The following is a 288,358-nucleotide window of genomic DNA, read 5'->3' on the forward strand; positions in this document are numbered from 1 at the left end:
AAATGTGAGATGGCTACTATATTAGGAAACATCGGTGATTTTGATGAAAATGGGGAGCAATGGAGCACATATACGGAACGTTTTGACTATTTTGTATTGGCGAATGCGGTGGCAAATGAAAAGGTCGTGCCTACCTTTTTGAGTGTAATCGGACCAAAGACTCTCAATTTACTTCGCAGCCTCGTGCAACCAGATAAGCCAGGAACTAAAACATATAAGCAACTAGTGGAAATTCTTGGAGCACATTTTTCACCAAAACCTCTGGTTATTGCTGAGAGATTTAGATTTCACAAACGGAATCAAGAGGAGGGGGAATCAGTGACGATGTTTATTGCTGCTTTAAAAAGGTTGTCGGAACATTGCCAGTTCAAGGAGGTGCTGAATGACACCATTAGAGACAGACTTGTGTGTGGTCTGCAAAATGCAGCCACACAGAAGCGCCTTCTTACTGAGGACAACCTTACTCTTGAAAAGGCCATTGAAGTTAGTGTCTCCATGGAGATGGCGGAAAAGGAGGCTCACCAGTTGAGTTCAACAGGGAGAGTTCACAAGGTGTCGTCTGAGCCTAAAGGTGCGCGGAACGGCACATGTTACCGTTGTGGGAAAACGGGCCATCACGCTAATGACTGCTGGTGTACGGAGCTGGAATGCCGAAATTGTGGCAAAAAGGGTCACATTGAACGCGCCTGTAGAGGTAAAAAAAGAACAGACAGAGCTGGGAAGCATGGAAGCAAAATGTCTGTATTTGGACAAGAGAGGAAAAAGAGTGTTCATTCAGTGCAGTATGATGGAACAAGCAAAACAGAGGGGAGCGACAACTCTGAGGAGGAAGAGGTGCACATACTGACGGTTGCAGGTGGTTCAAATGGCTACTGGGTGTCACCACTGGTGGAGGGACAATCAGTGCAGATGGAGGTGGACACAGGCGCGGCTGTGTCCCTTGTTTCAGACACTGTCTACAACAAAATGCTAAAGCATCTTACCCTTCAGCCAACAAACATTGTGCTAAAGACGTATACCGGCGAACCTGTGGCCATGAGAGGCGTCATTGAGGTGACAGTTAAATTGAACGGACAGACTGCAAAACTGCCACTATATGTGGTAAAGGGAAATTACCCATCGCTACTGGGACGTGCGTGGCTAGAGAAAATCACGCTGGACTGGCCTGCAGTCCGCATGATGTCAAAAGGGGAGTCAGGTCTGACTGCAGTGTTAAACAAACATGCAGAACTCTTCAATGGGGAACTTGGGAGCATGAAAAAGATCAGCGTGAGACTGGACATTAAACCTGACAGCAAGCCGAAGTTTCACAAAGCCCGACCTGTACCCTATGCAATTAGGCCAAAAGTTGAGGCTAACTTGGAGGCCTTAGTCGAGAATGGAGTCCTGGAGCCTGTGAGCGTGAGCAAATGGGCCACACCCATTGTTCCTGTCCTGAAAAAGGATGGATCTGTTCGAATCTGCGGGGATTTTAAAGTGACTATTAACCCGGTGCTGTCTGTGGAACAGTACCCTCTTCCCCTCATTGATGATCTTTTTACGGGCCTGGCTGGAGGGCAAAAGTTCAGCAAAATAGACTTATGCCAGGCTTATCTACAAATGCATGTCGATGACAAATCAAAGGAGCTGCTGACAATTGTGACACACAAGGGGCTATACAGGTACTGCCGCCTTCCGTTTGGAATTACGTCAGCCCCTGCTCTATTCCAAAGGGCAATGGATCAGATTTTGAGTGGACTGCCAGGAGTCCAGTGCTACCTGGTCGACATCCTTGTCACTGGGACAAATGAGGAGGATCATCTTCTGAACTTGGATGTGACACTACAACGACTGAAAGAGTACAGACTCAGAGTTCGTAAAGACAAATGTGAATTCTTTCAGTCTTCAGTTGAGTACCTGGGGCATGTGATTGACGCTACTGGCCTGCATAAGGCGCCGCCAAAGGTCAAGGTGATCGTGGAGGCCCCAGCACCCCAGAATGTGAGCCAGTTACGTTCATTTCTGGGGCTACTTAACTACTATGGGAAGTTTATTCCAGACTTAGCAACATTGCTGAAGCTGTTACATCAGTTGCTATGTCAAGGCAAAACATGGAAATGGACTGAACTGTGCAACGAAGCTTTTGCCCAAGCAAAGAAAGCATTGCTGAATTCGGAGGTCCTGACACACTTCGACCCAAAGCTACCCGTGCAGCTAGCATGTGATGCATCACCATATGGTGTGGGAGCAGTCATATCCCACATCATGCCTTCGGGTGAAGAGAAACCTATCGCCTTCGCATCACGCACCTTGAACAAGGCCGAGAGTAACTATGCGCAGATCGAGCGCGAGGCCTTGGGAATCGTTTTTGGAATTCGAAAATTTCATCAGTACCTGTTTGGGAGAAGGTTCACACTCCTGATGGACCACCGTCCATTGACTTCAATCTTCGGGCCCCAATTCCGTCTCTCGCTGCAAGCAGGATGCAAAGGTGGGCTTTACTGTTGTCAGGACACACATACGACATCAAAGATCGCAAATCAGGCTTGCACGGCAACGCAGACGGTCTCTCGAGGCTACCCTTGCCTGTTACTCCCCCAGAGCCTCGTCAGATAGACATCTTCTACTTTAGACAAGTGAAGGGAGCACCTGTCACTGCAGTTCAGGTGCGAAGGTACACCCGCAACGATCCAGTCCTGTCTGAGGTAATGGACGATGTCATTCAAGGGAGAGCGATAGGAGATTCTCCTAGTTTGAAACCTTACGTTTCAAAAAGAAATGAGCTCTCCGTCCAGGCAGGTTGTCTTCTTTGGGGATGCCGTGTCATCATTCCGCCACCTCTGAGGGAACCTATACTGCAACAACTTCATACAGGCCACAGTGGGATGGTTCGGATGAAGGAAATGGCAAGAAGCTACTTCTGGTGGCCAGGTCTCGATGGGAATATTGAGGAGAAAGCCAAAACATGTTCCCCATGTCAAAGGGTCCGGAATGTTCCACAGCTGGCAACCCTACACCCCTGGGATTGGCCTGCAGAAGTGTGGCAGCGAGTACATGTGGACTTCGCCGGTCCTTTCAAAGGGAAGATGTTTATGATGGCTGTGGACGCTCGTAGCAAGTGGCCGGAGGTCGCTGTGATGAGGTCTACCACGGCAGAGAAAACAAGTGAGAAACTTGGTGAGATGTTCAGCCGTTATGGCTCACCAGAACAACTCGTAAGTGACAACGGTCCCCAATTTGTATCACAGGAGTTTGCAACCTTCCTGCATGTGAATGGTGTCCAACACATCAGGTCTGCGCCCTATCATCCCTCTACTAACGGCCAGGCAGAAAGGTTTGTGCAAACTTTGAAGCACGCCTTGAAGGCATCGCAAGGTCAGGGCTCAATCCACAAACGTCTGAAAAGCTTCCTGTTGTCCTACAGGAACGAGCCGCATGCCACAACCAAAACTTCCCCCGCTTCGCTCATGATGAAGAGGCAGTTGCGGACAAGTTTTGACTTACTCAAACCTCCAAGGGCAGAACAGGTTGTCCATTGTCAACAACAAGCTCAAGTTGAAAAGAGAGAGAAAAGAGCCAAGGAGAGACGGTTTCATCCGGGAGAGCACGTCCTAGCTCGAAACTACAACCCTGGACCGAAATGGGTTCCTGCTACGGTGATCGCGCAGATGGGCCCTGTGTCTTACACGGTTGAGACTGCTGAGGACGTCGTCTGGAGAAGACACACAGATCAACTGTTGCTAGGAGCAGAGACAGCCACAGAGGCTCCAACAGCTGGTTGGCCTGAACTGTTTCCGGATGATACCGCAAACCAGCATCCTTTGCCACCGTGCTCTTCTCCAACACAGGAAGTCAAAGAGATGGTTCCACCTGTGCAAACTCCTAACTTTCGACTGACAAAGGCACCTTCTCCATCCAGGCCTGTGTCAATGCCTACTGCTGTGGAAGCCAGTGATGACCGCCGGTATCCTGTCAGAGAGCGGTGGCCTCCAAGACGCTTGGATCTGTAGACTTAGTGACTTACCCACAAGACTGGGGCAGAATAAACCCCAGGGTAAAGTCAGGGTTTGAGGCAGTCTACCTCTGCCCTAGGTTCGTTGAGTGCATTGAAAGTAACTTACCTGTTGAGGAATAATGTGGACCTTCCATTTAAGAGGGGAGGAAATGTTATGTATTGTGTGTTCTCCTCCCACCTGTGGTGGCGCTGTCACAGGAGATAAATGGTTGGGTGTTCTCTGTTAAGTTTTAGCTCTCTTTGTTCGGAACTTTCCAGAACTTCCTTTCCTTCCAATAAAGCACTTCATGTTTGAATCTCTGAGTTCTGAGTCCTAAATTGTGTCTAGGTAGAAAGGTACCGACACAACAAAACCCTCATCCATACCTTTGTTACCTCTAGACTTGACTATTCTAACGCACTCCTGGCTGGCCTCCCACATTCTACCCTACGTAAACTTGAGGTCATCCAAAACTCGGCTGCCCGTGTCCTAATTCGCACCAAGTCCCGTTCGCCCATCACCCCTGTGCTTGCTGACCCTCATTGGCTCCCGGTTAAGCAGCGCCGCGATTTCAAAATTCTCATCCTTGTTTTCAAATCCCTCCATGGCCTCGCCCCTCCCTATCTCTGTAATCTCCTCCAGCCCCACAACCCCTCGAGATATCTGCGCTCCTCTAATTCTGCGCTCTTGAGCATCCCTGATTATAATCGCTCCACCATTGTTGGCCGTGCCTTCTGTTGCCTAGGCCCTAAGCTCTGGAATTCCCTGCCTAAACCTCTCCGCCTCTCTTTCCTCCTTTAAGACGCTCCTTAAAACCTACCTGTTTGGCCAAGCTTTTGGTCACCTGCCCTAATTTCTCCTTATGTGGCTCGGTGTCAAATTTTTTGTCTTTTAATACTCCTGTGCAGCGCCATGGGACATTTTACTATGTTAAAGGCGCTATATAATTACAAGTTGTTGTTGTTGTTGTTAGTTGTGTGCGAGTGTGTGTTACTTGTGTGCAGGTGCGTGTGTTAGTTGTGTGAGAGTGCATATGTGCTAGTTGTGTGCGAGTGTGTGTAGGTGCATCAGTTGTGTGCAGGTGTGTGTGTTAGTTGTGTGAGAGTGCATGTGTGCTAGTTGTGTGCGAGTGCATGTGTGCTAGTTGTGTGCGAGTGTGTGTAGGTGCATCAGTTGTGTGCGAGTGCATGTGTGTTAGTTGTGTGCGAGTGTGTGTGTGCTAGTTGTGTGTGAGTGTGTGTGTGCTAGTTGTGTGCGAGTGCGTGTGTGCTAGTTGTGTGCGAGTGTGTGTGTGTTAGTTGTGTGCGAGTGTGTGTGTGTTAGTTGTGTGCGAGTGCGTGTATGTGCGGGGACGGGGTACTGAACTGGTAAGATCAGCTAAGATCTCAGACGAAGATCAGCCATGATCTCATTGAATGGCGGAGCAGGCTCGAAGGGCCGAATGGCCTACTCCTGTTCCTATCTCTATGTTTCTATGTTTCTATGTGCGTCAGTTGTGTGCGAGTGTGTGTGTGCTAGTTGTGTGCGAGTGCGTGTATGTGCGTCAGTTGTGTGCGAGTGTGTGTGTGCTAGTTGTGTGCGAGTGTGTGTCTGTTAGTTGTGTGCGAGTGTGTGTGTGCTAGTTGTGTGCGAGTGCGTGTGTGTTAGTTGTGTGCGAGTGTGTGTGTGTTAGTTGTGTGCGAGTGCGTGTGTGTTAGTTGTGTGCGAGTGTATGTGTGTTAGTTGTGTGCGCATGTATGTGTGCTAGTTGTGTGCGAGTGCGTGTGTGTTAGTTGTGTGTGAGTGTGTGTGTGTTAGTTGTGTGCGAGTGTGTGTCTGTTAGCTGTGTGCGAGTGTGTGTGTGCTAGTTGTGTGCGAGTGTGTGTCTGTTAGTTGTGTGCGAGTGTGTGTGTGTTAGTTGTGTGTGAGTGTGTGTGTGCTAGTTGTGTGCGAGTGCGTGTATGTTAGTTGTGTGCGAGTGTGTGTGTGCTAGTTGTGTGCGAGTGTGTGTCTGTTAGTTGTGTGCGAGTGTGTGTGTGCTAGTTGTGTGCGAGTGCATGTGTGCTAGTTGTGTGCGAGTGCATGTGTGCTAGTTGTGTGCGAGTGCGTGTGTGCTAGTTGTGTGCGAGTGCATGTGTGCTAGTTGTGTGCGAGTGCGTGTGTGCTAGTTGTGTGCGAGTGCGTGTGTGCTAGTTGTGTGCAAGTGCGTGTGTGCTAGTTGTGTGCGAGTGTGTGTGTGCTAGTTGTGTGCGAGTGCATGTGTGCTAGTTGTGTGCGAGTGCATGTGTGCTAGTTGTGTGCGAGTGCGTGTGTGCTAGTTGTGTGCGAGTGCATGTGTGCTAGTTGTGTGCGAGTGCGTGTGTGTCAGTTGTGTGCGCGTGTGTGTGTGCTAGTTGTGTGCGAGTGCGTGTATGTTAGTTGTGTGCGAGTGTGTGTGTGCGAGTGCGTGTATGTGCGTCAGTTGTGTGCGAGTGTGTGTGCTAGTTGTGTGCGAGTGTGTGTGTGTCAGTTGTGTGCGCGTGTGTGTGTGTCAGTTGTGTGCGAGTGTGTGTGCATCAGTTGTGTGCGCGTGTGTGTGTGTCAGTTGTGTGCGAGTGTGTGTATGTGCATCAGTTGTGTGCGCGTGTGTGTGTGTCAGTTGTGTGCGAGTGCATGTCCATGCGTGTGTGCCTTTTTTTTCAACAATTTTGAGTATTTAAAATAATTTAGCAGTTGTTATTGTCAGGATCAAGTTCACATGACAGAGTGAAGTTTGCTGTCATGGGCACTCCCAGGAGCTGGCTGTTGGGAACATGAGCCATCTTGATGCTATTTTCTGTGCCGGAGGTCCTGGCAAACAGGATTTCATTTCCTGGTGTTGGAAGCTTGTTTTATCTTGTAGAAAGAATTTGCTCGTGGGTGAAAATTAATGAAATTGCGACTGGCTAACAAAAAGCACATTCTACTACCCCTGGTCGTACCTCTTGGAGAGAAGGGTTAGTGAGGTCGGGGCACATCTGTGTTGCATCTTTGTGCGAGCTTATGGACCAGAGTGGGAAGGGGTTCTGAGAGGGAAGTCAAAATGTTATTGAAAGTAAAGGTTAAAATTACTTCTACTTAAAATAAATAAATAGTTATGATTAGTTTTGCCAGTGTTCAGACTGCCGCTAGATGGAGTCCTACACAAAGGTGGAAAGTTGCATAGGGCGGAGCAGAGGAATTAACCAAATTGGTTAATTAAAGGGGAATGTTAGTCTTGGGGCAATGTAAGGAATTGCGTGGACTTCTTGCAACAGGAGGCTAATTTCAATGAGAACGTGGAGTTTGGTGCCGTAGATCACCGAGAATAAAAATCTCTGTTTCGTACCTGGCTCCGATCAGTGGGGGGTCACTTTGAGTTTTGGCGACAGTGTTAAATGGGCTATATCGGATTGGCCGTCCGTTATACATCTCTCTCGATTTTCATTTTCTTTGAAGTCCATCGGGAGAGATGTACAAGGGAACGGCTGATCTGATATCGCCTGCTTTGCTCCAGTGCCCAAAGTTAAAATTACCCCCAGTGTCTCCCCCCAAACAATTCAGATGTTGCCCAAAGTACAGCAGAAATGAAAACGCCTGTGAATGTTTTAGAATAATCTGAAGTTGAGGGCGGTGGTTAGAAAAATTCTCCTGTATCAAAAGTTTAGCTTGAATAGTGAGGGAGTCACATTCAGCCCCACTAACACTGGAAGAGGTGCAGCCCTTATTATTGTTTGTGCCGGGACTGGTTCAAGAAGGCGGCAGTTCAAGAAGGCGGCTCACCACCACCTTCTCAAGGGCAATTAGGGATGGGCAATAAATGCTGGTCTTGCCAGCGACGCCCACATCCCACTCCGGACCAATCCCCACTGATCTCTCAATGTGGGAATAATGGTGCTCAAATGAAGGTTTCATTGCTCAACCATCAAAGCCAACTTCATCCTGGCTGAGCTGGTCCGATAGTGGGCCGGAGATCTTTAAGGGGAGTAGTAGTCCTGACGAAAGCAAATCGGCAGCCCATGAAAGTCACTGGGAAAGAAAACTGGCTGGAGTGTAAACGGATTTGCCGATTCGCTATCGCCCGTTCTGCCCAAGGTGAATTTCACCCCTTGTGTGCTTTGCTCCAACTTTGGAAGGTCCGCGGTGCTGACCTCATGCCAAAGGTCCATGCACTGAAACGCCAGGGGCAGCAAGGGCATGTCTCAGGTGTAAATGCACTACAGACCCCGGAAGGTCTCAATTAGCTGATGTGAGTTAGTTAGAGTGAAAGGCCATGACGATTAGCTTCAGTGCGTTTGGCTTAAAGAGGGGAAAATACACGAGAGCCCCGTCTCCTGATTGTCACCCAGTGACCCCTGGCTGGAAGGCACACTCGTGTGGATCTTGGGTCAGGACAAGGTTGGGATCAGCGTCAATGTCCTCCCTGGTTAACCAGCCTGTCTAGCTTCGCATGTGAAAAATGGCCACTAGGGTTTGGCATTGAGGATCAGCTAGTGCCTGTGGAACTGCACCCCAGTCAGAATCACGGAGTTCAGGAGAGGAGGGGAGAAAAGAGGAGGGGAAATGTTCTGAGGGGAAAGTGGGGAACAAAAACATATGGGCTGGGCATTCATGGCAAGGAGAGAGAAGGAAACAGTCTGAGGAGATCTGGCCTTTCGGTCTAAGAAGGTAAAATTCACTTCTATGTACCAATGGGGTAGGTTTGTCCCGGGTGTAGAAGGAGCACCTGGGTCAGAGTCAGTGTGCCTGATTTGCTCTCACCCCAGGTTCCCAATGAGCGTAGGACGGGGCGCATTGTGCAGCCTTATTATAGCATTCATTTGGTGCATGTATGAATCTAGACAGACTTGTTAACCAGGGAGGACATTGACGCTGATTCCAATCTTATCCTGACCCAAGATCCACACGAGTGTGCCTTCCAGCAAGGGGTCACTGGGTGACAATCAGGAGACGGGGCTCTCGTGTATTTTCCCCTCTTGAACCCAAACGCACTGAAGCCAATCGTCACGGCCTTTCACTCTAACTAGCTCACATCAGCTAATTGAGTACAGACCTGCAATTCAACTCCAGACCTTCCGGGGTCTGTGGTGCATTTACGCCTGAGTGATCAGGAAAGGTCTCTGATTAACCAGGAATCACTGGGCTTCCTTCAACCGAGTCAGCGTGAGTTGTGTTGGGAGCCACTGCGTTCCTGAAATTAAATCCAAGGGTAAAGAAGTTACTCCCTGAGTTGCAATTGGGGTAATTTTAACCTATCCCGGCCGGCAGGAAGCTGACTTCATCAGATTGACCGACCGTTTTACACTCCGACCGACTACAACGGAGAGTAAAATGGGGTGAGGTGTAAAAGGGGCGATCGACCTGCACTCATCCCTCTCCCACCTGGTGGGAGAGGTTCAAATCAGCCCCAATAAGTTCGGGACCCCCTTGGAGTATCATCACATCACCCAGCTTCCTCGGCCCTCGGCTTCAAATGATGAAAGGTTACTGGTCGAGGCATAGAATATAAGAGCAGGGTGTTTATGCTTGGACTGTATAAAACACTCGTTAAGCCACAGCTAGAGTACTGCGTGCAGTTCTGGTCACCACACTACAGGAAAGATGTGATTGCACTAGAGAGGGTACAGAGGAGATTTGCGAGGATGTTGCCAGGAGTGGAGAATTTTAGGTGTGAGGAAAGATTGGATAGGCTGGGGTTGTTTTGTTTGGAACAGAGGAGACTTAATTGAGGTGTATAAAATTATGAGGGGCCTGGATAGCGTGGATAGGAAGGACCTATTTCCCTTAGCAGAGAGGTCAATAACCAGGGGGCACAGATTTAAAGTAATTGGTAGAAGGTTTAGAGGGGAGTTGAGGAGAACTTTTTTCACCCAGAGGGTGGCGGGGGTCTGGAACTCACTGCCTGAAAGGGGGAGTAGAAGCAGAAACCCTCCACGCATTTAAAAAGTACTTGGATGTGCACTTGAAGTGCCGTAACCTGCAGGGCTACGGACCAAGAGCTGGAAAGTGGGAGTAGGCTGGATAGCTCTTTTTCGGCCGGCACAGACATGATGGGCCGAATGGCCTTCTTCAGTGCGGTAAATTTCTATGATTCTATGAATGGTTCTTCGTTGGCCTCACTTCACTTGGGGATAATTCTAACTCTCATCACTGGCCGGAAAACGGGAGATAGTGAATCGGGAGCCCGTGTTACATCTTGTCCGAAATTCCACTCTATCGACGTCAGTGGAAAAGAAAAGCGGGCAACTTGTAAAACCGGCTGCCGGCTCCTGGCCTCTCATTTCTCGCCCAGCGATAAGAGTTAAAATGACTCATCTGGTCTTCGGGATTTGGCCCTTTTTACTTATTTTATCTTCTCTTCGAGCAGGATATAATTTAGAGGAGATGGAGTGAAGGACTTGGGGGAGATGTTCGTGTCAAAAAGCAGGCAAGAGACGCCCACATTAAAATCACTTTGAGAAAATTGGAGCTGGTTCAAACCTTGAGGTTCTGTTGGAACAATCTAGTGTTTGTCCCTCGATGCAGTACGGTGCCAAGCAAGAGCAATGACAAAGTGCAGTCCCAAGGCAAAATAAGTACCTTGGCATTCAGAACGCTGCCTGATTAATGTCAGATGTTTTTCTTTTAATGGGTTATGGTTAAGGGAACATAAAGATTTGCTAATCGCGAACGAGGGCAGACATTGTGATTCACTGAGTCTGATGGTAAAAATTGGCGCGGACCACAGGGTCGACTGCAGTGAATTACAGCTCCTTTAATGAAAAGACTGCATGGAAAAATCAGTGCAACGCAACTGTGGGTCAGACTGGTGATTCTAATAATGCACAGAAATAATATAGGACACAATTCCCTGGGCTTGGACATGCTCTGGACGTATGTGGCAAATGACAGTTAATGTTGGGATTAGGTGACAGGGGAGGAACTGAGGTTTTCTCCGTGAGCAGTTAACACAATAATGTGCCGCACAGTCATCTTAGCTTACTATAATTTTCTACCAGTATAATTATGGTGCAGTTTTAACACTAACGTTCCACAGTTATGGGTGCAAGAGAAGCATTGTCTGGTTGTCTGATTAACAATTACGTTGATATTTATTTTTAGCTTCTTACAGGATTCATACTACACAGGCTTTTAAAAAATTCATTTATGGGATGTGGGCGTCGCTGCCAAGGCCAACATTTATTGTCCATCCCTAGTTGCCCTTGCGAAGGTGGTGGTGAGCCGCCGTCTTGAACCGCTGCAGTCCGTGTGGTGAAGGTACTCCCACAGTGCTGTTAGGGAGGGAGTTCCAGGATTCTGACCCAGCAACGATGAAGGATCGGCGATATACTTCTAAGTCAGGATGGTGTGTGACTTGGAGGGGAACTTGGAGGTGGTGGTGTTCCCATGAGCCTGCTGCCCTTGTCCTTCTAGGTGGAAGAGGTCGCGGGTTTGGGAGGTGCTGCCGAAGAAGCCTTGGCGAGTTGCTGCAGTGCATCTTGTAGATGGTACACACTGCAGCCATGGTGCGCCAGTGGTGGAGGGAGTGAATGTTTAAGGTGGTGGATGAGGTGCCAATCAAGTGGGCTGCTTTGTCCTGGATGGTGTCGAGCTTCTTGAGTGTTGTTGGAGCTGCACTCATCCAGGCAAGTGGAGAGTATTCCGTCACACTCATTACTTGTACCTTATAGATGGTGGAAAGGCTTTGGGGAGTCAGGAGGTGAGACACTCACTGCAAAATGCCTAGGGGGAAAAATTCAGTTGGTAGCGCCTCCCATTAGCACCTTAAGAGGGCGCTAAGTGGGGCGCAAAGCAACTAGCGCCTGGGCACGGCGATATCTGCGCCTCTCGTGAAATTGACCGGACATTTTGCGGCGGCGCTAAACAATACCGCCCAATCTCCTGCGCACGCAGATCTTGACATCATTCGAAAGTGCAACATCCTTGTGACGCCCCGGACCGGAAATTGAGTGGCGCCCCCCTCCTTTCCACCTGGCGCAACCAACGACAGGTTGACTGGAACGCTTCCCAGTCGCTGTGGGGCTGGGGGAGCGCTATTTAAAGGGGGCCTCTTCCTGGCTTTTGTGTGGTAGCCATTTTTGCGCCACTCGTTCTGAGAGACAGAGAGAGATTTTGAGAGAGACAAAGAGAGAAAGAGACTTCTGCATTGAGTCAACGCTGTCTGGGGTAGTTTTGACTTCTGACCATAACTTTGCAGGTACTTTGCTTTTTGACCTTCATAACTTTGATTGGCCAGATACTATGGGGGCTGCAATGGATGGGAACGTCGTCCTTCTCCATCACATTTGGAGGGCACAGAGGTGCAGAGAGAGAGTGGCAATCATGGCCAGACGGAGGAGGGCCAACAGGCCTCTGTACAGGAGACTTTACCCTCCCAGGGTATTTCGCCAACAATTCTCATACATTAATTATCTGAGGAGCAGTGTTTGCGAAGGCTGCGCTTCAGCAAGGAGGTGGTCACTGAGCTCTGCCATCTGCTTCAGCCAGATCTGCAGCCTCAACTGAGGAGCAGGACGTCTCTGTCGGTGGCAGTGAAGGTAACAGTAGCTCTCAACTTTTATGCCATCAGCTCATTTCAATCAGCTACTGGGGACATCGCCAATATCTCCCAGTTCGCGGTGCATTCCTGCATCCGTCAGGTCACAAATGCCCTCTTTAAAAGGAGACGAGAGTACATCTCTTTCCCCAAGACCCCAGACAAGCAGCAAGAATGCGCAACGGGCTTTGCGATGATAGCGGGCTTCCCCATGGTGCAGGGCGCCATTGACTGCACACATAGAAACATAGAAACATAGAAACTAGGAGCAGGAGTAGGCCATTCGGCCCTTCGAGCCTGCTCCGCCATTCAACGAGATCATGGCTGATCATCCAAACCCTACACCGACAGCCATCCCACCCAAGCCCTATCCCCTTAACCCCGTAACCCCACGTATTTAATCCCCCCCTAACACTAAGGGCCAATTTTTTTTATCATGGCCAATCAACTTAACCCGCACATCTTTGGACTGTGGGAGGAAACCGGAGCACCCAGAGGAAACCCACGCAAACACGGGGAGAATGTGCAAACTCCACACAGACAGTCACCCGAGGCCGGATTTGAACCCGGGTCCCTGGCGCTGTGAGGCAACAGTGCTAACCACTATGCCACCGTGCTGCCCACGTGTGGCCTTGCGTGCGCCACAAGAGAATGCGGAGGATTTCTGCAACCGAAAGGGCTTCCATTCCTTAAACGTCCAGTTGGTCTGTGACCACAGACAGCTGATACTCGCTGTCAATGCCCACATTCCTGGCAGCAGCCATGATGCCTTCATCCTGCGCCAGACTTCTGTGGCAGACCTTTTCCAGGCACCGCATCACCCAGGAGGTTGGCTTCTTGGGGACAAGGGATATCCTCTGTGCACCTGGCTGATGACACTGCTCCGTACGCCCAGCACCCCTGCTGAGCTACGATACAACGAGAGCCATCAAACTACCAGGAACATCGTTGAGCACACAATCGGCGTGCTCAAGCAACGGTTCCGCTGTCTGGACCATTCTGGAGGAGCCCTTCAGTACTCGCCTGAGCGAGTCTCCCACTTCGTTGTTGTGTGCTGCATGCTGCATAACCTTGCAATCCTCAGGACCCAGCCAATGCCACCAGGCATTGGAGCACCAGCAGAAGAGGAGGAGGAAGAGGAGGAGGAAGATGAGGAAGATGATCATCAGCAGCACCAAGGCGGGAGGGAGGCACACAATGTACAAAGTGGAAGGGCCATCCGTCAAAGGCTCATAGCAAGTCGCTTCTAGGCCCCCTCTGAGGAAATGGCTTCTGCCATTCAAGCAACCTGAATGAAACCATCCCGCAACCCCTAAGCCGGTCAAGGCAACAATGATTGCAAAGACCAAACATGTACATTTTAAATACAGACACTTCTTTATTTGACAAACTCTGTGTGTCTCATTTCCGCATGACAAACTAAGAGAAAGAAACACAAAAAAAGCAGTCATTAACATAACTGGCTCTCACAACCTGGAGACAATGTCCAAAACTTTACAAAAATTTGACCACGAACCTCAGCCTTCAATAAAACAATGAAAAACATTTTGTCACACCTCCTATTTTTTGCCCTTCGAGGGTGATCTCCTTCACTCGCGAAATTCCCCCCTTCCCATCCTGCAGCTCCTCCGTAATGGGACCCCAGTGGCTGGAGCAAGGCTGGGGGAAGGCTGCTGATTGTCACAAACTGAGGCTGCAGATGCCCTTGAAGGATGTCCTGGACCAGCTCTGGGCCTGGAGGGCCCGGCTGCAGACTGCACCAACTCTGCATGGGCAGCAGCAGTCTGTCCTACAGGTGGTGGCAACTGCAGTGGAGAAGTGCCAGTGGTGGCAGCAGGAATGCTGTCACCTTGAGAGAGGACAGCAACTCTCTGCTCGACCGACACACTGGCACTCCCACGGGGCAGCACTTCAGCATCCGGAGCAATCTGATGGAGCACAGATTGCTGGCCTGCTGCAGCGCGGTGAGAGCCCCGGGGAAATGTGCCCGATCCAGCGAGGGTGGCAGCAGTCAGTGCTCGCGTGGCCTCATTCTGCGTCTGCATGAGACCAGCCACTGACTGCATTGCAGCACTAAGCATTTGCGTGGCAGCTGCCTGTGCTACACCGAAGTGCTCCACACTCCTTGCCAGTGATTCAATGGATTCGGGCACCCTTGCCACTGCAGCCATGAGCTCAGTGTGCCTGTGCTCCGCCTGGGCGCTCATTTCAGCGAGGACCCGCTCCTCCTCTGCGTCCAGTGCAACAGGACTCGAAGCCATACTCTCCCTCTGGGGAGAAGGCCCCCGAGCTTCCCTACCCCCACCGCGTTGCTGCAGCCCGCTGGGTCCTGGAGCTTCACCCTCATCAGACCATTCCCCCCTGCTCCCCTCCAGGGAAGGCATGTCCCTAGTGTGGGCATGGGCTGCCTCGGTAGAGGGTGGCGCTGATGCTCCGGCTTCCTCTTCCTCCTCGCCTTCAGCTTCACTCCCACTGGCAACTTGAGGGCCCATCTCCTCACCTGGTGAATCACCATCTGAAAGCAGGGAGGTACAAGAGTGGCTTTAGCGTGAGGACAGGGTGGCAGCAAGGGAGGCATGAGTGCAGCGATTTAGTGATTTGGATTGAAAGTGTCAAAGGCTGGTGTTGTGAGGAACAAGTGGAAGGAGAGAGGACAAAAAGGTGATGACCTTACCATTGCTGTCCAGAACGGGGTCGGCGTCTCCAGTGGCGACGGGACCAATCACCCGGCTTGCCACAATCCTGTGGACACGCTCCTCAAGATCGCTGAGGGGTTGCAGCTGAGGCCGCCCTCCACCGATCCATTGCTGCTGTCTCCTGTTATGAGACAGCTTGGCCTGCAAGAAAAAGGACGGCGTCTGAGTAAATATGCAGCCATGGTCTTGCCTGATGTGCCTCCCATGGTTGAATAGCCCTTACTGTATGCAGCCACGGTCTTGCCTGAAATGCCTGCCATAGTTGAATAGCCCTTACTGATGCAGCCTTGGGCTTGCCTGAAATGCCTCCCATAGTTGAATAGCCCTTACTGTATGAAAAGTGTGGAATGTGCGTGTATGCTTGATGAAAGGGTCATAGGTGTTGGATGAGTGTTGGGCATTGGGGCTTTTAAGACCCTCTGGCCATAAAGTGAGGCTGAGATGGAGGGATGGAGAAGTTTTGAAAAAATGCCACTCACCCTGACGACCCGAGTGAGGTCGTTGCACTTTTTCCTACATTGGATATGGGTCCTAGGCACCATGCTGCTTGAGCAGACTCTCTGAGCCAACTCCCTCCACACTCTTCTGTACTCGCATGGCAAAGGCCTCCTGCCACTCTCTGGGTACAGAATGGATCTTCTGCACTCCACCGCGCCAACCAGAGCCTCCAAGGCCCGCTCGCAGAAGCGCTGTGCTCGCTCCCTGGCCCTCTCCATAGTGTTTGGCTGCTAGATTTAGCCCAGGCCGAGATTCAAGCCTCCAGTGAGCAGGGTGTGGCTGCAGAGAAAGCTCGACCCTCCCCTTTAAGAACTGACCGGCGCCAGTGTGTCTGCGTTCAATCGCTAACTGACAGCAACTGCGCTGCGCCAACGCTTTGAGGTAGCGCCTCGCTCCTCGGCCTTAGCGCCTTAAGAGAGGTGTGTAACGCCTGATTTAGCGCTCCAACCACCTCCAGGGGCGATAAAAACCATGTTTTCTGTCGGAGGCGATAATTAGCGCCAGGCGCTAAACTTTGCGCACCGCCAATAATGGCGCCCCATGTGGGGCGATACCAAATTTTTCCCCCCTAGCCTCTGACCTGCTCTTGTTGCCACAGTATTTATGTGGCTGGTCCAGTTAAGTTTCTGGTCAATGGTGACCCCCAGGATGTTGATGGTGGGGGATTCGGCGATGGTAATGCCGTTGAATGTCAAGGGGGTGGGTGGTTAGACTCTCGCTTGTTGGAGATAGTCATTGCCTGGCACTTCTGTGGCGTGAATGTTACCTGCCACTTATCAGCCCAAGCTTGAACGTTGTCCAGGTCTTGTTGCATGCGAGCATCTTTATCTGCTTCATTATCTGAGGAGTTGTGAATGGCGCTGAACACTGTGCAGTCATCAGTGAACATCCTCATTTCTGACCTTATGTTGGAGGGAAGGTCATTGATGAAGCAGCTGAAGATGGTTGGGCCTAGGACACTGCCCTGAGGAACTCCTGCAGTGATGCCCTGGGGCTGTGATGATTGACCTTCAACCACCACAACCATCTTCCGTTGTGCTACGTATGACTCCAGCCAGTGGAGAGTTTTCCCCCTGATTCCCATTGACTTCAGTTTTACTAGGGCTCCTTGATGCCACACTCGGTCAAATGCTGCCTTGATGTCAAGGGCAGTCACTCTCACCTCACCTCTGGAATTCAGTTCCTTTGTCCATGTTTGGACCAAGGCTGTAATGAGATCTGGAGCCGAGTGATCTTGACGGAGCCCAAACTGGACATCAGTGAGCAGGTTATTGGTGAGTAAGTGACGCTTGATAGCACTGCCGATGACACCTTCCATCACTTTGCTGATGATTGAGAGTAGACTGATGGGGCGGTAGTTGGCCTGATTGGATTTGTCCTGCTTTTTGTGGACAGGACATACCTGGACAGTTTTCCACATTGTCGGGTCGATGCCAGTGTTGTAGCTTTACTGGAACAGCTTGGCTAGAGGCGCAGCTATTTCTGGAGCACAAGTCTTCAGCACAATAGTCGGGATGTTGTCGGGGCCCATAGCCTTTGCTGTATCAATTGCACTCAGCCATTTCTTGATATCATGTGGGGTGAATCGAATTGGCTGTAGACTGGCTTCTGTGATGGTGGGGACCTCGGGAGTAGGCCGATATGGATCATCCACTCGGCACTTCTGGCTGAAGATGGTTGCAAACGCTTCAGCCTTGTCTTTTGCACTCGTGCTGGGCTCCACCATATGGGGATATTCATGGAGCCGTCTCCACCCGTTAGTTGTTTAATGGTCCACCACCATTCACAACTTGTGGCAGGACTGCAGAGCTTTGAGCTGCTCTGTTGATTGTGGGATTGCTTAGCCCTGTCTATAGCATGCTGCTTCCGCTGATAACATGAATTGTAATTTTGTCTTGCAGCTTTCCCAGATTGGCACCTCATTTTTAGGTATGCCTGGTGCTGCTCCTGGCATGCTCTTCTATACTCCTTATTAAACCATGGTTGGTCCCCTGGCTTGATGGTAATGGTAGTGTGAGTAATATGCCGGGCCATGAGGTTACAGATTGTGGTGGAATACAATTCTGCTGCTGCTGATGGCTCACAGCGTCTCATGGATGACCAGTTTTGAGCTGCTAGATGTGTTCTGAATCTATCCCATTTAGCACGGTGGTAGTGCCACACAACACAATGGAGGGTGTCCTCAGTGTGAAGACGGGATTTCGTCTCCACAATGGCTGTGCGGTGGTCACTGCTGCCAATACTATCATGGACAGATGCATCTGTGACAGGTAGATTGGTGAGGACGAGGTCAAGTAGGTTTTTCCCTCATGTTGGTTCTCTCACCACCTGTCGCAGGCCCAGACTGGCAGCTATGTCCTTCAGGACTCAGCCAGCTCGGTCAGTAGTGGTGCTACCGAGCCACTCTTGGTGATGGACATTGAAGTCCCCCACCCAGGGTACATTCTGTGCCCTTAGCTACTCTCAGTGCTTCTTCCAAGTGGTGTTCAACGGGGAGGGCTAAGGGAGAGCAGGAGGTTTCCTTGCCCATGCTTGACCTGAAGCCATGAGACTTCATGGAGTCCGCAGTCAATGTTGAGGACTCCCAGGGCCACTCCTTCCCGACTGTATACCACTGTGCCGCCACCCCTGGCGGGTCTGTCCTGCCGGTGGGACAGGACATACCCAGGGATGGTGATGGAGGAGTTTGGGACATTGGCTGAAAGGTATGATTCTGTGAGTATGACTATGTCAGGCTGTTGCTTGACTAGTCTGTGCGACAGCTCTCCAAATTTTGGCACAAGTCCCCAGATGTTGGTGAGGAGGAATTTGCAGGGCCGACTGGGCTGGGTGTGCTGTTGCCGTGTCCGTAGACGGTGCCGAGGTCAACGCCGGGTGGTCCGTCCGGTTTCGTTCTTAATGGCCCAGAAATTCGGGTCTCCACGGGTGAGTACGCACGGGGTACTCACCCGTAGGCCGAATGGAAGTGCGGGTTTTCTGTATGCACTGCGCATGCGCGGGAAACCGGCACTTCCAATCCGGGAGGGTAAGCCTGCAGGATTTACATATTTACACATTTAAAAAGCAGGCGTAAGGCCTGCTTTTTGCAAGGTAAGTGGTCAATTAATTAAAATTAAAGCATTTTTTCCACAGGTTTATTATTTTTAAATACTTTAAAGCAAGGTAAGTTTATTTGTAGCCCTGTTAGAATATAAAATTATTTTTTCAAAAATTTAAATTATTGTTTAAAATAGTTATTTAATGTAATTTATAGTTTATTTAAAAAGTGTGATTTTTTAAAATTTATTTGAAGGTTTAATGCTATTTTGGGGCCCATAGTATTTATAAGTTTAGACAGGTCTTCCTGTCAAACTTATGAATGGGCTTTTCCCTCCTCCGATTGGCTGCCCATGGCTCACGTGATCCCAGGGGACGCATCGCACTAACTACGCCCCTGGGATACGCAAGCACAGCGCACCGGCAGCTGGGCCAGGCCCCGGAGCGGAATTCCACGGGGCCCTACAGCTCAACTGCCGGCGCGCAAGGTAAGTGCAGGTCGGGGGCTTGCACCCGCGGGAAGCCCCCGACCCGAATTTCTGGGCCATTATTGTTTTTCGTAGCGGTTTGTTACAACTGAGTGTCTTGCTAGTCCATTTCAGAGGGTAGTTTAGAGTCAACCACATTGCTGTGGGTCTGGAGTCACATATAGGCCACACCAGGTAAGGAGGGCAGGATGCTGGAGCGTGTTATATACAGGATAATGCACAGGCTGGGGTGTGTTTTCCCTCCCCACCTGGCTATACCTTCCACCACTTGCCCCACTCAGACTGCCGTGGTGGCGGTGTGGCTCTCATCGCCAAATCACACCTTGGTCTGTCCCCCTATTCCTCCGGCAGTTTCTCCTCCTTTTCTATTCCCTGCTATCAGGAAATGTGTATCCATTAATTATTACATTTAAACAGGCCTATGCAATCTGAGCTTTTCCCGTGTCAATTCGCGTGTGCACTTTGGCTGCCGCTCTGGACCCGAGCCATTCCACTTTTTCCCCCCTTTTCCTTTTCTCTCTATCCCTCCCTGACCGCACTCTCCCATTGTCATGCTTCCTTTCATCTCTCCTCCCTCGGATACTCTGCCCTCCCAAATCCCTACCCTGATCCTTCATTGCTCTTCGACCTTCCAACTCTCCTGCCGCCGTCCCAGGCTTGACTCCCTCTTCGAAAAGCCCACAGCTTCCCTCTGTGCCTCTCTTGGCATCCTATGAAGGGCCCATCGAGGCACTCGTCACTGCCGCCTTACGAGCAGCAACCCCAACAGTCCCATCCTACTCTCTCGCCGACCTTCCCGCCCAGCGCGCACACTGGGGGCAAATCTTGCCAATCTCCTCCCCCTCCAACTCATCCCCCCCCAGCACTGACCCCGTGGACGCTGGCAGTGGGGCAACCATCACTGACCCTCTCCGCATCTCCCTCCAGAATGTCCGTTCACTTGCGAACAAGGCCCTTGCCATCCATGAGCTTATCGTGGATGATTGCATCGACATCATGGCCCTGACGGAAACTTAGTTGAGAGGTGATGACACCTTACCCTTAAATGAAGCCTCCCCGCCTGGCTATACAACTCCAAAAGCACTTCATTGGCTGTAAAGCGATTTGAGACGTACGGTGGTTGTGAAAGGCGCTATAGAAATGCAAGTATTTCTTTCTTTTATACGTTCCACCACTTGCCCCGTTCAGACCGCTGTGGTGGCGGTGTGGCTCTCATCACCAAATCACACCTTGGTCTGTCCCCCATTCCTCCGGCAGTTTCTCCTCCTTTGAGCATCTCACCTTATTCCACCCCTCCCACCTCTCAGTTAAAATTCTCATTCTCTACCGCACACCCAAGTACCATAAAAATTTTATTACTGAGATATCTTCACTGCTCTCCTCCCTCAGCATCTGCTCTGAATGACTTCTCATCCTCGGTGATTTCAACCTCCATCTCAATTCTTCATGCTCTCTCTCCTCGGAGTTCACTAGCCTCCTATCCTCCCTTAATCTCTCCCTCCATGTAAACTCCCCAACCCATATTCACGGCCACCCCCTCGACCTTGCCATCTCTCGTGGCCTCGCTACTCCCATCGTGCCAATCACAGATAAGGCCATCTTCCACCCCCCCCCCCTCCCCCCCAACAACCCTACTTCCTTCTGTGTCCTCCCCTGGAAAAAACTCTCTCCCATCTCTCTTACAACTGCACTTATGAAATCCCAACTGTCCAACCTTTGGCTTTTCATTCACCAGGACATTTCTGCAGCTACCGATCTGCTCAACCACACCCTCACCACCACCCTCAATGCCCTAGTCCCTACTAAAACAATTGCCCTCTCTCACCCTGGCTGTTCCCCCTGGTACGGCTCTCATCTTTGCTCCCTTAAGTCCAAGGGACGCAGACTTGAACGGATATGGTGGACAACTGGTTTAGCCCTTCACCGCTAGATCTGGCTTGACCACATAAAGCATTATCGAGCCCTGCTCTCGTCTGCTTATATTTCTCACTATTCCAGAATCATTCTGGAATGCAACAATAAACCCCGGCTTCTGTTCTCTACTGCTAATGGTCTTCTTAAACCCCTCTCCCCTGTCTCCTCCATCCTCACCTCCGTTAACAAGTGTGAGGAGCTCATGGACTTCTTTGTCACTAAGATTGAGACCATCCGTTCATCTGCCTCTGCCACTTCCCTTCCTCCCCCTAGCCCACCGGGCCAAACTTCCTCTAAGGTTCCCCCATGCCCTAGCCCTGAATTCACATCTTTCTCCAATTTCTCTCCGATCTCCCCTCATGACCTCTCTGCGCTCATCTTGTCCATAAGACCCACTTCCTGCTCCCTCGACCCTATTCCCACCAAACTGTTGACCACCCAACTTCCTTTTCTGGCACCCATATTTGCTGATATTGTTAATGGTTTGCTCTCCTCAAGTACTGTCCCCCTCTCCTTCAAATCTGCCGTCATCACCCCTCTCCTCAAAAAAACAAGCCCCTGATCCCTCCGTCCTTGCAAACTACCGCCCCATCTCCAACCTCCCTTTCCTTTCCAAAGTCCTTGAACATGTTGTTGCTTCCCAAATCCGTGCTCATCTTTCCCGCAATTCCATGTTTGAATCCCTCCAATCAGGTTTCCGCCCCGCCACAGTACCGAAACGGCTCTCATCAAAGTCACAAATGACATCCTTCTTGACTTGTCTGCAGCCTTTGACACGGTTGACCACTCCATCCTTCTCCAACGCCTCTCCACCGTCGTCCAGCTGGGTGAGACTGCACTCACCTGGTTTCATTCTTGTCTATCTAATCATAGCCAGAGAATCACCTGCAATGGCTTCTCTTCCCGCTCCCGCATCGTTACCTCTGGAGTCCCCCAAGGGTCTGTCCTTGGTTCTCTCCTATTTCTCATCTACATGTTGCCCTTTGGCGACATCATCCGAAAACACAGCGTCAGTTTCCAGATGTACGCTGATGACACCCAGCTCTACCTCACTACCTCTTCTCTTGACCCCTCCACGGTGTCTAAATTGCCAGACTGCTTGTCTGAAATACAGTTCTGGATCAGCAAAAATGTTCTCCAATTAAATATTGAGAAGACCGAAGTCATTGTTTTCGGTCCCCGCCACAAACTCCGTTCCCGAGCCACTGACTCCATCCCTCTCCCTAACATCTGTCTGAGGCTGAACCACACTGTTCACAACCTTGGTGTCATATTTGACCTTGAAATGAGCTTCCGACCACATATCCGCAGCATAACAAAGACCGCCTACTTCCACCTCCGTAACATCACCCGTCTCCGCCCTTGCCTCAGCTCATCCGCTGCTGAAACCCTCATCCATGCCTTTGTTATCTCTAGACTTGACTATTCCAACGCACTCCTGGCTGGCCTCCCACATTCCACCCTATGTAAACTTGAGGTCATCCAAAACTCGGCTGCCCGTGTCCTAACTCGCACCAAGTCCCGTTCGCCCATCACCCCTGTGCTCGCTGACCTACATTGGCTCCCGGTTAAGCAGCGCCTTGATTTCAAAATTCTCATCCTTATCAAATCCCTCCATGGCCTCACCCCTCCCTATCTCTGTAACCTCCTTCAGCCCCACAACCCCCCGAGATATCTGCGTTCCTCTAATTCTGCCCTCTTGAACATCCCTGATTATATTGGCTCAACCTTTGGTGGCCATGCCTTCTGTTGCCTAGGTCCTCAGCCATGGAATTCCCTGCCTAAACCTCTCCGTCTCGCTACCTCTCTTTCTTCCTTGAAGACGCTCCTTAAAACCTACCTCTTTGACCAAACTTTTGGACAGCTGGCCTAATTTATCCTTATGTGGCTCGGTGTCAAATATTTTGTCGTAAAATATTCTTGTGAAGCACTTTGGGACGTTTTACTATGTTAAACGTGCTATATAAATACAAGTTGTGGTTGTTATTATATACAGGATAATGTACAGGCTGGGGTGTGTTATATACAGGATAATATATAGGCTGGGGTGTGTTATATACAGGATAATGTACAGACTGGGGTGTGTTATATACAGGATAATGTACCGGCTGGGGCTGAACGCATGCAGCATTCGTAACGAGATAGATGAGTTGACGGCACAAATAGAAATAAATGGGTAAGATCTGATAGCTATTACAGAGACGTAGTTACAAGTTGACCAAGGCTGGGAACTGAATATTCAGGGGTATTTGCCATTTAGTAAGGATAGGCAGAAAGGAAAAGGGGGTGGTGTAGCTCTGTTAGTAAGGGATGAGATCAGTGCAGTAATGAGAAATGATATTGTCCTAGAAGATCAAGACGTAGAATCAGTTTGGGTGGAGATAAGAAATAATAAGGGTAAAAAGTCACTGGTGGGAGTGGTCTACAGGCCCCCAAACAGTAGTCACACTGTAGGACAGCATATAAATCAAAAATAATAGGGGCTTGTAAGAAAGGTATGGCTATAATCATGGGAGATTTTAATCTTCATATTGATTGGACAAAGCAAATTGGCAAAGGTAAACTTGTGTATACGGGATGGTTTCTTGAAACAATATGTTGTGGAACCAACCAGGAAGAAAACTATTTTAGATCTGGTAATGTGTAATGGGGCTGGATTAATTAATGATCTTGAAGTGAAGGATCCTCTTGGGAAGAGTGATCATAGCATGGTAGAATTTCAAATTCAGTTTGAGGGTGAGAAAGCTAGGTCTCAAACTAGTGTCCTGAACTTAAACAAAGGTAATTACAAAGGTATGAAGGCAGACTTGGTTAAAGTGGACTGGGAAAGTATATTACAGTGTAGGACTGTAGAAAAGCAATGGCAAACATTTAAGGAGATATTTCATAACTCTCAACAAAGATATATTCCAGTGAGAAAGAAAGACTCGAAGAGAAGGATGAACCATCCGTGGTTAACTAAGGTAGTAAAGGATGGTATCAAATTGAAAAAAAAGCATACAATGTTGCGAAGAATAGTGAAAGGCCAGAGGATTGGGAAATTTTTAAAAAGCAGCAAAGGATGACTAAAAAAATGATAAAGAGAGAGAAGATAGCTTATGAGAGTAAGCTAGCAAGAAATATAAAAACAGACAGTAAGAGCTTCTACAGGTATATAAAAAGGAAGAGAGTAGCTAAAGTAAATGTTGGTCCCCTAGAGGATGAGTCTGGAGAATTAATAATGGAAAACAGGGAAATGGCGGAGAACTTGAACAAATATTTTGTATCGGCCTTCATGGTAGAAGACACTAAAAGCATCCCAATAATGGATAATCAAGGGGCTATTGGGGGGGGGGAACTTAAAACAATCACTATCACTAGAGAGAAAGTACTCGGCAAACTAATGGGACTAAAGGTGGACAAGTCCCCACAACCCGATGGCCTGCATCCTAGTCTTAAAAGAGATGGCTGCAGAGATAGTGGATGCATTGGTTGTAATCTACCAAAATTCCCTGGCTTCTGGAGAGGTCCCAGCGGACTGGAAAACCACAAATGTCTCGCCCCTATTTAAGAAAGGAGGGAGACAGAAAGCAGGCAACGATCGACCAGTTAGCCTAACATCTGTCATTGGGAAAATGCTGGAGTCCATTATTAAGGAAGTAATAGCAGGACATTTAGAAAATCATAATATAGTCAAGCAGAGTCAGCATGGCTTTATGAAAGGGAAATCATGTTTGACAAATTTGTTGGAGTTCTTTGAGGATGTAACGAGCAGGGTGGACACAGGTGAGCCAGTGGATGTGGTGTATTTGGATTTCCAGAAGGCATTCGATAAGGTGCCACATAAAAGGTTACTACACAAGATAAGAGCTCACGGAGTTGGGGGTAATATATTAGCATGGATAGAGGATTGGCTAACTAACAGAAAACAGAGAGTCGGGATAAATGGGTCATTTTCAGGTTGGCAAACTGTAACTAGTGGGGTGCCGCAGGGATCAGTGCTGGGGCCTCAACTGTTTACAATCTATATTAATGACTTGGATGAAGGGACCGAGTGTACTGTAGTCAAATTTGCTGATGATACAAAGATAGGTGGGAAAGCAAATTGTGTGGAAGATGCAAAGAATCTCCAAAGGGATAGAGATAGGTTAAGTGAGTGGGCAAAAATCAGGCAGATGGAGTTTAATGTGGAAAATGCGAGGTTATCCACTTTGGTAGGAAAAATAAAAAAGCAAATTATTATTTAAATGGGGAGAGATTACAAAATGCTGAAGTACAGAGGGATCTGGGGGTCCTTGTACATGAAACACAAAAAGTTAGAAGCAGGTACAGCAAGTAATTAGGAAGGCAAATGGAGTGTAGGCCTTTATTGAAAAGGGAATGGAGTATAAAAGTAGGGAAGTCCTGTTACAACTGTACAGGACGTTGGTGAGACCACACCTGGAGTACTGCGTACAGTTTTAGTCTCCTTATTTAAGGAAGGATATATTTGCATTGGAGGCAGTTCAGAGAAGGTTCACGAGGTTGATTTCTGAGATGAAGGGGTTGTCTTATTAAGAAAGGTTGAGCAGGTTGGGCCTATACTCATTGGAGTTTAGGAGAATGAGAGGGGATCTTATTGAAACATTCTAAAGGGGCTTGACAGGGTAGATGCAGAGAGGACGTTTCCCCTGGTGGGGGAATCTAGAACTAGGGGACATAATTTCAGAATAAGGGGGCACCCATTTAAGACGGAGATGAGGAGGAATTTCTTCTCTCAGAGGGTCGTGAATCTTTGGAATTCTCTTCCCCAGAGAGCTGTGGAGGCGGAGTCATTGAATATATTTAAGGTGGAGATAGACAGATTTTTGAATGATAAGGGAGTGAAGGATTATGGGGAGTGGGCAGGGAAGTGGAGTTGAGGCCAAGATCAGATCAGCCATGATCTTATTGAATGGCGGAGCAGGCTCGAGGGGCCAAACGACCTACTCCTGCTCCTACGTCTTATGTTCTTATGTTATATACAGGATAATGTACAGGCTGGTGTGTGCTATATACAGGATAATGTACAGGCTGGGGTGTGTTATATACTGGGTAATATACAGGCTGGGGTGTGTTATATACTGGATAATGTACAGGCTGGAGTCCAACTCAAGGCTAAAATCCAGCTCTTCAATAAAGAAGTCTCCTTCCTTCCCCCAATTGTGATGACGTTGAAGGGAAATCAGCTGGAATGGCTGACCAATGCAGAACACATGTTTTGAAGCTTTGAAGACTTGTCTGGCTTGTTACCAACTGAGTTTAATAACAAACTGACAACCTCCAATCCCAGTTGATTTCTCTTGCGGAACACTGAAGTGCTGACACATGGGTTGAATTACTGTCAGCTGAGAAGGCTGATGGTTGGCGCGTGTGTTGGTCCAGTTCATCTAGGGGTGGGGTAAACCAGGTGGGGATAGGTTGCCAATTCCAATTCTAATCAACCATGCCTTCTGATAAGTCAATCGGCAAGGTCCAGTGGTGTTGGTGATCCTGGAGACACCTATTGACTGGACTTCACTGTCCCTCACTGAATCCTAGATATAAGGAACCAACAGAGAGTAAGTAAGAATATAGACATTTTTAGCCGCTTTCTAAAATCTTATTCTTCCTTCCCAGCCTTAGCCCTGTCTCCTACTCCCCGCATCACTCACCATCTCCTGGCCTTCAGGCTCAGGTGACTTGCCTCCTTGGTTCTCCCAATACTGCTCTTGGACAGGTTGTTATGTGTTGTCCAAGAGCAGCCCAGGTTGGCCTCTTCGAGTGAAAGCATGGAGACAACTAAAAATTCACCACACGATGGATTCCGGGAGCAGGCTCAAGCTGCTACTATTCCTTGGCATGCTGTGTTGGCACAATCACTCACTGCTCCCTCCAGCAGCCCCATAAGCAATTCCTTTTACTATCGGATTTCACTGTGAATGTTCCACAAGATTGCCCTCTGCAATCAAAACAGGCATATAAATCGAAACAGACTGATTGACCTTTCCAGTGACCGCCTGGTCTGGAAAACATCCATTTATCTGGTCCAGATCCTCATACAACTCCTATTCGCGTGTGTGGGAGTGATGATAGATGAAGGATAAGCCTCTATCTGTAAGAATGTGCATAAGAAACAGCAAATCCTTCTGACTCACAGCACATCCAGATAAGCAGAAAGCTAGTTTTCTTGGAAGGGTTTTTATGTTGTCCCCTCTTCTCCCAGGTGAGATACAGCATAGGGTTAGGTGCAATGTATGGCTCCGTCCCATCAGGGTTGGTCGCAGCATTGTTAAGATGCAGAGTAATGCTCCCTCTACAAACTAGTGTACGCACAGGGTAAAGTTCCATTTGAATTATGGGCAGTTTCTCCTGCAGTCTCATGCCCATTAGGAGCTGGGTTAAGACTGTCTAAACTCACATCTTCACCACCATCAGAGAGAAAAAACTTAGTACTGACTAGGATGTGGACCTTCTAACTGGATCCACAACAGTGTGCGCTATAAGATACTATCCAACTCATATCCTTAAGATTTCAGACATAAATGAACAGGAATCTAAGGTTCATTCTAAGCCTTTGAATAGGAGTTCAATGGTCTACCCCAAGAACTACCACATAGCCTGCACACCAGTCCAATGGACTATTCCAAGAGTTACCACAACTGCTGAGTGAGAGTGAAATGTTTCACCATAAGACTTACCAGGGCATCGCAATGGAAGCCCAGCATGACCAACTGCTTTCAGCAGGGATTCAACACTTCCTTCAGAGAAACCAGGCACTGTCGATGGGTATCCACCATATGATGCATAGAGTCACAAAGCCTCTAAAAGAAAGAGAAATACTCGCATTTATATAACATCTTTCACAGCTTCATGATGTCCCAAAGTGCTTTACAGTCACTGAAGTACTTTTGAAGTGTAGTTGCTGTTGTGATGTAGGAAACACGGCAGCCAATTTGTGCACAGCAAGCTCCCACAAACAACAGTGAGATAAAAGGCCAGATAATCTGTTTTTTTGGTAATGTTGGTTGAGGGATAAATATTGGCCAGGACACTGGGGAGAACTCCCCTTGCTCTTCTTCGTATGGTGCCGTGGGATCTTTTGCGTTCACCTGAGAAGGCGGAGGAGGCCTCGGTTTAACGGCTCATCCAAAAAGACGGCACCTCTGACAGTGCAGCACTCCCTCAGTGCTTCTACACAGGAACCCAGTACGCTCGCCCTCAAGCTGCCAAACTGCTCGCCAATCAATTAGAAACGAATCGAGTATATTTGCGGGCGTCACACGAACAATTCCAGAATTACTGAATAAACATCTCGTTAACACCGAGCTGCAGTTTACTGCAGGCGGAGGGGCATGATTTCCATATTGATCTTGGCTAACATTTCATTTTATTTAATTGAATTAGGGCTTGAGTGAGTGGTATAGTGTGACACAGTACCGTGCAACACGAGACTGACAGCTGCACCGTTTCCAGCAACAACTGCTGTTCATTTAGACAATTTAAATGTTGCGTTGGATTGGAAAACTGCTCAAGTTTTGAGCTTCAGTTTTTGAAATCATGCAAATTGCACTTTGGATCGATTCAAAGCTATTTGCCTCAGGCATGCCGGTAATGAAAGGCAGCTTGTTAACCATCGCTCATCTAGTGGTGGGATTGACCGGATTTTATTTGCTGCCTCCCACAGTTGCGACTGTATGAGTAAATGTCCTGCTGGACCCAGCTCTCGGATCCTGTCCACAGAGGTCAAGGTTAAAGAAAGGCTCGCTTTCTATTCATGACACAGCTCAGCCAATAAAAACCTGCGGTAGGCTTACACAGAATCGTCTTCAACAACAACAACATCTGCAACACCTGAGATCAGCCGTGGATCAGCGGGTAGCAGCACTATTACCTCTGAGTCAGAAGGTTGTGGGCTCAAGTCCCACTCTACGAGACTTGTGCACAAAAATCCAGGCTGACACTTCAGTTCTGTACTGAGGGAGTGCTGCGCTGTCGGAGGCGCTGTCTTTCGGATGAGACGATAGACCGAGGCCCCGCCTGCTCTCTCAGGTGGATGTAAAAGATCCCATGGCACTATTTCGAGGAACAGCAGGGGAGTTCTCCCCGGTGTCCTGGCCAATATTGATCCCTCGACCAACATCAGGAATTACAACAGAAAATGCTGGAAGCACTCAGCAGGCCAGGCAGCATCCGCGGAGAGAGAAACAGAGTTAACGTTTCAGGTCTGTGACCCTTCATCAGAACTGGAAAAAGTTAGAGATGTAACAGGTTGTAAGCAGGTGCAGAGGCAGGGAAGGGGGAGGGGAGGGGAGGGGAGGATTTTGCTGTTGTATCACTAAAATCAGACTATCTGGTCATTATCTCATTGCTGTTTGTGGGAGCTTGCTGTGCACAAACCGACTGCCAAGTTTCTGACATTACAGCAATGACTACACTTTAAAAGTACTTCATTGCATTTTGGGACATCCTGAGATTGTGAAAGGCGCTACGAAAATATAAGGCTTTCTCTCTTTTTGATGTAACACCTGTAACATGGAAAAACATCCCAAGCTGCTATTGATGTTGGTTTGTTTGATTCAGGGGTGCAACTAAAGATGAAATGCTGAGGTTGGTTACTTTTGTTGTGCTACCACCTCCATTAATTTGTTAAGTGTCAGCTTGGCTCTCACCTCTGTGTCAGAAGATTGTGGGTTCACGCTCGACTCCAGAATTTAAGGAGAGAATTCAGGCTAACCCTTCAGGGCAGCCCTGATGGAGGCTGTGTTGTTGGATGACATTAAACCGAGGCCCCGTCTGAATGCTCAAGGGATTGTGAGGGCACTATTCAAAGAAGAGCAAAGGAGTTGTCCTGGTTATCCCTGAGCCAACACCTCCAAAACAGATGATCACATTGGCCGGTGTGGGATCTTACTGTGCAGAAATTGATTGAAGGGTTTGCCTACAAAACAACGGTGACTGCACTTCAGAAGTTGTTAATTGGCTATGAAGTGTTTGGGGATAACCTGCAAATGTCGCAAATCACTATCTAAATGCAAGCTCTTTCTTTCCTTCTACTCCGCCATCCACCAAGGAGGATTGGAATCTGTGTCTGCACCGGCATGGACTCGATGGGCCGAATGGCCTCCTTCTGTGCTGTAATGACTCTAGGTCTAAACATTGTGCCAGTTCCATCTGCTCTGGGCTCTATGAAATGTGTGTCGGGAATTTCCTTAGGGGTGATCTCCAGATTGGCCACTGTAACTTCGGCGGAAGGTCAGCAGAAGCTCTGGTTATGCGTCTATTCGAGGTTTCCGTCGATCTTCCACCGAAGTTAAGGCGGCCGATCGGAGGAACGCGGGAGGAAATTCCCAGCGGCAGTCTCAAAGAGGTCATAGAATTACATAGAAATTAGGGAACAGAAACGGGCGTGCGGCCCAAGCAGTCCATGTTGTGTTTATCTTCCAGACCAGCAGTGGTCCGAATCCCATGTGCCCGCCCTGTTCCCATATCTCATTTAATTTATTTTCCATTAACCACCTAGCGAACCTATGATTAAATGTTGACACGGTCTTTGCTTCAATCACTCTCTTTGTGAGTGCATTCCACAACCTCACAACCTTCTTGTGTGAAAGGTTTCCCCTCTCTCTGTCCTAAATCTCTTACATTTAATGCTGTATCGATGTCCCCTTGTTCTGGAACTCTCAACCACTGGAAACGGTCTGTTTCTATATACACTGTCCCATCCCTTCATAATTTTAAACACCGCTATCAAATCACTCGTTAACCTCCTCTGTTCTAATGAAAACAGCTCCAGTTTTTCAAGGTTATATGCTGGTTGTTATGTTTCGGGATTTTTGATTATTTGGCCACAGAAGAATTTTGGTGTAACTGATATTGAAATGTTACTATTCATTTAAATATAGCTGACAGGAGGTTAAATCCACAGAACAGCCCTGTGGGGATTCAGATTTGAATTCAGATGTAGAATCTATCCAGATCACTCGAGACAAAAGAGGTTCACTAAAGTGCACATGGATGCGCGGATGCAATTAACAGTGTCAGCTGTGGCTCAGTTGGTAGCACCTGTCACCTCTGAATCAGAAGGTTGTGCTGTTCAAGCCCCTGGTGCCAGAGACTTAAGCACAAACATCTAGGCTGACACACCAATGCAGTACTGAAGAAGTGCTGTGCTGTCTTTTGGACTAGATGTTAAACCAAGGACCAGTCTCTCTCTCAGGTGGATGTAAAAGATCCCATGGCACTATTTCGAAGAGGAGCAGGGGAGTTCTCCCCGGTGTCCTGGCCAATATTTATCCCTTAATCAACATCACTAAAACAGATTATCTGGTCTTAATCACATTGCTGTTTGTGGGAGCTTGCTGTGTGCAAATTGGTGGCTGCGTTTCCTGCATTACAACAGTGACTACACTTCAAAAAAGCACTTCATTGGCTGTAAAGCGCTTTGTGATGTCCCGAGGTCGTGCAAGCCTTTCTCCTAGAACAAGGGTTTTTTGTTGGGTCGCAGCTCTGGGTCACACTACCATAGGCCTAATTATTGGGCAGCAAAGGAAACTGGTGCTCACAAGAGTTTCTGAATCCACTGACCGGAGAGACTGATGGTGCTTAAAACGAGAGACTACCTCACGCAGACCTGAAAATTGTAACGCCAGTATGAGGGACAGAGAGCAGGTTAATATTCCAAATGATAGCTGAGTAGGAGGCCGAGGAGAGCCACACTGGGACAGTGGACTGAATAAAGAGTGAGTTGCATTTTTGGCCAATGTACAATTAGCACATGCAGTGGGTACAAGATTAAAATATCCAATAGACATAAGGCTGGTGCTGCCAGCAGCTATACAATTAGCATAGCCAGTTGGTATGTGATTGATCAAGCCTCTCAATGCAAGCTTAATGCATTGCCAATGTGTTGTTTGGCACAGTCAACATGTGCAAGGTATGTACAGCTTGTAGGTGTATAATTAGCTGAGCCAACACCTGTATGTTTAGACTAGCCAACAGGTACAAAACTGAATAGGACCTGAGTCTATGTCACTAACTGAGACATGCGATTTGGAAACTCCAAGATTAGAGCACCATTTCACCACACAACAGGAAATAAAGGAGCTTTAGAATATACACTTACTTTGCTAGGAAGAATAGAAAACAGAATATTTTTTAAATGGTGAGAAACTATTAAAAGTTGGTGTTCAGCGAGGTTTAAGTGTCCTCGTACAGAGAGTTAGCATTGCAGCAAGCAATTAGGAAGGCAAATGGCATGTTGGCCTTTATTGCAAGGGGGTTGGTGTAGAAGAGTAAGGAAGTCTTGCTACAATTGTACAGGGCTTTAGTGAGACCACACCTGGAGTACTGTGCACAATTTTGGTCTCCTTATCTGAGGAAGGATATACTTGCCTTAGAGGTGGTGCAACGAAGGTTCGCTAGATTGATTCCTGGGATGAGAGGGTTGTCCTATGAGGATAGATTGAGTAGATTGGACCTATAGGGGGAGAAATTGAGTATAGCCCCGTTTGGGGCACCAGCCTCGCCAGGGCGCTAAAAGTAGCGCCCCGGAAACATTCGCGCCCCCGCACCGGAAATTGAGTGGTTGCGCCCCAAAGGGAAGCGCGGCGCTACTGGAGGCGCCCCGCATCCCTCTTGGGGCGCTGCGAGTGAATATTGTGGTGCAACGTGCTGCAGCACCACACTCAGCGGCACGTCGCGCTGTGGTATTGCAGGCCTTCCTCCCCTTCTTAAAGGGGAGGGGCCTTGTGCAGCGCGATCTGGGGCCCAGCTGGGCCCCCAATGATCGGGAGTGCAGGCAAAAGAGCCCGGCACCGAAGAGAAGTGCCGGGCTCTTGGTGCGCAGCCGGCACTCCGTGGGAGGGGGGTTCAGGAGGCCGGGGATGGGAGTGCAGGCAAGTGTTGGCAGGCGGCCAACAACAAAAATGGCCGCCCCGCACCTCGCCTTTAATTTGCGCCTCCCCGGCTGCAGGTAGGCCCCCCTGAACCGGTCGCACATAGCGTCCGGCGGTAAATCAGGGGGTGCTGCCGAATATCGTGGCCAGGGCGTCAGCGGGGCGCTGCGCACACCGATGACGTCATCGGCAGCGGCGCAGCGCTAACGGTTAGCACCACCACTAACGTCCCGCGGGATTTAGCGGGAGGTGTGGGCAGTGCCGCGCCCGGGCGCCAGTTGGCTTGCTACCCACTTAGCGCCCTCTTAAGGCGCTAACGGGTGGCGCAACCAACCGAATTTCTCCCCCATACTCTCTGGAGTTTAGAAGAATGAGAGGTGATCTAATTGAAACATATAAGATTCTGAGGGGGATTGACAAGGTAGATGCTGAGAGGTTGTTTCCCCTGGCTGGAGAGTCTAGAACTAGGGGGCATAGTCTCAGGATAAGGGGTTGGCCATTTAAAACTGAGATGAGGAGGAATTTCTTCACTCAGAGGGTTGTGAATCTTTGGAATTCTCTACCCTAAAGGGCTGTGGATGCTGAATCATTGAGTATCTTCAAGACAGAGATCGATAGATATTTGGACTCCAGGGGAATCAAGGCATATGGAGATTGGGCGGGTGAGTGGAGTTGAGTTAGAAGATCAGCCATGATCTTATTGAAAGGCAGAGCAGGCTGGAGGGGTCATATGGCCGACTCCTGCTCCTATTCCTTATGTTCTTCTACAGAAATAACAACATGGAAGCAGGCTGTTCTTACAATCAGGCCGTGTTGATGTTTCTCCTCCACATGGAATCTTCTGGAAGCTCCTTTAGCATATATTAATTACAGAAGAAGACATTTGCACAGAGAACATCACAAAACAAAAATAAGAGCAAAATGAACCGAACCCCTGGTCACTTGACTGGGATTTGGAAAATAAGCAAAAAGGATGTCCCAGCCTTCACCTAATTCTTCAATCCCAGTTCACAAATGAAGAGAAGTGAATCCGACTTTAGATCCTAATCGCTGTTGCCCACCAATCCTCAAATTTAGAGAAAAAATATAATGTCCTCAAATTACAAGAGAGATTGTGTTTCCAGTTTTCCATGAAGACACTGGGGGTAATTTTGACTTTGGCCGTTCGTGTAAAACTATTGGCTCGGTCACCCGTTCAACACCACTCCTGAGCTTTGTTTCTACTGAAGTCAACAAGTACAAGGCTGATCTAGCCAGGAGATGATTGTCTGGCACCGCCATGATGAGCATGATTGGTACAGCCAGTAGGCATATAAGAACATAAGAACATAAGAAATAGGAGCAGGAGTGGGCCATTCGGCCCTTCGAGCCTTCTCCGCCATTCAGTGAGATCATGGCTGATCTTCTGCCTCAATACCACTCACCGGCCCGATTACTATACCCCTGATGCCCTTACTAATCAGAAGTCTATCGACTTCTGTTTGGAATATAGCCAATGATTGAGCCTCCACAGCCCTCTGGGGTAGAGAATTCCAAAGATTCACCATCCTCTGTGTGAAGAAATTTCTTCTCATCTCAGTCCTGAATGACCTACCCTTTATCATGAGGCTGTGGCCCCTGGTTCTAGACTCCCCACCCAAGGGAAACATTCTCCCAGCATCCACCCTATCAAGCCCTGTAATAATTTTGTATGCTTCAATGAGATCCCCACTCATTCTTCTGAATTCAAGAGAATACAGGTCTAGTTTACTCAATCTCTTCTCATACGACAGTCCTGCCATCCCAGGAATCAACCTTGTGAACCTTTGTTGCACTTCCTCTATGGCAAGTATATCCTTCCTTAGGTAAGGAGACCAAAATTGTACACAGTACTCCAGGTGTGGTCTCACCAAGGCCCTATATAATTGGAATAAGACTTCTTTACTTCTGTACTCAAATCCTCTTGTAATGAAGGCCAGCATACCATTTGCCTTCCTAATGGCTTGCTGCACCTGCACATTCACTTTCACTGACTCATGTACAAGGACACCCAGGTCCCTTTGAGCATCTGCATTCCCCAATCTTTCACCATTAAGGAAATACTCTGCCTTTCTGTTTTTTCTACCAAAGTGGATAACTTCACATTTATCCACATCATAATCCATCTGCCATGTTCTCGCCCACTCACTGAGCCTGTCGAGATCCCCTTGAAGCCTCTTCACATCCTCTTCACAACTGACACTGCCACCTAGCTTTGTATCATCGGCAAATTTGGAAATGTTACATTTAGTCCCCTCATCCAAATCATTGATACAGATTGTGAATAGCTGGGGCCCGAGCACCGATCCTTGCGGTACCCCATTAGTCACAGCCTGCCATCCTGAAAAAGACCCGTTTATCCCTACTCTTTGTTTTCTGTCTGTTAACCAATTCTCAATCCATGTTGGTATATTACCCCCAATTCCATGTGCCCAAATTTTGTTCACCAACCTCTTATGTGGGACCTTATTGAAGGCCTTCTGAAAATCCAAATACACCATATCTACTGGTCCCCCTTTGTCTACTCCACTAGTTACATCCTCAAAGAACCCCAATAGGTTTGTCAAACAGGATTTTCCTTTCATAAATCCATGTTGACTCTGCCCAATCTTACTACTAGTTTCTAAGTGCCCAGTTATTACATCCTTTATAATAGATTTCAGCATTTTCCCAACTACTGATGTGAGGCTAACATATGATTGGTACAGCCATGAGCGCATGGATGCACTTCACCGCGGATCATTTAATTTTGTACATCTCTCACACGCTACATGGCACCAAGAACATTGACATCAAGGGGGCGATCCAACTGACAGCCCTCCGATGGAAACTCAGAGAGATTTCATTGACTTCAATGCAAACAAAGATTGGAAGAGGTGTTTAATGGGTGGCCGAGCCGATATTTTACATTATCGTCTAAAGTCCCAATAATCCTCACTGACTCTTGGAGAACCACAGACAGGAGCCGCCCTCCAGTATGTTCCTCACGTGGACATTCTTCTTCAAGTGCGCCTGGCTAATGAGTGCAGACAGACTGTTCTACCACTTGAAGTCCACATACATTCCAATGGGATGTGTCCAGCAGCTGGGACCCTGGGTGCTTATTTCACTCCCTATCCAGAGGAGCCTGAACCCCTTGCAACGGTGGGCTGCTTTGCGAGAAATCAGCTGCACAGACTGGTGAGAGAAACCAGGCCCTCTGGCCTGCCCGGCTCGGCATCATAGTCGGCGGTGAGATTAGCCACTGAGCCATCAGGGGAGCTACAGATAATTTGTTTAAGTACATCTGGCTTACACTGATTAGTGGTTGGTGAACTGTGCACCCACTTGTGACAGAATATATCTGTCTCCTTTCTATTCTGAGTTCACATAGTTAAAAATCCCCCAAAACCAAGAGCTAATTTTAGCAACAAGTTGATCACTGGCAGCTGCTCTTAATTGCTGCTGTTTTTTCTTTTACTCATTTGCAACAGTTTGCGGAGTTTGTTGTGCAATCAGTTTATTGACAGCTGCGATCCGAGGCTGATTCATGTCCATGCAAAGGTTTTATAGGAGGGGGAAATGAGGCGGTAAAATGCTGCTTCAATCTACCATCCTTTGGGAGTATGTGTGGTTTAGACCTGGAACCAGGAAACTCACTCTGTTCCTGTTACTGGGACCAGGAGCAGCCAGAACACTGATGGTTTGGGAATAGTTGTTTTCATGCAGACCTTCTGGGCAATGCTTGATGCAGCCTGGGTGGCCCCATGGTGAAGAGCATCCAATGAGCATGGTTCCAATTTGAAAACTGTGGTATCAGAGGGTGTACAATGGTGTTAAGACTTGTTGATATTGGAAATTAGTTCTTGATTCCTGTCCCATTCAGTGACAGACTCGTGTCCCATTTAATGAGATTGACTCATGTCCCATTTAGTGACAGACTCGTGTCCCATTCAGTGATGGACTCATGTCCCATTTAGTGAGATAGATTCATGTCCCAGTCAGTGACAGACTCGTGTCCTATTTAGTGACAGACTCATGTCCCATTTAATGAGATTGACTCGTGTCACATTTAGTGACAGACTCATGTCCCATTTAATGAGATTGACTCGTGTCCCATTTAGTGACAGACTCGTGTCCCATTTCATGACAGACTCGTGTCACATTTAGTGACAGACTCGTGTCACATTTACTGACAGACTCGTGTCCCATTCAGTGACAGACTCGTGTCCCATTCAGTGACAGACTTGTGTCCCATTTCATGACAGACTCATGTCCCATTTAGTGACAGACTCGTGTCCCATTCAGTGACAGACTCGTGTCCCATTCACTGACAGACTCATGTCCCATTCAGTGAAGACTCGTGTCCCATTCAGTGACAGACTCGTGTCCCATTTAGTGACAGACTCGTGTCCCATTCAGTGAAGACTCGGGTCCCATTCAGTGACAGACTCGTGTCCCATTTAGTGACAGACTCGTGTCCCATTCAGTGACAGACTCGTGTCCCATTCAGTGACAGACATGTGCCCCATTCAGTGACAGACTCGTGTCCCATTCAGTGAAGACTCGGGTCCCATTCAGTGACAGACTCGTGTCCCATTTAGTGACAGACTCGTGTCCCATTCAGTGACAGACTCTTGCCCCATTTAGTGACAGACATGTGCCCCATTCAGTGACAGACTCTTGCCCCATTTAGTGACAGACATGTGCCCCATTCAGTGACAGACTCTTGCCCCATTTAGTGACAGACATGTGCCCCATTTAGTGACAGACTCATGCCTCATTTAGTGACGGACTCGTGACCTGTTTAGTGACAGGCTCGTGCCCCATTTAGTGAGATAGTTTCATGTCCCATTTAGTGACAGACTCGTGCCCCATTTAGTGAGATAGTTTCATGTCCCATTTAGTGACAGGCTCGTGCCCCATTTAGTGAGATAGTTTCATGTCCCATTTAGTGACAGACTCGTGCCCATTCAGTTAACCCTGAATAAGCCCCATTCATTTACTGACATTTTTAAAAAGGAAGTAGCAATTACATCAGAATTTTCTGGATTGATCAGTTTGTTCGACACTGTGAAATTGGTGCTGTTTGTTCTCGGTTTATATAAAAATAAAATAGCAGTCTTCTTCCAAAAATGCATTTTAATGTAACTCTGTTTTCTTTACGTCAAAGTGGAGTTTTGGTATTTGCTCCTGTGATAATATTTTACCTAATCTGTGGCTCACAGCAAACAGTCTATTTTACAACAAACAAAGTCTATTTACTCAGAAACAGTCTATTTAAACAGTGCACTACTGCAAACATTCTACAGAGTCTATTTAAAAAGAGTCACTACAGCAAACAGAATTCATGACCAAAACTGCAGCAACTTCTCCCAATAAAAGCAGGGTTATTTCTGCATCAAAATGCAGTGAGTGGTGGATCATTACAAAATATAAATTATGTGTGCAAAATCAATCCCAGTCACTTACAGGCGTGATTGACGGGGGAATTACCCATTCTGGTTGGGAATGGGTTATCACTATATGCAGCCATCAATGTTAGATCCTGTGCTTTGCAGGTGCTAATGGGATAGGACCAATGTTCCCATTAAGCTTCGTGGCCACATGACAGTGCTGGTGGATTGTCCTAAGGCTGTGTAGTGTAATTCTATTGCATTTTTTGGGTAATAGAAAGAGGTGCACCTTCTTTCAGGCAACAAGAATGTTGCTTTTTGTTGGATTGTGAGGAGTATTCAGCCTCAGAAGCTGTATCAATATGCTTAACATATTTCACGTGAAGCTCACTACTTGAGGGATACAGAGTGGGACAACCTGCTGTGACCAAACTCTATGCGAAGACAATGTTCAGTCTCATGACTAGAACATCTACTGTGTCGCTCCTCAGGATTATAGTTCCAAGAATCTGTTCAAAATACTGGGCAGTGAACTGCGTGTAAAAACTTCAGTTCCCTTATACTCCAAGTTGCAGTATTTTGTATTTCCACCTGATATTATAAGTGAGTTTGATCCATTGTTGAACCTCTGGTCAGAGTGCAATGTTTCCATGTATCCACATAAAATGAAGATTCAACAGGAATACTACACATCTCCCAGTAAACACTTTACCACAAGCAGGATCACTGCAAATCCCCAAGTTTATGGACTGCAAGTGAAGAGATGCAGATTTCAGATCGTAAAGGTTATAGTTTAAAAACAGAAACTGTTATGCGGTCATTGAATAAAAAAGTGGTGCATTCATAACAAAGATCAATCTCCAGAAGGATAATGTTTTGGAAAGACTCCATTACATATTTTGGTCATTGGATATTCCTGTCATTGGATATTCTGATCATTGGATATTCCGATAATTGGATATTCTGGTCATTGGATATTCTGGTCAATGGATATTCTGGTCATTGGGTATTCAGGTCATTGGATATTCTGGTTATTGGATATTCTGGTCATTGGATATTCTGATCATTGGATATTCTGGTCATTGGATATTCTGATCATTGGATATTCTGGTCATTGGATATTCCGATCATTGGATATTCTGGTCATTGGATATTCTGATCATTGGATATTCTGGTCAATGGATATTCTGGTCATTGGATATTCTGATCATTGGATATTCTGGTCATTGGATATTCTGGTCATTGGATATTGTGATCAGGGGATATTCTGGTCAATGGATATTCTGGTCATTGGATATTCTGGTCAATGGATATTCTGGTCATTGGATATTCTGATCATTGGATATTCTGGTCATTGGATATTCCGATCATTGGATATTCTGGTCAATGGATATTCTGATCATTGGATATTCTGGTCAATGGATATTCTGCTCATTGGATATTCTGATCATTGTATATTCTGATCATTGGATATTCTGGTCATTGGATATTCCAGTCATTGGACATTCTGATCATTGGATATTCCGGTCATTGGATATTCTGATCATTGGATATTGTGATCAGGGGATATTCCAGTCATTGGATATTCTGGATATTGGATATTCTGACCATTGGATATTCTGGTCATTGGATATTCTGGACATTGGATATTCTGATCATTGGATATTCTGACCATTGGATATTCTGGTCATTGGATATTCTGGACATTCGATATTCCGATCATTGGATATTCTGGTCATTGGATATTCTGATAATTGAATATTCTGGTCATTGGATATTCTGGTCATTGGATACTCTGATCATTGGATATTCTGATCATTGGATATTCTGATCATTGGATATTCTGATCATTGGCTATTCTGATCATTGTATGTTCTGATCATTGGATATTCCCATCATTGGGTATTCCAGTCCTTGGATATTCCAAGCATTGGATGGACTAATCATTGAATATTCTGGACATTGGATATTCTGATCATTGCATATTCTGATCATTGAATATACTGTTTATTAGATTTTCTGATCATTGGATACTCTGGTCATTGGATATTCTCATCATGGAATATTCTGATCGTTGCATATTCTGGTCATTGGATATTCTGGTCATTGGATATTCTGGTCATTGGATATTCTGGTCATTGGATATTCTGGTCATTGGATATTCTGGTCATTAAATAGTCTAATCATTGGATATTCAGTTCATTGGATATTCCGGTCACTGGAAATTCTGATTATTAAATATTCTTTTCATTTGATAATCTCGTCATTGGATATTCTGATCATTGGGTATTCTGGTCATTGGATATTCTGGTCATTGAATATTCTAATCATTGCATGTTCTGGTACTTGGATACTCTCATCATTTAATATTCTGATCATTGCATATCCTGATCATTGGATATTCTGGTCATTGGATATTCTGGTCATTGGATATTCTGATCATTGGATATTCTGATCATTGGCTATTCTGATCATTGTATGTTCTGATCATTGGATATTCCCATCATTGGGTATTCCAGTCCTTGGATATTCCAAGCATTGGATGGACTAATCATTGAATATTCTGGACATTGGATATTCTGATCATTGCATATTCTGATCATTGAATATACTGTTTATTAGATTTTCTGATCATTGGATACTCTGGTCATTGGATATTCTCATCATGGAATATTCTGATCGTTGCATATCCTGATCATTGGATATTCTGGTCATTGGATATTCTGGTCATTGGATATTCTGGTCATTAAATAGTCTAATCATTGGATATTCAGTTCATTGGATATTCCGGTCATTGGAAATTCTGATTATTAAATATTCTTTTCATTTGATAATCTCGTCATTGGATATTCTGATCATTGGGTATTCTGGTCATTGGATATTCTGGTCATTGAATATTCTAATCATTGCATGTTCTGGTCCTTGGATACTCTCATCATTTAATATTCTGATCATTGCATATCCTGATCATTGGATATTCTGGTCATTGGACATTCTGGTCATTGGATATTCTGATCATTGGATATTCTGGTCATTGGATATTCTGATCATTGGATATTCTGATCATTGGTTATTCTGGTCATTGAATATTCTAATCATTGCATGTTCTGGTCCTTGGATATTCTCATCATTTAATATTCTGATCATTGCATATCCTGATCATTGGATATTCTGGTCATTGGATATTCTGGTCATTGGATATTCTGATCATTGGTTATTCTGGTCATTGAATATTCTGATCATTGGATATTCTGATCATTGGATATTCTGGACATTGGATATTCTGGTCATTGGATATTCTGATCATTGGATATTCTGATCATTGGATATTCTGGTCATTGGATATTCTGATCATTGGATATTCTGGTCATTGGATATTCTGATCATTGGATATTCTGGACATTGGATATTCTGATCATTGGATATTCTGGTCATTGGATATTCTGGTCATTGGATATTCTGATCATTGGATATTCTGATCATTGGATATTCTGGTCATTGGATATTCTGGTCATTGGATGTTCTGATCATTGGATATTCAGGTCATTGGAAATTCTGATCATTGGATATTCTGGTCAATTGATATCCTCATCATTGGATATACTGACCTTTGGATATTCTGGTCAGTGGATATTTTGATAATTGGATATTCTGATCATTGGATATTCTGGTCATTGTTATTCTGGTCATTAGATATTCTGGTCATTGTTATTCTGATCATTGGGTATTCTGATCATTGGATATTCTGGTCATTGTTATTCTGGTCATTGAATATTCTGGTCATTGGATATTCTGTTCATTAGATATTCAATCATTTGATATTCTGATCATTGGATATTCAGGTCATTGCATATTCTGATCATTGGATATTCTGATCATTGGATATTCTGATCATTGGATATTCTGATCAGTGGATAACCTGATTATTGGATATTCCAGTCCTTGGATATTCTGGTCATTGGATATTCCAGTCATTTGAAATTCTGATCATTGGATATTCTGGTCATTGGAAATTCTGATCATTGCATATTCTGTTCTTTGGATATTCTGATCATTGGATATTCCAATCATTGGATATTCTGATCATTGGATATTCTGGTCATTGTATATTCTAATCATTGGATATTCTGATCATTGGATATTCTGATCATTGGATATTCTGGTCATTGGATATTCTGGTCATTGGATATTCTGGTCATTGGATATTCTAATCATTGGATATTCTGGTCGTTGTATATTCTGATCATTGGATATTCTGGTTATTGGATATTCCATTCATTGGATATTCTGATCTTTGGATGTTCCATTCATTGTTATTCTGTTCATTTGATATTCCGGTCATTGGATATTCTGCTACTGGAGTTGTCCTAGGAATAAGTGTTAGCTGTGGCTCAGTTGGTACCACACTTGCCTCTGAGTCAGAAGTTGTGTGTTCAAGTCCCACTCCAGGGACTTGAGCACTTAAAGCTAGGCTGACACTCCAGTGCAGTGCTGAGGGAGCACTGCACTGTCGGAGGTGCTGTCTTTCGGATGAGGTGTTAAACCGAGGCCCTGTTTGCTCTCTCAGGTGGATGTAAAAGATCCCATGGCACTATTTCAAAGAAGGGCAGGGGAGTTATCCCCAGTGTCCTGGCCAATATTTTTCCCTCAACCAACATAACTAAAACAGATTATCTGGTCATGATCACATTGCTGTTTGTGGGAGCTTGCTGTGCTCAAATTGGCTGCCGCGTTTCCCACATTATAACAGTGACTCCACTTCAAAAGTTCTTCATTGGCTGTAAAGCGCTTTGATACGACCAATAGTCGTGAAAGACGCTATATAAATGCAAGTCTTTCGTTCTTTATCTCACTTAATGATTGACATAATTTGTTTATTTGTCACCCTGGATTCATTTGGGCTGGGGAAGTGCATGGTGGTTCTCTCTAAATTGGCTCGGTTTGGATTAGGCAGGTGTCCTGAGCTGAGCTCTGGTCAGGGGGTCTAACATTGACTGGTGTCCTTCTCCTATTCCTTAATTTGGGTATTTGGAGCTGGTGTTTACATTTTGTAGGCCATTAGCAAGGGGCCACATGCTGTCTTGTATTTCCTCAGGAGTCTTACATCACACCTCTATCTGAATTGTGCCCTGTAGCTTTTTCAGCCATATTTAGGTTGTTGGGTGGGGGCGGGGGTTGGTGGGAGGGTTGTACTGTGCCACAGTAGTAGGTTCAAACTTGAATTTTTTTGCCTGATTTTTTTTCCAGTGGGCTGGGGGGGCGGGGGCGGGGGGCATAAGCAACATCAATCAGGCAGCAGTGGCTTAAAAAGATGACTGATGCTTTGTTTCCAATAACTGAAACTCGTTTCCCCTGGGCATCAGGGAGCAACTGGTCCAACCCCTGGGTTTCTTTTGAATTGGAAAATTCCTAAAAGGCCATGGGGTAATAGGCGGATCCCGTGTAGCCCTTTGTGCTTCTGCCAACAGAAGTGTCCCCTACATGAACCACACCACCATTATTTCACGATACCCAACAATTCAGAGTAATCTTCACCATTGAGTGGAATCAGATATCTCCCTCTCTTTGTCAGCCTAACACTCCTGCAGCTAAGAGATAGAGGCCTGCCAATGCTCCCTAGGAGGTGTGAGACTGTGTGCTCCAACTATCCCTCCAGCCCAGGAGGTGCTTCAGTCTCCCCACTACACATGCCTCAGAACTGAGTAGAGCAAGACTCAAACCTGTGACTATTCCTGTTCCCCGGCAATCTGCACTGCCCTAGTCAGCTTTATATTGAGTAATTCAAAACTTCCCATGCAATCCCTTCCTAGCCCTGCCCTACCTGGCTCAACGACCAGCGATTCATCCCCAGCGACAGCCGCTGTTCTTCTTGTGAAAAATTTCTGCTTCTTTCTATGTTCTCTGTGAAAATACTAACCATGGTCCAATGCCTTCAATCTCTTCACAATCGTTCTCACTGGTTCTTCTCAGAAAAACTTGCATTCTTTTTGACCTCAGCCCTACTCCACACATGACTCGATAAAGGAGGCAGGAAGTGACAGCGCTGGAGAGTAACAGTAATTCCTTCCCCCCGTCCCCCTCCTGGAACTATTGCCCGCTGTGATTCTCTGTCCTCTAGCTAGCAGTGAGTGCAGGCATCACAGTGGCAAGGCCAGCATTATAATAAAGATCTCTGGCTTTTGATGATTGTCTCTTGCAATAAGTTTGAGCCCCCCTCCCTCCACCCACCCCGCGCCCCCCCCCCCCCCCCACCAGCCACTTGGCATGCTTTCCATTACTGAGGGCTCCCAGAAGATTAAAGCATGTGAAGACCCTGCTGACATTTATTAGGCAAAAACCATACCGCATTCTTCTTCTGCGAGACATGCAGGTAATTCCAGTGGGAAAGAGAGGGCAGGAAGTCAAGTCAACCTGATAAGAAGGGCCCGGTTTGCAATAAAGGACATTTCGTTCTTGTTGTCCAGCCATTTAAGCATGCACATGTCGTCTTACACAACAAGATGTGGCTCTTCCCAGAGAGGTAGAGGAACTTTTAAAAGAATCACTCACTGTTGTAGCTAAAGAACGTGCCCACTGATCTTTGTCAGAGACAGAGCAGTATTTTCATCACCGAACTGCAGATTAACTTACCCCCTCAGTAGGAACCAAGATTAAACGCAGCAGGAAAAGAAAGAAGAACTTGCATTTATATAGCGCCTTTCACGACAACTGGACGTCTCAAAGCGCTTTACAGCCAATGAAGTACTTTTTTTTGAAGTGTAGTAATGTAGGAAACGCAACAGCCAATTTGTGCATAGCAAGCTCCCACAAACAGCAATGTGATAATAATAACCAGATAATCTGTTTTAGTGATGTTAGTTAAGGGATAAATATTGGCCAGGACACTGGGGATAATTCCCCTGTTCTTCTTCGAACTAGTGCCATGAGATCTTTTACATCCACCTGAGAGAGCAGACGGGGCCTCAGTTTAACATCTCATCCGAAAGACAGCACCTCCAACAGTGTAGCACCCCCTCAGCACTGCACTGGAGTGTCAGCCTAGTTTTATGTGCTCAAGTTCCTGGAGTGGGACTTGAACCCACAACCTTCTGACCCAGAAGGCGAGTGCACTACCCACTGAGCCACAGCTGACAGATTAAAACCAATTTTAATTTCACCCAAATGATAATAGATTTCTGGAATAGGTGTGGCTACGGCGACAGCGTTTTAGCCGCATGCACTAATTTTAGTAGAAAATGCCTTACACACAGCACAGGTGAATATACTTCACATGTGTATATTTACTGAACAAACATCTACCGCCAGTCAGCAACGTAGGAAGTAAATCACTCACAACGATCAAAAAACACACGCACACCCTCATCCTCTAGAGGTGCTTCAACGAGTGGGCCTAGATTTCCATTCTCAGCAATGGCCAACACCAGGTCAGATCAGACTATCAGGTCCTGCTATGGCAGCGTTGCCTGTCGTCTGGCTGCACCTTCCTGGGAGCAGGAGAGAGGCAGCCAAGAGATAAACTCCCCACTAATACAATAGCAAAACCTGAAATAACAGCAGACAAGGCTGGAAGCACTCAGCAGGCCAGGCAGCATCCGTGGAGAGAGAAACAGAGTCAGCGTTTTCAGATCGACGACCCTTCGTCAGGACTGGAACAAGTTGGAGATGTAACAGGTTTTAAGCAGGTGCAGAGGTAGGGAAAGGGGGGGAGGGAAGGGGAGGAAGGAACTGAAGGCACAGTCTGGTCTAGGATTCAACTCAGGAGAGATAGAATGTTGCAAATGGGGATGGCAGAATCATCAACAGCTGCCGCCTGAAAAAATGGTGGGGGGGTGGTTATAGTCTGAAATTGTTGCACTCAATGTTGAATCCAGAAGGTTGTAAAGTGCCTCGTCGAAAGATGAGGTGATGTTCCTCGAGCTTACGCTGATAAACTCCCCGCTCTGGATAGAAAGGTGCTGCGTATGAATCTACAAAATTGGAAATTCTTTCTCTCACATGGTTCCAGTAGAGAGATACCCAAATCTTTAATGCCACTCCGCCAGTGGCACAAAATGAGCCCACTTCCAGGAATATTCTCGATTATGTTTCATCCTTCTCCTCCGTCTTCTTTCCTTTCCGATCCCTTCATTTCATGAAAAAGCTGCTACCTGTAAAGTCTGTGGGTTGTGCAGTTAATAAATACACAGACTTCAGAAGTAACAAACAAACAGGTCTTTACTATTCGAAGGTCCGGGCGAATCTGCCCCAGCAATCCTGCCACAACACTTATATACTGGTGTGGTCACTATCGGTATTACAGTATACAGAAGCCAAACAAATAGTGCCACACCTAAAGTAGTTCTCTTAAAGGTGAACGGTTACATTCAATAGTTCCCTTAAAGATAGACGGGTACATACACTACAATCCTCCCTTTTTAGCTTATTACTTACAGAGTCCCCGTTAAACATACATATCTTCAAATTCCTATAAAACAAATTACAGATATAATCTCGGTGGAGTCAATGTCATATAAAACAATTTACAAATATAATCTTGGTGGAAACAGTTCACAGGTTCAGTCTCTGCGGAAACAGTTCATAGATTCAGTCTCTGATCTTGACTCGTTCCGAACAACATTTCTTTGGTGTAGCCGGTTCACCTGGCTAGCGTGACTCCTCCATAGCCTTTTTCTTGATGTAACAGCTTGAACTTTCGTCCTGTTGAACCAGCAGTGCGGACTTTTACAACCAACTGGCTGTCTTGACATTTTCCAGTTTTTCAACTAATTTAGCTCCTTTCGTAATGTCCCGCCTGGAATGGTAGAAGTGCTAATATTTTAGACAGTTATTATCTTCTGCTTCTTCTTTTTCTTTTCTGCCTTTTTGAAACTCTCGGAGCTCCTTTCTCGGCTGCCAGCTGTAGCGCCACCAACTCTCTATGTTCCTTAGACCTTAAGTGCTTCATCCGGATTTCAGCACTTTGAGAGTTTTCATCACAAGCTGGGCAGACCACATCCTCGTAATATTCAGTGTCACTCAACAGGTCATGGTAATATTCAGGTTCGTCCTGAGTTAGGCCAGTGAGAGAGACTTCTTCTTCCTCCTCACCCGTCTGGACGTTAGCTGACGGTGGTTCCTTCCCTAAACATCTTTCTTGAAAAGCCTTCTTCATGCATTCATATTCATCCCGCTCTTCCTGGGTTATCTGCCATTCCTTCACGACGGACCTCATTTGTGAGTTCAATACCTTCCTTTCCATCGGTAATTGCGTTATCAGGCTATTTAACCCTTCTACTGAAATAACGGTTTCCACATTCTTCTGTTCACCTTGACGTGATTCAATGTACTTTTGGCATCCTTGTAAAATTTGTGTTGCCACCTCAGCTATCTCCGTGACTTTTGAGAGCTCCGAACTCGTTCCCCCTGAAGATTGAAGCTCGTGTTCAGATTGTTCCCCTTGCCGAGTCTTGTCCTTCAGCGTATGAAGGAGTTGGCCGACCGTTAACTCTTCCCTGGGAACACGGTGGATCAGAGTCTTCTCCATTTCATCCATCTCTTTCTCCAATACTTCCACCTTACGTTCCTCTTGCACTTTGGCTTTCAGCGCTCGGCAAAGTTGCGCCCTGATGCTCTCTAGTTCATGTTCAGGGACCATTCTTACAGTGTCCTGTTCTTCCACTGAAAGGATTCCCAGTTGAATCTGTTCTTCAAGTTGTTGAACCTCGGTCATTGCCGCCTCATACTTGTCTTGGGTGTCCTTCAATGTTTTTATAAGTTCTTGGACATCCTGTCTTTCATGCTCTGCCATGATTTTCACCTCTAATTGCTCATCTATGGATGGAGCTTCTATCGATGAGTCTGTCTTGGCCTTGAGTTCATCAAGAATTTCCTGCAGCCTTTGGACTTCTTGCTCATGTTCAACCTTTAGTTGTTCATATGCTTCTACTGAAACTAGCTTTTCGGAGGCTGCCGAGTTAACCCCCTCCAGAATTGTAGCCTGGGCCTGTTCATACTGTTCTTTCAACTTCTCACACTCTGCTTGTAAGGAGTCGTAGAGAAGAACTGGAATAAAATCCTGGCTCCCTGAAGATTCCTCTTCCTTTGGTTCATTCTGTAAATATTCTAGTTCCTGAACAGCATCAGGGGAATGTGATTGGTATTTGACCACGATGGCTCTATGGTCACTCTCTGCTTGAGCTAGCTGTCTCTGTAGTCTTTCCAGGTTCCCCCATTCGGTGTCCCAGAACTTTTCCATATTTTTCATCTCCTGTACGAGACGGTCACTCAACTGTTCTAATTGTTGTCGTACTTTGACATAAGTTTGCGTCCGAGCTCGGTGTTCTTCCGTCATGGATGAATCCTTTGCTTGAACAGGCTCAGAATTCTCTGTCAACCTGGAGTTCTGCTCTGCAGCTTTATTCTTCTTGGTACCATAAGTCCTTCTGCATGTCTTCGTTTTCTTTCCCATCGTCGGCAAGTCCCTTTTAGCCTTGTCTTCCATTTCCGACTTGGTCTTATCATCATCCATTTCAGAATCTGAGCTAATAGCTTGCACCGAGTCCTCCCTCATTATGGCTTTTAGGTAATGCCATTCCATGTCTATTTCCTTAATCCACTCCCATCCTAGAAGTGGTGGTCCTCCCTCAGGTAATACGTACAAGTTCATTCTTGGGTGTTCTTTACCCCTATCTCTCACCTTGACTCTTATTTTCCCCACGGGGTATACGTTATGCCCTGTGTATGTCTGTAATACGAACTTGGTATTTCTTAAAGGTATGTGAGAGAATAGCCGGTGGTAGTCCCTTCGGTTGATGACTGATAGAGCTGATCCAGTGTCCAGCTCCATTCTTACTTGGACTCCAGCTATTTTTAGTATGACCCAGATGGCCTGTAGATCCGTTTCTTTACCCACATTGTGGATTCTCAGACTACCCAGCTCCTGGTTGTTTGGGTCTGAGTCTGAATTCTGTTCGTCTGAACTCTTCTCAGCCACCTTGTGTACCTTGTTGTACTTTTCTGGTGGTGGCTTCCTTTGATTATTGGTCTTTTTCCCGGACCGGCATACCTTCGCGATGTGACCCAGTTTGCCACACTTCCTACACTCTTGGTTCTTAAACCAGCATTGATTCTGGTCATGCGTTGTCTTCCCACAACGGTAGCATTTTGTTGTGCTTGAAGTAATTTGGTCCACCCCGAGTGCCGCCGCCTTTAGTTGCATTTCCGCCGTTCCTTTCGCTGCGGCTTCGTGCGATGCAGCTATAAGGACAGCCCTGTCCAGTGTGAGGTCGTTCTCTTCCAGTAGTCGCTTCTGCGTCCCTTCTTTGGACAATCCGCATACGAACTTGTCCCGCAGCGCTTCTGTCAGATTCCCTCCGAACTGGCAGTATTTCGCTAGCCTACGCAGTTCGACCAAGTATTCCGCATTGCTTTCGTCTTTCTCCTGCGTTCTTGCGTAGAATTTGAATCGTTCAGCCAGCATCAGCGGTGTGGGGTTCAAGTGGTCCTTCAGCACAGCCACAATCTCTTCGAAGGTCTGATCCGCTGGTTTATTTGGTGCTATTAGATGCTTCAAGAGCCCGTATGTTTTTGCCCCCATCGAGTTTAGCAATGTTATCGCCTTGTCGTCTTCCTCTATTTTGTTGGCTTCGCAATAGATCTCTATGCGTTCCACGTACGTGGCCCAGTCTTCTATTTCAGAATTAAAGTCGTTAATATTCCCTCGCTTAGGCATCTTTCTTCCCTTGGGGGCAGCACCAGTATTTCTTTAAGTATTCTTATTTATTTGTTTGTTTCTAAGATGGCGGTTTTCCCGCGAAATCGGCGGTTTCCCGCTCTTTCCTTCTCTCCCCGCCCACTTCAATAGCGGTATGTCAATCAAGATGGCGGTTTTCCCGAGAAAATGGCGGTTTCCCACTCTTCCTTTCTCACCCCGCCCACTTCAATGGCGGTTTCCCGCTTCTGGCGTCTTCTCCGCCTAATGGCGGCTTCCCGCGTTTCTTCCCGGTGGAAGGGGTACGCTTCCCCCACAGCGGACAGGTTCAGCCGCTGGCTGGCTACCGCACAGCTCCCCTTACTTGGCTATGTCTTTTCCTCCCGCCCGCACGGCTCTACCGGCGCTGGGTACACCCCGTTAACGGAGGACAGTTCAGCCGCTGGACTGGCTCTCGCGCAGTCTCTCTCTCCGTACCCGGCTCTGTCACTCTCTCACCGGCCCTGGGTACCCCATTGGTGGAGAACAGCTCAGCCGCTGGACTGGCTCTCGCGCAGTCTCTCACCCCGTTTTCGGCTGTGTCTCTCACCCACTCCCGCACGTTCGGTTTTGCCGGCTCTGAGTACCCCATTGGTGGAGAACAGCTCAGCCGCTGGACTGGCTCCTCGCAGTCTCTCTCTCCACACCCGGCTCTCACCCGCACGGTTCCCGTTCGCCTCCCCAGCCCTCTCGCAGACCGGTGTTTCCCTCCCCGGCTGCGGCTGGGTTTCTCTTCCCGCGCCTACTCGCAAGCTCAGCGCTTCGTGGCTGCGGTCGCTGCCCGGAGTTTTCCCGCCGATCGCGGTCCGGCTGTCACCCGACGCCGTTGGACCCGACTTTTGGCCGGCACAGCTCCCCCTCGACCGAGGTCGAGTGCTCTGCCCTTATCCTCCGGATACTTCTACACCTTCCCCTACTCACAGTCTCTTCGGTCGCCTTGTTTCTTGCTGGTCGGCTCACTCCGCACCGTGGCAGAAGGGTAGTCAGTGCCTGTTGCTGATACAGCTTTTGTTGTTAGTCTTCCTGCTTTCTGTTGTTGCAGCCTCGTGTTTTCTTTTGGTAGCACGACGAAGGCGGTTGTCTCTCTTCGACGCTCTTCATTGCTTTTGGTAGTCTTGCCGCAGGGTACGATCGGACTCGTCGCCACTGTAAAGTCTGTGGGTTGTGCAGTTAATAAATACACAGACTTCAGAAGTAACAAACAAACAGGTCTTTACTATTCGAAGGTCCGGGCGAATCTGCCCCAGCAATCATGCCACAACACTTATATACTGGTGTGGTCACTATCGGTATTACAGTATACAGAAGCCAAACAAATAGTGCCACACCTAAAGTAGTTCCCTTAAAGGTGAACGGTTACATTCAATAGTTCCCTTAAAGATAGACGGGTACATACACTACACTACCCTGTCTCTGCTCTGGGCTCCAACTAATGCTCTGCCTACTCCGGAGCAGCATCCAGGAGTATTTTAACCCATGAGGCCGCAAGCAAATGCAGGCGGGACTTCTTTTTTGCCACCAGCCTAGCCAAAGAGCAAGGACCGCGAAAATAAAATTATGCGGGCAGGTTTGCATGAACTTGGCTTGTGTTCCCTTGAGTTTAGAAGGCGGAGGGATGGTCTAATCAAGGTCCTAAAAATGATAAAGGGATTCGATAGCGTAGATACAGAAAAACTATTTCCTCTGGTGGGGGAATCCAGAAAATTACCTTAAAATTAGAGCTAGGCCATTCAGGAGTGATGTCAGGAAGCACTTCTTTACATAAAGGGTAGAGGAAATCTAGAACGCTCTCCCCAAAAAGCTGTGGATGCTGGGTCAATTCAAATTTTCAAGATTGAGATCTGATTTTTGTTAGGTAAGTGTATCAAGGGATATGGAGCTAAGGCGGATAAATAGGGTTGAGGTACAGACCTGCCCAGATCTGATTGAATGGTGGAACAGGTTTGAGGGGCTGAATGGCCTCCTCCTGTTCCTATGTTCCTATGTACAGCCATAGCAACAACCTCACAGGAGAGTCCTCTATACTATTGTAGCTGTTTTTACATGCGTTATTATTTTTCTACAGATAGCCAACAAAGGAACTCGGACCCCCGTCGACTAAAGTTCCCTCCGGTACCCACTGAGCAAAGTGACGTTGCCAGAAATTCCGTCTGTATAAACTCTTGAAAAAATTGCCAAAGGAAAACCACACAAGAAGGTCCAAAACAGCAGTCAATGCTCCGATTAACCATCCCCGGGACACAAAAATAGCGTCTTGTGGAAACACGTGGAAAAGGACAATTGATGGAAGAGTCTTCATCTGTATAGATCCTAAACTCTGGAATTCCCTCCCTGAACCTTTCCGCTTCTCCACCTCTCTCTACCTTTAATCAAGCCTTTGGTCACCCATCCTAATATATCTTTCTTTGACTCTGTGGCAGTTTTTTCTGATCCCGCTCCTGTGAAACACCTTGGGAAGTTTTCCTATATTAAAGGCGCTAAATAAATGCAAGTTGTTGAGGTTAATGGAATCTTCTCCACTTGCCTGGATGAGTGCAGCTGCAACAATACTCAAGAAACTTGACACAATTCAGGACAAAGCAGTCCGCTGAATTGGCACCCCATCTACCACCTTAAACATTCACTCCCTCCACCACCGGCGTACCGTGGCTGCAGTGTGTACCATCTACAGGATGCACTGCAGCAACTCGCCAAGACTTCTTCGACAGCACCTCCCAAACCCACGACCTCCACCACAAGGGCACAGGGTCCATCACCTCCAAGTTCCCCTCCAAGACACAACCCTGACGTGGACATATATTGCTGTTCCTTCATTGTCGTTGGGCCAAAATTGTGGAACTCCCTACCTAATAGCATCTTCACCACACGGACTTCAACAATTCAAGAAGAAGGCCCACCACCACCTTCTCAAGGGCAACTAGGAATTGGCAATAAATGGCGGTTCTGTCAGCGACACCCACATCCTGAGAGTGAAGATTTTTAGAAACTTCCTCTCTCAGCGAGATATCTGTACACTGATTAGGATCTCTCAGTTCCTCTCTCCTGGAGATTTCTGTAGGTCTCAGTCCCTCTTTCAAGGAGATAGCTATACACGGACTGGGGTCTCTCAGTCCCTCTCTCAGGGAGGTATCTGTACACTGACTGGGGTCTCTCTGTCCCTCTCTCAGGGAGATATGTGTACACTGACTGGGGTCTCTCAGTCCCTCTCTCAGGGAGGTATCTGTACACTGACTGGGGTCTCTCAGTCCCTCTCTCAGGGAGATAACTGTACACTGACTGGGGTCTCTCAGTCCCTCTCTCAGGGAGATATCTGTACACTGACTGGGGTCTCTCAGTCCCTCTCTCAGGGAGATAACTGTACACTGACTGGGGTCTCTCAGTCCCTCTCTCAGGGAGATATCTGTACACTGACAGGGGTCTCTCTGTCCCTCTCTCAGGGAGATATCTGTACAGTGACAGGGGTTTCTTGGTCTCTCTCTCGGGGAGATATGTGTACACTGACTGGGGTCTCTCAGTCCCTCTCTCAGTCCCTCTCTCAGGGAGATATCTGTACACTGACTGGGGTCTCTCAGTCCCTCTCTCAGGGAGGTATCTGTACACTGACTGGGGTCTCTCAGTCTCTCTCTCGGGGAGATATGTGTACACTGACTGGGGTCTCTCAGCCCCTCTCTCAGAGATATCTGTACACTAACCAGTGTCTCAGTCCCTCTTTCAAGTAGTTAGCTATACATTGACTGGGGTCTCTCAGTCCCTCTCTCAATCGCGCTCTCAGGGAGATATCTGTACAGTGACTGGGGTCTCTCAGTCCCTCTCTCAGGGAGATAACTACACTGACTGGGTCTCTCAGTCCCTCCCTCAGGAAGATATCTGTACACTGACAGGGGTCTCTCAGTCCCTCTCTCAGGGAGATATCTGTACAGTGACAGGGGTCTCTCAGTCCCTCTCTCAGGGAAATATCTGTACAGTGACTGGGGTCTCTCAGTCCCTCTCTCAGGAAGATATCTGTACACTGACTGGGATCTCTCAGTCCCTCTCTCAGGGAGATATCTGTACACTGACTGCTCAGAGGGTTTTTAGTCATATAATTTGTCATTTAAAACTTCTGGTGAGCCACAACACAGGTCCATATGTTTTGTGTAGCAGAATACAGTTGGCACAGTGGGTGTGGGGAATGTGGCAGCACTTATGATAATAATCACGCTACCAACGCACTATAATATTAGTCCGATGGTTGGGTAAAGGCGTTCAGTTAATACTGTGCTGCTTTTAATAATATGTGATGTTTTCGAACCGCTGTTTATGCCTGTGTTGTGATTGGTAAGTGACAGAGACACAGTGGGATTTGGGTAAGAGAGGAAGACTGGAGCAGAAACCCCCAAAGTTGGCACATCATTGACAGTAGCCACGAGAAGGCCCATCCTGGCCCTAAGGCTGCCACCTGTCCACCCAGTTTCAGGGTCAGAGAAATCAGAGAGAGATAAACCTGAGGCGTGGAGATTGCTGTGATAAGGCTTGTGTTCCTTTGGGTAGAAGATTAAGGGGTGATCTAATTAAGGTGTTTAGGATCTATAAATGATTCGATCGGGTAGATAGAGAGAAACTATTTCCTCTGGTAGGGGAGTCCAGAACAAGGGGGCATAACCTTAAAATTAGAGCTAGGCAGTTCAAGGGTGATGTCAGGGAGCACTTCTCCACGCGAAGGGTAGTGGAATTCTGCAACTCTCTTCCCCAAGAAGCTATTGCGGCTGGGGGGGGGAAATTAAAAATGTCAAAACTGAGATTGATATATTTTTGTTAGGTAAGGGTATTAAGGGTTGTGGAACCAAGGCTGGTAGATGGAGTTAATGGAGATACAGATTAGCCATGATCTAATTGAATGGCAGAACAGCCTCGAGGGGCTGAATGGCCTCCTGCTGTTCCTATGTTCCTATAGCTAGGAGCTTGGCACAATTTGAATCTAAGCAAAGTTGATGGCCTAGAAATTCGGGTCGGGGGCTTCCCGCGGGCTTACCTCCGACCTGCGCTTACATAGCGCGCCGGCCGTTGAGCTGTGGGCCTGCGTGGGATTCCGATCCTGGGCCTCCTCCAGCTGCCAGCACGCAGTGCTTGCGTATCCCAGGGGCGCAGTTAGTTCGAAGCGTCCCCCTGGGATCACGTGGGCCATGGGGAGCCAATCGGAGCAGGGAATGCTCCATTCATAAGTTTGACAGGAAGTGTTGTCAAACCTATAAATACTAAAGCCCCAAAACAGCACTAAATCTTCAAATAAATTTGTTTAAAAATCACATTTTTTAAATAAACTATAAATTACATGAAATAACTATTTTAAACAATAATTTAAATTTTTGAAAAATATTATTTTATTTTCTAACGGGGCTAAAAATAAACTTACCTTTCTTTAAAGTATTTAAAAATAATAAACCTGTGGAAAAAATGTTTTAATTTTAATTAATTCACCACTTACCTTGTTAAAATCAGGCCTTACGCCTGCTTTTTACATGTGTAACTCCTGGAGACTTACCTTCCCGGGAAAACCTGCAAAAAAAAACGAAGTTCGATGCGCACGCGCAGCCTCTCCCGCGCACGCGTTCGACTTCTAAACCCCTTCGTTCAGGGGAACGGAAGTGCCGGTTTCCCGCTCATGCACAGTGCATGCAGGAAACCGGCACTTCCACTGGGCTTACGGGTGAGTACCCCGTGCGTACGCACCCGTGGAGATCCGAAGTTCTGGGCCAATATTATATTTTTAATATCTATCAGTGAAAGGTGGTTGATCACGTTAACTATTGGTTATTGGCAGGTTGCCCGCCCCGGACTGCAGAGAATAAATGTTTTGTTTTCATATCAAGTGGAAACTGCTTACCATAGACTGCTGGCTTTGTCCTGAGCTTTATCAGGTTACCTTGCCTCTGAAGGAAGTTTAGAAAACCCTTGTGTTAACTTGACAAATGTGTTTCCACTGTGGTGACACAGCTTTTGTGTCTGATATCCTTGGCTTTAACTTCAAAGCGTACAGGTGATATGCCCACCACCAGCAGGTGCTCCTCTACTTTAAATCCTTTTGATGTTTTCTTCTTCTTAGGCAGTCCCTCGGAAACGAGGATGACTTGCTTCCACACTAAAAATGAGTTCTCAGGTGACTGATGAGTCCAATGCGGGACCTACAGTCTCTGTCACAGGTGGGGCAGAAGGTGGTTGAAGGGGCGGGTGGGTGGGGTGCTTATTGATGTGCGCTCCTTCCGCTGTTTGCGCTTGGCTTCCGCTTGCTCCCGGCGAAGAGACCCGAGGTGTTCGGTGCCTTCCCGGATGCTCCTCCTCCACTTTGTGCGGTCTTGGGCCAGGGATTCCCAGGTGTCAGTGGGGATGTTGCACTTTTTCAAGGAGGCTTTGAGGATGTCCTTTTGATGTTTTACAGCCCGATTCAATTATGACATAGAAACATAGAAACATAGAAGATAGGAGCAGGAGTAGGCCATTCGGCCCCTCGAGCCTGCTCCGCCATTCAATGCGATCATGGCTGATCATCCAATTCAGTACCCGGCACCTGCTTTCTCCCCATACCTCTTGATCCTTTTAGCCTTAAGAAATATATCCAACTCCTTCTTGAATATATTTAATGAATTGGCCTCTACTGCCTTCTGTGGTAGAGAATTCCACAGGTTCACCACTCTCTGGGTGAAGAAATTCCTCCTCATCTCTGTCCTAAAAGGCCTACCCCTTATCCTTAGACTGTGACCCCTGGTTCTGGATTCCCCGACCATCGGGAACATCCTCCCTGCATCTAGTCTGTCCAGTCCTGCCAGAATTTTATAAGTTTCAATGAGATCCCCTCTCATTCTTCTAAACTCCAGCGAGTACAAGCCCAGTCGACCCAATCTCTCCTCATACGTCATTCCTGCCATCCCAGGTATCAGCCTGGTGAATCTTCGCTGAACTCCTTCCATGGCAAGAATATCCTTCCTCAGATAAGGCGACCAAAACTGCACACAATACTCAAGATGTGGTCTCACCAAGGCCCTATACAACTGTAGCAAGACATCCTTGTTCCTGTACTCAAACCCTCTCGCTATGAAGGCCAACATACCATTTGCATTCTTAACCGCCTGCTGCACCTGCATGCTTACCTTCAGCGACTGGTGCACAAGGACACCCAGGTCTCATTGCACTTCCCCTTCTCCCAATCTATTGCCATTCAGATAATAATCTGCCTTCCTGTTTTTGACACCGAAGTGGATAACCTCACATTTATGCGCGTTATATTGCATCTGCCATGCTTCTGCCCAATCACCCAACCTGTCCAAATCATCCTGGAGTTTCTTGGTATCCTCCTCACAGCACACACGTCCACCCAGCTTTGTGTCATCTGCAAATTTGGAGATATTACATCTAGTTCCCTTGTCTAGATCATTAATATATATTGTGAATAGCTGGGGTCCAAGGACCAATCCCTGCGGTACCCCACTAGTCACTGCCTGCCACTCGGAAAAAGACCCGTTTATTCCAACTCTTTGCTTCCTATCTGCCAACCAGTTCTCTATCCAAGTCAATACCTTGCCCCCAATCCCATGTGCCTTAACTTTGCACGCTAATCTCTTATGTAGGACCTTATCGAAAGCCTTCTGAAAGTCCAAATACACCACATCCACTGGTTCTCCCTTATCTATTTTACTAGTTACATCCTCAAAAAATTCCAGTAGATTAGTCAAGCACAATTTACCTTTTGTAATTCCATGTTGACTTTGTCCGATCCTGTCACTGTTTTCCAAGTGATCTGCTATTACATCTTTTATAATGGACTCTAGCATTTTCCCCACTACTGATGTCAGGCTTACCGGTCTGTAATTCCCCGTTTTCTCTCTACCACCTTTTTTGAATAGTGGGGTAACATTAGCTATCCTCCAATCCATGGGTACTGTTCCATCGAATGTTGGAAGATGATCAGCAATGCATCTACTATTTCTAGGGCCACTTCCTTAAGTACCCTAGGATGTAGATTATCAGGCCCTGGGGATTTATCGGCCTTCAATCCCATCAATTTCCCTAACACCATTTCCCTACAAATACTGATTTCTTTCAGTTCCTCCCTTTCATCAGGCCCTATGTTCCCCGACATTTCTGGGAGGTTATTTGTGTCCTCCTTTCTGAAGACAGAACCAAAATATGTATTTAATTGGTCAGCCATTTCTTTGTTCCCCATTATAAATTCCCCTGATTCTGACTGCAAGGGACCTACACTTGACTTCACCAATCTATTTCTCTTCACATATCTATAAAAGCTTTTACAGTCAGTTTTTATGTTCCCTGAAAGCTGACTCTCATATTCTATTTTCCCTTTCTTAATTAATCCCTTTGTCCTCCTTTGTTGAATCCTAAACTGCTCCCAATCCTCTGGATTACTGTTTTTTCTGGCCAATTTATATGTCCTCTCCTTGGATCTTATGCTATCCCTAATTTCCCTCATTAGCCACGGTTGAGTCACCTTTTTTGTTTTATTTTTATGCCAAACTGGGATGAACAAATTCTGTAGTTCATCCATGCGGTCTTTGAATGTTTGCCATTGCCTATCCACCGTTAACCCTTTGAGTGACATTCCCCAATCAATCCTACCTAATTCGCGCCTCAGATGCATATTTTATTTCCTTTGTTCCTGGTTGAACTTCAAGGGGGATGGACTGCACACCTCAGACAGTACTGCTCCAGTTCACCAGCTTTTCTGATGCCATCGAATTTGGGGCTGGATTACTCTGGGTTCTGACCAAACCCTACATATAAATGATGTTCCAAATGCTGATCCAGGTTTAGTTTTATTACTGAGAGATTCAGCAAAGGGTTGTTTTTTCTTTATTTTAGTATCAGGGAGGTGTAGATCAAATTCTGTAAGGAATTGTAAACTTCTGTCATGTCTAATGCTACTACTTTTCATAAATCTGCTGTGTAATTTATAGCCTAAACCATGGCCTGATAAAGTGTCTATCACCATCACAAAGACTGCCTATTTCCACCTCTAACATCGCCCGACTCCGCCCGTCTCAGCTTATCTGCTGCTGAAACCCTCATCCATGCCTTTGTTACCTCTAGACTTGACTATTCCAACACACTCCTGACCGGCCCATCTTCCACCCTCCATAAGCTTGAGCTCATTCAAAACTCTGCCACCCGTATCCTACCTCGCACCAAGTCCTGTTCCCATCAGCCCTGTGCTCGCTGACATGCATTGGCTCCTGGTACAGCAACACCTCAATTTTAAAATTATCAGCATTGTTTTCAAATCCCTCCTCTCTATCTTTATAACCTCCTTCAGCCCTACAACCCTCTGAGATCTCTGTGCTCCTCTAATTCTGGCCTTTTGCGCATCCCTGATTGTAATTGGTGGTCTTGCCTCCAGCTGCCTAGGCCCTAAGCTCTGGAATTCCCTCCCTAAGCCTCGACACCTTGCTACCTCTCTCCACCTTTAAGACGCTCCTTAAAACCTACCTCTTTGATGAAGCTTTTGGTCACTTGTCCTAATACCTCCTTATATGACATGGTATAATGCTCTTGTGAACCTCCTTGGGATGTTTCACGATATGAAAGGCGCTATATAAAAGCAAGTTGTTGTTGTTGTCTATCACTTTCCAAAGTCTAGGAGACCACAGGAGCACTTGCGTCATATCCAGTAAACTAAATGCATTAACGAGGGTTTGTCTTTGACTTCTTTGCTCGTCACATCACCAGGTACTGTGCGTGTAAGGTCACAACGTGCCTCGTGGGGAGTGAGGGGTCACTCATGGGTGTGGTCCTTTATACTGAGCACAAGAGAAATATCTGAGGTGAACGCATAATGATGGGTAAGGATGAGAGGTAAGGGGCAGAGGTACGGAGATTGTGACAGGTAACAGAGAGAGAAGGAATAATAAAATGTCACATTAATTTTTTTTAAAATCTGGGTGCAAAATGAATCGGCAAAATCGAAACAGGATTAGCTTAAGGCAAACACTCAACTTTGGAAAGTGCAAGTGAGGTAACACGAGTGTGGTGGAGTGGATGAGTGAAATGCAATATCTGACAGAGCTCTCAGTGAATACTTGCAACACCTCAGCTGGATATCTGTGGGGAGTTGGGACGCTCCCTCACATCAGCAGAATCTGGAAATGCTCACTCTCCCATTCATTTAGACTTTGCCTGTTTATCTTGGCTGGATTGCAACTCGTCTGAAAGTTAACTTTACCCGTGTATGGCATGAATCAAACTGAGTTACAGAGCAGAGCACAGCTCCTTAGAATTGCATATCTGTTCCTTTCTCTCTGTCTCTTTCTGTTTTGTTCTCCTGTTCTGTCCTGGAGTCTCCATCTTTCACTTTGGTTCTCTGTCACACTTTGTTTTACCGCTATCTTTGTTCTCACTCTGTCTCTTTCCCACTGTTTCTCTATCTGAGCTTCTCCCCATTCTTCTTTCACTATATCTTTCCTTGTGATTCTCTCTCTCGCTGTACCTCTGTCTGAATTCCTCCTCAGTCTCTTTCTGTTTCTCTGTCTCTTTCCCTCGTTCGTTAATTCTACCTAGTCCTGTTTTCCCTCTCTCTTTGTTTCCCTTCCGTGACTGTGAAATAGTGTTTCCAAACCTTGCCCTATATATCATGCAGAAAAATTGGCAAAATGAAGCAATATGTCCTGCGGGGATTGAGTGAGATTAATGCTGTTAAAAGCCGAATTTGATCAGACTGATCCCAATAAAGTAATAACGACAGACAGCCAAAAGGTGGTTGTGACCTGACCCAGCACGACACATTACAGAATGATTGACCGCCCCAAAATAAGCCTTAACTCGCCTGCTTCCTCAAATCTCCCTTGCTACGTTCTCCTTGATTATCATTGACGAGTTGATGCACACTACACTCCATGCACTGCTCCACAAATCCTGCATGCTGCTTTAATAAAATCTGACACAGACAGTGTGATCTTTGAGTGACTGCCCAGTGTGGGGTTGGATGCAAATCCAGGCCTGAAATCCCAATGGGAATGGGGTCAACTGGACTCGGGTCCAGGTTTCAAACCACTTCCAGACTAGCTTTCCTCAGTGGAAGGAGCTGTTAACACATTGCCCTCATCTGGAGTGATTTGAGTGGTTGAGTTGCTTCCGACCTTGGCTCAACATCCAATTTTTTCCTTAAACCTCTGTGAGATGTTTTTCTCTGCTAAAGGCGCTGTTGTTGTTGATGATGATGATGAAGGTTAAGGAAACATTAATGCTGCTTCCCCAACTGGGTGCCCATTATAGCCACCCAGGCTTACCCAATGGCTCAGCAGGTTTATCCAGTGAATAACTGAGTCGCACAGACCAGTTTGACTCCCAGTTTAATCCGCAGCTTCAGCTGTTACTGACTCTCAGCTGAGACGGCAGTAGGGGCTAGGATGGGGAAAACCAGCAAAGGACCTTGCTCCCGAACACTAACCTGCTGGAAGAGTGTACATGTGGGCGTGTGTGTGTTTGCATGTATGTGTGCATGCGTGCATGCAAGTGTGCGCGTGTGTATGTGCATGCAGGTGTGTGTGTGTGTGCACGTGTGAGCGCGTGCATGTGTGCAAGTGCGCATGCAAGTGTGCACATGTATGTGTGCATGTGTGTACGTGCGCGTATGCATATGCATGCAGCTGTATGCATGCGTGCGGATGTGAGTGCATGTGTGCATGCATGTGCGCAAGTGTGCATGCAAGTGTGTGTGTGTGTGTGTAAGTATGTACATGCAGGTGTGTGCGAATACACGTGAGAGCATGCAGGTGTGTGTGAGAGTGCACATGAGAGCATGCAGGTGTGTGTGTGTGGGTGTGTGGACTTCAGGTGAGGCTGAGACTGGGTTGTAATACTACTCGATCAGGTCAGGACACTGAGAAAACACACTGTATATCAGATGTTTTCTGCAAAGAGTCAGACTGAGGGCCTCTGTCAAAGTCACTGAGACTGGGAGAGTATTGGCAGACTTGCACTGCCATATTAAGCAGGGGAAGAGGCCATTGTGTACAGAGACTTGACCTTTTCCTTCAATCGGTGCAGAATCCCACCCTCCCTCGGCTCTTTTCATTAATCTCAGGAGGTGGCAAACACAAAATTAATTTTGCTTTTTGGTCGAGCTTTGTGTTTCCTTGATAATTAGTGCCATTATTTTCCGAACCATCACTGTGTGTGTTGGGAGCTCCTAATGAAGGTTGAGTTGCCAGCTACAATTAGAAAGAGGCCCGGCCACGCCTGATTGGCCTGTCAAAGGGGGTTTAGAATTATGAATTTGAGGAGGTTCATCGTGTGCAAACTGCTCTACGCACTTGGCGACTCGCGAGGGAGGTTTTAACTGCCTCTGCCCGGCGGAAACTGGATGGTACGGGAGTTAAAATCGAAGCGACCAACTTACTGCTCTTTGTCTGCCCCGTGGCTATATTGGAGTGGGGCAGCTGAGGTGCCTGCCGCACTCAAGCGGGACCCTCGTGAACCTATGCTAATTGGAGTCCTATTATGTAGGTAGGAACCCAAAGCCACTTTTACGGCCCACTGGGTGGGCACTCCGCTCAGTAGAAGCAGTCAGACCAGAAGTGGAGGCCCTCCAAGGTAAGTAAAGAAAAACTTATTTTAGTGGGGCAAGGATGCTCCTATGTACCCTCGGCTCTCACCCTCCCACATTCCCAACACCCTCCCATTAACCTCCCCCCCTCCCCACCCCCCGGCCCCAATTACTTACCTTGCTGCTGGCTGGGCAGCCCAATGCTGCACTGGGCCGAACCCAGCGAGCTGCCTCCGGACGCCCATCGGAGGTGGGCAGCTCGCCGGCTCCATTTAAACAAAATGAACCGGGCTTCCCGACAGCCCGTGAGTTACAATTCGCCCTCTGCGGCTGGTCAGGGAAATGTAGGAAATAATTTCTACAATTGACAATTCATCCACTTCCATTTGAATGGTCCCTTTGTTTGCCCATCACCAAGTGTTTTCAGTAGCTGTCTGACATCTCTGTAACGGTGCCGCTTTCAGCCGAATGCTTGTATTCTGGCCTCGCTGACGCTTGAATTGGTAAACACATCGCTCAGTGTATAACCGACCTTAACAGGCCAGAAGGCCCAGGTGCCATCTCTGGTTCTGCCCGAGTTAACTGAGCTCAGCCAGGGCAGGGGTGGGCCTTCTAAAATTGGCCTTAGGGCCCTGGGTGATGGAGCGGAAATATGAGCCACCTGGAGCGCCATCCACTGATCCCTGCTGGAAAGTATGTCTGTGTGGATGTTGAGTAAGGGCTGGGTCATGCTCGGCCCTGATTGCCAAGTGGCCAACTAAGCTGCCAATATTCCTAGTCGAGCTCACACACGAAGAATGGCCCCTTGGGCCGAGGCATAGTGAGCAAATTATTTAACTTGGACTGTGAGCCTGGAGCTGGAAGACCAGCTTCAAGTGAGAAAGAATAAAAAGAACTTGCATTTATATAGCGCCTTTCACGACCTCAAGACATCCCAAAGGGCTTTACAGCTAATCAAGTACTTTTGAAGTGTATTCACTGTTGTGATGTAGGAAACGCGGCAGCCAATTTGCACACAGCAAGCTCCCACAAACAGCAATGTGATAATGACCAAATCATCTGCTTTAGTGATGTGGTTGAGGGATAAACATTGGCTAGGACATATAAGAACATAAGAAATAAGGGCAGGAGTAGCCCAACACAGCCCCTTGAGCCTGCTCCGCCATTCAATAAGATCATGGCTGATCATCGACCTCAGCTCCACTTTCCTGCCCAATCCCCATTTCCCTTGATTCCCTAGAGTCCAAAAATCTATCGATCTCAGCCTTGAATATACTGAAGGACTCAGCAGCCACAGCCCTCTGGGGCAGAGAATTCCAAAGATTCACAACCCACTGAGTGAAGAAATTCCTCCTCATCTCAGTCTTAAATGGCCGAGCCCTTATCCTCAGACTATGCCCCCTAGCTCTAGACACCCCAGCCAGGGGAAACAGCCTCTCAGCATCTACCCTGTCAATCCCCCTCAGAATCTTGTATGTTTCAATGTGATCACCTCTCATTCTTCTAAACTCCAGAGAGTATCGGCCCATTCTACACAATCTCTCCTCATAGGACAACCCTCTCATCCCAGGGATCAACCTCGTGAACCTTCATTGCACCGCCTCTAAGCCTTGCTTAGATAAGGAGACCAGAACTGTGCACAGTACTCCAGGTGTGGTCTCACCAAGGCCCTGCACAATTGTAGCAAGACTTCCTTACTCTTATACTCCAACCCCCTTGCAATAAAGGCCAACATGCCATTTGCCTCCCTAATTGCTTGCTGTACCTGCATTCATCTTCCAATTAGGCACTTTACAGCCTTCCGGACTCAATATCGAGTTCAACAATTTCAGATCATAACCTCGGCCCCTATTACATTTTTGTTAAGTATGTGTATTGTATTGAACAATTAACACAAAGACTTAAACGTATAACTCAAACAGGTCTTTACTGGTTGGAGGTAGGGACTATACATAGGTCTTTACTTCATGCCCACAGGCGGGAACTGAGGGGGATCAGTACCCACAGTACTATTTATACCCCTATGGCCAGGAGTGGTACTGCGTATCACTACGCCCAACAAGTAGTGCAGTCCTGTCCATAGGTTCAAAGTAGCACACATATTACATACACAACATTCCTCCCTTCCTAGCTTTACAGTCATCTCCCCATTTAACATAACGTAATAACATATATACATATATAACTTCAGGTTTACATAACAGAATAACATAGATACATAGATAACTTCATGTCAAAACAGATCACAGATTCAGTCTCTGCGGAAAACAGTTCACAGATTCAATCTCTGTGGTGGAGTCGGTTCACGTTGCTGGAGTGACTCATTCAATAGTCCTTCCATGGATTTAACAGTTTGAACTTCCGAACTGAATTGGCTCCGTTCGGAGGGACCACGTGTGTGATCTGGTAGAGGTAATAATGGTTCAGATGGGTCATCTTCTGTTTCGACTTTTCCTTTTCTGCTTCTTGGAGACTCTCTGGGCTCCACTGTCAGCTGCCAGCTGCATGCGCAGTTCCTCCTTCTCTCCCTCCTTTTTCCGTAGTAGAGCCACCTTCTCCCGATGTTCTGTAGACTTTCGGTGCTCCTCCATGATTTCTGTATGGTGGGAGTCGAAGTTACAAGTTGGGCAGGACAGGACATAGTAATATTCGGTGTCGTCCTGATCTAGGCCAGCGAGAGGGTCTTCTATTTCCTCCATACCCAGCTGGGCGTTAGCCAGCTTTTGTTCCAAGTCCAGACATCTTTCCTGAAGAGACTTCTTCATGCGTACCTCTTCATCCAGCTTTTTCTGGGCTTTCAGCAAGTCGTTTACTAATGACCTCATTTGAGATTTTACTACTTCAACTTCTTTTGGAGATTGATTGATCGGACTATTCAATCCCTCTACCGGAGCAGCTGTTTCAGCGGTCTGTTGTTCTACGTTGACGTGAGTCAGCGTACTTTTGGCATCCAAGGGCTGCTCTGTTGCAGTCATCTCAGTCTGTGTTGCCACCTCAGCTCTTCCAATAACCTTTGAGAGCTCCGAACCCCTTTCGTTTGAATATTGAAGTTCGTGTTCAAGTTTTTCCCATTTCAGAGTCCTGTCCTTCAGCATATGCAGGAGTTGGCTGACCGTTAACTCCTCTGACATCAGACGTTTTGTGTGCTCCTGCTCCATTTTCTCCATCAGCTGCTTCTGTTGTCTTTCCAGATTCTCCAACTCTATATCAAAGAACTCTTTCGTTGCATTCAACTCTTGCTCACAACGGCGAAGCATTTGTTCTAATTGCTGTTGTAGTTTGAAATGGAGTTGAGTTCGAGCCCGGTGTCCCTCAGAAATGGGCACATCAGTAGACTTGCCAGACTCAGAATCCACAGTTAAACTATGTTGTTGTTGCTCAGTGGAATTCTGTGCTGAAACTTTGTCTTTTGCACCTGAGTTGGGCTTACCATCATCCGTTCCAGAGTCTGGGCCGACTATCTTCACCGAGTTCTCACTCGTTATTGTTTGTAGGAAATGCCAGTCCATATTCATTTTCCTAATCCACTCCCGTCCTAGTAGTGGAGAACCTCCTTCAGATATCACATATAAGTCCATTATTTGACTGTCTTCGCCCTTGTGGACCACTGCAACCTCTATTTTCCCGATGGGGTACACTCTTTGCCCCGTGTATGTTTTCAATATAATCCCCGTATCCTGTAGGGGAATATGTTGGAATAACTTTCCGTAATCTTTCTTATTTATGACCGTCAATGCCGATCCAGTGTCCAATTCCAGTTTTACTTGGACTCCTTCTATCTGAAGAGTGACCCAAATTGTCTGGAGGTCTGCACCCTTACCAGCGTTGAGTACTCTTAAGCTAGCCAGTTCATTACTGCTAGCATCTGAATCGGACTCCTGTTCGGTCACCTTGTGTACCTTTGCGTATTTTCCTTGCGGTGACTTCTTGTTGCTGGTCTTCTTCCCTGACCTGCATACTCTAGCTATATGTCCAAGCCTACCACAAGTTCTACATTCTTGGTTTTTAAACCAACACTGGTTCTGATCATGCGTTGTCTTTCCACAACGATAACATTTGCCAGAACTCACACCCAATTTGTGTGCACTGAGCTCCGGTGACCGTAGCTGCATTACTGCCGTGCCTCTCGCTGCGGCTTCGTGTGCTGCTGCCATAGTGACCGCCTTCTCAAGCGTCAGCTCATTCTCCTCGAGCAGTCGCTTTTGTGTATCCTGTTTAAATAAACCACACACAAATTTGTCTCGAAGTGCCTCTGTCAGTCCCGTTCCAAACTGGCAATATTTCGCTAATTTACGCAATTCCAGCAAATAATCAGCATTGCTTTCATGCTGTAGCTGCCTTCTGTCATAAAATTTAAATCGTTCCGCTAGCATCAGCGGCGTGGGGTTTAGATGATCTTTCAGGACAGTAACAATCTCATTGAACGTCTTATCCGCCGGTTCATCTGGTGATAACAGGTGTTTCAATTGCCCGTATGTCTTCGCACCCATTAAATTTAATAATGTTAGTGCTTTATCAGCCTCACGAATTTTATTGGCCTTACAATGATTTTTAACTCGTTCAACATATATGGCCCAATCTTCGATGTCACTATCAAAGTTGCTAATATTCCCGTGTTTAGGCATTGTAGTACTTTATCAGATTTGCAATTTCTCAGATTTTTTTTTTTTTTACTGCTATCCAAGATGGCGGCTTCCCGCTCTTGCCGTCGTCCTCCGCCCACAAAATGGCGGTTTTCCCGCGCTTGGCGGTCTTCACCCGTCCCCCGACGCCGTCTCCCTTCAGCCCCGAGTGCGGCCCTTATCTCCGCCGCGATCGATGGCCCGCGCTTTTCACCGCGGCTCTCGCGCCTTCAGTGTCTGCCGACGCTGCGCCTTTCAGCCCGAGTGCGGCCCTTATCAGGGATTTCGATCGATCGCCCTTCTACCTCCGACTTCCCCCAGCCCTGTCTTTGCAGCCAACGCTGCTTGGCTTACCCACCACCGAGGTTGAAAAAGCTGCAGGATGTCTTCTGTCCTCCCGTTTTCAGTCGCTGATGGAGGCTTCAGGGTCCTAATGCCTGTCGCTTCCAGTGGGGTGGTGAGATTTGAAACCTCTCTTCAACGTCCTGTCTGTGGACGAAGCCGCCGTGGAATAACTGCCGCAGGGTAAGAACCTGACTCGTCGCCAGTGTTAAGTATGTGTATTGTATTGAACAATTAACACAAAGACTTAAACGTATAACTCAAACAGGTCTTTACTGGTTGGAGGTAGGGACTATACATAGGTCTTTACTTCATGCCCACAGGCGGGAACTGAGGGGGATCAGTACCCACAGTACTATTTATACCCCTATGGCCAGGAGTGGTACTGCGTATCACTACGCCCAACAAGTAGTGCAGTCCTGTCCATAGGTTCAAAGTAGCACACATATTACATACACAACAATTTTTATATATTTTTTATCCACTCCTTTGTTTTGTGCCCTTCCCCCTTTTTTCTCTCTCCCACATGGCAGCTGTCTCCCATTCTGCCAGAACATTTCACACCTAATCTAGAGCCGTCTTTTGTCTCCACTAGTCCTATCACCATCTCGTCTGGTTTTGAATACCTCTTAATGTCTGTCCACTTCTCTTTTGTTCTTTCACCTCCATTTCCCAGCCCCCAAACTGGCCTTTTAATCTGTTTCATTTCCTGTGTTTTTTCAGTCCTGACGAAGGGTTTCGACCTGAAACGTTGACTCGATTTCTCTCTCCACGGATGTTGCCTGGCCTGCTGAGTTTTTCCAGCATTTTCTGTTGTTATTTCGGACTTCCAGCAGCCGCAGTATTTTGCTATCGTGCTAACTCTCTGTGTTTCCTGTACGAGGACACCTAAATCTCTCTGAACACCAACATTTAATAGTTTCTCATCATTTAAAAAATATTCTGCTTTTCTATTCTTCCCACCAAAGTGAATAACCTCATAGGACACCGGTGAGGACTCCCCTGCTCTTCTTCAAAATAATCTCATGGGATCTTTCATGTCCACCTGAGAAGGCAGACAGTGTCTAGGTTTAACATCTCATCCAAAAGACGGCACCACCAACTGCGCAGCTCTCCCTCAGTACTGCACTGAAGTGTCAGCCTAGATTTTGTGCTCAAGTCTCAGGAGTGGGATTTGAACCCACAATCTTCTTAGTCAGAGGTGTGAGTGCTATCACGGACTGAGCCACAGCTGACTAAAGACTGCTGAGCAATTCGCAGCAAAAGCAATAGACCCTGAGTTGATTTATTGGTTCAAAAAGGAGCTGAATAAGAATCCGGGCAGGATTGGGATAGAGGACTATCAGTGTCAGTACAGGGAGCGATAATACTCAATGTTACAAGTAGGTTGCTGGGATTATGGGACTGTTAGGACAAGGAAGGGAACTGGTCAAGGATGAATAATGTTGGGTGTAAGGTTAGAATGATATTCAGAGTTTTTCTCAAATATCTTTGGAGGTGAGGGTGAATTTTTGCAGATCTTTCCCCCAGAAGACCTTAGGTTGGGTGGAGTCCCATGGCAGAGCAGATAGCACATGGACCATGAAGGGAGAAGGCTTGTTGAGCCAAATCTTTTCTTATGTTCTCAAAGAGAGGATCTTCTGTTGCCTAGGCCATAAGCTCTGGAATTCCCTGCCTAAACCTCTCCACCTCGCTACCTCTTTCCTCCTTTAAGACGCTACTTCATCATCGCTGGATCAAAATCCTGGAACTCCCTACCTAACAGCACTGTGGGAGCACCTTCACCACACGGACTGCAGCGGTTCAAGAAGGCGGCTCACCACCACCTTCTCAAGGGCAACTAGGGATGGGCAATAAATGCTGGCTTTGCCAGTGATGCCCAGATCCCATAAATGAATTTTTTTTAAACTACCTCTTTGACCAAGCTTTTGGTCACCTGTCCTAATTTCTCCTTATGTGGCTCGGTGTCAACATTTTTGTCTTCTAATACTCCTGTGCAACATCTTGGAATGTTTTACTACATTAAAGGCGCTATATAAATACAAGTTGTTGTTGTTGTTCTCATGTTGAAACCTGTATTCTATCCATAGAACTGATACCACTAAACTTGAGGGCCATAATCCCAAAAAATGTATATTTGAATGAGTTACTGGAATCCTAACCATTATATTGAAATCAAGACTACAATCTCCTCCTACAATCTTCAGGCTTTAAAATCCTAGTTTGGTGTCACCTGATCACTACCTCTTGTGTCACCTTGCCTGCTCTTCTACACTTTTCAACCTGATATTTAAAAAGAAATCATTAACCTGTTGATGGGCCATTTCCCAAAGTCATTCTACTCTTGGCCTCTCCAACAGTTGCAACTAGAAGGTAGGCTTCCTGTACATTCTCACTTTACCCCTTACAACAGTGGGAGGGTGTTGGCGGCCTTGTTGTACCGAATCTGCGGTCAGTCTCAAAATGGCATAAACAGCGAGGCTAGAGGAGCCAATGGTAGGAACATGCCCTCCTCTTCTCAGTGGAGGGAGACAGAATGGCATAACCTGGTCTTGCCAGTCCCCTGGTGGGGAAAGGTAGTATGGCATAGCCTGGTATTGATAGGTCCCCTAGTGGGGGATGATGGTATACCATAGCCTGGTATTGATAGGTCCCCTAGTGGGGGATGATGGTATACCATAGCCTGGTATTGATAGGTCCCCTAGTGGGGGATGATGGTATACCATTGCCTGGTATTGATAGGTCCCCTAGTGGGGGATGATGGTATACCATTGCCTGGTATTGATAGGTCCCCTAGTGGAGGATGATGGTATACCATTGCCTAGTATTGATAGGTCCCCTAGTGGAGGATGATGGTATACCATTGCCTAGTATTGATAGGTCCTCTAGTGGGGGATGATGGTATACCATTGCCTGGTATTGACAGGTCCCCTAGTGGGGGATGATGGTATACCATAGCCTGGTATTGATAGGTCCCCTAGTGGAGGATGATGGTATACCATTGCCTGGTATTGATAGGTCCCCTAGTGGGGGATGATGGTATACCATTGCCTGGTATTGATAGGTCCCCTAGTGGGGGATGATGGTATACCATAGCCTGATATTGTTAGGTCCCCTAGTGGGGGATGATGGTATACCATAGCCTGGTAGTGATAGGTCCCCTAGTGGGGGATGATGGTATAACATTGCCTGGTATTGATAGGTCCCCTAGTGGGGGATGATGGTATACCATAGCCTGGTATTGATAGGTCCCCTAGTGGAGGATGATGGTATAACATTGCCTGGTATTGATAGGTCCCCTAGTGGGGGATGATGGTATACCATTGCCTGGTGGAGTGTTGCCAGTCCTCATTAGTGGAGCAAGGTGGCATGGGGTTGCCAGGCCCTTGAAGGAGAGAAGGATTTAGTCATGATTTGGACTCTCCTGTCTAAAAGAGGAAAATGGAGCTCAACGAGAGCGAAACAATAGAGGCAGGTGTAAAGAAACAGGAAATTATGCTCTACACATGTCATTGAATGCAAATGAAATTCAGCAAACCAAAATGGATGTGACAATAAAGATTATCCTTTTATCTTATTGACTGAACAAAGAGAAGCAGGATGAGCAAGTCTGACAAATGATAAGTTGAAAGTGTTGAATTTTGGCAGGTATTATATTCAGAATGTATGGGTTTAGCCTGTTTTGGTCTTGTCGAAGTTCCAACTACATTATCTCTAACAAGCTGGGTCTGTGCCAGCCCTCGGTGAGACTGCCTGTACAGGCCCCACATCCTCTCTTACTGTGTCCCACAATTCCTTTGTTTTTCTCTTTTCTTCCCTCTCACTTTTCACATCTTTGTCTCTTTTTTTCCCCTTCTTTCATTCACTGCCTCTTTCACCGCCAGTCTGTTTTAACTATTGCTTGCAGTCGTCTATTGCATAAGTATATATATCAAACCGGTATATTCCAGTACATTCCCTCAAATATCCTTAAATATCCGTCTTTTGGCTGAGACATTAAAAAAAGGCCCCGTCTACCCTCTCGGGTAAAAGATTCCCTGGCACTATTTCGAAGGAGAGCAGGGAAGTCCTCCCCGGTGCCCTGGCCAATATTTATCCCTCAACCAACATCACTAAAACAGATTATCTGGTCATTTCTCTCACTTCTGTTTGTAGGATTTTGCTCTGCTCAAATTGTCTGCCGCGTTTCTTACATTACAACAGTGACTACACTTCAATGGTACTCCATTGGTTGCAAAACGCTTTGGGACACCTGGAGTCAGGCATACTGTGTTGAAGCAAATTAGCCTGCATGTAGGTTAAGTCAGCAAGCCTTTACTGTGAAGACTTGCATTTCAGTGGATTTGAGGCCTGTGTTAACTTATTTGAGGCGGAGGATTCACCAGAGGGGTATTTTCTGTTAGTTCTTCCACCCAGTGGCAACGCTCATCGTGAATCCTGGAGTTAAACAGGATTCGGTGCAGCTTGAAGCTGGGTTCAGTACTGTCTGGGAGACCAAATAAGTGCCCACAGAAACATGGTCTGCACAAATAGCCGTCACAGCGGCACCTGTACGCCAGCTGATCGCGAACACTCCCTACAGAGCTCCAGCTCCACATCAGTGGGACATGCTTAACCCCACCCTCCAAATGATGGTAACCCCCAATCTACAGCAGTGTAATCAACTGGAGAAAGAACCAATTTAGAAGTCTCCTAGGAAACCTTGCCTCTTACTGACTGGCAATGCAGACAAGCATGTAAGGATGTACAGAGTGAGTGCGATTTACTGTGACTTGCCCCGTTTCACCAGTTACCTTGTATATGACATGATTATATATATCTTTTTATGTTTCTGGCTCCTTTTGGCTTGGCATCAATTTTCTGATTTTGCTCCTGTGAAGGGCTTAGGGACCCCTTGCTGCAGTAAACTCTTGTTTAAATGGCACTTAATCATCCAGAATTCTCTAATAACCGGCAAAATTGATACTCAGAAAACAACACCTCAATAACCGGAAATGTTGCCGAGCCTTAGTTTCTGTTTGCTTCAGAATATTGAGAGTGGCAGCTACTTAGAATTGAATACAAGAAAAAAAAATTCTCCGTCACGGACGGGACTGACGTGGTGCTGGTTCATCAAAAATTCCGGATAACCGAGCGCTATAGTAAAAGATAGAGAGAGCTGACAGCTCCGTATAAAGCAACAAACCCTGTTGCTTAGCAACAACTGTAGAACAATGGCCTCAAGTTTCAAGCGTCTCTGTAGCTTAGCAACAGCTGCAGCCACACCCTTGCACAGCAACAGATTGAGGAAGGCAAGTACAATATGAAGTAAAACCTACTCCTGAATTTTGCCGGTTAACCGAGATTTACGGTTATTTAGGTGCCGGTAAATCGAAAGTTTCCTGTATGTGTTTCCCAGAGACTCAATGGATGAGTTCATTTTTCAGTATGTTACTGTGCCATATAGACTAGGGAAGTCCCAGGTTCTGTTGTCGATTTGATGTGAAATTGATTTTCTGAAATCACTTATGGGGTTTGTTTTTTGCTGCTTCTCTTTGCTCATCATTGTAACAAATGACAGTGCCGGGAAATGGAGCACTTGTTGCTGAGAGAAGTTAACATCAAGGACAGTCAGATTATGCACTCAATCCCTGTCGGGGAGAAAGAGCTGAATTTTCTCCATTTGGAGCTTCACACATGCGAGTTAACCACCCGATGGATTCATGGCTGTCAGGTGATAGGTCGGAAATCTTCAGTTGCATAGGGAATAATATATAGTTGGTAGGGAATAATAAATACTTCATAGGGACTTACCCAGAAGAAAAAGGTGACTGGCTGTTGGTGAGTCAGGTAGAGATTGAAATGTGAGCTTGTTTGTTAAAAATAGCCTCGGTAGATATACCTCTCCGTTATACAGAATTTTCAATCAACCATCCCGGTCCCGTCGGTGCCGGATACGAAAGAGTTTACTGTACCTTAGAGCAATTGCATAAACACAAAAGCAAAATATTGCGGATGCTGGAAATCTGAAATAAAGACAGAAAATGCTGGAAACAGTTCAGCCGGTCAGGCAGCAATCGTGGAGGCAGAAACAGACCTGTCCAAGACCTGTCATCAGATATATTTTATACTATAATAGACACAAGTCGCTGTGATTTTGAGACACCGCTATGAATTAAGTAGGTGACATTCAGTCCACCAGCTCTACAGTGAAAGGACAAGACAACCTCTGTCCTCCCCAGCCACAGCAGCACACACATCTTTGTGTTGCCTGGATTTTTTCAGCTCAGGCAGTACCCACCCCATAAATGAAAGTAAACGCCACTTATCCTTGGGTTTACTGTTTACCCTCAATGTGAAAGGGCTAGTGATCAATGGTGGAGCGATTGGTGATATTGTTCAAAACTGTCACTACAACCGGGTTCAACTCCGACCAGCAACTCCCAATTCCCAAACAGAAACCTAGCCAGCTCCTCGTTAAAGGAGGGAGTTGGCAAATTTTAAAAATGACAATGAAAACTGCTAGACTGTCGGAACCAACTAGTTCACTAATATCCTTCTTTCAGGGAAGGAAACCTGCCCAGTCTGGCTTACACCTGGCCCCAGCTCCACATCACGCGATTGATTCTGAATGCCCCCTGAAGTGGCCTAGGAAGCCCATCAGTTGTAAAAACAATCGCTTCAAGAAGGCCTGTCACCAGGTTCTGAGGCCAACGGGGGATGGGCAACAAATGGAGCCTTGGCAGCGATCCTTCATCGTCACTGGGTCAGATTCCTGGAACTCCCTCCCTAACAGCACTGTGGGAGCACCTTCGCCACACGGACTGCAGCGGTTCAAGAAGGCGGCTCACCACCACCTGCTCAAGGGCAGCTAGGGACGGGCAAGACGCCCACACCCCGAGAATGAACAAAAACAATAGTTTCGGCCTTGGCTGCTCTTGCTGGTAGTGACAAGCTGAGGGCCCGTGCGTGCACAGAGCTTTAACTGAGAATGAACTCCCTGCTCACCTCACAGCCGATCAGCCGTGGAGGGGATTTAATGTCATGGAACGTTTAGAATTTGTACATGAAGAAAAGGCAAAAGTGAAATGGAGCTTTGGAAAGCAGGAGGTGGTGAGCGAAGTTTAGGAACATTTAATTAGCGTGCTGGAGAGCTCAGGTGCTAAGTGCATTGATTCAAGTCAGCTTGGTGAGACCACATCTTGAGTATTGTGTGCAGTTTTGGTCGCCTTATCTGAGGAAGGATGTTCTTGCCACGGAGAGAGTGCAGCGAAGATTCACCAGGCTGATAGCTGGGATGGCAGGAATGACGTATGAGGAGAGATTGGGTCGATTGGGCTTGTACTCGCTGGAGTTTAGAAGAATGAGAGGGGATCTCATTGAAACTTATAAAATTCTGACAGGACTGGACAGACTAGATGCAGGAAGGATGTTCCCGATGGTCGGGGAGTCCAGAACCAGGGGTCACAGTCTAAGGATAAGGGGTAGGCCATTTAAGGCAGAAATGAGGAGGAATTTCTTCACCCAGAGAGTGGTGAGCCAGAAGGCAGTAGAGGCCAATACATTAAATATATTCAAGAAGGAGTTGGATATATTTCTTAAGGCTAAAGGGATCAAGGGATATGGGGAGAAAGCAGGGACTGGGTACTGAATTTGGATGATCAGCCATGATCGCATTGAATGGCGGAGCAGGCTCGAGGGGCCGAATGGCCTACTCCTGCTCCTGTCTTCTATGTTTCTATATTTCTATGGTGTGTTAGAGCAGGAAAGTTCCCGTTTGATCGCTGTTCTGTAAAGCGCTAGCTGATCTCAACCTGAGCAATGGGAAGTCTACCACTAGCCTCAGTGTTCCTGGGCTACAGAGATTGAGCAGGTAATCAGGCAGGACTCCCTCCCCTGATCGCCACCCAGTGACCCTCCTGGACGTGGCGTGAGGACAGGATCAAGTTCCTCTGTGAGGCTCTCAGCAGTGGAATGGCCTCCTGACTCAAGCTCGATGTCTCCCATGGTCAATTGGCCTGCTGACTCGGGGATACTGCGGCCAATTGTGAAGCTTCTACTGCCGCTCAAGCTGCGATCAGCTAACTCAGCACAGGCCAGGGATCACAGCTGAGTCTATCCTGCTCTGTGTGACACAGTACCACACCAGCCAGTGCATCAACTGTGGGATCGGCAGTGTGCCACCTAAATTCTGCAAATCTTGACTCTTGCTTTTATTATTCCAGGCATTGTTTGTTTGCTGACTTGAATCAATTACTCAGAGCTCCAATGTAATATTGGCTCCTCAGGCAGCATTTATTGTATCATTTCAAGATTACTTTACATCAAAGTATTCTTGTTTCTCCATTCCAATTATCAGTTGAATCAGTGAGCAGGTTATTGGTGAGTACATGTCGCTTGATAGCACTGTCAACGACACCTTACATCACTTTGCTGATGATTGAGAGTAGGCTGATGGGGCGGTAAGTGGCCAGATTGGATTTGTCCTGCTTTTTGTGGACAGGACATACCTGGGCAGTTTTCCACATTGTCGGTTAGATGCCAGTGTAGTAGCTGTACTGGAACAGCTTGGCTAGAGATGCGGCTAGTTCTGGAGCACAAGTCTTCAGCACCACAGTCGGGATGTTGTCGGGGCCCGTAGCCTTTGCTGTATCCAGTGTGCTCAGCCATTTCTTGATATCACGTGGAGTGAATCGAATTGGCTGAAGTCTGGCTTCTGTGATGGTGGAGACCTCAGGATGGGGCCGATATTGATCATCCACTCGGCACTTCGGGTTGAAGATGGTTGCAAACGCTTCAGCCTTGTCTTTTGCATTCATGTGCTGGGCTTCCCTATCACTGAGGATGAGGATATTCATGGAGCCTCCTCCTCCCGTTAGTTGTTTAATGGTCCCCCACCATTCACGATTGGATGTGGCAGGACTGCAGAGCTTTGATCTGATCCGTTGATTGTGGGATCGCTTAGCCCTGTCTATAGCATGCTGCTTCTGCTTTTTAGCATGCATGTAGTCCTGTGTTGCAGCTTCCCCAGGTTGGCACTTCATTATTAGGTACACCTGGTGCTGCTCCTGGCATGCTCTTCTACACTCCTTATTGAACCAGGGTTGGTCCTCTGGGTTGATGGTAATGGTAGAGTGAGGGATATGCCGGGCCATGAAGTTACAGACTGTGGTGGAATACAATTCTGCTGCTGCTGATGGCCCACAGCGTCTCATTGATGCCCAGTTTTGTGCTGCTAGATCTGTTCTGAATCTAACCCATTTAGCACTCCTCATTAACTCCTCACTGCATTCCTCACTGGCTCCTCACTGCACTCCACACTGTCTACTGCATTCATCACCAGCTTTATATGACTGAAAAAATGTCAAACATTAACAAGCTTTCCAGGAGTTCACACCATCACATGACCGGTCACGGCCCACCTTCCTTTATGAAAGCTTCCCCTCAACAAACGGCAATACTTCTTTAAACAGGGCAGCCTGCCCCTTTAAGAAAGGGAACCAGTAAACACTATTATAACTGAAAATGGCCGATGGCTTATCGAATCTAGCCCCCAATATGTAGCACGAAGCAATGGCTGTGGCCTGTTCCTTGTTCCTATTGAAGTCCCTAAATAAACTGCACACCACACTGAGCGCTAATTAAAGCCATATTAAAGTTCCAGATTCCAGGCTTGTAATAAAAAGCATTTTTAATTTAAACTTGCCTGCTTGGGCCTGGTGAAAAACGCTGTGAGAGCCAATTAGAGGACAGTAGAATTCAGCTTTTTTTTTTGCATAAACAATATTGGGATTGTAAAGCTTGTGAAAGGAGAGCCTGATTAAAGTAGGCCGAGGCGATTTGTTTCCTTTTCAATGAAGGTTTGAGTTTGCCTTCCTGCGAAAGCCGTACTTTTGTTCTTATCTAATTGGTTTGCAATGTTGCTTGTCCGATTTGGGGGATTTTGGTCTTTTTTTAAGCTTGAAGCTGAGTCCCAGACTCCCCTGCTTTGTAAACAGATCCGAGCTGGAATTTCGAGCTGGGAACGCGCTTTTGCCAACCGTGCTGATGAGCTTTCAAAGATGAGAGAGCGTCTCTGTGAGCCCTGGGCAAAGACTTGCTAATCAGATTAACCTGTGTTACCGTGACAAATTGGGGAATGCCTCATGGGGAGTGCTTTCCGCGCTGAGGGGCTTGACCAAGGCTTGGATCTGGGCAGGGAGTGCAGGTTCTATTTAAAGACACATCTCATTCGGCTGGTGACTGCTCCATGTCCATAAAGATCCAAAATGCCAAGCTCATAGCTTTGGCCGTGTAACTGGAGGGAAATCCGTAGAGTAGCCGTGACCCTTCACTGCAGGGAGGGAGGGAACATCAAGGAGTAAGGTTCAGACTCGCCAAGTATCAATGATTAGGAGTGACAGCCACTCGTTTCCATTTTGATGCATATTCTAACATGTGCCAGCCCAAACGAGGGCTCCACAGGCTGCGGTTAGATGCGGAAAGGTGCAGAACGGTCTGGGGCCTTTCACGCAGGCTCCGTCCACCCGTCTTCCCTTGCTGTGCTTGCCCCCACCAGCCCCTAAGGGTCTTCTACAACCCCCTTAACCACCACAGAAAATCCCCAAGCTGCCTCCCTGCCACCCATGCCCACCGATCACATCACCCCCACGCTGACTGGCCCTGCTCGGCCTCCTGCCACCTGCCTCACAGTGACCTCAATCCTGCCTGTGCACAGTGCTACCTATCTGTACTAGACTAACTTTAGCTCCCATGGCACTATTCAAAGAAGACAAGGGAGTTCTTTCAGTATCTTGTCCAATGTTTGTCACTCAGCCAACACCACCAAAACAAATTAACTGTCATAAGAGTGTGGATGAATTGAGGGTCCTAGGGTTTAAATACATATAGGAACATTCAATCACATCATAACTGATTGGACCACACTCCATTTGCCCATCTTTGATTCATATCTCTTGACACCATCACGTAACAAAAATCTATCGATCTCAGTCTTGAAAATTTCAATTGACCCCCAGCATGCACAGTCTTTTGGTGGAGTTTTAAAAAATATTTATTCATATTTATTCATTCATGGGAGGTGGGTATCCTTGGCAAGGCCAGCATTTATCCATCCCTAATTGGCCTTGAGAAGGTGGTGGTGAGCCGCCGCCTTGAACTGCTGCAGTCGGTGAGGTGAAGGTACTCCCACAGTGCTGTTAGGGAGGGAGTTCCAGGATTTTGACCCAGTGACGATGAAGGAACGGTGATATATTTCCAAGTCAGGATGGTGTGTGACTTGGAGGGGAACTTGGAGGTGGTGGTGTTCCCATGTGCCTGCTGCCCTTGTCCTTCTAGGTGGAAGAGGTCGTGGGTTTGGGAGATGCTGCCGAAGAAGCCTTGGCGAGTTGCTGCAGTGCATCTTGTAGATGGTACACACTGCAGCCACGGTGCGCCGGTGGTGGAGGGAGTGAATGTTTAAAGTGGTGGATGGGGTGCCAATCAAACGGGCTGCTTTGTCTTGGATGGTGTCGAGCTTCTTGAGTGTTGTTGGAGCTGCACTCATCCAGGCAAGTGGAGAGTATTCCATCACACTCCTTACTTGTGCCTTGTAGATGGTGGAAAGGCTTTGGGGAGTCAGGAGGTGAGTCACTCAACTGTGAGTTTCCATGACCCTTTGTGTGAAAAAGTGCTGCCGGATTTCAATCCTGAATGGTCTAACTCCAACTTTAATATTTTGCAAAGATGGGTAAATAGAGTTGAGGTACAGATCAGCTATGATCTAACTGAATGGTGGAACAGGCTCAGGGGGCTGAATGGCTTTCTCCTGTTCCAGTGTTGCTAAGTGGCTATAGGAAAAGGACTCACAATGTGCATTAGCTCAGTATAAATCGTCTTCATTCCCATTTTTAGAAATGAAACTGCCATTCATTCATCGTGTAGTCATTTTTCTATGTGAACAAGAAATATGAATGAAAGCCCTGTTGACATGGTGAGGAAGGCCATATATGGAGAACAAATATACATTTATTTTCCCCACACAGATAAATGAAAGAAAATTACGAATGACTGCCCACGTGTAAATGCCGACTTCCTTAAAGCGGGGTGAGAAACTATATACAGAGTTAGTCACTCATATAAAAGATTTGTGACCAAATTCCTAGTTGCACAAGGGCGCTGCTGTAATGGGCACTTACTTTTCTGGGGAAAGTTGGCCTGAAACGCAAGGGCAAGGTTTGCATCAGGTGATGGGCACTTGCGCACCCTGTCTCCCTCGTTCTAGGGAAGCATTTAGCTTAAGGGCACCTCAGGTCAAACCTCCCTTACTGTTTCCATTTTGACGTATTTTAAATCTCCTCCTTTTTCCTGCCTTCTCATGTCAACGGTTTTGTCTGTTTCTTTTTCCCTGTTGCCACAGCAGTTCTTTCCTTACCTTTTGTGCTCAACTTTTAATTGTTTATTTTCAGCCTCATGTTACAGCACAGAAATAGCCCATTCTGCCCATCAGGACTGCACAGGTCCTTTACTCTACATGAGCTGCTGAGTCTAATCCAGCTCTCCTGCTTGCTCCCCATTCCTCTAAAGTATTCCTCTTTTCCAAGCAACGATCCAGCTTCCTTTCAAAGAATCCACGGGCTCTGCTTTTGCTGTCTTTCTTGAATGTTTATCTGCTACTTGTTTCTCTTTTGTCCCTTCTTCCCTTCTGGCTGTTGCCATTCTTTCCCTTCTCATAGAGACATTTGTAGTGTCCGAGGATCCATAATACTCAGGCTGCAGGAGAACAATAAAACAGGTATTTACTGAACAGAGAGTAATTCAAGACTGAAATACAGAAGCCTGCTGTGGCTTTATATACAGGTGTGGTCACTGCCGGTACTGCAGTATAGAATCAGTTCTTCTCTTAAAGGCACATACACAATTCCTCCCCTTTTAGATAAAGAGTACATAACATTCATTTAACAACTAAATAATAACTAATTACAATTACAATTTTCTCTGTACTATATACATCAACTGAAATAATCATTTATAAGTTCAGTCTTTGAGGAGGCTTCCTGATCCTGACTGGATAGCGCCTTTCTCGAGTATCCTGTTCTTGCGGCGGAGTTGATTCTGGCTCATTGTCATTGGTTGGTTCGTCAGCTTCCAATACCACTGCTTCTGAGGTAGACGCAATCTGTACTTCGGGTTGATTACCAGGTGCACCTGCTCGTGGTATGGGTTTGGCTTGTTCCTGTGACTCTAGAATCTGGTCAGCATGGCGTCTCACACGCTTTTCCTTCTTCCCCAATGTAATAAAATGGCGCCTCCCGCGCTTTTCCTTCTTCCCCTTGCTGCCACGCTGCTCCTAGCGTTCTACAGGGTAATGGCGGCGACCCGCGGCTTTGGCGCGTATCACTTTTCCTTCCCCGCGTTCTATCCTCTCCACGCTGCCCTGTTCTTGAGCACCGACCGCACCCTGTGCGCTCCACCCTCTCTCTCTCTCTTCCTCCCGACAACGCTGCACGGCCCCTTTGCAGAGCCGCTCGATCGAGCCCGAGCCCGCCGCAGTCTGTAAGGGTCAGCGCACTACCTGCTACCAGCACGACTTGCTGGAACACCTCGACTGGGGAGCCAGGCCCAGCTCTCCACAGCCTCCCCTGCAACTTTCCGATGGATCCCTGGGCGGTTGCCCGCGGTCGACGCCCGCCGTTCTGACTTTGACCTCCAAGAAGCTTCTCTTCAGGGAAAAGATCCCCATGAGGTGATGCAGTACTGCAGGTGAGTTCAAACCTGCCTGTCGCCAGTGTAGTGTCCGAGGATCAATAATACTCAGACTGCAGGAGAACAATAAAACAGGTATTTACTGAACAGAGAGTAATTCAAGACTGAAATACAGAAGCCTGCTATGGCTTTATATACAGGGGTGGTCACTGCCGGTACTGCAGTATAGAATCAGTTCTTCTCTTAAAGGCACATACACAACAACATTAGCCCTGAGATTTGCGGGGAGGGTGTGGGGGAGCAGACAAGGAAACCCCCCAAATCTCGGGTGACGCGCAGGTCCTGCCGAATTTAACAGCAGGACCTCAAAAACATTTTCTTCCTCTGTTTCCTACCTGGCAACCAGCCAGATTGACTGGCTAGCTGTCTGCCGGGCAAGAAAACCAGCGGTCGAGGACCCTTGGGGGTGGTCCCCGGAAATCGGGAGGGAGGGAGCAAGAGACCGGTGCTTGGGGGGGAGGGGGGGAATGGGAGGTCGGCTGCGATTGTGGCTGGGGAAGGGGGGCGGTGGAGAGAGAGGCTTCAATCGGCATAGGGGAGGCCGAAGGTTTCTTTGAGGGGCCGGGGGGGGGGGGGCGGTGGTGGTGGGGGGAGAGCACTCCTCCCCTTGCTGGCCCACAAGGAGTGCTGTAGAAGGCATTTACCTTCATGCCTCTCGAGGGCAGGACACTCGCGCAACACGAAACCCGCCGCCGTGAAAACGGCAACGGCCGCGTACACGGCAGGTTGGGGACGTGTTCCCCATTTTTAGTGTTCAACCCTCTGCCGCCCGTCGAGAGGGTTAAAATGGAGGCCACAATGTCCGTGACAGCCTCCCTCATCACAAGTTCATTGTGAGGCAAAGTGTCAGAAAAGCAGAAACCACAACAAAATCTCCCTACATTACAAAACGAACTACACTTCAAAAGCAATTCATTGGTTGTAAATCGCTTTGGGCCATCCTGAGGATGTGATAAGGTGCTATTTGTTCTTTTATTTCTTACCTGTAATATCCTGAAAATCCCCTTTCTAAACCCAGCCTAGCTGTTTCTTATTAAGTTATTGTTACACCGATTCTCCTCTAGCTTATCCCTTACAATAGTTTCCATTGTGTCAGTTACTCATGTTAAGCTAATGGGCTTGTAGGGTTAGATTGATCCCCTTTTTAAAACATGGAAAATGGGGTTGAATTTCCGCAGGGATTCTCCCGCTCGGAGGAAGAGCTGTGAAAACCCTGGAAAAGCGGCATAAAGGATGTTAATGGCATTTTACTGGCGTTTACGCGGCTCTTTGCGAAGTCACGGTGGGCGAGCTGGAGAACTATTGCGGGAATTCACCAGTCCTGCAGAACCTCACCAGCGCCCAATAATTCTTCACACGACTATAGTCAGTGGCCCCTTAAATCTCCTCCCTGGAGTCCTGCAGTGCCCTGGCATGAATGCCAATTGGCCTTGGGGGGGTTTGTCGGTATTAAGGCCCTTTAACTCACCGAGGGGCAGATCTTGACTTTGACTTTATATCCATCGCCTTTAATGGATATAAAAATCGGGAGGGATGTAAAATGGACTGCCGACTCACTATCACCTGTTTTAAACTACAGACAAAGGCAAAAGTCAAAATCTATCTTAGCCACAGAGATGTCAAAATCCTCTGGGATACTGGATATTCAACAACAAATGCATGATATCCCTTTTGGTGAATGCTTGCGTAAATTACTCATTTAATATCTTAATTATTTTATCTCCTTCACCTTCAGTGCATTCTACATTCTACTTTCCTCTCTGTCCATTCTTTCTCTGATCTAATTTTGGAAGATTGTTCAGTGTGTTTACAGTATCACCTTTTGCTGGCTGGATCTCTTGCCTTCCTCCACCTCTAATATCTATTTTATCCCATTTAGTAAATTCCTATACTCAGATTCCCTCCTTTTGTTGAAGGCTTTGGACGATTATTTTTTGTCCTTAGTTCCATTTTAATTGGCAGTCCAACAATGTAAACCTGTTCATAGATGCTGAAGGTAGAGGTACACCTGGCTCTTTGAAATTGATTAGATGGAGGTCCATGCTTCCTGGCTGGTGCAAACAGTGGCGGTAATAAGGATCTGATTCCTGACTGAATGGTAAGACCAGATTTTGGTGGCCGCATGACAGATTCTCATCCAATCCTTTACTTTTCGAATGGTGAGAGACTGGGACATGTTTGCATTCAGAGGGACCTGGGTGTCCTTGTACATGAAACACAGAAAATTAGCATGCAGGTACAGCAAGCAATTAGCAAAGCAAATGGTATGTTAGCTTTTGTTACAAAGGGATTAGAGTATAAGAGTAAAGACATCTTACTGCAATTATACAGAGCATTGGTGAGGCCACACCTGGAGTACTGTGTACAGTTCTGGTCTCCTTACCTAAGGAAAGACATACTTGCCTTAGAGGGAGTGCAACAAAGGTTCACTAGACTGGTTCCTGGGATGAGGGGATTACCCTATGAGGAGAGGTTGCGTAGACTAGGCCTATATTCCCTAGAGTTTAGAAGAATGAGAGGTGATCTAATTGAAACATATAAAATTCTTAAGGGACTTGACAGGGTTAATGCTGGGTAAATGTTTCCCCTGGCTGGGGAATCCAGAACCAGGGGTCACAGTCTCAGAATAAGGGGTCGGCCATTTAGGACTGAGATGAGGAGAAATTTCTTCACTCAGAGGGTCGTAAATCTTTGGAATTCTCTACCCCAGAGGGCTGTGGAGGCTCAGTCATTGAGTATATTCAAGACAGAGGTCGATAAATTTTTGGGAATGAAGGTAATTAAGGGATATGGGGATAGTGAGGGAAGGTGGAGTTGAGGTAGAAGATCAGCCATGATCTTCTTGAATGGCGGAGCAGGCTCGAAGGGCCAAATGGCCGACTCCTGCTCCTATTTCTTATGTCCTTATGTTCTGATGTTCCTGCGTGTCCAGGAGACCAGGGTGGGCTTGAGCAGTGGGTGTCTGTCTGAACCCCAGTGATCTATAACAACATAAAGCACCTTTAACTTAGAAAGATATTCCAAGCCACAGGGCAGTAACTATAAAAATGGACGCTGAGCCAAAGAAGGAAATATTAGGAAAGGTGACCAAAGAGGTGGGTTTTAAGGAGGGATTTAAAGGAGGAGAGGGAGGGTGGGGCGGTGGAGGGGTTTGGGTGGGTATTCCAGAGCTTGGGGCCTGGACGGCTGAAAGCTCCCAGTAGGTAGGGTACATATGTGCTTCCAGGCAGTTGAGATGGCCTTCTATCACTTGGCAAGGGTTACTGTGCTCATCCTCACCTTCACTAATACCAGAATTTTTGGGCCTCTGTAGGTCAAGATGGAATTGTTAAGATTTACCGTTCCCTCCTCATGAGTTACTTGCGCTTATGAACAAAGGGATGTACACTTCTCTCCAAGGATAACAGTAACATATCCTCGAATGTAATAAACCCTTGTATGCTTGGGTCAACAAGGGGTTAAGTGCATGTGGGTCTAATCCTTTGCTGAGTGTAATGGATTTCTTTTACCTGATTACACCAAACAGCATGTCAGGAAATGAGACAGCTTGCTGTCTGCACATGTGGCTTTCACATGAAAAGGCTTGTACCTCTCTGAAGATTAGGATGAATCTGCATCTGATTCCTGCGAGGAATCTTTGATTCAGTCTCCCTTTGGCGATTGTCATTGTTTCGCTGAATTAACCCTCTCCCACACAGGTTTCCCTATTTTGCACAATATTGTGTGAGTTCAGTGGAATCCTGGCAACATTAAGTGAACTGCTGAATTATCCTATTTTTACACTGTTTTGTTTTAAATTCTTGTGGACAAGTGAGGTTGTTAATGCAGAGAAATGGAAAAGCTTCCATTTCAGGTACCGAGTGTCAGCATCAAACATTCCCAGGGCAGGTACAGCACGGGTTAGATACAGAGTAAAGCTCCCTCTACACTGTCCCATCAAACACTCCCAGGGCAGGGACAGCACGGGTTAGATACAGAGTAAAGCTCCCTCTACACTGCCCCATCAAACACTCCCAGGGCAGGTACAGCACGGGTTAGATACAGAGTAAAGCTCCCTCTACACTGTCCCATCGAACACTCCCAGGGCAGGTACAGCACGGGTTAGATACAGAGTAAAGCTCCCTCTACACTGTCCCATCAAACACTCCCAGGGCAGGTACAGCACGGGTTAGATACAGAGTAAAGCTCCCTCTACACTGTCCCATCGAACACTCCCAGGGCAGGTACAGCACGGGTTAGATACAGAGTAAAGCTCCCTCTACACTGTCCCATCAAACACTCCCAGGGCAGGTACAGCACGGATTAGATACAGAGTAAAGCTCCCTCTACACTGTCCCATCAAACACTCCCAGGGCAAGTACAGCACGGGTTAGATACAGAGTAAAGCTCCCTCTACACTGTCCCATCAAACACTCCCAGGGCAGGTACAGCACGGGTTAGATACAGAGTAAAGCTCCCTCTACACTGTCCCATCAAACACTCCCATGGCATGTACAGCACGGGTTAGATACAGAGTAAAGCTCCCTCTACACTGTCCCATCAAACACTCCTAGGGCAGGTACAGCACGGGTTAGATACAGAGTAAAGCTCCCTCTACACTGTCCCAACAAACACTCCCAGGGCAGGTACAGCACAGGTTAGATACAGAGTAAAGCTCCCTCTACGCTGTCCCATCTAACACTCCCACAGGAGATACAGGAAGAGTTAGATACAGAGTAAAGCTCCCTCTACACTGTCCCATCAAACACTCCCATGGCAGGTACAGTACAGGTTAGATACAGAGTAAAGCTGCCTCTACACTGTCCCATCAAAAACTCCCAGGGCAGGTACAGCACGTGTTAGATACAGAGTAAAGCTCCCTCTACACTGCCCCATCAAACACTCCCAGGGCAGGTACAGCAAGGGTTAGATACAGAGTAAAGCTCCCTCTACATTGTCTCATCAAACACTCCCAGGGCAGGTACAGCACGGGTTAGATACAGAGTAAAGCTCCCTCTACACTGTCCCATCAAACACTCCCATGGCAGGTACAGCACGGGTTAGATACAGAGTAAAGCTCCCTCTACACTGTCCCATCTAACACTCCCACAGCAGATACAGGAAGAGTTAGATACAGAGTAAAGCTCCCTCTACACTGTCCCATCAAACACTCCCATGGCAGGTACAGCACGGGTTAGATACAGAGTAAAGCTCCCTCTGCACTGTCCCATCACACACTCCCAGGGCAGGCACAGCACGTGTTAGATACAGAGTGATTTAGCACCAACTTAGATGAGTGCTCCTTATTTGACCACTGTGACAATTCCGTTGTGACAACGGAAGTCTGGGCAGGGGAGCTGGATCTCAAGTTAGGAGGGGGATGCTAGGGAGCAAGAACAGAAAACTGCAAAGAAAACAATTAATACCACAACAATGAAATTATCTCTATGGAAAATAAAAATCAGCGCTTGAGTGAGTGGTGATTTCACTGGTATGCTGATTTCACTATCGTGATGATTTCACTGGCGTGATGATTTCACTATCATGATGATTTCACTGGCGTGCTGATTTCACTGGAGTGGTGATTTCACTGGTGGCTGATTTCACTGGAGTGGTGATTTCACTGGCGGCTGATTTCACAAGCCAGGTTTATGTAACCTGTGGTCATAATTTAACCCACTACGCCCTGGTATTATGATGAATGATTAATTGCCACTCATCTCATTGCTGTTTGTTGGATTTTTACTGTATGCAAATTGGCTGCTGCATTTACAGACTTAATGACAGTGACTGTTCTTCAAAGTATGTGAAGTGCGTATGGGTGATTGTGGTCAGGTGCTATGTAACTGCGAGCTCTCTTCATTCTACATGATGTTTGTATTATGTGTTATTATATGCTGGAGTGATACTTGATATTTCCTATTATTGCTCATATCCCTGGGTTTTGCGGTGTGATAAATCCTTTCCAACTCAGGCACTTGCCTCAGGGGTGGGTGCGTTATATTTCTAATCTGGGATGTGCTGAGACAGAATTCTCCGGTGTACCACTGATTTTTTTTTAGATGTAATCTGTTTTTACGTCTCCTTCAATTTTCCTTCCTCCCCTTTCCTCCTCCTCCTGAAGGCAGCCATCCTCCCCCCCCCATGATGTCTCGCCTAAGCCGCACAGTGAGTGTCAGTCGGCTATTCGAGCGTGGGCAGCAATCGCAGCTGAACCTGATCCGACTGTTACCCGCCTTCCGCACATGGGGCTTCCCGACAGTCTAGAGAGGGAACCCCTTGGGATGGTAGGGAACCCTCTCCCTCAGGATCCCCTTCCTCAGGATGCATTCACTCAGGACAGTGAGGGATTCCCTCCCTCGGGATGTTGAGGAACCCCCTGTCTCGGGACCCGCTCTCTTGAGACCCCCTCCCTCGGGACCCTCTCCCTCGGGACCCTCTCCCTTGAGACAGTGAGGGACCGCCTCCTTCGAGACCCACTCCCTCAGGACTCCCTCCCTCAGGACGCTCTCCCTTGGGATAGTGAGCAAACCCCCACCCTCGGGACTCCCTCCCTTACAATCCCCCCCTTGGGACCCCCTCCCTTGGGACGGTGAGAGACACCCTCCCCCCAGCTTGACTGAGATGAGCTAAACCAGCCGCAGAGTCTCGATGGTTCGTATCGCACGCTGCCAAACCGACCAGGCTATTTAATGTTATTTGACGTCTGCTGATACAGAGCAGAAAATGTCAGGAGCCTGCTCGTCAAGGCCGTAATACTTCCTGAAATTCAGATGCCCTTGATTAAATTCTCCCACTGTTGCTGTTTTCTGGGCTTTTTGATCTGCTCTGACCAATTGGAAGGAATCCTCCCTCTCCATCGAGCTGCACTCTGGGGTTGCCAACTCTGGTTGGTTGTATTCCTGGAGGTTTTGTCACATGACCTCCCATCTCCAAATGCCCCACCCCCACTCTCCCGCCATTGGCCGCCCGACAAGCCCCTCCTCGCTGCGGCCGCCTTCCCTTGCCAATTGGAAAGCCAGAATTATTCAATTGGATAATTCTTGACTGTGAGTCAATCTGCCTTTTATTCATCGCCAATAATTTTATAATTAATGAATAACAAATGAAAGTGTTGAAAGCAAATTCAAAAAAACACAATTTTTTTTGAATGATGCTATGATTTTTTTTCTCCTGGGTTTGCTTGCAACAGTATCCTGGAAAATTCACCATCATTTCCTGCAGATTCCGGGTCGATCCGAAGGGTGCACTCCACAGCACTGTATAGTGCGGTCTCACCCTGGTTATTAAATTGAACCAGTCGGAGAGTTTGTCCTCGGAGATCGGGAGCTGCTCCAGATATTGACGCCACAGCGTCAGCCAGTGAGTTGGAGGCCATGCGGGATTTACGGCAGAACTCACTGAAAACAGTACGCACAACCGAAACTACAGCAAATAGCGTCCCGATAAAAGCAGGCTTATTTCTCCAGCGCAATGCAATGGGCAGAGGGTGGTTACATAACACGTGTTATGCGCGTAAAATCAATCCCAGTCACTCACATGCAGTACGTGAGTGACGGGGGAGTTACCCAATCATCCCCATTCTGTCACTATATGCAGCCGAAGATTCGGGGAGCACTTCGGAGAATCATTAGGTGGGAAACGATTAACTGTAGCAAACTGCGGTACCATGGGGCTGGATCCATGATGTGAGAGACCACACCAACTTATTTTAATTAAAATCTATTTTAACCCACCCTGAGCAATAAACGAACATTGTGCTGTCTGACTTGCAGGGACTGGGCAGGAGGCCAATCTAAATGAATCCCCGCCACCACGCCCTCAGGGAGTCGTGATGTTCATCTGTCAATGTTTTTATAGAATGGTCTTTTTAAGTGCTGCTTTTTCATCTTTGGTTTTATTTTGTGGGTGATAGTTGCAGCTGAGGCCTGCGTTACCGCCGTGCTCCACACTCGCAGCCTGGTTCTCAACTGTGCTGTCTCCCCTGTTTTTATCGCTGCAAATTGCACCCTCCCCAAACCTCAACTCGTCCCAAAACTCCTATCCCGTACCGAGGCCCTGATTTTAACTGACTCTGCGGGGCGGAAAGCGGGCCGGTGGGGTTGGGGTGGGATGAGGGCAGTTAAACTGAGGCCAGCCACTTGTCCCTTCTGTTCCCGCTGGCTCCCCTCTGTGTCCCAATCTTAACCTACTCGTTTGAGCAGGCGAGCTGGACACCCGCGGGGTCCTTCTCTAAATATGCAGGCTTTGGGCCTGATGATGTTGTCGGGACCCAATCTGCAATTTATAGTCGGTGGCCTGAGCAGGAGAGCAGTGACGGCTTCTCCATCAGGCCAGTGCTGCCGGGAGAGGGATCGTGGGCCAGAAGAGGCCCAGGCAGGTAAGTGTGTAAATTTTTATTTCAGGTTTCCTTGTGGGCCAGGAGGGGCAAGAGTGCTCCCCTGGGCTTCACAAGAAAGCCTTGGGCCTTTCTTGTCCTGGGCTCTCACCTCCCCCCACCACCACCCCCCAATCATGGCCAAACCCCACCCCTCCCTCAACTAACTCGCACGGGGCCCCGGCTGTGGCCTCCTGCTGCCTGAATTCTCATTCCCACCCACCGCCCAGATAGTGGATCAGGGGCCCAAGTCTTGCTTGCCCATCGCCTCTGTCCTCGCCAACTTACATTGGCTCTAGTCCCTCAGCAATTCAAATTTAAAGTTCTCAGCCTTGTGTTTAAACCCCTCCCATGGCATGCCCCTCTCTACGTCTTAACCTTCTCCACAACTACGACACCGCTTCCTCCCAAATTCTATGATCCCCTGACTCCACCCTCTCGTGCTTCCCTTTCTTCCGTGCCCACCATTGGAGGCTGTGCCTTCATTCGTCTAAGTCCCACTTTCTGGAATTCCCCAGCTAAATTCTACCTCTCCATCCCCCTCTCCTCCTTTAAGACCATTGGCAGCATGTGATCAGGTCATAGGCCCTAGAATGCAGCTATATCAGTTCTTATGTTTTCAGTTTAAACACTAAGGTCTGGGCTTAACAATAACATGATCTTATGCCGATTGGCTCAAATGACGTTGGAGATGGACTCTGCCATCTTCATCCAGTCCACTGGTCAGCATGGCTCTGGATTGGGCTGGGTCTCGCACTCGCCATAGAAGAACAGGACTTACATTTGTGTAGCACCTTGCAAGTGTCTCACCTCCTGACTCCTCAAATCCTCTCCAGCATCTACAGGGCAAAAGTCAGGAGTGTGATGGAATACTCTCCACTTGCCTGGATAAGTGCAGCTCCAACAACACTCAAGAAGTTCGACAACATCCAGGACAAAGCAGCCCGCTTGATTGGCACCCCATCCACCACCTTAAACATTCACTCCCTACACCACACTGTGGCTGCAGTGTGTACCATCTACAAGATGCACTGCAGCAACTCGCCAAGGCTTCTTCAACAGCACCTTCCAAACCCACGACCTCTACCACTTAGAAGGACAAGGGCAGCAGACGCATGGGAACATCACCACCTACAAGTTCCCCTTCAAACCACACACCATCCTGACTTGGACCTGTATCGCCGATCCTTCACTGTCGCTGGGCCAAAATCCTGGAACTCCCTTCCTAACAGCATTGTGGGTGTACCTACACCATATGGACTGCAGAGGTTCAAGAAGGCGGCTCACCACCATCTTCTCAAGGGCAATTAGGGATGGGCACTAAATGCAGGCCTAGCCAGCCAGCGACGCCCACATCCCATCAATGAATAAAAAAACTTTTAAATTTTTTACTGTCTATTAAAGTCATGGAAACTAAAACCGGGCAGGGTGTAAAATGGTCCAAACCCATCCATTTCCCACCGAGCAGGTTAGGTTCAAATGACCCCCCGCAGTTATTATGTAGGCAATAGGAGCAGCCACTTTTTGCACAGCAAGACCCCACAAAACAGCAAGTGAGGTGAGTTTTTGATTGAGAGAGGAATGTTGGGCAGGTCACTGGGAGAACTCCCTTTCTTCTTTGAATTGTGCCACGGGTGTTTTTTTTTAACTTACACAGGCAGAGAAGGCCTCGGTTTAACGTCTCACCTGAAAGACGGCACCTCTGACAGTGCAGCACTCCCTCAGTACAGCACTAGTGTGTCAGACTGGGTTACGTGCTGAAGTCCTAGATCGAGGCTTGAAACTTTGTCTTGAGCCAAGCAGACACTTGTGAGCACATATTCATCTGAAAGTTCCAAAAATTATTTAATTTCTTTTAGCAATTTTCATGTCACTTATTTTTCAGTTTCTGGTAAAATCACCACAGAAAAAAAATGCCCATTCTCAGTGATAGAAACTACATTTCAGTTGTACGGCTTGTATCTTCCCCTGGCATATTTGCAAACCATGTTTGCTTTGTGTTGGGCCTTATCTCTCTTCCTGACCCTGTGATGGAGCTCCCACTTCCCTCCAATATGAAAACAATGCCACAAGTTATGTTCCTTATGCAATCTTACCCCCAGATAAGGAAGGGGAGTTGCTGAGTAATTAAAACCAGACTCCATCTTAATGCACAGCAATCAGGCCATCTGGTTTCCAGGCTGGAGACAATGGCTTAAAGGCCTTGAACTGATGCTTTCAGCTGATGAAGAATGAACCAACAGATGAAGAAGAAATATCCTTTGTTCAATGTTTATCATCCCAGATGTAGCTTTTTGGCTCTGACAAGATTTCAAAATAAAATTCTTGTTCTATGAGGAGAATTGTAGTCGATCCTTTAAAGTTTATTGAGCTGGTGCTGGCGTGCTATGATCTACCACTCACAGGAATTGCTGGAACTTTGTAGCATTCTTTATAGTACATTGCTGTCAATCATTGAATATTGACTAGCAATCTTGAGGACGGAAGGATTGCTGACAGCAGGCCGTCCATCTTTACATTCCTGCCGTAGGAACGCACCAAGATTACTTTGGCAGAACGTCCCTCCCCTCCGACCGCTACCACGGAGAAGGCCAAGAGCAGCAACGTTGTGGGAACACCATCCAGGTTCTCCTCCAAGTCACACACCATTCTCACTTGGGCACGTATCATTGTTGCTTCATCGTCGCTGGGTCAGAATCGTGACATTCTCGACTGCACACTATTGTGGGAGGACCATCATCACACGGGACTGCAAGGGTTCAAGAAGAAGGCCCAACACTACCTTCTCAGGCTAACTGGGGATGGGCGATAAATGCCAGCCTTGCCAGCATCGTCCACATCCCAAGAATCAAGGTGTAGCTGCAGAGAGCGCCATGTTTAATGAAATGTGCCGTTTTTGTTGCGTAGCGTTCTTTCAGCACTAATTGTCATCATCACTTGGATTCACTAAGGAAGTCTTAAGGTCGTCTTCCAAGTTCTTCATATCCCGGTGGGGATTTGGGGGCTTTCTTCCATTTCTAAGCAAGCAACCACTTTCTGACCACTTGCGATATCTATTTGAGTGAAGGCTAGTGACAGTCATGTTTCTGTCTCTATTTCGCTGTCTGTTTCTATCTGTGTCTCTCACTCTCTCAGTATATCTGTCTGTCCTTGTCTAGTTCTGTGTCTATCCCTATGTCTCTGCTTGTTTCTATCTTGTCGCCCTAGTTGCCCTTGAAACATAGAAACATAGAAGATAGGAGCAGGAGTAGGCCATTCGGCCCCTCAAGCCTGCTGCGCCATTTAATGAGATCATGGCTGATCATCCAAACTTGGTACCCTGTCCCTGCTTTCTCCCCATATCCCTTGGTCCCTTTAGCCTTAAGAAATTTATCTAACTCCTTCTTGAATATATTTAATGAATTGGCCTCAACTGCCTTCTGTGGTAGAGAATTCCACAGGTTCACCACTCTCTGGGTGAAGAAATTCCTCCTCATCTCTGTCCTAAATGGCTTACCCCTTATCTTTAGACTGTGACCCCTGGTTCTGGACTCCCCCGGCATCGGGAACATCCTTCCTGCATCTAGTCTGTCTAGTCCTGTTAGAATTTTATAAGTTTCAATGAGATCCCCTCTCATTCTTCTAAACTCCAGCGAATATAAGCCCAATCGACTCAATCTCTCCTCATACGTCATTCCTGCCATCCCAGGTATAAGTCTGGTGAATCTTCGCTGCACTCCCTCCATGGCAAGAACATCCTTTCTCAGATAAGATGACCAAAACTGCACACAATACTCAAGGTGTGGTCTCACCAAGGCCCTCTACAACTGCAGCAAGACATCCTTGCTCCTGTACTCAAATCCTCTTGCTATGAAGGCCAACATACCATTTGCGTTCTTAACTGCCTGCTGCACCTGCATGCTTACCTTCAGCAACTGGTGCACAAGGGCACCCAGGTCTCATTGCACTTCCCCTTCTCCCAATCTATTGCCGTTCAGATAATAATCTGCCTTCCTGTTTTTGCCACCAAAGTGGATAACCTCGCATTTATCCACATTATACTGCATCTGCCATGCATCTGCCCAATCATCCAACCTGTCCAAATCATACTGGAGTTTCTCGGCATCCTCCTCACAGCATACACGCCCACCCAGCTTTGTGTCATCTGCAAACTTGGAGATATTACATCCAGTCCCCTTGTCTAGATCATTAATATATATTGTGAATAGCTGGGGTCCTAGCACCGATCCCTGTGGTGCCCCACTAGTCACTGCCTGCCACTCGGAAAAAGACCCGTTTATTCCAACTCTTTGCTTCCTGTCTGCCAACCAGTTCTCTATCCAAGTCAGTACCTTACCCCCAATCTCATGTGCTTTAACTTTACACACTAATCTCTTATGCGGGATCTTATCGAAAGCCTTCTGAAAGTCCAAATACACCACATCCACTGGTTCTCCCTTGTCTATTCTACCAGTTACATCCTCAAAAAATTCCAGTTGATTAGTCAAGCTTGATTTACCTTTTGTAAATCCATGTTGACTTTGTCCGATCCTGTTGAGAAAGTGGTGGTGGGCCTTTTTCTTGAACCATTGCAGTCCCTGTGGTGAAGGTAGATTTTGATCCAGCGATGATGAAGGAACAGTGATATATGTCCAAGTCGGGATAGTGTGTGACTTGGATGGGAACCTGGAGGTGGTGGTGTTCCCATGTACCTGCTGCCCTTGTCCTTCTATGTACGAATATATGAATTAGGAGCAGGAGTCGGCCATTCAGCCCCTCGAGCTGGCTCCGCCATTCAATAAGATCATAGCTGATCTGATTACTCCACATTCCCACCTACCCCCGATAACCTTTCACCCCCTTGCTTATCAAGAATCTATCTACTTCTGCCTTAAAAATATTCAAAGACTCTGCTTCCATCGCCCTCTGGGGAAGAGAGTTCCAAAGACTCACGGCCAATACTGTACACAGTACTCCAGATGTGGTCTCACCAATGCCCTGTATAACTGAAGCATAACCTCCCTACTTTTGTATTCAATTCCCCTCGCAATAAACAATAACATTCTATTAGCTTTCCTAATTACTTGCTGTACCTGCATACTAACCTTTTGCGATTCATGCACTAGGGCACCCAGATCCCTTTGCATCTCAGAGCTCTGCAATCTCTCACCATTTAGATAATATGCTTCTTTTCTAGGTGGTGGATGTCATGGGTTTGGGAGGAGCTGTCAAAGAAGCCTTGGCGAGTTGCTGCAGCACATCTTGTAGATGGTACACACTGCAGCCACGGTGTGCCGGTGGTGGAGGGAGTGAATGTTTAAGGTGGTGGATGAGGTGCCAATCAAGCGGGCTGCTTTGTCCTGGATGGTGTCGAGCTTCTTGAGTGTTGTTGGAGCTGCACTCATCCAGGCAAGTAGAGAGTATTCCATCACACTCCTTACTTGTACCTTGTAGATGGTGGAAAGGCTTTGGGGAGTCAGGAGGTGAGACACTCGCCACAGAATACCCAGCCTCTGGCCTGCTCTTGTTGCCACAGTATTTATGTGGCTGGTGCAGTTGAGTTTCTGGTCAATGGTGACCCCAGGATGTTTATGGTAGAGGATTCAGCGATGGTAATGTCAAGGGGAGGTGGTTATACTCTCTCTTGTTGGAGATGGTCATTGCCTAGCACTTGTGTGATGCCTTCGAAACATCAGATTCCTGTTTCCCAATGCTGATCTCAGAGACTAGGAGACTCATAAATTAGCCAGCAAGCAAGAAAGCTAGTTTATGCCAAATTTGTCTCAGTGGCACCTTGAAATAACCAACATTTGTGCACACCATTGTCACTCATTTTCCGAGGTACTGAGCCATAATAGTCAGGTAGGCCCCAGGATTGACCTCTGGCCTGTGTTGACTCATCTGATTTCCGTGGCAGTTGAGGCACAATGATTGACCTAAAGCAGAACCCTCACCCTTGACCACTAACCAGCAAGGCCTGCTGGAAAGGTTGTGCCTGACATTGGGTAAAGATAGGATCGAGCCTGGTGCTGAGCCTTGTCCGTGGTCGAATAACCTGCCAACAATTAGCATCTGGGCTCACACGTGAAGAATGGCCCCTTGGGGTGAGGTACCAGAGGGCAAATGGCGCTGGTGGAACCCGTAACCCCGCAACAGTTGAGAGAGACGGGGGGGGAGGGGGAGGTGAACTAAGTTTCAAGGAAACCCTTCTAAAGATCCATTCATACAATGTCCCTGTGACTGACCCATTTTAACTCCAGGTGGATTCCCCGCTCAGCCCTGAGTTAAAATTACAGTCGGGTCTCAATGATGTCATCGGGCCGCAACATGCCTACGTGAAGGAGGACCCTGTTGGCTCTGAGTAGGTTAAAATTGCGGATGTTACGATCATGGTGGCTTTTGGACAGGTAAGCGCCAGGGGCAATTTTAACTGCCCACCCGCCAGGTTTCTGCTGAGCGAGCGGGGTTAAAACCGTCCCCAAGTGCGTGGATCATGAATGTCCCACATGACACTGAGAGACTCATCAGCAGGTCTTTATTCATAATCATCTAAATGAAATGTGCAAAGAGCAACAAAATCGATATCAGCAAAGGGAAAAACCCCCGACGAGATACTCTCCCTTGGCTTATTCTCAACATCACCATAGATCTCCTGCCTTTTTGCAGTGTAAACTCAGGGGCTCAGGTTTTGAGCTGGATCAGTCTGACCCTACGGTTAAGTTAAAAGCAGCAGACTATAAGTTAGTGCTGCTGAGAGACTGAGCGGAATTATCACTCCCTCATTTATAAGAGACAATCTGAAATATTGTTTTTGAACAACAAAAGGATCGTTTGTTTGCAGGACTCGTTCAATAAGCGACCGCATCAAATATGAATGATGGGATCTGACAGTTTGCTGTTGCTAATGAACTACGAAGAAAAGTGAGTTTAAAAGATAAAGTGTCGGGTTATGAATGCGGTGCTGTTTCCAGTAAACAGAAAAGCCAGCTTTAGGAGCCAATATTCCCAGGAAAATGAAGAAACATCCGTCTGTGTCTCATTTCAGAGAATGGAATTACCCTTGTGGCTTTGACCTTCTATAGGAATCTACAGGGAACTTATTGAGCACGGACTGTGCCCTTTGACCTGCCAGTCTTTGGCTCCTGCAGTAATTCATCAATGTCAAACAGGCCTTAGGGATCATATTATTCCTTTTAGCCGTTCCTCCCTGTGTATTAATAAGAGATTAGGCTGAATACCTGGCTTCCCCGGGGCCTTTGTTTCTGAACGTGGTATTAGGGGGGAAAATCTCGTGAAAGATCCTTAATGGTCACTAAAAGGATTATGGGAATATTTTTGGCTCGACGTGTCGAAACGCACTTGTGTCTAAAGCTTGAGGGACATCCCAGCACAGCTGGACGACAGTCTCTTTGTACAAAGTGTGGTGGGGGAAGAGTTCCTCCCTCAGCAAACAATATGGCAGCTCTGTAAGTGCTCTGTCTTCACCAAGGGTTTCGGATGGAATTCAGATCCTGGGACTGGTTTCGACTCACTGAGAAAATCATTAGGAGTCTTCATTCATCAGAACAGAAATGAGAAATCACCCAGTCTCATTCCAACTCTATCCTCACATCCACTCCCGGGTGCAACCATTGTGGGAGGGCGGGGGGGATGAGAGGAGCCCAGATATTTTTACAAAGTCAGTATTGACACCACTAAGGCGGGGTCAGACTGAAGGCAGGACTCGCAGCAAGCAGTCTATTTACTCAGCAAACGCAGTCTATTTAAACAATGTTTCTACGACGACAGCAAACAGGATTCACGGCCGAAATTCCCGGTAAAAGCAGGATTGTTTCTCCAGCAAAATACAGTGAGTTACATAATACTCAAATTAGGTGCATAAAATCAGTCCCTGTCACGAACAGCAGTGTGAGTGACGGGGAAATTAGCCAATCCTCTCCATTCTGCTCAGGACTTGTGCAATCAATGATTTTTGGTGCAGGTTACATCCCTTCGGTATTGTTCCATGATTGCTCTGGTCACATGGTTGCTCTGGTCACATGTTTGGAGGACTCATGATGTCATGTGATACAAATGACAGAAGTGTGTCATGGGCGGGAAGAGGAATTCGGTTGAATTTCAAAAATCTCAACTAGTGAAAAAAAGATACAATTGTTTAAAAAAAATAAACTCACCGGGGCCCCTCACACTCCCCCCTCCACACCCTTCAACACATAACCAGCTGGCAATTGAATTGGCAAAGGAATGGCCGTGTGACAGTGCCCCCTTGGCAGATTGAAGCTGTACGAAGGCAATGGGCACAGTCAGATCTTCCAGCCCTCACGTGTGCCAAGGACCATGTCACCTCACACCTGCCACGTCCAAAAACGTGGCCACAATGAGATGATGTCACTTAGCCAACAGGCAAACAGATTGGCAAGTTGGAAGTTGGAAGATGAGTATCTTTTGAAATCTGCCTCCAAATTCAGCAATCAGGAAAGGAAAATAATTCAAGCTTGAATTTACATAGAATTGACAGCACAGAAACAGGCCATTCGGCCTAACTGGTCACTGCTAATTACAAAATTAGAAGCTGAACGTGATAAAATACCCAGGCATTCCAATCAATCAATGGAACATGGAAGCTGAACAAGCTGATGGGAAAGTAAGGCATTTGGGCATTATTCTAGTTCTCTTTACATGTTCTTGGGTATGATTCCTTAGGCACGTGGGTGCTCTACAGTACCCATAGATGCCACCCGGCAGTGCATGGCACTAACAGTGTTTTGGAGGCCCAGTTCACCTGCTAGCGGATAAAACTCAACTTTGACCAGCCCCATCACCACTCAGTGCCACGCCTGTCTGGGTTCTGCTCCAAATGAAATGATCCTGGCCGTTGAATACTGCCTTGAGAATCCTTGTCGTCCCTACACTAACTCATTCTCTTCCAAGATCTAAAAACTGTGCAACGCCTCAGGTCCCTCAGTATATCCTTCTCTTACTGTGGTGTATGTAACCTGTTCCACCTTAAGAGAACTACCTTAAGAGATGTATTACTTTCTCTTGGCTGCTGTATACTGTAATACCGGTGGTGACCACACCGGTATATAAGTGTTGTGTAGGGATTTGCTGGGCAGTTCAGCCCTGACCTCCGAATAGTAAAGACCTGTTAAAAGTTATTCTTGTTGTCTGTGTCCAGTGATTGATCCTAAGCATAACTGGGACACACAGACTCAACAGTGGCGACGAGTCCGATCTTACCCTGCGGCAGTTTTACATCCAAGGCAGCTTCGTCCTCAGAACGGGCGTCGAGAAGAGGCATCCGCCCTCATCATCCTGCTGAGCACCATCGCACGGGAGGCATCGAGAACCCGGGTTAAAAAGAAAAATTCTGACCACGAAGCCCTCCATCAGCGACAGGCAGTGATCATCCCTTCTACCACGGTGGTGGGTAAGCCGATCAGCGACACGAACAGAAAGTCGGCCGCGTTGGCTGTGGAGCAGGGGAGGGAAAACGGAGGAATAAGGGCGGAGAACTCGACCACGGCCGGTAAAAAGGGCCGGGCTGCAATCGAGGCCGAGAGGCGCAGCGACTGGGGCAGCTTAAGGCACGAGAGCCGCGGAGAACTCAAACGCAGCCGGTGTAAAGGACCGGGCTGCAAGCGGGGCTGCGAGGCAAAGCAGCGTCGGGGAATTGAGAACCGCTGGGGAGGCGAGAACGGCAGCAGCACGGCAATCGCCATTGCAGCCAGCGGGGGAAGAAGGCAAATGCGGGAATCCGCCATTGTAGTCGGCGGGGGAAGAAGACGAGCGTGGGAAAGACCGCCAAGCACGGGAAGCCGCCATTTTAGTACGCGGGGGAAGAAAAGTGCGGGAAGCCGCCATTTTGAGAAAAAGAAAAATTTAAAAACTTGCAAGGATGCCTAAACATGGGAACATTAATACCTTTGATAGCGATATCGAAGATTGGACCACGTATGTAGAACGCATGGAAGTTTATTGTAAAGCAAATAAGGTACCAGATGATGAGAAAGCACTAACCTTATTAAGCTCAATGGGTGCGAAGACATACGGGCTATTGAAGCACCTTCTATCACCAAATAAACCGGCGGATCAGACTTTCGCGAATATTGTTACTGTCCTGAAAAATCATTTAAACCCCACGCCGCTGATGATAGCGGAACGATTTAAATTTTACAGAAGAACGCAACTGAAAGACGAAAGCAACGCTGAATTTTTAATTGAACTGCGTAAGCTATCAAAGTACTGTCAGTTTGGAACAGGACTAGCAGATGCGCTGAGAGATAAATTTGTGTGTGGATTGTTAAAAGAAGGAGCACAAAAGCGACTGCTTGAGGAGAATGATCTTACACTTGATAAAGCTGTCACTATTGCAGCATCACAAGAAGCCGCAGCGAGAGGCACGGCGGAAATGAAGCTACGGTCACCGGAACTCAGCACCAATCAAATGGTCTTGGGTACAGTAAAATGTTATCGTTGTGGAAAGACAACGCATGATCAGAACCAGTGCTGGTTCAAAAATCAGGAATGCAGAAAATGTGGCAGGCTTGGTCACATAGCTAAAGTATGCTGGTCAGGAAAGAAGACCAGCAACAAAAAGTCACCGCAGGAAAAGTACAGAAAGGTACACAAGGTGACAGAGAACAGTTCGAACGAACAGAAGTCATATTCAGACTCCAGCAGTAATGAACTGGGTAGTCTAAGAGTACACAATGTTGGTAAGGAAGCAGACCTCCAAACAATTTGGGTCACACTTCAGATAGCAGGAGTCCAAGTGAAGATGGAATTGGACACTGGATCGGCATTGACGGTCATGAATAAGCAAGATTACAAAAGGTTATTCCCACATATTCCCCTACGGGATACGGAGATTGTATTGAAAACATACACGGGGCAAAGAGTATACCCCATCGGGAAGATAGAGGTAAAGGTGGTCCACAAGGGCAAAGAAAGCCGAGGAATGGACTTATATGTGCTACCTGAGGGAGGTCCACCACTACTGGGACGGGAGTGGATTAGGAAAATAAATATGGACTGGCATTCCTTAAAAGCACTAATGGTAGATTCCGGTAAAAAAGATGTCAAACCTAAACGATTGTCCAGAATATTGGACGATGCTAAAGAGGTGTTCCAACAGGGACTGGGAACACTAAGAGGAATTATGGCAAACATCAAGGTTGAAGAACATGCAAACCCGAAATTTTTCAAAGCCAGACCGGTACCTTATGCGATACGACCTGCTGTGGAAGCTGAGCTGGAAGGGCTAGAACGTTCAGGAGTACTGTCTAAGGTAGACTGGAGTGAGTGGGCCACGCCCATTGTTCCCGTCATGAAGCGTTCATCGAGCAACAAGCCGGGGGAACCGGGGAAGGTTCGCATCTGTGGAGATTTCAAGATCACTGTTAATCCGGTGCTTCACACGGTGCAGTATCCGCTTCTGCGGATTGAGGATATCTTCGCTTCGTTGTCTGGCGGGAAACACTTCACCAAGATAGACCTGGCGCAGGCGTACTTACAGATGGAAGTTGAGGAAGAGTCACGCCAGTATCTCACGATCAACACGCATAGAGGTTTGTACCGGTATAATAAACTGGTTTTTGGAGTGGCATCGGCTCCAGCAATTTGGCAGAGGGCCATGGAGCAGGTATTACAGGGAATTCCAGGCACACAATGTTACCTGGACGATATTCTGATTACAGGAGATGATGACGAGGAACACCTTGCAAATTTGGAACTGGTGCTCACCAGATTGAAAGAATATGGACTTCGAGTTAATCGCCAGAAATGTGAGTTCTTTCAGAAGCGGATCTCGTACTGTGGTTATGTCATTGACCAGGAGGGGCTTCATAAGTCTCCTGATAAGATCGAAGCTGTTGTGAAGGCTCCCGCTCCGGATAATGTATCCCAGTTGAGGTCGTTCCTAGGGTTGATTAACTATTACCATAAGTTTCTGCCAAATTTATCCACGGTGCTGCACCCGCTGAACGCTCTTTTGCAGAAGGGAGTACCATGGAAGTGGAGCGAGGACTGTAAGAGGGCCTTTCGCAAAAGCAAGGCATTGATCACCTCAGAGGAAGTGTTGGCTCACTTCAACCCAACGCTGCCTATTCGTTTGGCTTGTGATGCTTCTCCATATGGTATTGGCGCAGTACTCTCACACAAGTTGCCAAATGGCCTGGAGAGGCCAGTCGCGTTCGCATCCAGATCATTGACCTACGCGGAGCGCAACTATGCTCAGATAGATAGGGAGGCTCTCAGCCTTGTGTGGGGAGTAAAGAAGTTTAATCATTACCTGCAGGGCCAAAAGTTTACGCTTCTGACAGACCACCAGCCGTTGGTATCCATTTTTAACCCTAAGAAGGGTGTTTCGGTGATGACAGCACAGAGACTCCAGAGATGGTCCCCTTTCCTAGGGGCACATCAATATCAGATTGAATTCAAAGGTACAAAGCAGCATGGTAATGCTGATGGGCTGTCGCACCTGCCACTACCTACAGAGGAGGAGACACCGACGGTTGACCCTGTTGAGTTATTTCACTCGACCATCATCGAATGTTTACCAGTCACCAATGCAAGTATTGAAAGAGAAACCAGGAACGACCCGACACTGTCCCGGGTCTACGAAGTGACAGTGAAGGGATGGCCAGCACATGGTGATCCACTGTTACCGGCATTCTCAGCAAGACGAGAACAGCTGTCCGTCTGTCAAGGAACATTGATGTATGGAACAAGGGTGATTATTCCTTCTAAGTTAAGAGAGAGAGTTCTAAAGGAACTGCATGAAGGTCATCTGGGGGGAGTCAAGATGAAAAGCCTTGCTAGGGCTTATGTGTGGTGGCCGGGTATCGACCAACAGATAGAGGATCTGACGAAAAGCTGCTCAGGGTGCCAAAAAGTGCAAAATGCACCTCCGATTGCACCGCTGCATCCATGGGAATGGCCTTCAACCCCATGGCAACGTGTACATATTGACTTTGCTGGTCCATTCATGGACTCCATGTTTTTAATTGCGGTGGACGCACATTCTAAATGGCCAGAAGTGATTAAGATGACTACCACTACCTCGGAAAAGACGATCGCGGTGCTAAGAACGATATTTGCAAGAAATGGATTGCCAGAACAAATATGTTCAGACAACGGACCGCAGTTCGTGTCAGAAGAATTCCAGAAATTCATGAAGAAGAATGGGGTGAAACATTATACCTCTGCCCCATATCATCTGGCTACAAACGGGTTGGCCGAGAGATTTGTAGAAACGTTCAAAAAAGCAATAAAGGCCATGAGCGAAGATCAGATTCCACTACAACACAAGGTGGACAAATTCCTACTGGCATATCGAAACGCCACTCATGCAGTGACAAACCAAAGTCCTGCCATGATGTTCTATAACAGGAGGTTGCGGTCCAGGTTGGACTTGTTAAAACCAAATGTGCGGAGGGAAGTTGAAAACAAACAGTTCCAGCATATAAATAACAAGACCACTCGGAGTTTCGAAATAGGACAACCAGTGTTAGCCCGGGACTATAAAAACGAGAAATGGCAATCTGGAACAATTCGGGCCAGACAAGGACCCCTGATGTACACGGTAGATATTGGTGAAAATGTAATACGGCGTCATGCTGACCAACTGGTAGAATCGAGAACAAGGGTCAAACCCATGGTTACGGCAGAGACAACCGTGGAAGAAGTTAGTGAACCTGAAGCATCTACCTCAGAAGTGAATGTACCTGATGATGATGTCCAATCCATAAGAGACCAACTAGATGAGTCACCCCAGCAACGAGAATCAGAGACCCCTGAAAGGCGTTATCCAACTCGAATCAGGAGGCCTCCTCAGAGACTGAATCTTTGAACTGTTTTGCATGAAGTTATATATATATATATATGTTATTATGTTATGTTAAATGGGGATATAACTGTTAAGCTAAAAGGGGAGGATTGTGGTGTATGTAACCTGTTCCACCTTAAGAGAACTACCTTAAGAGATGTACTACTTTCTCTTGGCTGCTGTATACTGTAATACCGGTGGTGACCACACCGGTATATAAGTGTTGTGTAGGGATTTGCTGGGCAGTTCAGCCCTGACCTCCGAATAGTAAAGACCTGTTAAAAGTTATTCTTGTTGTCTGTGTCCAGTGATTGATCCTAAGCATAACTGGGACACACAGACTCAACACTTACAATCTGTAGACATGTACTGAGGGAGCACTGCACTGTCGGGGGTGCCGTCTTTCAAATGAGATGTTAAACCGAGGCCCCGTCTGCCCTCTCAGGTGGACATAAAAGATGCCTTGGCATTATTCAAAGAAGAACATGGGAGTTCTCCCCGGTGTCCTGACCAATATTTATCCCTCAACCAACATCGCTAAAACCAGATTATCTGGTCATTATCTCATTGCTGTTTGTGGGAGCTTGCTGTGCGCAAATTGGCTGCCGCGTTTCCTACATTACAACAATGACTCCACTTCAAAAATACTTCATTGGCTATAAAATGCTTATGGACTACCTGAGGTTGTGAAAGGCGCTATAGAAATGCAAGTCCTTTCTTTTTTTGTGTTGCTCAAATTTGGTGCCATTTCATCAGCTCCTGCTGACTCACCTTGTCTTCTCTTTCACTCTTTTCGACCTGGGTGCAGTCCTTGGCCTTCCCAATTAATTTGTAAATAATTAAAAAAATTCAAGAGAGGGAAAAGGCCACCGTGCGGACTCATCCCACCTCCAATATTCGGCCTGTGAAGGAGTGAGGAGGAAAGCTCCAATTATGATGCAAATTCTTTTGTTTGTGCTTTTATCAGATGCTCAAACCATCCGATGCGATGAAACGGAATCTTTGCCCAGTGTTATTACAACAACATGGCCGCCACTGCCTGAATTATGGAGTTTCCAAAGGGAAGCATCTAGCAATTGCCCTGTGTTTAGATCATCTCATTGCTCCATTGCCAAATGCACCACCGGGTGTGGTGCTGAGCCACGAAGATCAGGAAGATAAGAATGATCTCTCCGTCCTCGGCCTTTTACATTGTTCCAATGAAGCTCAACGTAAGCTGGAGGAACAGCACCTCATCGTTCGATTGGGCATTCTACAGCCTTCTGGACTCAACATTGAGTTCAACAATTTCAGACTATAACCCCTGCCCCCATTCTTCAGGCTGTATTATTCTGCCATTCCCATTTGCAACATTTCATCTCTCCTGCCTCCTACCTTAGCACAGACTGTTCATAGAAACATAGAAGATAGGAGCAGGAGTAGGCCATTCGGCCCTTCGAGCCTGCTCCGCCATTCAACGAGATCATGGCTGATCATCCAAACCCTAACGCCCGGTCCCTACACCGACAGCCATCCCACCCAAGCCCTATCCCCGTAACCCCACGTATTTAATCCCCCCTAACACTAAGGGCCAATTTTTTTTATCATGGCCAATCAACCTAACCCGCACATCTTTGGACTGTGGGAGGAAACCGGAGCACCCGGAGAAAACCCACGCAAACATGGGGAGAATGTGCAAACTCCACACAGACAGTCACCCGAGGCCGGATTTGAACCCGGGTCCCTGGCGCTGTGAGGCAACAGTGCTAACCACTATGCCACCGTGCTGCCCTTCAGTTCCTTCCTCCCCTCCCACCACCCCCACCCTTTCCCTGCCTCTGCACCTGCTTAAAGTCTGTTACATCTCCAGCTTTTTCTAGTTCTGATGAAGGGTCATCGACCTGAAACGTTAACTCTATTTCTCTCTCCACGGAAGCTGCCTGACCTGCTGAATATTTCCAGCATTTTCTGTTGTTATTTCAGATTTCCAGCATCCGCAGTGTTTTGCTATTGTAAGATAAGGAAGTCCCTGGTTCGATCATTAGCTTGTGCTGAAATAACTGATCGCAACTGTGATGCAGTAAGGGCATTAGAAGTGTCAGCTTGGCTCAGTTGCTAGCACTCTGAGTCAGACGGCTCGAGCCCCACCTCAAGACCTGAGCACATAATCTAGGCCGACACTTCAGTGCAGTGCTGAGGGAGTGCTGCACTGTTGGAGATGCCGTCTTTTGGATGGGGTGATAAACCGAGGCTGTGTCTGCTCATTCGGATGGATGTAAAAGATCCCACGGCACTATTCAATGAGCAGGGATTTCTCCTGCTGTCCTGGGCCCAATGATTCCGCATTCAAAGCCACCAAAAATAGATTACAGGAAACTTTGTTATATCCGGCACCGACGGGACCGAGCTGTTGCCGATCTATCAAAACTGCCGGACATACCAGCGTTAATGTTGAAGCATACGGAGGTTTTCATCTCCGTATCTGACAACAAACACTGTTGCTTAGCAACAGCTTCTAAACAGTCGGCCCGTACCTTGGAAGAATCTCTGTAGCTTAGCAACAGCTTCAGAGAGACTTTCCAGAGCCTGACTGTTGGAAAAAAAAGCCACGAGAAGGAAAAAACCTAACAAAACGGCTCCTGATTTCTGCCGGTAGATCGAGGTTTCTGGACATACAACCTCCGGATAAACCAAAGTCTCCTGTAGCTGGCCAGAAACAGAGAGTAGGCATAAATGGGTCATTTTCTGGTTGGCAAGATGTAACGAGTGGTGTGCCACAGGGATCGGTGCTGGGGCCTCAACTTTTTACAATTTATATAAATGACTTGGATGAAGGGACCAAATGTATGGTTGTTAAATTTGCTGATGACACAAAGATAGGTAGGAAAGTAAATTGTGAAGAGGACATAAGGAGGCTACAAAGGGATATAGATAGGTTAAGTGAGTGGGCAAAGATCTGGCAAATGGAGTATAATGTGGGAAAATGTGAAGTTGTCAATTTTGGAAGGAAGAATAAAAAAGAAGCATATTATCTAAATGGTGAGAGATTGCAGAGCTCTGAGATGCAGAGTGATCTGGGTGTCCTAGTGCATGAATCGCAAAAGGTTACTATGCAGGTACAGCAAGTAATTAGGAAAGCTAATAGAATGTTATCGTTTATTGTGAGGGGAATTAAATACAAAAGTAAGGAGGTTATGCTTCAGTTATACAGGGCATTGGTGAGACCACATCTGGAGCACTGTGTACAGTATTGGTCTCCTTATTTAAGGAAGGATGTAAATGCGTTGGAAGCAGTTCAGAGAAGGTTTACTAGACTAATACCTGGAATGGGCGGGTTGTCTTATGAGGAAAGGTTGGACAGGCTAGGCTTGTATCCGCTGGAGTTTAGAAGAGTAAGAGGTGACTTGATTGAAACATATAATATCCTAAGGGGTCATGACAGGATGTGGAGAGGATGTTTCCTCTTGTGGGAGAATCTAGAACTAGGGGTCACTGTTTAAAAATAAGGGGTCGCCCATTTAAGACAGAGATGAGGAGAAATTTTTTCTCACAGAGGGTCGTGAGTCTTTGGAACTCTCTTCCTCAGAGGGCAGTGGAAGCAGAGTCTTTGAATATTTTTAAGGCAGAGGTAGCTAGATTCTTGATAAGCAAGGAGGTGAAAGGTTATCGGGGGCAGGCGGGAATGTGGAGTAATCGGATCAGCCGTGATCTTATTGAATGGCAGAGCAGGCTCGAGGGGCCGAGTGGCCTGCTCCTGCTCCTAATTCGTATGTTTGTATATTCGTATGTTACCATTTGCTATCTCTTGGATCTTGCTATATGTAAATTGGCATCTTGTTTCCATAACAACAGTGACTCTATTTCAAAAATAATTCATTGGCTGTGAAGGATTTGGGGGACATCCCATGGATGTGAAAGGCACTATATAAAGGTAAGTTATTTGTTTAGAATATATTGTTTTAAATTATGAGAACAGGCTACATATCCTTGGCTTGCATTCCCTTGAATTTAGACAGTTGAGGGGTGATCTGATCTAATAAAGGGATTCAATAGGGTAGATACGGAGCAACTCTTTCCTCTGGTGGGGGAATCCAGAACAAGGGGACGCAACCTTTGAAGTTAGAGCTGGACCATTCAGGAGGGCAATCAAGAAGCACATTTTCACACAAAGGGGAATGGAAAACTGGAGCTCGATTCCCAAAAGGCTATGGATGCTGAGGGTGAATTGGAGCTTTCAAGACTGACAGTGATAGATTTTGGTTACGTAAGGGCATCAAGGGCCAAGTGCAGGAAAATGGATCTGAGGTGCAGGTCAGCCCTCATCTAACTGAACGGCAGGACAGGCTTGAGGGGCTGAATGGCCTCCTCCTGTTCCTACATTCCTATTCAGTGTTTTGTGCAGAAGAGTCTGAGTTTGTCTGCAAACATATTGGAATGAACATATCCAACAATATGGGCTTAATGTTTCCATTGTGGCGGAGCCACTAAGGGACTCAGATCAATTGTATATAATTCCTTTTAACAGTTTGTTAGCTACAGACTGAATCTGTACCTTTGTTTATATTGTTTGCTTGTACAGAGCGCGGTCCCTTTAAGAGCGCGACCAAACGCGATGACGTCATCACGTTGATCACGTGATCCTCCAGCGGCGGGAAAAATGTGATGACATCATGACGTCGGCCTGGGGACCTCCCAGTCAGTCCTCATGGAGCATCTGAACTGCCTAGACCTACATTCGATGTTCTCCTGTATTTATCCGTTAAACTCTGTTAGTTTTCATTAAACCTCGTTTGTTTGATCGCTTGAGTGGACCTCAGTCTTTTGATAGGAACTAAACATTCCTACACCATCTTCTTTTTTGAGATGTTAAGTAGAGTAATGCGCCAGTTGCTTCCTGTCTATTCCTGTTAGTTATTATTGGGCTCTGTTTCTCTTTAAAGTTACTTTTATGTAAAAAAAACACATTTTTTCACCCAGTTCTCCCTTGCTGGGCTAACAGGTCTACAGTAGCAGCTGGCACAAGTGGTCATTCTACATGTGAGAGCCCAGAGGTGGGCAGACTCTTTAACCATAAGGGGCATCACAGCCCAGCTCGATCCTCTTCGCACACGATGCCCGCTTGTGCTCTTTTTCCAGCAGAGGTCACTGGACCCCAATCACAAGCAGGAGCACTGGCTGGTCCCCGCTGGTCCCCACCCAACTATCCCGGGCCACTGAGGCCAGATTGGCCGAACTACCTGCCTGGGCTTCGATCAGCCGACTCAGCACAGAGTGGTAATCAAATCTGGTTCTTTATGGATATTACCGAGGAGGAGCCATGAGAGTTACGAAGTTGAGAAGTTAGGGCCTTTTCTCACTAGAGTTGAGCAGATTAAGGGGTGGCCTGACTGAGGTCTCAAAGGTACTGGAAGGTTATAATAAGGTAAGTGGCGACTGATTGTTTTCGTTGGTCAGCGATACCATAACAACCAGCCACGGACTTAAGGTAAAATCATTAAAAAATCAAAGGGGAGGTTAGAAAATATTCCCTTACATGGAGGGTGATTAAAATCTGCCTGTGTTGAAGCACAGTCCATAAATGCTGTTAAAAGGGAATTAGATGGATGCTTGAAAAGAAGTGTTTGCTAGTGCTGTTGGGGAGGGTTTAAACTAAAATGGTAGGGGGTTGGGAACCTGTGCAGGGAGACAGAGGAAAGGGGGACAAGGATAGAAGCAAAAGACAAGAAGGAGAAAAGCAAAAGTGGCAGTCAGAGAAATCAAGGGTTTAAGTCAAACATGGCCACAGTAAATAATAATTCTAAAAGGTCTAAGAGTGTTAAAAAAACAAGCCCGAAGGCTTTGCAAGGAGCATTCGTAATAAGGTGGATGAATTAGCTGCGCAAATAGATGTAAACGGATATGATATGATTGGGATTACGGAAACCTGGCTCCAGGGTGACCAAGGCTGGGAACTCAACATCCAGGGGTATTCAATAGTCAGGAAAGACAGGCAAAAAGGAAAAGGAGGTGGGGTAGCATTGCTGGTTAAAGAGGAGATTAACACAATAGTAAGGAAGGATATTAGCTCTGATGATGTGGAATCTGTATGGGTAGAGCTGAGCAATACCAAGGGGCAGAAAATGTTAGTGACAGTTGTATACAGACCCCCAAACAGTAATGCTAAGGTTGGGGATGGCATTAAATGGGAAATTAGAGACGTGTGCAATAAGGGCACAGCAGTTATCATGGGTGACTTGAATCTACATATAAATTGGGCGAACCAAATTAGTAACAATACTGTGGAGGAGGAATTCCTGGAGTGTATAAGGGATGGTTTCCTGGACCAATATGTCGAGGAACCAACTAGAGATCAGGCCATCTTAGACTGGGTATTATGTAATAAGAAGGGATTAATTAGCAATCTTGTTGTGCGAGGCCCCTTGGGGCGAAACGATCATAATATGATAAAATTCTTCATAAAGATGGAGAGTGAAGTATTTGACTCAGAGACTAGGGCCCTGAAATTAAATAAAGGAAACTACAATGGTATGAGGCGCGAGTTGGGTAGGATGGATTGGGGAACGTTACTTAAAGGGTTGACGGTGGATAGGCAATGGCAAACATTTAAAGATCGCATGGATGAACTACAGAATTTGTTCATCCCTGTTTGGCATAGAAATAAAACAAAATGGTGACTCAACCGTGGCAAACAAGGGAAATTAGGGATAGCATAAGATCCAAGGAGAGGACATATAATTTGGCCAGAAAAAGCAGCAAACCTGAGGATTGGGAGAAGTTTAGGATTCAGCAAAGGAGGAAAAAGGGATTAATTAAGAGGGGGAAAATAGAGTATGAGAGTGAGCTTGCAGGGAACATAAAAACTGACTGTAAAAGCTTCTATAGATATGTGAAGAGAAAAAGATTGGTGAAGTCAAGCGTAGGTCCCTTGCAGTCAGAATCAGGGGAATTTATAATGGGGAACAAAGAAATGGCAGACCAATTAAATACATACTTTGGTTCGGTCTTCACAAAGGAGGACACAAATAACCTCCCAGAGATGTCGGGGAACATAGGGTCTAATGAGAGGGAGGAACTGAATGAAATCAGTATTTGTAGGGAAATGGTGTTAGGAAAATTGATGGGATTGAAGGCCGATGAATCCCTGGGCCTGATAATCTACATCCTAGGGTACTTAAGGAAGTGGCCCTAGAAATAGTAGATGCATTGCTGGTCATCTTCCAAAATTCGATAGACTCTGGAATAGTTCCCATGGATTGGAGGGTAACTAATGTTACCCCACTATTCAAAAAAGGTGGTAGAGAGAAAACGGGAAATTATAGACCGGTAAGCCTGACATCGGTAGTGAGGAAAATGCTAGAGTCCATTATAAAAGATGTAATAGCAGAGCACTTGGAAAACAGTGACAGGATCGGACAAAGTCAACATGGATTTACAAAAGGTAAATTGTGCTTGACTAATCTACTGGAATTTTTTGAGGATGTAACTGGTAGAATAGATAAGGGAGAACCAGTGGATGTGGTGTATTTGGACTTTAAGAAGACTTTCGATAAGGTTCCGCATAAGAGATTAGCGTGTAAAGTTAAAGCACAAGGGATTGGGGCAAGGTACTGACTTGGATAGAGAACTGGTTGGCAGACAGGAAGCAAAGAGTTGGAATAAACAGGTCTTTTTCCGAGTGGCAGGTAGTGACTAATAGGGTACCACAGGGATCGATGCTAGGACCCCAGCTATTCACAATATATATTAATGATCTAGATGAGGGAACTAGATGTAATATCTCCAAGTTTGCAGACGACGCAAAGCTGGGTGGGCGTGTGTGCTGTGAGGAGGATGCCGAGAAACTCCAGTATGATTTGGCCATGTTGGCTGATTGGGCTGATGCATGGCAGATGCAGTATAATGTAGATAAATGCGAGGTTATCCACTTTGGTGGCAAAAACAGGAAGGCAGATTATTATCTGAACGGCAATAGATTGGGAGAAGGGGAATTGCAATGATACCTGGGTGTCCTTATGCACCAGTCGCTGAAGGTAAGCATGCAGGTGCAGCAGACGGTTAAGAAGGCAAATGGTATGTTGGCCTTCGTAGCGAGAGGGTTCGAGTACAGGAACAAGGATGTCTTGCTGCAGTTGTACAGGGCCTTGGTGAGACCACACCTTGAGTATTGTGTGCAGTTTTGGTCGCCTTATCTGAGGAAGGATGTTCTTGCCATGGAGGGAGTGTAGCGAAGATTCACCAGACTGATACCTGGGATGGCAGGAATGACGCATGAGGAGAGATTGGGTCGATTGGGCTTATATTCCATGGAGTTTAGATGAATGAGAGGGGATCTCATTGAAACTTATAAAATTCTAACAGGACTGGACAGACTAGATGCAGGAAGGATGTTCCCGATGGTCGGGGAGTCCAGAACCAGGGGTCACAGTCTAAAGATAAGGAGTAAGCCATTTAGGACAGAGATGAGGAGGAATTTCTTCACCCAGAGAGTGGTGAACCTGTGGAATTCTCTACCACAGAAGGCAGTTGAGGCCAATTCATTAAATATATTCAAGAAGGAGTTAGATATATTTCTTAAGGCTAAAGGGATCAAAGGATATGGGGAGAAGGCAGGGACAGGGTACTGAATTTGGATGATCAGCCATGATCTCATTGAATGGCGGAGCAGGCTCGAGGGGCCGAATGGCCTACTCCTGCTCCTATCGTCTATGTTTCTATGTTTCTAAGGAATATTAAGGGGATGGGGAGTGAGCAGGAGAGCGAGATTAGACTAGGAGGCTCCTGTGGAGAAAAATACTGGCACAAACTGGATGGGCTGAATGGCCTCTTTCTGTGTCATAACATTCTCAGTATGGCTTTGAATTCTGTTATACACCTGACCACGGCATGTTAGGGATGGTTTCCTACGGTCGCTGTTTGTAATGAAATATCTAAGTGTTCTTTGCACTCCTGTTTACGACTGTGCACCAAAGGCAGCACACAGAGGAACTCCTCACCTGAAATCCAGAAACACTGGTCAAAGGACAATCTGATACGTAAGTGAGACGCCTGGATTACAAAATTGATTAGAGAGTTTTACTGAAAAGGTCAAATTTATGTGCGTGTGAGGAATTAGTCTAATGATGGTCACTGGCTGCGACCCAGCATCTACTAATCAGTGAACACTCAGTCATTAACTAAACAACAACAACTTGTATTTATGTAGTAACCTGGGAGGTTATGAGTAACCTGATCCACCAGGTGGTGCTGTGGCAATTGGTCTCCTGAGTTTAGTCTGGTCTGTACTGGTTGTACTCTTTGTTTTGCTGCCTCATGGCAGAAACTTTTATGTGCAAGTGTTGATTAAACCATGTTACGGAGTTAACCTGTGTCCGTCTCCATCTATGGCCACCTCAAGCTACCACAATTTATATAGCACCTTTAATGTAGTAAAACAATCCAAGGAGCTGGACAGGAGAATTATCAGACAAAATTTGACACTGAGCCACATGAGATATTAGGACAGGTGATCAAAAACTTGGTCTAAGAGGTAGATTTTAAGGAGCCTCTTAAATGAGGAAACAGAGGTGGAGAGGTTTCGGGAGAGAATTCCAGAGCTGAGGACCTGGGTAGCTGAAGGCACAGCGCCAATGATGGAGCGATGGAAATCGGGGACGGAAAGCTGGGTGGTGAGAGTGCCGAGGGCTGAAGTGGGGCGATGATCTCTCACGCACTGCAGGTTTTGCACTGATGCAAAAGAAAAGGCCCCATTGCGTACTAGCGATCCCCGTCAGGTGGTTGAGGCTCCTCCATATCCTGCAGCTCCTGCTGCTGTGAGACCTAACAGAGTAGAGAATGGGACCAGTCATTATCTGAGACCTTCAGTGGGCTTCCTCCAGCGACTGCGGATGGTCCGTGCTGACCAGCGAGGGGAAGGCCATGTGACCCGCCCACCAGAAAACACCTGGTTGCCAGTGGTGCCTCAGGCCGGGGATTTATATTTGGCGTCGGTGCTGGCATCTCCAGAGGCTCCACCTCTTGAGCTGGGTCCTAAGTGTGGTGTGTGTAACCTGTTCCACCTTAAGAGAACGTAAGCCTGTTCCACCTTAAGAGATGTACTACTTTCTCTGGCTGCTGTATACGTAATACCGGTGGTGACCACCGGTATATAAGTACTGTGTAGTGATATTGTATTTAGTATAGTCCTGACCTCCAACTAGTAAAGACCTGTTGAACTTTATTCTTGTAGTCTGTGTCAGTAATTAATCTTAATACAACTGGAACACACAGACTTAGCAGTGGCGACGAGTCCGATTCTTACCCTGCGGCAGTTTATATCCACGGCGGCTTCGTCCACAGAACAGGCGTCGAAGAGAGGCATCCACCCTCATCACCCTGCTGGAAGACACGTCGCACGGCAGGCATCGAGAACCCGGAGTGCAGAAGACATCCTGAACTCGAAGCCTCCATCAGCGGCAGTCAGCTATCTTCTTTCTACCTCGGTGGTGGGTAAGCCGGTCAGCGACGCGAGCAGAAAGTCGGCCGCGTTGGCTGTACAGGCGGGGGGAGGAAGACGGAGGAATAAGGGCGGTGAGATCGATCGCGACCGGAGATAAGGGCCGGGCCGCATTCGGGCCGAAAGGCACAGCGCGGGGACATCGATCGCGGCTGGTGATAAGGGCCGGGCCGCTTTCGGGCCAAAAAGGCGCAGCGTCTGGGGCGACTGAAGGCGCGAGAGCCGCGGTGAAGGCGAACGCACCCGGTACTAATAACCGGGCTGCAAGAAGGGCTGCGAGGCGCGACATCGGGGAAGCGCGAATGCCCGAGGGGGCCGCGGTGAAGCGGAGACAGCGTCGGGGGAGTTACTAACCGCTGGGAAAGGGGAGCAGCAGCGGCACGCCAAACGCCATTGCAGCCAGTGGGTGAAGACCGCCAAGCGCGGGAAAACCGCCATTTTGTAGGCGGAGGACGAAGACAAGAGCGGGAAGCCGCCATCTTGGGATAAAATAAATTGCAACGATGCCTAAACATGGGAACATTAATACCTTTGATAGCGACATCGAAGATTGGCCCATGTATGTAGAACGCATACAAAATTATTGTAAAGCAAATAAAATCCCAGATGCAGAGAAAGCACTAACTTTATTAAACTTAATGGGTGCGAAGACATACGGGCAATTGAAACACCTTTTATCACCAGATGAACCGGCGGATAAGACGTTCGAGGAGATTGTTACTGTCCTGAAAAATCATCTAAACCCCACGCCGCTGATGCTAGCGGAACGATTTAAATTTTACAGCAGAAGGCAGCTGAAGGATGAAAGCAATGCTGAATATTTAATGGAATTGCGTAAGCTAGCAACGTACTGTCAGTTTGGAACGGGACTAACAGAAGCGCTAAGAGATAAATTTGTGTGTGGATTATTAAAAGAAGATACACAAAAGCGACTGCTCGAGGAGAATGAGCTGACCCTTGAGAAAGCGGTCACTATGGCAGCAGCACACGAAGCCGCAGCGAGAGGCATGGCAGTAATGCAGCTACGGTCACCGGAACTCAGTACAAATAAATTGGGTTTGAGTACTGTAAAATGTTATCGTTGTGGAAAGACAACACACGATCAGAACCAGTGTTGGTTTAAAAACCAAGAATGCAGAACGTGTGGCAGGCTTGGCCACATAGCTAAAGTATGCCGGTCAGGAAAGAAGACCAGCAACAAAAAGTCACCGCAAGGAAAATACATAAAGGTGCACAAGGTGACAAAGACCAGTTCGAACGAACAGAAGTCAGATTCAGATGCTAGCAGTAATGAACTGGGTAGCTTAAGAATACACAACGTTGGTAAGGATGCAGATCTCCAGACAATTTGGGTCACTCTTCAGATAGCAGGAGTCCAAGTAAAGATGGAATTGGACACTGGATCGGCATTGACGGTCATGAATAAGAAAGATTACAAAAGGTTATTCCAACATATTCCCCTACGGGATACGGAGATTATATTGAAAACATACACGGGGCAAAGAGTGTACCCCATCGGAAAGATAGAGGTAAAAGTGGTCCACAAGGGCGAAGAAAGCCAAGTAATGGACTTATATGTGCTACCTGAAGGAGGTCCACCACTACTGGGACAGGAGTGGATTAGGAAAATGAATATGGACTGGCACTCCTTAAAAGCACTAACGGTAGATTCCGGGGAAACAGATGTCAAACCTAAACGATTGTCCAAAATATTGGATGATGCTAAAGAGATGTTCCAGCAAGGACTGGGAACACTGAAAGGAATTACGGCAAACATCAAGATTGATGAACATGCACAACCAAAATTTTTCAAAGCCAGACCGGTAACCTATGCAATACGACCTACTGTAGAAGCGGAACTGGAAGCGCTAGAACGTTCAGGTGTACTGTCTAAGGTAGATTGGAGTGAGTGGGCTATGCCCATTGTTCCTGTTATGAAACGTCCTTCGAGCAACAAGCCAGGAGAACCAGGGAAGGTTCGCATCTGTGGAGATTTCAAGATCACCGTTAATCCGGTGCATCACACGGTGCAGTATCCGCTTCCGCGGATTGAGGATATTTTTGCTTCGTTGTCTGGCGGGAAACACTTCACCAAGGTAGACCTGGCGCAGGCGTACTTGCAGATGGAGGTTGAAGAAGAGTCACGCCAGTACCTCACAATCAACACGCATAGAGGTTTGTACCGGTATAATAGGCTGGTTTTTGGAGTGGCATCGGCTCCGGCAATTTGGCAGAGGGCCATGGAGCAGGTATTACAGGGAATTCCAGGCACACAATGTTACCTGGACGATATTCTGATTACAGGTGATGGTGATGAAGAACACCTCGCAAACTTGGAACGGGTGCTCAACAGACTGAAAGAGTATGGACTTAGAGTTAATCGGCAGAAATGTGAGTTCTTTCAGAAGCGGATCTCGTACTGTGGTCATGTCATTGACCGGGAGGGGCTTCATAAGTCTCCTGACAAGATAGAGGCTGTTGTAAAGGCTCCCGCTCCGGATAATGTCTCTCAGTTGAGGTCGTTTCTGGGATTGATTAACTATTACCATAAGTTTCTATCGAATCTATCCATGGTACTGCACCCGCTGAACGCTCTTTTACAGAAGGGAGTTGTGATGAAATATTCCATTCATCACTGCCTGTGACTGTGGTTGGTTTCAGGTTTCCCCTCACCATTGTATTGCCTGTGACTGTGGTTGGTTTCAGGTTTCTCCTCACCATTGTATTGTATATTGGAATGTATGGAATATGTTGTGTGTAGGGCTCCGCCCATGCCTGGCCTCTATGTAAGCCAGCTCAGTCTGGCCTCATATCCAGTACTGCAGAGCTCCAGATGGAAGATACCTCTCTCCACTGCGTGTTATCTTCTAAGTTAATAAAAGCCTTGTTTTGTTTCGCTAACATCGAGTCTCGGGATTATTGAGGCACATCAATTTTATTAACTTATTTTTCAACACAATGGATCAACTCCTGAAACCCGAACGTTTGGATTTGGATCAGCATGCTCCGGATGCATCAGCACGCTTCGGACACTGGTTTATGTGTATGGAATTCTTCCTGGACAATTCCGCAGCCGTCAAAGACGCTACGGACGCTGCGAGTATGAAACTCGGAATTCTGCGGAATTGGGTAAGCCACTGGGTTTACCCCCTCATCCAAGACGCCGACACGTACCTGGCCGCCTGCGACATCTTAAAGGCGCATTACCAGCAGCCTACGAATGAGGTGTATGCTAGGCATCTGCTCGCCACTCGCGCACAGCGACCTGGGGAATCGGTGGAGGAGTTCCTAGGCACCCTGAAAATGCTTGGCAAAGACTGCAAGTGCTGAGATGTAAAAGCCGCAGTGTACACCGACGAGCTTGTTCGCGATGCCTTCATCACAGGCCTCAGCTCCACTTACATCCGGCAAAGACTGCTGGAAAAAACGGGATTGGACCTGAAACAGGCTGCGGACACCGCGCGATCCCTGGATGTGGCCCAGAGAAACTCAGATGCCTACTCTTCAGCCCGCGCCGTCCACGCCGCCACGTGTGCACCAAGGGCGCCGCCATCTTGGAAGGCATCTTCCCCGCCCGGCAGCCCGACACCGTCGGGGCCCCGCTCTCCCCCCAGAAGCCCTACGACAGCCGCGACGCGTCGGGGACCCAACTGCTACTTCTGCGGGCAGCCAAAGCACACCAGAAACCTGTGCCCGGCGAAAGGCACCACCTGCTTTAAGTGCGGTAAGAAGGGGCACTTCGGGAAGGTGTGCAGAGGGAACCCCGCCGGAAAACCAAAACCCGCCACCGCCGCGTGTGCGCCGTGGGAGCGGCCATCTTGGACGCCATCTTGCCCGACCTCGTGGGGTCCGCCATCCTGTGAGCAGACAGCGTGGACGCCATCTTGTCTCGATCAGGGCCCTACAGTGGCATCGGTCACAGTGGACCAGACCAGGCCCCACCCGCTATCCAAATCAATGGTGGACATCGAGGTAAACGGGTGCGGGGTTAAATGTTTAATTGACAGTGGAAGCACGGAGAGTTTTATCCACCCTGAACTGGCACAACAACTCTCCCTAAAGGTGGTCCCTACTCGGGGTACCATCTCTATGGCTGATAAAACCCAGACATCGACCATTCTGGGTTACTGCATGGTACAATTGTCCGTTAATGGGACTGTATACGATAATTTTAAAGTATTAATCATGAAGAATCTATGCGCGAGCGTGATCTTGGGCCTGGATTTCCAGTGCAACCACCAAAGCATCACGCTCAAGTACGGTGGGTCCCAGCCGCCCCTCACAGTGTGCGGCCTGGCTACCCTGAAGGTAAAGCCGCCTTCGCTATTCGCGAACCTTACCCCTAACTGCCGGCCAATAGCGACCAAAAGCAGGAGGTACAGCTGGGAGGACAGGCGGTTTATCGCGACCGAGGTAGACAGGCTCCTGAAAGAGCGCATTATTGAATGCAGCAATAGCCCGTGGCGCGCCCAAGTGGTGGTGGTAAGGGGTAGTGAGAAGAAACGGATGGTGATCGACTATAGCCAAACGATCAACAGGTACACCCAACTAGACGCCTACCCGCTACCCCGCATATCAGAAATGGTGAACCAAATCGCCCAATACCGGGTGTTCTCCACCATCGACCTCAAGTCAGCGTACCACCAGCTCCCTATCAGACCAGAGGACCGCCCGTACACCGCCTTCGAGGTGAACGGACGCCTCTACCAATTCCTCAGAGTCCCCTTTGGGGTGACGAATGGGGTCTCGGTCTTCCAGAGGGAGATGGATCGCATGGTCGATGACCACCACTTGCAGGCAACCTTCCCCTACCTCGACAATGTCACCATCTGCGGTCACAACCAGCAGGATCACGACTCGAACCTCGAGAGGTTCCTGAAAACCGCACAAAAACTCAACCTCACCTACAACGAGGACAAGTGCGTTTTCAACACCACGCGCCTCTGCATACTAGGCAGCGTGGTGGAGAATGGGGAAATCGGACCAGACCCCGACCGATTGCGCCCCCTACGGGAGCTGCCCCTGCCCAACACTCCCAAAGCCCTGAAAAGGTGCCTGGGGTTATTTTCTTATTATTCCCAATGGGTCCCCAACTACTCCGACAAAGCCCGCCCCCTTTTGAAAGCATCCTCTTTTCCGCTCTCTGCTGAGGCCCACGCCGCCTTCAAAAGCATTAAGCAGGATATTGAGCAGGCCACGCTACAGGCAGTGGGTGAGAACACTCCATTTCAAGTGGAAAGTGATGCGTCTGACTTTGCCTTGGTGGCCACCCTCAACCAGGCAGGGCGGCCCGTAGCTTTCTTCTCGAGGACCCTCCAAGGGCCCGAGATCAGACACTCCTCCGTGGAAAAGGAGGCCCAAGCCATCGTGGAGGCAGTGCACCACTGGCGCCACTACCTAGCCGGCAAACGCTTCACCGTACTTACCGACCAGCGGTCGGTAGCGTTTATGTTCAATAATAAACAGAGGGGGAAGATTAAAAATGATAAGATTCTTAGGTGGCGGATCGAGCTCTCCACCTTCGAGTATGACATCATTTACCGGCCGGGGCCCTTAACGAATCCCCAGATGCCCTCTCACGAGGGATGTGTGCCAGCGCCACCGGGGATCGGCTACAGACCCTCCACAACGACCTCTGCCACCCAGGGGTCACGCGGCTGTTCCACTTCATAAAGTCCCGCAACTTACCCTACTCGATTGAGGAAGTTCGGTCTCTGACCAGGAACTGCCGCACTTGCGCTGAGTGCAAGCCTCGGTTCTACCACCCTGATAGAGCCCACTTAATCAAAGCTACACGGCCCTTTGAGCGGCTCAGCTTAGATTTCAAGGGCCCCCTCCCGTCCGTCGACCGCAATGTTTACTTCCTGAACATTGTGGACGAATACTCCCGGTTCCCATTCGCCTTCCCCTGCCCAGACATGACCAGCGCCACGGTCATTAAATGCCTCAACAGCCTGTTCTGCCTGTTCGGTATGCCGAGCTACATCCACACGGATAGGGGGGCGTCCTTCATGAGTGAAGAGCTACGCCAGTACATGCTGTCCAGGGGTATCGCCACGAGCCGTACCACCAGCTACAACCCCCGGGGTAACGGTCAAGTGGAGCGAGAGAACGGGACAGTATGGAAAGCAGTCACTCTAGCTCTAAGGACCAAGGGCCTCCCTATCTCCCGCTGGCAGGAAGTCCTCTCAGATGTGCTCCATTCGATACGGTCGCTATTGTGTACTGCCACTAATGCCACGCCTCATGAACGAATGTTTAGCTTTCCCCGGAAATCCACCTCAGGCGTATCCATGCCGTCATGGCTCTCCACCCCAGGTCCGGTATTCGTGCGAAGGCATGTGAGGGGCCATAAGACGGACCCTCTCGTGGAGCCAGTGCACCTACTCCACGCCAACCCCCAATACGCGTATGTCCGGCACGCCAATGGAAGGGAGGACACCGTGTCAATAAAAGACGTCGCCCCAGCCGGTAACGACAACAACCACGGCAATAGCAGCAACAACGACCACAGCAACTCTTACCCACCCACTACTCTTTCATCACCCCCGGAAGAACATCGACCAACGGCACCCCCACCAACTACTCCTTCAACAACCCTGGCGGCACCCCCGGCAGAGACCCAGGAGGCCACCGGGGACACCCAGCCGACACCCGCGACACCACAACAGCCACGTCGGTCACAGAGGACTACCAAACCCCCGAACAGACTAAATCTATAGAAGGGGTGAATGTGATGAAATATTCCATTCATCACTGCCTGTGACTGTGGTTGGTTTCAGGTTTCCCCTCACCATTGTATTGCCTGTGACTGTGGTTGGTTTCAGGTTTCTCCTCACCATTGTATTGTATATTGGAATGTATGGAATGTGTTGTGTGTAGGGCTCCGCCCATACCTGGCCTCTATGTAAGCCAGCTCAGTCTGGCCTCATATCCAGTACTGCAGAGCTCCAGATGGAAGATACCTCTCTCCACTGCGTGTTATCTTCTAAGTTAATAAAAGCCTTGTTTTGTTTCGCTAACATCGAGTCTCGGGATTATTGAGGCACATCAGGAGTACCATGGGAATGGAGCGAAAACTGTAAGAAGGCATTTCGCAAAAGCAAAGAATTGATCACCTCAGAGGAAGTGTTGGCTCACTTCAACCCGACACTGCCTATTCGGTTGGCTTGTGATGCTTCTCCATATGGTATTGGGGCAGTACTCTCACACAAGTTGCCAAATGGCATGGAAAGGCCAGTCGCGTTTGCATCCAGATCATTGACCTCCGCCGAGCGCAACTATGCGCAGATCGATAGGGAGGCTCTCAGCCTTGTATGGGGAGTGAAGAAGTTTAATCATTACCTGCAGGGCCAAAAATTCACACTTCTGACAGACCATCAGCCGTTGGTATCCATTTTTAACCCTAAGAAGGGTGTTTCGGTGATGACAGCACAGCGACTCCAGAGGTGGTCCCTTTTCCTAGGGGCACATCAATATCAAATAGAATTCAAAGGTACAAAGCAGCATGGCAATGCTGATGGGCTGTCGCGCCTGCCACTACCTGAAGCAGAAGAGACGACGAAAGTTGACCCTGTTGAGTTATTTCATTCGACCATCATCGAGTGTTTACCAGTCACCAATGCAAGTATTGAAAGAGAAACCAGGAACGACCCGACACTGTCCCGAGTTTACGAGGTGACAGTGAAGGGATGGCCAACACATGGTGATCCTCTGTTACCGGCATTCTCGGCAAGGCGAGACCAGCTGTCCGTCTGCCATGGTACTTTGATGTACGGGACAAGAGTGATTATTCCTCCCAAGTTACGGGAAAGAGTTCTAAAGGAACTGCATGAAGGTCATCTGGGGGGAGTTAAGATGAAAAGTCTTGCTAGGGCTTATGTATGGTGGCCGGGCATTGACCAACAGATAGAGGAGTTGACAAAAAGCTGCGCTGGGTGCCAAAAAGTGCAAAATGCACCTCCGATCGCACCGCTACACCCATGGGAATGGCCTTCAGCCCCATGGCAACGCATACATATTGACTTTGCTGGTCCATTCATGGACTCCATGTTCCTAATTGCGGTGGACACACATTCCAAATGGACAGAAGTGATCAAGATGAATACCACTACTTCAGAAAAGACAATTACGGTGTTAAGAACAATATTCGCAAGGAACGGATTGCCAGAACAGATATGTTCGGACAACGGACCACAGTTCGTGTCGGAAGAATTCCAAAAATTCTTAAAGAAGAATGGGGTGAAACATTATACCTCTGCCCCATATCATCCGGCAACAAACGGGTTGGCCGAGAGATTTGTCCAAACATTCAAAAAGGCAATAAAGGCCATGAACGATGATCAGATTCCGTTACAACACAAGGTGGACAACTTCCTAATGGCATATCGAAACGCCGCTCATGCAGTGACTAACCAAAGTCCTGCCATGATGTTTTATAACAGGAGGTTGCGGTCCAGGTTGGACTTGTTAAAACCAAATGTGCGGAGGGAAGTGGAAAACAAACAGTTCCGGCATATCAATAACAAGTCCACTCAAAGTTTCGACGTAGGACAACCAGTGTTGGCAAGGGGCTATGGAAACGAAAAATGGCAGTCCGGAACAATTCGGGCCAGACAAGGACCTCTGATGTACACAGTAGATATTGGTAACAATGTGATAAGGCGTCATGCGGATCAACTGGTAGAATCAAGAGCAAGGGTCGAACCCATGGTTGCGACAGAGACAACTGTGGAAGACGTTAATGAACCTGAAGCATCTACCTCGGCAGGGACTGTACCTGATGATGACGTCCAATACATAGGAAACCAACAAGAAGAGTCATCTCAGCAACAAGAATCAGAGACCACTGAAAGGCGTTATCCAAACCGAATCAGGAGGCCTCCTGAGAGACTGAACCTTTGAACTGTTTATACCTGAAGTTATATATGTTATTATGTTATGTTAAATGGGGATATGACTGTTAAGCTAAAAAGGGAGGATTGTGGTGTATGTAACCTGTTCCACCTTAAGAGAACTTAAGCCTGTTCCACCTTAAGAGATGTACTACTTTCTCTGGCTGCTGTATACGTAATACCGGTGGTGACCACCGGTATATAAGTACTGTGTAGTGATATTGTATTTAGTATAGTCCTGACCTCCAACTAGTAAAGATCTGTTGAACTTTATTCTTGTAGTCTGTGTCAGTAATTAATCTTAATACAACTGGAACACACAGACTTAACACTAAGCCTGCCTTACTCGCTTTGAAGTCCGACTTACCCATCAGTGAGGAACTGGGGACACTGCAAGTAGCATCAAATGCTGAGCTGCTCACAGAGGGTTGATCAGAACCCAGCACTGTTAGAACCCCCAGGACGACCTGTGAGTGAAGCACCACCAGTTGAATGGACCACAAGGCTGCAGCGTACAGGCCCCAGGACGGACAAGCACCTCCTGCCCTTCGCTCTTCCCAATGTCGAAGTCCACCATCCCAGGAAGTGTATGCCACCGATTTTATAGGCTGGAAAAATATCACACGCTTCTCTTGTGAAATTACAGGTAAGAGGTTAAACTGTTCAGGTGGGTGCGAAAAATCCTATGGAGCTATTCAGAGAACTGCAGGGGCGTTCTCCCCAATAACCTGGCAAACATTCATACCTCTTGCCTCTGAGTCAGAAAGTTGTAGGTTCAAGTCCCACTCCAGAGACTTGAGCACAAAATTCTAGGCAGACACTCCAGTGCAGTGCTGTACTGTCGGAGGGGCCGTCTTTCGGATGAGACATTAAATCGAGGCCCCGTCTGCTCTCTCAGGTGGATGTAAGAGATCCCTATTTCAAAGAAGAGCAGGGGTGTTATCCCAGGTGTCCTGGGCCAATATTTATCCCTCAATCAACATCACTAAAAACAGATTATCTGGTCATTAGCACATTGCGATTTGTGGGAACTTGCTGTGCAAATAGGCTGCCGCGTTTCCTACATTACGACAGTGACTACACTTCAAAAAGTACTTCATTGGCTGTAAAGCGCTTTGGGACGTCCTGAGGCTGTGAAAGGCATGATGGAAATGCAAGTCTTTCTTTTTTACTTTCTCAATCACCATCACCAAAAGCAGATTATCTGCTCATTTATTTCATTGCAGTTTGCGGGACTTTACAGTGCACAAATTAACTGCTGTGTTTGCCTACTTTATGAACACCACTGCACGTCAACCTAATTAATTGGCTGTGAAGGGCTTTGGGATGTCCTGAGTAGTTGAAAGATGCTATATAAATGCACGCTCTTTCGTTCACTCTGATCATGCAGGAAGGAGAGAAAGGATCTCACACACCCTGGACAAATGGAGGAAATTCCTTTCAGGTGATGCAATCAGCTCCTTTTGATGCTTAAAGCTTAAACAGCACTCGGACTGGTGAAGGGAGCGCCACTGGTACAGAATCTGAGGCCTTGGTAATATCCCACCAGCAAAGCCATTCATTGTCCAGAATCAGGGACACGCGATATTTTATTATGACTTATTACAGAGACAGAAAGATCAGCGTGAGACTGGACATTAAACCTGACAGCAAGCCGAAGTTTCACAAAGCCCGACCTGTACCCTATGCAATTAGGCCAAAAGTTTAGGCTAAATTGGAGGCCTTAGTCGAGAATGGAGTCCTGGAGCCTGTGAGCGTGAGCAAATGGGCCACACCCATTGTTCCTGTCCTGAAAAAGGATGGATCTGTTCGAATCTGCGGGGATTTTAAAGTGACTATTAACCCGGTGCTGTCTGCAGAACAGTACCCTCTTCCCCTCATTGATGATCTTTTTACGGGCCTGGCCGGAGGGCAAAAGTTCAGCAAAATAGACTTATGCCAGGCTTATCTACAAATGCATGTCGATGACAAATCAAAGGAGCTGCTGACAATTGTGACACACAAGGGGCTATACAGGTACTGCCGCCTTCCGTTTGGAATTACGTCGGCCCCTGCTCTATTCCAAAGGGCAATGGATCAGATTTTGAGTGGACTGCCAGGAGTCCAGTGCTACCTGGATGACATCCTTGTCACTGGGACAAATGAGGAGGATCATCTTCTGAACTTGGATGCGACACTACAACGACTGAAAGAGTACGGACTCAGAGTTCGTAAGGACAAATGTGAATTCTTTCAGTCTTCAGTTGAGTACCTGGGGCATGTGATTGACGCTACTGGCCTGCATAAGGCGCCGTCAAAGGTCAAGGCGATCGTGGAGGCCCCAGCACCCCAGAATGTGAGCCAGTTACGTTCATTTCTGGGGCTACTTAACTACTATGGGAAGTTTATTCCAGACTTAGTACCATTGCTGAAGCCGTTACATCAGTTGCTATGTCAAGGCAAAACATGGAAATGGACTGAACTGTGCAACGAAGCTTTCGCCCAAGCAAAGAAAGTATTGCTGAAATTGGAGGTCCTGACACACTTCGACCCAAAGCTACCTGTGCAACTAGCATGTGATGCGTCACCATATGGTGTGGGAGCAGTCATATCCCACATCATGCCTTCTGGTGAAGAGAAACATATTGCCTTTGCATCACGCACCTTGAACAAGGCCGCGAGTAACTATGCGCAGATCGAGCGCGAGGCCTTGGGAATCGTTTTTGGAATTCGAAAATTTCATCAGTACCTGTTTGGGAGAAGGTTCACACTCCTGACGGACCACCGTCCATTGACTTCAATCTTGCAAGCAGGATGCAAAGGTGGGCTTTACTGTTGTCAGGACACACATACGACATCAAATATCGCAAATCAGACTTGCACGGCAATGCAGACGGTCTCTCGAGGCTACCCTTGCCTGTTACTCCCCCAGAGTCTCGTCAGATAGACATCTTCTACTTTAGACAAGTGGAGGGAGCACCTGTCACTGCAGTTCAGGTGCGAAGGTACACCCGCAACGATCCAGTCCTGTCTGAGGTAATGGACAATGTCATTCGAGGGAGAGCTATAGGAGATTCTCCTAGTTTGAAACCTTATGTTTCAAAAAGAAATGAGCTCTCCGTCCAGGCAAGTTGTCTTCTTTGGGGATGCCGTGTCATCATTCCACCACCTCTGAGGGAACCTATACTGCAACAACTTCATACAGGCCACAGTGGGATGGTTCGGATGAAGGAAATGGCAAGAAGCTACTTCTGGTGGCCAGGTCTTGATGGAAATATTGAGGAGAAAGCCAAAACATGTTCCCCATGTCCACAGCTGGCAACCCTACACCCCTGAGATTGGCCTGCAGAAGTGTGGCAGCGAGTACATGTGGACTTCGTCGGTCCTTTCGAAGAGAAGATGTTTATGGTGGTTGTGGACGCTCGTAGCAAGTGGCCGGAGGTCGCTGTGATGAGGTCTACCACGGCAGAGAAAACAATTGAGAAACTTGGTGAGATGTTCAGCCGTTATGGCTCACCGGAACAACTCGTAAGTGACAACGGTCCCCAATTTGTATCACAGGAGTTTGCAACCTTCCTGCATGTGAATGGTGTCCAACACATCAGGTCTGCGCCCTATCATCCCTCTACTAACGGCCTGGCAGAAAGGTTCGTGCAAACTTTGAAGCACGCCTTGAAGGCATCGCAAGGTCAGGGCTCCATCCACCAACGTCTGAACAGCTTCCTGTTGTCCTACAGGAACGAGCTGTATGCCACAACCAAAACTTCCCCCGCTTCGCTCATGATGAAGAGGCAGTTGCGGACAAGTTTTGATTTACTCAAACCTCCAAGGGCAGAACAGGTTGTCCATCGTCAACAACAAGCTCAAGTTGAAAAGAGAGAGAAAAGAGCCAAGGAGAGACGGTTTCACCCTGGAGAGCACGTCCTAGCTCGAAACTACAACACTGGACCGAAATGGGTTCCTGCTACGGTGATCGCGCAGACGGGCCCTGTGTCTTACACGGTTGAGACTGCCGAGGACGTCGTCTGGAGAAGACACACAGATCAACTGTTGCTAGCAGAAGAGACAGCCACAGAGGCTCCAACGGCTGGTTGGCCTGAACTGTTTCCGGATGATACCGCAAACCAGCATCCTTTGCCACAGTGCTCTTCTCCAACACAGGAAGTCATAGAGACTGTTCCACCTGTGCAAACTCCTGACTTTCGACTGACACAGGCACCTTCTCCATCCAGGCCTGTGTCAATGCCTACTGCTGTGGAAGCCAGCGATGATCGCCGGTATCCTGTCAGGGAGCGGTGGCCTCCAAGACGCTTGGATCTGTAGGCTTAGTGACTTACCCACAAGACTGGGGCAGAATAAGCCCCAGGGTAAAGTCAGGGTTTGAGGCTGTCTACGTCTACCCTTGGTTAGTGAGTGCATTGAAAGTAACTTACCTGTTGAGCAATAATGTGGACCTTTCATTTAAGAGGGGAGGAATAACTTGTTGTGTCGGTACCTTTCTACCTAGACACAATTTAGGACTCAGAACTCAGAGATTCAAACATAAAGTGCTTTATTCAGGAAGGACAGGAAGTTCTGGAAAGTTCCGAACAAAGAGAGCTAAACTTAACCAAGAGAACACCCAACCATTTATCTGCTGTGACAGTGCCACCACAGGTGGGAGGAGAACACACAATACATAACATCTGGGGGTCTGGAACTCACTGCCTGAAAGGGGGGTAGAGGCAGGAACCCTAACCACATTTAAAAAGTACTTGAATGTGCACTTGGGATGCTGTAACCTGCAGGGCTACAGACCAGGAGCTGGGAAGTGGGATTAGGCTGGATAGCTCTTCCTTGGCCGGCGCGGACACGATGGGCCGAAATGGCCTCCTTCCGTGCTGTAACTTTCTATGATTCTGTTGATTCATCCTTCGCCTGCTTCACGACGACATGCAAGCCATAATCCTGACCACAATCAATTCACGTACAGACCGGGGTCAAGCAAGGCTATGTCATCGCACCAACGCTCTTCTCAATCTTCCTGGCTGCAATGCTCCATCTCACTCTCAGTAAGCTCCCCTAATCTACAGAATAAATGGGAAACTGTTCAACCTTCATCACCTCCAGTCCAGATCCAAAGTCGTCCCATCCTTGGCCATCCAGCTCCCTCACACTGTCACTCAGTAACCCCTCTCCCCCAGCGCCATGTGTTACTGATTGTATCTCTACTGATGTTAATCCAGCTCCCTCACACTGACACTCAGTAACCCCTCCCCCCCAGCACACTGTGTGACTGATTGTATCTCTACTGATGTTAATCCAGCTCCCTCACACTATCACTCAGTAACCCCTCCCCCCAGCGTCCTGTGTTACTGACTGTATCTCTACTGATGTTATACCAGCTCCCCCTCACTGTCACTCAATAACCCCTCCCCCCCAGCGCCCTGTGTTACTGACTGTATCTCTACTGATGTTAATCCAGCTCCCTCAAACTGTCACTCAGTAACCCCTCTCCCCCAGCGCCCTGTGTTACTGACTGTATCTCTACTGATGTTAATCCAGCTCCCTCACACTGTCACTCAGTAATCTCTCTCCCCCAGCGCCCTGTGTTACTGATTGTATCTCTACTGATGTTAATCCAGCTCCCTCACACTGACACTCAGTAACCCCTCCCCCCCAGCACACTGTGTGACTGATTGTATCTCTACTGATGTTAATCCAGCTCCCTCACACTATCACTCAGTAACCCCTCCCCCCAGCGTCCTGTGTTACTGACTGTATCTCTACTGATGTTATACCAGCTCCCCCTCACTGTCACTCAATAACCCCTCCCCCCCAGCGCCCTGTGTTACTGACTGTATCTCTACTGATGTTAATCCAGCTCCCTCAAACTGTCACTCAGTAACCCCTCTCCCCCAGCGCCCTGTGTTACTGACTGTATCTCTACTGATGTTAATCCAGCTCCCTCACACTGTCACTCAGTAATCTCTCTCCCCCAGCGCCCTGTGTTACTGACAGTATCTCTACTGATGTTAATCCAGCTCCCTCACACTGTCACTCAGTAAACCCTCCCCCCAGCTCCCTGTGTTACTGACTGAATCTCTACTGATGTTAAACCAGCTCCCTCACACTGTCACTCAGTAACCCCTCTCCCCCATCGCCTTGTTTTACTGACTGTATCTCTACTGATGTTAATCCAGCTCCCTCACACTTACTCAGTAACCCTTCTCCCCCAGTGCCCTGTGTTACTGACTGTACATCTACTGATGTTAATCCAGCTCCCTCAGACTGTCACTCAGTAACACCTCTCCAGCGCTCTGTGATACTGACTGTAGCTCTACTGATGTTAATCCAGCTCCCTCACACTGTCACTGAGTTGGTGTATGTTTATATAATTAACAGTAATAGAGACACCAAACCGAAATTATGTTAGAGCTAATCACAAGTTTCTGTAACTCTTTAGTATTTAAAATGAGCTGATATGTTGAGCGACTTCACTGATGATGGGGTCCTGGTACAGAATCTGAATGAAATGATTCTACACACAGGCAACAAATGGCTTCTTTTAAATGGCCATTTTGCATTTGATTAACATTTTTGGAATAACTCTCTGGGATTATTCGGCAGGTTTTCTTCACTCAAGGTCGTGTTTGCTGGGAACTCCTAATGTGGCTGTCGGCAAGTCCTGTAGATCTGCTATTCCAGGAATGTAGAGAGTAGAGAAAAGGCGTGACCCCCTCCCCTCCCCCCGACTCTCTGACCGCCAAACTCTTCGCTCTCCTCTCAACTCACGGGGCTAGATTTTAACTTCCGGCCCACCGGCAGTGGGCTCTGCCCAGGCACCCGTGCTGAGAACGAAGAGGTTGGAGCCATTTTGCGGCCTGGTCCCCATTTAAATGAAACCGGCCCGATGTCTGGCCCAAACTGGGGTTCCAATGCAGCTCGCCGGATCGAGGAGGCCCACCCAGCAGCAGGATAAGTCCTGGGCGGAGGTGGGCTGATCATGATCACAGCGGGAGGGAGGAGCCTGGGGCAGCAGCAGCCCATATTAATTTTGTGGGACCCACAGGCCCACTCCTGCTCCTCTGGCCCCACAAGATATAGTTTACAACTTACCTTATTTGGGCCTGCTCCTTGACTGAAACTGAACGGCCATTGAAACTAGTCCAAAATGGCGATGGGGGTTTGCCACAGGACCGAAACTTACTTCATTAAAGGGCCCACCTCCTGAAACAGGAAGGTGCTTCAGCCAATTTAAAATAGGCGGTGGAACGTCATCATCAGTGGGTGAATCTACCGACACATGGAGGCCGTTAGAACCTCGTTAATGCTCGTTTGGCCAAGTTAAAATCAGTCCCACTGTGTTTGACAGGGTAACACTGAGACTTAAAGAAAGGAAGCAACAGGTGCTAATTAGGGGAGAGATGTTGGACTGGGGGAGTGATGTTGGACAGGGGGGAGTGATGTTGGACTGGGGGAGTGATGTTGGACTGGGGGAGTGATGTTGGACTGGGGGAGTGATGTTGGACTGGGGGAGTGATGTTGGACTGGGGGAGTGATGTTGGACTGGGGGAGTGATGTTGGACTGGGGGAGTGATGTTGGACTTGGGGGAGTGATGTTGGACTGGGGGAGTGATGTTGGACTGGGGGAGTGATGTTGGACTGGGGGAGTGATGTTGGACTGGGGGAGTGATGTTGGACTGGGGGAGTGATGTTGGACTGGGGGAGTGATGTTGGACTGGGGGAGTGATGTTGGACTGGGGGAGTGATGTTGGACTGGGGGAGTGATGTTGGACTGGTGGAGTGATGTTGGACTGGTGGAGTGATGTTGGACTGGGGGAGTGATGTTGGACTGGGGGAGTGATGTTGGACTGGGGGAGTGATGTTGGACTGGGGGAGTGATGTTGGACTGGGGGAGTGATGTTGGACTGGGGGAGTGATGTTGGACTGGGGGAGTGATGTTGGACTGGGGGAGTGATGTTGGACTGGGGGAGTGATGTTGGACAGGGGGGAATGATGTTGGACTGGGGGGAGTGATGTTGGACTGGGGGGAGTGATGTTGGACTGGGGGGGAGTGATGTTGGACTGGGGGAGTGATGTTGGACTGGGGGAGTGATGTTGGACGAAGGAGTGATGTTGGATGGGGGGAGTGATGTTGGACGGGGGAGTGATGTTGGACTGGGGGAGTGATGTTGGATTGGGAGAGTGATGTTGGACTGGGGGAGAGTGATGTTGGACTGAGGGAGTGATGTTGGACTGAGGGAGTGATGTTGGACTTGGGGGAGTGATGTTGGACTGGGGGAGTCATGCTGGACTGGGGGAGACATGTTGGACTGGGGGAGTGATGTTGGACTGGGGGAGTATGATGTTTGGTAGGGGGAGAGTGATGTTGGACTGGGGGAGTGATGTGGGACTCAGGGAGTGATGTTGGACTTGCGGGAGTGATGTTGGACTGGGGGAGTGATGTTGGACTGGGGGAGTGATGTTGGACTGGGGAAGAGTGGTGTTGGACTGGGGGAGAGATGTGGGACGGGGGAGTGATGTTGGACTGGGGGACTGATGTTGGATTGGGAGAGTGATGTTGGACTGGAGGGAGAGTCATGTTGGACTGGGGGAGACATGTTGGACTGGGGGAGTGATGTTGGACTGGGGGAGTGATGTTGGACTGGGGGAGAGATGTTGGACTGGGGGAGAGTGATGTTGGACTGGAGGGAGAGTGATGTTGGACTGGGGGAGTGATGTTGGACTGGGGGAGTGATGTTGGACTGGGGGAGTGATGTTGGACTGGGGGAGACATGTTGGACTGGGGGAGACATGTTGGACTGGGGGAGACATGTTGGACTGGGGGAGACATGTTGGACTGGGGGAGACATGTTGGACTGGGGGAGACATGTTGGACTGGGGGAGACATGTTGGACTGGGGGAGACATGTTGGACTGGGGGAGACATGTTGGACTGGGGGAGACATGTTGGACTGGGGGAGACATGTTGGACTGGGGGAGTGATGTTGGACTGGGGGAGTGATGTTGGACTCGGGGAGTGATGTTGGACTTGGGGGAGTGATGTTGGACTGGGGGAGTGATGTTGGACTGGGGGAGTGATGTTGGACTGGGGGAGAGTGGTGTTGGACTGGGGGAGAGATGTTGGACTGGGGGAGAGATGTTGGACTGGGGGAGAGATGTTGGACTGGGGGAGTGAAGTTGGACTGGGGGAGACATGTTGGACTGGGGGAGACATGTTGGACTGGGGGAGACATGTTGGACTGGGGGAGTGATGCTGGACTGGGGGAGTGATGTTGGACTCGGGGAGTGATGTTGGACTTGGGGGAGTGATGTTGGACTGGGGGAGTGATGTTGGACTGGGGGAGTGATGTTGGACTGGGGGAGTGATGTTGGACTGGGGGAGTTAAGTTGGACTGGGGGGAGAGTGATGTTGGACTGGGGGAGAGTGATGTTGGACTGGGGGAGAGATGTTGGACTCGGGGAGAGTGATGTTGGACTGGGGGAGTGATGTTGGACTGGGGGAGAGTGGTGTTGGACTGGGGGAGTGATGTTGGACTGGGGGAGTGATGTTGGACTGGGGGAGTGATGTTGGACTGGGGGGGTGATGTTGGACTGGGGGAGTGATGTTGGACTGGGGGAGAGATGTTGGACTGGGGGAGACATGTTGGACTGGGGGAGTGATGTTGGACTGGGGGAGGGTGATGTTGGACTGGGGGGGGAGAGTGCTGTTGGACTGGGGGGAGGTGCTGAGGAGAGTGCCCCAGCGATCGGAGCTCAGGTCCCACTATTTATAATCTTCAGCCTAGATTCAGAAACATCATCCAAACTTGGAACGAGTGAGTCTGATGAATCAGCCAAGGAGCTTCAGAAGAATCTAAACAATATTTGCAAGTGGAGAGAACTGTGGTAAATTAATATAAATACAGTTAAATCCCAGGTCTTACTCATTGGAAAAAAACGCTGGAGAAGTACCAGAGATCCAGAATTGTCCAGACCGAGCTCTGGCTGATTTTAGTGGCTGGAGACACCCTCGCTCCCCAAGGCACCCTCGCTCCCCAAGGCACCCTCGCTCCCCAAGGCACCCTCACTCCCCAAGGCACCCTCGCTCCCCAAGGCACCCTCGCTCCCCAAGGCACCCTCGCTCCCCAAGGCACCCTCACTCCCCAAGACACCCTCGCTCCCCAAGACACCCTCACTCCCCAAGACACCATCGCTCCCCAAGACACCCTCGCACCCCAAGGCAACCTCGCACCCCAAGGCACCCTCGCTCCCCAAGGCACCCTCGCTCCCCAAGGCACCCTCACTCCCCAAAGCACCCTCACTCCCCAAGGCACCCTCGCTCCCCAAGGCACCCTCGCTCCCCAAGGCACCCTCACTCCCCAAGACACCCTCGCTCCCCAAGACACCCTCACTCCCCAAGACACCATCGCTCCCCAAGATACCCTCGCACCCCAAGGCAACCTCGCACCCCAAGGCACCCTCACTCCCCAAGACACCCTCACTCCCCAAGGCACCCTCACTCCCCAAGGAACACTCGCTCCCCAAGACACCCTCGCTCCCCAAGGCACCCTCACTCCCCAGGGCACCCTCGCTCCCCTAGAGACCCTCGCTCCCCAAGACACCCTCACACCCAAGGCACCCTCGCTCCCCAAGACACCCTCGCTCCCCAGGGCACCCTCGCTCCCCAGGGCACCCTCGCTCCCCTAGAGACCCTCACTCCCCAAGACACCCTCGCTCCCCAAGGCACCCTCGCTCCCCAAGGCACCCTCGCTCCCCAAGACACCCTCGCTCCCAAGACACCCTCGCTCCCAAGACACCCTCGCTCCCCACGACACCCTCGCTCCCCAAGACACCCTCGCTCCCCAAGACACCGTTGCTCCCGACACCCTCACTCCCCAAGACACCGTTGCTCCCCAAGGCACCCTCGCTCCCCAAGACACCCTCGCTCCCCAAGACACCCTCGCTCCCCAAGGCACCCTCGCTCCCCAAGGCACCCTCGCTCCCCAAGGCAGCCTCGCTCCCCAAGACACCCTCGCTCCCCAAGACACCGTTGCTCCCGACACCCTCACTCCCCAAGACACCGTTGCTCCCCAAGGCACCCTCGCTCCCCAAGGCACCCTCACTCCCCAAGACACCCTCGCTCCCCAAGACACCCTCACTCCCCAAGACACCATCGCTCCCCAAGATACCCTCGCACCCCAAGGCAACCTCGCACCCCAAGGCACCCTCACTCCCCAAGACACCCTCACTCCCCAAGGCACCCTCACTCCCCAAGGAACACTCGCTCCCCAAGACACCCTCGCTCCCCAAGGCACCCTCACTCCCCAGGGCACCCTCGCTCCCCTAGAGACCCTCGCTCCCCAAGACACCCTCACACCCAAGGCACCCTCGCTCCCCAAGACACCCTCGCTCCCCAGGGCACCCTCGCTCCCCAGGGCACCCTCGCTCCCCTAGAGACCCTCACTCCCCAAGACACCCTCGCTCCCCAAGGCACCCTCGCTCCCCAAGGCACCCTCGCTCCCCAAGACACCCTCGCTCCCAAGACACCCTCGCTCCCAAGACACCCTCGCTCCCCACGACACCCTCGCTCCCCAAGACACCCTCGCTCCCCAAGACACCGTTGCTCCCGACACCCTCACTCCCCAAGACACCGTTGCTCCCCAAGGCACCCTCGCTCCCCAAGACACCCTCGCTCCCCAAGACACCCTCGCTCCCCAAGGCACCCTCGCTCCCCAAGGCACCCTCGCTCCCCAAGGCAGCCTCGCTCCCCAAGACACCCTCGCTCCCCAAGACACCGTTGCTCCCGACACCCTCACTCCCCAAGACACCGTTGCTCCCCAAGGCACCGTCACTCCCCAAGGCACCCTCGCTCCCAAGGCACCCTCACTCCCCAAGACACCGTTGCTCCCCAAGGCACCCTCGCTCCCCAAGACACCCTCGCTCCCCACGACACCCTCGCTCCCCAAGGCACCCTCGCTCCCCAAGGCACCCTCGCTCACCAAGGCACCCTCGCTCCCCAAGGCACCGTCGCTCCCCAAGGCACCCTTGCTCCCCAAGGCACCCTCGCTCCCCACGACACCCTCGCTCCCAAGACACCGTCGCTCCCCAAGGCACCCTCGCTCCCCAAGGCACCCTCGCTCCCCACGACACCCTCGCTCCCAAGACACCCTTGCTCCCCAAGACACCCTCGCTCCCCACGGCACCCTCGCTCCCCAAGACACCGTCGCTCCCCAAGGCACCCTCGCTCCCCAAGGCACCCTCGCTCCCCAAGACACCGTCGCTCCCCAAGGCAACCTCGCTCCCCACGACACCCTTGCTCCCCAAGACACCGTCGCTCCCCAAGGCACCCTCGCTCCCCAAGGCAACCTCGCTCCCCAAGACACCCTCGCTCCCCAAGGCACCATCGCGCCCCACGACACCCTTGCTCCCCAAGACACCGTCGCTCCCCAAGGCACCCTCGCTCCCCAAGGCAACCTCGCTCCCCAAGACACCCTCGCTCCCCAAGGCACCATCGCGCCCCACGACACCCTCGCTCCCCAAGGCACCCTCGCTCCCCAAGGCACCGTCGCTCCCCAAGACACCATTGCTCCCCAAGGCACCCTCACTCCCCAAGGTACCGTCGCTCCCCAAGGCACCCTCGCTCCCCAGGGCACCCTCGCTCCCCAAGACACCCTCACTCCCCAAGACACCCTCACTCCCCAAGACACCGTCGCTCCCCAAGGCACCCTCGCTCCCCAAGACACCGTCGCTCCCCAAGGCACCCTCACTCCCCAAGGCACCGTCGCTCCCCAAGGCACCCTCGCTCCCCAAGGCACCCTCGCTCCCCAAGACACCATCGCTCCCCAAGACACCCTCGCTCCCCAAGACACCCTCACTCCCCAAGACACCCTCACTCCCCAAGACACCCTCACTCCCCAAGACACCCTCACTCCCCAAGACACCCTCACTCCTCAAGACACCGTTGCTCCCCAAGGCACCCTCGCTCCCCAAGACACCCTCACTCCCCAAGACACTCTCGCTCCCAAGACACCCTCACTCCTCAAGATACCGTTGCTCCCCAAGGCACCCTCGCTCCCCAAGACACCGTCGCTCCCCAGGGCACCTTTGTAACCACTGCCAGGCAGACTGGGAAACTAGGTAAAAGCCTGTGAGCTTCAGTTAAACTTGTCCTCTCCCAGTGTGCTCTCTCTGCCTCGGTTTCTCCCTCCCTGAGCTCATTGTTTCTCTCAGCCCTCAGCTGCCTCGGCCCTAAGCTCTGGAATTCCCGCCCTAAACCTCGCTGCCTCTCTCTCCTCCTTTAAGACACTGCTTAAAACCTATCTCTTTGGCCAAGCTTTTGGTCACCTGTCCTAATATCGCCTTATGTTGTCTGATAATTGCTCCAATGAAGCGCCTTGGGATGTTTTACTACTTTAAAGGTGCTATATAAATGTAAATAGTTGTTGTTAACAGGACTGAACAGAGTAATAGAGGAGAGGGAAGAAAACAGCAGCTGAGGTGTCACTGGGAGGCTGTTTTCAGGGCCTGTTGTGCATTTCCAGCATTTTCTGTCTCTCTCTGTTCTGCTTCCCATATTCCTCTTATTTATCCCAGACCCGCTGCCCCATTTCATTCCTTCGCACCCTCTCTTCCTTCTGGTTTTTCAGTCAGTGAGGCAACAGGGTGGCTGGTGTTGGAAGTGGGAATGTCAGGCTGGTTCAGTAGGAGGCACTGTTCTGCGGAAGAGGTTAAGGTTCATTGCTCGGAGGAGCAGGGGAAGTCTTGACCTGCAATATTCTTTTACTCAATGTGCATCGTACGTGTGCGGCACACACGAGCCATACAGTACCAATCCCTGCTGTACCTGACCCAAGTGTGCTTCACGCTAACACTTACTGAGAAATGATTTCAAATGAATAAAACTCACTCTGCTCGTCTTCAAACATGTATCTCAGTTCCAACCTCATAAGAAGAACTCCTAGCATCAGTGAACGAGCAAAAGCTGAGACGTAGGTAGTGGCACTGGGCTGGCGTATATATCTCATGTTCCTATTTAATGCAATTGTAGATAAAAATGCTGCCTATTATGGCCAATGTCACCTACCTGTGTGGTGCCATGTGGGTACAACATTGACTGATGCTGCAAGTGATCCCTATGCAAGCTAGACAGAAGTAAAAGAGTTGAGGAAACAGGTGACTTTGACTGCCTCTGGCAATGCCCCATGGCACAGGCTGAATACAGGTGTTTCTGCAGGAGATCGCACTGCAACTGGTTCCCTGGCCATCAACAGCCTGTGGAGCCAGCATTGAGGAAGTGGGTGGCAGTCACTGGATGCACAGGGCACTTTCATGTGGCTGTCACTGGATACAGAGGACACTATATGTGGCTTCTACTGGATACAGAGGACACTGTATGTAGCTATCACTGGGAAAAGAGGACAGTGTGTGTAGCTGTCACTGTACAGAGGACATTATATGTGGTTGTCACTGGGTACAGAGGACACTGTATGTAGCTGTCACTGGATACAGAGGACACTATGTGGCTGTCACTGGATACAGAGGACACTGTATGTGGCTGTCACTGGATACAGAGGACACTGTATGTGGCTGTACTGGATACAGAGGACACTGTATGTATCTGTCATTAGATACAGAGGACACTGTATGTATCTGTCACTAGATACAGAGGACATTATATGTGGCTGTCACTGGATGCCGAGGACACTGTATGTAGCTGTCACTGGAAACAAAGGGCAATGTATGTGGCAGTCACTGGATACAGAGGGCACTGTATGTGGCAGTCACTGGGGACACACATGTGGATGTGATTATCCAAGTGCCAGGAATATCCCAGCTGAAATAAACATACTGAGTGAGCGGTGTGCTGGTTTCTGACACTGTGACTGTGTTTAGTGGGATGCGTGCAATTCTCGTTATCTGACTCTAGTCTCTGCCATGCATCTGGGGAGGAAACCTGCCGCCATCAGCCTATCTCTGTGTGTTTATCCATCGTAAATTCACATCTGTTTTTATACACACTCATTAGGCCCCAAATCACCATCTCTGAAGAGATTGCCGAGTGCCAGGGGCAGGTGAGATAATGACTGTCTAACCCTGAGCCTGAGCGAAATAGAGCTCTGAAAAACTCAAAAGCCTGTTATTCAAAATATTGAAACTAGACAAATTGGATAATTGATCTACTTCCCAACACTGAGAAGTTTATTTAGAAAGGTTTAAACTAATTTACTTCTACAGTTTATTATTATGGAGGCTGATGTGTGGGGTGTTTGGCTGATTTATCACCTCCTCAGTAAATGGATAATCAAGCAGCTTTCTGAGCAGCACTTTTACCAGCAACATTCATCGCTTCTGTGTTTCTCTCTAACGTATGACAATGGGTCTTGTATCTCATTCGAGCTTCATCTCAAACTTTCAGCGTTTGTATCACTCATCGGGTATTGGGCAGTGGAGCGAAACGGCCGATAGACAATCGACAATCCGATCAATGGAAAGGTGAAGGGGCGGAGTGTGAAGGGACGGAATGTGAAGGGACGGAGTGTGAAAGGGACGGAGTGTGAATGGACACAGTGTGAAAGGGACGGAGTGTGAAAGGGCGGTGTGTGAAGGGGCGGAGTGTGAAGGGGTGGAGTGTGAAGGGGCGGAGTGTGAAGGGGCGGAGTGTGAAGGGGCGGAGTGTGAAGGGGCAGAGTGTGAAGGGGCGGATTCTGAAGGGGGCAGAGTGTGAAAGGGTGGTGTTTGAAGGGGCGGAGTGTGAAGGGATGGAGTGTGAAGGGATGGAGTGTGAAGGGACGGAGTGTGAAGGGACGGAGTGTGAAGGGACGGAGTGTGAAGGTATAGTAATCTGGGATGTAATGTTTAAGTTATCCACCAGATGGAGCCAAAGATTAAGGGATCATATTCACCAGTGTTTAAGGTAATGCCCTGGTACACCAGTTAGTATGGTAATGTGGCATTGCATTATGGGTATGACTCAGAGGGAATCCTCCATCTTGCATCGTGCAGTTAGAAATACTGTGCTTTGCTTGCAGCCTGTAAGAACTATCTGCTACACCGTGTAATAAACAGATGGGTTTTGTTCCTTAAGATCTCGCTTATCTCAGTTTCGGACCTTACTACTTGGCTATCACATATTGGCGACGAGAATAAACAGATCACATCTTGAAGAAGAAAAAAAAGAGCACGGAATAACAGATCATGGCTATGGTAGGAAAGCTCTCTGCTTTTGATGTTCAGACTCAGACCTGGGATGAGTACTGCGAGTTGCTGATGCATTTCTTTGAAGCAAATGATATAGATGATGTCGGAAAAAGGAGAGCTATTTTGCTCACTTCCGTGGGAAGTCAGACGTATAGTTTAATGAGAAACTTATGCAGTCCTGCAAAGCTGGGAGACAGTACATTTGCTGAATTAGTGGCCTTGCTGAAGGAACATTTCAATCCCAGACCGAGTGAGATTGTACAGCGTTTCAAATTTAATTAATGGAACAGAAAACCGGGAGAGACTGTATTGGATTATGTAGCGGTGTTGAGAAAATTGGCACATGATTGCAATTACGGGAACAACCTGAAAGACATGCTGAGAGATAGGCTTGTTTGCGGGATAATGGATGATCGAATGCAGAGGAGATTATTGTCCGAGACTGGGCTTACGTATGAAAAAGCATTGGAACTTGCTCAAGCCATAGAGACAGTGAACCGAGATGTAAAAGAAATACAAGGTTCAGACTGGGCTACTACAAAGCAAGTTGGAAGTCAGGTTGTTGTGCACAAGTTAAAGTTGCGTCAGAAACCACAACGTGAGCATGTGAAGGCATGTTATAGATGCAATGGCGATCACCTGGTGAGGGAATGCAGGTTTCTGGAGGAAAAGTGCCACAAGTGTGGGAAAAAAGGACATATAAAACGTGCATGCAGGGCAAAAGCATCCGTGAGGCGATGCAAACCAAACGGGGAGAAAAGCAAAACCTAGGAAGAGAAGTGAAAAAACAGGGAGCACATCACATCAGCGGAGAAGCTGAGAAAGAAGAGGACATGTTCATAATGCATAGTAGGGTAGAGAACATTCCAAAAGTGGATCCTATCACTTTGCAACTGACAATAAATGACTCTAAGGTCAACTTTGAAGTGGATACAGGATGCGGTGTGACCATAATGAACAGGGAGGAGTACTCAAAATTGTGGAACCGTGCAAAAGTTCCAGAGTTAAAGTCTTGCTCTATGCAGTTTAAAACATATACCGGTGAACAAGTGGCAACATTGGGTACAGCTACTGTAACTGTGCAACACAGGGAGACCGTGGAACAGCTATCTGTAGTTGTAGTATCGGGTTCTGGACCAAACTTGTTAGGTCAGGGCTGGATACAAGAACTTAAATTAGATTGGGGAGCAATAAATCAAATAGAGGGAGGCAAACAATTGCCTTTGCCAAAAGTATTGATTGAACATGAGAACGTGTTCAAGGAAGAACTTGGCCCCCCAGCTAAGATTTATGTTGACAAGGAGGCACTGCCAAGGTTTTTTAAACAACGACCTGTGCCGTATGCCATGAAACCAAAGGTAGAGGCTCAGCTTGACCGTCTTTTGAGAGAGAACATTCTGGAACCCGTGAAATGTTCAGAATGGGCAGCTCCCTGTTTTAAAACCGGACAATTCGGTAAGACTCTGTGGAGATTATAAATTGACAGTAAATAGGGTGTCTAAACTAGAACAGTATCCTATTCCCAAAACAGAGGATCTCTTTGCAAACCTGGCTAGAGGGAAGAAATTCACAAAGCTGGACATGAGTCATGCATACTTGCAGATTACACTAGATGAGGACTCCAAGAAGTATGTAACCATAAATACACACAAGGGTTTGTTTACCTATAACCACTTACCATTCGGTGTCTCATCTAGTCCAGCTATTTTCCAGAGGACTATCGAGGGTGTACTGCAAGGGATCCCACATGCTTCAATCTATCTGGATGACATTCTGGTGACGGGAAGAACCGACCAGGAGCATCTGAGCACTGAGAGAGGTACTACAAAGATTGGATAAGGCTGGGTTACGGCTCAAGAGGAGTAAGTGCACTTTCCTGGGGAATGAGGCCGTGTTCCTGGGACACAGTGGACGCCACTGGGCTCCAGCCAATCAAGGAGAAGGTACAAGCACTGCAGGAGGCACCAGCTCCTACCAATGTGACTGAGTTAAAAGCTTACCTGGGACTGCTAAACTATTATAACAGATTTTTACCAAACTTGGCAACAGTGTTAGCACCTCTTCACAAACTTCTGCGCAAGGAGACACAGTGGCAGTGGGAAGAGGAACAGAGGGTTTCATTTGAACAGTCCAAGAAACTGATGCTGTCCTCGGATGTGCTGGTTCACTACAATGCAGAGAAAGACATCATTCTCTCTTGTGATGCTTCACCTTATGGGGTGGGGGCGGTTCTTTCACACAGCTTGGAAGATGGCACAGAAAGACCAATAGGGTTTATGTCTTGAACTCTGACACCAGCGGAAAAAAACTTCCCAGTTGGGTAAAGAGGGGTTAGCAGTAATGTTTGGGTTACAGAGGTTTCACAAGTACATATATGGCAGGAAATTCACTATATGCACCGATCATAAACCTCTTTAATCTCTTTTTAATGAAATGAAAGCAGTACCACAGATGGTGTCACCCCGGATCCAGAGGTGGGCAGTGACGTTAAGGGCATATCAGCATGTCATCGTTTACAAGGCGGGCAAGTACCATGGGAACGCAGATGCCTTGAGCTGTCTTCCACTGCCAGGTACACCTATCCGTGCAGCTCCAGAGGACAGAGTTTTGATGTTGGAGGACACGGACACGACAATTGTGACCGCAGAACAAGTAAGGACTTGGACCAGTAAAGATCCAGTACTGTCTAGAGTCCGAGAATATGTGATGAGGGGTTGGCCACAGCATCCGGAAGGGACTGATTTCACACCTTACAGTGTCAGGAAGGCAGAGCTGAGTGTGCAGGATGGTTGTGTGTTGTGGGGAGCACGAGTGATTATTCCACAGCCAGCACGACAGTCTATCCTAGAGCAACTACATCAGTGTCATCCTGGGGTCTCGCGTATGAAAGCCTTGGCAAGGAGTTACTTGTGGTGGCCAAAGCTAGATGAGGAGATAGAAAATCTAGTCAAGACATGCAGCACTTGTCAAGTACACAGGAAGGCACCAGCAGTGGCTCCACTCCACCCCTGGGAGTGGCCAGATAAACCATGGAGAAGATTACATGTAGATTATGCGGGTCCATTCATGGGAAAGATGTTCCTCATAATCATTGATGCCCATTCCAAATGGATGGATGTTTATCCTGTAAATTCTGCTTCATCTACTGTTACCATAGACTGCCTGCGTAGGAGTTTTAGTAATCAAGGGCTACCGGAGATCGTAGTAAGTGACAATGCCACGTGTTTTGTGAGTACCGAAACAAAAGAGTTCATGAGAAACAATGGCATAGTGCATGTGACCTCAGCTCCATATCATCCGTCTTCAAATGGACTTGCGGAGAGAGCCGTACAAACATTTAAGGAGATGATGAAAAAAAGTGCGGAAGGGAGTTTGGCAGCCAAGGTGTCAGGAGTTCTGTTCAGCTACAGAATAACACTTCAATCTACCACAGGACTCTCTCCTGCTGAGCTGTTGTTAGGACATCGACTACGCTCTACTCTGGACCTGGTTCACCCAGATCTAAAAAGGAAGGTGGAAAACCGACAAATCAAACAAAAGGAGAACCATGACAGAAGGACAAAGAGCCGCAGTTTTGGAGAAGGAGATGCGGTCCTTACCAGGAATTTCAGTTATGGTCCAAAATGGATTCCTGGCGTCATAGACTCAATGACCGGTCCAGTATCATATACGGTCATGGTGGGAACTGGTCAGGTAGTACGCAGACATGTAGATCAGATACTGACCAGACAAAGGGAAATCAAAATGGAGGTTCCAGAGGAGATGTCGGAGGACAAGTTGGCCCCCAGTTATCCAAATGCATTGCTGGTACCAGCACCACGAACAGAGCCAGTTATACCTGGACCCCTTCGTCAAGAGGAAACCATCATAGCAGAGGCAGATACTCTGAGTAGTGCTCAGGAGCAGCAGGTGGCTCTACCACAACCAAGCAGGGACTTGACTGTAAGATGTTCACCAAGGACTCACAAGCCGCCAGAGAGATTGATAACGACCTGCTAGATTTGTTCAGTATGGACTATTGTTAAAGGAGTTTCCTTATGAGACTTTTTAAGAATGTTGTTAAGAAATTAATGTAAACTTAAGAGGGGGGGGGGATATAGTAATCTGGGATGTAATGTTTAAGTTATCCACCAGATGGAGCCAAAGATTAAGGGATCATATTCACCAGTGTTTAAGATAATGTCCTGGTACACCAGTTAGTATGGTAATGTGGCATTGCATTATGGGTATGACTCAGAGGTGAATCCTCCATCTTGGCTCCTGCAGTTAGAAATACTGTGTTTTGCTTGCAGCCTGTAAGAGCTATGTCTCGCTGCTACACCGTGTAATAAACAGTTGGGTTTTGTTCCTTAAGATCGCACTTATCTCAGTTCGGACCTTACTACTCGGATATCACAAAAGGGACAGAGTGTGAAGGGGCCGGAGTGTGAAGGGGCCGGAGTGTGAAGGGGCCGGAGTGTGAAGGGGCCGGAGTGTGTAGGGACGGAGTGTGTAGGGACGGAGTGTGAAGCGTGCGGAGTGTGAAGGGGGCGGAGTGTGAAGCGGGCGGAGTGTGAAGGGGCCGGAGTGTGTAGGGGCCGGAGTGTGTAGGGGCCGAGTGTGAAGGGGCCGAGTGTGAAGGGGCCGAGTGTGAAGAGGGCGGAGTGTGAATGGGCGGAGTGTGAATGGGCGGAGTGTGAATGGGCTGAGTGTGAATGGGCTGAGTGTGAATGGGCTGAGTGTGAATGGGCTGAGTGTGAATGGCGCGGGCGATTTGCTACCGCCCGAGATGAATTTCTGCCCCTGGTGTCTCGGGCGGGAGTCGATGAGGAAGCAGGCCGCCCGCCCTCCTGCTCTGATTCCACGCTGAATGAGGGTGGGGGGGGTGGAATTCAAATTCAACTTTAGCTGGGGGTTCAAAATATACAGAAGTGGATTGGCCGCTAGTTAAGTGCACATGTGTGGATAATGGGTTACCACAGGATTGAGTGACTTCCGGGATCAAATTTCCTGCCAACATTCATTGTTTAGTCCCATCCTGGAAGATTGCTCACTTGCCTGAGGTACCAGTGCTGGTTGAACTACAGCCCATCAAGAGTCGGGAAGGGAAGGAAGTAGGGAATGAAAGGACACTGGGCCTGAAAATGTATGGGCCTTCCATCCCGTGAAAGGGTTGGATATGCCGCCCCGTGAACTCCGGCACTGAACCAGCTAATGTAGGCGGAGTCAAGTGGAAGTCAAGAATTCGAATGAGCCAGGTGATCAGGTGGACATTAGGGTGCCTCTTAGGTACTGTCCAGAGGGTGCTGAGTCCTGGGGAGGGGGGAGGTGGGGAGAGAGGGAGCTGGCCTCCATCACCGCCCCCCCACCCCCACCCTGAGAAAGATCACTCGATCAAGTAAGAGATCAATAAATATTGAAAAATGTCCTCAAATAATTAGGGGTCTAGGCCACAGTTTCCAGGTGTGCCCCACTATGGGCAGGATACTCAGTGTGATCGGGATATTCACTATTGGTCGGTAAGTCTGGTATCACACGAGGTACTAATGGTACCGTCATTGCCTCACCATGCCAGGAACAAGGAAACCGATTTGGGTGTCCTCTGCCCCAGCTATGCCACCTCCTGATGTGGGGGAACACATTTGGGGAAGGCGGAGGTTCTGCCCAAACTAGGCCCCAAAGAAAATGCCAGGGAAGACCAGCACCAGCGTATCCTGGTCTCGACCTAACCTGCAGTCTTTGTTTCACACACCCACTGGCCTTACAGTGGGAGCACCTCAACTCCATTTCCCCGTCTTTGGTCCTTATCCCTTGATACCCTTACCCAACAGAAGTCTAGCGATCTCAGTCTTGATCATATCAGTTGACCCAGCATCCAGTCTTCTGGGGGATTTGAAAATAAGGATGAGAAATTTGAAATCAAGGCGCTGCTTAACCGGGAGCCAATGTAGGTCAGCGAGCACAGGGGTGATGGGCGAACGGGGCTTGGTGCGAGTTAGGACACAGGCAGCCAAGTTTTAGATGACCTCAAGTTTACATAGGGTGGAATGTGGGAGGCCAGCCAGGAGTGCGTTGGAATAGTCAAGTCTAGAGGTAACAAAGACATGGATGAGGGTTTCAGCAGCAGATGCGCTGAGGCAAGGCCGGAGACGGGTGATGTTACGGAGGTGGAAGTAGGCGGTCTTACTTATGCTGTGGATTTGTGGTCGGAAGCTCATTTCAGGGTCAAATATGACACCAAGGTTGTGAACAGTGTGGTTCAGCCTCAGACAGATGTTAGGGAGAGGGATGGAGTCAGTGGCTAGGGAATGGAGTTTGTGGCGGGGAATGAAAACAATGGCTTCGGTTTTCCCAATATTTAATTGGAGAACATTTTTGCTCATCCAGAACTGTATGTCGGACAAGCAGTCTGACAATTTAGAGACCGTGGAGACAGAAAGAAATATGACAGATTGTACAGATTATACACTTGTAATAGCATTAGTTAATGATTACACGCCTGTTTTAGCTTTAGTTGTTGCTATGCTGTATAACCAGAAAGTGTATTAAGCTGAAAGAGAAAGTCAATGTCCTCAGCCTAATTTGAATTGTGAAAGTAAACAAAGGCTCCGATATTTAAGGGGAGGCAGGGAAGGAGTGGTGGGGCTGTGGGGAGGTGGGGGGAGTAGGGGGAGTGTGGGGCACGGAGACAGACAGAAAGTGACCGAGTAGACACAGAGACACACTTCCAGGAACAAATCACAAAACAACAAAAAGTTATAAACCAGTGCTGCCAGGTCTGGGATGTCTGCACTCCCCCTTCAGTGATACTGTGCCCATACTAACCCTCCCTTCACAGAATCACAGAAACCCCACAGTGCAGATAGAGGCCATTTCGGCCCATCGAGCCTGCACCGACACATATCCCACCCGATCCCCGTAACCCCTACATCAGCACATATCCCACCCTATCCCCGTAACCCCACGTATTTAATCCCCCTAACACTAAGGGTCAATTTATCATAGCCAATCAACCTAACCCACACATCTTTGGACTGTGGGAGGAAACCGGAGCACCCGGAGGAAACCCACGCAAACACGGGGAGAATGTGCAAACTCCACACAGACAGTCACCCGAGGCCGGATTCGAACCCGGGTCCCTGGCGCTGTGAGGCAACAGTGCTAAACACTATGCCACCGTCACTGCTGACAAACACCAGCAAACCACTAACAAGACAAACCCCACATTCTATCTCATTTCTTCAGGTTCATCCTCCACAATTGTGCCGAACTCCAGCTTTCCCCGCGTCGTGATGCCAGACCAATAGATTCCACCAAGCTGACAATGCCCAATATTCCCCACAGTGCTGGAAAACTACAAAATACAGTTCTACCAAAGCTCAGGACTATTCCCAGTGTTACTGATCCCAGGAATATTCCCCAGTGTTACTGATCCCAGGACCATTCCAACTTTTACTGATCCTGGGACTATTCCCAGTGTTACTGAACCTGGGACCATTCACAGAATTACTGATTCCAGGACTATTCCCAGTGTTACTGATCCCAGAATCATTCCCAGTGTTCCTGATCCTGGGACCATTCCCAGTGTTACTGATCCTGGGACTATTCCCAGTGTTATCAATCCTGGGACTATTCCTAGTGTTACTGATCCCGGGACTATTCCCAATGTTACCAATCCTGGGACTATTCCCAGTGTTACTGATCTCAGAATCATTCCCAGTATTACTGATCCTGAGACCATTCCCAGCGTTACTGATCCCTGGTCGATTCCCAGTGTTACCAATCCTGGGACTATTCCCAGTGTTACTGATCCTGGGACTATTCCCAGTGTTACCAATCCTGGGACTATTCCCAGTGTTACTGATCCTGGGACTATTCCCAGTGTTACTGATCCCTGGTCGATTCCCAGTGTTACCAATCCTGGGACTATTCCCAGTGTTACTGATCCCGGGACTATTCCCAGTGTTACCAATCCTGGGACTATTCCCAGTATTATGGATCGTGGGACTATTCCCAGTGTTACTGATCCTGGGACCATTCCCAGTGTTATGGATGATAGCAAAATACTGCAGATGCTGGAAATCCGAAATAACAACAGAAAATGCTGGAAAAACTCAGCAGGCCAGGCAACATCCGTGGAGAGAAAATAGAGTCGACGTTTCAGGTCAAACCCTTTTTCAAAACTGGAAAGGAAATGAAATAGATCGAAAGGCAGGGCTGGGAGAGAACAAAACAAGTGGAGAGACATTAAGAGGTATTCAAAACGAGACGAGATGGTGATAGGACTAGTGGAGACAAAAGACGGCTCAGATTAGGTGTGAAATGTTCTGGCAGAATGGGAGACAGCTGCCATGTGGGAGAGAGAAAAAGGGGGGGGGGGAAAGGCCAAAACAAAGATGTGGATAAAATATAAGCAAAAATGTAATGGGGGCCGAGGTTATGATCTGAAATTGTTGAACTCGATATTGAGTCCAGAAGGCTGCAAAGTGCCTAATCGGAAGATGAGGTGCTGTTCCTCGAGTTTACGTTGAGTTTCCGTGGAACAATGCAAGAGCCCGAGTAAAGTGAGGTCTGAGTGGGAATGGGGCGGTGAATTAAAGTGACAGGCGACCGGAAGCTCGGGGTCCCCCTTACGGACTGAACGGAGGTGTTCCGCAAAGCGGTCACCCAATCTGCGTTTGGTCTCCCCAATGTAGAGGAGACCACATCGTGAGCAGCGAATACAGTATACTAGATTGCAAGAAGTACAAGTAAATCGCTGTTTCACCTGGAAGGGGTGTTTGAGGCCCTGGACAGTGGGAAGGGGGGAGGTATAAGGGCAGGTGTTGCATCTCCTGTGCTTGCACGGGAAGGTGCCGGGCAAAGGGGAAGGGGTGCTGGGCGTGATAGAGGAGTGGACTAGGGTGTCTCAGAGGGAGCGGTTCCTACGGAATGCTGAAAGGGGAGGGGAAGATGCGTTTGGTGGTGGGATCACTTTGGAGGTGGCGGAAATGGCGGAGGATGATCCGTTGAATGTGGAGGCTGGCGGGGTGAAAGGTGAGGACAAGGGGAACCCTATCGTGGTTCCGGGAGGGAGGGGCAGGGGTGAGGGCAGAAGTGCGGGTGTTAGAACGGACACGGCCGAGGGCTGTGTCAACCACAGTAGAGGGGAATCCTCGGTTGCGGATAAAGGAAGACATGTCGGAAGCACTGGTGTGGAAGGTGGCATCGTCATGTTACGGATCCTGGGACTATTCCCAGTGTTACTGATCCCAGGACTATTCTCAGTGTTACCAATCCCAGGACTATTCCCAGTGTTACTGATCCCGGGACCATTCCCAGTGTTATAGATCCTGGGACTATTCCCAGTGTTACCAATCCTGGGACTATTCCCAGTGTTACCAATCCTGAGACTATTCCCAGTGTTACTGATCCCGGGACTATTCCCAGTGTTACTGATCCCAGGACCATTCCCAGTGTTATGGATTCTGGTACCATTCCCAGTGTTACTGATCACAGGTCTATTCCTAGAATTACTGATCCTGGGAACATTCCCAGTTTGCTGATCCCGCGACTGTTCCCCAGTGTTACTGACCCTGGGACCATTCCCAGTGTTACGGATCCCGGGACCATTCCCAGTGTTACTGATCCTGGGACTATTCCCAGTGTTACTGATTCCGGGACCATTGCCAGTGTTACGGATCCCAGGACCATTCCCAGTGTTACTGATCCTGCGACTATTCCCAGTATTACTGCTCCCTGGACCATTCCCAGTGTTACTGATCACAGGTCTATTCCCAGAATTACTGATCCTGGGAACATTCCCAGTATTGCTGACCCCAGGACCATTCCTAGTGTTACGGATCCCGGGACTATTCCCAGTGTTATTGATCCTGGGACTATTCCCCAGTGTTACTGATCCGGGGACTATTCCCAGTGTTACGGATCCCAGGACTATTCCCAGTGTTACTGATCCCGGGACCATTCCCAGTGTTACGGATCCCGGGACCATTCCCAGTGTTACTGATCCTGGGACTATTCCCAGTGTTACTGATCCCGGGACCATTGCCAGTGTTACGGATCCCAGGACCATTCCCAGTGTTACTGATCCTGCGACTATTCCCAGTATTACTGCTCCCTGGACCATTCCCAGTGTTGCTGATCACAGGTCTATTCCCAGAATTACTGATCCTGGGAACATTCCCAGTATTGCTGACCCCAGGACCATTCCTAGTGTTACGGATCCCGGGACTATTCCCTGTGTTACTGATCCTGGGACTATTCCCAGTTTTACTGATCCCAGGACTATTCCCTGTGTTACTGATCCCAGGACCATTCCCAGTGTTACTGATCCCGGGACCATGCCCTGTTTTACTGCTTCCAGGTCATATCCCAGTTTTACTGATCCCGGGACTATTCCCAGTTTTACTGATCCTGGTACTATTCCCTGTGTTACTGATCCCAGGACCATTTCCAGTGTTACGGATCCCAGGTCTTTTCCCAGAGTTACTGATCCCGGCTCTATTCCTAGTGTTACTGATCTCAGGACCATTCCCAGTGTTACTGATCCTGGGACTATTCCCTGTGTTACTGATCCCAAGACCATTTCCAGTGTTACGGATCCCAGGTCTTTTCCCAGAGTTACTGATCCCGGCTCTATTCCTAGTGTTACTGATCTCAGGACCATTCCCAGTGTTACTGATCCTGGGACTATTCCCTGTGTTACTGATCCCAAGACCATTTCCAGTGTTACGGATCCCAGGTCTTTTCCCAGAGTTACTGATCCCGGCTCTATTCCTAGTGTTACTGATCTCAGGACCATTTCCAGTGTTACTGATCCCGGGACTATTCCCTGTGTTACTGATCCCAGGACCGTTCCCAGTGTTAGGTATCCTGGTACTATTCCCAGTGACATGGATCCTGGTACTATTCCCAGTGTTACTGATCCTGGGACCATTCCCAGTTTTGCTGATCCCAGGACCATTCCCAGCGTTACTGTTCCCGGGACCATTCCCACTGTTACTGATCCCAGGTCTATTCCCTGTGTTACTGATCCTGGGACTATTCCCAGTTTTACTGATCCCAGGACTATTCCCTGTGTTACTGATCCCAGGACCATTCCCAGTGTTACTGATCCCGGGACCATACCCTGTTTTACTGCTTCCAGGTCATATCCCAGTTTTACTGATCCCGGGACTATTCCCAGTTTTACTGATCCAGAACCATTCCCAGTTTTACATATCGGAACCATTGCCAGTTTTCCTGACCCCGGGTCCATTCCCAGTTTTACTGATCCCAGAACCATTCCCAGTGTTACTGATTCCGGGACCATTCCCAGTGTTACTGTTCCTGGGACCATTCCAAGTGTTACTGATTCCAGGTCTATTCCCTGTGTTACTAGTCCTGTGACCATTTCCAGTGGTACTGATCCCAGGACCATTCCTAGTGTTACGGATCCCAGGACCATTCCCAGTGTTGCGGATCCCGGGCAATTCCCACTTTTACTGATCCCGGAACTATTCCCAGTGTTACTGAATGTGGGACCATTCACAGTGTTACTGATCCTGGGACTATTCCCACCATTACTGATCCCGTGACTATTCCCAGTGCTACTGCTCTCAGAAGCATTTCCAGTATTAATGGTCCTGGGACCAATCCCAGTGTTACTGATTCCGGGACCATTCCCAGTGTTACTGATCCCGGGACCATTCCCAGTGTTACTGATCCGGGGACCACTCCCAGTGTTACAGATCCCAGAACTATTCCCAGTGTTACTGATCCCGGGACTATTCCCAAGTGTTACCAATCTCAAGACTATTCCCAGTGTTACTGATCCTGGGACCGTTCCATGTTTAACTGATTCTGGGACTATTTCCAGTGTTATTGATCCCGAGACCATTTCTAGTTTTACTGATCCCGGGACAATTCCCAGTGTTACTGTTCCCGGGACTATTCCCAAGTGTTACCGATCTCGAGATTATTCCCAGTGTTTCTGATCCCGGGATTATTCCCAAGTGTTACCGCTCTCAAGACTATTCCCAGTGTTACTGATCCCGGGGTTATTCCCACCATTACTGATCCCGGTACTATTCCCAGTTTTACTGATCCTGGGACCATTCCCACTTTTTCTGATCCCGGGACTATTCCCAGTGTTACAGATCTCTGAACTCAGAATCACACGGAACAATGGGCACTGTGATGGAATTTGATAATTTGATTCCCAAGACATTAATAAAAATCCTAGAATATTGTTCCATAAAAATAGAATTTGGCTTATTCAGCCAGTGTAAATCTGTGTCTCTGATGTCTCCTATATTGGCACAAACACTACTGTTGTAACACAGTAAACCCCTGGACTCACCATGAGTGACAGTGGGGGCGAACCGCTCATTATATATCTATTCTACACATCCCATAAAAGTGGCCTTAAATTTAGGCTTTCAGTTCACTGCAGGAACCGTTACTCTTTGACGAGTGTTGGACTGGAGCCGAGAGCCAGGGATGTTTTTAATTTTGGTGGAGTGTAAACGCTCAGCTCTCGGGACAGTCTGTGATAGATGCCTTGTGTAATGTTATTCTTAACAGTTACATAGGATTTGACGAAAAGATAAACCTGAGAGCTGTGATTTGTGTTTGTTATTGAAGCTGTAAATCGAAATGAGAAAAAAAAAACTGGCAGGGAATTGTTTCCATCCGAACTTTAATTTTGCTGTGAATATTTAGAGGTGCAAAGCATGAACAAAGCTAGAGACTTTGGTCCGGGACTGAAGTAATGTCATTTCCTATATTTGTCTCCTAGTGTTACTAAACAATATAACCTCCACCTCACTGTGAGCAATGCCATGGGGGATCGACTCATACATTGTTAATGGCCCAGAAATTCGGGTCTCCACAGGTGAGTACGCACGGGGTACTCACCCGTAAACCCAATGGAAGTGCCGGTTTCTTGCATGCATTGCGCGTGCGCGGGAAACCGGTACTTCCGTTCCCCTGAAAGAAGGGGTTCAGAGGTCGAACGCGTGCGCAGGAGAGGCTGCGCGTGCGCATCGAACTTCCGGTTTTTTTGCAGGTTTCTCCGGGAGGGTAAGTCTCCAGAAGTTAGACATGTAAAAAGCAGTCGCAAGGCCTGCTTTTTACAAGGTAAGTGGTGAATTAATTAAAATTAAAACATTTTTTCCACAGGTTTATTATTTTTAAATACTTTAAAGAAAGGTAAGTTTATTTTTCGCCCTGTTAGAAAATAAAATTATTTTTTTCAAAAATTTAAATTATTGTTTAAAATAGTTATTTCATGTAATTTATAGTTTATCTAAAAAATGTGATTTTTAAAAAATTTATTTGAAGATTTAGTGATGTTTTGGGGCTTATAGTATTTATAAGTTTGATAGGTCTTCCTGTCAAACTTATGAATGAAGCATTCCCTGCTACCATTGGCTCTCCATGGCCCACGTGATCCCAGGGGACGCTTCGAACTAACTGCGCCCCTGGGATACGCAAGCACTGCGCGCCGGCAGTTGGAGGAGGCCCAGGATCGGAATCCCACGCGGGCCCACAGCACAACGGCCGGCGCGCTAGGTAAGTGCAGGTCGGGGGCTTTCACCCGCGGGAAGCCCCGACCCGAATTTCTGGGCCAATGTTTGCGATGGTGCGCGTCACACTTCAAGTGTCACACCATCACAAGTGCAAATTTCTGTGTCACACTTACACAAATCTATGGATCTGCTAAGAACAATTAGGAACAGGAATTGGTCCTTGTTGGGTCAGTTTGCCAGGTGGAAATTTTGCAGCAAAAAGGATCAATTTTGCGACATAATGTCCCGCGCACGATCAGAGCCTACATATGTGCGCTGCCATTTTGATGAAGGGGGCATTGCAGGAATTCTAGTGGCTGCCTAAAACAGGGGTTAAGCCTTTTGCGTATGTTACTTAGGGGGTCTAGCACCTGTTGAAGGATTCCCTCACACCCACACTCAGTAACTCCTACCTCACACTGAAAGTGAGACTCCCTCTTCGGTTGTATTTACACAAGAACAGTGTTGGTGCCAGGAGAAACCATTGCATACTGAGGCTGTGGGTGTCTCAGCATGGAGCCAGCAGTGAAGGCTCAAAGGCCTAGAAATCCAATTCGGTCGGGAAACGGGTGGTGTTACTGTGGGCCGAAGTTAACGGCCGCCCGCAAAAAGAGTGCAGGCAGCGCCGATATTTTGGTGCAGCGCAAAACCTACCGAGTAGCTCATTGTTTCAGGCGGTGCTCTCAGCAGGAGGCCCAATGTAGTGTGGCCGTAGCATCCCTGGAGCAAGAGCAGCGTTATCTTAAAGCTAGCCTGTCATTTTAAAAAGCAGTGTTGGTCCCTTAAAGGGGAACTGCCTTCTAAAATGAAAACATTTTTTTTTTTAAATAGGTAGTCTTTAGCCCTTAAAGCTCAACAACCTTCTGAAAAAAAAATTAAAAATAATTCTGAAATTGCAGCCTTCCGCACGTAATAAAGCGATAAAAGTGCTTCAGGACTAACACAAATGGCTCAACAGGTCAGGGAAGGGGCAGCCAGGGTCTCGCATGCAGCACTCCAGCTTTGTGCAGGGGGTCAACACTGTAAGATAGGTCCTCTACCCACAGGGCCAGGAGGCCCTCCAGAAAGAACAATGTGGGACCAGCTCACCGAGGCCATCAATGCCAGCAGTGTCGCCCCCAGGACTTGGCTCCAGTGCCAAAAGAAGTTTCATAACCTCAGACCAGTGGCCAAGGTCAGTGAATGCATCCGTCTCCTACCAACTGCACCATTAGCCTCACACACTGCTCATTGCATGCTCCCACCCCATCACTCACCTACCAACAATCTGTACCAAACACGAGTCACACCTCCCATTCCTAGCTTCACCTGGGTGTCCTTGTACATGAATCACTGAAAGTTAACATGCAGGTACAGCAAGCAATTAGGAAAGCAAATGGAATGTTGGCCTTTATTACAAAAGGATTTGAGTATAAGAGTAAAGACGTCTTACTGCAATTATATAGGGCGCTGGTGAGACCACACCTGAAGTATTGTGTACAGTTTTGGTCCCTTTTACCTAAGGAAGGATATACTTGCTATAGAGGGAAAGCAACAAAGGTTCACCAGACTGGTTCCTGGGATGAGGGGATTGTCCTATGAGGAGAGATTGAGTAGACTAGGCCTATAATCTCTGGAGTTTAGAAGAATGAGAGGTGATCTCATTGAAACATACAAAATTCTTACAGGACTTGACAGGGTAGATGTAGGGAGGTTATATCCCTTGGCTGGGGAGTCTAGAACCAGGCGTCATAGTCTCAGAATAAGGGGTTGGCCATTTAGGACTGAGATGACGAGAAATTTCTTCATAGAAACATAGAAACATGGAAGATAGGAGCAGGAGTAGGCCATTCGGCCCCTCGAGCCTGTTCCGCCATTTAATAAGATCATGGCTGATCATCCAAATTCAGTACCCTGTCCCTGCTTTCTCCCCATATCCCTTGATCCCTTTAGCCTTAAGAAATATATCTAACTCCTTCTTGAATATATTTAATGAATTGGCCTCAACTGCCTTGTGTGGTAGAGAATTCCACAGTTCACCACTCTCTGGATGAAGACATTCCTCCTCATCTCAGTCCTAAATGGCTTACCCCTTATCCTTAGACTGTGACCCCTGGTTCTGGACTCCCCCGCCATCAGGAACATCCTTCCTGCATCTAGTCTGTCTAGTCCTGTTAGAATTTTATAAGTTTCAATGAGATCTCCTCTCATTCTTCTAAACTCTAGCGAATATAAGCCTAATCGACTCAATCTCTCCTCATACGTTATTCCTGCCATCCCAGGTATCAGTCTGGTGAATCTTCGCTGCACTCCCTCCATGGCAAGAACATCCTTCCACAGATAAGGTGACCAAAACTGCACACAATACTCAAGGTGTGGTTTCACCAAGGCCCTGTACAACTGCAGCAAGATATCCTCGCTCCTGTACTCGAATCTTCTCGCTATGAAGGCCAACATACCATTTGCCTTCTTAACCGCCTGTTGCACCTGCATGTTTACCTTCAGCGACTGGTACACAAGGACACCCAGGTCTCGTTGCAATTCCCCTTTTCCCAATCTATTGCCTTTCAGATAATAATCTGCCTTCCTGTTTTTGCCACCAAAGTGGATAACATTGCATTTATCCACATTACTAGCTGAAGTGCCCGGCAGTGCCGAGGGATTTTTGAGGGCATGTTGTTGTTGGAAGAGAGAGAGAGAGCGACTGGGGGGGAAGAGAGAGAGAGAGAGAGAGAGAGAGAGAGCGACTAGGGGGAAGAGAGAGCGCGACTGGGGGGGGGAGAGCGCGACTGGGGGGAAGAGAGCACGACTGGGGGGAAGAGAGCGACAGGGGAAGAGAGAGCGTGACTGGGGGGAAGGGAGGGGAGGGAGGGGAGGGAGGGGAAGGGGGAGGGGAAGGAGGGAAGGGGGAGGAGGGGGAGGGAGGGGAGGGGGGAGGAGGGGGGGAGGGGAGGGAGAGGAAGGGGGGGGAGAGGAGGGAGAGGGGGGAGGGGAGGTGGGGGAAGGAGGGGGAGAGAAAGGGAGGGGGGAGCCAGCAGACCCTCTCCCCTCTGCCGGCGATGGGGGGGGGGGAAGGGGGAGGGGGGGGTCCCCGAGCCCCGCCCCACGATCTCCCGATGTCCCGCCCCCGATCTCCCGATGTCCCGCCCCCCGATCTCCCGCCCCCCGATCTCCCGAGCCCCACCCCCGATGTCCCGAGCCCCGCCCCCGATGTCCCGAGGCTTGCGCCCCCCCCCGATCACCCGAGGCCCGATCTCACGAGCCCCGCCCCCCCCAGCCCCGATCTGCCGAACCCCGATCTCCCGAGGCCCGCCCCCCCCCGATCTCCTGAGGCCCGCCCCCCCGATCTCCCGAGCCCCGCCCCCCTCCCGAGCCGGCTTCAAGAGCAGAGAGAGAGACGCCACCGCGCAACCTACCGCGTGAGGCCCGGCCGGACTCAAGTCGCGCGCGCTGTCTCCTGCCCCACCCGCCTTTACTAAGATGGTGGCGACGCTCGGCTCAGGCCCGTCCCCTCCAGCCTTCACAAAGATGGCGGCGATTGCGCCACTTGTTGAGCGCGACGGGTGGTGCCTAGCTCGGGCATGGCTGGGCAACAGAGGCCCAGGCTTACAGGCCTGGAAAAACGGTGAAAGGTAGGAAAATTCTAGATGTTAGAGAAAAGATTTACAAATTAATTAACTTTTTTTTTAAACAATTTGTGTTTTAAAAGCAACTTTTTTTGCTGGAAAAGTAGATTTGAAAAGAAACACGCAGAAAGTGGGAAAAAGAAATGAAAAGTTTGGAATCAAGATGGCGGCGACTCACCTCGGTTCATAATGATAAGACCCGCCCACACACGCACCGATTGGTCAACCGTCAGGTCACTGAACTGTAGGATTGGTCAATGATCACGTCACTCAACTGTAGCCCGCACACACAATGAACCCACCCCCACTTGATGCAAATGAGCGGATAATGAGAGGAATTTTGAAAGTTTTTTGGATACCGTCGGCACAATTTTTGTCCGAGTAAAAAGTAAATATGCCTACGAGTCCCCTAATGATGAGCTTTCTTTTGATATAACATATGTGTAGGTACGCTCTATAACTTTTGATTGTATAGCCAGCCAGAGAGACAGACAGATAGGCATATCCTTTTATATCTATACTAGCTGAAGTGCCCGGCGGTGCCGAGGCTTTTTCGAGGGTATGTTGTTGTTGGAAGAGAGAGAGAGAGAGCGACTGGGGGGGGGGGGGAAGGGGGGGGTAGAGGAGGGGAAGGGGGGGGGAAGAGGGGGGAGGGAGGGGGGAAGGGGGGGAAGGGAAGGGGGAAAAGGGAAGGGAGGGGGGAGGGGAGGAAGGGAGGGCGGGGGGGGAAGGGAAGGGGGGGAAGGGAAGCGGGGGGGGGAAGGGAACCGGGGGGGAAGGGAAGGGGGGAGGGGAGGGGGGAGGGGGGGGAAGGGGTGGGCGGGGAGGGAGGGCGGGGGGCACCCCCCGAGGGTCGCGGCCCCCCCCCCCGAGGGTCGCGGCCCCCCCGTGGGTCGCGCCCCCCCCGAGGGTCGCGGCCCCCCCCCCCCCCCCCGAGGTGAAGATCGCCGATTGCGGCTGTGCGAGACGGCCGGGGGGCCGGTTGCCAGGGTGACGCTTGACGCTCAGCAAGCCCCGCCCCCCGGCCGAGCCAGAGAGAGACGCCGCGTTTCAGCTCCTGCTGCGCGCGCACCCTAGCGGCGCTGGGCTGAGGCTCGGCCCGCCAGCCTTCGAGTGGGGCCGGGAGGTGCCTAGCTCGGGCGTGGGTGCGAAGGAGAAGCCGAGGCTTCGAGGCCTACCTGGAAAAACGGGGAAAGGTAGGAAAATTAATGAGATTAGATAAGTTAATTCGTTTCTAAATCATTTTTTAAAAAAACAATATGTGTTTTAAAAGCAACGTTTTTTTTAAAGACGCAGAAAGCGGGAAAAAGAAAGGAAAAGTTTGGAATCAAGACGGCGGCGACTCACCTCGGTTCAGAACGATAAGGCCCGGCCACACACGCACCGATTGGCCCGGCGGCACACGCCAGCAACCCGGCGTACGATTGGTCGCGCTCGAGGTCACTCTGTCGCTAATGAGTGGATAATGAGATGCTAATGAGCGGAACGTTGAAGGTTTTTGGGATACCGTGGGCGCGATTTTAGCCCGGCCGAAACGTAAATACGCTTAAAACTGTCTCGGCAGCGTAAGCTTTCTTTGGAGGTAACGCGCGCGTAGGTACGCCCTGTAACTTTCGAGCGCATACCCGACAGACGCACACGCGATGACAGACAGACAGAATGACAGACAGAAGTACCGATTTATAGATATAGAAGAAGATAGACTAGCTGAAGTGCCCGGCGGTGCCGAGGGGATTTTTGAGGGAATGTTGTTGTTGGAAGAGAGAGAGAGAGCGACTGGGGGGGAAGAGAGAGAGAGAGAGCGACTGGGGGGAAGAGAGAGAGAGCGAGCGACTGGGGTGAAGAGAGAGAGAGCGAGCGACTGGGGAGGAGAGAGAGAGAGAGCGAGCGACTGGGGGGGAGAGAGAGAGAGTGAGCGACTGGGGGGAGAGAGAGAGAGAGAGCGAGCGACTGGGGGGGGAAGAGAGAGAGCGAGCGACTGGTGGGAAGAGAGAGAGCGACTAGTGGGGGAGGGGGGAGGGGGTGGGGGAGGGGAGAGGGGGGAGTGGAGGGGGGGAGAGGGGGGGAGGGGAGGGGGGTGTGGGGGGAGAAAGGGAGGGGGGGAGCTAGCAGACCCGATGGCTCCGTGGAGCTCCATGCCGCCCCACGCACTGACCGATTGGTCAACCGTCAGGTCACCGAAGCGTAGAATTGGTCAATCGTCCCGTCACTCGACTGTAGGAGGGCCCGCCCGCACGCGCCAGGAACCCGCCGTACGATTGGTCGACCTCGACGTCACTCTATTGCTAATGAGCAGATAATGAGATGCTAATGAGCAGAATTTTGAACATTTTTTGGATACCGCGGGCGCAATTTTTGTCCGGCCGAAACGTAAATACGCTTACGACTGTTTTGGAATCGTAAGCTTTCTTTTGATGTAACGCACGTGTAGGTACACTCTATAACTTTAGAGTGTATAGCCGGACAGACACACACTGAAGGACAGACAGACAGACAGATGTATCCTTTTTATATATATAGATAGATACTGCATCTTCCATGCATCTGCCCAATCACCCAACCTGTCCAAATCATACTGGAGTTTCTTTGCATCCTCCTCACAGCGCACACGCGCACCCAGCTTTGTGTCATCTGCAAACTTGGAGATATTACATCTAGTTCCCTCATCTAGATCATTAATATATATTGTGAATGACTGGGGTCCTAGCACCGATCCCTGCGGTACCCCACTAGTCACTGCCTGCCACTTGGAAAAAGACCCGTTTATTCCAACTCTTTCCTTTCTGTCTGCCAACCAGTTCTCTATCCAAGACAGTACCTTGCCCCCAATCCCGTGTGCTTTAACTTTGCACGCTAATCTCTTATGCGGGACCTTATCGAAAGCCTTCTGAAAGTCCAAATACACCACATCCACTGGTTCTCCCTTATCTATTCTACCAGTTACATCCTCAAAAAATTCCAGTAGATTAGTCAAGCATGATTTACTTTGTCCGATCCTGTACTGTTTTCCAAGTGCTCTGCTATTACATCTTTTATAATGGACTCTAGCATTTTCCCCACTACCGATGTCAGACTTACCAGTCTATAATTCCCCGTTTTCTCTCTACCACCTTTTTTAAATAGTGGGGTTACATTAGCTATCCTCCAAACCATGGGAACTGTTCCAGAGTCTATCGAATTTTAGAAGATAACCAACAATGCATCTACTATTTCTAGGGCCACTTCCTTAAGTACCCTAGGATGTAGATTATCAGGCCCTGGGGATTTATCAGCCTTCAATCCCATCAATTTCCCTAACACCATTTCCCTACAAATACAGATTTCATTCAATTCCTCCCTCTCATTAGACCCTATGTTCCCTGACATCTCTGGGAGGTTATTTGTGTCCTCCTTTGTGAAGACAGAACCAAAGTGTGTACTTAATTGGCCAGCCATTTCTTTGTTCCCCATTATGAATTCCCCTGATTCTGACTGCAAGGAACCTATGCTTGACTTCACCAATCTTTTTCTCTTCACATATCTATAGAAGCTTTTACAGTCAATTTTTATGTTCCCTGCAAGCTTACTCTCATAATCTATTTTCCCCCTCTTAATTAATCCCTTTGTCCTCCTTTGCTGAATCCTAAACTGTTCCCAATCCTCAGGTTTGCTGCTTTTTCTGGCCAAATTATATGTCCTCTCCTTGGATCTTATGCTATCCCTAATCACCCATGTTTGCCACGGTTGAGTCACCTTTTTTGTTTTATTTTTATGCCAAACAGGGATGAACAAATTCTGTAGTTCATCCATGCGATCTTTAAATGTTTGCCATTGCCTATCCACCGTCAACCCTTTCAGTAACGTTCCCCAATCCATCCTAGCCAACTCGTGCCTCATACCATTGTAGTTTCCTTTATTTAAATTCAGGACCCTTGTCTTTGAGTCAACTACTTCACTCTCCATTTTAATGAAGAATGCCATCATATTATGATCACTCCTCCCCAAGGGGCCTTGCACAACAAGATTGCTAATTAATCCTTTCTCATTACATAATATCCCGTCTAAGATGGCCTGATCTCTAGTTGGTTCCTCGACATATTGGTCCAGGAAACCATCCCGTATACATTCTAGGAATTCCTCCTCCACAGTATTGTTACTAAGCCCAATCTATATGTAGATTAAAGTCACCCATGATAACTGCTGTGCCCTTATTGCATGCATCTCTAATTTCCTGTTTAATGCCATCCCCAACCTCAGCATTACTGTTTGGTGGTCTGTATCCAACTCCCACTAACATTTTCTGCCCCTTGGTATTTCTCAGCTCTACCCATACAGATTCCACATCATCAGAGCTAATATCCTTCCTTACTATTGTGTTAATCTCCTCTTTAACCAGCAATGCTACCGCACCTCCTTTTCCTTTTTTCCTGTCCTTCCTGTATATTGAATACCCCTGGATGTTGAGTTCCCAGCCTTGGTCACCCTGGAGCCAGGTTTACGTAATCCCAATCATATCATATCCGTTTACATCTATTTGCGCAGCTAATTCATCCACCTTATTACGAATGAGAGAGAGAGAAGGTGGTGGTGGAGGAAAGAAGAAGAAAAAACAGTCACTGGATTTCACACTCCCAGCCACCAGCTCCTCGAGGTCGTCCTGCAAGGCCATCTGCAGTGTCCCCGACTGAAAGTCAGCAGCTTTCCACCAGCCATGCTGCAGCCACTGGGGTAGCATGGCGTGACATCAGTAGGATAGACAAAGGCACACACAAGACAGTCACTAAATGAATGCACAAGGGTGATTAATGATTTCTTGATGTCATATTGGATGCATATATGGATAAAGTTGGAATGGAAAGTTTGCTTTGTGGTGGCTTTTATTTCAGCATTGTGGCCAAGAGGACGCTGTGATGGTCAGTAACAGAGGGAAGGTAAGGTGTGGGACTAATGTTGAAAGGGGAATTGGGGTTGTGGTCACTGGTACTGCAGGCAGATGATTCCATCCCGGATATCCTGGCCAGAAAGGGGCTGTCTGGGTTGCATCCTTCCTTCCGCTTCCTCCTCTTCTGCGTCTTCCTCTTCCTTCTGCGAGCACATGCTGGAAATCTGAAATAAAAGCAGAAAATACTGGAAATACTTAGCAGGTCAGGCAGCATCTTGACCTGAGATGTTAACTCAGTCTCTTTCTCCATGGATGCTGCCTGACCGGCTGAGTATTTCCAGCATTTTCTATCTTCTCACAGGCCTACCTTTACCATCCAAAGCCTTGCAATCATCCAGCAGCACTCCCTGTGCACTTAAAAAACGTTTAACATCTAATACACCAAGCCACTTCTTCAATAAAATTTTTAAAAATCAGTCCAGAAGCTTAAATCCAAACTTACCTGAGAGATGTGTGTGTCCCTTTAAGAAGCACTGACAGCGACTCTGCAGGGCTGCTTCACGCACGCTTTTCTGCGTGTGATTAGGACCCAGTGTAACGGTGAGCGAAAACGTCCAAATCAGCAGTCGTGGCGTCAGGTTGGGTGTTTTGCACGCCCATTGACGTCACGATCTGCTAATTTACATTTCAGAGGCCAGCGCTGTCAATAGCAGTGCTATGGCCCTTACCAAAATGGCAGCCGCTGTGTCCTGCGTCCGGAAGCGGGCGAAAGCAAGGCAGCGGCCACTTTTTCAACAATACCGGCCTTAACGGCGGGCGCTACATCGTGCAATTTCTCGGCCTCAATCTCCGACCTGTCGTGCAATGCAGCTTAAAACTGCTGATCACAAAGGAGAGCCTTAAACCCAATTAATACACAAAGAATCATGACCACAATCCACTGATAAGGGCTCGGAGCTATGTGCAGCTGTGTTGTGAATTAATTACCCAGCATACTGCTGTAATCACGCCTGTTGAATAATGCGTCCCATTTGGGGCTGTTTTTACTGTGAAATATGTATTTACTGTTGTAATTCAACAAGCAAGGAGAAGGCAGAGGAATGTTGTTCAAAGGAACCTATTAGAAACGGGACTTTTTCCAGCAAACAGCTGCTCGGCCCGCTGTGGAAGTGATTCACATTTATCGCTTATCAAATGGGGTTCAGTTCAAATCACTAAAACTGTTGCTGTTTCAGAATTAGTGCATTTATGGTTTGCCTCTGGTCAGTAAATCCAATATTCCCACCTCTATGGGGGAGAAATTCGGTACCTTAACGCCTCCCGTTATCGCCTCCGGGGGCGGGGGGGGGGGGGTGGCTGGATAACGGGGTCCAATGACTTACCAACCGGGCCCGGCGAAATGAACGAGCCCCGCTAAATTGGCCGAGGGGGATTGCGGCGGCGGTAACACGTTGCGCCACGAGCTCCTGCACCCGGAGATTGTGACGTCATTGTCCGGCGCATTGCCCCGGTAGCACCCCGGACCCGAACTTCGGTTCCGCCCCCTGCAGCAGCGCCGGGCGATGACACCGGCAGCTGCGGGAGGCATTGTTCGGGAGGCCGGGCGCATCGGGGGCACAAGTTAAAGGGGATGTTGGCGCGATAAGCATAAAAATTGTTCCAATGCATTATTTCAATGTTTTCCATTTTTCTTGGTCCCAGTGCAGGGCCGGCAGCGATGGCCCTTCCCTTTAAGGGAGGGAAGGAACCTGCGTTCCCGACAGCGCTGCACAACTACCGCCCTGCCTGCGTCCTTTAACGTTCCAGGAAGGAAGTGGAGCGCTTGATTTAGTGCTCCACTTTCTTCCTGGAGCGCTAACAGCCAACTTATGGGAAGCTCAGTATCATTAGCGCCTGGCACTAATCTTTCAGGATTTCAGAAATTAGCGCCCCAAATGGAGCGATACGGAATTTCTCCTCCATTTTCTCAAATTCCTATAGGGTTCCCCTACACTTCACAAAGAGGGTTTGGGGGACTTGACCTCCTCTTAGGTTTCTGTGGCTGGCATTCTGTAAGCAGCGCTTGGGAGAGGGGTGGTGGGCGTGAAGAGCACCCCACGTGACCCTCCCCTTCTGATATTTTTCCCATAGATCTCTCGTGGACACTGCTTGACTCCCAATGATGACTCAGTCAAGGTTGAGCCAGGGTGCTAATCCACAAACCTTGCAGTTTGCTTTCTGTATCTATCTAACGTCAACTGGGATGGTTTTAGTATCTTCCTTTACAAAGAACCGTCCTTACCCGGTCTGGCCTATATGTGACTCCAGTCCCACAACAATGTGGTTGACTCTTAACTGTCCTCTGAAATGGCCTAGCAAGTCACTCAGTTGTATTAAACTGTTACAAAAAAGGATAAGTCTAACAACACTGTGGGAGCACCTTCACCACACGGACTGCAGTAGTACAAGAAGGCTGCTCACCACCACCTTCTCAAGGGCAACTAGGGATGGGCAATAATTGGCAGCGACGCCACATCCCAAAAATGAATTGAAGTTGTTGTATAAAGAACAAGCTTGATGGCCTAGGTGGCTTTTTCATGCATTCCCATTTCCTTCAGGCCCTGCTTCATGTGCAATATTTGAAGATTTCTCTCAGACCGTGGGAAAGCCACACCTCACAGCCCAACCATTTTCTTCACGTCTCCCACATGGGATTGTTTGCAATATCCTGAATTTCCATGTAAGTTGCCTGGACATTTTAATTCCTCGTGATGTGAATGTTGAGTGCAGCTCTGTCGCTGTGGAAGATGTAAGCAGTGTGTAATATTTGGCAGGACCGCTTCTGATCACTGTGAGGCAAAGTAGAGCCAATAAAGAGGACGGTTTTGCCAAATATCACTTCTGTTTTCCCAGTGCTCTTGGTTCCATTTAAATCACGTCAGAATGTTCTGTTTGTTGCATTTCATGGGACGGAGCAACGCGGATAGACATGGGGCTCTACTGTAAAGAGAAAGGAAGAACGTGCATTTATGCAGCACCCTATAACGTCATTATGGAGTCTCAAAGTGTTTCACAGTCAATGAATTAGTTTTGAGTTTGTTGTGTTTGCAAATACAGCAGCTATATGCACACAACAGAGTTCCGTAATGAACAAAAGAAAGAAATTGCATTTCTAAAGCGCCTTTCACAACCTCAAGACATCCCAAGCGCTTTACAGCCAATGAAGTACTTTTCTGGAGTGTAGTCACTGCTGTAATGTAGGAAACACAGCAGCCAATTTGCGCTAAAACAGTTCATCTGTTTTAGTGATGTTAGTGGCGATAAATATTGGCCAGGACACCGAGCAGAGCTCCCTGCTCTTCTTTGAATAGTGCTGTGGGAGCTTTTACCTCCACCTGAGACCGCAGACGGGGCCTCGGTTTAACGTCTCACCTGAAAGGCGGCACCTCCGACAGTGCAGCACTCCCTCAGTAGTGCACTGGAGTGTCAGACTAGATTTTGTGCTCAAGTCTCTGGATTGGGACGGTGAACTCACAACTTTCTGACTCAGAGGTGAGAGTGCTATCACTGAGCCACAGCTAACATTGCAAATGACCAGTTAATATGGGCTGGATTTTGTCAGCCCCGAGGAGGCAGGTATGGAGGTGAGACTGCCGGTAAAGTTGCAGAATTTTGGGGCGGGTGACAAACCCGCCTCTGTGCCCTTTTGTCAGGAGGCGGGAAGCCGTCCTGCCCCGGGTCCCATCTCCTCGAGGCAGGAAAGGGATTAAATCCTATTAACTGCCTGTTAACAGGTAGTTAACAGACAGAAAATAGGATTAGCCCCATTTTTCCATTCGAAGTGCAGGCTTTCCGACCTCAGGAAACCCCGCCAGGGTGTAAGAGACGAGTAGGAGGTCTGCGGGCGTTGGAGGGCTCTGAAAGTGCAATGTAGAGGTAGGTGAGTGATGGGTGCAAGTGTGGAGTGGTAAGTATGTAAGGTGAGTGTTAAGTGTTATAAAATGTTCACTTACCTCTGTTTCTGCATACAGCCTTTAGCCGCTGTGGAGCCGGAGTCCCGACATCTCCATTGTAGATTTCACAGACTGGCTGTTGGATCCTCCGAACCAACAGCCAGGTGTTTTCTGCAAAGTTGAAAGGTTTGATGAGTCCTGAACACAAGGACTCATCAAACTACACAGAATGTCAGTGTTTGACCGCTTCACAGAGCTGTCAAAACGCTGACATTTCTTCATTCAAAAAATCTTGACAGATGGCATGTCATACGTTGATGTGCTCTGTCAGTGACTTCCCCCTAATTGGCCTGCTGAGCCCGCTGGGCGGGCTTAACAAGGTCAATCAGGGAAAAATCCTGCTGGTTGGCCAGAAGCTGATGGAGGCGGGATTGAAAGCCGGCAAGCAGCAGTCCCGCCTCCAAAAGCTTCCCATTGACAAAATCCAGCCCAATGTGTTTGGGTGATGTTGGTTGGTGTAGAATGTTTTCCAGGACAACTCCCTGTTTTTCTTGAAATAGTGCCTTGGGATTCATAATATCCAGCTGAATATTCAGATGGGGCCTCGGTTTAATGTCTCAGCCAAAAGACGGCAGCTCGGAGTCTGGCATTATAGCTCTCCTTCAGTGTTCCACTCAAGTGTCAGCCTACGTTGCATGCTTAAGTCCTGGAGTGAGGCTTGAACCCACGACCTTCACCGCCGTTTCCAAGAGGCGGCCAGGGAAGGAGTGACCAGCGGTGGTCATGCCAGGGGCGGGGGATGGGAAACCCGGTGGAATGCTGAGGCAGTATTAGGCCCGATTAAGAGCTGAATCGCAGAAGAGAATTCCCCCACCCCCCCCCCCCCCAGTGCGTCTGTGAGGAATTGAATGGAACGAGATTTTCAGTGAAGGAGCTGAAGATGCTCAGGATCAGTCATTGCACCGAAGAGGACTGTGGGTTGCAATCAGAAGGAAGTTGATGTCGGAAGAGTGTAATCATCAGCAACAATGGACAGGGATTGGAAGATGAGTCGAGGAGATCACTGATATGAAGGAGCAGAGTTGGGAGAGAGAGCAGAGCGCTGGTGGAAAAGTCTTTATAACGATTACAAGAAGATGGCAAAGCTGGATGTATCATTTGTACCATTTATCTTCTCAGTTCATGCCTCCGAAGTCTGGGCTCCGTCCCTCCCTTTCTTCTACTATCCTTATGTAGTTCCGCACTGAGGAATCCTCGCTCCGCTCATTCATTTTACGTCTATTATTCGTAAAGAAATGCATCGCATAATCCAAATTTCCCGACTGTCTGCTTGTTTTTCTTTCCCATCAACAGTGTAACTTTCTGTGTAGTTCGCTCTGACGCCCATTTTTCCAAAATGGGAGCCAGGAGGCAGGAATCGCAGCAAGACATGATTGTACGGTGTTTGTTTAATGGTTCCCAGTGATATACATTGAACAAACATCAGCTCCTGCTGGGCTGCTCGCTCAGATATCCATCCGTGAAAATATTCCACTTGGAGCAGTGCATGGTTTGGGCCTCCTTAACAATACTGTCCTGAATTTAAAACATGGCAGGATGCCCAGTGTTGTTGGGGGTTGTCATCTGGTCCTACTTTTCTGCAATCATCTGTGATTCCAGGCCCTGGCATCCTTCTGCGACTATTTGGAAAAGGAAGGGGGGGGGGAGGAATGCAAGGATTCAGATTACTCCCAAAATATTGGCAGCATCGCTTCCTGAGTATTCCGTCAGTTATGTTTCAACCTAATGCAACATGAAATGCTAAACTGACTTTACCCTATAAACTGGTCGGTCAGGGTTTCATACAAAGAGAATAAGTTAAAGTGGAAGCTTGATGTCCCTTTGTGAGTGTCCATCGTTATCTGGTATGAGGACACTGTGATTCCTCAGAGGACATTAATCGTCTCTGAGGTTCCCTCCACCCAGGGCCTCACGTAACATAGAAACTGTAGCCATAAAATTCAGGTTATATTTCCTGCTTCTCTAAAGGGATTTCCTGTCCGTTTCTTTATTGGGTCCCCCTCCTTTTCAGTAGAAAAATGCCACGTTGGTTCCGGGGGATAGTGTACTTCATTAATGAGCAGAGGCAAGCTCACATCACCAATGGCAAAGTCACAACTGTATTATTATTTCCTACATTACAAGAGTGACCACCCTTCAAAAGTACTTCATTGGCTGCGAGGTGCTTTGGGATGTCCGGAATCTGTGAAAGGCGCCATGTAAATGCAAGTTCTTTCTTTATGTCGGGTCAGGTGTGGAACCTGTTTGTGTGTGATGACCTCATAGGCTGTGAGATATTTTACTTGAACAATAGTAAACAGCTAGCGGTCTCCCGAACTTCCGCACAAAAATCACTAGCGACGAAGGGAAACGAAACAATACCGGGTCTACTTGCGCACTGCATCACTGAAGGACAGTCCTGTTGCATGCGTCATTGGGCCGGTGTATTGGCTTTTGGGTGAGTGGCTATTTTGTGGCTGTTGTTTGCTATTTTTGAAGTATTCTTCATTTTAAAAAATTCTCCTCCTCGCTGACTCTCTTCTGGAGGACAATTCTACATCTCTAACCTTACCCAGCTTCATGTGCGAGCCACGGCAGCGAGTGTCATCGGGCTGTTTGACTGTATGGGGCATCACAGCCGAGGCTGACGTCTGCGTACACACTCTCCAACAGAAGCGATTGGATAGCTATCAGGAGTGGGAATCCTGGAAAATCTCCACCTCCCTAATCCAGAGGCACTGACAGACATTGTAGTGTCCCCACCGTCCCCAGAGCTGAGACTGGCTAACTCAGCACGGGCTGTGGATTGACCCTTGACTTTCCTCGACTGTCTGACTCAGCTAAATACAACAACTTGCATTTATATAGCAGCTTTAACATAGTAAAATGTCGCAAGGCGCTTCACAGGAGCGATCAAACTAAATTTGACAGTGAGCCACATAAGGAGATACTGTGGCGGAGCCACTAAGGGACTCCAATCAATTGTATATAATTCCCTTTAATAATATGTTGGCTACAGCCTGAGTCTGTATCTTTGTTTTCACTGTTTACATGTACAGAGCGCGATCACTTTAATAGCGTGGGTAAACACGATGACGTCACGCCGTTCATCACGTGATCCCCCACCGGAGGGAAAAGTGTGATGACATCATGACGTCAGCCACGGGACTGCCCTAGCAGTCCTCGTGGAGCCTCTGAACTGACTAGACCTATATTCGATGTTCTCCTGTAATTATCCGTTAAACTCGGTTCGTTTTCATTAAACCTCGTTTATTTGATCGCCTGAGTGGACCTCAGTCTTTTGGATAGGAACTAGACATTCCTACATTGGTGACCCCGACTTTTGCGAACGGTTTTCGCAGAAGTTACTGAACATGGAATCGAACGCCGTTGCTTTGAAGCTACCACAGTTCTGGGAGCAACAGCCAGCCGCGTGGTTCATCCAGGCTGAAGCCCAGTTCATTATCAGGAACATCGTTGCGGATCAGACCCATTACTATCACGTGGTCTCCGCCCTCGACAGCGCCACAGCCTCGCGGATCGTCAGCCTGCTTGGTAATCCACCAGAAGATCGCAAGTATGAAACGATAAAGGCGCGGTTGTTACAGGTCTTCGGGCTCACGAAGTCGGAGCGCGCCCGCTGGCTGCTCAATATGCCCGGCCTCGGGGACTCCAAGCCGTCCGAGCTCATGAGCCAAATGCTCACGCTCCTGGGCTCCGAACCGGAATGCTTCCTCTTCAGGGAGCTATTCCTCAGCCAGCTACAGGAGCACGTTCAGGCTGCCCTAGCCAGGTCGGAAGTCACCGACTGCGCAGAGCTGGTTGCCGATGCGGACAAGATCTTCACGGTGACACAGCAGTACTGCGCTGCCACGAGGTGCCCATCCCCCACAGACGCCGCTCCAGCCCCTCAACCTGCGGGGTTGTGCTTCTACCACGCCCGTTTTGGCGCAAAAGCAAGATGCTGCCACCCTCCCTGCAGCTTTTCACTCAAAAAAACCCAGCAGCCACCCTGTCGAAAGAGGACCGGTTATAACGAGCGCCCCGCGGCTGCGATGGCAATCGGTAATTCGGGAAAACTCCTCTTCATCAACGACTCCCTATCTGGTCGACGTTTCCTTTGCAACACCGGGGCGCAGTGTAGCATCCTACCCACGTCAGATCTTGATCTACAAGTTGGGGGGCATGGCCCCTCCCTCCAGGCAGCTAATGGCGCGGCCATTCGGACCCTCGGAAGCCGGCGGGTCCAGGTGTGCTTCGGCGGCCAGCGGTTTTACTGGGATTTCATCACGGCCAAAGTCTCTCAAGCCATCCTCAGGGCAGATTTTTTGTGCGCCAACGGCCTCCTGCTGGATGTACGGCACCGCCGGTTGATCAATGCAGCCACTTTTCACTCCATCCCGTGCTACCGCACTGTCTCCTGCGCGTCCCCACCTCCGGATGACTTCACTCGCCTCCTCGGAGATTTCCCAGATCTGACCAGACCCACTTTCTCTTCCACGGCCACGAAACATGGTGTCGAACATCACATCACCACTACTGGCTCCCCAGTCTACGCACGGGCCCGGCGCCTCGAACCTGGCAAGCTCGCGGCTGCGAAAGCAGAGTTTGACACAATGGAGTGGCTAGGGATTACTCGCCGATCGAATAGTCCCTGGTCTTCGCCTCTCCACATTGTTCCGAAACCTGGCGGCGGATGGCGGCCTTGCGGCGACTACCGACGCCTGAACGACGCCACTACTCCTGATCGGTATCCGATCCCTCATATTCAGGATTTCTCTGCACATTTGGCGGGAAATACCACTTTTCAAAAGTCAACCTTGTCCGTGGCTAACACCAGGTCCCGAAAACTGCAGTCATCACCCCATTCGACCTGTTTGAATTTCTGCGGATGCCGTTTGGATTGAAGAACGCTGCACAGGCTTTCCAGCGCTTGATGGACTCCGTGCTTCGGGACCTCAAGTTTCTATTCGTCTACCTCGACGACATCCTCATCGCCAGCCCTAATAAAGAGGAGCACATCTGCCGTTTGCGCACCCTCTTTAGACGCCTCAGTCAACACGACTTGATCATCAACCCGGCCAAGTGCCAGTTCGGCCTGCAGCAGATTGATTTTTTAGGCCATCGCATCACATCAGACGGCGCAATTCCCCTGCAAACGAAGGTGGAGGCAGTTACTTCGTTTCCGTGCCCGCAGTCCGTCAAGGCCCCGCAGGAGTTCCTCGAGGTGGTAAATTTTTATCACCGGTTCGTCCCTAATGCAGCTCTGCTCATGCAGCCCCTGTACGAGGCCCTCAAGGGCAAGTCCGGCAAGGATACAATCAGCTGGACGGTCGACATGGACCGGGCGTTCGTCGACACAAAAGGCGCTTTAGCCAACGCAACCATGCTGGCACACCCGCTGCCAGGTGCCACCATCGCCCTTACCACTGACGCGTCAGACTACGCCATCGGCGCAGTGCAGGAACAGTGGGTGCATGGGACGTGGCAACCGCTGGCGTTTTTCAGCCGTCAGCTACGGCGGAACGAACGAAAGTACAGCACGTTCGACTGGGAGTTGCTGGCCCTTTTTCTGGCCATCCACCATTTCCGGTTCTTGCTAGAGGGACGTCTGTTCATGGCTTTTGTGGACCATAAGCCACTAACGTTCGCTATGGCCAAGACCGCCAAACCGTGGTCAGCTCGGCAACAATGTCAGTTGACGTTTATCTCAGAATTCACCACTGACATTCAGCATGTGTCCAGTAAGGACAACCTGGTGGCGGATTGCCTCTCCCGCGCGACCGTTCATGCAGTCCAGCTCGGCATCGACTATGCCCTCATGGCTGCGGATCAACCCTCAGATCCGGAGGTCCAATCTTACAGAACCAACCACTCTAGCCTCCAAGCAGCCGACGTCAAATTCCATGCCGCGGGCACTACACTACTCTGCGACGTCTCCGTAGGAGATCCTCGCCCTATCGTCCCGGTTGCCTGGCGCCGAAAAGTTTTTAACACCATCCACGGGTTGTCGCACCCTGGCATGAAGGCCTCGCAACGGTTGATGTCTTCCAAATTCGTGTGGCGGGGCATGCGCATGGATGTCTGCGACTGGGCCAACACCTGCGTGGTCTGCCAAAAGGCCAAGGTGCAGCATCACGTCAAGGCTCCATTGGCCACTTTCGCCATTCCAGAACGTAGGTTTGATCATGTGCACCTGGTGGGGCCACTTCCGCCTTCGCATGGGTTTACTCATCTTCTTACAATGGTGGACCGCACCACTCGATGGCCGGAGGCGGTTCCTCTGCCTTCCACCACTTCCGCAGACGTCGCCAGGGCATTCATCTCCCCTTGGGTCGCCCGCTTCGGGGTACCGGCGGACATCTCGTCCGATCGTGGGCCGCAGTTTTCTTTGGAGCTCTGGAACGCTGTGGCTCAGGGGCTCAGCGACAAGCTACATCACACCACCGCCTACCATCCGCAGGCGAACGGCCTGTGCGAACGATTCCACAGGTCGCTCAAAGCTGCACTGCGAGCCAGCCTTCAAGGCGCAGGCTGGGTGGACAGGCTTCCATGGGTCCTTTTGGGTCTTTGTACGGCACCTAAAGAAGATCTTCAATTGTCCTCAGCGGAGCTCGTATATGGCCAGCTGCTACGCGTACCGGGGGATTTCCTTCCGTCTCCAACAGAGCCATGGTCCACGTCCCAGCAGCTCATCAGCCACCAGGAGGCAGCTAGAAGTTTCGCTCCAGTGCCTACGTCGCATCACGGCTTGCAGGGCTCCCACGTCCCAGCTGAGCTGAAGAACGCCGGCTATGTGTTTATCCGCCACGACGCTCATCGGGACCCGCTCAAACCCCCTTACACTGGTCCTTTCTGTGTGATAGAGCCAGGAGACAAATCTTTTTCGGTCGACGTAGGAGGTAAACCGGACCACATTTCGGTTGACCGGTTGAAGCCGGCTCACTTGGACCTTGACCGCCCAGTCGAGATCACATAACCGCTGAAACGTGGCCGACCGCCCACAGTCGCCGTGCCAGATCAAACGCAACCGCCCGCCAGCTCGCCGGCCGTCCATCAGCTTCCACTTCAGGGCTACAGAAGTCGATCTGACAGGCTTGTCAGGCCTCCTCGCCGTTTTACTTTTGCTATTAAAGACAATTCTGGGGGGGGGGCGCATGTGGCGGAGCCACTAAGGGACTCCAATCAATTGTATATAACTCCCTTTAATAATATGTTGGCTACAGCCTGAGTCTGTATCTTTGTTTTCACTGTTTACATGTACAGAGTGCGATCACTTTAATAGCGCAGGTAAACGCGATGACGTCACGCCGTTCATCACGTGATCCCCCACCGGCGGGAAAAACGCGATGAGGTCATGACGTCAGCCACGGGACCGCCCAAGCAGTCCTCGTGGAGCCTCCGAACTGACTAGACCTATATTCGATGTTACAAAGGCACAGATGAGGGTTCCAGCAACAGATGAGCTGAGGCAGGAGTGGAGACGGGAGATATTACGGAGATGGAAGTAGACGGTCTTAGTGATGGAGACAAGCTGAGTTATCAGGGGAGCTATTTTTCCCCAGAGAGTAGCGAGCCTCTGGAATATGTTGCCGGCTGGTGTGGTGGGAGCTGACTCTCTGCCTTCAAGAGGGAGCTGGACCGGTTCTTGACTGGGGCAGAGATCACATCTCGAAGGTAAGTGTCTTTACAGATACTTGGTCCATGTGATCTCCTGGACTAGTTTTATCATCTGAGGGGGTTGAAGAGGAATTTTCCAGAGTCTTTTTTCCACATTGGCCCTGGGCTTTTCTCTGTTTTTTAACTCTCCCAGGAGATTACAGGAAACTTTTTTTATCCGGCACGGACGGGACTGACGTGGTGCCGATTCATCAAAAATTCTGGATAACCGAAAGCTATAGTAAAAGATACGGAGCTGAGAGCTCCGTATAAAGCAACAAACCCGGTTAGCTTCAGAACAATGGCCACAAGTTGCAAGCATCTCTGTAGCTTAGCAACAGCTGCAGCCACACCCTTGCACAGCAACAAATGGAGGAAGGCAAGTAATAAAAGTTACCTGAACCTACTCCTGAATTTTGCCGGTTAACCGAGATTTCCGGTTATTTAGGTGCCGGTAAATCGAAAGTTTCCTGTACCTGGCTGTGGGGTGGGGGTAGGAAGTGTCCAGTCATGATGCCCCAGCCACCATGGTGTGAGACAGGTTTGATGGAGCAACTGGTCTTTTCCTGCCCGTCAATTTCATATGTTCGTAAAGTACACTTATATAAGATTTCATGTATGTAACTTTACTTAAGAAAAGGATATTGCTCTGTAAAACTGAAAGATGTCCATACTGTGACTCGGGCCTCTCATTGTCTCACGTTGTAGGTTTCATACTTTAGAGCTCCTGGCATCAGTCATTTTGATTGGTGGTCCCCCGGATGTGACATTGCCATATTCCACGGCACTATTTGAAGAAAAGCAAGGGAGCTCCCTCAATGTCCTGGCCAACATTCCTCTCTCAGCCAACATCACCACTGTAAGACACAGCTATCAGGGGAGCTGCATTTCCTCATGAAAATCGGGAGAGCTGTGTAACGGTCCGATCTGACAGCGGCCGTTTTACACCCTTGGCGAAAGTTAAAATGACCCCCAGTGTGTGTTGCACAGTTTGTTACCCAAGTACCACAGTTTAACCTAAATGCCACATTGCCCCACTGTTTGCCTTTAACAAAATGCAAAGGATATGTTGAACCATCAAAGAACTTGCATTGATGTGGCGCCTTTCATGCCCTCGGGGTATCTGAAAGCGCTTCACAGCCAATGAGGTTGTAAAAGACGCTTTATAAATACGAGTTCTTCCTTTGAACTGAGCCGCACCTGACCTATCCCATCTCAAGTCCACCACAATTTGGTGGGAGAATTTTAGAATTCCGCAGAAGCTTTCGGAAGAATAACCAAGGCTCTCGGCTGCTCACCCTGCACTGAACCATTTGCTTCTTCCCATCCGTCTGTCTGTAACATTAATCTGAGAAAACCAGACCCCAGATGAAGATTGAAACCATCTTTGGGCTTTGATATGCACCGACTCCTGTAGTGAAATAACTTAGAACACTTGTTTACGTTCCATTAACTGGAATCAGATGGTGAAGATCAGCCACTTCAGTTACTCACTATAAATTATCCTACAGTCAAAGTAACCTCGGTCTTTCACTGAGAGTGTTATAATTACAGGCACTGTGTGTTAAAATGACTGCAGTCATTTCCAACAATTGAGTTCAAGAGGTTTAAGATGAAGTGTACATTTTCACACTAGCTGGTCCGAATCTCCAGGGAAAGAGGAGCAGGTCACAGGCTGGTCAGTATTAATAGAGTGATCGGGAAGGGCTGCATTGAGTTAACTAACCTCATGTGAGGGACCAGCTGAGATGCTTCAATTGACTTCAGCATCCCTGGGCTGGGAAGGTGAGTGGACCTGGGCTCTCACTCCTGGCCACCCTCCTGAGGCAGCAATTGGATAATTTACTTGCATTTCATTATAAACTACAGGAGAGAGGTCTGAGGTGACTTAATAATGAAAGGGATCCAGCCGAACAAATTCTCCACTGTAGTAAAGTGTTCAAATACCAGGGGACAGGACTTTGGGAGTAAGAAGGAGAATCCGGCAGAGCATTTATTGCACAAAGATTAATAGACTTTGGAATAAGTTACCAGGGAAGGTGATTGAAGAGGACAATATAAATGAGCTCAAGAGATAACTAGACGCGGCCCCGATTTTAACCCTGGGCGGATTATAGTGTGACGGGTAGTTGAGCAGGTTAAAATCGGGAACAGTCAGTGCCTGGCGGCTCCAGGGCGGGTAATTAACCTGGGCGATTTTAACTGCCCGGATTCCGCCAGGCGGGTAGGGGTTAAAATCCCTTCACCCCACCCCCCGCCCCCCCAAATCCGTGTTTTGGCAAGGAAAGAGATTGAGCGGTGTGGCGAGAAGCTTATTTAAGGGTCTCGATATTAATCTGAAGACGGTTTTCGAGTGGGGTTGAAATTGGGTGGGGAAGTCAACTGAGCGGATAGGAATCTGTGATCTCAACTCAATTACAGGGCTGGGAAGGTGAGTGGACCTGGGCTCTCACTCCTGGCCACTCTCTCCTGAGGCAGCGATTGGATCATTTGCTAACATTTCATTATAATCTTCTGGGTTTCGTGTCTCCAAGCTGCGCAGCGGGCGTGATGCGCACCCGCATGACGCGATCTCAGCTGTATTTAAAGGGACAGTCCATAAATGGAAATTGGAGGTGTTCAGGATGAATGGTGGATATAGAGCAAAGGTAGCATCTGGACTGAATGACACCTCGCTGGAATGACTGCTGGGTACAGTCAGGAGGAGGGACTTCACATCCCCAGCAATGGGAGGAAGAAACCTGCTCCCCTCATGAAGAAGGCTCACTTGGAGGTAGCTGAGGAGGTGAGCAGCAGGAGCGTTGGATTCAGTGCTGGAAGCGATTTAATGACCTAACCAGGTCAAGAGAAGGGAGTACATTTGCTGATTCACCTACATCCTGTGGTTTAAGCCTCCCTCTTTCACTCTGTCTTACTAAGTGTTATCCATCACTGCTCACACCCACTCAACTTTCAACAGCAGCCAGCCTTCACTTTCTATGCACTTCATCACCTCCCCATTTATCCATCCATCATTGCCACTCACCCTAATCCTTATGCAATCTGTCTCATAGTCCCCCTCACCGAATGCACTGCATCCATCAGGTGAATAACAACAGCAACTTGCATTTATATAGCGCCGTTAGTGTAGTAAAACGTCCCAAGGCGCTTCACAGGAGTATTTTAAGACAAAACATTTGACACTGCGCCACATAAGGAGAAATTAGGGCGGGTGACTAAAAGCTTGGTCAAAGAGGTGGGTTTTAAGGATCGTCTTAAAGGAGAAAAGAGAAGTAGAGAGGCGGAGAGGTTTAGGGAGGGAATTCCAGAGCTTAGGGCCTCGGCAACAGAAGGCACGGCCACCAATGGTTGAGCAATTATAATCAGGGATGCTCAAGAGGGCAGAATTAGAGGAGCGCAGATATCTCGGGGGGGGTTGTGGGGCTGAATACCTCACCTTCACTCACTCACAGGCCTGTTTTTCGTCCCTTGTTGGAGAAGAGAGTGCAAAATGCAAGAGAGGGGGACAGGACTGGAGGTGGACCACCACAAATAGTTCAGCTCAGAGGAGGATGCTCTGGAGAGAAATAGTACACCTGCATCCCTCTCAATCGGAGACAGAGAGCCAGGGAGCTTGCAGATAGCAGGTGACAGAATTATAAATAGCTATGACACAGATATGCTGACTTCATTTCATCAATGATTGAACTATGAGAAGATTGAGTATGGTGATTGTCAAGACTGTCATTTTGCCACGACTAAATCATATCCCTTTCTTTTGTCTTCCAGGGTCTTCACGTGTACAGTAAGTGTCGCAGGACATCCATGAGGATGATTCCTCAGAGGATCTCATTCTTTGAGGGTGCACCATCACAGGACGTACAGCCTTGCACCAGCACAGATACTCGCACTTTGGTGGGTCCAGTTAGAGAGTTAGTTGGGTTTTCACCTAGTGATTCACGCCTCACAAATGAGCACCAGCAGACGCTGGTCGCAGGGACAGCTGTGGAGAGTCCATTTCGGGGAGCGCAATCCTCTCCAAGCTCTGCTCAGCTGGACACAGATACTGAACCCCGGGGGCTATCGTTGAGAAGGAGAATGCTGGAGGTGTAGCTTAGCCAGGTACTGGCAGACATGCCAGGCACACTCTGCACAATAGCGGAGAGGATGGAGGAGTCCAATTGATCACTAGTGGATTGGTGGAGCAGCGAATTGCGAGAATGTCGGCCATGTAGAGAGCGTCCACCTCCATAGAGCTTTAAGGACAGCTCTCAAATTAGTCAAATTAGCATGACTGTGCAGACCTTGGATGCAAACTTCTCTGCCGCCTTAAACAGAATGACAGATACCTTAACCGTGGCCTTACAGAGCGTCACTGATGTGCACCAAGCTGCTCTCGAGCAGAGCGGTAGGAGTGATGTGGCGCTGGCCCAGGAGAGAAATGATGGTGAAAGGAAACAGGGAATTGGAAACTCCACTCTAAGCGTTCCCACATCTCACCCATTGCCCGCACCCCCTAGTCAGTGCCCCACATGCTGCCTTGTCTCCTGATGCCATCTGCCCCTGCCCAGATGCAGGTGGAGCAGTCTTTGGCGGGACCTCATGGGCTCCAAAACCTAGACTGCGTAGGCCAAAAGCACCTCAGCAGTCAGTGCAGAGATCTGAACAGTCTGTATCTACCTCTGCTGAAGCCACATGGGATGATTCACGTAGAAGTGATAGGAAAAACGCCCAGAAACTCAGGTCGAAGGCGTCCCGCGGGTGCAAGCCCCCGACCTGCACTTACCTTGCGCGCCGGGCGTTGTGCTGTGGGCCCCCGTAGAATTCCGATCCTGGGCCTGCTCCAACTGCCGGCGCGCAGTGCTTGCGTATCCCGGGGCGCAGTTAGTTCGATGCGTCCCCTGGGATCACGTGGGCCATGGGGAGCCAATGGTAGCAGGGAATGCTTCATTCATAAGTTTGACAGGAAGAGCTGTCAAACCTACAAATACTATAAGCCCCAAAACATCACTAAATCTTCAAATAAATTTTTTAAAAACATGACATTTTTTAAATAAACTATAAATTACATGAAATAACTATTTTAAACAACAATTTAAATTTTTGAAAAGAATAATTTTATTTTCTAACGGGGCTAAAAATAAACTTACCTTTCTTTAAAGTATTTAAAAATAATAAACCTGTGGAAAAAAATGTTTTAATTTTAATTAATTCAACACTTACCTTGTAAAAAGCAGGCCTTGCGACTGCTTTTTACATGTCTAACTTCTGCAGACTTACCCTCCCGGGAAAACCTGCAAATAAAACGCAAGTTCGATGCGCACGTGCAGCCTCTCCTGCGCACGTATTCGACCTCTGAACCCCTTCTTTCAGGGGACCGGAAGTGCCGGTTTCCCGCGCATGCACAGTGCATGCAGGAAACCGGCACTTCCATTGGGCCTACAGGTGAGTACCCCGTGCGTACTCACCTGTGGAGACCCGAATTTCTGGGCCATAGCCCCTTCCTCCTCCTCCACCTGCAATCCTCTCTGCTGTGCAATGTTGTGCAGGACGCAGCGCACCATTGTCATTCTGGTTTCTCTGGCTGGCAAGTACTGAAGGGTGCCTCCAGACCTATCTCGGCACCTAAAGCGCACCTTTAACATTCCAATGGCTTGCTCGATGACACACCTGGTGGTCATGAGGCTCTCGTTGTAACGCTCCCGCACCTCATTGGTGGGGTTCCTCACAGCTGTCACCTACAAGCCAGCGCTTAAGTCTGCCTCCTGGGGTGAGAAAGTATGGAATGTTGAATTGCCGCAGTACGAAAACATCATGACAGCTCCCAGGGAATCTGGCACAGACCTGCATGAACCTCCTCTTGTGGTTGCACACCAGCTGCGCATAGATGGACGAATATCCCTTGCGGTTTACAAGAACACCTGGTTGCTGCGGCGGTGCTTGGATTGCTACGTGTGTGCAGTCGATGGCACCCTGTACCTGAGGGAATCCAGCCGGAGAGGCGAATCCAGGTGGCTGCTCACTCTGTCCATTGTCATCACAGGGGAAAGGTACATAAATTGTCGGCCCTGGCAAACAATCCATCAGTGACCTGTCTTATGCAATCATGTGCAGCTGACTGGGAGATCCTGGGTATGTCGCCGGTATTGCCCTGGAAGGATCCAGAGGCAAAAAAGTTGAGGTCGGTGGTCACTTTCATAGCCACTGGTAATGCATGGCCACCAGGTCCAGCTGGGAGCAGGTCTTCCTATAGGAGGCTGCAGATGTCCGCCAGTACCGGACGTGACAAGTTCAGCCTGCGGAAGCAATGCTCTTCGAGAGGACAATCTCTGTCTGGAAACCCTGTGATGTGGGTAGTGCCTCCTGCAACCTCGGCCCCTCTCCTGTGCCCCTCCCTCCTGTGCACCTCCCTCCTGTGCACCTCTTTAGGGGGGGTAGTGGGGGGGGGGGTGTGGTTGGAGGCCTCGTGGGGGGCGAGCGGAAGGGTTGGGGGGTTGTCTGATTGCGGGGGGTGGGTGAGGCAGGGACTCGGATACAGTGGGTAAGTGGAAAGGCACTTACCCTCTGGATCCAGCAGCCTCCTCCTCTCTGTAGCTGGCACGTTCCCCGAGGCCTGGGAAACCCAGCCAGCCAGAGTTACATTTGTAATGGTGGATCACCATGAGCCACGTCAGCCTCATTATAATATTTAAATGGTTGGCCCGCCTCCCAGGAGCGAGTTGGCTGCCCGTCCCACCTCCGCTAAAACCGGAAGTGGGCGGGCTGGAGGCAGGTTGGGGTCGGGATTCAGTTTTTTAACTCTTTAATGTCCCATCCGGCCCCAACTCACCTGTTTTTTGGGGTTGACATATTCTAAATGAATTAAACAGGTTTAGCATTACATCTTTGTTTTTGTACTCTACGCCTCTACTTATGAAACTTAGGATCCCGTATGCTGTTTCTACAACTTTATCAACTTGTCCTCCCACTTTTAAAGATTTGTGTATCTGAACCTTTAAGTCCCTGGTCCTCTAAAGTTTTACCATTTATTCTAGATTTATTCTCATTATATTTCCTCCTAAAACATACCAGCTTGGATTGAATTATCCGCTAAATTTTATCTGACATCCCTCTGACCAATCTAAACCTGTCCGTATCCTCCTGAAGTCACTTACAGTCCTCTGCATAGTTAACCATGCTCCCTATTTTTGTGTCATCTGCAAATTTTGAAACCCTGCTCGCTAAACTCAGGTCCAGATCATGTACTTAAATATTGAGAAGAGCAATGGTGCCAACACTGAACCCTGGGGGACATCACTGTTTACAATCCTCCAGTCTGGAAAGCATCCATTAACCACTGCTCTGTTTTCTGTCCTTTAAATAACTTCCATGCGGCCACATTCCTTTTAAAACCACGTGCCTTAATTTAACAACAAGCCTCTTGTGCAGCACCTTATCAAATGCCTTTTGAAAATCCATATACACAATATCCACAGAATTGCTTTTATCAAAGATCTTGGTATTCCCTCAAAGATCTCTACATGACTTGCCTTTTACAATCTATGCTGGCTATCCTTAATCAACCCATGTCTTTTGAAGAAGTATTAATTTTATATATTACCAACGTTGGGCTGACTGGTTTATAGTTGCCCAGTTGAGCCCCCTCTCCCTTTTTGAACAGAGGTGTTACATTGGCAAGAATCTGCCACAGCCTCTCTGACTTCCCTCTTCACTCTAGTCTGCCTGCCATCACAGCCTCTTTAACTGTGAGCTCCAACGTTGTTTCAGTACTATGTCTTGATCTATAGTGACCCTATCCAATCGTTCCACCCCCTCCTCTTGTACCCTTTCAGTTCCCCCAGCACACTCTTCCGCATTGGAGACTCTGGATGAGCTAAGGTTATCTGATAGAGCCCACACCCGAATTTATCTTGCGATCTTCTGAAAAAGAGGTGGACTTGTTGGGGCCTGATGACCTATTCTTATTCCTGAAAATTGTTATGCATAAGGCCCCAGTGATGTCACTACAGGGGGAGGGAGTTTACATAAAATGGTAGTCCCCAAAACTCCGGAATGAGAGAATGAGGAAGGGGCTAAGAGACACCAGTCAAGGCAGATATTGTGCCTTTAACAACACACAGGTATTTCTGATAAGTACACCTCCCTAATGATTAAGGTCAGAGCATGTAGAGTAGCAGGAAGGAGAGCAAGCTGGCAACACAGCAGAAAACAGAGAGCAGGGGTTAAAGATAGTTACTCGGATTGGCAAACAATGTTCCCTCTAATTTTTTTGGGTGCTGCGTGGCCCCTTTAAGGGGCTGAGTGGGCCACTCAACGTACCGCGCATGCAGGTTTTTACAGTGAAAAGCGGCTGCGTGGGTTCCCTGGAGCGTTGTGCGGCCACGCACCTTAAAGGGAACGCTGTTGGCAAATAGTGGGAAGTGGTGTTCCACAGGGACCGGTGCTGGGACCACTGTTGTTCACCATTTACATTAATGATTTGGACTCGGGAATCGGAAGTACAATTTCAAAATTTGCCAAGGACATCAAACTGGGGGATGCAGTTAATACAGAGGAGGACTGCAACAAAATACAGGAAGACATTAAGGGGGAAAAATTGAGTCGCGCCCCCTTTGGGACGCTAACTTAGCTGGGGCGCTACTTTTAGTGCCCCGATAAAATTAGCGCCCTCCTGGCCGAAATTCATCAGTAGCGCCCCAAGAGGGAAGCGGGGTGCTACTGGAAGTGCCCCGCCTCCCTCTTGGGCGCTGCGACTAAATATCGTGGCGCTATGTGGCGCTGCGGCACGTCGCGCTGTGGTACTGCAGGCCTTCCTCCTCTTATTAAAAAGGGGAGGGGCCTGGCGCAGCACGTCCCGGGGCCCAGCTTGGCCACCAGGGATCGGGAATGCCGGCAAAAGAGCCCAGCCCTCAAGAGGAGGGCCGGGCTCACGGAGAGCAGCTGGCACCGCGTGAGGGGGGCTTCATGGGGGCCGGGGACAGCAATAGAGGCAGGTGCTGGCAGGCGGCCAACAACAAAAATGGCCACTTGCCACCTCCCCTTTAACTAGTACCGCACCGGCCGCAGGTAGGCCCCCCTGACCCCGGCGGACATACCGTCCGGTGGTAAGTCGGGGGGCACCACCCAATATTACAGCCGGGGCGCGAGCGGGGCGCTGCGCACGGCGATGACGTCATTGCCAGCAGCACTAACTGAATTTCGCGGGAGGCGTTAGCGGCACCGCGCCCATGCGCTAGTTGATTGCACTTAGCGCCGCGATATTGGCTCGCAGCGCCCCAAGGGGGACACGGGGCGCTTCCATTAGTGCCCCTCCTCCCTCTCGGGACGCTACCTGGGAAAATTGGCCGCGGGGACGCTAACTTTTTTGGGTTAGCGTCCCAGCGAAGGCGCTACCCAGTTTTTACCCCTTGGAGAATGGACGTATAACTGGCAAATGAACTTCAATATAGATAAGTGCGAGGTAATACATTTTGGTTGGAAGAATAAGGAGGCCACATACCACCTGGAAAATCAGTGTCTAAATGGGGCAGAGGAACAGAGGGATCTGCGGGTACAGATACACAGGTCACTAAAAGTAGCGACACAGGTTAATAAGGTCATTAAAAAGCAAAGTACTGGGGTTCATTTCTAGAGGGAGAGAATTGAAAAGCAGCAAAGTTATGTTAAAAACTTGTATAGAACCTTGGTTAGACCACACTTGGAGCACTGTGAACAGTTCTGGTCTCCATATTATAAAAAGGTTATAGAGGCACTGGAGAAGGTGTAAAAAATATTAACTAGAATGATACCAGAACTGAGAGGTGAAACTACTCAGTAAAGATTGAACAGACTGCAGCTCTTTTCTCTAGACTGAGGAGTGACCTGGTCAAGGTCTTCAAGATTAGGAAAGGATTTGATAGGGTAGACATAGAGAAGAATTTTCCACTAGCGAGCAAAAGCAGAACTAGGGGCCATAAATATACTAATAAATCCAACAGGGAATTCAGAAGAAACTTCTTTATCCAGAGAGTGGTTAGAATGTGGAACTCGCTACCACAGGGAGTGGTTGAGGTGAATAGCACAGATGCATTTAAGGGGGAGCTAGATAAGCACATGAGGGAGAAAGGAATAGAGGATATGTTGATGGGGTGAGATGAAGAGGGGTGGGAGGAGGCTCGTGCGGAGCATAAACACCGGCATGGACCTGTTGGGCCGAATGGCCTGTTACTGTGCTGTAAATATGTTCTCCCACTAAAATTCTCTTTTAAAAAGGAAGGGAGGTTTTGGAGCAGGAGAAATGATTAAAAGACTGGTGCTATGCACCTGCAGTGAGTGCACGACACTGAGGGTCGATGTGTCCCCGTGGAGTGCAGAGTTCACATTCCCTACTGCCAGCTCCAGCCCGCTGAATAAATCACACTCTGTCCAGTCTCTGCACAGTGCAGGGCCGGCACAGAGCAATAACTCCCCCGTAACTACACAAACAATGGGCTCAGCAAGGCACAGAGGGAATGTGGAGACAAGCAACTTTTAGCCAACAAAGGGAGCTCACGGGGAGGGTGTAATTCAATAAATAAATTGAAGAGAACAATAACAAATCAAAGTGCTAATTAATAATCCCAGTGGGGTAAATTCAGCACTCCCAGGGGCGGCCAATGTCGAAGGGAGCCCAGGTTGAAGAGCCTGGGCTGTTCTGAGCCGCACGCCTTCTGAGCACAGCCCCCCACTGGGACGTAGAGTGTGGAACAGACCTCAGTGCCTACATAACCCCAAGACTCAGGGCACTCATCAAACTACCAGGTTCAGTTCATGTTACATTTATTGCAGTGAAGGGAGGCATCCAAAGCACGGTACAATAGCTTCAATAGGCCAGTGACTAAGACAAGAGGTTGGGGGCTGGGATGAGAGAGCATTGAGTCCGCTCAGTGGGGGAAAAATTGAGTCGCGCCCATTTTGGGGCGCTACATTTGCCGTGGCGCTACTTTTAGCGCCCCAAAAAAATTAGCGCCCCCGTGGCCAATTTTCCCAGGTAGCGCCTCGAGAGGGAGGGGGGCGCTACTGGAAGCGCCCCGCATCCCTCTTGGGGCGCTGCGAGGCAATATCGCGGTGCTACGTGCCGCAGCGCCACGTGCTGCGGCATGTCGCGCCACAGTACTGCAGGCCTTCCTCCTCTTATTAAAGGGGAGGGGCCTGGTGCAGCGCGTCCCAGCTGGGCCACCAGGGATTGGGAGTGCCGACAAATGAGCTCGGCACTCAAGAGGAGTGCCGGGCTCACGGAGAGCAGCCGGCACCCTGCGGGGGGGCTTCACGGGGGCCGATGGCCAGCAACAAAAATGGCCACCTCCGCTTTAACTAGCGCCACCCCGGCCGCAGGTAGGCCCCCCTGACCCTGTTGGACATAGCGTCCGGCAGTAAGTCAGGGGGCTGTACCGAAGATTGCAGCCGGGGCGCGAGCGGGGTGCTGCACAGGGCGATGATGTCATCACCAGCGGCGCAGCGCCGTGGGGCACTAATGGTTACTGCCTTAGAGGCAGTTCAACGATTTTCACTAGATTGATTCCTGGGATGAGAGGGTTTTCCTATGAGGAGAGATTGAGTAGATTGGGCCTATACTCTTTGGAATTTACAAGAATGAGAGGAGACCTCATTGAAACACATAGGGGGAGAAATTCGGTATCGCCCCATTTGGGGTGCAATTATCGGCTGGGCGCAAAGTTTAGCGCCTGGCGCTAATTATCGCCTCCGACTGCAAACTTGGCTTTTATCGCCCCTGGAGGTGATTGGAGCGCTAAATCAGGCGTTACACACCTGTCTTAAGGCGCAAAGGCCGAGGAGCGAGGCGCTACCTCAGAGCGCTGGCGAAGCTCATGTGATGTCAATCAGCGATGGAACACAGACACACTGGCGCCGGCCAGTTCTTAAAGGGGAGGGTCGATCTTGCTCTCCATCCACACCCTGCTCATTGCAGCCTTGAATCTCGGCCTGGAGAGACCTGTACATCAAATCTGCTGGAAAGAACAAAGGAGAGGCCCAGGGAAAGAGCTCAGAGTGCAGCCCCCATAGTCTCTTCTAAATCGATGCAAGGAAGGTCAAATCAAAATGAACCTGCAAAATGCTGCTCAGTGCCCAAAACTCCTTCACACAGCTTTGAATCTCTCCAGAAGTCTCTCTCTCTCTCTCACACAGAATGTGTGGTGCAAAACTTTCGCCGACAAAAAAAGGCAGGAAGCGGTCACCTTTAAATAGCGCTCCCCCAGTCCCTTTCTGACTGCAAAATGCTCCCCTCAACCTGTCGTTCCTAGCGGCAGGCGGTAAGACAGGGGGCGCCACTCAATATCCGGTCCAGGGCGCTACCGGGGCGTTGCACTCTCGACTGACGTCACAATCTGCCAGCGCAGGAGATCATGGCAGTAGTGTTTAGCGCCGCCACAAAATGTCTAGTTAATTTACTGGGTGGCGCAAACATCACCACGCCCGGGCGCTAGTTGCTTTGCGCCCCATTAGCACCCTCTTAAGGCGCTAACAGGAGGTGCAAACCAACTGAATTTTTCCCCCATAAGATTCTGAGGGTGATTGATAGGATGGATGCTGAGAAATTGTTTCCCCTGGCTGCAGAGTCTAGAACGAGGGGGCATAGTCTCAGGATAAGGGGTCGGCCTTTTAAGACTGAGACGAGGAGGAATTTCTTCACTGAGAGGGTTGCGAATTCTCTGCCCCAAAGGGTTGTGGATGCTGAATCGTTGAGTATATTCAAAGTTGAGATAATAGATTTTTGGACTCTAGGGAATCAAGGGATATGGGGATCGGGCAGGAAAGTGGAGTTGAGGTCGTAGATCAGCCATGATCTTATTGAATGGCGGAGCAGGCTCGAGGGGTCATATGGCCGACTCCTGCTCCTAATTCTTATGTTCTTATGTCAGCTGACTTTGCTCTAATCCTACTACAGTAATGCAGGATCTGCTGTTCCTGTTCCATGATGCACAGTCCCAAGAGTAAATATGAGAATCGCAGTGACAGTAAATAACAGTGAAGATAAATTTATAACAGGAGTGATTCACTGTAGGAAACCTAGAATTGAGAAAAATCTGTGGAAACTATGTACATATTTCTAAAATATGAATGATGTCTGGGAACACGTTCAAGGCTGTAACAATCATTATACTGTGCGAGTTTTTCTCCTGCGGTTCATGATGTTATTTCGCCCTCATCCCTAGGTTGTCACAGTCTTACGACTGGTGATTGCTGTTAGTAGCGATGTGAGTGACATCTATGTGCAGTCATTCAGAATGCAGTCCCCAGCATTTATTGTGGGCATGTTCACGTGAACGCGATTTGCCCGCTAAACGCAATGGTCGGTTTAACGGGCAGCACTCTACTAGTGCCAAGTCCCAATCACCCATCAGCCCTGTGCTCGCTGACCTACATTGGCTCCGAGTCCAGCAACGCCTCGATTTTAAAATTCTCATCCTCATGTTCAAATCCCTCCATGACCTCCCCCCTCCCTATCTCTGTAATTGCCTCCAGCCCTGCAACCCTCTGAGATCTCTGCGCTCCTCCAATTCTGGCCTTTGCGCATCCCTAGTTTTCATCGCTCCACCATTGGCGGCCGTGCCTTCAGCTGTCTGGGCCCTAAGCTTTGGAATTCCCTCCCTAAATCTCTCCACCTCACCACCTCTTTCTCCCCTTTTAAGTCGCTCCTTAAAACGTATCTCTTTGACCAAGAGCTTGGCCACATGCCCTGATATCTCCGTATGTGGCTCAGTGTCAATTTTTGTTTGGTAACGCTCCTGTGAAGCCCCTTGGGATGTTTTACTACATTAAAGGCACTAGATAAATGCAAGTTGTTGTTGTTGTTCATGAGCATTCTCTAGTAGACATCATTGCCTGGGGATTGGGCTGTGATTGTCGCTCCATAACCCTGGAAAACTAAGCCCAATCTTTGTCAACATTCTCTTTGGAACCGACACCAATTCCCTGGTCATCCCGCTCATTTAGTATCTATAACCAAATTAGCTGCTCTGTTTGCCTACCTAATAACTGCACTTTGGAAGTAATCAATTAACTGTGAAGCACTTTGGGACGTCCTGAAGATGTGATAAGGTACTTGTACACGTGACAAGCTCGCTCTTCCCGTGTTGCGTGAGGACCAAATTGCCTTCAATAGTTCCCCTTCCTTTGGCCAGCGTCCAGTCTCTGCACTGGCCCACAGTGACATCCCGGGGATACAGCCGAGATCACCTGCCCAGCTGTGGATTATAGGAACAGGAGGAGACCATTCAGCCCTGCGAGTCTGCTCTGCCATTCACTTAGCTCATGACTGATCTGCACCTCAACTCCATCTACCCGCCTTAGGTCCCTATCCCTTGATACCCAACAAATATCTATCGATCTCAGCCGATTGACCCAGCATCCCAGTGGGGGATTTAACGGATAGGGGACTGAGTCCCACCTCTCGATGGCACCTGCCATTACTTCCCCAAGGCTCTGCACCATTGTTTAGCCCTCTTCAGTGACACGTTCTCAAAAGGCTGAGGTTCTGCCGTAACATTTACCTTTCCCCGGTCTGTTTCCCATACACCGCTGACCCGGTGCCCAGGCTCGGCAGATGCTCACAACACACATATCCCGGAAGAAGACTGAGAGCTGAAATTCCAGCCGCTCTTCCACAGCCCGATGTCTTTAGCAGATGGTCTGTCAGTGTTCCACATTGATAGACGTGCCAAATGCTGCTTCTGATTTAACCCATCTTAGTCTCAGGCTGCATTCGCATACAAGGCCCAGTGTGGAAAAATTGCTAAATAAAAAGTTTCAAAAGCCCAAAGGGTAGGGGTCGGCTCCAGATTAGACGGCGGGGTAGAAATTTGTCGGCTCCCGGCAACGCAGCCTGTCCAGGAGGCCCAAGAGCAGGCCTGAAATTGGGCCTCAGGCTTCATCTAAATAATCTGGGCAAGTCTGATGCGCTTCCACAGGTAGCTCGGCCTCACTGCCAGCGACCCTCAGGTAAGCACAGAGGAGGCGGAGGAGTTAATCAAGACCGTAAGGAGTGCTGTGGTGCCAGGGAAACTCTTGGCTCCATATAAAAAAATTTTTTTAATCAAATGCTACCTTTTCAATGGCAACTGGGCTGCATCCATGACAAGAAAAGCAGAGCAGGCCCGGGGCCTTCTCAGCTCAGGCAGCTCAATCTCTCAGAGCGGTCCTAAAACAGGAGTTAGGCCCTTCATTAGCATATGCAAGGGGCCTAGCGCCTGTTTTAGGCCGCCATCCCAGACGCCTGAAAAATCATCCAAGGCCAAAATTGTCCACGACCAATAGCACTGCGGAATTGGTCACTTTTCTCCCCCATTCCCCAGACGGAAAATGGAAGCAACTGTTATCTCAGTTGCTCCAGGGTCCAACAGCTCTGATGTGAGCTGATCCCCAGAACTGTAGCAGCAGCAATGCTAACAGACCCTCAACCCTGTGCATCGTGCTGGCCACCAGCCCTGGAGGCAGTTCAGAGGAGAACCACAAGGCTGATCCTTCGAGTCAGGGAACTCAGTAATGGGGAAGGACTGGAGATACTTGGGTCTCTCAGCTTTGAAAGGAGACCTCATAGAGGGAGACCTGATATTAAATGCTGTAGAAAAGCTACTTCAAACTAAACCATGACAGAAGAACAAGGGAGCGGGCCAGTGGGTGGGTTCAGATTAGGAAAGGTAAATTTGGGACTCTGGAACTTCTTCGTTACCCCGGGTAGTGATCAACACATGGAGTGGACTCATGGGTAGGGTATTGGAGGCTGAAACCTACAATTGTATAACTACAGGGTACAATGGCATAGTGGTTAGGGTACTGGACTAGTAAGCTGGAGAACTGGACTTAATGATTTGTTAGACATGATTTCCAATCCCACCAGTAACAGCTGGAGAATTTACATTTAGTTAATTAAATAAATCTGGAATTGAAAGTGAGGGTCAGTAACAAAACTACTGGATTGTCCTAAAAACCCATCTGGTTCACTAATGTCCTTTAGGGAAGGAAATCTGCTGTCCTTACCTGGTCTGGCCTATATGAGATCCACTGCCCTCTGGAATGGCCCAGCAAGCCACTCCAGTTGTGATCCACTCAAGGTGTCACTACCACCTTCTCAAGGGCAATTAGGGATGGGCAATAAATGCTGGCCTTGACAGTGATGCCTACATCCTGTGAATGAATTATAAAATATTGGAGCTGTAGGGTTTTTCTGGATGGCTGAGTTAAGATGAGCCAAATGGCCTTCATCAATTGTATCTAACTCAATGATGAACAGGACCTTTTATTGAGACTTGGGCTACTAGATAGCAGGAGAAGTTTGGAGACAGGATCTCCCAATAACCATCTGTTACTCTCTCACTTCTGCATAATTCTCTATTATTACCCATATAACACCTTTCTACCTCCCATTACTTTTAAATACTTCCATTATTCCATATGTAGCGCTCTTCCAACTTTCCACTGCTCTCTGCAAAACCCTCCATTACTCTCTATGTACATTCTCCATTACTCTGTGCAACTCTCTATTAAACTCTGTGTAACTCTCTATCACTCTCTGTATAACTACCACTCTGTTATTCTCTACGTTACTCTCTATGCATTGTACCATTTTTTCTGTAACAGTGCCCCTCGTTAATTAGAAAACTCCAGGCAGTGTTGGGCAGTGTTTCACTTCCCTCAGGGGGAAAGTTTTTACAAGCCTTGCTCTCAATAAACATTCCCATTTTCACTGCGAGAGCAGACACATTGCTGTCTCTGCAGGCTGCCCCTATGCTGGAGTTCACTTACCTCAGAGGAAGTCAGTGGTGCTCAGAGAGGGATCTGTCGCTGTACTGGGGAGGTTCACACTGTGCCAAAGGCAGCCTGTGATTGATGAGTTTTGTCATGACTGTGGTAGGTAAGATCCTAATGGCCAATTACATTGCCTCTCTCCTGCGCATGGTAATCAGGGCTGGACGGCCGAGGGCTGCTTATAGAGAGAGTGAGCACATTGAAATCATTGTGTTAATGAAACGGTCAAGTAATGACAGCACAGGGAGGTAGCAGAGATAAGAGGTCAGAGGGCAAAAATATCCAGGCTGTGAGTTGCTAGCTAATGAACCATCACAACCGGCACTTATTTAAACTTTATCAGAAGAGAAAGAGTAACAAAATCAATAGTTGGAACCCAACTGTCAACGGAGCTCATTATAAGTGCAAGGCCTGGTCCAGTGTGTTTCGGATTGAGAAAGGAAAGAACACAAACCTTGTCTTTGGTGTGTGTTTAACGGAAACAGACAGGGGCCAAGGTTCATTAACACATCTAGTTACTGTTGTCACAATCCCCTTCGTAGCCAAGCTCCTGAAAAACGGGAGGATGGTGAAAAGAAAGAAAAAAAAGAACTTGCCTTTCTATCGCGCCTTTCACGACCTCAGGATGACCCAAAGCGCCCTAAAGCCAATGAAGTACTTTTTGTAGTCACTGTTGTAATGTAGGGAACACAGGAGCCAATTTGTGCACAGCAAGATCACACAAATATCAGAGATAATTAATTGGGCTGGATTTTGCTAGCCCTGGGGAGGCGGGTCTGCCGGGAAATGGCAGAATTTGGGGGCGGGTGCCCAACCCGCCTCCGCGCCATCTTACCAGGAGGTGGGTCCCGTCTCCTTGGAGGCGGGAGGGGGATTAGTGCCACTTATCTGCCTGTTAACAGGTAGTTAACAGGCCGATAAGAGGACTTTCCCCATTTTGCCCACACAAGTGTGGGCTTCCCGAAGGCTCCGAACCCCACCAGGGTCACCGAGGCGAGTAGTGGGTCTGCGGGGGTCGGAGGGGTCCAAAAGTGTGCTGTAGAGATGAGTGATGGGTGCAAGAATGGAGAGGTGAGTATCTGAGGTGAGTGGAAAGTGTTAGAAAAAGTGTACTTACCTTTGTTTCTTCCTGCAGGCTTCAGTCGGTGGGTACGCGGAGAGTCGCGCACCTCCGCGGCAGAGATGACAGATGACCGCTGCATTCTCCAAATGCAACAACCATCTCATTTCTGCAAAAGAAAAAGAGGTTTGATGAGGCCTTGAATTCAAGAACTCATCAAACTACAGAGAATGTCACTGACAGCTTCACAGAGCTGTCAAACGATGACAATTCATCTGTCAAAATGAAACGCCGTACGCTGATGTTCTCTGTAACCGGCTTTCCCCCAATTGGCCTGCTGAGCCCGCTGGGCGGGCTTAACAAGGACAATCAAGGGAAAATAGCGTGGGTTGGTCAGAAGTTGTTGGAGGCGGGACTGAAACCCGACAAGTGGGAGTTCCGCCTCCAAAAGCTCCCCATTGGCAAAAAAAAGCCCAATGACCAGATCACATTGTTGTTTGTGGAATCTTGCGGTGCACAAATTGACTGCTGCATTTCCTACATTACAACAGTGACTACACTTCAAAACGTACCTCGTTGGCTGCAAAGCACTTTGCGACATCCTGAGATTGTGAAAGGCGCTATAGAAATGCAAGTCTTTCTTTTTTCTTTTAGCAGTGTTGGTTGAGGGAGCAATGTTGACTGGGAGAGCTCCCTACTCTTCACGTGGTACCATTGGGATCTTTCACATGCGGCTGAACTGGCAGTTGGGGCTGAGGAATGGCACCTCCAACTGTGCAACACTCATTCAGGCTAGCGTATCTGTGCTCGCATCCTGTGGTGGAGCTTAAGGAGGAGTCCGTCTAACCTTCTGAGGTGAGAGTATTACGAACTGAGCCAAGTGCAGAGGTTCAGCAAGTTGAAGAATCCCTTCCCCCCCCCCCCCCCAATAAAAACAAAGATCAGACAGCAAAGCAAACTAGGTTCCAGCACATACACAGGATTCCTGCCATTCACCGCCTGAGGGTCAATGGCCAAAATGGTGGCCGTGAAGGTCCTGAGACTTGAGATGTCCTCCTTGACCTCAAGAATGCACAGAGAGCTTTCTGTCTGCGGCTCTACACTTCAACCCGCCGGTACCCTCAGCAGGTACACGCTGTATCTTTTACTCAGATTAACATCATTTTAAAAAGTGTCACACAGGCATTCAGAACCCCCGAGGACCTGTCACCAGATACCCGATCACTTTAAAATCCCTTCAGTTGGAAAGTGAGCAGAAATTGAATCAGCCAAAAGCCTTTGCATTGCACAATGCGGATATTTAGTATCAATAACCAAAGTGTTTTAGCTGTTCCTTCTTGTCAGCTCAGTGTGGGCTAGAGAATTGCTTTGTGTTGTTCTCCCTATTTACTCGCACTCGGCCTGTGAGCAGCGGCTGTCCCGGGCAAATTAAATAGAAGCTACATTGGCTTCAAATAATCTTCATTATATTTTAAATAAATATACTGTCTCTAGACGTTCGCATCTCGGATAGAAATAGACAGCGATATTTGACGGAGTTTTGGGAGGTGGCGGCCACCTTGCTTCCCCCCTTCTGCTAGCAACTGCCCGTGAGGGAGATCCCAGTCGTGTGAGCAGAGGCAGGAAGGGAGGGTAAATCAGAACGTAGGGTGTTACAGCACTGGTTTCCCAACTGGTCTGTGTGGACATACCGCCACAATCTCAGAGAACCCTCTATAAATACTGACACACTCCCAGAGAATCCTCTGTAAATACTGACACACTCCCAGAGAATCCTCTGTAAATACTGACACACTCCCAGAGAATCCTCTGTAAATACTGACACACCCCCAGAGAACCCCCCTGTAAATATTGACGCACTCCCAGAGAATCCCCTGTAAATACTGACACTCCCAGAGAACCCTCTGTAAATACTGACTAACTCCCAGTGAACCCCCTTGATAGAAATCCGATGGCCTCTGGATCTTAGAACCAGGAGACCCGAGTTTGAAAACCTACGTTGTGTGTTTTAACTTTATACACATTCTGGCGAGTATCTCAAATGGGGCATCGGTGGAGACTGGAGAATGTTTGCCTGCACTAACTTTTTTTTTTTTTTTATTCGTTCATGGGATGTGGGCATCGCTGGCAAGGCATTTATTGACCATCCCTAATTGCCCTCGAGAAGGTGGTGGTGAGCCACCTTCTTGAACCACTGCAGTCCGTGTGGCGAAGGTACTCCCACAGTGCTATTAGGGAGGGAGTTCCAGGATTTTGACCCAGCGACGATGAAGGAACAGCGATATATTTCCAAGTCAGGATAGTGTGTGACTTGGAGGGGAACTTGGAGGTGGTGGTGTTCCCATGCGCCTGCTGCCCTTGTCCTTCTAGCTAGTAGAGGTCGCGGGTTTGGGAGGTGCTGCCAAAGGAGCCTTGGCGAGTTGCTGCGGTGCATCTTGTAGATGGTACACACTGCAGCCACGGTACACCGGTGGTGGAGGGAGTGAATGTTTAAGGTGATGGATGGTGTGCCAGTCAAGTGGGCTGCTTTGTCCTGGATAGTGTCAAGCTTCTTGAGTGTTGTTGGAGCTGCACTCATCCAGGCAAGTGGAGAGTATTCCATCACACTCCTGACTTGTGCCTTGTAGATGGTGGAAAGGCTTTGGGGAGTCAGGTGAGACACTCGCTGCAGAATACCCAGCCTCTGACCTGCTCTTGTTGCCACAGTATTTATGTGGCTGTTCCAGTTAAGTTTCTGGTCAATGGTGACTCCCAGGATGTTGATGGTGGGGGATTCGGCGATGGTAATGCCGTTGAATGTCAAGGGGAGGTGGTTAGACTCTCGCTTGTTGGAGATAGTCATTGCCTGGCACTTGTGTGGCGCAAATGTTACCTGCCACTTATAAGCCCAAGCCTGAACGTCGTCCAGGTCTTGTTGCATGCAGGCATGGACTGCTTCATTATCTGAGGAGTTGTGAATGGCACTGAACACTGTGCAGTCATCAGCGAACATCCCACTTCTGACCTTATGTTGGAGGGAAGGTCATTGATGAAGCAGCTGAAGATGATTCTGCTTAACGTGGAGAGGAGAGGTAGAGGTGGAGGAATAGTGTAGATAGATGGTTGAAGGAAATGGGGATAAAGGATTATGGGAACAGGGCAGGACTGCCAGCTCTGGTTGGATGTGTTCCTGGAGGTGTGATCACATGACCTTCTGCCACCAACCGCCCCGCCCCCACACTCCCGCCATTGGTCGCCCATATACACAACGCCCCGCCTTCCTACTCCAATCAGTAGCGAATAGGCTCTTCATTACCAGATTGGTTGATTCTTGACTGTCAAACAGCTCTTCTGCCCCATCTGCAATATTTTTATATCTAGTAAACAAAAGTGTTCAAAGAACACTTTAAAAACACAATTTTTTCTCCCAGGGTTTTGCTGGCTGCAGTGTCCCGGAGATTAATCTTTAATTCCTGGAGACTCCAGGGCAGCCCTGGAGGGTTGGTGACCCTAGAACAGGGCGGGCTCGTGAGAGTAGGACTCCTGCTAGTGGGAAGATAAACATTGCCGTGCGCAGCGTCCTGCTCCCGCTCTGGCCGAAAACTTGTCGCGCGCCCCCTGACCTACCGCCAGACGCTATGTCCGACAGGGTCAGCGTGCCATGTTTGCGGCTGGGGTGGCGATAATTAAAGGGCAGGTGCGGGGCGGCCATTTTTTTGGGGGCCGCCTGCCAGCACCTGCCCCCTCTTGCCTCCTCCTGCGAGGTGCTGGCCGTGATCGGTTAGCCCGGCACTCCTCTTGAGTGCCGGGCTCTTTTGCTGGCACCCCGCTCCCCGGTGGTCCAGCAGGGCCCCGGTGCGTGCTGCGCTAGGCCCCTCCCCTTTAATCAGGGTAGGGAGGCCAGAGCGGGAGCAGGGCGCTGCGCATGGTGATGATGTCATCGCCAATGGTGCTACCGGCTACCACCGCTGCTACCCCCCCGCTGAATTTCGCAGCAGGTGATGGCGGTGCCGTGCCCGGGCGCCAGTTGCTTTGTGCCCTGTTAGCGTCCCCTCGGGGTGCTAACGGGAGGCGCAAAGCAACCAAATTTTTCCCCTTGTTCTCTATTTCTTTGCCCAATAAAATGTACCTGAATATATCTAAATTACCCTTTCCCCTTGTCATTTTCAAATGCTGCCTATTTCCGTAGCTCAGTGGGCAGCACGCTCTCCTCTGAATCATAAAGGTTGTGGGTTTAAGCCCCACTCCAGGGACTAAAGCACAAAGTCTAGGTTGACACTCCCGTGCAGTACTGAGGGAGTGCTGCACTGTCAGAGGTGCCGTCTTTTGAGTGAAACGTTGAATTGAGGCCGTGTCTTTCAGTTCGGGTGTTTTCAGTTCTATTGAATGTAAAATGCTTTGGGACATCAAGGATGTGATAAGGTTCAATATAAGTGCAAGCTCTTTCTTCTTTCTTCTCTAGCTTAGAGTCTTAACAAGGCTTGTCGCTCTTCTTTGAACCTTCTCCAAAATATCAATCAACTTTTGACGGTTCGGTGCCCTAAACTGTACACAATATTCCAAATGTGGCCTTGTTGCTCGTCTATTCAAGGTTTGAACAACTTGTTTCAATTTACAATTAAATGTCCTCAAGATGTCCCCTAGTATGTGATTAGCCTTATCGGCCATCTGAACCTTTCCCCCACATCCCTCCACCATTACTGTCCTGAATACGCCTTACTGGTTAATGCAAAGTAAACTAAAAATTGGATATTATTGTAATAGCTGAATCTAAATTAACAAACATCTGGTATTGACTAGAGGCAACAATTCAATCTCACGATTCTGCTGACTTTCATAAAATGACTCAAGGTTCAGTCTCACTTGAATTACTATCTTGTATCTCACTGCCAGCCATCTGCTACCCTCTATGTACCTTGGCCAGCAACATAGCATGCGTTCCTGCTGGCAGTTGGAGTACGTATCAATGGGGAGACTGACCACAGAACGTAGATGCAGTACAGGCCTGCGTTAACTACCCATTGGGCTAATTTTTTCTTTTTGTTGGGTAAGGTAATCAAGAGATATGGAGCAAAGACGGAAAAGTGGAGCTGTTGTGCAGATCGTCCATGATCAGATTGAACGGTGGAACAGGCCCGAGGGGCTGAATGGCCTAACGTTCCTAACGTGCCTATATTGGTGGGTATAAACCCCATCTCCATGGCCTGCGGCTGTCGCAGGCTGCCTGGGAGTGACTGTGTTCTGCGACATGCCATCTGGTTGATGGTGGTCACTTCCCTTGACTTACGACCTTCTAATGATTCATTTGGGACCAGCTAGAGGAAACCAGCGGAGCTTGAGAGAGATTTATTCCAGCACTAAGCCAAAATCCAACTCCGTCTCCGGTTCAGCAGCCAAATCGTCTTCCCATCATTCTCGCCATCCCAAAAAAAACTTCATTAGCTCTGGGAACATTATTCAATTATGTATTCCCAATCTGTTCCGAACATCTGCTCGAGAGCTTTCTACATTTCCCTAACAGTGGCTAATAATTGCCTCCTGAAGGCACTTTATGGCAGTTGGCTCCTTGTTTCAGGGGTGCTTTTAATTTTTACCAAATGCAGAGAGAACAGCCTTGAGCCATTAACATTCTTCAGACACCTGTGGACAGTTAGACTCTCGAAGGAGCGGAAAACCTTTGGGTATTTTTTTCTCTCTCTCTCTCTTCCATGTTTGTTCACAGGAGAAAGAAAAGTTTGGCTTCAATTAGGCAGCTGCCAAGCTTTGAGGTGATTGCAGTAATGGGTAAAGGGTCTTTCAGCGCTCACCGTGAGGTGAGTGGAACTTTCCTTCTCTCGTCCTGAGGACAGGATGCAGAATATAGAAAAAGTCTGTGCTCTTAACAAAGTGCAGCTTTCCAACCAGCAAGAGGCCAAGTTCATTCAAAGACCACATTTTCTGTTTCTTCTCTTCAACCAAAATGAAGGCCACGGAAGGGGCCGATTGACAGGGCGCCACCCTTACCCAAAGCGTGGGGTGAGGCGGCCCTTCACGGGGAGACAGCTCAGCTAGATTTCACTTTTAACAACAATGTATTTTAAGCCTATAGCCCCTTGTTGCCTTCTACTCCGACAGTGAACTTTCATCAGACTGTTGCCTGGCATAAAGGAAAGAACTTGTATTTAGATCAAACCTTTCATAACTTCACGACATTACAGCTAATCAAGTACTTTTGAAGTGTAGTCAATGTTGTCATGTAGAAAACACGGTCCAACAAACAATGAGATAAATGATCAGATAATCTGTTTGTGTGATGTTGGTTGAGGGATAAATATTGGCCAGGGCACCGGGGCTAACTCCCCTGCTCTTCTTCAAGTAATCTTTTGGGATCTTTTACATCCACCATAGAGCGGACGGGGCCTCAATTTAACACCTCATCCGAAAGACAGCGGCCTAGAAATTCATTAAGGCGCTGCCAGCTTTGCGGCCAGTTACTGCCTAAAGAGGGCTTCTGCACCAAAAATGAGTTTGCGCTGATATTCAGCACAGCGGTATTGGCGGCGGTAGCCGTTAGCGCTGCGCCGGCACCGATGACATCGTCGGTGTGCGCAGTGCCCCGGTTCCGCCCCGAAACCAGCCCGATCCCCATATTTAGTAGCGGCCGCCTCCTCCGAAGCGGCCGCAAACAGCGACCAGAAAACGGGGCCGTGCTGTAGCCTTAGTGGGGCGCTTTAAAGGGGAAGGTGCGGCCTGCCGCTTTTTCGGCGGCCGCCTGCCCGCACCTCCTTCCCCGGCCTCCTCCACGGCCCCCCCCCCCCCGCGGCATTGCCGGCTGCTTTCCGCGAACCCGGCACTTCTCCGTGGTGCCGGGCTCATTTGCCGGCACTCTCCAGCGGCGATCTCCCCGTTGCAGGCAGCTCCCTCTTAAGAGAAGGAGGAGGCCTGCAGTACCGCAGCCTGCCGCTCCGCAGCGGCGCCAAGAGCGCTGAAATTCAGTGTCAGCGCCCCAAGCGGAGGCGGGCACACCCTGGTATCGCGCCCGGTTCCGAATTGGGGCGCAAACACTGAATATCTGACGATCGCTAATGGCTCCCCGCCCAACGCTAACTTTTGGGCGCGAGCGAGCTGGCCGCCCCAAAGTGAATTTCTAGGCCAGCACCTCCAACAGTGCAGCACTCCCTCAGTAATGCACTGAGGTGTCAGCCTAGATGTTTGTGCTCAAGTCCCTGGAGTGGGACTTGAAGCCACAACCTTATGACTCAGAGGTGAGGGTGCTGCCTACTGAACCATGGCTGACACGTGCAAATCATTGCTATACGCTGAAAGTATTAACATCTTACAACATTCAGACTTGGGCTGACAAGTGGCAAGTAACATTCGCACCACACAAGTGCCAGGCAATGACCATCTCCAACAAGCGAGACTCTAACCATCTCCCCTTGACATTCAATGGCATTACCATCGCTGAATCCCCCACTATCAACATCCTGGGGGTTACCATTGACCAGAAACTGAACTGGACCAGCCATATAAATACTGTGGCTACAAGAGCAGGCCAGAGGCTGGGAATTCTGCAGCGAGTGTCTCACCTCCTGACTCCCCAAAGCCTTTCCACCATCTACAAGGCACAAGTCAGGAGTGTGATGGAATACTCTCCACTTGCCTGGATGAGTGCAGCTCCAACAACACTCAAGAAGCTTGACACCATTCAGGATAAAGCAGCCCGCTTGATTGGCACTCCATCCACCACCTTCAACATTCACTCCCTCCACCACCGGCGCACTGTGGCTGCAGTGTGTACCATCTACAAGATGCACTGCAGCAACTCGCCAAAGCTCCTTCAACAGCACCTTCCAAACCCGTGACCTCTACCACTTAGAAGGACAAGGGCAACAGACGCATGGGAACATCACCACCTACAAGTTCCCCTCCAAGCCACACACCATCCTGACTTGGACCTGTATTGCCGTTCCTTCACTGCCGCTGGGCCAAAATCCTGGAACTCCCTTCCTAACAGCATTGTGGGTGTACCTGCAGCATTGTGGGTGTACCTACACCATATGGACTGCAGCGGTTCAGGAAGGCGGCTCACCACCATCTTCTCAAGGGCAATTAGGGATGGGCACTAAATGCAGGCCTAGCCAGCGATGCCCACATCCCATCAATGAATAAAAAAAATCTCCTGTTGAAAAATCCTATAATTTGACATGGTGCTCCCAGCAAATCAGAAGCAGTCAATTTGTCCATCAGAAGATGGACTGGTAAAATATATAGTTCTGATTGTGACGGTCATGTATTGAGTTGTACACCCGCCCGTTACACACCCGCCCGTTATACACCCCGCCCGTTACACACCCGCTCGTTATACACACGCCCGTTATACCCGTTAGGGGACTATGATACTGTGTACATTACGTTATAAACAGAAGCAATTTTTTTTAACGTTATGAGATAATGGACATTCCTGGCCGAGCTTTCCGAGCCTATCCACATTCAGTGTGTGAGGAGTGGAGTTCTGCACTTGCAGGAGTCGTGTTCCCCCCTGACCCTGAGAATGTGATTCCAGCCAGGCCCTCTAAATCAGCCACCTGCAGCACCGTTTATATATTGCCCAGTCTCAGATAGTATGGTGCTCATTCCAGTTCGATATAAGTGTAACCTCTCATCCAATCTTTGAGGTTCTACTGATCAACCCAGACCTTTAATACGTGGGCCATGTTTTCAATAAGCTGCCTCCCTCCTCTTTAATTTATTTGCTTCACTCTTATATGTTTCCGCACTTCCTACACTTCATGAAGTTTTAATTACCCTGTCAAACTGTGTGGACTGCCTTCTGTGCCCCTAACCCCCACAGTGTAGAGTACTTCACACGGTGTCCTGGATCAGTGCTGATGAAATCAATCCAACCAGGACCACTGAGTTAGAGAGCGACAGGTAGAGCTGGGACTTGGCACTGCAACCTTGTGTTGGGAGGTAAAGGTTCCCTGCTAGATTCAATCTCACATCAGTGATATTTCTGGATCTAAAACCTATTAGTTCAGTTCCGCAAACATTCAGCTGAACCAATTTTCTTCCCATCCATTCAGCCAATGGACCAAATTCCTTCCAATCCATTTGCTCAATGAAAAAACCAAAGGAAGACTCGCAATTCTCTGGCACCTTTCACAACCTCAGGACGTCCCAAAGCGCTTTACAGCCAATTTTTGAAGTGTAGTCACTGTTGTAATGTAGGAAACGTAGCAGACATTTTGCACACAGCAAACTCCCACATAAGCAATGTGAGAATGATCAAATAATCTGTTTTAGTGATGGTGATTGAGTGACAAATATTGGTCAGGACAGCAAGGATAACTCCCCTGCTCTTTTTCGAAATAGTGCCCTGGGATCTTTTACATCCACCTGAGAGGGCAGACGGGGCTTCAGTTTAACGTCTCATCTGAAAGACGGCACCTCCGACAGTGCAGCACTCCCTCAGTACTGCACTAGAGTGCCAGCCTGGATTTTTGTGCTCATGTTTCTGGAGGGGGACTGGAATCCACTATCTTCTGACTCAGAGTGCTACCCAATGAGCCACGGCAGCCAATCAACCAAACAACTTCTCTTCTTCTTCTTAGGCAGTCCCTCGGAACCGAGGATGACTTGCTTCCACATTAAAATGAGTTCTCAGGTGACTGATGAGTCCAATGCGGGACCTACAGTCTCTGTCACAGGTGGGGCAGACGGTGGTTGAAGGGGCGGGTGAGTGGGGTGCTTGGGTTGACGTGCGTGTAATGTATGTACCTTTAAGGGGGGGAACTACTTTCTACAGCTCATGTATACTGTAGTACCGGCAATGACCACACCTGTATATAATGCTGAGTAGTAATCTGTTGTTTCAGTTGCAGTTTGAACCACGTTGAGTAAACACCTGTTGTACCGTTCTCTGCAGTCCTTTTCTTATTATTACACGGACGTAACAGTGGCGACGAGCAAGTTCGAACCTACCTGCAACTCTGCATCACCTCCCAGGGATTCGCTCCTGGAGAACAGTGGAAGAAGGTCGAGTCCAGAAGCACGGGCGTCGACCACGGGCAACCGCCCAGTCATCCAGCGGAGATTTGAGCATCGCAGGGGAGGCTGTCGAGAGCCAGGCTTGGCTTTCCAGTCACGGTGGTCCAGCGAAACGGGCTGGCAACAGGTACTGCGCAGACCCTTCCCGGACAGCGACGGGCTAGAGCCCGACCGAGCGGCACAGAAAAAGGCCGAGCAGCGTCGACGGGGGAGAGAGAGAGGGCAGAGCGCACAGGGCGCAGCCGGTGTTCAGGACCGAGCGGTGTCAACGGGGGAGAGAGGCGAGAGAGAGCAGAGCGCAGCCGGTGTTCAAGGGCCGAGCAGCGTCAACGGGGGAGAGAGGCGCGCAGGAAAGCGCGAGGTGCTGCCATTGCCACGAGGACTGCAGAGAGCGGCGTTGGCAGCAGCGCAGGAGCAGCGCACGAAACCCACAGGGCGTCGCCATTTGCCACGAGGACCGCCGAGAGCGGCGTTGGCAGCAGCGCGGGAGACGTCATTTTAAGCTGCAGCGGGCAAGAAAGGAAAGCGCGGGAGACGCCATTTTAAGCCAGTCTAACCACACCCAAAAATGCCAAAGAGTGGCAGTATCACAGCGTTTGACAATGAAGTCGAAGATTGGACGACATATGTCGAACGCATAGAAGAATACTGCAAGGCGAATGAAGTGCCAGATGACAAGAAAGCGCTGGTATTGTTGAATTCAATGGATGCAAAAACGTATGGCTTACTACGAAACCTCGTAACCCCAGAGAAGCCAGTAGAAAAGGATTTTGAAAACATAGTGTCAATCATAAGAACATAAGAAATAGGAGCAGGAGTAGGCCAATCGGCCCCTCGAGCCTGCTCCGCCATTCAATAAGATCATGGCTGATCTGATCCTAACCGCCAATCCACTATCACAGGACTATCTCCTGAATCTAACAGAATTAGACACACAAAACAGGAGCAGGATCAGGCTACATGGCCCCTGGGCCCGCTCCGCTACCCCAGGGCCATGACCGATCCGAACCTAGACTCATGTCCAAATTCCTGCCCGCTCCCCGTAACCCTTAATTCCCTTTACTTCTAGGAAACTGTCTATTTCTGTTTTAAATTTATGTAATGATGTAGCTTCGACAGCTTTTTGGGGCAGCATATTCCATGGACCTACCACCCTCTGAGTGAAGTAGTTCCTCCTCATCTCAGTTTTGAAAGAGCAGCCCCTTATTCTACAGGACCACTTAAACCCCACATCGCTGCTGATAGCAGAAAGATTTAAGTTTCACAAAAGGAACCAGCATAAAGATGAAAGTAATGCTGAGTATTTAACGGAACTGCGCAAGCTATCGAAACACTGCCAGTTTGGAACGGGACTAGCAGATACTTTAAGGGACAAGTTTGTGTGTGGGCCTCAAAGTGAAGGAACCCAGAAATGGCTTCTATCAGAAAAGGATCTTACGCTGGGCAAGGCTTTCAGCATTGCAGTATCACACGAAGCAGCAGCACGGGGCGCTGCAGAGATACAACGGAGACCGCAAGAATATGGCACAAATGAAATGTCATACGGAACAGTGAAGTGCTATTGCTGTGGCAGAACAACACACGACCAGAATGATTGCTGGTTCAAGGACAAAGTGTGCAGACAGTGTGGAAAAGTAGGACACATAGCACGAGTCTGCAGGTCAGGAAAGAAAACCAGCAATAAGAAACCGACCAAAGGGAAGTACAAGAAGGTACATAAGATAACGGAGAATAGTTCAGATGAACAAAAGAGTGATAATGACTCCGAAAGCAGGGAACTGAGTTGTCTGAAACTACATAATGTGATCACAACGGAGGATCACCGAACCATTTGGGTCACTCTCAAGATAGCAGGAGTCCAGGTAAAGATGGAATTGGACACAGGATCAGCTCTAACAGTCATAAACCGACGAGACTACGAGCGGCTATTCTCACACATACCCTTGAGAGACACAAAAATTATTTTGAAGACGTACACGGGGCAAAAAGTCTACCCCAAAGGAAAAATAAGGGTGACCGTTATATATAATGGTAAGGAAACACCAAAACTAGACCTGTATGTATTGCAAGATGGAGGACCACCATTACTGGGACGTGAATGGATCCGGAAAATACAACTAGATTGGCATTCCATACAGGCACTGACTGTGGCTGACAAAAAGGATGACGACGTCACACCTGGGCGACTGTCAAAGATCCTGACGCGAAAGAAGTGTTCCAGCAAGGACTCGGAACACTAAAAGGCATGACAGCAACAATTAAAATTGAAGAAAACGCAAGCCCAAAATTTTTTAAGGCCAGACCTTATGTACCTTATGCGATCCGCCCAGCCATCGAAGCAGAGCTGGAGAGTCTGGAACGTTCAGGTGTACTGTCCAAGGTAGACTGGAGCGAGTGGGCTACACCCATCGTCCCTGTGATGAAAAAGTCGTTGAGCAGCACGCCTGGGGAACCAAGGAAGGTTCGCATCTGTGGGGACTTTAAGGTAACAGTGAACCCGGTCCTTCACACCGTACAATATCCACTTCCGCGGATTGAATATATTTTCGCCTCGCTATCTGGAGGGAAACACTTCACTAAGATTGATCTGGCCCAGGCGTATCTGCAAATGGAGGTAGAAGAAGCATCAAAATAATACCTCACAATCAACACCCATAAAGGTCTCTACCAATACAACCGGCTGGTATTCGGGGTAGCATCAGTTCTGGCTATTTGGCAGAGGGCAATGGAACAAGTCCTGCAAGGGATCCCAGGGACCCAGTGTTATTTGGACGACATCCTGGTCATGGGCGAAAATGACAGTGATCACCTTGCCAACCTGGAGCAGGTGCTCACTAGATTGCAGGAATATGGGCTCCGAGCTAACCGCCCCAAATGCGAGTTTTTTAGAAAACAGATCTCGTATTGTGGCCACGTTATCGATAAAGAGGGGTTACATAAGTCCCCAGAGAAGATTGAGGCAGTAGTCAAGGCTCCAGCACCGGAAAATGTGTCACAACTGAGGTCGTTCCTCGGGCTGGTAAACTACTACCATAAGTTCTTGCCAAATTTGTCTACAATACTACACCCACTGAACACCCTACTGCAAACTGGGGTGCCATGGAAGTGGAATGACGAATGTAGACGAGCTTTCCAGAAGAGCAAAACACTAATCACATCGAAAGAGGTATTGGCCCATTACAACCCAGCGTTACCAATTCGGTTGGCTTGTGATGCGTCACACTACGGCATTGGAGCGGTGCTGTCGCACAAATTCTCGGACGGCTCAGAGAGGCCAATAGCCTTTGCGTCACGATCCCTAACCTCAGCCGAGCGTAACTACGCCAAGATTGACAGGGAGGCACTCAGCCTAGTGTGGGGAGTGAAAAAGTTCAATCACTATCTGCACGGGCAGAAATTCACCTTGCTGACTGATCACCAGCCTCTTGTCTCCATTTTTAATCCGAAGAAGGGCGTTCCGGTGATGACTGCGCAACGACTACAAAGATGGTCACTTTTTCTAGGGGCGCAGCACTATGAGATTGAATATAAGGGCACGAAACAGCATGGAAATGCTGATGGGCTATCACGCCTGCCACTGCCTACTGCAGAGGAAGCACCAGCAGTGGATCCTGTCGAAATATTCCATTCGGCTATAGTTGAATACCTACCGGTAACTAACGCTTGTATCGAAAAGGAAACCCGAAATGACCCGACACTGTCTCGGGTATATGATTTGACGGTGAAGGGATGGCCAGCATATGGTGACTCACTGTTGCCAGCATTCTCGACAAGGAGAACAGCTGTCAGTGTGCCGGGGGACCTTGATGTGTGAATCCCGAGTGGTAATTCCACCCAAGTTAAGGGAGAGAGTGCTCAATGAGCTTCATGAGGGTCATCTGGGAGGGGTACAAATGAAAAGCCTAGCCAGGGCTTATGTGTGGTGGCCGGGAATCGATAAACAAATCGAGGACCTGACCAAGAGCTGCTCAGGATGCCAGAAAGTCCAAAATGCACCACCACAGGCCCCTCTACACCCATGGGAGTGGCCCTCATCTCCATGGCAACGGGTGCATATTGATTTTGCTGGTCCATTCATGGAGTCAATGGTTTTAATAGCCATGGATGCGCACTCGAAATGGCCTGAGGTCATCAAAATGTCCTCCACCACCACGGAGAAAACTATTGCAGTCCTACGGACCATTTTTGCCAGGAGTGGCTTGCCAGAACAGATTTGCTCCGACAACGGACCACAGTTTGTGTCCGAAGAGTTCCGGAGGTTCTTGAAAAAGAATGGGGTAAGGCATTACACATCCGCCCCGTATCATCCAGCCACAAATGGATTGGCTGAGAGGTTCGTACAAACCTTTAAGAAGGCAATAAAGGCTATGTACAATGACAACATTCCGCTGCAGCACAAGGTGGACAATTTCCTGTTCGCCTACCGGAATGTGACACATGCAGTCACCAACCAGGCCCCAGCCATGATGTTCTTTAACTGAAGGTTAAGATCTCGCCTGGATTTGCTCAGACCAAACGTACGAAGAGATGTTGAGAGTAAGCAATTCCAGCACATCCATGAGAAGCCAACAGGGAGCTTCAATATAGGGCAACCAGTCTTGGCCCGCGACTACCGAACAGAAAAATGGCAGCCAGGAACGATATGCACACGGCAGGGCCCACTAATGTACACAGTGGACATTGGGGAGAGCATCGTGAGACGCCATGCTGACCAGATCCTAGTGTCACAGGAACAAGTCAACCCCATGCCTCGCCCATACGTACCTGGTGATGAACCCAACGTACAGGTAGCATCTACCCCAGAAACAGTAGCATCGGAAGCTGATGAACCAACCGACGACAGGGGCCCAGAATCGCCTCCGCACCAAGAGCAAGACACTCGGGAAAGGCGCTATCCAGAAAGGATCAGGAAGCCTCCCCAAAGACTGAATTTATAAATAGACTATTTTCAGCTAATGTTGCATGTTAAAAGTGTTAATTGTAATTAGTTTGATATTTAATTGTTAAATGAGTGTTATGGTACTGTTAATCTAAAAGGGGAGGAATTGTAATGTATGTACCTTTAAGGGGGGAACTACTTTCTACAGCTCATGTATACTGTAGTACCGGCAGTGACCACACCTGTATATAACGCTGAGTAGTAATCTGTTGTTTCAGTTGCAGTTTGAACCAAGTTGAGTAAACACCTGTTGTACTGTTCTCTGCAGTCCTTTTCTTATTATTACACGGACGTAACAGTGCGCTCCTTGCGCTGCCTGCGCTTGGCTTCCGCTTGCTCCCAGCGAAGAGACTCGAGGTGTTCGGCGCCTTCCCAGATGCTTCTCCTCCGCTTTGTGCGGTCTTGGGCCAGGGATTTCCAGGTGTCGGTGGGGATGTTGCACTTTTTCAAGGAGGCTTTGAGGGTGTCCTTGAAGTGTTTCCTCTGCCCACCTGGGGCTCTCTTGCCATGTTGGAGCTCCGAGTAGAGTGCTTGTTTTGGGAGTTTCGTATCGGGCATGTGGACGATGTGGCCTGTCCATCGGAGCTGATCGAGCGTGGTCATAGCTTCGATGCTGGCCTGAGCGAGAACACTGATGTTGGTGCGCCTATCCTGCCAATGGATTTGCAGGATCTTGCGGAGGCAGCATTGGTGGTACCTCTCCAGTGCTCTGAGGTGCCTGCTGTACATGGTCCATGTCTCTGAGGCATACAGGAGGGTGGGTATCACTACTGCTCTGTAGACCATGAGCTTGGTGCTGGGTTTGAGGTCCTGGTCTTCAAACATTCTCTTCCTCAGGTGACCAAAGGCTGCACTAGCACACTGAAGGCGGTGTTGGACTTCGTCATCAATGTCTGCCCTTGTTGACAGTAGGCTCCCAAGGTATGGAAAGTGGTCCACGTTGTCCAAGGCCTCGTCGTGGATTTTGATAATCGGGGGGTAGTACTGTGTGGCGAGGGCAGGTTGGTAGAGGACCTTTGTCTTACGGGTGTTTAGTGTAAGGCCCATGCTCTCATACGCTTCGGCGAAGGTGTTGACGATGATTTGGAGTTCGACCTCCGAGTGAGCGCAGACGCAAGCGTCATCTGCATACTGTAATTCGATGACAGAGGATGGGACGACCTTGGAGCTGGACTGGAGGTGACGGAGGTTGAACAGTTTCCCGTTTGTTCTGTAGATTAGCTCCACTCCAGCGGGGAGCTTACTGAGGGTGAGATGGAGCATTGCAGCAAGGAAGATCGAGAAGAGCGTTGGTGCGATAACACAGCCTTGCTTGACCCCAATCCATACGTGAATTGGGTCTGTGGTGGATCCGTTGGTCAGGATCACGGCTTGCATGTCTCTGATCTTCTATTCAGTTGCTTAAGGTTTAAGTTTTAACTCTACAGAGATGGCGAGGGGAGCTCGGGGCCAGGGGCGGCGAGGGGAGCTCGGGGCCAGGGGCGGCGAGGGGAGCTCGGGGCCAGGGGCGGCGAGGGGAGCTCGGGGCCAGGGGCGGCGAGGGGAGCTCGGGGCCAGGGGCGGCGAGGGGAGCTCGGGGCCAGGGGCGGCGAGGGGAGCTCGGGGCCAGGGGCGGCGAGGGGAGCTCGGGGCCAGGGGCGGCGAGGGGAGCTCGGGGCCAGGGGCGGCGAGGGGAGCTCGGGGCCAGGGGCGGCGAGGGGAGCTCGGGGCCAGGGGCGGCGAGGGGAGCTCGGGGCCAGGGGCGGCGAGGGGAGCTCGGGGCCAGGGGCGGCGAGGGGAGCTCGGGGCCAGGGGCGGCGAGGGGAGCTCGGGGCCAGGGGCGGCGAGGGGAGCTCGGGGCCAGGGGCGGCGAGGGGAGCTCGGGGCCAGGGGCGGCGAGGGGAGCTCGGGGCCAGGGGCGGCGAGGGGAGCTCGGGGCCAGGGGCGGCGAGGGGAGCTCGGGGCCAGGGGCGGCGAGGGGAGCTCGGGGCCAGGGGCGGCGAGGGGAGCTCGGGGCCAGGGGCGGCGAGGGGAGCTCGGGGCCAGGGGCGGCGAGGGGAGCTCGGGGCCAGGGGCGGCGAGGGGAGCTCGGGGCCAGGGGCGGCGAGGGGAGCTCGGGGCCAGGGGCGGCGAGGGGAGCTCGGGGCCAGGGGCGGCGAGGGGAGCTCGGGGCCAGGGGCGGCGAGGGGAGCTCGGGGCCAGGGGCGGCGAGGGGAGCTCGGGGCCAGGGGCGGCGAGGGGAGCTCGGGGCCAGGGGCGGCGAGGGGAGCTCGGGGCCAGGGGTGGCGAGGGGAGCTCGGGGCCAGGGGTGGCGAGGGGAGCGCGGGGCGGCGAGGGGAGCTCGGGGCCAGGGGTGGCGAGGGGAGCGCGGGGCGGCGAGGGGAGCTCGGGGCCAGGGGTGGCGAGGGGAGCGCGGGGCGGCGAGGGGAGCTCGGGGCCAGGGGTGGCGAGGGGAGCTCGGGGCCAGGGGTGGCGAGGCTCACAGGCACAAATACAAAAAACTGATGGGTTCCACTAACCACCCCCCCGGTTAACCTTCACCAGAAAATTAATCAACCAAACACCTTCCCATTCGTTCCCATTGTATTAATTCCAAATGAACCAAACTCCTTCCCATCCATTCTCCCAATGGACCAAACTCCTCCCATTCACTCCTGTTATATAGCATCCCAATGGACCAAACCCTTCCCTAATAACTCCCATTCAATAACATTCTTGATCTAAGTATACAATCTTGTCTAATTATTGGATTTTTAATATTCAGGACACTAGTTGCTGACATTCTACAGCCAAACACGTGGCACCAGCCATCCATCGCTGTCTGTTGTAACCTTTCTACTCTTGCTGCGGTTTGGAGATGTCCTGCACTATAGACACTGGGGCCTCACCTCCGCCTCTCAGTGAAATCAACTGGAAACATGCTTAGCTGGAGTCTTCAGGCCGAGCGCTTACTGTTGTGTAGAATGAATCCCTGGCTGAGCGAGTGCGGCACAAAATCGCTTATTTTAATTCTCAGTTTATATGAACCTCGATCCAGGCAGAACATTTCTTGGCAGTGCGGCTTTGTGTATGGGACGTTCCTTCATGTATTTCAAAGGTTCCTGTGGGCTGTTTACACCCAGTTCAACGGCGCTTGAGATCTAAACATTCATCTTCCCACTCCAATTATTTTTATCATTTTTACAACATTACTTTGTATAATTTACAAACAGCAAAGGGTTTTTGTAAAATAATTGGAGAAATTACTATTGGCGTTATTAGTGGGCAGCGGCTTAACATCAACTCACTCAACTATCTTACATTTCTCCACAGCTTCTCCCTCCCTTGTACGTCTGTTCCACACTTTCACCCCCCTCTCTATAAAGTAGTTGGTCAGGAGTCTCCTCAGGATTCTCCTGATCACCCACCTTGGCTTCAGCAGAAGCCTCGTTTATGCTGGAGCCTGTGTACCCTGTGTCTAGCGATTGTTTCAATCTCGCGCATATTATCGGGGTTCAACATATCTATTCTCTTAAGAATCATCTCTGCCCCAGAACCTCCTCATCAGAGTAACCAATCCCAGGCTCTTCAGCCTCTCCTCAGAGCTCAGATGGCCTAAGCTCACGATCAGTTTGGTTGTCCTTCCCTGCACCGCCGCCAGTGCCGAGATATCCTTGCTGTGGTACAGTGACCAGTGCTCCAGCTGTGGCCACAGCAGTGTTTTGTTCAGACTGATTATCACCCTGGAGGTTTGTGCTCTTCCCACGATCCGGTTAACGTTCCTTACTGATGCTACACGCTGCACTGTTTCCACTAGTACCCTCTGCTCCCTCTCCTGTGTTGTGTGATACAATTTGAAAGGGCAACAGCTGGTGTTTATATAGAGCCTTTAATGCAGTAAACATCCCAAGGTCATTCCACAAACACACTGAACAGTAGTGCAGGAGAGTTAGGTGAGGTGACGGAAGCCATGGTCAAAGAGATAGGTTGAAAGTAAGGAGAGAAGAAGTAAGTGGAGGTTTTTAGGGAGAGAGTTCGAGAGTTTAGGGCCAATCTACGGACCTTGCCACCAAAGATGAAGTCAATTCAATTCAATTCAATTTTATTTGTCATATATGCAGCAGACGTGTGTACTGCACAATGAAATGTTGATTTTTACGAGTCCTCCCAACATTGGAATAAATATGGCATAGCAATGATAAAAATACTAATAGAAATACAGTAATAATAAATAAAACAACAGTAATAAATAATAATAAATTATTCGTTCAAGTGTCTTATGGCCTGGGGGTAGAAGCTGTTTCGAAACCTGCTGGTACGAGACTGTATGCTTCGGTATCTCTTACCGGATGGGAGCAGGGCGAAGAGGTTGTGGCTGGGGTGGCTTGCGTCTTTAACGATTCTCAGGGCCTTCCCCCGGCACCTCTCGGGATAGATATCCTGCACAGCAGGTAGTTTAATTTCTATAGTATGTTGTGCAGAAGTGGTGGGAGAATGGGGCACAGGAGACCAGGGTTTAAAGATGAGAGGATGCTTGCTATCACACAGGACTGGAGGAAATGGGAGAGGTAGGGGATGGAGAACTAGTGGATGGATTCATAAACGGGGGATTATGTAGCCTAAAGAGGTCATCTAAGACAAGGGTGATCAGGGGTTTATGAAGGCTATGCTAGAGCTCTGGGTGAGTTGGAGGTTGTGCAGGGTGGAGAAGGGCAGTGGAGCACACGACCCTGGAGGTGACAAAAGCATGGATGAGGGTTTCAGCTGGGGAATTGAATCATAGAAGGAGGCCATTCAGCCCATCGAGTCTGCACCAGCTCTTTCGAAGAGCAATCCAGTCAGTCCCACTCCCCTGCTCTTTCCCCACATCCCGGCAATTTTTTCTCCTTCAAGTGTTTATCCAATTCCTTGGGGTGGGGTAAGGGTGGAGGCAGATGTTGCAGAGAGGCAGAAATAGGTAGTCTTGGAGCTGGATAGACTATCTGAGGTTTGAAGCTTAGCTCAGGGAGAAATAGGAGAAACAGGTTGGGCACTAGCGAGTACAGGGAGAGCAGGCGGGGAGGACTTGGAATGAATGTGCAGGGTTTTGGCAGGAGCTGAACAGCATGGGGGAGACCTTCAGGTGGGATGCAACACTGCCCGCGGCGCCTTCCCAACATGGCGCTCTCAGGTTCGGGCGCGGGTAACATTTTTTCGGAGAACTACTGGAACTCACAGCCTGAAAGGGTGGTAGAAGCAGAAACCCTAGCCACATTTAAAAAGTACTTGGATGTTGACTTGGGATGCTGTAACCTGCAGGGCTACGGACCAAGAACTGGGAAGTGGGATTAGGCTGGATAGCTCTTTGTTGGCCGGCGCGGACACGATGGGCCGAAATGGCCTCCTTCCGTGTTGTAACTTTCTATGATTCTATGGAAGAGGTAGGTTTTAAGGAGTGTCTTAAAGGAGGAGAGAGGGGTAGCGAGGCGGCGAGATTTAGGTCTATCCCTCTCCACCCTGTAAATATTCTGGGAAGTTTTGTTATACTCAGTGCCATAGAAGTGCAAGATGTTGTTGAGACTGCCCATTCAACAGCATTTTCCGGTAACTTAGCGCACATTTCAATTACCCTTCTGGGTGCAAAACTGTCCACTGACTTCCCATCTCACTGCCAATCCCCGAATTTCTAACTTGTATCCTGGTTTTTGATTCCTTCACCATATTGAACATTTTGCCTGGATCAGTTTTGTCAATCTCTTTTATAATCTTGAAAACTTTGACTGGACCACCTCAAAGTGATAGAGTAGACAGGGAGAAACTGTTTCCACTGGCAGGAGGGTCGGTAACCAGAGGACACAGATTTAAGGTAATTGACAAAAAACCAGGGGGGAGATGAGGAGAATTTTTTTTACGCAGCGAGTTGTTGTGATCTGGAATGCGCTGCCTGAAAGGGCGGTGGAAGCAGATTCAATAGTAAATTCAAAAGGGAATTGGATATATACTTGAAAAGGAAAAATTTGCAGCCAATAAAGTTGTCACTGTTGCAATGTAAGAAGCATGGCAGCCTATTTGCGCTCAGCAAGATCCCACAAACAGCCAGACAATCTGTTTTAGACATTGGTTGAAGGATAAATATTGGCCAGGACACCAGAAAGAACTCCCCTGCTCTTCCTTCAAATAGTGCCATTGGATCTTTTACATTGATCCGAACGAGCAGATTATCATCTCATCCGAAAGACGGCACCTCCGACAGTGCAGCACTCCCTCAGTACTGCACTGGAGTGTCAGCCGAGATTATGTGCTCAAGTCTCTGGAGTGGGGCTTGAGCCCACAACATTTTGCTGATCAGAACTACTCCCAGTGCGGCCGATGGGGGCCCTGAGACTCGAAGTCACGATGGTGAGGCTGGGGGTCAAATGCTCAACCACTTCCTTCACCAGGCAGTCGATTATTTATTTGTCTTTACAAGACATGCACGGCAGTGATTTCTTTGGTAGCTGTAAACAAAACAAACAGCAGCAAAAATGACACAAGCCCTCGGCTGCAGTATACAGAAGTGTTAAGGTTTCCTCTCCTCTCTGGAACGAGATTTATATTCCATTTGTAAACTGTGGTTTCCTGGTCCCTGCAGTCCAATCCCTGTGTGTTTGTTTACGCGGAGATCTGCACAGGATCTTTCTGGTCTCTCGCTGCTGCTCCTGGAGTGGGCACACACTCCCAAGATCAGTGCACGATTTACCAGGAAGTGCTGGGCTTTATTAAAAAGCTGTTGGAAGTTACTTGCTGTGCTACATGTTTGATTTGCCTTTATAAGAGAACTAGGAATTGTTTGTATTTCAAAGTGTGGGAGGAATTCAAGCAAGAAGAAGTTCAATTCCCTCTCCCTATCTCTGTACCTCCTCCAGCCCTACCACCCTCCGAGATCTCTGCGCTCCTCCAATTCTGGCCTCTTGTTCATCGCTCCACCATTCCCCATGCCTTCAGCTGCCTAGGCCTTAAGCTCTGGAATTCCCTCCCTAAAGCTCGCCCTCTTCCTCTCTTCTTCTTTAAGACGCTCCTTAAAACCTACCTCTGTGACCACGCATTTGGTCACCTATCCTGATATCTCCTTATGTGGCTCGGTGTCAGATTTTGTCTGATAATCGCTCCTGTGAAGCGCCCTGGGACGTTTTACGACGTTAAAAGCGCTATACAAATTCAAGTTGTTGTTGTATGTGGAGACCTTGTGATATTACCATGAAATGATCAAGGATGGGGAAATGATCGAGATTGGTTAATCTCCTCAATAATCCTATTGGAGGGTCGAAGAAGGACTGTCTGGTTCAGTGGGTTAGGATAAGGTCCTTTCGCACCTGCGGTATGAGTTCAGAAACAGCACAGATTGATGGGTTGAAAGTTTCCTCTCTGATGGCTGTGAAGCTCCTTCGTGGAATGAGCGTGAGGAGGACTCAGCTCAGGCTTTAGTGAGTGCCACCCACTGCACAAAAGGGCCCACAATTGAGCACAAATTGGCTGTAAATGAACGATCTTGGACAGGTCTTAAACTGCTGTGGGAAATGCAAATCTCCAATAGATGGCCCCAATTGAAAAGTAGAAGCGACTTTACTCTGCATCTGACCAAGGAAATACCTGAACAAGGAGGGCATGGTGATGAGCTTGGGTCACAAACGTGGGTAAAATAACCCATTCCCCAGATCACCGGCCCTCAACTTGATGAGCTGAGAAATGCACCAAATATATGCAAATTAATAGGTTAAGGAAAGTAGGAATGAGGAAAAGCCAAGGGGTACAAAGAGGTCCTTTAAAAGGGCTAATGCACTGAGCGAGTTTGAGGGCATTTTGAAATACCCTCCTGTCCTCAGGTGCACCTGAGGCTTCATTGGCATGCTGGAGGATCAGTGCCTAGCATGCCCCTGGGCCGAAAATGGGGTGGAGCCCTTTCACTCCCCCCTCCCCACCTTCTTTATATGGTAATACAGCCACCACATGCTTCTGGTGGAAGCTTCTGACCCCCGTCCCAAGCCCAACTTGAATGTAGACAGGGATCAAAACTGATTCTCACCAGATTTTTGTTCCTTTTCAGCTGGGGTGGTAGATCACCTCCAATGTCACAGTAATAGGGTCTGGGATTGCTGGGTCCAAATCCTGGAACTCCCTCCCTAACAGGGAGCACCTTCACCACACGGACTGCAGTGGTTCAAGAAGGCGGCTCACCACCACCTTCTCAAGGGCAACTAGGGATGGGCAATAAATGCTGGCCTTGCCAGCGAAGCCCGCATCCCATGTATGTATAAAAAAAAAGGTGGTCTATCCATAGCAGAATATAAGCAGGTCAAAGCTAACCATAGGCAGTATTTGCTCCCCCCCAGGAGCCCGTCACTCAGACGGGTTAGATGATTTAGTTATCCATTGGTTTCTCCTCTGCTCACAATATAGTCACAAAGCAATTGAAGTCTAATCATCCTGAGGCAGAGGGCGGATGATTCATTGGCACATCCCAGTCCTTTTGGTGTACTCTGTGAAGGCTTTAATACACACAGGAAAGTCCCCAACAAATACAGAGCCTGCAGGTTTGCCAAGAACTGTTCTGCTTTGATCAAGGTTTCCACAAACTGCAGATAAAAATCACCTCATTTCCAAATCGTTGCACCCAGACCCTTTGCTCTTTTATTCAGTCACTCACTCTGTACAAAACACAATAGGCATCATTCGACAGGGGCTTGAGTACTGGGCTGTATGGCCAGTTCCCAGCGATGGCTTTCAGGCAGAGCATTAAACACTGGACATCTGGGAATTCGGTTTACTTAGTGGGCACAAAGGGGAACAATTTTGTTCTACTGGAATCCCATGTAATAGGAGTGAATGGGAAGGAGTTTAGTCCTTTGGATGTTTATACAATGACAGTGAATGGGAAAGGGTTTGGCCCATTGGGATTCTCTCTGAGAGACTGTGTAGAATGGGCCGATACTCTCTGGAGTTTAGAAGAATGAGAGGCGATCTCATTGAAACATATAACATTTTTAGAGGGCTTGACGGGGTAGATGCGAAGAAGCTGTTTCCCCCGGCTGGAGAGTCTAGAACTAGGGGTCACAGTCTCAGGATAAGGGGTCGGCCATTTAGGACCGAGATGAGGAGGAATTTCTTCATTCAGAGGGTTGTGAATTTTTGGAATTCTCTACCTCAGAGAGCTGTGGATGCTCAGTCGGTGAGTATATTCAGGGATATTCAGAGAGTTGTGGATGCTCAGTCGGTGAGTATATTCAGGGATATTCAGAGAGCTGTGGATGCTCAGTCGGTGAGTATATTCAGGGATATTCAGATAGTTGTGGATGCTCAGTCGGTGAGTATATTCAGGGATATTCAGAGAGCTGTGGATGCTCAGTCGGTGAGTATATTCAGGGATATTCAGAGAGCTGTGGATGCTCAGTCGGTGAGTATATTCAGGGATATTCAGAGAGCTGTGGATGCTCAGTCGGTGAGTGTATTCAGGGATATTCAGAGAGCTGTGGATGCTCAGTCGGTGAGTATATTCAGGGATATTCAGAGAGCTGTGGATGCTCAGTCGGTGAGTATATTCAGGGATATTCAGAGAGCTGTGGATGCTAAGTCGGTGAGTATATTCAGGGATATTCAGAGAGTTGTGGATGCTCAGTCGGTGAGTATATTCAGGGATATTCAGAGAGCTGTGGATGCTCAGTCAGTGAGTATATTCAGGGATATTCAGAGAGCTGTGGATGCTCAGTCAGTGAGTATATTCAGGGATATTCAGAGAGCTGTGGATGCTCAGTCAGTGAGTATATTCAGGGATATTCAGAGAGCTGTGGATGCTCAGTCGGTGAGTATATTCAGGGATATTCAGAGAGCTGTGGATGCTCAGTCGGTGAGTATATTCAAGACTGAAACTGAAAGGTTTTTGGACACTAAGGGATCATGGGTATCGGGCGGGGAAGTAGAGTTGAGGTCGAAGGTCAACCACGATCTTATTGAATGGTGGAACAAACTCGAGGGGCTGTATGGCGGACTCCCGCTCCTATTTCTTATGTTCTTATACAATAGGAGTGTATCGGAAGGGGTTTGGTTCATTGGGATTCTACACAATGGGAATGAATGGGAAGAGGGCTATTTTATTGGGATTCTATAGAGTGGCAATGAATGGGAAGCTGCTTATTCCATTGGGATCCCATGCATTGGGAGTGCAGAGGACAGGGTTTGATCCACTGCAGTGGTACAGATGGAGACAGCATGACGTTATCTAAAATAGCTGCAATTTGAAAGAAGCGAGGGGAATGGAAGACATATTTTAGGCCGAGATCTCTGTCCATACTTCAGTGTATCTCTTTCACTATATTCACCATCTTTTTTTCATCAACCATCCACCCCCTCCCGGATTGTGGTTTCACCCATGCCGGCTGCCGTACACCACCTCACCTAATTGGCCCTTTTTACAATTCTGGAGTCCATGCAGTGAGTTTCACCAGATTATTCAACTGTGGGGAGCATCACAGCTGAGCCTGATCCTTTCATCATCCATTCTCCACAGAAATGCATGTTAGAGGAAGGAGGTGGCCAAATAACAATCGAGTGGGAAGCCTGGCAGATTCGCCCTGCCCCCCCCCCCCCACCTCTGTGGCACGTCCCTCCTCATCGCTGCCCCAGCTGTGGTCAGCTGGTGTCAACCGTGGCTCAGTGGGTAGCACTCTCACCTCTGAGTCAGAAGCTTCTAGATTCAGGTCCCACTGCAGAGACACAAAATCCAGGTTGACACTCAATTCAATTCAATTCAATTCGCTTTATTGGCATGATAAGGTACATCTTATGTTGCCAAAGCATCAAAATACATTTATGGTTGAACACATAAATGCAGTTCTATTCATAGTGTATAAACAGGTATATCCCTGAGTGTATAAATATACATTCGCATTATTTATATATACTCTTTTCTTAGGTTTACTGGTTGTCCCTCTGTTCATGGCAAGCTGTAACATAGTGTGTCGCCAGTGCTACACAGCTTCTCTCCTCCCCCAGTAGGTATGGGAGTTTTTGGTCGTCATTCAGATTTCTGAATTCAGGGCATATTTGTGAGAATTTTTGGTAGAAATTCTCCCTGATGCCCTGATATTTTCCACAGGCTGTGAGGAAGTGCATCTCTGTCTCCACTACTCCCTGACTGCAGTGACTCCCAGTGAGGGAGTGCTGCACTGTCGGAGGTGCCGTCTTTCAGATGAGACGTTAAACCCGAGGTCCCATCTGCTCTCTCAGGTGGACGTAAAAGATCCCATGACACTATTTCGAAGAAGAGCAGGGGAGTTCTCCCCGGTGTTCTGGCCAATATTGATCCCTGAACCAACATCACTAAAACAGATAAACTGGTCATTATCACATTGTTGTTTGTGGGAGCTTGCTGTGCGCAAATTGGCTGCCGCGTTTCCCACATTACAACAGTGACTACACTTCAAAAGGTGCGTCACTGGCTGTAAAGCGCTTTGGGAAGTGGTTTGAGGATGTGTAAGGTGCTATATAAATGCAAGTTCTTTCTTTATATATCTTAATCACCAACTATACCCGAATACTTGATTTACGAGAATTAAGTGATAAACCAATAAAACAAAAGTTGTTGGTGCAAAAGACACTGATTGACGGAAGGAGAAGGCAACTGAAATATTCATCAATCGAAACCAATCCGCATATACCCATCGACGCCCGGCAAGGCCTCATAAATAGTTAAGTGCCTCTGTCATTCCTTCAGTGGAAAACTGTGCAAGGCTCTTAAAAGGCTGAGCGAATGGCAGACATCACATTTCAACAGCACTAGAACTGCAAATGGGAAAGAGAAATGTGGAAACAGTTTAATTGTTTTCAAAACAAGTAAAACATTTCCACACTCTCCTGGCATGTTAGCGCTCAGAGTCTAAGCGTATACCATAATATTTAGAATTTACCATCTCTCACAGCCTGCTTCTTGGTCTCTGCTTTTCATTTGCACCGTTCTGTAGCCTTCTTGCTTTCTCTCGGCCTTTTCTCTCTCTCTCTCTCGGCCCATTTCTTTTTCTCGCTCTGGCCTGCAATTCAATCTCTCCCCTCCCATTCTCCTCGCTTGTCTTCATGCAGCATCTTGTTATCTGTCCAATTACATTGGAGATTGTTTCACACACGATGAATTACTTTTCATAGTGCGGTGACCATGGTGATTGAGAGAAATGTGGCGGCCATTTTGTGTGCAGCAGAATCCCGCAAACAGCCTCGTCCCATTTCCTTCTTTGGCGGTGAGGAGGGGGGAGGGGTGGGTCTTGACCCATTGGGAGCAGGACCCCAACTGTTTCTGTGGGGGGGGAGGGGGAAGGGGGGGGATGTTCTGTATTTTGTTGGTTTTTCGGGTGAATAGAACATTTTCCCCTTTTGACACCCATCTGGCCCTGATTTTTTTTTTGACAGCGCAATAATGGCTTTGAGAACATAAGAACATAAGAAATAGGAGCAGGAGCCGGCCATTTGGCCCCTCGAGCCTGCTCCGCCATTCAATAAGATCATGGCTGATCTGGTCATGGCCTCAACTCCACTTTTCTGCCCGTTCCCCATAACCCTTGACTCCCCTGTTTTTCAAAAATCTGTTTATCTCCGCCTTGAATATATTCAATGACTCCGCCTCCACAGCTCTCTGGGGCAGAGAATTCCAAAGATTCACCACCCTCCGAGAAGAAATTCCTCCTCATCTCCGTCTTAAATGGGCGACCCCTTATTCTGAAACTGTGCCCCCTAGTTCTAGATTCCCCCACGAGGGGAAACATCCTCTCTGCATCTACCCTGTCCAACCCCCTCAGAATCTTATATGTTTCAATAAGATCACCTCTCATTCTTCTAAACTCCAGTGAGTATAGGCCCAACCTGCTCAACCTTTCGTCATAAGACAACCCCTTCATCTCAGGAATTAACCTAGTGAACCTTCTCTGAACTGCTTCCAATGTAAATATATCCCTCCTTAAATAAGGAGACCAAAATTGTACGCAGTACTCCAGGTGTGGTCTCACCAACGCCCTGTGAAGCACTGATGTTGAGGATAAACAAAAAACATAAAAGATTTCTAAAAGAAAAGCAAGAAGTTTAATGAAAGTAACAAACAACAGGTTCTCCCCGATGGGCTCAATGGGTAAATGCACTGCCTACAGCCACACAGTAAAGATCCCAGGACTGATTTTGTGCTAATCTAAGCCAGGATTATATGAGGCATTGGGGTAGGTAGGGAGGGAGTAAGCCATGCTCCTGTGATCCAGTGATGCCTGCTGGAAGGGCAACACGTGCTCAGCTGTGGCTCGGCTGTGTTGCCCGCACTCCTTCCCCACCTCCACGTTTGGCAAATATAATCTTTGACTGAAGTCGGCGCTGTCTGTTGAGGTTCCCATTTGATTTCCCAACGTGAAGGAGGTTGAAGCCGGCTTCTGGCATTGGTGACACCGTACCCCACCCCCAGCGCAGACACTGCCCTCGGGCGAGGAGGGGAGGGGGCTGAGAAATGCGCATCGCAAATGTTCCCAATGGGGAAAGAGGACTGACCCGGTCCTGGGAGGGGGGGGGGGTCACTGCAGCACTGAAACCACAGCTGCCTCGTAACTCACTCATAAGAATGGTTTGGTATTAATGTAGATCACCCTCACTTCCTGCCTAGGTCAGAATATTTGTTTGTTAAGTGGTTCTGAAGAAAGTTTAAGCAAACAGCCTGCGTCCCAAAATTAGCCTTAATTGCAACAGGAGACGGGACATTGGCTTGCTCCGAAAGCACGGTGCTGCCTGTCACACCGGCTCTGGGAGGACTGGGAAGGACTCTGTCCAGACCAGGCTTGTGCTCAGATCTCCTCCAGGAACTTCCCACATTAGCCGCTCGCACGGGTTTTGCTGTGAGCCGGGTTAGTGGCTGGCTTGATACTTCCGGCTATTTATTTCAAATGCCAATGCCCCGCAGTTAACCTACTGAGGGGTGTACCTCTGGGGAATAGAAGCTTTGAAGGAAGCAAGAAGGAGAGAGAGTGAAAAAAGGAGAGAAAGGGAAGGGAGTGGGAGAGAGTGAATAAACAGAAAAGGGAAAGAATCACAAAGCAAACACTTATTCAATGAGGAAGTATCTTTAACCAATGACCTCTCACCCTTTTTAAGGTAAAACCATAACAATGAAAGTGAAAGGTGAGCAAAGGCCACTCAGTGACGATTGGGGAAGTGGGAAATTCCACAGGTTTGGGGTGTTGTGAGAGGGAGGAGACTGGAGACGCTGGAATGGATCTATGATTGGAAGTTCCCCCCCATATTGGTGAATATGTGGAACAGGCACCCAGATTTATATTGGATCTCATACAGTTCAATGCACTGTTACAATTGACTGGGTCTATGAAACCAGTGGACTGTGACACTGAGTTCCGTGATCCAAGGCACCTCCACATCCTGTGCCATAGTTCAACCAGGTTTGAAAACCCACAGCGCGGTAAGACTGGAATCTCAGTGAAATTGTAAACACTTTTCTTTTGAATGCAATTGCCATGTCGGTATGCACCATAACAACAAAAACAGAATCAACAACTTGCATTTATATAGCACCTTTAACATAGTAAAGACATCCTAAAGCGGTTCACAGGAGCGATTATTAAACAGAATTTGACACCAAGCCACATAAGGAGATATCAGGACAGGCAACCAAAAGCTTGGTCAAAGAGGTAGGTTTTAAGGAGCGTCTTAAAGGAGGAGAGAGAGGTAGCGAGGCGGAGAGGTTTAGGGAGGGAATTCCAGAGCTTAGAGCCTAGGCAGCCATTAGTGGTGCAAGAGGCCAGAATTGGCAGAGTGCAGAGACAACCAGAGGCATTCTTTCACCAGTGGTCCTATGTTGAAATGTGATGTACTTTAAAGTGATCCCAACCCTTTGGAATCCATATGGGAGCCTGTTCCACACATCCGCCAGTATGTAGCATGCAACTGGTCAGCACTGAATAATATCCTTGCAGTGTAGGGTGAGTGAAGCAATTTCAGTGAGGCTGGCCTGTGGGGTAGAGTCTGAGTCGATGCGAGCACCAGTCAAAGGTAGAGTTAAAACACGCGGTCCTGATTCTCTGACCCGCGGTCCCGATTCTCCGACCCACGCTCCCGTCTAATGAGGCTCTAGTCCAGGAGTGCGGGCTCAATGAATTCTTCCCAATTACCAGGAACTTCCACTCAATTAACTTGGGAATTAGGCAGAAATTTTCGATTATTGGCCTAGAGTTACCTCCGTGGGTGTAGCCCAAAAGTTAAGAAAGACTTGCATTTATATAGCGTCTTTCACGACTCAAAGCGCTTTACAGCCAATGAAGCACTTTTTTGAAGTGGAGTCACTGTTGTAATGTGGGAAATGTGACAGCCAATTTGTGCACAGCAAGCTCCCACAAACAGCAATGTGATAATGACCAGATAATCTGCTTTTGTTATGTTGGTTGAGAGATAAATATTGGCCCCAGGACACCGGGGATAACTCCCCTGCTCTTCTTCGAAATAGTGCCATGGGATCTTTAGCGTCCACTTGAGAGAGCAGACGGGACCTCGGTTTAACATCTCATCCGAAAGACGGCACCTCCGACAGTGTAGCACTCCCTCAGTACTGCACTGGAGTGTCAGCCTGGATTTATGTGCTCAAGTCCCTTGGAGTGGGATTTGAACCCACAAACCTCCTGACTCCGAGGCGAGTGTGCTACCCACTGAGCCACAGCGGACACTAAAACATGCCCAATCTCGCTCTGCCGCTGTCAAATTTCTTGTGAATCTCATTAGAATATGCCTGGAGTGAAATGAGTGTAAATCAGCAGAAACAATTGGAGCACAAGGAAAGTTCCGAACTCTCACCATATATTCCTGATTTAAGCATGAAAATTAAAGTTTCAACTCATTTCACCATCATTCATCAACATCAGGCATTGTTTAAGAACCTGCAATCGGTAAAGCTTTTCAACTTTTAATGTGACTTGTACTGATGCCATAAAAATCCATTCAAAGAAACAGGAAATACAGAGCAGGTCTCAGTGAGGATAACTTCAAAACAAAAATGCTTAAAGAATTGCAATTAAAGACCTGAAAAATGTTCTGTTGTGCCTGAAAATCTGGTGGTAATTTGCAGAGCGCCCCCGAGCAAACCCAACTGGAGGAAAATCATGTATGAGGCTCTGTAACTTGGGGGCGGGGCCAGTATTACGGGCGGCGATGTGTTCGGGCGGAGGGAGCGAATGACGGTTGCAAATAATCGAGGAGGTTTGGGCGCACTGTACCTGCGCGCGTAACTCACTTACGTCCAAACCTCCGCCACCTTTTAAGCCGCCTGTTTGATTTGCGCCCTGATTGCCCGTAACCCTGGGCGCAAATAGGTGGGGGAATTCCAGGCCAGGGTGAGAACATCATAGCCCTGATTCTCCGAGCCACAATCCAGGAGTGCAGGCTCAGGTTAGGGAAGAAATTTTCCAGTCTTGCCTCAGAAGATTTCCCAGTGTTTTTATCTCCCCTCCTCAGGAGAGTGAGTTGAGGAGTGTCCAGGAGGTGGCCAACTCGACATGGTCTAGTGACAGGAACAGTTTCAGTGGCCATTCCACCAGTTGTGTCATAATGGCCCAGAAATTAGGTTCGGGGGCTTGCCGCGCGTGCAAGCCCCCGATGTGCACTCACCCGGCGCGCCGACATCTGAAGCCTGGGCCTGCTTGGATTTCCTGTCACTGGCCCAGTTCAGATGTCGGCGCGATGTGCTTACCTGATCCAGCGGCGTAGTTAGTGCGATGTGCCGGCTGGGATCAGGTGAGCACTGTGCAGCCAATCAGGGGAGGGGAAACTCATTCATGAGTTTGATAGTAAGAACTGTCAAACTCATGAAAAGTACGGGCGCCCAAAAGACTAGTTTAACTTTAAATAAAATTTTTAAAACATCCCAATAATTAAATAAACTATAAATAACTTTAAAAAACTATTTTAAACAATTAATCAAATTTTTGAAAAAAATAATTTTTTTTTAAATCGGGTCTAAAACTACACTTACCTTACTGTAAAGTCCTTAAAAACAATAAAGCTGTGGAAAAAATGTTATAATTTTAAGTAATAGACCACTTACCTTAAAGAATGAAGTCCTTACGTCTCCTTTTTACATTCGTAAACAGGAGAGGCCGTTACACACGCGCAAACCTGTGGAAAAAAAGGAATTTCAGCGCGCACGCGTTAAATGCCAGTTTCCCGCGCATGCGCTGTGCATGCTGAAAACCGGCACTTCCATCGGACCCACGCGTGAGTACCCCGTCCGTACTCACGTGTTGGGCCCAGAATTACTGGCCCAATATAATAAGTTGTCCCTCACTGACTGCTCTCCGCGACAGCTAGCCACCCTTGAAGGGTCAGTCAACTTGTCGGTTGAAAGCTTCCTCTATTTCTTCCGAAGACACGTTGCATGATGTGAAATATCAATTTTATTTTTGGGCCATTAATATTGACAATAAAAGAACGGTGCAAAAGTATTTTAATTGCCCGTAAAAAAAAAGTGTGTGAAATAAATCAATTATCCGACAATGCGGCAAGCCCGACTGTGCGTTGTTGGGGAACTGTCACATTGTGTAAGGACACAGCCGATGAACAAGGCTAGTCACGTCTGGAATTTGGATTTAATTATTTTTTTTCTCGCAGCCTGTGAACTTCTTGATACGGTGAAACGGGGAATTAATTAGGGCAAATTGAGCGACTGATTACAGTAATTACAGGTTAGTCACTGGTTAGACAAGGGTCTGGGGCTCTTGGTTTTGTGGCTAAATTGATAGGGTTTAATGAGCAGCATAGCGTGGAGTCAAGTGACAGGGAGGAAGTGAAGGGGAGGGAGTGAAGGGGAGAGAGTGAATGGGCGGGACAGGTTAAGACAAGGGAGACAGTGAAAGGGATGGGGAGGGAGAGAAGGGGAGGGAGAGAAGGAGAGGGAAAGAAGGGGTGGGGAAAAGGAGTGAAGGGGAGAGAGTGAATGGGCGGGACAGGTTAAGACAAGGGAGACAGTGAAAGGGATGGGGAGGGAGTGAAGGGGAGGGAGAGAAGGAGTGAAGGGGAGGGTGTGATGGAAAGGGACTGAAGGTGGAGGGAGGGAGTGAAAACAGAGGGAGGGAGTGAAGACGGACAGAGAGAGGGAGTGAAAACAGAGGGAGGGAGTGAAGACGGACAGAGAGAGGGAGTGAAGCGTAGAGAGGGAGTGAAGGGGAAGGAGGGAGAAAGTTGGCGGATAAAGAGCAGGAAGAAATAAAAGTTAGAGCAAATCCTCGGATTGTGCTGCTCTTGGGAATCTTGAGCTGTTTCCCCTGTGACTGGAGGGGAAGAATACTTTGCGTCCTCGTCTCTTTTACATGCTGCTGCATGTGGGGGTGGTTTGTCGGGCGAGGAATGGTGTGATTTACTATTCCAACACCTGGCTTTCTTTGGCCTCGGGGACCCGAGCCTGTAAAACAAACAGATTGGATTGTTCTGACGGAATGTTCAGCCACCGGGATCACCTTTCCCTTCAAACCATCTCACTCCGAGACAAGCAGAGGGTCAGAATCCAAGGATTAAAATTCCCTCGGACGTTTTAAAATAAGCAGCCCTGCGCGCATGAAATATCTGCACTAGTTTCTCTTTCATTTTTAAAACAGGAGATGCGCAGATTTATCAAGAGTTTTCTCTCAGGAATCCAAAGTCAGTCCTGATGTCAAGCCAGTGAACACCCCCAGCATACAGCGGGGTACACACAGCGGCACTGCCCTTGTGACGATTTGTTTCAGGGTGACCTGTACCTAATGTCACCTCCAAAAGTTTATACTAAGGGCTGCTCAGCTCGTGGCATTAAATGACCCCCACTCCCGCACCCATTCCATTCACAGGCTAGGTTTATCGTGAGTAACAGTAGGAGGTCCACCCGTCTCCATCCCTGCCTCAACCCATCGGCTGCCGAAACCCTCATCCATGCCTTTTGTTAACACCAGACTTGACTATTCCCACGCTCTCCTGGCCGTTCTCCCACCTTCCACCCTCGGTAAACTTCAGCTCATCCCAAACTCTGCGGCCGCTATCCTAACTCGCACCCAGTCCTGTTCACTCATCGCCCCCTGTGCTCACTGCCCCGTGTCCTAACTCACACCCAGTCCCGTTCACTCATCGCCCCCTGTGCTCACTGACCCGTGTCCTAACTCACACCCAGTCCTGTTCACTCATCGCCCCCTGTGCTCACTGCCCCGTGTCCTAACTCACACCCAGTCCTGTTCACTCATCGCCCCCTGTGCTCACTGCCCCGTGTCCTAACTCACACCCAGTCCCGTTCACCCATCGCCCCCTGTGCTCACTGCCCCGTGTCCTAACTTGCACCCAGTCCCGTTCACCCATCGCCCCCTGTGCTCACTGCCCCGTGTCCTAACTCGCACCCAGTCCCGTTCTCCCATCACCCCGTGTGCTCACTGCCCCGTGTCCTAACTTGCACCCAGTCCCGTTCACTCATCGCCCCCTGTGCTCACTGCCCCGTGTCCTAACTCGCACCCAGTCCCGTTCACCCATCACCCCCTGTGCTCACTGCCCCGTGTCCTAACTCGCACCCAGTCCCGTTCACTCATCGCCCCCTGTGCTCACTGCCCCGTGTCCTAACTTGCACCCAGTCCCGTTCACCCATCGCCCCCTGTGCTCACTGCCCCGTGTCCTAACTCGCACCCAGTCCCGTTCACCCATCGCCCCCTGTGCTCACTGCCCCGTGTCCTAACTCGCACCCAGTCCCGTTCACCCATCACCCCCTGTGCTCACTGCCCCGTGTCCTAACTCGCACCCAGTCCCGTTCACCCATCACCCCCTGTGCTCACTGACCCGTGTCCTAACTCGCACCCAGTCCCGTTCACCCATCGCCCCCTGTGCTCACTGCCCCGTGTCCTAACTCGCACCCAGTCCCGTTCACCCATCACCCCCTGTGCTCACTGACCCGTGTCCTAACTTGCACCCAGTCCCATTCACCCATCACCCCCTGTGCTCACTGACCTACATTGGCTCCCGGTCCGGCAACGCCTCGGATTTAAGATCCTCATCCTGGTGTTAAATTCCCTGCTTGGCCTCGCCCCGCCCTATCTCTATAATCTCCTCCAGCTCTAAAATCCTCTGCGATCTCTGCTTTCCTTGGCGCCTCTCGCGCATCCCCAATTATAATCGCTCCACCATTGGCGGCCATGCCTTCAGCTGCCTGGAATTCCCTCACTAAGCCTCTCAACCTCTCCCTCCTCCTTTTAAGATGTTCTTTAAAACCTACTTCACCTGCACAAATATCTCCTTATGTGGCTCAGGGTCAATTTTTGTCTGATAATCGCTCCTGTGAAGCGCCTGGTGACGTTTTACTGCGTTAAAGGCGCTGTATAAATACGAGTTGTTGTTCATTGCAACCCGAATGTAGGCTTTCTGCTTCCCAGGCGGCTGGACAACCCAAGGAAACTCAAGAGATTGAAGCTTCATCGCCAACCGTGACCTGCAATACAACTGAAACAAACATGAAATGGTGAATTGGTCCATTGAATGCCTGGGCTCTTGTAGAACTGGCGCTACTTTGTTTTCTTAATAGATGATGATTTGCTAATATAGGTGCAGAAAGAGCTCCATCAATGGCGTTTGGTTGACACCAGGAGCAAGAACCTCCTAGATTCCTCCTGATCAGCAAACAGCCAATATTGTATCCTCACTGTTACAGACAATTACACCGAATTTACAGCACAGAAACAGGCCATTCGACCCAACTAGTCTGTGCCGGTGTTTATGCTCCACGCGAGCCTCCTCCCACCTTACTTCAGCTCACCCTATCAGCATGTCCTTCGATTCCTTTCTCCCTCATGTGTTTATCCAGCTTCCCCTTGAATACATCGATACTATTCGCCTCAACCACTCCCTGTGGCAGCGAGTTCCACATTCTCACCACTCTCTGGGTGAAGAAGTTTCTCCTGAATTCCCTGTTGGATTTATTAGTGACTCTCTTATATTGATGGCCCCTAGTTCTGGTCTCCCCCGCAAGTGAAAATGTTTTCTTTACGTCTACCCTATCGAACCCTTTCATAATTTTAAAGCCCTCTGTCAGGCCGCCCCTCAGCCTTCTCTTTTCTAGAGAAAAGAGCCCCCGCCTGTTCAATCTCTCCTGGTAGACAGAATCTTTGGATTTGAGGAATAAAACACATTGATCTATAACCCATCAATGATATCAGCAGACACGCATTTAAAACATCCGTACGACAGCTTCTGCCCACCATTTCAACAGAGCGGCTAATCCATTTACTTTGAATGGATTAACCCTTCACTACAATGTAGTTCAAAGGCGTTGTTTGTCCGCTTGCACTGTGGACCTTAACTTCTAGTCTTCTGGGTTTCAATTTAGAAAGCCCGGTTTCCCACTAGGGGCTAAAAGGGTTAAATTCTGAGGACAGGTTGAATAGAGTCATAGAGTTTTACAGCACAGAAAGAGGCCCTTCGGCCCATCGTGTCTGCGCCGCCCATCCCTCCCTGTCCAGTCTAATCCCATTTTCCAGCATTTGGTCCATAGCCTTGTATGCAATGGCATTTCAAGTGCTCATCCAAATGCTTCTTGAATGTTGTGAGGGTTCCTGCCTCTACCACCCTTTCAGGCAGTGAGTTCCAGCTTCCAACCACCCTCTGGGTGAAAAAGTTCCTCCTCAAATCCCCCCTAAATCTCCTGCCCCTTACCCTGAATCTGTGCCCCCTTGTTATTGACCCCCCTACTAAGGGGAAAAGTTCCTCTTTATCTACCCTATCTATGCCCCTCATCATTTTGTACACCTCAATCAGGTCCCCCCTCAGCCTTCTTTGCTCCAAGGAAAACAACCCCAGCCTGTCCAGTCTCTCTTCATAGCTGAGGCGCTCCATCCCAGGTAACATCCTGGTGAATCTTCTCTGCACCCTCTCCAAAGCAATCACATCCTTCCTATAGTGAGGCGACCAGAACTGCACACAGTACTCCAGCTGTGGCCTCACCAGCGTTTTGTACAGCTCCATCATAACCTCCTGCTCTTATATTCTATGCCTCTGCTAATGAAGGCAAGTATCCCATAAGCCTTTTTAACCACCTTATCTACCTGTTCCGCTGCCTTCAGGGAATTCCGTACATGTACACCAAGGTCCCTCTGACCCTCTGTACTTCCTAGGGTCCTACCACTCATTGTGTATTCCCTTGCCTTATTTGTCCGTCCAAAATGCATCACCTCGCACTTTTCCGGGTTAAATTCCATTTGCCACTTTTCCGCCCATCTGACCAACCCGTTAATATTGTCCTGTAGCCTGAGGCTTTCCTCCTCGCAATTTACCACTCCACCAATTTTCGTGTCATCCGCGAACTTACTGATCATACCCTTTACACTCTCATCCAAATCATTAATGTAGATCACAAACAGCAAGGGACCCAGCACCGATCCCTGAGGTACCCCACTGGACACAGGCTTCCAGTCACAAAAGCAACCTTCGACCATCACCCTCTGCCTCCTGCCACTCAGCCAGTTTAGGATCCAACGCGCCAAGGCCCCCTGGATCCCATGGGCTCTTACCTTCTTGACCAGTCTCCTATGCGGGACCTTGTCAAAAGCTTTACTGAAGTCCATGTAAACCACATCCACAGCATTTCCCTCATCCACACACCTAGTCACCCCCTCGAAAAATTCAATCAGATTGGTCAGACATGATTTACCCTTGACAAAGCCATGCTGACTATCCCCGATTAATCCTTGCCTCTCCAAGTGGAGACTAATTTTGTCCCTCAGAATTTTTTCCAATAATTTCCCTACCACAGATGTTAGGCTCACTGGCCTGTAATTCCCTGGTTTATCCCTGCTACCCTTCTTGAATAATGGTACTACATTAGCTGTTCTCCAGTCCTCTGGTACATCCCCTGTGGCCAGAGAGGTTCTGAAAATTTGTGTCAGAGCCCCTGCAATCTCCTCCTTTGCCTCACACAACAGCCTGGGATACATCTCGTCCGGGCCTGGGGATTTATCCACTTTTTGGCCTGCTAAAACCGCTAGTACCTCCTCCCTCTCGATGCTAATATGTTCAAGTATGTCACAGTCCCCTTGCCCGACTTCTATATCTACATCGTCTTTCTCCATAGTGAACACTGAGGCAAAAAATTCATTTAAAACCCCACCTACTTCATCTGGCTCTACACACAGCTTGCCACTTTGGTCCCTAATGGGCCCTATCCTTTCCCTGGTTATCCTCTTGCCCTTAATATACTTATAAAACATCTTAGGATTTTCCTTTATTTTGCTCGCCAGTGTTATTTCATGGCCCCTCCTCGCCCTCCTAATTTCCTTTTTAAGTATGCCCCTGCACCTCCTATACTCCTCTAGGGCTTCCACCGTCTTTTGTCTTTTGTAACTGCCAAAAGCCCCCCTTTTCTCCCTAATGCATTTTTGTATATCCTTTGTCATCCAAGGTTCCCTTTGCTTGTTGGTCCCACCCTTGACCTTTACAGGAACATGTTGGTGTTGTACTCTCTCTATTTCCCTTCTGAAAGCCTCCCACTGTTTTGATGTGGATTTTCCTATAAGTAGCTGCTCCCAGTCCACTTTTGCCAGATCCTGTCTTATCTTATTAAAATCGGCCTTCCCCCAATTTAGAACCCTGATTTCCGGGCCGTCTTTGTCTTTTTCCATGACCACCTTAAATCTCACCGAATTGTGGTCACTATCGCCAAAATGCTCTCCTACAGACACTTCCACCACCTGCCCGGCTACATTCCCTAGAATTAGGTCCAGTACCGCCCCCTCTCTTGTAGGACTTTCTACATGTTGGCTCAAAAAGCTTTCCTGGATGCACTTTAAGAATTCTGCTCCCTCCAAGCCTTTCACACTCTGACTATCCCAATTTATATTGGGGAAGTTGAAATCCCCCACTATTACTACCCTATTATTTTCACACTTTTCTGATATCTGCCTGCATATCTGTTCCTCTATCTCCCCCTGACTGTTTGGGGGCCTATAGTACACTCCCAGCAAGGTGCTTGACCCCTTTTTGTTTTTAAGTTCTACCCATATGGCCTCATTAGAGGAACCCGCTAATATATCATCCCTCCTTACAGCAGTAATAGACTCCTTAATTAATATTGCAACACCCCCTCCCCTTTTACACCCCCCTCTGTCTCGCCTGAAGATTCTATACCCCGGAATATTTAGCTGCCAGTCCTGACCCTCCCTCAACCATGTCTCCGTGATAGCAACAATATCGTACTCCCATGTGTTCAACAACAACTTCAGTTCATCCACCTTATTTGCAAGACTCCTTGCATTAAAATAAATGCCTTCCAGCCCTGCCATATTCCCTTTTGCCTTCACATCTTTGCTCTGCCTTCCCTGCTGACTTGTTTTTTCCTCCTTATTTGGCTGTACATCACCCCCTACTATAGCTCCACTCTGTATCCCATCCCCCTGCCGAATTAGTTTAAACCCCCCCCCAGCAGTGCTAGCAAACCTCCCCGCAAGGATATTGGTTCCCCTCTGGTTCAGGTGTAAACCGTCCGACTTGTACAAGTCCCACCTTTCCCAGAAGCAGACCCAGTGATCCAGGAAACTAAAGCCCTCCCTCCTGCACCATCCCTTTAGCCACGCATTCATCTGTTCTATCCTCCTATTCCTATACTCACTAGCACGTGGCACCGGGAGTAATCCAGAGATTACAACCTTTGAGGTCCTGCTCCTTAATCTTGCCCCTAGCTCCCTAAATTCTTGCTGCAGGACCTCATCCCTCTTTTTACCTATGTCGTTGGTACCAATGTGGACCACGACCTCTGGCTGTTCACCCTCCCCCTCCAGAATGCCCTGCAGCCGCTCAGTGACATCCTTGACCCTGGCACCAGGGAGGCAACAAACCATCCTGGATTCACGTCTACGGCCACAGAAACGCCTATCTGTTCCCCTTACTATAGAATCCCCTACGACTATTGCTCTCCCACTCTTTTTCCTCCCCTCCTGGGCAGCAGGAGCGCCCCCAGTGCCAGGAAGCTGGCTGCTGCTGCCTTCCCCTGGTGAGTCATTCCCCCCAACAGTATCCAAAACGGTATACTTGTTTGAGAGGGGAATGGTCACAGGGGTTTCCTGCACTACCTGCCTACTTCTATTGCTCCGCCTGGTGGTCACCCATTTCCTTTCTTCCTGTGCAGCCCTTCCCTGCGGTGTGACCAACTCACTAAACGTGCTATCCACGAACTTCTCAGCCTCGTGAATGCTCCACAACCCATCCACCCGCAGCTCCAGCTCCTCAATGCGGTCTGCTAATAGCTGCAGATGGATGCATTTCCTGCACACGTAGTCACCAGGGGCAGTGCCCCTGAATTCCCACATGGAGCAGGAGGAGCACATCACGGGGCTGGGCTCTCCTGGCATGACTTTCCCCTTAATTAATTTAAATTAATTTACTATCACCAATTAAAGATATCTCTAAGGCTCTTGTATAGTCTACCAACAGTACCTGCTACACCAGAAAAGACCCTAGTAACGATAAACTACAGAGTTAAAGTTTAAAAAAGAGAAATACTCACCAACCAATCACTTACCTGCTCCCTGGTGACGTCACACACTGACTATTTTTTACCTCTCTCCCCGCTGCGGAGTTGGTAAGCCTCGCTGGTCGTGGGTTTTTATACCCGGCTGCTCCTCCTCTGCTCCCGCTGCTCCGAGTGCTCTCGGGCCTCGCTGGTCGTGGGTTTTTATACCCGGCTGCTCCTCCTCTGCTCCCGCTGCTCCGAGTGCTCTCGGACCTCGCTGGTCGTGGGTTTTTATACCCGGCTGCTCCTCCTCTGCTCCCGCTGCTCCGAGTGCTCTCGGACCTCGCTGGTCGTGGGTTTTTATACCCGGCTGCTCCTCCTCTGCTCCCGCTGCTCCGAGTGCTCTCGGGCCTCGCTGGTCGTGGGTTTTTATACCCGGCTGCTCCTCCTCTGCTCCCGCTGCTCCGAGTGCTCTCGGGCCTCGCTGGTCGTGGGTTTTTATACCCGGCTGCTCCTCTTCTGCTCCCGCTGCTCCGAGTGCTCTCGGGCCTCGCTGGTCGTGGGTTTTTATACCCAGCTGCTCCTCCTCTGCTCCCGCTGCTCCGAGTGTGTATTCCCTTGAGTATAGAAGATTAAGTGCGATCTAATTGAGGTGTTTAAGATGATTAAAGGATTTGATAAGGTAGATAGAGAGAAACTCTTTCCTCTGGTGGAGAGTCCAGAACAAGGGGGCGTCACCTTAAAATTAGAGCCTGGCCGTTCAGGGGTGATGTCAGGAAGCACTTCCTCACACAAAGGGGAGTGGAAATCTGGAACTCACTACCCTGTACCACAAAATGCTGTTGAGGCTGGGGCTCAGTTAAACAGTTCAAAACTGAGATTGTTTTTTGTTAAGTGAGGGTATTAAGGGTTATGGAACCAAGGCGGATAGATGGAGTTAAGACATAGATCAGCCATGATCTAATTGAATGGCGGATCAGATTCAAGGGGCTGAATGGCTACTCCTGTTCCTATGTTTCTAGGTGAAGAACCAAGGCCCGTAGTACAAGACTGCAGCGACATGGTGAAGAGTAGGTGACACCAAAGCCCCAATTTTAACCTATTCCTCCCGACGGGAAATGGGCGGTTTAGAATCAGATGCCTGTTGGAGTCAAAGGAGCGTAAAATCGGGAGGATGTAAAGCGGGCGTCCGACCCCAAACCAGCCCAGCTCCCACCGGGAAGGTTAGGCTCAAGTTTGCATTTTAAAATCCGATAGATTGTGGGAAGAAGGAAAGACTGAGGGGTGAATGAGGAGAGCAACAATTTTGAGATCCTGAAAAGGAATCAAAGTAGGAGACAGTGCGAAGGGACTTGACTTTAGTACAATGAGGACGCAGATTGCAGATCCACTCTGTGTCACATTTATTGTGCAGGGGATTCGAGCCCTAACACTGGGGAGAAGTAGTACAAAAATTACATAGAAATTACCACATGGAGGCAGGCCATTCGGCCCAACCAGTCCATATTGGTATCAACCGTGGCTCAGTGGGCAGCACTCTCGCCTCGGAGTCAGAGGGTTGTGGGTTCAAGTCCCACTCTAGAGACTTGAGCACAAAAGTCTAGCCTGACACTGCAGCGCAGTACTGAGGGAGTGCTGCACTGTCAGAGGTGACATCTTTCGGAGGAGACATAAAACCTGTTTTCCCTCTGGAACATGGGTGTAAAAGATCCCATGGCCCTATTTCGAAGAAGAGCAGGGGCGTTCTCCCTGATGTCCTGGCCAATATTTATCCCTCAATCAACATCACTAAAACAGATTATTATCTGGTCATTAGCACATTGCTGCTCGTGGGAACCTTGATGTGCACAAATTGGCTGCCGCATTTCCTACATTCCAACAGTGACTACACTCCAAAAATACTTCATTGGCTGTAAAGCACTTTGGGACGTCCGGTGGTTGTGAAAGGCGCTATATAAATGCAAGTCTTTCTTCATTTTCTTTTTTACCTTCCACACAAGCAGTAATCCTGATCCCACGTGCCCATCCTGTTCACATCTCTCTTTATTTCCCTTTGCTTCAAACTTCTATCTAACCAATCTCTCTGCTTCAGTATAATATCTGTATAATAACCTTGTTGTCAGTTTGCACAGGACAATGGCAATGGTAAGGCCCTTGTGAGGGTAGTGCCTGTAAGATTCAGCTGTCTTGGCTTGTTTGAAAATGCTTCAGTGTTGAACCAGGTGAACAACGAAAATGTGAAGGAAATGAAGCAAATCCAGCTTCCCTGACCTGTGTTGGGGGGTGAGCGTCACACTGGGCGAGGACCATATCTCAGGAAGTGTTCTCTAATCTCTGATTTAATCAGCAAGACTCCCAGCCACTCTCCTCAATAGGTACATCAGCTGTAGGAAATCTGCCCGGATGGGGAACTTGCCTGGAGTGTTTCCAGTCAGACAGGTTTGACTCTGAAATGGTCGGGTTTTACACTTTGGACAATCCAGCCTCTATGACACACAAGGGGAGCTGTAAAAAAAACGCCAGGTCCGTGATTCACAGTCACCTCTCACTGACCCCAGTGGAAGCATCGTTTCGTTTCACCCCTAATGCCATCAGAGCAGTTTTTGTTTTCGCTGCTGCCCCGTAAACGGGGTGGTAGCGGAACAAAAATTAAGAAAACGACACGTCGCTGGACGGCCGCTCGAGATCCACCATTTTATTTTTCGGGTGACCTCGATTTAAGGGTCAGCGTTCCCACCCGAAACAGATGAGGGCCTAAAAAATAATGTAAATCCGGGTCATGTAAACTTTCTTTAGTTCATTCTTAGGATGTGGGCGTTGTTGGCCATTCCTAGTTGCCCTGAGGGGGTGGTGATACAACTGAGTGACTGTCTAGGCCACTTCAGAGGGCACGTTGGTGTGGGACTGGAGTCACATATAGGCCCGACTGGGTAAGGACGGCAGGGTTCCTTCCCTATGAACCAGTTGGATTTTTTACAACAATCCGACAGCTTCATGGTCACTTTTACTGACCATGCTTTGTTTTAAAACTGAATTCAAATTCCCGAACAGCCATGGTGGGATTTGAACTCATGTTTATCTGGATTATTAGTCCAGCAATAAAAACCACTACACTACTTTAGATTTTATCTTCTACAGGTTATATGCAATTTGTCCTATCCTGGACTCTACTTACTTACTCTCCTGAAGAAAAGTTCAGCATTGGCTTTCACTGACCCTCAAAGCTAATCATGTAAAATCTGGGCTGTGGGCCGAGCTTCCTCAGTCGTTCTGCTGGAGTCTCACATAACTCCAGCAGGAGTCAGATGGAACAGCTCAGAAAAAGACCAGGGCCCAGATACGCCAGGTGCTGACTAGCTGGAGTCATACCCAGCACAAAGGAAGATGGTTGTGGTTGCTGGAGGCCAATCACCTTAGCCCAGGACATCGCTGCAGGAGTTCCTCAGGGCAGTGTCCTAGGCCCAACCATCTTCAGCTGCTTCATCAATGACCTTCCCTTCATCATTAGGTCAGAAGTAGCAATGTTCGCTGATGATTGCACAGTGTTCAGTTCCATTCGCAACTCCTCAGATAATGAAGCAGTCCATGCCCGCATGCAGCAAGACCTGGACAACATTTAGGTTTGGGCTGATAAGTGGCAGGTAACATTCAGACCACACAAGTGCCAGGCAATGACTATCTCCAAAAAGAAAATGTCTAACCACCGCCCCTTGACATTCAACGGCATTACCATCGCCGAATCCCCCACCATCATTATGTTGGGGGTCACCATTGACCAGAAACTTGACTGGACCCACCACATAAATACTGTGGCAACAAGAGCAGGTCAGAGGCTGGGTATTCTACAGCGAGAGACTCACCTCCTGACTCTCCAAAGCCTTTCCACCATCTACAAGGCACAAGTAAGGAGTGTGATGGAATACTCTCCACTTGCCTGGATAAGTGCAGCTCCAATAACATTCAAGAAGCTCAACAGCATCAAGGACAAAGCAGTCCGCTTGATCAGCACCCCATCCACCACTTTAAACATTCACTCCCTCCACCACCGGCACACCGTGGCTGCAGTGTGTACCATCTACAAGATGCACTGCAGCAACTCGCCAAAGCTTCTTCGGCAGCACCTGCGCGACCTCTACCACCTAGAAGGACAAGGGCAGCAGGCGCATGGGAACACCACCACCTGCAGGTTCCCCTCCAAGTCACACACCATCCTGACTTGGAAATATATCGCAAGAGGAAGCAGCCATACTATGTAACAAGGTTGCTTGTTAAAACAGGATTGCTGGGCTCACCTAACACCTCAATGGATAAATGCACCATCAGTATAGCACTGAGCCATGGAGAGACAAGAAGACCCAGGATTCCAGCCCTGGTCTGTGCTGAGTTAGTTGATCTCAGCTGAACAACAGTAGAGAGGCTCAAGTTGACCTCAGTATCATTCAGAACATAGGAACAAGAGGCGGCCATTCAGCCCCTCGAGCCTGCTCCGCCATTCAATCAGATTATGGCTGATCTGTACCGTTACTCCATTTACCCGCCTAAGCGCCATATCCCTTGGTACCTGACAAAAATCTAGCGATCTCAGTCTTGAACATTTCAATTGTCCCCAGCACCCACAAACTGTTAGGGGAGAGAATTCCAGATTAATATCGCCCTTCGTGTGGAAAAGTGCTTCCTGATTTCAAAGGAAGGAGTCAATCAGTCAGGTTTCCAGCTCATGATCATTATTCAGTGAATGTTTGTGGACAGGCTCCCGTCCCCCCACCCCGCTTCCCTCATCTCCCTGTCCCCCTTCCCCGTGCCCCCATCTCTCTCCTGTCCTCCCAGCCCTCCATTCCCCCGTTCCCCACCCTTATTCCCCATCCCCCCATCCCAGTCCCCCCATCCTCCCATCTCTCACGTCCCCCCACCTCCCCTTTCCCCCGTCCCCCTATCCCCATCTCTCCCCTCCCCCCACCTCCGCTTCCCCATCCCAGTTCCCCCATCCCCCATCTCTCACATTCCCCCCGTCCCCCTAGCCCCCATCTCTCCCCTCCCCCCACCCCCATCCTTCCCATCTCTCCCGTCCCTCAATCTCCCATCCCCCCGTTCCCCGTGCCGACCCCCCCATGATAGTCCTGCGACGCTCATTGTCTGAGCTCACACGTGAAGAAGGGCCACGCAGGCTGGAACCAGACGGCAGCTGTCGCTCGCGGAGCTGCACCCCAGCGTGAGCCTCAGCTTTCAGGAGAGAACGAGAGACAATTGGGAGAAAGGAGAAGAAATTCTGTGGCGTGGAGAGCTAACTCCTCAACCTTTGCCAAAAACGTGTGAGATGTTACACTTCATTTGTGAGAGTGACAGAGTCTGGAGAGTTCGGACGTCCCCGGTTAACAACACACTGTATAAACCATGCCACCTTGACAAGTCGCACCTCTCTCACTCTTCCCTTTGTTTCATTTGCACAGTTAGTTTGAGTTCAGCTCCTATAATTAGCAAATAAATCACTTTGGTACAAACAGCCCTGCACCAGGATTTTAAACCCAGGTCAGTGCTTGTAAATTGGAATCGGAGCGATACAGAATGGCCCATGTACCCCTGGTTCTGTGATACTCTGGGCCTCCCAGCTCTATGCCCCATTTATACTGGGAGGCTGATTCCACTGCTCTAGCCAGCCACAGGCAACTAAACTGAACATCTACAATCTGGTGTTCATGCAGATCTTTCACACCAACTTCCATTCCTCGCCCCAGACCTGGCCCAATAGCTGCGGAACGATTTGGCCAGGCCAGCGACTGGAGGATTGCACAGAGCTACATAGATATTACAGCACAGAAACAGGCCGTTCGGCCCATCCAGTCTGTGCTGCTGTTCATCCTGCGCACGAGCCGTAATCCTAATCCTGCCCTGTTCCCATAGCCCTTTGTGCCTCTTTCCCTCAACCACCTATCTAATCTATAGTCAAATGTTGACATTGGTCGTCAGTGCGGTCTCGCTGACCACTCCGTCTCCCTGCACACCGTGGCCTCAGTTTTAACTCAAGGCCAGTTCTGATGGAGTGGGTAATGTGACGAGTTGGGAACTCATCCGGTACTGCAAAAATCAGGCCCTCGGAGTATTTTAACTCCCGGAGCTCATTAACATGTCACTGGTCCACAACGTCAGGTTCAACATGTACGCTGACGACACCCAGCTCTACCTCACCACCACCTCTCTCGACCCCTCCACTGCCTCGGATTTGTCGCGCTGCTTGTCCAGCATTCAGTATTGGATGAGCAGAAATTTCCTCCAACTAAATATTGGGAAGTCCGAAGCCATTGTCTTCGGTCCCTGCCACAAAATCCATTCATTACCACCGACTCCATCCCTCTCTCTGGCAACTGTCTGAGGCTGAACCAGACCGTTCACAACCTCGGCATCCTATTAGCCCCTGGATGGAGCTTCTGACCCCATATCCTCTCCATCACCAAGACCGCCTATTTCCACCTCCGTAATATCGCCCGATTCTGCCTCTACCTCAGCTCATCCGCTGCTGAAACCCTCATCCATGCCTTTGTTACCTCCAGACTTGACTATTCCAATGTTCTCCGGGCCGGCCTCCCACCTTGCACCCTCCGTAAACTTGAGCTCATCCAAAACTCAGCTGCCCCGTGTCCTAACTCGCACCAAGTCCCACTCACCCATCGCCCCTGTGCTCGCTGACCTACATTGGCTCCCAGTCTGGCTACACTTCAATTAAAACATTTTCAGCCTTGTTTCAAAATCCCTTTATGGCCTCGTCCATCCCTACGTCTGTAATCTCCTCCATCCCTTCAACCCTCCGAGCGCTCTGCACTCCTCTAATTCTGGCCTCTTGCCCATCCCCGATTTCCTTCACTCCACCATTGGTGGCCATGCCTTCAGCTGCCTGGGCCCTAATCTCTGGAATTCCCTCCCTAAACCTCTCCGCCTCTCTCTCCTCCTTTAAGACTCTCCCTAAAACCTGCCTCTTTGATCAAGCTTTTGGTCACCTGCCCTAATATCTCTTTATGTGCCTCGTTGTCAAATATTATTTGATAACGCTCCTGTGAAGCACCTTGGGACGTTCTACTATGTTAAAGGTGCTATATAAATGCAAGTTGTTGTTCTTGAAGCAGCTGTCTCCAGGAAATCATGTAGCCCATGGCCGCTCACTGGCATGCACTTGCTTTCCTCCTCGCCCCACAAATAAAAGTAAAACGCTTCACTTTATCGTCCTCTTAAGGGGCTGATCCTCACCCTTTCCCGGGTCATCCTGACTTTCCGTTCAAGCCTGAGTTAAAATTGCAGTTGGATCCCGATGATGTAATTGGAATCCGATAGAAGAACATAAAAAATAGGAGCAGGAGTCGGCCATTCGGCCCCTCGAGCCTGCTCCGCCATTCAATGAGATCATGGTTGATCTTCTGCCTCAATTCCATTCACCGGCCCTATCGCCATATCCCTTGATGCCCTTACTAGTCAGAAATCTATCGACGTCTGTCTTGAATACACCCAATGACTGAGCCTCCACAGCCCTCTGGGGTAGAGAATTCCAAAGATTCACCACCCTCTGTGTGAAGAAATTTCTTCTCATCTCAGTCCTGAATGGCCTACCCTTTATCCTGAGGCTGTGGCCCCTGGTTCTAGACTCCCCAGCCAAGGGAAACATTCTCCCAGCATCCATCCTATCAAGCCCTGTAATAATTTTGTATGCTTCAATGAGATCCCCTCTCATTCTTCTGAATTCAAGAGAATATAGGCCTAGTTTACTCAATCTCTTCTCATACAACAGTCCCGCCATCCCAGGAATCAATCTCGTGAACCTTCGTTGCCCTCCCTCTATGGCAAGTATATCCTTCCTTAGGTAAGGAGACCAAAATTGTACACAGTACTCCAGGAGTGGTCTCACCAAGGCCCTATATAATTGGAGTAAGATTTCTTTACTCCTGTACTCAAATCCTTTGGTAATGAAGGCCAGAATACCATTTGCCTTCCTAATGGCTTGCTGCACCTGCACATTTACTTTCACTGACTCATGTACAAGAACACCCAGGTCCCTTTGAGCATCTGCATTCCCCAATCTTTCACCATTTATGAAATACTCTGCCTTTCTGTTTTTTCCACCAAAGTGGATAACTTCACATTTATCCACATTATATTCCATCTGCCATGTTCTCGCCCACTCACTGAGCCTTTCGAGATCCCCTTGAAGCCTCTTCACAACTGACACTGCCACCTAGCTTTGTATCATCAGCAAATTTGGAAATGTTACATTTAGTCCCCTCATCCAAAACATTGATATAGATTGTGAATAGCTGGGGCCCAAGCACCGATCCTTGCAGTACCCCACTAGTCACAGCCTGCCATCCTGAAAAAGACCCGTTTATCCCTACTCTTTGTTTTCTGTCTGTTAACCAATTCTCAATCCATGCTAGTATATTACCCCCAATTCCATGTGCCCTAATTTTGTTCACCAACCTCTTGTGTGGGACCTTATCAAAGGCCTTCTGAAAATCCAGATACACCACATCTACCAGTTCCCCTTTGTCTACTCCACTAGTTACATCCTCAAAGAACTCCAATAGGTTTGTCAAACAGGATTTCCCTTTCATAAATCCATGTTGACTCTGCCCAATCTTACGATTAGTTTCTAAGTGCCCAGTTATTGCATCCTTTGTAATAGATTCCAGCATTTTCCCAACTACTGATGTGAGGTTAACAGGTTTGTAGTTCCCTGTTTTCACTCTCCCTCCTTTCTTAAATAGCGGGGTTACATTTGCTATCCTCCAATCTGCAGGAACTGTTCCAGAACCTATAGAATTTTGGAAGATGACAACCAATGCGTCCACTATCCCATATGCACTTGTACAGAAGGACTCCACCGACTTTGGGCGGGTGTCCTTCTAGGAGAGCAGGTTAAAATCACGGACAATAGGATCCTGGTGGCTCCTGGGCGGGTAAGTAACTCAAGGCAGTTTCACTACCTACCTGCCCTGGTTCACAGAGTGGAGAGGGTTGAATTCACCCTCAGTGTCTCTGTGGTTCTGCTGCCTCTCTCAGGAGAGTTCTGTGCAACCCAACTCTTGAGCTGGCTGCCAGCTTACGGAAGGAGCGAACACCTCATTTGCATTATAAATGTCAGCTTGGCTCAGTTGGTAGTCTTCTTGCCTCTGAATCAAGAAGATTCAAATCTCACTCCAGGTATTTAAGTACATACTCTAGACTGACACATCATTGCAGTGCTAAGGGAGTGCTGCGCTGTCGGAGGTGCCGACCTTTGGAGGTATTAAACAGAGGCCTGGTCTCTATGTTCCGGGAGTTTTGGTAGATATTAAAAATCCCATGGCACTGTTTGATGATGATCAAGAAAGGTTAGTGCCTTGTCTTGGCCAACATTCCTCTGTTGAACAACAGCACCAAAAAATTGATCATTTATTTCACTTCTGTTTGTGGGGCCTTGATGTGCACAAATTGGCCGCCACGTTTGTCAATATAACAATGGCGACTGTAATTCCAAATGCTCTACCCTGTGCCCCCTGCCAACACAAATCAGTGGGTTGAAATCTCACTGTGTTGTTAATAATGAACATGCTAATGTGGCTGTCGTGAATCTTATCATGACTCATGAAGTAACACTGGGCGGCCAGCTGGTGGCGCCGTCCAAGGAGTATAAATACTCGGATGTGGGCCCAGCTTGCTCAGGATGTTTCTGTAACCAGGAACTAGCGATGTAACTAGAATCTCATGGTTGTGAAACAGTTGATTAAAGCCTTGTTTTATACTCAAACCAAGCACTCAGAAGTCTTTTTACATCAGTGGCTGTATGGAATTCTTATGGCCGCTATTTAAGCGAAGCCATTAGCTCATTTAAAACAAACACCTTTGATATAGATGCGCCTGTTAGTATAATCGCACAGCCTGATTTCAGCCTATGGGGAGGTGCTGAGCAGAGGCCTCCCACGTTCGCAAGAGAAAGGGAGCGAGGATCGGAGGAAGAGCCATCGTCATGGGTCACTTCCTGTGTCTCTGAGAGGCCGTGGTTGGGCGGCATTGGTCGTAGGGTTGCCAACACTCCAGGATTGGCCTGGAGTCTCCAGGAATTAAAGATTAAACTCCTGGTCACGGCTGTGAGCAAAACCCGGGAGAAAAATCAATGTCTTGGTCAACACTCCTCTGTTGGAGGAAAATTGTAATTTTTTTCCTACATTTTCTTTGAACACTTTCCTTTATTCATTAATAAAAATATTGGAGAGGGAGGAAAAGGCTGTTTGACTGAGCGGGGCGGTTGAAGGCGGGAGGTCATATGATGGAAACTCCAGGAATGTGTCCAACCAGAGTTGGCGACCCTGATTGGTAGAGCTTTGAGTGGCGATACGTCCCTGCATGGATTCTGCGCCAGAAACAGGGCACGGTGGGTGGTAAGTAAGAAAAATTCCCCAGGAGACCCGAGGTGGTCCCCAGTTTGTCACTGATGTAGAGCAGAGCCCTTGGCCGTCCCATCATTATACCACTTGTTGAATGTTAGCACAGAGCTACGGGTCCAATCACATCAACGCCAAGAGTACTGTATTAACGGGGACATTAGGAGCTTAGAAAGAGGAAGCAGGAATTCTGTCACCTCACACCCTGGAACACTGGATGGTAGTATGCAAGTGTCAAAGTCAATCACACGGCTCCACCTGACAGTGAACAGCCTGCCAACACAAGGCGGGCACTGCCCTTAACACCAATCAGGCTCTGCCCAATGTACGTTCCCAATACACGTATTAAATGTCCCGGAAAATGGGTCCAGGCACACTACAGTGACTGTACCGTGTTTCGGAATCCCAGGGCAGCTCGTAAGTGGAATATTTCAGCTTTCCGGATGGAATTATTTTTAGCCAGTCACTGAGATTTACGCTGGCAATGTTAGCAACTGTGGCAGATGCTTCAGTGTCAGTGACAGATCTCCTGCACGTGGAATTATTACTGAGGCAAATGATCGTCCTGATCTTCATGTATGGGAGTCGTAGAAATAGGAGCAGACTGAGTGGGGGTAGTTTTTCTCATTACTGCAGCTGGTGCTATTGGATCGCCTGGGCGCAGCGAGCATACGAAAACCAAACCCTTAGCGCACGCCCGCTCTCAACGGAGCCTGCCCGGCTTTCCCGTATTCGCGGAGATCCAATAGCTCCAGGTGCAGGAACGGGTAGACCTGCCCCTTTACGCCTCCGCTCGCACCCAGCGAAGGGCCGCTTGGGCGAGGTACCGCGTTGAGGGCGGCGGGAGATGGAGCCTGTGGAACTGTAGGCCAGCGAGAGTCAGCGCCTTCAGCAAGGAGAGGGGGGAGAAAACGCACGGCATGGCTGGAGCTGATGGAGATGAAGCAATAAAACAGACTTTGGTGTTCCAGTGCTTCAACAACAAGAACTTGCATTTCTATAGCCTCTTGCACGACCTCAGGATGTCCCAAAGCACTTTACAGCCAATGAAGTACTTTTGAAGCTTAGCCACTGTTTTTTTTATTCATGGGATGTGGGTGCCGTTGGAAAGGCCAGCATTTATTGCCCATAAGGTGGTGTTGAGCAGCTTCAATGGCTTGCTGGGCCATTTCACAGGGCAGTTAAGAGTCAACCACATTGCTGTGGGTCTTGAGTCACATGTAGGCCAGACCGGCTAAGGATGGCAGATTTCCTTTGGCTCTAAATAACATTGGTGAACCAGATGGGCTGTTACAACAATCTGAAAGCTTCAGAGTAACCATAGTGAGTTGCCTCTGAGTCAGAAGGTCATGCATTCAAGTCCCACTCCAGAGACTTGAGCACAAAAATCTAGGCTGACACTCCAGTGCAGTGCTGAGGGAGTGCTGCACTGTCGGAGGTGCCGTTTTTCAAATGAGATGTTAAACCGAGGCCCCGTCTGCTCTCTCAGGTGGACGTAAAAGATCCCATGTCACTATTTCAAAGAATAGCAAGGGAGTTGTCCCCGGTGTCCTGGCCAATATTTATCCCTCAATCAACAAAACAAAAATAAAAGATTATCTGGTCATTATCACATGGCTGTTTGTGGGAGCTTGCTGTGTGCAAATTGGCTGCCGCGTTTCCCACATTACAACAGTGACTACACTCCAAAAGTACTTCATTGGCTGTAAAGCGCTTTGAATCGTGAAAGGCGCTATATAAATGCAAGTCTTTCTTTTCTTTCGGGCTACACCCACGGAGGCGCTTTGAGACGTCCAGTGGTCATGAAAGGCGCTATATAAATGTAAGTCTTTCTTGCTTTATTACTGATGCTGGCTTTTTATTCCAGATTTATTTAACTAACTGAAATCAATTCACAAACTGCCGTCGTGGGATTATGAACCCATGTCCAGTCAGATCATTAGTCCAGGCCTCTAGATTACTAGTCCAGTAACATAACCACTATGCTATCGTGCCCACTGCTGTAATGTAGGAAATACAGCAGCCAATCTGTGCACAACAAGTTCCCACAAACAGCAATGTGATACTGACTAGATCATCTGTTTTTGTTATGTTGGTTGAGGGATCAATATTGGCCAGGACACCGGGGAGAACTCCCCTGCTCTTCAAAATAGAGCCATGGGATCTTTTACATACACCTGAGAGAGCAGATGGGGCCTCGGTTTACCGTCTCATCCGAGAGACGGCACCTCCGACAGTGCAGCACTCCCTCAGCACTGCACTGGAGTGTCAGCCTAGATTTTGTGCTCAAATCTCATGAAATCGGGACTTGAACCCACGACCTTCTGACTCAGTGATGAGAGAGCTACCCACTGAGCCATGGCTGACACTCTTCAAGTCAGAGTCACGCTTCACTGCCAGCTCTTGCTTCATTTAATACTTGAATAAGTAATCCAGACGTCTGATAGTGCAGTAGGCTGTCACGTTAGAGTAGCGCAGTTTGGTGTTGTCTGTCTGCACTGTCGCAGCTGTTAAACTCCATGCTTGCTTTAGTTACCAAAGCTGTCGAGGTTGCTGCCTTTTCCCACCACAGGCATTGCAGGCGAGTTCTTTACTGTACATTCAGTGTTTGTGATGAAGTGTTCTTATCAAGTGAACTTTAGTCGCACAAGGCTAGGGTTCCAACCCTGCAGGACTGTCCTGGAGTCTCCAAGAATTGAAGACTAATCTCCTGGACACTGCTGCGAGCAACCCAGGAGAAAGATCATAGGGCGATAAAAAAAATATTGTGTGTTTTTTTCATTATCTTTGAACACTCTTGTTTATTATTCCTAAAAGTATTGGAGATGGGGGAAGAAAGGTTGTTTGACTGACAGTCAAGAATCATCCAATTAGGTACTGAAGAGTCTGTTCGCTTCCCAATTGGTGTGAGAAGACGGAGCATTGTGAGGATGAACATGTTGAATGACCAATGGCGGCGGAGTAGGGGCGGTTGGAGGTGGGAGGTCACGTGATGAAACCTCACACCCAGCCAGAGTTGGCGACCCAGATGTGGCTGGTCTCTGCCCCCCCCTCCCGTCCTCCCTGTACAGGAAGTCCAGCTGCACTGACCAGGAGCAAGTGTTCCTCAGCTTCCTGGGACAGCCTGTGATTCTTGCAATTTAGTGTACTGTATTCGCTGCTCACGATGAAGTCTCCTCTACATTGGGGAGACCAAATGCAGATTGGGTGACCGCTTTGCGGAACACCTCCGTTCAGTCCGTAAGGGTGACCCCGAGCTTCCAGTCACCTGTCACTTTAATTCTCCGCTCCACTCCCACTCAGACCGTGCCGTCCTCGGCCTATTACACTGTTCCAATGAAGCTCAATGTAAACTCGAGGAACAGCACCTCATCTTTCGATTAGTCACTTTACAGCCTTCTGGACTCAACATCGAGTTCAACAATTTCAGACCATAACCTCGGCCCCATTTTGTTTTTCTCTCTCTCTCTCACATGGCAGCTGTCGATCATTCTGCCATTTACATTCATCGAGAGTCATCTTTTGTTTCTTAACTTGTCCCATTACCATCTCCTTTTGCCTCGCACCATCATCCCTTTTGTCATTTAATCTCTCCTGCCTTCCATCCTATCACAGACCTTCCCTTTTGTTCTTTCCTCCCCTCCCCCCTTTCCCTGCTCCTACACTTGCTTAAAACCTGTTCCATCTCCAACTTTTTCCAGTTCTGACGAAGGGTCATCGACCTGACGCGTTAACTTTGTTTCTCTCTCCACGAATGCTGCCTGACCTGCTGAGTATTTCCAGCATTTTCTGTTTTAATTTGTGATCAGGAAGCACTTGGAGCATACCAGGTCCTGGCCCGCTCTCCCAGATACCACAGGGAGCTCTGCAAGGCCAGAAAATACCCCCCTGAAAAGCTACCCTACACAGTGGCTGCCCCATCCTCAACCAGTGCCTTTTGTTGAGGACAATGAGCACTCAAACTAAGGACCAATGGCCTCTTGTGCTCTGGTGTTTTTCAATATAAATTAACTGAGTTCAGTAACTAGTTGTAAAGCGGGATTAATCTATTCATTATTTCGCAAAAGCAACACCCCATTTCCCCCCCAAAAAATGAAGCGAGCTTTATTTCGTGCTGATACATGTGAGAATGTTCAAAGCTACACACGAACATTCTGGTCAATGAGGAAGCCCTGAGCACCAGAATCGTCAAACTGCCAGCTCCGGTCACTCACCCCGGTGTCACTTCTGTTTGTCAGGTGTGTGGGGCATGGAGTTCACTGAAGTGGGATTCACAGTGAAGGAAGGAACCTGCGTTAATATAGCGCCTTTCACATCCTCATGACGTCCCAAGTGGCTTCACATTCAATGCATTGCTTTTGAAGTGTAGTCACTGTCGTTATTTAGGAAATGTGGTGGCCAATTTGCGCACAGCAGGATCCCACAGACAGCAAACGAACGAAGAACCAATTCATCTGTTTCTGGCGATGTTGTTCGAGGGAAAGAGCTTTGGACAGGACACCAGGAGAACTTCCTGCTCTTCGAATACTGCCGTGGAATCTTTAACTCCGCCTGAGCAGGCAGATGAGGCTTCAGCCTGACATCTCATCTGAAAGTCGGCAAGTCCGACAGTGCAGCACCCCTCAGTACTGCATTGAAGTGTCAGCCTAGTTTACGTGCTTGAGTTTCTGTTGGGGTTTGCACCCGTAACCTTCTGACTCAGAAACCACTCAGTGCCGAGTTAGCTGACCTCAGCCAGGGCCGTATTGGGATGGAGGGGAGGGGCTGGGGGGGGGCTACTGTTGACCCCACTGCTCTTGGCCCAGGGACAGGAAAATGAGTCCGGGCTCCCAGTCCTGATTGTTATCCACTGACCCCTGAACCCTGTTCCTATTTTCCCATGTTTATTTAAAACCGGAAAATACACCCCAGGACTTCATTGAAAAGGAGGAATTTTACCCCCAGATGAAATAGGAGAAAGCAAGGCGTTCAGCAACAACGTGCTGATAGAGAATCATGAACTGTCGAACACCAGGTCCAATGAGAGAACTGCGAGCAGGTCAGAAGTTAAACTCTGCTGTTACTTTACATGAGCCTTCTGAATGAATTGGGTTTCGGGGCATTGTGTTGCTGGCGCACAGGAGCTCCAAATCACCAGGTGGCACCATGCACACCGGGGTGGCCAACTCTGGTTGGACGTGTTCCGGGAGGTTTCATCGCACGGCCTTCCACCTCCAACATCCCCGCCCCCAGGCTCCCGCCATTGGTCAACTGACACGTCCTTCCCGCACCAATTGGAGAGACTCTTCATTACCTGGCAGAATGACTCTTGACTGTCAGTCAAACAGCCTTTGACCCCAAATCTCCGATATTTTTATAACTAGTAAACAAAGGTCGTCGTCATACGTGTCTTCACACTGTTCCCTTTGGGGAACTGTATGAAGTGGTGGAAGGATCTCTGGCCACGATTAACGCTCCTTCCATGACCGTAACCATCTTTGTACCAGCCATTAGGGTGGTTAGTCCTATGGCGGGAGGGTTTTACGGGCTCCCACAACCCATATGAGGCGGGGGGGGGCCATCCACACCCACGGACGCAAGTATCCCGCTGGATGTCAACCCAGAATTTAGAGCCGGAACTCCGACTCCACTTGCTGGGACTGTCTGGAGCGGGGTTCGAAACCCTACGCCTTCTGGCCCAGCGGCGGGGATGCTACCGCTACGCCAAAGGCCCACTCCGTAAACAAAGGTGTTCAGAGATAACAGGAAAAAGAATGATAATGATAATGCTCCTGGGCTGTTCTCAGCTATGCCCTGGAGATTAATCTTCAATTCCAGGAGACTCCAGGCCAATCCTGGAGGGATGGTGACCCTGCTACACACTCAAAGCTACACTTCCCCCTGTGTGGAGGCCTGGGCTCAAGACAGACCCTATGTTGAGTTGCCCCCCTCTCCCCCCCACCCCCTGCCCCAGGTGGGTGGTTCTGCAGTCCAGCTGGGTTCTTTGAATTGCCCCTCGGTCGTCAGCAGTGCGACTCTGATATGAAGCAGCTTCATGTGTGAATCACGATTGGTAGAAAGAAAGAACTTGTATTGATATAGCGCCTTTCACATCCTCAGGATTTCCCAAAGCGCATTACAGCCAATGAATTCCTCTCGAAGTGTAGCCACTGTTGTTTTATAGGTAAACACGGCAGCCAATCTGCACACAGCAAGATCCCACAAACAGCAATATGAATGAATGGCCAAGTATTTCAGATGAGACAGTAAACCGAGGTCCTGTCTGCCCGCTCAGGTGGACGTAAAAGATCTCATGGTACTATTTCGAAGAAGAGCAGTGGGAGTTCTCCCCAATGTCCTGGGCCAATATTTATCCCTCAATTAACATCATGAAAACAGATTGGGCCAGAAATTCAGGTCCCGCCAGGTGAGTACGCACGGGGTACTCACACGTAGGCCCAATGAAAGTGACGGTTTCGTGCATGCATTGCGCATGCGCGGGAAACCGGAACTTCCGTTCCCTTAAAGGAAGGGGTTCACAGGTCGAACGCGTGCGCCAGAGAGGCAGCGCGCACGCCTGGAACTTCCATTTTTTTCCAAGTTTCTCCGGGAGGGTAAGTCTCCAGCAGCTACGCTTATAAAAAGCAGTCACAAGGCCTGCTTTTAACAAGGTAAGTGGCGAATTAAGTAAAATTAAAACATTTTTTCCACAGGTTTATTATTTTTAAATACTTTAAAGAAAGGTAAGTTTATTTTTAGCCCCATTAGAAAATGTAATTCATTTTTTCAAAAATTTAAATTATTGTTTAAAATTTTATGTAATTTATAGCTATTTAAAAAAAAACATTTTTTAAATTAATTTATTTGAAGTTTTAGTCATGTTTTGGGGCCGGACTCTAATTCATAGATTTGACAAGTCTTCCTGTCAAATCTATGAATACAGATTCCCTGCTCCGATTGGCTCTCCATGGCCCATGTGATCCATGGGGACGCTTCGAACTAACTGCGCCCCTGGGATACGCAAGCACTGCGCACCGGCAGTTGGAGCAGGCCCAGGATCGGAATCCCACGCGGGCCCACAGCACAACGACCGGCGCGCTAGGTAAGTGCAGGTCGGAGGCTTGCACCTGCGGGAAGCCCCCGACCCGAATTTCTGGGCCATTATCTGGTCATTATCACATTGCTGTTTGTGGGAGCTTACTGTGCACAAATTGGCTGCCGTGTTTCCTATGTTACAACAGTGACTACACTTCAACAGTACTTCGTTGATTGTAAATCGCTTTGGGACGTCCTGAGGTTGTGAGAGGTGCTGTAGAAATACAAGTTCTTTCTTATTTTAGTGAACACTGAAACTATACATTACACACACAATCCACGCACCACAAATTACAAAAGAATTGCAGTCGGACTGCAGGTGCATCCTTCCCCAGAGAACGAAAACTTGCAATCCTAATGTCTGAACGATCTTCAAAGCCCCTGTGTTTGGAAAGGTACGTCAGCTGTTTGTTCACTTTGCGGAGAAAGTGCCGACTAATAACCTTGAGCTCTCAGTGCATTATCTTCCATTTAAATATGTCAATAGCCCCCGGCTCTCCTGTAATTGGATAACTCTGTTTTGAACCACAGAATGCTGGTTTAAGCTGCTGTGAGGTAATGGCTGGGTCGGCAGGCTGTTCACCCTTGAGCTTTGATCTTTACCCCTATTGACAGCCTTAGTCAAAATTAGCAAGTTGATGCATCCATATTCCCATCTCTGCTTGTCGACCATTGCAGACCAACGTCAGACCTCATGGGTTATTGATCCCAAGCCAATCAATCGCAAAGCCATCGCATCAGCTTATCTGTAATATATCTGAAATAACAGCTTGCATTTCTACAGTGCCTTTAATGTAGACAAAACATCCCAAAGCGCTTCATTGACACTGAGCCAGCGGAGGAGAGATTGGAAGGGGTGACCACCAGTTTCAAGATTTTTTAGGACGGCCTTAAAGAAGGAAAGGGAGGTGAAGAAACGGAAGGATTTAGACAGGGAATTCCAGGGAGTGGGATCGAGGCGGCTGAAGGTGCGGCCGCCAATGGTGGGTTGAGGGGAGGGCCAGATGTAAAAGAGGCCAAAGTCAGAGGAGTGGAGAGGTTGGGCAGAGCTGTAGTTCTGGAGGAGGTTACAGAGATAGGCAAGAGGGAACCAATGTTCCCGGTAATTTTTTGGGGGGGTGAAAATGCATGCGCATGCGCGGTTTTTCCTATTTAAAAGCCGGTGAGCCGGCTGCGCAGGAGCTGCAGAGCGCTGCACGGCCACGCAGCAACGCAGCTTAAAGGGAACGTTGGCGGGAACTGGTGCAGGGTACGATACAAGCAACAGAGTGATGCATTTTGAGAGGAAGAATGAGGAGAGGCAATATCAACTAAATGGTGCAATTTTAAAGATAATGCAGGAACAGAGAGACCAGGGGAATATTTACACAAATCTTTGAAGGCGGCAGGACAAGCTGAGAAGGCTGTTAAGAAAGCATACGGGATCCTTGACTTTATAAACAGAGGAATAGAGCACAAAAGCAAGGACGTTATGCTAAACCTTTATAAAACACTGGTTAAGCCTCAGGTGGAGTATTGTGGAGTATTGTGCTCAATTCTGGACACCACACTTTAGGAATGATGTCAAGGCCTTGGAGAGGGTGCAGAGGAGATTTACCGACATAATATCATTAAAGCAGAGAGGGTTAAAGTGAGATTTAATAGAGGTGTTCAAAATTACGAGGGATTTTGATAGAGTAGACAGGGAAAAAGTATTTCCACTGGCAGGAGGGTCGGTAACCAGAGGACACAGATTTAAGATAGTTGGCGAAAAAAACAGGTGGGAGGATGAGGAGAAATGTTTTCATACATCAAGTTGTTGTGATCTGGAATGCGCTCCCTGAAAGGACGGTGGAAGCAGATTCAATAGTAACTTTCAAAAGGGAGCTGGATATTTATTTGAAGATGAAAAATTTGCAGGGCTGTGGGGAAATGAGAAGGAGTGGAACTAATTGGAGAGCTCTTTCAAAGAGCCAGCAAAGGCACGATGGGCCGAGTGGTCTCCTTCTATGACCAGGACGCGCCCACGTGTGTGTGGGCGTTGGATGAGGCCAGGGTTGGGCTCGGCTGTGATGCCTTCCATCCTTGTAAAACCTGCCCAAGCACATGCATGAGGAATGAATCCTGGGCTAAGTTACCAGAGAGTGGGCGGTGCCTGTCGAACTCTACCTGGGATTCAGGGCAGAAAACTGGCTCACAAAAAAGAGTTTAAAAAAACACAATTTCATTCAGGTATCTTTATGGGGTCTTGTCCCATCAGAGAGTGGATCCCTTTTGAATCAACTGCAGTCTGTGCTGAGTTGGTTGATCTTATCCATGGCAGTAGTCAGGAGGGATCTGGAGAAGTACAGGAAACTCTCGATTTACCGGCACCTAAATATCCGGAAATCTCTGTTAACCGGCAAAATTCAGGAGTAGGTTCAGGTAAGTTTACTTCATATTAGTGACCGTTCCTGGATCTGTGGCCATGTAACCGGGGTTCCGGTACCTGTTGCATAGCAACAGGGACGCCTGGATCTTGTGGCCTGGGTTCCTGCACCTGTTGCATAGCAACAGGGACGCCTGGATCTTGTGGCCTGGGCTCCTGCACCTGTTGCATAGCAACAGGGACGCCTGGATCTGTTGCCGTGTACGGGGCTCTCGCACCTTTTACAATACCTCTCTGTAATCCGGACTTTCTGATAAATTGGCATCACGCCAGTCCCATCGGTGCCGGATAAAAAAGAGTTTCCTGTAATACAATTTGTCTCGTGGTCCCGAAAGAGAGATCAAAAAAGATCAGCCATGGTTCCCAGGGTTCCTGATCGCTATCCATTAACCCCTGCTGGAGAGTATATGGACAGGATTGGACTCAACTGCCATCAAATAGACTGCATGACCCTCATGTTTAGGGTCACACGAGGAGACTTTACCCAAATACTCAAAAGGTGCTGGCTCCTATATAATTGTACCCCAGCCAGAGTCAGGGTCTAGATATTGACCTACAAATTGTGTTTTTTGGTGTCAGCCAGTGGTAGCACTATTACCTCTGAGTACTGAGGGAGTGCTGCACTGTCAGAGGTGCTGTCTTTCAGGTGAGACGTTAAACCGAAGCCCCTTATGCCCTCTCAGGAAGTACGTGAAAGATCCCAATGCATTATTCGAAGAAGAGTAGGGGAGTTCTCCCCGGTGTCCTGGCCAATATTTATCCCTCAACCAACATCTAAAACAGATTATCTGGTTGCTGTTTGTGGGAGCTTGCTGTGTGCAAAAACAATGACTATACTTCAAAAGTACTTCACTAACTGTGAAGAAAGAAAAGAAAGACTTGCATTTCTATAGCTCCTTTCACGACCTCAGGACGTCCCAAAGCACTTTACAGCCAATGAAGTACTTTTGAAGTGTAGCCACTGTAATGTAGTTTTGGGACATCCTGAAGTCATGAAAGGCACTATATAAATGCAAGTTCTTTCTTTCTTTAGTTTACCCGGCTGGTGTCAACCCATTCATGTTAAATGAGCTGGTTATTCAGAATACGCCAATTGGAATGTCTAGACTTCAGGAGAAGAAGGGAGGAATAAAAAACCCCAAGATGCAGACACAGCACATTGAGCTGGACAAACAATCCAGCAAATATAAAAGCATTGAGATTCAGCTGTAATGATCCTTAGGGGTTAAAGCGATGTGGTAATTTTTTTCTTGGTGAGATAGCTTTGGTAATGTCAGTGCATATTTGCTGAGATAACATGCATCTGGAAGCCATAGTGTAGGGATCCAAGGTCAGAGCAAGATGTTTAATTGCAGACAGGTGCAGCTTTGATCGAAGGTTTTGCCTAAAATGCAGATAATGAATTTGAACGTAATGAGCTGTCATTTCACTACAAGGTCATCTCTCGTTCTAATTAACTTCCAAAGGTCAATCACAATGGCTGGAGAATCAGTTTTCTCAATGCTGAAATTCCAGACGTCCGTGGCTCTGTGCTTTAACCCTCTGAGCACTGCCAGTGACCTTTCCTCACTCCCCCCACCACCGCCGCGCCCACCCCCGCACACCCCCAGTTCTGGAGTTAGTTGCTTCAGTCCAGTATCACTTCCTAATTTGTTGTCCAGAGCCAATGACATGCTCGTCTGTCCTCTCAGGTGGATGTAAAAGATTCCGTGGCAATATTTCGAAGACAGGTGAGTTCTCTCCGGTGTCCCGGCCAATATTTATTCCTCAATCAACATCACTAACACAGATTATCTGGTCATTTATCACATTGCTGTTTGTTGGGAGCTTGCTGTGTACACATTGGCTGTCTGGTTCCTCTACATTACAACAGTGCCTGCTCTTCATTGGCTGAGAAACGCTTTGCGATATGTTGAAGTCATGAAAGGCGCTATGACAGTGCAAGTCTGTCCTTTCATTTATTCGCAGTTTCATTTCAGTCACTCCCACATAAAATGCTCTTCCTCTACTTTGCCTCCTGCTGTAACACTTGTGTCTCCTCCTACAGCCCAACTACAGAGAGGATCCCCTCTATTCAGGGATCTGTGTGCCCATCCAGGCAAAATCATAAGCCTTGCACTGAATTGATTTCCATTCGCTTGCAGTGATTAAGTGAGGAACAGTCCTTATCCAGACATTCCGCTGGTCTTTGCATGTTTGTCCAGATTTCTACAAGAAACCTGGATAACTGGCCAAAGCCAAATACGTGAAGGGGCAAAATTTGCAGGGCTCTGGGGTAAGAGCTGGGGAGTGGGACTAATTGGAGAGCTCTTTCAAAGAGCCGGCACAGGCACGATGGGCCGAATGGTCTCCTTCTGCGCTGTATCATTCTATGATTCAGTAAGAGGGAGAGGTTGGGAGAAACATTGACTATAAAAGAATTGAGAGATGAGATAGCTTGTGACTTTCCTGTTTTGTTTGCTGACTGGCTGACACTCTACAGTCCTTGACTCAAACTCCCCTGAGGGCCTAGATCGTCCTCCAAGGTTCAGAGCTCAGAAACTAATTGGAACATGAGCACTGAGCAAAATGGGAAAGATGTGTTGAAACCACATTAGGCACAATAATGAGCTGAGAAGGGAGTTAGCTTTTTTTCTTAAACTGATATCTCACTCTCTCTATAGTCTTTAAATAAAATCCTTTGCCGGCCATGGTTCAGTGGGTAGCACTCTCGCCTCTTTGTCAGAAGGTCACGGGCTCAAGTCCCACTCCAGAGACATGAGCACAAAATCGAGGCTGGCACTCCAGTGCAGTGCTGAGGGAGCACCATCTTTTGGATGAGAAGTTCAAATGAGGCCCCATCTGCCCTCTCAGGTAGATGTAAAAGAAGGTATGGAGTGTGCTGGCTGACACACTGCGACAGGTTGCAGAATAGCTCAGGGACCGAGGGAGAGGGCGCACAGGTTCTCGGATGCGGCACTGGAGGTCCTGGTGGAGGAGCTCCAGAGGAGGAGGGTGTGCTGTACCCGCAGGGGGGAAGGAGCCACCTCGCTCACCTCGCTCACCTCGCCCTCCTCGCTCACCTCGCTCACCTCGCCCTCCTCGCTCACCTCGCTCACCTCGCCCTCCTCGCTCACCTCGCTCACCTCGCCCTCCTCGCTCACCTCGCCCACCTCGCTCACCTCGCTCACCTCGCTCACCTCGCCCTCCTCGCTCACCTCGCCCTCCTCGCTCACCTCACTCACCTCGCCCTCCTCGCTCACCTCGCCCTCCTCGCCCACCTCGCTCACCTCGCTCACCTCGCCCTCCTCGCTCACCTCGCTCACCTCGCCCTCCTCGCTCACCTCGCTCACCTCGCCCTCCTCGCTCACCTCGCTCACCTCGCCCTCCTCGCTCACCTCGCTCACCTCGCCCTCCTCGCTCACCTCGCCCACCTCGCTCACCTCGCTCACCTCGCTCACCTCGCCCTCCTCGCTCACCTCGCCCTCCTCGCTCACCTCGCTCACCTCGCCCTCCTCGCTCACCTCACTCACCTCGCCCTCCTCGCTCACCTCGCCCTCCTCGCCCACCTCGCTCACCTCGCCCTCCTCGCTCACCTCGCTCACCTCGCTCACCTCGCCCTCCTCGCTCACCTCGCTCACCTCGCCCTCCTCGCTCACCTCGCTCACCTCGCCCTCCTCGCTCACCTCGCCCTCCTCGCTCACCTCGCCCTCCTCGCTCACCTCGCTCACCTCGCCCTCCTCGCTCACCTCGCTCACCTTGCCCTCCTCGCTCACCTCGCCCTCCTCGCTCACCTCACTCACCTCGCCCACCTCACCCTCCTCGCCCACCTCGCCCACCTCGCCCTCCTCGCTCACCTCGCCCTCCTCGCTCACCTCGCCCACCTCGCCCTCCTCGCCCACCTCGCCCTCCTCGCTCACCTCGCCCTCCTCGCTCACCTCGCCCTCCTCGCTCACCTCACTCACCTCGCCCACCTCACCCTCCTCGCTCACCTCACTCACCTCGCCCACCTCGCCCTCCTCGCCCACCTCGCCCTCCTCGCTCACCTCGCCCTCCTCGCCCACCTCGCCCTCCTCGCCCTCCTCGCCCACCTCGTCCTCCTCGCTCACCTTGCCCTCCTCGCTCACCTTGCTCACCTTGCCCTCCTCGCTCACCTCGCTCACCTCGCCCTCCTCGCTCACCTCGCTCTCCTCGCTCACCTCGCTCACCTCGCCATCCTCACTCACCCCGCTCACCTCGCCCTCCTCGCTCACCTCGCTCACCTCGCTCACCTCGCCCTCCTCGCTCACCTCGCTCACCTCGCTCACCTCACCCACCTCGCTCACCTCGCTCACCTCGCCCTCCTCGCTCACCTCGCTCACCTCGCCCTCCTCGCTCACCTCGCTCACCTCGCCATCCTCACTCACCCCGCTCACCTCGCCCTCCTCGCTCACCTCACTCACCTCGCTCACCTCGCTCACCTCGCTCACCTCACCCTCCTCGCTCACCTCGCTCACCTCGCCCTCCTCGCTCACCTCGCTCACCTCGCCCTCCTCGCTCACCTCGCCCTCCTCGCTCACCTCGCTCACCTCGCCCTCCTCGCTCACCTCGCTCACCTCACCCTCCTCGTTCACCTCGCTCACCTCGCCCACCTCGCCCTCCTGTCCCTCTCTCCTGCAGCAGCTGGTGCTGCTCTACCTGGCCTGCCATTCCTCCTGCAGTCCAAGGGGGAACCCTAGCAAGATGCCCATGGCCAAGCACTCCCTTTCTCCCAGTGATTCCTTTAAGGTGTCCAATAAGGTGGAGTAGCACAGCACCCACTTCTTTCAGGTGAACTCTTCAGAGAATTTCCAGAATAAATGTTGATAGAGTGTTGGTGAAGTTTTGACAAAGTGTCTGAGAAAGCCTCCCGATGTGTTTCAAACCTCCAGCAGCAAGTGAACAGTCCAAGGTGGTATACCTTTAAGTAGCATTCAAAATCCTCAGCAATGACTTGTTTACTCCCAATCTGCTGGTCGCTGTTAGGAGAGGGTGTTAGGTCAAACGCTAGCCGGCAAAGTTCTGTGCAGCCTCCTAAATGAGCGCTAGCAGGCAACTTAAGTGGCAGTCAGCCCCATAATAATCCTCTAGTCGGCCGTTCCTAGAGCAAGCTTCAACTCCTTTACCAAGATGGCACCTATGCTAATTGCGAGCTAAACCAGCGTCTAAGCTCGAGACCCCATCTTGGCTATCTTGGAGGCTCATTAGCCCCTAAAGGAGCCATCAAAAGTCACTCCCACTGTGTTATAACTGAGAGCCTTATACTGAGGGTGGGGTGTCATAGAGAGAGTGTTACAACTGAGAGCCTTATACTGAGGGTGGGGTGTCACAGAGAGAGTGTTATAACTGAGAGCTTGATACTGAGGGTGGGGTGTCACAGAGAGAGTGTTATAACTGAGAGCCTGATACTGAGGGTGGGGTGTCACAGAGAGAGTGTTATAACTGAGAGCCTTATACTGAGGGTGGGGTGTCACAGAGAGAGTGTTATAACTGAGAGCCTGATACTGAGGGTGGGGTGTCACAGAGAGAGTGTTATAACTGAGAGCCTGATACTGAGGGTGGGGTGTCACAGAGAGAGTGTTATAACTGAGAGCCTTATACTGAGGGTGGGGTGTCACAGAGAGAGTGTTATAACTGAGAGCCTGATACTGAGGGTGGGGTGTCACAGAGAGAGTGTTATAACTGAGAGCCTATACTGAGGGTGGTAGGTGTCACAGAGAGAGTGTTATAACTGAGAGCCTTATACTGAGGGTGGGGTGTCACAGAGAGAGTGTTATAACTGAGAGCCTGATACTGAGGGTGGGGTGTCACAGAGAGAGTGTTATAACTGAGAGCCTGATACTGAGGGTGGGGTGTCACAGAGAGAGTGTTATAACTGAGAGCCTTATACTGAGGGTGGGGTGTCACAGAGAGAGTGTTATAACTGAGAGCCTGATACTGAGGGTGGGGTGTCACAGAGAGAGTGTTATAACTGAGAGCCTGATACTGAGGGTGGGGTGTCACAGAGAGAGTGTTATAACTGAGAGCCTTATACTGAGGGTGGGGTGTCACAGAGAGAGTGTTATAACTGAGAGCCTGATACTGAGGGTGGGGTGTCACAGAGAGAGTGTTATAACTGAGAGCCTGATACTGAGGGTGGGGTGTCACAGAGAGAGTGTTATAACTGAGAGCCTGATACTGAGGATGGTAGGTGTTCCTTTAATCAGCCAATCATTATTGTTCTTGTACAGTGCACTCAATGTTGATAGCTCCAGGCTAGGGCCTGTGTTCTGAATTCCTTTGTGACTACGCAGAATTTGTAATCTCTCTGGGACTGATGATTATAATAAGGTGACGGAGGCACACCCCTCTGATATATGTGATTAAATCATCAGCTGTAATTACTGGGCAGGGGGAGCAGGTGCTGACGCCCACTGTTGGACTGCGACAATCGGGGGTGATTCATGTGGCCTGATTTAGCTTCGAGATGAGTTACTGCTCATTACTGCACGGCTGAAGATCCTGCTTGGGCACAAAGTAAGAGAAGGAATGGAAAGCAAGTGAGGCTGTGGAAGAGAGAGCAAGAACGAAGAAAGAAAGAAAGAAAGAAAGCAGCCACACTGAGGGAGAAAGAGCAAGAGAGGAAGAGAGGGAAAGCGATAGAAAGAGAGAGAAGGGTCAAAAATAGGATAGAGGGAGAACTAGCTAGTGAGGGAGAGAGAGAAAATGAGAAAGGGAGAGAAGGCTCAGAGAGATAGAGGGAGGAAGGGTATGAAAAAGGAAGAGCAGAAGAGATCAAAGGAAAGAGATAGAGGGAGAAAAGATTTAGAGACGGAAAGGGAGCATGCAACAGAGATAGAGCATGTAGAGGTAGAAGGAGAAAGGGAAAGGAGAGAGAGAGGAGACAGAGATCCTGAAAATAAATGGATTAATTTGTAACAGCTCCTGAAATTCTCATTTATTTAAATGTTTGTCCATGAGTATTCCACAGCGTAACTCCAGGACAAGAGAGGAGAAAAGAGAGAAGGAGGAAGTGGAGCAAGGGGTAAAAATAAAGAGAGGGGAGGAGATAGAGAGGGAAGAGGAAAAGTAATGAAGGAGGAAGAGAAAGAGAATCGGAACTGGGGAGGCAAAGTCTGCTGATGGCTCAGTTGGTAAAGCTAAGCCTGTAAACCCCTCCTTATAACCCACCTTTTTAACCAAGTTTTTGGTCAGTCCTCCCAATATCTCTTTCTTTGACTTGTTTTGATTACGCTTAAGTAAAGCACCTTTTCTGCGATAAAAGCGCTTTATAGATGGAAGTTGTCGTACTGGGAAAGGAAGAGTTCAAGCAGAAACCAGTGTGATGAGTCTTGAGCGAGGAGGGCACCATGCTGCTGGACGAACCTGAACTGATCTAATCTCTACTGTAACCCTACTGGAACTTGAAGGAAATCGTGGGAATACACACTGCAATATCTCATTAGGGACCGGTATGCGGAGATCACACTGTTTCTCTGAGTTCACTAACAGTCACTTTAAATCCATCACGCCTTGTCATCTAGACATGGCCTGTTTGGGGCAACGTAGAGTTCAGAGTTCCCCTGTTGGCTCAATGGCTGAATACATTGTGCGATGAGTTACTAGCTCCCCAGCCCATGGGCAGGAGCCAGACACACGCACTTCAGACCTCACCCCACCTGGATTTCAAGGTTCAGGTCACTGAACTGGTCCAGACGCTCCACCTGGAAGTAAGAAAGAAACAAGGACTTGCATTTCTACAGCGCCTTTCATGACCCCAGGCCATCCCAAAGCGCTTTACAGCCAATGAAGTACTTTTGAAGTGGAGTCACTGAGGTAACGCAGAAGTCAATTTGCGCACAGCAAGATCCCACAAACAAGAATATGATAATGACCAGATAATCTGTTAAGAAGGCAAATGGTATGTTGGCCTTCATAGCAAGAGGATTCGTGTACAGGAACAAGGATGTCTTGCTGCAGTTGTACAGGGCCTTGGTGAGACCACACCTTGAGTATTGTGTGCAGTTTTGGTCGCCTTACCTGAGGAAGGATGTTCTTGCCATGGAGGGAGTGCAGCGAAGATTCACCAGGCTGATACCTGGGATGGCAGGAATGACGTATGAGGAGAGATTGGGTCGATTGGGTTTATACTCGCTGGAGTTTAGAAGAATGAGAGGGGATCTCATTGAAACTTATAAAATTCTAACAGGACTAGACAGACTAGATGCAGGAAGGATGTTCCCAATGGCGGGGGAGTCCAGAACCAGGGGTCACAGTCTAAGGATAAGGGGTAAGCCATTTAGGACAGAGATGAGGAGGAATTTCTTCACCCAGAGAGTGGTGAACCTGTGAAATTCTCTACCACAGAAGGAAGTTGAGGACAATTCATTAAATATATTCAAGAAGGAGTTAGATATATTTCTTAAGGCTAAAGGGATCAAGGGATATGGGGAGAAGGCAGGGACAGCGTACTGAGTTTGGATGATCAGCCATGATCTCATTGAATGGCGGAGCAGGCTCGAGGGGCCGAATGGCCTACTCCTGCTCCTATCTCCTATGTTTCTATGTTTCTATTTTTTGGATGACTTGCGCCTGAATTCCACTCTTGTTTCAGTGGGGTACTCTCGGCTCCATATCTATGCAAGGTTTTCAGAAAGCAACCTGCAAGATCACAGTTGAGAATTACAATTAACTTTAATAGTTTTATTGCATCTCTGTTTATCTGGAGTGGTGAGCGCTGCTGAGACTGGGGAAGAGGCTAATAAAAGATTAGGGAAGTCTGACATCATGATGGGGTTAGAGTAGCAGCAATCGAACTCTGTCCCTGGGTCAGTGTTTGTGTGGCTAAAGTTACTGCATATTTGCCACTGAATGTTATCACTGGCCGGGTAATCTGTTTCAGTGTTGGTGGTTGACTGATCTCAGCCTGGAGCAGGTGTTGGGGCTGCACCCTGGGCTGGAGATCATTCCTGATCACCACCCGGTCAATCCCACTGTAAAGCACGGATGTCAGAGGTGGGCAGGATCGTGCCCTCCATAGTCGATCAGCCGGCCACCATTCCTTCCCAAATTTCTTGGACTTGCGTTGCCAACCCTCCAGGATTATCCTGGAGTCTCCAGGAATTAAAGATTAATCTCCTGGACACTGCTGCGAACAACTCCCGGAAAATAATCATATGGGGGGCGGATGGGGAGGGGGGGTTAAAAAAATTGTGCGTTTTTCTTCATTTTCTTGAAACATTCTTATTTAATTATTAAAAAAGTGGAGTTCAGGAAAAGAGGCTGTTTGACCTGCTGAAGGTGGGAGGTCATGTGATGAAACCTCCGGGAATACGTCCACCCAGAGTTGACGACACCAGCAGGTGAGGAAGGCCCCGTTCGATCGAGGCGACGCGGTACGCACAATGCCCCCTGACGCACCCACCTCGTCACTCCGGCGTGAATCAGCCCCTTTAGGTGTGGGCGGGGGGGCGGGTGACGAGGAATTAGAAGACACAAAGAAGGGACCAATCCCCAGGCCAAGCCGGGCTTGTTTGAACTTTAAACATTTATTAAAGAGGTGAAGTCACAGATCAGTAAGGAGCCCCGTGTGTTTCCTTTTGCACTTGTAGTTTTTCATTCAGACTGGCACGGCAGCTGAGAACTGGAATAATGCACTTATAACAGGGTCCATTCAGACTGCGATGGATTGCACTGTATAAATATTTGCTTAACTCACTTGTCCTTACATCCAGTCAGTCGGCTGTGGAACACATGCAGGGATTGTTCCCTGAAGCAAGAGGCCCATCCATATTTTAATTGAATAATCACTTTTGTGGATCGATTTGCCCAGCTGTCATTCTCTGCGTTCCTATGTCAACAGGGAGGGAGGGGGTGGCGGGTGCGGGGGGGTTGGATAGGGTGGAGGGGTTTGGGAAGAGGATCCTGCTCAGACAGGATCCCTGGGGCTGTGCGAGGAACAGCCACTTCATATAGACAGAAAGCTCCCTGAAAGCTTTCATTGTGGGGACTCTCGGCCCAGCTCAGTCAGATACCAAAGCCCTTGTTGTGGAAACCGGCCTGAATGCAGCGCCACAGTGAGCCATTCAACCGTGTAAAGTGTCTTAAACTAACGTTATTGACATCGCGCCCAGCGGTACTTGAGGGGAGCTTTTTCTATTGGTCCAAATTGAATCCACAGAAAGCGGTCTGGGATATCCTTGTGTCCGTGTGTGTGTGTGTTTTTTAATATACACTACCTTTTCAAAGGAAAATAAATGATGCTTCATGTTTGGTATCAAGTGCTCGAAACATCTCCCAGGGCCAATTATATAGGAGGACAGGCTTCCGAAATGGTATGAAGCTATGATTTACTGTCTGTGGTGAACCAGAACTGGTTCACTAAGGGTAGGATAGAGGCGGAGGAAATTCTTGGGGGAAATCAGAGAGATTGGAATTTTTGTCAGAAAAGTCTACCTGCATCCTCCCCCCCAGCCGCTGAACTACAATTGCCCACCTCCACACCCCCTTTCTGCATCTGCCAACAAGCTGGCCTGTATCTACACAGTGATGATGGCCCAGAGAATATTTAATCGCTGATTCATGGCCTAGTGCGTCTGCGTAATACACACTGGGAGGAAAACGTGCTAAGATGTTTACATTATACAGTCGCCTTGGTCCTTCCATCCCACTTTGATATCACGTCCACAGGCGCTGCTTGGCCCTCGAAAGCACACAGCTACGTGGCTGTCTAATTGCGCATGGCGAAAGGGTTTTCCTGTTTCAGAGAGGCTGCTTCAGGTCCTGAGAGGAAGAGTTTTCCTGGATGTGGCTCATTTGCAATACAGCCTTTAACCCTTTGAGCACTGATGATTCCTCTCTCAGCCGAGGACAGGATCGATCCCAGCTGCGATGGTTGAATAACCTGATGGCTCTCTCCGGGCCGGCACAGAGAGAAAGAACTTTTGAAGTGTAGTCACTGTTGTCATGTAGGAAACGCAACAGCCAATTTGCGCTTTACAGCCAATGAAGTGAAGTGAAGTGAAATGGTGGAAATTTGTGCACAGCAATGTGATAAAGACCAGATAATCTGCTTTAGTGAACATGGTTGAGGGATTTTGCATAGACTTTGTGTTCAGGTCTCTAGAGCAGGAATTGAACCCACAACCTTCTGACTCAGAAGCAAGAGCGCTGCCACTGAGCCATGGCTAACACCTTAAGATGTAGAAGAAGAGGAAGTTGAGGTGGAGGGAGCTGATGCAGGGAGATTGGTGCAGAACTTTGTGATCCAGAATGACTTCCAGTAATGGACACATCCCACAACTAACCAATTTTGTTTTTGCTATGAACTCCCACATGTTGAATATGCTATGCATTGCCTGAACAGCCATCATCCACCCCAGCGCTCATCACCTTTCCAAGGCCCTACCCAATAAACAATCTCCACACTAAGGAAAAATAAAAGAGATCAATATTTCTTTATGTCTATTTACATGTATTATGAGCTCTGAACCCTACACACATGTTTCCCTTCGGTGACCTAATAGAAACAGAGAAGATAGGAGCAGGAGTAGGCTATTCGGCCCCTCGAGCCTGCTCCGCCATTTAATGAGATCATGGCTGATCATCCAAATTCAGTACCCTGTCCCTGCTTTCTCCCCATATCTAACTCCTTTTTGAATATATTTAATGAATTGGCCTCAACTGCCTTCTGTGGTAGAGAATTCCACAGGTTCACCACTCTCTGGGTGAAGAAATTCCTCCTCATCTCAGTCCTAAATGGCTTACCCCTTATCCTTAGACTGTGACCCCTGGATCTGGACTCCCCCGCCATCGGGAACATCCTTCCTGCATCTAGTCTGTCTAGTCCTGTTAGAATTTTATAAGTTTCAATGAGATCCCCTCTCATTCTTCTAAACTCTAGCGAATATAAGCCCAATCGACCCAATCTCTCCTCATACGTCATTCCTGCCATCCCAGGTATCAGTCTGGTGAATCTTCGCTGCACTCTCTCCATGGCAAGAACATCCTTCCTCAGATAAGGCGACCAAAACTGCACACAATACTCAAGATGTGGTCTCACCAAGGCCCTGTACAACTGCAGCAAGACATCCTTGCTCCTGTACTCGAATCCTCAAATGATAAGGTTAGCTTCGCCTACCATGTAACCAAAGGCTGTGTCGAAGTGCTCCCTGAGTATGAAGAGTAACTGTAGGAAGGCTGCGGTTGAATATTGCACCGGTTGGGATGATGGCAGCCTTGGGTCACCGGACGACCAACTCCTGACAGCGAAGTGGTTTCTAGCACCTGCCTGCACTCTGGCACTTCACTTTGAGTAGGAGAATGTACGGACACCTTAAGAGGAAGTTGCTTCATCTAATCCTTCTCATGCTGGGCAATCCAGCTGCCTGGCCGACAACCTGAGTGGAAGCAATTCAGATGGTATCGCCCACTTGGTGAACCCTACCTCTTTCCCAATGATTGGCCAGTCTGGCAGTGACACACTCCTGTAAGTAAAGCATCTAAGGCTTGAAAGGTACCAGTCACAGGGAGTGGAATTGGATTAGGCTTGAAAACGTGCGTGGGGATCGCGAAGCGTGATCTGCCCACGCCCGATGAAAGTGGTGCAGGCAGCACACGCTTATTATAATGATGATTGGAGCGCTGGGCTCAGCGCTAATTGGCTTAGCGCTCGAGAGGGGGCCCAATATTGGGTGCAGTCTACTGGCCAATAAAATTTTGCCTAGGTTCTCTGCACTTCTTTAAGGGGAGATGCGTTGTTGCAGAAGCACCTCGTGGTCACTGTGGATGCAGCCATGTCACGACAGGGAAGAGAAAGGGCACAGCGCTTCTCAGATGCAGCACTGGGGACCTTGGTCCAGAGGGTATACAGAAGAAGACAGATCCTCTACCCGTAGGGGGGGCAGGAGGCCTTCGAGGCAGAACACAAGAAGCAGTGAGAGGCGATAGCCCAAACCGTCAGTGCCACTAGTGTTGCCCCCAGTGCCTAGACCCAATGCCGCAAGAAGTTTAATGACCTCACACGTGTGGTCAAGCTCAGTGAGTGCATCTTCAAATGCCATATCCCACCAACTGCACCACTAGCCTCACACACTGCTCAATGTACCACACCCCCATCACTCACCTACCAACAATCTCTAGCAATCACGACATACCTCACAATCATAGTTTCACCTCACCCTCGCACACACATCTCACACCTTGCACACCATGTCAGCTATTCAACCATGACAAGCACATCACCCAAACACATCGCACTATATTCACTGACACACTTCCCTTTCTCTTGCAGGCCAAGGTGGCTCACAACTGCCATAAGCTTAATCCTTGCACATTCAGCTGTGCGTGCTTTGGAGAGGACATGCAGTCAAGTGGCGACATCCAAAATAGCTGATTTACATCACAATCTGCCTCTTAAGCATTCTTCTGCTGAACACAGGCAAAGTCCACTCTACCGAGCTGCCCAAAATGGCCCGGGCCGGAAGTAGCCAGAAGCGAGGCGGCCGCCATTTTTCGGCCGTAACCGGCCTTAAATGCCGGCGCTAAGAGGGGGAATTTCACGGCCACAGATTTCATGAGAGAAAATTCCCTTTCTGTTTTGGACCTGCCCTGCAGATGGCCATGAAGAAGCCATTCCACCATCGTACCCTACAAGCCCTCATACACGGCTGCAATGATGTCCCGGATACACTGCTGCATGTTCTCCACAGGCTCCTCATGGCGGAGTATGCAGTATCCCTGTGGCTATGGTACTCAACTAACAGCCCAGAGATCATGAGCTCAAATCCCACCATGGAAAGTTGTGAAATTATATTCAGAAATTGGGAATTTGTGGACTGCCAGCAGAAAAATGACCATGAAAGCTGCCGATTGTTGTGGAAAACCCAAATGATTCACCAATATCCTTCAGGAAGGGAACCTGCCACCCCTACCTGGTCTGACCTTTATGTGACTCCAGTCCCACATTATGTGGTTGGTTGACTCTCAGAGCACTTAGGGTGGAGTAATAAATAGTGCCAATGACCCCAGAAAAAATGAACCAAAAGGCTTTCTGCTCCCATCTGAAGGCAGGCAAGGCCCACTAGGATGCCAATCCCTTGCCTGTAAGATTTGGGCTCTCAGCCTGTTCTCTGATTGGCTGTTCCTGTCCTGGCACTGCACTTGTGAGATGGGTAACCTGGCACAGGTGGCGTATCACATGGTGTCTCTTGCTCTGCTTTCATCATCCTTGGTAGAACAGGAAGGAGAGCAGCACCTTAAGGTGAGATGATAAGACATGGCGCGTGTGTCATGCAGCTGATGAGCAAAGTTTGGCCGCAATGCTCAAGAAAGTGAGTCAGGCATGGGAAGGATAATGAGAAATAGAAGGTGGTTTCCAGGTGGTGGCCTCCAATCCCCTCCACACATTCACAGCCAAAAATGAACAGGGCTAATTCCTCACCTTGGGACAGCTGCATCGAGTTGGCCACAGTCTTGGGCCTCTCCCTGTAGTTTTGTGTTGTACTGTATAAGCTTGTAAGCTAAGAAGAATGTAGTGACTACAGGAGAACCCCAAACAGCACTCCAATACTCAGTCCACCTCCTACCATGTGCCAGGACATTGCAAAGTGGCTTGAAGGCTGCTTCTCCTGACTGTTCATTGTGAGTTGAACTTTGAACTGCTATACACAATAAATTATTCTACCCCTACGTAAGAGCGGTGGGGAATGGGCACAATGTTCTCTGCATGCTGTGGTCTTCCTGAAGGGGCAGGGGTCCAACATTTTGATTTGGTCCCCACCTTCTGACGATACTGCTGAACATTCTACCTGGGAGACTACATTCGCTCACTCTGTAACCTCCGCCCATTCGTCTTGGACCCCTGCATCAACAGATGGTGTCCCTCGGCTCTGAAGTAGTCCATCCTTCTTTTGTTGTCCCTCGGGGAGCAGAACCTTGTTATCTGCCCACCCTGTGGGGAATTCAGGAGAGACTCTGACGTAAGAAAACTACTAGGCACTTAGTCTGAGTATTAAACAAGGCTTTAATCAACTGTTTTTCAACATGGAGATCTAGTTATGTCCTTCATTAGTTCCTGTTAAAGAATGTCCTGAGCAAGCTGGGCCCATGCCCGAGTATTTATACTCTCCCTGGACAGCGCCACCAGCAGGCCGCCCAGTATTATTTCATAAGTCATTTCCACATGAATGACCAGAATCATGTCAGTCTCTTTACCCGGAAAGTGGTGAGAATGTGGAACTCGCTACCACAGGGAATAGCTGAGGCAAATAGCACAGATGCATTTCAGGGAAAGCTAGATAAGCACATGAGGGAGAAGGGAATAGAAGGATATGCTGATGGGGTTTAGATGAAAAAGGGTTGGGAGGAGGCTCGTGTGGAGCATAAACACCAGCATAGACCAGTTGGTCCGAATGGCCTGTTTCTGTGCTGTAAATTCTATGTAATTCTATGTCCCTTCCCATCCAGTTCCACCCAACCTGTCACTCCCCGTATTATGGGAGGAACAACATGAAACTTTTACAGGGAGATCCCATCACATCCCAGTGATAAATGTGATTGTCTTGGGGAAGGTGGTGAAGTTGTTCGAAAGCTTAATCCTTGCAAGGTCTCAAGCGGCTCGCCATTTCCTGAGACGCGCTAGATGCGTGTGACAGCGTGAGGCATCACAGAATTTATCGGCTGATTTAAAATCCAACAGCAAAGGGCGAAGCTCAGGTCACAGGAGCTGAGCCTGAAGCAGGTGTTGTAAATCCGCACCAATCATCCCAGAAAGCCTACCCTTGGACTGGGTTCATGGAGCAGGTTGTCCTGCCCAAATACTCTGCAGAACTAAACCCAAAACATTTTGACGTCATGCGATTGTAGAATTTCATCGTAAAAGGTTTGATAAAAGTTTAAATCGCCGAGAAGATGTTTTGTCGTCAGGCATAAGGTCCATTACAAGTCAGGGCTGGCAGCTCCTCTAACAGGGTCCTCTTGTCTGGACTCTGCCTTGGGTCCATTCCGTTGCACAGGTTGCCCTCTGTCTTGTGCACAGTTCGCTTCACTTCTTTCCAAAAGGATTTTTTTATACTTAGTAAAACACTCCCAGTTCCCTGTGTTTGAAAATCACTTTCCCAGTCTAAACAGTTTTCACACACCACAATTCAACAGTGAGCTTTATTCATCCTGACTGACTGCTGCCACCGGGGGAGACGCTCATTAGGACTGAGCTCGAGACCCAGCTCCAAATCCCAGTTGACCTAATGCCAGATCATTCGGATGGATTCAGGCAGACCTGAGTTGCTGCAATGGGCAGGCCCACCTACCACCTCTGTCACAGTTCCCACAAGACTCAAGGAGAAACCTGTCAACTGATACATGATCCTTCTCTCCTCTCTCTCTTACGACCTAGAAACATAGAAACAGGAGTCGGTCTTTCAGCCCCACAAACCTGTTCTGCCATTTAATTAAATGTGGCTGATCTGTACCTCAACTTCATTTACCCGCCTTTGTTCTGTATTGATTTCTTTGTGGGTTCAATGACGAGACATTTATGAAAGAGAATGTCTTTTAATCTAAAGTCTGTTCAACTCTTTTAACAGCATTTACAGGAGACATCATGCTAGTGATGCATCTAGAACGAAACTGAAACTAAAACTAAACTGCCTTGCTTGTCTCGGTCACATGACCTCTGCTGGTCAGGCATAAGTAATCAATACCTGCAAACATGCTGGTAAGGCATCATAATCAAACAGGCAAATAACATCACTATTTGCTGATATCATTACATGTTCCATATCCCTTGATACCCTTAACTAATCTCTCGCTCTTCATTTCAAATTTCCTTGCCACTATTTTTAGTGATACTGCCATGGTCAGCATTCCTCTGAACTTCCCTGTTTGGTTCATCCTAAATTACAAACACATTGTCCCACCCAATCTTCCTCCTGCCTCAGCCTTGATTCTATTGAAATCAGAACTCAGTGCTTGTCTCCTAGTTCAACTCATCATTTCCCTGCACCTCAAAACTGGAACTCCTCGTGTACCTCAGTCTTCCCTTCCTCCATGGCCAGTAAAACCCAAACTCAGCATCACCTACTCACTACTTATAGATTTAACATACAGGTAGTATAGGTGTCAGCCGTGGCTCAGTGGTAGCACTTCTGCATCCGAGTCAGAAGATTGTGGGTTCATGTCCCACTCCAGAGATTTTATCACATAATCCAGGCTGACACTCCAGTGCAGTACTGAGGGAGTGCTGCACTGTCGGAGGTGTGATTTTCAGATGACACATTAAACCGAGGCCCCGTCTGCTCTCTCAGGTGGATGTAAAAGATCCCCTGGCACTATTTCGAAGAAGAGCAGGTTAATTCTCCTAGTGTTAGTGTCCTAGCTGATATTTATCCCTCAATCAACATCACTAAAACAGATTAACTGGTCATTATCACTTTGCTGTTTGTGGGTCCGTGTTGTATGCAGAATAGGTACCGTGTTTCCTACATTACAACAGCGACTGCATTTCAAAAAGTACTTAATTGGCTGTAAAGCGCTTTGGGACGTCCCGAGGTCATGAAAGGCGCTATAGAAATGCAAATCTTTCTTTCTTTATCTTGTCTTCTCTCAGACTCCTACACCATGAGTCGCGCCTCCCCCTGCCTCTGCCCGCCACACCCCCCCCCCACTCCCCGCACCTCCCATTATCTGGGGTTGTCATTAATAATGGAAACAAATCCTGATTGGAGTTCAGAATGCTTTGGGTTTTTATTACTTATTGCGAGAGAGATGCGTTCAGAGGGACAGTTGCCTGATCTCCTGCGCCCTGTGTTTGATTATAGAGCAGCATTGGTGAGTCCAAGAATAGGTTGACCACATCCCACCTATTTCAACTGTATGACACAAGGAGACCCAAGAAAGGGCAAGACAAGGAAGTAGCCAAAGAAAGCCGATAGCTTGCCCAGTGACTCAGTTGGTGAATGCACCACCAGTGATGGCCAGGTTTGACCTCCACTCTCATTGGAAGATCAGATGTGGATGTCACCATGCCTGACTCACAGCAACCCTCTCTCCCAATTTTTCAGTCATTGCACCATGTCAGATTTACACTAGTGATTTTCAGACTGGAGTCATTTTTTAAATGTAATATTGTGGCAAAGCCACCAAGAGACTCTTGCAGTAATGTATATAATTGCCTTTAACAGGGGCTTGTTACCTTTAAGTGTTTGCTCTGTATAAACAGCGCGGGTTCGGTAAAATGGCGATCCAGCGCGATGACGTCATCATGCAGGTCACATGACGTTCCCAACGGCGGGAAACGTGATGACGTCATGACGTCAGAGGGGAGAGGCGTTCTCTCTCTGTCCTCGTGGAACCGGTTGGTGTACAGACCTGTATAGAGTTTCTCCTGCGTTTTTGTTTGTAACTTTTACTAGTGCATTAAACCACGTTTGGTTAACTGCTAGTTTCAGTCTCAGTACTTTCGTTAGGAGTTCAAGCACTCCTACATTGGTGACCCCGAATCCTCGCGGATGTTCTTCGCGGCGGAAACGGAATGCAGGGCCATGATGGAAGCCAACGCAGTGGCTTTGAAGCTCCCCCAATTTTGGGAACAACAGGCGGCCTCCTGGTTCGTACAAGCGGAGGCGCAGTTCGAGCTCCGCAATGTCGTGCAGGATCAGACCCGTTATCTTTACGTGGTCTCCGCACTCGACAGCTCGACGGCGTCGAGGATCATCAGCCTACTGGAGAACCCCCCGGCCACCGACAAGTATGTCGCCATTAAGGCACGGCTAATGCAGGTATTCGGCCTTACGAAGGCAGAGCACGCACGCCGCCTACTCACGCTGCCCAGGTTAGGAGACTCCAAACCTTCGGAGTTGATGAGCCAGATGCTCACACTCCTGGGGCCTGAACCGCAATGTTTCCTGTTCCGCGAACTGTTCCTCAGTCAACTGCCCGAACAGGTGCAGGCGGCCCTCGCCAGATCGGACGCCGGGGATTGCACAGCGCTTGCTGAAGAGGCGGATAAAATATACGCGGTCTGACAACAATACTGCGCCGTCGCGAGACGCCCCGCCCCAAAGGGCCCTGCCTCGACGCCTCCAACAATCGGTTTCTGTTATTACCACGCTCGGCTTGGCGTGAAGGCCAGAAGCTGCCGTCCGCCTTGCAGTTTCGTGCCCAAAACACCAAACAAGCAACTGCGCGTCAAGAACACCGACTCCGGGGCGTGCCCCGCGGCCACGATGGCGATCGGCGATTCCGGGAAACTACTTTATTTAACCGACTCCATCTCGGGCCGTTGTTTTTTGTGCGACACAGGGGCGCAGTGCAGCATCCTTCCCGCGTCAGTCCTCGACCTTCGGTCCGGCAGGCGTGGTTCTCCCCTCCAAGCTGCCAACGGGGGTGCGATTCGTACTTGCGGGACACGGCGGGTCCAGGTCTGCTTCAGTGGCCAACGCTTTATATGGGACTTCGTCACCGCCAAAATTTCACAGGCACTCCTAGGCGCCGACTTTTTATGCGCCAACGGCCTGTTGGTTGATTTTAAAAATCGTCGGCTCGTTCACGACGCCACGTTCGACTGTATTCCCTGTGTGCGCGGCACGGTTGCACCGCACTCGGTCTCCTGCGCTCGGCCACCCCCCGACATTTTCTCCCGCCTCCTCGGGGACTTTCCAGAGCTGACTAAGCCCACCTTCTCGGCTTCGACCGCCAAACATAGGGTGGAGCACCATATAACGACGACCGGCTCTCCTGTCTACGCCAGGGCACGGCGGCTAGAGCCCAGCAAGCTTGTGGCTGCTAAGGCAGAGTTCGCCGCCATGGAAAAGTTGGGGATTATTCGCCGGTCGAATAGCCCCTGGCCCTTGCCTCTCCCCAACATCCCTAAGCCCGGGGGTGGATGGCGGCCCTGTGGCGACTACCGGCGCCTCAATAATATCACGACCCCCGACCGGTACCCCATACCGCACATACAGGATTTCTCCGCACATTTGGCGGGGAATTCGATCTTCTCCAAGGTCGACCTCGTCCGTGGGTACCATCAGGTACCGGTGCATCCCCAGGACGTCCAAAAGACAGCGGTCATCGCCCCTTTTGGCCTGTTTGAGTTCCTCCGCGTGCCTTTCGGACTTAAAAACACGGCGCAGGCATTCCAACGCCTAATGGATTCGGTGCTGCAGGATCTCAAATTTTTGTTCGTCTATCTGGATGACATACTGATCGCCAGCGCCACAAAGAAGGACCATCTCAAGCATCTGCGCATTCTCTTTCGTCGCCTTCAGCAGCACGGCCTCATTGTCAACCTGGCCAAATGCCAGTTCGGCCTGCAGCAAATCGACTTCTTAGGCCACCGCATCACTTCAGAGGGGGCAATGCCGCTTCGGGCTAAGGTGGAGGTGATCGCCGCATTCCCGCGGCCGCAGTCCGTGAAGGCACTCCAGGAGTTCCTGGGTACGGTAAATTTTTACCATCGTTTTGTTCCCAGGGCTGCACAGCTCATGCGGCCGCTCTACGAGGCCCTCAGAGGGAAGCCGGGAAAGGAGCCCGTAGTTTGGACGCCGGAAATTAACCGCGCTTTCGGGAACATGAAGACCGCCCTCGCGAATGTGACAATGTTGTCACACCCCCTGCCAGGAGCCACCACCGCTCTCACGACTGACGCGTCGGACTACGCCATAGGGGCTGTCCAAGAGCAATGGGTCGACGGCACGTGGCAACCACTGGCGTTTTTTAGCCGCCAGCTGCGACGGCACGAACGCCAGTACAGTACCTTTGACAGGGAGCTGTTGGCGTTGTTTTTGGCCATTCGCCATTTTCGTTTTCTGCTCGAAGGGCGCCACTTCACTGCGTATGTCGACCACAAACCGCTGACATTCGCGATGGCCAAGACTGCCGAACCGTGGTCAGCTTGACAGCAGCGACAGCTTACATTTATTTCTGAATTTACCACCGACATCTGGCACATGGCCGGCAAGGACAACGTGGTAGCGGATTGCCTTTCCCGTGCCACCGTCCAAGCCGTGCAGTTGGGGGTTGATTATGCGAGAATGGCGGCCGAACAAGCTGCCGACCCGGACACTCAAGCCTTTCGTTCTGACTCCGCCAGCCTTCAACCGAAGGATGTGCCATTCCATTCGGCGGGCACCACTTTACTCTGTGACGTCTCCTTGGGAGACCCCCATCCGATTGTTCCGTCCACCTGGAGTCGGAAACTTTTCGACGCCATACACGGACTTTCACATCCTGGTGTGAGGGCATCGCAGAAGTTGCTAGCATCCAAATTCGTCTGGAGAGGGATGCGCAAGGACATCCGCGACTGGGCGAACACGTGTGTGATTTGTCAACGAACCAAAGTACAACGACACGTCAGGGCCCCCTTGGCCACCTTCGAGGTACCGGAATGTCGGTTCGACCACGTCCACGTCGACCTTGTGGGGCCACTCACGCCGTCGCGGGGTTTCACACACCTTCTGACGATGGTAGATCGCACCACGAGATGGCCAGAGGTGGTTCCCCTGATGTCTACCATCTCTGCGGATGTCGCTCGAGCCTTTATCTCGTCATGGGTAGCACGCTTTGGGGTTCCGATGGATATTTCATCCGACCGCGGTCCACAATTCTCATCTGAGCTTTGGAACGCGGTGGCCTCAGCCTTAGGCACCAAACTCCATCGCACCACGGCCTACCACCCGCAGGCGAATGGGCTGTGTGAGCGTTTTCATCGTTCATTGAAGGCGTCGCTCAGGGCCAGCCTCCTGGACGCGGCATGGGTCGATAAACTGCCTTGGGTTATGCTGGGGTTGCGCACGGTGCCAAAAGAGGACCTGCAGGCTTCGGCCGCGGAAATGGTTTACGGCCAGCCGCTCCGGGTACCAGGTGAATTACTGCCGTCCCCTACACAGCCGTGGTCCGCAGCCACTCAGCAGGAAGCCCACCGAGAAGCGGCCCAGTGCTTCCGGCCAGTTCCGACGTCGCAACACGGTTTTCCTGCCTCCCACATTCCAGTGGAGTTGATGAAGGCCAAATTCGTGTTCGCTCGTCAAGACACCCATCGCAGCCCGCTCCAGCCTCCGTATACGGGTCCTTTCCGGGTTTTACAGACAGGGGCTAAGACTTTTTTGGTCGACCTCGGGGGCAGGCCGGACCACATCTCCGTCGATCGCCTCAAGCCCGTGCACTTGGACCTGGAACAGCCAGTCGAGCCCGCTCAGCCACCGCGTAGGGGTCGACCGCCAGCTGCTGCCGCACCTGACCAGGCCGCACCTCCAGCTCACCAGCTGCTCGGCGTTTTCCTCTCCGGGAATTTAGGAGTCGTTCAAACAGGCTTGTCCGACCTCCTCTGCGATTGACATTCCTTATTAAAGACAATTCTGGGGGGGCGTATGTGGCAAAGCCACCAAGAGACTCTTACAGTAATGTATATAATTGCCTTTAACAGGGGCTTGTTACCTTTAAGTGTTTGCTCTGTATAAACAGCGCGGGTTCGGTAAAATGGCGATCCAGCGCGATGATGTCATCATGCAGGTCACGTGGTGTTCCCAACGGCGGGAAATGTGATGACGTGATGACATCAGAGGGGAGAGGCGTTCTCTCTCAGTCCTCGTGGAACCAGTCGGTGTACAGACCTGTATAGAGTTTCTCCTGCATTTTTGTTTGTAACTTTTACTAGTGCATTAAACCACGTTTGGTTAACTGCTAGTTTCAGTCTCAGTACTTTCGTTAGGAGTTCAAGCACTCCTACATTGATGAACCCGAATCCTCGCGGACGTTCTTCGCGGCGGAAACGGAACGCAGGGCCATGATGGAAGCCAACGCAGTGGCTTTGAAGCTCCCCCAATTTTGGGAACAACAGGCGGCCTCCTGGTTCGTACACGCGGAGGCGCAGTTCGAGCTCCGCAATGTCGTGCAGGATCAGACCCGGTATCTTTACGTGGTCTCCGCACTCGACAGCTCGACGGCGTCGAGGATCATCAGCCTACTGGAGAACCCTCCGGCCACCAACAAGTATGTCGCCATTAAGGCACGGCTAATGCAGGTATTCGGCCTTACGAAGGCAGAGCGCGCACGCCGCCTACTCACGCTGCCCGGGTTAGGAGACTCCAAACCTTCGGAGTTGATGAGCCAGATGCTCACACTCCTGGGGTCTGAACCGCAATGTTTCCTGTTCCGCGAACTGTTCCTCAGTCAACTGCCCGAACAGGTGCAGGCGGCCCTCGCCAGATCGGACGCCGGGGATTGCACAGCGCTTGCCGAAGAGGCGGATAAAATATACGCGGTCTGACAACAATACTGCGCCGTCGCGAGACGCCCCGCCCCAAAGGGCCCTGCCTCGACGCCTCCAACAATCGGTTTCTGTTATTACCACGCTCGGCTTGGCGTGAAGGCCAGAAGCTGCCGTCCGCCTTGCAGTTTCGTGCCCAAAACACCAAACAAGCAACTGCGCGTCAAGAACACCGACTCCGGGGCGTGCCCCGCGGCCACGATGGCGATCGGCGATTCCGGGAAACTACTTTATTTAACCGACTCCATCTCGGGCCGTTGTTTTTTGTGCGACACAGGGGCGCAGTGCAGCATCCTTCCCGCGTCAGTCCTCGACCTTCGGTCCGGCAGGCGTGGTTCTCCCCTCCAAGCTGCCAACGGGGGTGCGATTCGTACTTGCGGGACACGGCGGGTCCAGGTCTGCTTCAGTGGCCAATGCTTTATATGGGACTTCGTCACCGCCAAAATTTCACAGGCACTCCTAGGCGCCGACTTTTTATGCGCCAACGGCCTGTTGGTTGATTTTAAAAATCGTCGGCTCGTTCACGACGCCACGTTCGACTGTATTCCCTGTGTGCGCGGCATGGTTGCACCGCACTCGGTCTCCTGCGCTCGGCCACCCCCCGACATTTTCTCCCGCCTCCTCGAGGACTTTCCAGAGCTGACTAAGCCCACCTTCTCGGCTTCGACCGCCAAACATAGGGTGGAGCACCATATAACGACGACCGGCTCTCCTGTCTACGCCAGGGCACGGCGGCTAGAGCCCAGCAAGCTTGTGGCTGCTAAGGCAGAGTTCGCCGCCATGGAAAAGTTGGGGATTATTCGCCGGTCGAATAGCCCCTGGTCCTTGCCTCTCCCCAACATCCCTAAGCCCGGGGGTGGATGGCGGCCCTGCGGCGACTACCGGCGCCTCAATAATATCACGACCCCCGACCGGTACCCCATACCGCACATACAGGATTTCTCCGCACATTTGGCGGGGAATTCGATCTTCTCCAAGGTCGACCTCGTCCGTGGGTACCATCAGGTACCGGTGCATCCCCAGGACGTCCAAAAGACAGCGGTCATCACCCCTTTTGGCCTGTTTGAGTTCCTCCGCGTGCCTTTCGGACTTAAAAACACGGCGCAGGCATTCCAACGCCTAATGGATTCGGTGCTGCAGGATCTCAAATTTTTGTTCATCTATCTGGATGACATACTGATCGCCAGCGCCACAAAGGAGGACCACCTCAAGCATCTGCGCATTCTCTTTCGTCGCCTTCAGCAGCACGGCCTCATTGTCAACCTGGCCAAATGCCAGTTCGGCCTGCAGCAAATCGACTTCTTAGGCCACCGCATCACTTCAGAGGGGGCAATGCCGCTTCGGGCTAAGGTGGAGGTGATCGCCGCATTCCCGCGGCCGCAGTCCGTGAAGGCACTCCAGGAGTTCCTGGGTACGGTAAATTTTTACCATCGTTTTGTTCCCAGGGCTGCACAGCTCATGCGGCCGCTCTACGAGGCCCTCAGAGGGAAGCCGGGAAAGGAGCCCGTAGTTTGGACGCCGGAAATTAACCGCGCTTTCGGGAACATGAAGACCGCCCTCGCGAATGTGACAATGTTGTCACACCCCCTGCCAGGAGCCACCACCGCTCTCACGACTGACGCGTCGGACTACGCCATAGGGGCTGTCCAAGAGCAATGGGTCGACGGCACGTGGCAACCACTGGCGTTTTTTAGCCGCCAGCTGCGACGGCACGAACGCCAGTACAGTACCTTTGACAGGGAGCTGTTGGCGTTGTTTTTGGCCATTCGCCATTTTCGTTTTCTGCTCGAAGGGCGCCACTTCACTGCGTATGTCGACCACAAACCGCTGACATTCGCGATGGCCAAGACTGCCGAACCGTGGTCAGCTTGACAGCAGCGACAGCTTACATTTATTTCTGAATTTACCACCGACATCTGGCACATGGCCGGCAAGGACAACGTGGTAGCGGATTGCCTTTCCCGTGCCACCGTCCAAGCCGTGCAGTTGGGGGTTGATTATGCGAGAATGGCGGCCGAACAAGCTGCCGACCCGGACACTCAAGCCTTTCGTTCTGACTCCGCCAGCCTTCAACCGAAGGATGTGCCATTCCATTCGGCGGGCACCACTTTACTCTGTGACGTCTCCTTGGGAGACCCCCATCCGATTGTTCCGTCCACCTGGAGTCGGAAACTTTTCGACGCCATACACGGACTTTCACATCCTGGTGTGAGGGCATCGCAGAAGTTGCTAGCATCCAAATTCGTCTGGAGAGGGATGCGCAAGGACATCCGCGACTGGGCGAACACGTGTGTGATTTGTCAACGAACCAAAGTACAACGACACGTCAGGGCCCCCTTGGCCACCTTCGAGGTACCGGAATGTCGGTTCGACCACGTCCACGTCGACCTTGTGGGGCCACTCACGCCGTCGCGGGGTTTCACACACCTTCTGACGATGGTAGATCGCACCACGAGATGGCCAGAGGTGGTTCCCCTGATGTCTACCATCTCTGCGGATGTCGCTCGAGCCTTTATCTCGTCATGGGTAGCACGCTTTGGGGTTCCGATGGATATTTCATCCGACCGCGGTCCACAATTCTCATCTGAGCTTTGGAACGCGGTGGCCTCAGCCTTAGGCACCAAACTCCATCGCACCACGGCCTACCACCCGCAGGCGAATGGGCTGTGTGAGCGTTTTCATCGTTCATTGAAGGCGTCGCTCAGGGCCAGCCTCCTGGACGCGGCATGGGTCGATAAACTGCCTTGGGTTATGCTGGGGTTGCGCACGGTGCCAAAAGAGGACCTGCAGGCTTCGGCCGCGGAAATGGTTTACGGCCAGCCGCTCCGGGTACCAGGTGAATTACTGCCGTCCCCTACACAGCCGTGGTCCGCAGCCACTCAGCAGGAAGCCCACCGAGAAGCGGCCCAGTGCTTCCGGCCAGTTCCGACGTCGCAACACGGTTTTCCTGCCTCCCACATTCCAGTGGAGTTGATGAAGGCCAAATTCGTGTTCGCTCGTCAAGACACCCATCGCAGCCCGCTCCAGCCTCCGTATACGGGTCCTTTCCGGGTTTTACAGACAGGGGCTAAGACTTTTTTGGTCGACCTCGGGGGCAGGCCGGACCACATCTCCGTCGATCGCCTCAAGCCCGTGCACTTGGACCTGGAACAGCCAGTCGAGCCCGCTCAGCCACCGCGTAGGGGTCGACCGCCAGCTGCTGCCGCACCTGACCAGGCCGCACCTCCAGCTCACCAGCTGCTCGGCGTTTTCCTCTCCGGGAATTTAGGAGTCGTTCAAACAGGCTTGTCCGACCTCCTCTGCGATTGACATTCCTTATTAAAGACAATTCTGGGGGGGCGTATGTGGCAAAGCCACCAAGAGACTCTTACAGTAATGTATATAATTGCCTTTAACAGGGGCTTGTTACCTTTAAGTGTTTGCTCTGTATAAACAGCGCGGGTTCGGTAAAATGGCGATCCAGCGCGATGATGTCATCATGCAGGTCACGTGGTGTTCCCAACGGCGGGAAATGTGATGACGTGATGACATCAGAGGGGAGAGGCGTTCTCTCTCAGTCCTCGTGGAACCAGTCGGTGTACAGACCTGTATAGAGTTTCTCCTGCATTTTTGTTTGTAACTTTTACTAGTGCATTAAACCACGTTTGGTTAACTGCTAGTTTCAGTCTCAGTACTTTCGTTAGGAGTTCAAGCACTCCTACATTGATGAACCCGAATCCTCGCGGACGTTCTTCGCGGCGGAAACGGAACGCAGGGCCATGATGGAAGCCAACGCAGTGGCTTTGAAGCTCCCCCAATTTTGGGAACAACAGGCGGCCTCCTGGTTCGTACACGCGGAGGCGCAGTTCGAGCTCCGCAATGTCGTGCAGGATCAGACCCGGTATCTTTACGTGGTCTCCGCACTCGACAGCTCGACGGCGTCGAGGATCATCAGCCTACTGGAGAACCCTCCGGCCACCAACAAGTATGTCGCCATTAAGGCACGGCTAATGCAGGTATTCGGCCTTACGAAGGCAGAGCGCGCACGCCGCCTACTCACGCTGCCCGGGTTAGGAGACTCCAAACCTTCGGAGTTGATGAGCCAGATGCTCACACTCCTGGGGTCTGAACCGCAATGTTTCCTGTTCCGCGAACTGTTCCTCAGTCAACTGCCCGAACAGGTGCAGGCGGCCCTCGCCAGATCGGACGCCGGGGATTGCACAGCGCTTGCCGAAGAGGCGGATAAAATATACGCGGTCTGACAACAATACTGCGCCGTCGCGAGACGCCCCGCCCCAAAGGGCCCTGCCTCGACGCCTCCAACAATCGGTTTCTGTTATTACCACGCTCGGCTTGGCGTGAAGGCCAGAAGCTGCCGTCCGCCTTGCAGTTTCGTGCCCAAAACACCAAACAAGCAACTGCGCGTCAAGAACACCGACTCCGGGGCGTGCCCCGCGGCCACGATGGCGATCGGCGATTCCGGGAAACTACTTTATTTAACCGACTCCATCTCGGGCCGTTGTTTTTTGTGCGACACAGGGGCGCAGTGCAGCATCCTTCCCGCGTCAGTCCTCGACCTTCGGTCCGGCAGGCGTGGTTCTCCCCTCCAAGCTGCCAACGGGGGTGCGATTCGTACTTGCGGGACACGGCGGGTCCAGGTCTGCTTCAGTGGCCAACGCTTTATATGGGACTTCGTCACCGCCAAAATTTCACAGGCACTCCTAGGCGCCGACTTTTTATGCGCCAACGGCCTGTTGGTTGATTTTAAAAATCGTCGGCTCGTTCACGACGCCACGTTCGACTGTATTCCCTGTGTGCGCGGCATGGTTGCACCGCACTCGGTCTCCTGCGCTCGGCCACCCCCCGACATTTTCTCCCGCCTCCTCGAGGACTTTCCAGAGCTGACTAAGCCCACCTTCTCGGCTTCGACCGCCAAACATAGGGTGGAGCACCATATAACGACGACCGGCTCTCCTGTCTACGCCAGGGCACGGCGGCTAGAGCCCAGCAAGCTTGTGGCTGCTAAGGCAGAGTTCGCCGCCATGGAAAAGTTGGGGATTATTCGCCGGTCGAATAGCCCCTGGTCCTTGCCTCTCCCCAACATCCCTAAGCCCGGGGGTGGATGGCGGCCCTGCGGCGACTACCGGCGCCTCAATAATATCACGACCCCCGACCGGTACCCCATACCGCACATACAGGATTTCTCCGCACATTTGGCGGGGAATTCGATCTTCTCCAAGGTCGACCTCGTCCGTGGGTACCATCAGGTACCGGTGCATCCCCAGGACGTCCAAAAGACAGCGGTCATCACCCCTTTTGGCCTGTTTGAGTTCCTCCGCGTGCCTTTCGGACTTAAAAACACGGCGCAGGCATTCCAACGCCTAATGGATTCGGTGCTGCAGGATCTCAAATTTTTGTTCATCTATCTGGATGACATACTGATCGCCAGCGCCACAAAGGAGGACCACCTCAAGCATCTGCGCATTCTCTTTCGTCGCCTTCAGCAGCACGGCCTCATTGTCAACCTGGCCAAATGCCAGTTCGGCCTGCAGCAAATCGACTTCTTAGGCCACCGCATCACTTCAGAGGGGGCAATGCCGCTTCGGGCTAAGGTGGAGGTGATCGCCGCATTCCCGCGGCCGCAGTCCGTGAAGGCACTCCAGGAGTTCCTGGGTACGGTAAATTTTTACCATCGTTTTGTTCCCAGGGCTGCACAGCTCATGCGGCCGCTCTATGAGGCCCTCAGAGGGAAGCCGGGAAAGGAGCCCGTAGTTTGGACGCCGGAAATTAACCGCGCTTTCGGGTACATGAAGACCGCCCTCGCGAATGCGACAATGTTGTCACACCCCCTGCCAGGAGCCACCACCGCTCTCACGACTGACGCGTCAGACTACGCCATAGGGGCTGTCCAAGAGCAATGGGTCGACGGCACGTGGCAACCACTGGCATTTTTTAGCCGCCAGCTGCGACGGCACGAACGCCAGTACAGTACCTTTGACAGGGAGCTGTTGGCGTTGTTTTTGGCCATTCGCCATTTTCGTTTTCTGCTCGAAGGGCGCCACTTCACTGCGTATGTCGACCACAAACCGCTGACATTCGCGATGGCCAAGACTGCCGAACCGTGGTCAGCTTGACAGCAGCGACAGCTTACATTTATTTCTGAATTTACCACCGACATCTGGCACATGGCCGGCAAGGACAACGTGGTAGCGGATTGCCTTTCCCGTGCCACCGTCCAAGCCGTGCAGTTGGGGGTTGATTATGCGAGAATGGCAGCCGAACAAGCTGCCGACCCGGACACTCAAGCCTTTCGTTCTGACTCCGCCAGCCTTCAACCGAAGGATGTGCCGTTCCATTCGGCGGGCACCACTTTACTCTGTGACGTCTCCTTGGGAGACCCCCATCCGATTGTTCCGTCCACCTGGAGTCGGAAACTTTTCGACGCCATACACGGACTTTCACATCCTGGTGTGAGGGCATCGCAGAAGTTGCTAGCATCCAAATTCGTCTGGAGAGGGATGCGCAAGGACATCCGCGACTGGGCGAACACGTGTGTGATTTGTCAACGAACCAAAGTACAACGACACGTCAGGGCCCCCTTGGCCACCTTCGAGGTACCGGAATGTCGGTTCGACCACGTCCACGTCGACCTTGTGGGGCCACTCACGCCGTCGCGGGGTTTCACACACCTTCTGACGATGGTAGATCGCACCACGAGATGGCCAGAGGTGGTTCCCCTGACGTCTACCATCTCTGCGGATGTCGCTCGAGCCTTTATCTCGTCATGGGTAGCACGCTTTGGGGTTCCGATGGATATTTCATCCGACCGCGGTCCACAATTCTCATCTGAGCTTTGGAACGCGGTGGCCTCAGCCTTAGGCACCAAACTCCATCGCACCACGGCCTACCACCCGCAGGCGAATGGGCTGTGTGAGCGTTTTCATCGTTCATTGAAGGCGTCGCTCAGGGCCAGCCTCCTGGACGCGGCATGGGTCGATAAACTGCCTTGGGTTATGCTGGGGTTGCGCACGGTGCCAAAGGAGGACCTGCAGGCTTCGGCCGCGGAAATGGTTTACGGCCAGCCGCTCCGGGTACCAGGTGAATTACTGCCGTCCCCTACACAGCCGTGGTCCGCAGCCACTCAGCAGGAAGCCCACCGAGAAGCGGCCCAGTGCTTCCGGCCAGTTCCGACGTCGCAACACGGTTTTCCTGCCTCCCACATTCCAGTGGAGTTGATGAAGGCCAAATTCGTGTTCGCTCGTCAAGACACCCATCGCAGCCCGCTCCAGCCTCCGTATACGGGTCCTTTCCGGGTTTTACAGACAGGGGCTAAGACTTTTTTGGTCGACCTCAGGGGCAGGCCGGACCACATCTCCATCGATCACCTCAAGCCCGTGCACTTGGACCTGGAACAGCCAGTCGAGCCCGCTCAGCCACCGCGTAGGGGTCAACCGCCAGCTGCTGCCGCACCTGACCAGGCCGCACCTCCAGCTCACCAGCTGCTCGGCGTTTTCCTCTCCGGGAATTTAGGAGTCGTTCAAACAGGCTTGTCCGACCTCCTCTGCGATTGACTTTCCTTATTAAAGACAATTCTGGGGGGGCGTATGTGGCAAAGCCACCAAGAGACTCTTACAGTAATGTATATAATTGCCTTTAACAGGGGCTTGTTACCTTTAAGTGTTTGCTCTGTATAAACAGCGCGGGTTCGGTAAAATGGCGATCCAGCGCGATGATGTCATCATGCAGGTCACGTGATGTTCCCAACGGCGGGAAATGTGATGACGTCATGACATCAGAGGGGAGAGGCGTTCCCCCTCAGTCCTCGTGGAACCAGCTGGTGTACAGACCTGTATAGAGTTTCTCCTGCGTTTTTGTTTGTAACTTTTACTAGTGCATTAAACCACGTTTGGTTAACTGCTAGTTTCAGTCTCAGTACTTTCGTTAGGAGTTCAAGCACTCCTACAATATTAGGCTATATCGGCTGCCTAATTAATAGGACCCATCAACATCGAATGGGCCATCCCAATTAACGGAACTCAGCTGGAAGTCTTGTGGAAAAGAAAGAATTCTGGTGGGAAAAGTTAATCAAGATTATCTGTGGATATTTGGTTAATAAATTAAGGCTCTGAGGCCTAGCGTTTTCTATCTCAGCTTTGAAGTTGAATGCTGTTGTTGCCAGGGCCCAGCTCTGAGAATGCAGTTTAGTGTAAACAATTTAGGAAGGCCATTCGTAAAGGCCTCAGGCTGAGAGATGGCCCAGCAATGTCCGAGCATCAACTAGCATTTAGAACGAGCCTTTTTCTGTAGCAAAGCAACCCAGGACACTTTACATAGGTGGAAGCTGTCTCTGAGCAATAGGAGGAGGTGACCCAAGGTGAGATGAGAAGTACATTTTGAGGAGGCTTTTGAAGAAGGGGTGGAGGTGACAGACCAGCAGTGAGGTACACCCTCCTCACTCTGGGTACACCCCTCACTCTGGATACACTCCCCTCACTCTGGGTACACTCCCCTCACTCTGCATACACTCCCCTCACTCTGGATACACTCCCCTCACTCTGGGTACACTCCCCTCACTCTGGATACACTCCCCTCACTCTGGATACACTCCCCTCACTCTGCATACACTCCCCTCACTCTGGATACACTCCCCTCACTCTGGATACACTCCCCTCACTCTGGATACACTCCCCTCACTCTGGATACACTCCCCTCACTCTGGATACACTCCCCTCACTCTGGGTACACTCCCCTCACTCTGGGTACACTCCCCTCACTCTGGGTACACTCCCCTCACTCTGGGTACACTCCCCTCACTCTGGATACACTCCCTTCACTCTGGATACACTCCCCTCACTCTGGATACACTCACCTCGCTCTGGATACACTCCCCTCGCTCTGGGTACACTCCCCTCGCTCTGGATACACTCCCCTCGCTCTGGGTACACTCCCCTCACTCTGGGTACACTCCCCTCACTCTGGGTACACTCCCCTCACTCTGGATACATTCCCCCTCACTCTGGATACACTCCCCTCACTCTGGATACACTCCCCTCACTCTGGGTACACTCCCCTCACTCTGGGTACACCGCCCTCACTCTGGGTACACCCCCCTCACTCTGGGTACACTCCCCTCACTCTGGGTACACCCCCCTCACTCTGGATACACTCCCCTCACTCTGGGTACACTCCCCTCACTCTGGGTACACACCCCTCACTCTGGGTACACACCCCCACTCTGGATACACTCCCCTCACTCTGGATACACTCCCCTCGCTCTGGGTACACTCCCCTCACCCTGCATACACTCCCCTCACTCTGGATACACTCCCCTCACTCTGGGTACACACCCCCACTCTGGATACACTCCCCTCACTCTGGATACACTCCCCTCACTCTGGGTACACTCCCCTCACCCTGCATACACTCCCCTCACTCTGGATACACTCCCCTCACTCTGGGTACACTCCCCTCACTCTGGATACACTCCCCTCACTCTGGATACACGCCCCTCACCCTGGATACAACCCCCTCACTCTGGGTACACCCCTCACTCTGGATACACTCCCCTCACTCTGGGTACACTCCCCTCACTCTGCATACACTCCCCTCACTCTGGATACACTCCCCTCACTCTGGGTACACTCCCCTCACTCTGGATACACTCCCCTCACTCTGGATACACTCCCCTCACTCTGCATACACTCCCCTCACTCTGGATACACTCCCCTCACTCTGGATACACTCCCCTCACTCTGGATACACTCCCCTCACTCTGGATACACTCCCCTCACTCTGGATACACTCCCCTCACTCTGGGTACACTCCCCTCACTCTGGGTACACTCCCCTCACTCTGGGTACACTCCCCTCACTCTGGGTACACTCCCCTCACTCTGGATACACTCCCTTCACTCTGGATACACTCCCTTCACTCTGGATACACTCCCCTCACTCTGGATACACTCCCCTCACTCTGGATACACTCCCCTCGCTCTGGATACACTCCCCTCGCTCTGGGTACACTCCCCTCACTCTGGGTACACTCCCCTCACTCTGGGTACACTCCCCTCACTCTGGATACATTCCCCTCACTCTGGATACACCCCCTCACTCTGGATACACTCCCCTCACTCTGGATACACTCCCCTCACTCTGGGTGCACTCCCCTCACTCTGGGTACACCGCCCTCACTCTGGGTACACCCCCCTCACTCTGGGTACACTCCCCTCACCCTGGGTACACTCCCCTCACTCTGGGTACACCCCCCTCACTCTGGATACACTCCCCTCACTCTGGGTACACTCCCCTCACTCTGGGTACACACCCCTCACTCTGGGTACACACCCCCACTCTGGATACACTCCCCTCACTCTGGATACACTCCCCTCACTCTGGATACACCCCCCTCACTCTGGATACACTCCCCTCACTCTGGATACACTCCCCTCACCCTGGATACAACCCCCTCACTCTGGGTACACTCCCCTCACTCTGGATACACTCTCCTCTCTCTGGGTACACTCCCCTCACCCTGGGTACACTCCCCTCACTCTGGGTACACTCCCCTCACTCTGGGTACACTCCCCTCACTCTGGGTACACTCCCCTCACTCTGGATACACTCCCCTCACTCTGGATACACTCCCCTCACTCTGGATACACTCCCCTCACTCTGGGTACACTCCCCTCACTCTGGGTACACTCCCCTCACTCTGGGTACACTCCCTTCACTCTGGATACACTCCCTTCACTCTGGATACACTCCCCTCACTCTGGATACACTCCCCTCACTCTGGATACACTCCCCTCGCTCTGGATACACTCCCCTCGCTCTGGGTACACTCCCCTCGCTCTGGGTACACTCCCCTCACTCTGGGTACACTCCCCTCACTCTGGATACATTCCCCTCACTCTGGATACACCCCCTCACTCTGGATACACTCCCCTCACTCTGGATACACTCCCCTCACTCTGGGTGCACTCCCCTCACTCTGGGTACACCGCCCTCACTCTGGGTACACCCCCCTCACTCTGGGTACACTCCCCTCACTCTGGGTACACTCCCCTCACTCTGGGTACACCCCCCTCACTCTGGATACACTCCCCTCACTCTGGATACAACCCCCTCACTCTGGGTACACTCCCCTCACTCTGGATACACTCTCCTCTCTCTGTGTACACTCCCCTCACTCTGGCTACACTCCCCTCACCCTGGGTACACTCCCCTCACTCTGGGTACACTCCCCTCACTCTGGGTACACTCCCCTCACTCTGGGTACACTCCCCTCACTCTGGATACACTCCCCTCACTCTGGGTACACTCCCCTCACTCTGGGTACACTCCCCTCACTCTGGGTGCACCCCCCTCACTCTGGGTACACCCCCCTCACTCTGGGTACACTCCCCTCATTCTGGATACACTGCCCTCACTCTGGATACACTCCCCTCACTCTGGATACACTCCCCTCACTCTGGATACACTCCCCTCACTCTGGATACACTCCCCTCACTCTGGGTACACTCCCCTCAGTCTGGATACACTCCCCTCACTCTGGATACACTCCCCTCACTCTGGATACACTCCCCTCACTCTGCATACACTCCCCTCACTCTGGATACACTCCCCCCACTCTGGGTACACTCCCCTCACTCTGGATACACTCCCCTCACTCTGGGTACACTCCCCTCACTCTGGATACACTCCCCTCACTCTGGATACACTCCCCTCACTCTGGATACACTCCCCTCACTCTGGATACACTCCCCTCACTCTGGATACACTCCCGTCACTCTGGATACACCCCCTCACTCTGGGTACACCCCCCTCACTCTAGGTACACTCCCCTCACTCTGCGTACAATCCCTCATCTTGGGGTAGGCTGCGAGTGTAGTCTCCACAATCCCAGAGGAACTAGACAATGAGGTGATGAAGCCCCCCCCACACCCCCGCTACTAATCCCTGGCCAGTGGGATATGTTGATCATTGTGCAGGGAGTGAGCAAGCAAACAGCAGTCCCGAGCCCAGAAGGCTAACAGACCAGCAGGGGAACGGTTTGCTGTGGATCATTTTCCCATGTGAAAAGGTTCACTTTTTTCTGGGGCACTTCTGATTTCCATCTCAGAACAACCCCCGAAGATGGTGAGTACATTGAGGGGAGTTTTGTTCTTCACATTCAGTGGAGTCCTGCACGTTCTCAAAGGTTTGGACAATCTGCCTGTCCGTGAAATTGCAGTCTGGCGGTTGCTAATGATGAAGTGAAATGACTGAACTGCCTGTGCAATAGCACCAGCTCCTAGCAACAGTAAAAGTAAATATTAGTTGGACACCTCAAGATCTGGAATGTAAATCTTTTGGCCGACCACACTGTGCTGGCGAACAGGGTATGGTTGATCACTCTGCTCTCTGAAGCCTTGTTCAGACTCTCCATGTGAACGGCCGTTCCTGAATTCAAACGCACTATTCAAACCCTGCAGGTTAATTAAGTGCGGAATAAATATACAGAAATTACAGGCAGAAACAGGCCATTCGGCCCATCCAATCCATGTCGGCGTTTACCCTCCACACAAGCAGATGGTCCAAATCACTTTTACCCGCCATGTTCCCAGATCCTGTCAACCTCTTTTCCTTCATCCACCCCTCCAATCTAATCTTCAATGTTGACACAGTTTCTGCCTCGACCGGTAACCCTGAAAATGAATTCCACAGCCTCACAACTCTCTGTGTGTGAAGAGGTCTCTCCTGCCCCCTGTTCTAAATTTGCATTTAATCTTGGACATATGGCCCATTCGTCTTGAACCTTTAACTACTGGAAGCGGTAATAAGGACATAAGAATTAGGAGCAGGAGTAGGTCATATGGCCCCTCGAGCCTGCTCCGCCATTAAATAAGATCATGGCCGATCTTTGACCTCAACTCCCCATATCCCTTGATTCCCCTCGAATCCAAAAATCTATCGATCTCAGCATTGAATAGACTCAATGACTCAGCATCCACAGCCCTTTGGGGTAGAGAATTCCAAAGATTCACAACCCTCTGGGTGAAGAAATTCCTCCTCATCTCAGTCTTAAATGGCCTATCCCTTATCCTGAGACTATGCCCCCTAGTTCTAGACACTCCAGCTAGGGGAAACAACTGCTCTGCATCTACCCTGTCAATCCCCCCTCAGAATCTTATATGTTTCAATGAGATCACCTCTCATCCTTCTAACTCCAGAGAGTATAGGCCCAATCTACTCAATCTCTCCTCATAGGACAACCCTCTCATCCCAGGAATCAGTTTAGTGAACCTTCACAGCACCGCCGCTGAGGCAAACTGTTCCAGTACAGCTACAACACTGGCATCTATCTGACAATGTGGAAAACTGCCCAAGTATGTCCTGTCCACAAAAATCAGGACAAATCCAACCCAACCAATTTCCACCCCATCAGTCTACTCTCAATCATCAGCAAAGTGATGGAAGGTGTCATCAACAGTGCTATCAAGCGGCACTTGCTCACCAATAATCTGCTCACTGATGCCCAGTTTGGGTTGCGCCAAGACCACTCGGCTCCCGACCTCATTACAGCCTTGGTCCAAACATGGACAAAGGAGCTGTATTCCAGAGGTGAGGTGGGAGTGACTGCCCTTGACATTAAGGCAGCATTGACCGAGTGTGGCATCAAGGAGCCCTAGTAAAACTGAAGTCAATGGGATCGGGGGGAAAACTCTCCACTGGATGGAGTCATACCTAGCACAAAGGAAGATTGTTGTGGTGGTTGAAGGTCAATCATCACAACCCCAGGACATCGCTGCAAGAGTTCCTCAGGGCAGTGTCCTAGGCCCAACCACCTTTAGCTGCTTCATCAATGACCTTCCCTCCAACATAAGGTCAGAAATGGGGATGTTCGCTGATGACTGCACAGTGTTCAGTGCCATTCACAACTCCTCAGATAATGAAGTAGTCCATGCCCGCATGCAACAAGACCTGGATGACGTTCAGGTTTGGGCCAGGCAATAACTATCTCCAACAAGCAAGAGTCTACCTGTAGTGTATGCACATTTAAGAGAGAACTACTTTTACAGCTCCTGTATACTGTAGTACCGGCAGTGACCACCCCTGTATATAAGCCTTGAGCATGCCTCTGTACCCCCAGTCTTGAGACTACCCTACTCCAGTAAACACCTGTTGATTGTTAAGTTACAGCCTCCGTGCAGTTATTGGAAAACATCATACTCTAAGAATCACGGATCCAACAGTGGCGACGAGGTCGATTCGAATCTACCTGCAACTCTGCATTTCCCTTCAAGGATTCACTCCGGGAGGGCGGTGGAAGAAAGTCGAGGCCGGAAGCACGGGCGTCGACCACGAGCAACCGCCCAGTCATCCGGCAGAGAGTGAACATCGCAGGGGAGGCTGTTGAGAGCCGGGCTTGGTTCCCCAGC

At 49.2% G+C, this 288,358-nt stretch overlaps 1 long non-coding RNA gene across 1 annotated transcript; it reads right to left on the minus strand.

The window, feature by feature from the left end:
• Nucleotides 1-26,149: 26,149 nt before the first annotated feature.
• On the minus strand, nucleotides 26,150-222,694 carry LOC147100430 (uncharacterized). Its single transcript, XR_015073734.1, has 3 exons — nucleotides 222,447-222,694; nucleotides 79,997-80,334; nucleotides 26,150-26,652 (listed from the first exon to the last, which is right to left on the minus strand). It is a non-coding gene; the product is annotated as an uncharacterized LOC147100430 (long non-coding RNA).
• Nucleotides 222,695-288,358: the final 65,664 nt, after the last annotated feature.

Source organism: Somniosus microcephalus, chromosome 26 (assembly GCF_052327205.1).
Source record: "Somniosus microcephalus isolate GS21.2 chromosome 26, FLI_Smic_1.0, whole genome shotgun sequence".
Lineage (NCBI taxonomy): Eukaryota > Metazoa > Chordata > Chondrichthyes > Squaliformes > Somniosidae > Somniosus > Somniosus microcephalus.